Source organism: Urocitellus parryii, chromosome 1, assembly GCF_045843805.1.
Source record: "Urocitellus parryii isolate mUroPar1 chromosome 1, mUroPar1.hap1, whole genome shotgun sequence".
Classification (NCBI taxonomy): Eukaryota; Metazoa; Chordata; class Mammalia; order Rodentia; family Sciuridae; genus Urocitellus; species Urocitellus parryii.
Genome location: NC_135531.1, coordinates 194155088 through 194443445, shown reverse-complemented (window position 1 = coordinate 194443445; position 288358 = coordinate 194155088). Strand labels below are relative to the sequence as shown.

Genomic DNA, 288358 nt, shown 5'->3' with positions numbered 1-288358 from the left:
AAGAGTAATAACATGAAATGGTGCTCATAAATTGTCAAATGAAAATAAAGTACGATACAAAGTGGGACTGTAGGGTACAATAACAGTTTTCCCACCATATGATTATATTTCATCGTAATATGCATATTCAGGACACCTCCATGTTCACTATCCCCTTTGATCCTTATTTTGTAGGAAGGGGACTCATTACTTTTCTTCTTGAGTTGAAAAAGATGTAGATTCAAGACTGAGTTCTACCATACTAGCCTCTCTACTTTTTTTCCCCTAAGGTACATGCTATGCAGTAAGAGTTCCTCAGACCACTGAATATGAGGTAGAAAAGATTTTGTATTTTTCTATGCTCTTCTCTGGGCACAGGGATCCACTACTGTGTGTGTGTGTGTGTGTGTGTGTGTGTGTGTGTGTGAGAGAGAGAGAGAGAGAGAGAGAGAGAGAGAGAGAGAGAGAGAGAGAAATTATTTTGGAATCTAGAACTAAGGAAGAGAGGAGATGCCAAAAACACATACAAAAACAAACCACATGATTCAAGACTTTGATTAGAGTTAATAAGAAAACAAGCAGAATGCGTTGGTGAAGAATTAGTTTATGGGAACAGGAGTTTTTAATTTCAGGGAGGACTTCCAAGAACAGGTGACAACTTGAGCAGATACCCAAATGATGTCCAGAAGGAAGATATGGAGAAAGAGGTTTCCAAGCAGAGGAGACACTGCATATCAGAGGACCCTGAAATTGAAAAGGGTTGATGCAAAACCCAGGAGCCTAGAGCATAGTGAGCAGGAGACAGAATGGGGTGAAATAAGAAGGAAAATTCTGGGTCAGATCATACAGGCTGGGTAGGGATAGAATACATCCTACCTTGGGATTAGAGTCCATCCCACTGAAATGTACCCAGAGGAAGTGGGATTTAAACTAATCAGTTGCGCAAATCAGTAGGATTTACATGCACACACGTGGGGGAGAGCACTGCAATAACTAAGGCAACAAGATCATGATACAAAACACAGCTATATGATGCCTGTCTGATGTGAAAGTCCTTCTTTTTCTTCACTTATTCCTTTCATTAGCTAGGGAGTGGGGCTGAACTATTTCCAATAACACTTATATTATCTAACATTTTAATGATGCTCAATTATAATCATTGTGAAACTCATTTTGAGAATCCCTAGTTTTCCTTTATCATGTTGCCTTATATATAATGGTATGAGGAACTCAGGAACAGTTCTGGAAAACTGACACTCCCATCTAAATCAAAAGCATCAAAAATTGTTGACAGTTTGTGCAAGTTATTAAAATTAGCAATGCAAAATTCTTTAAACAGGACAAAGGGACAATTCTGTTCAATCTTGTCAGTTATGTGAAATTAATGATGAGGGCAACTAGTTAGTCATAATTTAAACAAAATGAAATATTTATTGTGAAAAAAGTAAATATAAGTCTGAAACCTTAGCAATGAAACATAAATGAATAAAAAAAATCGCTTTAGATTGCAGTGCTTGGTCTATTTAATTTTATTGCAGCTAAACTCATCTCTTCCCTGGGAACAGATTGCAACATAAACAGATATTTATGACATTGTATAACTATTCATAGTTCTCTGTTAAGAAAACATCTGAAAATGCTTTTTATTTATTTTGAGATAGGTAAGGTTGAATACCTACAAAAAAAAAAAAAAGATGCTGGGCTCTCTGCTGTGCCTTTGTTGTGTTTTGCTTTCTCTGCACTGCTTATTTATATACTAAAGTTGGATTGCAAGAAGAAGAGAAAAAAAAAGCTTTAGAAGGTTTAGTTTCTGTTGTTTCCTATTCAACTCACATATCATGACCTACCTTAGTCTCTTCCACCATTTTTTTCTCTGAAACTTCTGAATTGCTGTCATGGTTTAGATACGTGTGTGTCTCCCAAAAGATCATGCATGGGACAGTGTGAGGAAGTTGAGGTGAAATAATTGGCTTCTGAGAGTTTTAACCCAATTAGAGATTAACTGAGGAGTAACTAAAAGCAGGTAGGATGTGGCTGGAGGGGTGGGTCATTGGGAGCATGCTCTGGGGGTATATATGTTGTTCCTAATGAGTGGAGTCTCTCTCTCTGCTTCAGGATCATCAGGTCCTGAGCTACCTTCCTCCACCATACCTTTCTGTCACATTGTCCTGCCTTACCTGGGGCCCAGAGCTTGACATTGGCCATCTCTGGACCAAGACCTTAAAGCTATGATCCTCAAAACAAATATTTCCTCCTCTTTAATTATTCTTGTCAGATATTTTGGTCACAGCAGTTGAAAAGCTGACTAAAACAACTTCCCACTCTGCAGGAATCCAATGCTAGTTCCCTTCACCCATTTGCTTTCCTCTGCATCTCTCCCTAGTTACTCTCTATGCGATGGAAATTGCTACAACCACTACTAACCCAGGACCTTGACCACTGCTGAAGTATGCTGTAAGCATGCCTGGTGAGCTCTCCTCCTCTTTAGCACCTTGTCCCCCTGCCTTCACTAATCCCTCAGGACTCCTGCCTCACACTTAGCAAATGTCTTTCAATGCATTTCTTCTTTTGTCACAGAAAACAGACAACTCCCTGTGGGTTTCCTCAATTATTTTTAAATTGCCCCACCCCCACTTTGATCTTAACACTTGTCAAATTATCCCCACAGTCTACCACCTTTGTCATACCCCAATCCCCTGTGTGAAACCCGGGTTTCCTGGTTTCATTTAAATAGCTTTCCCACCTCAGCCCAGGACCCTGTCTGCTGCCTGCCTAACTAGGCCAGACTCATATTACTCCTAGTTTGTATCCCCAAATGTTTCAAAGGGATCATTTAATTTTACCTTCTTAAATCTAATGTACCTTGTCCCTTCTCTGCATTGGCACAGTCACATTTTAGACCTGCATCTTTCAGCTCCTTTTTAACAATTAACACTCATCTGCTTGGTAAATATTCATTAAATGCATGCTGTATGGAAGACTCTTGTATTAGTTTTCTTCAGTGTTACCCAACCACCTGACAAGCACAACTTAGAGGAGGAAAAGTGTCTTTTAGGCTCACAATTTCAGAGTTTTTAATCCGGTCAGTCAATTCCATTGCTCTGTATCTGAGGTGGGCAGAGCCTAATGTCAAGAGTGTGGCAGAGGGAAACTGCTCAGTTCATAAGAACAGGGAAGCAGGCAGAAAGAATCCATGTCTGTATAATATGTCAAAATATACTCTACTCTCATGTATATCTAAACAGAACAAATATAAATAATTTTAAAAGAGAATAAGGAGCCAGGGACAAGATATAATCCCCAAGGGCATGCTCCCAGGGACCTACTTCCTCTAGCCTCACTCCACCTATCTACAGTTACCACCCAGTAGTCCATTCAAATAATAAGTACATCAAATGGATTAATCCAGTGATGTTACAGCTCTCATAATCCAATCTTTTCACCTCTGAACATCACTTCATTGCCTAATACATGAACTTTTTGGAGGACATTTTTATATTCAAACCCAAATGTCTGTATTCTAGGCACATGCGACACACAATGGAACCAAGTATACCAAGATTTCTACTTTCAAGAAGCCTATATCCTCCTTGGCAGAGAGAGTGATAACAAACATAGAATATAATAAATAAGTACATTATTATGTGATAAGTTAAAAGGTGGTGTTATGGAATAAAACAGAATAAAGGGGATACAAGAATCTAGGTGGCAATAAGGGATTGCCATTTAAAATAAGGTGTCCAAATTCGGTCTTATTTTTAAAAAGTTGATATTTGTTGTTGTTGTTGTTTTTAAGAGTGAAACATCTCAAAAGAATTGTCCTTGTGCTGAATACACCAAGAGTGAAAACAGAAACTAGTAGGAGGCAATGATGGCTCTGACCAAGAGGGAGCAGTGAAGGTAGCCAGAAGTAGCATGATTATAGCCATTTTGTGATGGCAGAATGGATTTGTCTATGGATTGGAAGATGTGAAAGGCATGGATAAACTAAGATGGTTGTGTTAGTCAGCTTTCCCTGGCTGTAACGAACCTTGAGATAAGTCAACTTATAAGGAGAAACAGCTCGTTCTGGCTCACAGTTTCGGAAGTTTCAGATCATGGTTGGTTGGCCCATCACTTTTGGGTCTGTGGTGAGGTAGCACATCATGGAGGGAGCACATGAAGAAGAAGTTACACACCTCACAGAACCCAGATAAAGGAAGAGGAGGAATTGAGCTCCAATACTCTCTTCAACGTCATGGCCCAAATAACCTGACTTCCACTAGGCCCCAGCCTCAAAAGGTTTCAGCATCTCCAAATATTGCCACTAGCTGGGGACCTGGCCTTTGAAACATGGGCCTTTGGGTAACACAACCAACAATAACATTGGTCCCCAAGATTTTTTGGCTTGAGAAAATAGAAAAATGGAGTTGCTATTCCAGAGATAGAGACAACTGCTAAACAAGCAGCTGTAATGGGGCAACCTCAGGAGTTCCACTTTAGACACATTTGGTTTGAAGGATCTATCTGATGTCCTGTGGAGAGGTGATGAAGGCAGCTGCATACGTGAGGCAGGAATGTGGAGAAAGAATCAACATACAGGGGATATAGCTATCCAGAGAAAAGAGAAGAAAATCCAAGTGGCAGCCCAGGGCACTATCATGTAAAGACCTAGGGAACAGAAAAGGAATCACCAAAAATGTTTAAAAAAATAAAATAAAGGAGTGACCAGTCAGATAGAACAAACAAGAAAATGTGTACCTTAGAAGCAAGATCAAGAAAGGATATCCGAGAAGAGGATTTATGTAGCTGTACCACTGCTGATAGTTCTTAAGATAAGGACTGAGACTGAGAATTTACCTTTGGATTTAGAAAAAAAAAAAAAAAAAAAAAAACTTCCGTGGAGTGATACAGGTAGGTTTACAAGAAGCAGTTGGGAGGATACAAATTGGGACAGTGAATATAGACGAGCTTTAAGACATTTGCTATAAAAGGGAATCACATTTACCCTAATGTGCAGTACCTGGTGGGTCGAGAAAAGGACTTTTAAGGTGTGAAGAATAAGCTGGGCATGTGGTACCTACCTATAATCTCAGCAAATTTAGGAGGCTGAGGTGGGAGGATCACAAGTTCCAGGTCAGCCTTAGCAAGTGAGCAAGACTGTCTCAAAATAAAAACTAAAACAAAACAAAACAAAACAAAAAAAATAGGACTGGGTATGTAGCTTTGTGGTAAAGCACCCCTGGGTTCAATTCCTTGTACCAGAAAAAAATAATAATAAAAGATAGAAAGAATAATAGCATATTTGTATGCTGATGGGAATGATCCACAGGACAAGAAAAATATCTCTGGAGATTGTGGCAACAATTGCTCTGATACAAGGAAGCAGCATTTAATGCTCACATGGAAGGATTGGCTTTAGGCAAGAGCACAACTGTTTTACCTCTGGTTACTGCATAGGGGTGTCAGGATCCTATGGGAGATACGGTACTTAAGACTCTATAGGTTCCCTTCTGCTTGCTTCCATTTTCTCAATGAATGACAAACCACAGCCAACGACTAAGTATGAGGTTGGAGAGGACACATACTGCAATGTGAGGGAAGCAGAGAAAAGATGGAATAGTACCTGCAGGAGTGAAGGAATGAATGAGTTTGTAACATGGTTGCTGGGCAGTACAAAAAGTCCATTCCTGGTCATGAAGCTAAAACAAGATCTGTCAATGAAATATTGTTTCTTTCTTACTAGCTGGTTCGATCCATGCTTATCTTGCTCATAGTTAGAGTCCCATGGCTAGGACAGTGTTGGTATATAAAGGAACACTATCCCTACCCTTCCTTTAAGATAAATTAATCTTCCACAAAGCTGTCAAAGAAATTTCTATAAAAACATTCTTCCAATGGTTTACCATAGTCCTCAGGATAGAATTCCAACTTCTGACCACAGTACAGAAAGCTTATTATGGTCTTGTCTCTGGCTAAGTTTCTAACCAGGCCTATTGTTTTAGCCTCATACTTCATATGTAGGGCATCTTAAAAACTCCCATAATATTTCATGCTGTATCTTTTTGGACTCTCCTCTTCACTTATAACTTCTAAATGATTAATGACCACTAGTATTTGGGGATTCAGCTCACATACCACCTTCTCAAAGTAGCCCTTGCTGATCCCCTCCCTAACACTTCCTCCTCCCAGTCTTCACTGGATGCCCATATTATCCTTTGGTGACTTCTGTCTCAGCATTTTCACTACCATATGATAATTGTGTCTCTGTTCACCAAATCAATGCAGGTAAAATCCAGCATAGCATCATGTTATTTATTTGTATCCTGAGCTCCTGCCATGGTGTCTGGCATACAATTGGTACTTTAAAAAGTGTCCATAGAATAAAGGTAGGAAAAATAAGAACCAGCAATGACTATCTGTTGTCTGTAAGATAGGCTCCTATAAACATTAGTACATAATACATAGCAAGGCAACCACTCTTAACTGTGTAGGTTACTTCCTTAATTCTTTGACCCTTTTCTACTTCTAAAGAAACTTTACATACATATTTTGCTTTTTTTAATAAGCGAAACAGTTGATATTTGTTTAAGATTTCATTTAGAGAGATAGGAAGCACTCTTTTAACAGGTTTTCAGACTGGAGTTAGGTGGCTCTGAGCCACACTCACTGTCTTATGTCTAATTAGCAAGGTGGAAGAGGCACACAACACTGGATGCCAGTAGACTCAGGTTGAACCTCTACCCCTCTCCCATTACCTGACTCCCCTTTCCTCATTTGCAAAAAACTTACCTGGAGCCATATTGTAAGGATGGATATTGTAGATGAGCAATAAATGATAGTTAGTGATTAGAACTGTGAACCAGGATTGGTTAGGCAGCTTTCCTGAATAACAAGTGGCTATAGATCTGAACAAAACAACAGTTTCACTTGACAATTCACCTCTTTCCCTGTTCTCTGAGGTCAACCTGCTTCTCATCCTTTAGGTCTTACTTTATTTTTTTTTTATTGTTGGTCGTTCAAAACATTACATAGTTCTTAATACATCATATTTCACAGTTTGATTCAAGTGGGTTATGAACTCCCAATTTTACCCCGTATACAGATTGCTGTATCACATCAGTTACCCTTCCATTGATTGACATATTGCCTTTCTAGTGTCTGATGTATTCTGCTGTCTGTCTTATTCTCTACTATCCCCCCTCCCCTCCGCTCCCCTCCCCTCCCCTCCCCTTTTCTCTCTCTACCCCTTCTACTGTAAATCATTTCTTCCATTTGTGTTATCTTGTCTTACCCCTCCTTTCCTCTTATATGTCATTTTGTATAACCCTGAGGATCGCCTTTCATTTCCATGCAATTTCCCTTCTCACTTCCTTTCCCTCCCACCTCTCACCCCTGTTAATGTAAATCTTCTTCTCAAGCTCTTCGTCCCTACCCTGTCCTTGTTTCCTCCCCTTATATCAAAGGAGTCATTTGGTATTTGTTTTTTAAAGATTGACTAGCTTCACTTAGCATAATCTGCTCTAATGCCATCCATTTCCCTCCAAATTCTATGATTTTGTCATTTTTTAATGCAGAGTAATACTCCATTGTGTATAAATGCCACATTTTTTTATCCATTCATCTATTGAAGGGCATCTAGGCTGATTCCACAATCTTGCTATCTTGAATTGTGCTGCTATGAACATCGATGTAGCAGTGTCCCTGTAGCATGCTCTTGTTAGGTCTTTAGGGAATAGACCGAGAAGGGGAATAGCTGGGTCAAATGGTGGTTCCATTCCCAGCTTTCCAAGAAATCTCCATACTGCTTTCCAAATTGGCTGCACCAATTTGCAGTCCCACCAGCAATGAACAAGAGTGCCCTTTTCCTCGCATCCTCTCCAGCACTTATTGTTGTTTGACTTCCTAATGGCTGCCAATCTTACTGGAATGAGATGGTATCTTAGGGTAGTTTTGATTTGCATTTCTCTGACTGCTAGCGATGGTGAGCATTTTTTCATGTACTTATTGATTGATTCTATGTCCTCCTCTGAGAAGTGTCTGTTCAGGTCCTTTGCCCATTTATTGATTGGGTTATTTGTTATCTTATTGTCTAATTTTTTGAGTTCTTTATATATTCTGGTTATTAGGGCTCTATCTGAAGTGTGTGGAGTAAAGATTTGTTCCCAGGATGTAGGCTCCCTGTTTATCTCTCTTATTGTTTCTTTTGCTGAGAAAAAACTTTTTAGTTTGAGTAAGTCCCATTTGTTGATTCTAGTTGTTAACTCTTGCGCTATGGGTGTCCTATTGAGGAATTTGGAGCCTGATCCCACAGTATGTAGATCATAACCAACTTTTTCTTCTATCAGATGCCGTGTCTCTGATTTAATATCAAGCTCTTTGATCCATTTTGAGTTAACTTTTGTGCATGGCGAGAGATAGGGATTCAGATTCATTTTGATGCAAATGGATTTCCAGTTTTCCCAACACCATTTGTTGAAGATGCTATCCTTCCTCCATTGCATGCTTTTAGCCCCTTTATCAAATATAAGATAGTTGTAGTTTTGTGGATTGGTTACTGTGTCCTCTATTCTGTACCATTGGTCCACCCGCCTGTTTTGGTACCAGTACCATGCTGTTTTTGTTACTATTGCTCTGTAGTATAGTTTGAAGTCTGGTATCGCTATACCACCTGATTCACACTTCCTGCTTAGTATTGTTTTTGCTATTCTGGGTCTTTTATTATTCCATATGAATTTCATGATTCTTTTATCGATTTCTACAAGATATGCTGTTGGGATTTTGATTGGCATTGCATTGAACTTATATAGGACTTTTGGTAATATCGCCATTTTGATGATGTTAGTTCTGCCTATCCATGAGCAGGGTATATTTTTCCATCTTCTAAGGTCTTCTTCTATGTCTTTCTTTAGGGTTCTGTAATTTTCATTGTATAAATCTTTCACCTCTTTTGTTAGGTTGATTCCCAAGTATTTTATTTTTTGGGGGGATATTGTGAATGGAGTAGTTGTCCTCATTTCCGTTTCAGAGGGTTTGTCGCTGATATACAGGAATGCCTTTGATTTATGCGTGTTGATCTTATATCCTGCCACTTTGCTGAATTCATTTATTGTCTCTAATAGTTTCTTTGTAGACCCTTTGGGTCTGCTAGGTATAGAATCATGTCATCTGAAAATAGTGATAATTTAAGTTCTTCTTTTCCTATTTTTATGCCTTTAATTTCTTTCGTCTGTCTAATTGCTCTGGCCAGTGTTTCGAGGACTATGTTGAACAGAAGTGGTGAGAGAGGGCATCCCTGTCTTGTACCAGATCTTAGAGGGAATGCCTTCAATTTTTCTCCATTCAGAATGATGCTGGCCTGTGGCTTATCATAGATTGCTTTTACAATGTTGAGGTATGATCCAGTTATCCCTAATTTTTCTAGAGTTTTGAACATAAAGGGATGCTGTACTTTGTCGAATGCTTTTTCTGCATCTATCGAGATGATCATATGGTTCTTATTTTTAAGACTATTGATGTGGTGAATAACATTTATTGATTTCCCTATATTGAACCAGCCTTGCATCCCAGGGATGAATCCTACTTGATCATGGTGTATAATTTTTTTGATATGTATTTGAATCCGATTCGCCAGAATTTTATTGAGGATTTTTGCGTCAAGGTTCATTAGAGATATTGGTCTGTAGTTTTCTTTCTTTGAAGTGTCTTTGTCTGGTTTCGGAATCAGGGTGATGTTGGCCTCGTAGAATGAATTTGGAAGTTCTCCCTCTTTTTCTATTTCCTGAAATAGCTTGAAAAGTATTGGTGTTAGTTCCTCTTTAAAGGTTTTGTAAAACTCTGCTGTATACCCATCCGGTCCTGGGCTTTTCTTAGTTGGTAATCTTTTGATGGTTTCTTCTATTTCCTCTATTGTTATTGGTCTGTTTAGGTTGTCTATATCCTCCTGACTCAATCTGGGCAGATCATAAGACTTAAGGAATTTATCTATGCCTTCACTATCTTCTATTTTATTGGAGTATAAGGATTCAAAATAATTTCTGATTATCTTCTGTATTTCTGAAGTGTCTGTTGTGATATTGCCTTTTTCATCCCGTATGCTAGTAATTTGGGTTCTCTCTCTTCTTCTCTTCGTTAGCATGGCTAAGGGTCTGTCAATTTTATTTATTTCTTCAAAGAACCAGCTTTTAGTTTTGTCAATTTTTTCAATTGTTTCTTTTGTTTCAATTTCATTAATTTCAGCTCTGATTTTAATTATTTCTTGCCTTCTACTTCTTTTGCTGTTGTTTTGCTCTTGTTTTTCTAGGATTTTGAGATGAAGTATGAGATCATTTATTTGTTGGTTTTTTCTTTTTTTGAGGAATGAACTCCAAGCAATGAATTTTCCTCTTAGAACTGCTTTCAATGTGTCCCATAGATACCGATATGTTGTGTCTGTGTTTTCATTTAACTCTAGGAAGTTTTTAATTTCCTCCTTGATGTCTTCTAAAACCCATTGATCATTCAGCAACCTATTGTTCATTCTCCAAGTGATGCTTGATTTTTCCTTCCTTCTTTTATCATTGATTTTCAGTTTCATTCCATTATGATCAGATAAGATGCATGGTATTATCTCTACCCCTTTATATTGTCTAAGAGTTGCCCTGTGACATAATATATGGTCTATTTTTGAGAAGGTTCCATGTGCTGCTGAGAAAAAAGTGTAACTACTTGATGTTGGGTGGTATAGTCTATATATGTCAATTAAGTCTAGGTTGTTAATTGTGTTGTTGAGTTCTATAGTTTCCTTATTTAACTTTTGTTTGGTAGATCTGTGGAGTGGTGAGAGAGGTGAGTTGAAGTCTCCCATGATTATTGTATGGTGGTCTATTAGACTCTTGAACTTGAGAAGAGTTTGCTTGATGAACACAGCTGCACCATTATTTGGGGCATATATATTTATGATTGTTATGTCTTGTTGGTGTATGGTTCCCTTGAGCAGTATGAAGTGTCCTTCTTTATCCCTTTTGATTAACTTTGGCTTGAAATCTATTTTATTAGATATGAGTATGGACACTCCTGCTTGTTTCCTCAGTCCATATGAGTGGTATGATTTTTCCCAACCTTTCACCTTCAGTCTATGAATATCTTTTCCTATCAGATGCGTCTCCTGTAGGCAGCATATTGTTGGGTCTTGTTTTGTGATCCATTCTACTAGCCTGTGTCTCTTAATTGGTGAGTTTAAGCCATTAACATTTAGGGTTATTATTGAGATATGGTTTGTTCTTCTAGCCATATTTGTTTACTAATGTTACTAAACCTGATTTGTTATCCTCTTTGAATACTTTCCCCCCTTTACTGTCCTACCTCCCATAGTTGGTTTTCAATGTTATTTTCCATTTCCTCTTCCTGTAATGTTTTGCCAAGGATTTTTTGAACAGATGGTTTTGGAGCTGCGAATTCTTTTAATTTTTGTTTATCGTGGAAGGTTTTAATTTCATCTTCTATCCTGAAGCTTAATTTCGCTGGATACACGATTCTTGGTTGGAACCCATTTTCTTTCAGTGTTTGAAATATGTTATTCCAGGATCTTCTAGCTTTCAGAGTTTGTGTTGAGAGATCAGCTGTTATCCTGATTGGTTTACCCCTAAATGTAATCTGCTTTCTTTCTCTTGCAGCTTTTAAAATTCTCTCCTTATTCTGTATGTTGGACATCTTCATTATAATGTGTCTAGGTGTGGATCTCTTATGATTTTGCACATTCGGCGTCCTGTAGGCTTCTAGGATTTGGGATTCTGTCTCATTCTTCAAGTCTGGGAAGTTTTCTCGTATTATTTCACTGAATAGACTGCTTATTCCTTTGGTATGGAGCTCTGTGCCTTCCTGTATCCCAATGACTCTTAAATTTGGTCTTTTGATATTGTCCCATAATTCTTGGATGTTCTGCTCATGGTTTCTTAGCAGACTTGCTGAGCTGTCTATGTTCTTTTCCAGTTGAAATACTTTGTCTTCATTGTCTGATGTTCTCTCTTCTAAGTGATCTACTCTGCTGGTAGTATTCTCAATTGAGTTTTTGAGTTGGTTTATTGTTTCCTGCATTTCTAGGATTTCTATTTGTTTGTTTTTTATTACCTCTATCTCCCTGTGAAATTGATCTTTTACTTCCTGGATTTGTTTGTCAATGTGATCTTTCATTATCTGATTTTGCTGTCTCATGTCTTCCTTGAGACTCCAGATAATCTGAAGCATGTATATCCTGACCTCTCTATCTGACATTCCATCTGTTGCACCTATTACCTCTTCTAAAGTTGGGTTGACCTGCATTGCCTGTGATCCTTTCTTTCCTTGTCTTTTCATACTGCTGGCGTTTCTTTCTGCTTGGTGAAACTGTTGTGTTTTGAAATTTTCTCTCTATTTATTTATACTGCTCTTGTATAGTTGAAAAATCACCCTTGCAGGGCAGGTAGTGGCTGTGATCCTCCTCCAATTGGTGTGATCCGTCTACCACGCTGGCAGGCCCTAGGTCTGCTCTGCTGGTCGGTCAAAGGTCCGCCTACCCAGCAGGCACGAGGGGCACCTCTGTCACTCCGCAGGTTGCTGGGCCTAACCTCCCGATGGGTTGAAGGTTCGCCTAGCTTGCAGGCACTGGGGGAGGGGCCAGTTCCGCCCCTCAGCAGGCCGCTCGGCCCATCTGCCGGTGGTCACAGTCCCGCCTACCTTGCAGACACTGGGGGAGGGGACGGGCCTGCCCCTCAGCAAGCCACCGGCCCTGTCCTACTTGTGGGTCCTGTCCGCGTTCCCTGCAGGCACGTGTAGCTGTTCTGTCACTCGGCAGGTTGCTGGACCTGACCCGCCCGTGGGTTGCAGGTTTGCCTAGCTTGCAGGCACTGGGGAGGAGAGATATTAGAAGGGGAGGGAAGAAGTCACTAAAGAGAATGAGTGTAGGCAGGTAGAATTCAAGGAAGGGGGAATAGGAAAATTGAAAAGAAGTGAGAAGACAAAAGAAAAAAAAGAGAAAAGAAAGAAAGAAGAAACGAAAAAAATAAAAATTTAAAACAAAAAAAAGAAAAAATTTTATAATGATAGTAAAAAATGGAAATTAAAGTTTTAAAAATAATAGTAATACTAATAAAATAAAAAGAATTTAAAAAAATTGAAACCATTAATAAGAAAGTTAAAGAACAACAACTACATCAACAACAAAAAGTGAAAATAAAATAAAAAAAATAAAATAAATACTAATAATAATCATTAAAAAAATTGATAATAATAATAAATGCAGTCATATAGCTCGATTAACTTCTCTTCCAGTTGGTGGAGCTATGCCCACTGGGCCAGGCTTCTCTTCTTGATAGGTGGGAACCAATCACTGTGCCTCAGCTCTTCTTCCCAGACTGTGCGGGTCTCCAATCCTGAGTGCCTAGGGCCTTCTCTTGTGGTTCCTCAAGCCAGGCCCCGCTCACCTGTGACACTCACCACAATACTGACTACACGCCAGGTCTGCTGCTCCTGGGAGCCCTGTTTTCATGGGTGCCTGGGCACACCCTTTCTGTTTGCCTCCCTCAGACCCTAAGTTTGTAGGGCTTGGGGCTGAGGGCCCCCAGCGAATTTGTTTGCCCTCAGGTAGCAGCAACTCCCCTGATAGCTGGTGCAAGGGACCTGTTGTCAGCACTGGTGATAGCGACAGCTGGGAGATCTGCGCCGCTAGTCCTGCGTCACTCCTGATTCCCTGGGTCTGGCTGTGGTGCTCAGTTGGCTTTTACCTCTTTGAGTTCAGGTGGGCCGACTAGTTATTTCAGTGGGATCATTAGTGCTGAGTCACATGAAGCAGGCGAACCTGAGCTAGAGTGCAGCCAATTCGGGCTCGGTGTGTTCTGAGAAGGCTAGACCGTTCGCCTGGGGACCACTTCAGCTCAACTGTGCCTAGTGGTCCTGAGCGAACAGTATTTTGACAGTTTACTTCTCCCTATGCCCGTGCAGCTGAAGGGGTTAGAGACTTGATCTCTCCGCGTCCGCCGCCATGTTGGATCATTTAGATTTTAAATTGTCACTCATCTTATCAGCTGTTCCATTTTACTCGGCAGCTCACTCTCGCGGTTAAGAGTCTGTTCTAAGGTGCTCCATGGAAAGCGGTGGCGGCAGCGGCGGTGGCTGCAGCGGCGGCGGCGGCAGCGGCCAAGCTGTGGCCTTCGGGACCCCCGTGGAGGGGGTGCGGGCTGGGGGAGGGGAGGCAGCGCCTCGGGGCCCACGCGGGCTGGGTACTGGTCACGCGAGAGAGCGGGTGGGGTGGGGGAAAGAGATTGAGATCTAGATTTAGGGAGTGAGCGTGGGAGGAGAGATGGTGGGGGAGAAGCGAAGCGGAGAGGCGGAGAGGGGAATGAGAAGGGGCCCAGGGAGCCGGGCAGATCGGGGGCTGCAGCCTTACTGCTTGCGCTGAAGTCGTGGCGGATTCACTCCATCTAGGCCCTTTTCTTGACACGGTGCTGAATCCTTGTCAACAGATCTCCTTTAATGATCTTTACTTCTTCTTTTAAGAAGCAGCAACATACGCTGCGGTCGCGGTGGCGCGGAGCACAGAGCGGCTCACTCACTCCCTGCCGCCATCTTCCACACCTCTCGTCTAGGTCTTACTTTAAATGTACTCATCTTCTATAAATTGTTTCCTACTATACCTGCCTTCCACCCCAGTCCACATGCTCTCTTGGCACCTGGGTCCTCCAGTGCCTTCAGGGTGCTCACTGCCAATTAAAATTCCAGTCTGAAAGTCCCATAGTTGTCTTGTTTAGAATCACACATCCAGTGCCTATTCCAGAGGCCTTGCACATGCTAGGCAAGCACCCTACCGCTGAGCCACACCCCCAGCTGCACCATGTTTGATTGCACTAGTTAACTAATTTGTTTAGGATTTTTTTTTTAACTTCACCAAGTTGCCTGGAAACCAGGGAGAATATGTTTGTCATTATATCGGGTCAGCTCTCAGAACTAGGGCTCATGGTTTCTGAGACTTTTTTCTGCCTGTGGTTCCCAAAGGCTTTATTACTAAAGAATATTAACAATTACTGTGTGTTCAGGACAATGAATTATTACCAATATATGAAATCAGAACAGGAAAAATACAAAGTTTCTCAAATGAAGACTCTTGTCAAAGAAAAATATACAATGATTATAAAATCTATTGGTCATGCCTTAAGATGAGAATCCCAGCCCAGCTCCCTGTATTTTGCCAGGAGCTGAGGGAGCATGCCAGAATGCTTTGAAACACTGATCATGCCCTGCAGTCACTTGCAAGCTGGCTGAAGAAGTCAAGACTGACATCCTTGAAATCTGGTGAGAATACAAGTCGATATAAATTACAGGCTAAACTGTGCTTTACAGGAGAGCACTAAAGTTACTGTAATTTAACTACAGAATGCCTGAGGAGGGGGAAGATCAGTGAAGACTAAAAGCTTCCTATGGGAGGTGGGGCTTGAGGAAAGAGAAGAAGAGTAAGGAACAGGGGAGGCCTGGATTAAGCAGAGCTCCCTGCTGGTGATAGGCTTGACATTGACAGTGTCATGAACTTGGACCCAGTGAATGCATTCCCACAACTGTGAGTGGGCCTCTGCCTGGGCAAACTGTTGTGCATGTAGGATGGTCCAACGGTAAAGCCTGTGACTTCCTTGCTACTTCACTACCTTCCTCTAGTCTGCCCTGAAACAAAGCAAGACTGAATCGGCACCACCACAACAATTACAACCATGCAAAACAAAAAGATTCTCTATCCACTGGATTGGCACCAGGTGGAGAGTCCAGGCCTCAGCCAAAGAAACCATAAGGACAAACATTTGTGAAAACGCATCTGACTAAACAGTTGTTATATCCCATAAGGAAATGAGATATTGAAAACAAATGACAGCAGGATAATGAGCATGCCTATGGGTACAAGTGTGCATGTCCATGAGTACATGTGTGTGTACTCTATGCACATGTGTGCAGTATGTGTTTGTGCATAGTGTGTCCATGTGGGTGTGATGGTATGTGTATGAATGTGTAGAGTATAGGCCATGTTGTTGTATGTGTACTGTGCTATAGTGTGTACCTATGTTTGTAGATGTGCATGTGCAGTTTGTAGTGTGCATGCATGTATATGTGTGAGATGTGCATGCACTTGTATTTGCAGATGTGTGTGTGCACGGAAAGTGCACCTCTCTCTACCCTGGCATTTGCTTGGGTATCCTCAGGTTTTGGTTCCCTCACAGGCAGAAGGAGTTTGGGGTGCAGACCCCTGCTTTCTATTCTGAATCCTGGAAAACCTGCTGTCCTTTTATGCCTTTCTGTCTGTCTGCAGGGACCTTTCCTCACTGATTTCCTTCCCAGTCAGAGAAGGTGGGGCTGTGCTCTCCTGGGAAGGCTGGGCAGCCAGGAAGTGACTTTGATGGATCGCTTTGCACAGGAGACCCAGCACTCCCAGATTAGAGATGCTGCAGCTCCAGCACCCGCGCCTCCATCCGGGGTTGTTCTGATGAGATAATTTTTCTCATTAACCTTGATAACTCTCTGCTGATATATGGATCTGTGTTCACTAACACAGAACTTTTTAAAAAATCCTTTTTAATGTTCTATGCCTTCCAGAGAGAAGAACTTGGAGTCTAGTCGCAGCCTACAACTGTGCAGGTGTTTAGCAGCCAGGACAACAGCTTTTGGGCACCCCAGTCGACACGGAGGGAGGAGCGCAAGAAGTCCTGGTCTCTGACACCCTAGGTTTGCTTAGCTAGAAAACTCTCAACAAATAGAGATCAAGTGTTGGAGTGAGTGACACTTCAGAGATCTAACAAATCCATGGGGTTCACGTGCTCCCACTTACACATACAGTCTATAACCCAGATACTTACAATGATGGCTCCTTACAATTGTCTTAAGCATTACTTGGGATGTTTTTCCAGCAAACTTTATATTTCTCCAATTAAAATGAATTTCTGTATCATACTTGTCTTACAGTCCTTGCCATGATGAATTATACCTGTCATTTGGGTCTTTTTCCTGGTCAGCTGTGAACACTTTGGCAATACAGCCTTTCATTTTCACCTTTGTTTCCTCAGCATGAATACATTGTCTGGCACATAGTAAGAATTTGATGAATGTTTGTTGAATTTTGATATGAATTAGATAATGCATGAGATTAGGAAGTTCCCTGGGTGCTTAATGGAGTCCAGTATTAAAAGGGAGGTTACTAATATCTTCTCAGATCTACTTACAATGGAGAGAGGCCAGGGAAAGTTAATATATTGAGGCTCTCAGTCTACTATCATGAATAATTGCAAAAACAGGGCCCAGGAATATAACATATTGACAAATCTAAACACTTTTATGAAAACCCAATGCAATATAAATATGATATCTATAAGGTAAGTACAGCATTTGTTTTTAAAATAATTCATAGTAGGGCTGGGGATGTGGCTCAAGTGGTAGTGTGCTTACCTGGCATGCACGCAGGCGCTGGGTTCGATCTTCAGCACCACATACAAATGAAGATGTTGTGTCCACCGAAAACTAAAAAAATTATCTCTCTCTCTCTCTCTTTCTTTCTCTTTCTCTCTCTTATAAAAATAATAATTCATAGTAGCCAGGTGTGGTAGTACATTTGTAATCCTGGTGACTTGGGAGTCTGAGACAGAGATTGTAAGCTCAAGGCCAGTCTCAGCAATTTAGCGAGACCCTAAGAAAACTACTGAGATTTTGTCTCAAAATAAAAAATGAAAAGGGTTAGGGATGTGGCTTAGTGGTAAAGCCTCCCTGGATTCAATCCCCAACACCAAAAAAAAAAAAAATCAATATGCAATATGCCATGTGATCCAGTCAGGAGACCCAGTAGAATGATGATCTTCTTTGATTTGTCAGTGTACCTCTGTGAGTTTACACATAAACTGACTTAGAAATTATGTCAAAATTCTAAATTCAAGGCTCATCATGAATATGAGACTCAAGCAAAAGTTCTTCTTGACTTCAATCTGCCATATATACCTACAACAAACACCTCCTCTCCTTTCTCCCTTTGACCAGGCAGCAGCCATTCAATAGTCTATGAATTGACACTTCTTTTGGAAAAAGTCATGTACATCTTGGGAAGTGAAATTAACCTCATAAATCTTTAATGAGGCTGGCAAGATGTTGTGTTGGGCTACAGAGGTAGGAGAGTGGAATTTTAAAAACTTCCAGGAACTCTCCACAGAAAACAGGGAGGTGATAGCTGACAGCTGCTGTAGGGTTAGAGCCAATGACAACATTGTCTTCTGACTGAAGACAAAGAGGTGATGTGGTCCCTTTCAATAGGAGGGGTTTTCAAACCATGTTGCTTGGAATAAGTTGCTGCTTCCCTGCACCTCTAAAGAGTTTTTGTTTCTGTGAGTATGGGAAGGGTCCTGAGAATTTGCACTTCTTATAAACTTCCTCTTGGTGCTGATGTTGCTGGTCCTGAGGGTTCTCAGGACCATTGCTCTGTGGGAACCCACTTTCAGAAAAATGCCAGGCATAAAAAAAAAAGAAAAGAAAAATGCCAGGCTACATCAAAATTATGGGAACTTAAAGAAGAACCATTGGGCACCATTTGAATTATAGAGAACTTAAAGGTATAAAGATTCTTATTTTATAAACAAATAAATAACAGAAATCTAGAGAGGGGGAGTGATATCATTTTTTAAATTAGCAACTTGTGTTATACTTATTTGGTCATAAAGCCAACTGAACCCACCCAAGTGGATGTTCATCTACTAAAACTATTATGAATATTTTAGTAATATATAAAATGGAATCCAGATTGTGATGTTAGCTCAATTCACAATAGCTAAGCTGTGGAACCAACCTAGGTGTCCTTCAATAGATAAATGGATGAAGAGAATGTGGTAAATTCAATGGAACATTACTCAGCCATAAGAAGAATGAAATTAAGGCATTTGCCAGTAAATGGATGGAATTGGAGACTATCATGCTAAGTGAAATAAGCCAATCCCAAAAGACCAAAGGCAGAATATTCTCTCTGATATGCGGAAGCTGACTCACAATAGGCAGGGGTGGGTGAGGGGGTGGATTGGACAAGGGGCAATGGGGGAGAAGGGAAGGAGGATGGGAATGGGAAAGACAGTAGAATGAATTGGACATAACTTTCCTCTGTTCATACATGAATACACAACCAGTGTAACTCCACATCATGCACAACCACAAGAATGGGAAGTGATACTCCATATACAGTCTGCTGTGATGTATAACTAAAAGGAACAAATAAACAGTAAAGAAAAAAGAGATTGTGATGCTAAATTCAATGTGAGAACTAGGTTCAAGTTGTGCTCCATGAAACAGTGTCTTCTTCTGAAGTTCCAGGCCCTCCACCAGATACCAGGGAACACAGCTTCAGAGAGGAGACACATTTTTGACACTTAGGGTAGGCTTGCCCAAAGACAAACTTGCAAAAAAGCTCTGCCCGCTGGAGCTTTTAATGAACACAACAGACCAGTGGCAGAAGCTGAAATGCTTGCAAAGATGTGAGATCACCTGTGCGTGTTCCCCTGCCCTGTGAAATACTTTTAAAGTCAGTGACAATTGTTATGCTATTGGCTTCTGCTTGAGGAAGCCTGGTAAATGCCAGCCAGAGATAGCGGGTTCTTTTCCCTGCCTTTATCAAAGGGTTCTCAACCTCTCTCAGCCTCAGTCTTTTGTCTGGCAAATGAGGTAACAGATTTAAAAACAAAAAAGAGAGAGAAAATGAGAACATGGAAGCTTCTCACATGCAGGACTTGGCATGTGGAGGACACACAATTGTTATAACATATGCCAGAACTTTAGGATATTTAGGCTAATTCCAGATATACTATAATTTTTTAATGCTTTATCTCCATGCTGTGAGATAAACAATATTCTTATTGTCCCCACTTAGTTGGGGGAAAAAAAGCCACAAAGATTGAGAAAAGTGGTAAATGTGTCTAAAGTCACACAGTTAGTATGTAGAGATCAAGGCTGTCTAAAAAAAAATTAGTTTTCTCAATTATTCTTTCTAAATAATTAGTCTGTGGGGGGAGGGCGAGTACTAAAGGGCTGTTAACTGATCCAAAGAATTAGTTGACCTATTGTAGTGCTCTATATTTGACATTTGAGCACATTGTCATTTCAGCTTTCTTTTTTTTAACAAAAAAAATTATTTTTACTTATAGATGGACATAATATTTTATTTATTTATTTTTATGTGGTGCTAAGGATAGAACTCAGTGCCTCATGTGTGCAAGGCAAGTGTCCTACCACTGAGCCACAACCCCAGCCCCTCATTTCAGCTTTCTTAACATTATTTCTATAAGCTAAGAGTTAAAAACTGTATTTGTGGAAAATTACTAGTCTTTATTTTACACTTAGCCTGTTTCATTCATTTACGTTACCTGCCGTTTCCTTTGTCTCTGAAATTATGGCCCTTAGATATTTTTAAACATTATTTTCTTGCAAAAGAACACTGACGTAACCACACAAATATATGTACACATAAGTATATGGCAATTTTACTCAAATAGTAGAACAAAGCAAAATTTTAAAAAGTGGAAACAACCCATAGGTCCATCAACAAGTGAATGTCTGAAAAATATAATATCCACAAAATGGAACTTAGTCACACTAAAAGGCACAAACATGGATGAATCTTGAAAGCAGAATTGATGACCAAAAAAAGCCAAAAACAAAAGAAAACATGTTATGTGGTAAAAAATTATATGACATTCTAGAACCATAGACCTCTATAGGACAGAAAGCAGATCAATGGTCACCAGGGTCAAGAGGTGGAGTGGGTGGAGTGCTGACCTCCAAAGACACAGGGAGCTTTTGGAGTGTGATGAATGTGTTCCATAACTTGATTGTGGTGATGGCAGTCACATTACCTTTGTCAAAATGCATTGAACCATACATATTAAAATGAGTGAACATATTTAATTACATTTAAATTATAAATAAATAACATTGGCTCTTGAGGGGGGGGGCAAAGAGCTTTGCAAAAGATACGGTAAATACGTATGCAGAGTGTTGGATTTGCAACTAGGAGACCTTGAGGTTTCTCCTAACATTGTCATAAATTAGAGTAAATTCTTTGTGTCTAGGTAGAATTATTTCCTATTTGTTTGGGATGCATTTAAAACAAATGGTGATGGAGAGATTTCAGAAAGCATTTTTAATGTGTGGGATCCCATTATTCTTTAATTGGTGGTATAAAGTTTGGTGCAGTGGTGCATGCCTATATTCTCAGCTCCTTGGGAGCATGAGGGAGGAGAATTTCTTAAGCCTGAGAGTCCAAGACCAAACTGGACAACATAGTAAGATGCCAGGTCAAATTAATAATAATAATAGGATAGAGATCATAAAGCAGAAGTAACAAAATGGCAAATAAAAATAGTTATCACCTAAAACATTACCCTTACTTATGTATTGGAGATTATTTGTATCATTGTATTTTTTTTTAATTGAAGTACACTTGAGTACACAGTGTATATGGTCTTAGCATGTAGCATGATGGATTTTCATAAACAGCACACCCATGTAACTGGCACCCCAACTAGATCATAGAGGAACATCAGCATTCCAGATGTTCCTTTATGTGTTCGAGTCCTCCAAACAAGTCACACTAAATGTGGCCAAATACAGCCATAACCACAACCACAAATATCTAAAATTGAAAATTGCTCCACATGGAAGCTTTCATCTGTGATATTTGATACAAAACTTGACATCACATCAAGAGGTAAATCATGGAAGAAACTTGAAGATTAATGAAAATGTAGGCAGGTGGTATATTAGTACTCCTAGAATCCACCCAAAATGGCTTATTTTATTGAAAATTCACACAAATCCTTCACATAGTACCTGAAATAGAGTGGGAGTTAAGTAAATATTTGTTAGAAGGAAAGGGCGGGGGCGAAGAAAGGACCACATTTTAACTTCTTACTGAATTTATATGCCTAAAGAGAGTAAATAGAAAAAGCATTTGATTAAAAAGTCCAATAAATAAGACTAACACTTTTTCACTTAATTCACCCACTCTACCCATTTCCCTAAATAATCTATTGATTAGTATTTAGGATTATTGTATTGAGGATAATTTTGAGTCCATAATTTTGAAAGGCATAAATTATTGAGATACTTACAAAGAATGAATTTCTATTTCTCTCCTCCCTCAGCAAATTCTGGACAAGAAAGGAAGAAAGATGGCTAGACTGTTCAGTGGTTGGCATGCCCTCATCAAAGCTCTTGACTTCAGCAGGAGAAGCAGCCATGGTTATTGAGTGAGCATGGCAGCTCAGCTGAAAGATGATCAATGGACTTCAACTCAGAGGCAGAGCTGATTGACAGAAGATAATTCTCATCCAAGATAATGGGGAACCTGAATCAGGCACATGCTACTAGAAACAGAAAGAATAAATCTTCCCAAATGAGAAAAAAAAAAATATATCGTTTTGATGTGTTCATGCTTTCAGCCTGAGTCTCTTTGATAGCTGACAATATAGAAGTTTAAATTTCCAAAATGATCTTTTTTTCAGTTTAGATTCTTATCAGTGTTCTTTGTTGGTATTACTTAATATGTTTTCTCAGAAAGAAGCAAGAAATCACCTTCTTTCCTCTAAGAGAGAGCATTATAAAGGGTTTCTGCCAAAAGCATGGAGCCTCAGATAAGTAATCTCATCCTTCACCCATGATGAATAAGCTATTAAAAATCAAGAAAAAAAAGAAACAGTTGGAATGTCTGAAATGCACAGACAATGTTGTGGGAACCTCATTTGTAAGACCAGGAGTCTTCCCCATTGTTTAGCCACAGTGCTGAATCTTCCCTATTTATATTTTTGTTTGGGGATTTTTCCTTTCCCTGGCCTGACAACGTGCTTTGTGTGGGAGACTGAAAAGCTGCCAGGGCTAGTCCATCTGGCTGGCCAAATGGATTGTGCTCACTGGAGCGATGCCAGTTGTAAACCAGTAGAAAGTTTAATTTCTGGACAGTCTAAACACCCGGCTCCTTTCTCAGTTTAATGGAGACTACGTTTCTATATTCCAGGCGACTTTCTTACAGTTGGCCTGAGCATTGTCACCATGTCTTGCCTCCTAGAATCTTGATCTCAATCTCCGAGCTCAAGAGTGAAACCTCTCCTCGGCGTCCAGTCCAAAGCACTGAAATGAGTTTGATGAAAAGGTTTATGGCAAGTGAAAAAAAAATCACTATGTTACATTTGATTACATTTGTCTGACCTTGAACAATCTTAGGAGCCAGAGTAGTCATTTCAGTTAAGTAATTTAGTTTAAATTGCTTAATTAAGAAATAAAATTTCATGGAATTCCCTAGATTAATTTGCACTTATACTTAAGAGCATCAACATTTATAATCAATTTAAAGAGGAAATAGGCCTAGAGTATTTTATAGTTTGCAGTGAAACCTAATTGGATTCATTTGGGCTGAAATAGGAAATATAGAGTGATCTGATATATTTTTAATTTCCCACATCTTAAGGACAATAATGGGCATTTAATCTTTGTGAAGCACTGAGTTTCAGACTTGAAATTACAGAAACTGTGGATTTCTAAGATAAACTGGCTGATTCCCCTTGCTCTTACTTCTCAGAGAAGGCATTCAGTAGGGCTGGATTGCAGCAGGATCCAGAGACAGAGTTGACCTACACATCATGGCAGGTAGGTGACAGAGGAGGTAGTAGCCTGGGACTGGCAGGGCCTGCCATTCTCAGTCCCTGTTTGTGCTATCTATCCAGATTCTTCTCGCTCCTCTTTCTCCTGAAGAAGATTTTAAATAAGATTGTCAGGATGAGATTTGAGTATTTCAGAGGTCTCTGTCAAGATTCCAGGGAGGGATTGAGAACTAGTCTGTGGGAACAGATGAGCAGACAGAGAGAACACTTTTGAGCCCATGTGTCTATCCTGGGGTGTCTTAGTCTGTTTTCTGTTGCTATAACAGACCAGGTCATTTATAAAGAAAAGAAGTTTGTTTTGCTCATGGTTCGGGAGGGTGAGAAGTCATAGAGCTTGGTGCCAGCATCTGGTGAGGGCTTTGTTGCTGCATCAGAACACGGTAGAGGGCACCACATGGGGAGACAGAGCAAGTCTACAAGAACAGATCTCTTATTCTCTTATAAAGCCACTAATGCCATTGTTGGGTCTCACTCTCATGACTTCATCTAATCCTAATTACTTCCCAAAGGTCCTGCTTCCAAATACTATTAGTATATGAATTTGAGACTTAAATTACTTAAATTACCGACACTTTGGGGGAATACATTTAAATTATGGCACTAGTAAGAAATCCTGAGATACTGAATTAAGAAAGCAGCAGTAGAAATAGAGAAGAGATATTCTAGGACTAAGGTCAAAATAGACTTGGTGATCTATTGGAAGAAAATGCGGAAGTGGTGAGAGGTGGGAGGAAGTAACCATGACTAACAGGTTTCTGCCTTGGCTCACATCTCGTCATCTGTACAGTCAAGTTTGTCTAGGGCTGGGCACGTTTATACCCATTGTCTTCCCTTTTTATTCTCTAACAGGTCCCCATAGTAAAAGGATAAACAGAAATCATCTTAGAAAATATAGGAAAAAGGCAGATTGAGGGAGGTTTTAGACATATTTATTATATTCGAGATGACTCTGTTGCAATTGTATTTATTCGTGTACCTTCCTTAAAAAACTTTAAAAAAAATTTTTCTGCATGAGACTGCAGTTCTCACAACTGTCTAATTTAATCCTTCAAACTCCATCTTTATTCATCTCTGCAATTCTTTTCCTTCATCTATTTTTCTTTAATCATAGTATTTAATGCCTTCTACCCATAATCATAAGTGCAATTATTAAATATGTATGTTGACCATTGCTTGCTGTCTACTAGGATGGAAGTTTCTTGAGCCAAGAAGATTGGTCTCTTCAGATCCTGAAATATTACAAGTACCTGCAACAGTACTTGGTATTTAGCAGGCAATCAATGAGCTTTCTGAATGAATGATATATATTGTTTCCAAGATGTCTAACACAAAGTGAGTCATGTGCTTCGGAGGCTTAAGAGAGAGTCTGGAATAAAGTGATAAAACTGTATCAATACCAAGTAGATCATGTTTGAGGCTATGAAATGATTAATATACCTTAGGGAAATCATTTTAACGAAGATAAGGACACAGCTCAGAACTGAGCCTAGAGATTAACAACAATTAGGAGAACATGTGAGAAGGGAAATCTGGGTAGAAACCAACCGAATAGGAGTGCCAATTAAATATCCAAAGCCAGGAAAGGGTAGTGTTATGGAAACTAAAGGGGATTTAAAAGAATTTTTGTAAGGAAATATTTACCAAGAATATGAAATAAACCACCATATCCAAGTAAAGCCTGAATCGTTATTACCCAACCTTTTAGCAAGATGATTGTTAGCATAGAACAGTACTCCCCTTTTCCACAAATGTGTATGCTAGAGCTCTAACCATCAATATAACTGTATTTAGAAAAAGGGCCTTTAAAAGGGTAATTAAGGTTAAATAAGGTCATAAATATGAGAACCCAATGCACAGACAATGTTGTGGAACTGTGCACCCACCCAGGAAAGGTCAGGTGAGGACACTGCAAGAAAGTGGCCATCTGCACACCACAAAGAAGGCCTCTGGAGAAGCCAAACCTGCTGACATCTTGCTCTTGGACTTGGAGGCTTTGGACTGTGAGAAAGGAATTTCTGTTGCTTGAGCCACCTCATCTGTTGTATTTTGTTATGGTGGCCTCAACTGACTAGTATAATTGTCATTACTGAAAGGTTGTACTTGAAATCACATTTTTCAGAAGATGTGAAAGATGACTGCATATAGAACTAGGATAGAATGTCAAATGGGAGTGAGTATAATCCTGCTTCCTAGAATAGCAGGAGGAGAGAAATGACCAAGGAACAAGAGGCTGTGTGGAAATCCCAGGAGAGCACTACTGAAACTTGGTTACCATAAATTTCCAAGAGGCAAGCAGATCATCTCCACACTACAATACCCATAATTATGCATACTAATTAGGGCATAATTATTTTCTTTATAACTGAAGGAAATTCTGGGGAGTTTCTAATGTGAAATAGGTAGAAGAATCTTACAAGGATGTTAGCAATGAAGCTGTCATTCTTGGTGTGATCACAGGGTCACTAAACTATCCTGGAGTTCCTAACCAAAAAATTAAATCATGTTGATGCCAGGCCCCAGGTTTTAGAAAGTTTAAGATTGTTTGTACCTCAAAAAATTTAAATGCACTTTTATAGTTTTTTTTTTCCTTAGGGTTTATCAATTTAAAGTCAGAGCTGAGTTTTTCTTTCAATAGGACATTAATTGTTTCTGCTGAATTAGCACATAGGGTAGAAAGTGGTTTGCATGCATTGCATCCTAATTCTTCTCCCAGTCTCAAGAGATTTTCTCCTGCCTCAGTATGTCCCTTCATAATACAAACACACTGTTTATCTCCAATATCAACAAGTGAAAATGAAAGCACTTTTATTCACAATTACTTTGTACCTTATCTCTCTGATCATAGACAAATCCTCCTATTATGACAATCTCCAAACCTTTATCAACTCTTTTCAACCTTCTCCAATCAGGCTGGGTTTAGGTTGTTGACTTCCACATTGCCAAGGTTAATTCCATTTTGACATAGGTTAATTATCTATCTTCATCTCTTTACAGTTATTCCTTCCTTCTTTCCTCCCTTCCTTCTTCTCTTCCTTCTTCTTTCTTTCCTCCAATCCTTCCTTCTTTCCAAAGCACTTCTGAACTTAGCTTTGGAACCAGCATAGTCTCCTGGTTTTCCACTTACATCACTGTTTCCTATCAGCCTCGTTTCTGACTCAGGAGCCCATTTCTGAATCATGAGCTCTAAAATTTGAAGTGCTCCATAGCTCAATATTTGCTCTCCTACCTTCTCTATAAATTTTACTCTTTAGATGGTCTCATGTGATTTCCTGGATATATTCACCATCTTAAGGTGATGGTTTCTCAATCTTTTGCTTGGGCTTCAATTCTCATTAAACCCAGACATTGTAAATTAATATGTTAAATAAAAGTGAGCTTTTTTTATTCTCACCATGACTTCTGATACAACTATTGTCATGAATGCTCTAGCAAAACTTAGTAATTGTCTTTAAGCCATCTTTTTCTCGATCCATTACCAAGTTGTATTTGTTATACTTTAAAATGAGATATCTGTTCTAGCCTCTGTTAACTCCTTGTCACCATCATATATTTTATAGGTAACTGAAATAGCTTTGTAACTGGTACCTCTGCCTCCACTCTTGCTTCATATTATAGACACAGAAGAACAACCAAGATAATATTTTACAAATAGAAATTATATCAAATGCTGCCTATTGAACATATTACACTGTGCTTCTGGGTACCTTGGAGGTTGCACTTACTGACTTCTTGTGGGAGGTAAGGTCATGTGACTGGTACTGACCCAGTGGGTTGTGAGTAGAAATGACCCTTGCATTAATGGGTTTCAGCATTTAATTGCAGAATTAGAGACTCCTACATTTCCCATTGCCACATAATTGGCATGTTCCAGGTGGTGGTGGCTCCATAATTCTAGGTCTGTTATGTTTTTGATGTGCTGTCCCACAAAAGCTCATGTATGAGACAATCCAAGAAGGTTTGGAGGAGAAATGATTGCACTGTAGCTTTATCCAAATCAGTGGATTAATCTCTTATGGGATTAACTGAGTAGTAACTGGAGGCAGGTGGGGTGTGGCTGGAGGAAGTGGTTCATTGCAGTATGGCTATGGGGTATATATATATTTTTTGTATCTGAAGAGTGGAGTCTCTCTCTCTCTCTCTCTCTCTCTCTCTCTCTCTCTCTCTCTCTCTCTGTCTCAGCTTTCTGATCATCATGTGAACTGCTTCCCTCTGCCACACTCTTCCACCATGATGTCCTGCCTCACCTCAAGTCCAGGGGAGTGGAGTCTGCTGTCTGTGGATTGAGACCTCTGAAACTGTGAGCCCCTAAATAAAACTTTTCTCCCCTATAGTTGTTCTGGTGGGGTCTTTTAGTCATAGCAGCAAAAAATCTGACTAAAACAAGGTCTAGAGTGGGGGATAACAATGGTCAGTATAGGAAATAGACCCACGCAGCCGGGTAATCCTGATAAATATAAAATGCAATCATGACAAAAATCTGTGTTCAGTCATTGAACTTTTCTTTTTGTTACAGCAACATGACCTCTCTATTTTGATCCAGGTTCTTTTCTGCTTAAAAGGAATCCCATGTTGATGGGTTTTCACCACATTTTGAATAAAATTCAAATCCCTTTCTGTGGTCCTATGGGACCATGTGATTTAACTGCTTTTTGATTTTTATTCACTAGAATCATTTTCTTGTTTATCCTGTTTATTGAGCCCATTTCTGGTTTTTGAACTTTGTTTCCAAAGCTTAGGGAAGGTCATCTCCAGATCCTCACATGGCTGACTCCATCACTTCATTCAGTTTTCTGCTCAGTGTAACCCACTCAAGGAGCCTTATTTTCTCTCTTTAAAAATATGTCCCCCGTCTCCCACCCAATCTCTTGGTATTCTTATCTTCTATATTAGACAGTATAGACTAGGTCATGTTGAAATAACAAGCACCACAAAGATCCCAAAAGTTTGTCTCAACCCATGTTTATATCTTGTTCTCACTAAATGTCTTAATGAAATCAACACTGTGTATTAGTCAGATTCTGTTATTTTAACAAATATGTGAGATAAAAAGTTTAAAAGGAGGAAGAATTCATTTTAGCTCATGGTTTCAGTCTGTGATTCCTTGGCGCTATCACTATGACCCTGTGGTGGCACGGTATATCATGGCGAGAGTACATGGCAGAGGAGGTTTGTGTACCTCAGGTGTCTGGGATGTGAAAAAAAGAGACAAAGGAGTATTAGGTTCTCAATTATCTCTCAAGGGTTTACCCCAAATAATATAATTTCCTTGCATTAGGTCCCGCCTTCAAAGGTTCCATCTCCCAATAGCGCCACAGGCTGATGACCAAGCCTATGGTCCTATGGGGGAGATTTAAGATCCAAACTATCACAAGGTGGATCTACTCATTACACCAAGCAAGGTGCAAGACTAATGGAGGCTCCACTTTATTGAAAGATTTCAAGATCCCGGCAGCATAGTAATTAGAACTATGCTCTGTCCAATACAACTAAATAAATACTCTTGCCCAGAAACCACATATACTATTTCAATTAACTGGTCCCATAGTTGGTCCCAGTCACAAAGAGTTAGAATGCTGTCTTGGAAAGGAGGAAATTCAGATAATGAGACAAAATACAGGAGTGACTGTCATAGCTGCTGTATTAGTTTTCTACTGCTGTGTAACAAATTGAACCATAAATTAAGCTACGTTTCAATACTATGTCCTGTACTTTCTTGGTGCAATAAATGACTGTGCTCACAAAGACCTCCCTATACTTTTGCCTTTCTTCAGTAAAGCAACATAATGGGACCAGGCTGATATCTGTCATGGCATCTTTAAAACTATCAAATTTCACTTTTATATAAAGCCTTAGACTTATACCAAAGGTTCCCGTAAGGACTGTCATCTGTCCTCTGATTTATCTTCTGCATTTAATGTGAAATTAGGGCTGAGAATATTTTATTTTAGATCTTATATGTACTTTTCTCAATTTGAAAAATCTATGTCAAAATTCAATTTGAGGAAAAGCTTTGTTTTTTTTGGAAACCAAATGTTTTAAAATATCTTAACATATTACCCTCTGAAAATTAGCTGCTGGGAAACTCTTAGTGTTGTACTCAGTTCCAAAAGCTATGTTGATCTCTGTTCTGTTGTTGGAATGTTTATTTTTATCCTCTTTAATCTCTCCCAGTTAAACTCTGATTTTCCAGTTACATTATTTTTAGCATTTCTATAAATCACTGCAAGTTCTTGTTGGAGACAGAGAGAACACAGATATTTGGAGTTGTCCTGCTTTCTCAATCTTCAATCTCAAAATTATGTTTATTATAGTTCACATTCAGAGCTAGCAAAAGCCAGGAACTACCATTCTTATATCCCTACAAAATCACAAGATCTTTTGCATTATTCATCCAAATTCAAAGAGGTGGAGAGATAGGATCAGAAGGCACGGCTTCTAGATCCAAAGTCAGCAACCTCAGCATGCTTTATGTAGGAGAAATTTATTTGAATGTTGTGTCCAAGAGGCTTACACTGAGATGAGCATGGGGAGGTGGGCTGAGGATGAAAATGTGTGAATTTGCCCATTATTAGGCAATGGTGGTGAGGAATGATGTGATATAGGAATGTGTACCCTGGGCACAAGCACTTCAATGAAATAGTTGAAGTCATCATGCCAATCAAATAAGACCTATGAGTGGGCCTCACCTGACCTTTTTTCTATGGTCTATGGGGTTTGATTGGTTTGCTCAGGATGAAGGTGAGACAGGACACATCTTAGTCAATTTCTAAAGCAAACTTTCTCCAGGCTAATTAGATAGTCTACCTGATTTTGACTAATACATAAAGAGTAAAATAATACCAATAATTGTTTTAAAAAGTAAATTCCATATAGTGGTGTAAGGCAGAATAGGGATGGGTATAATAACAATGTACTGAATGTTTATTTGGGTAAAGTTTTTTACCTTCACCCAAACCATGACATAGTTTGTTGTTGATAGTTTTTGTTTGTTTCAGATTTTGTAATATCTCAGATATATAATTTTTTAATGGTAGACATTGCAGATAATAGGAGGACCTTATATTTCATTAAATAAAGAAGAAATAGACTAAACTGTACTTCTCTCATCTTATTTTTTCACTATAAATCATGTTGGATAAGAAAAGGGGAGAAATAAGATGGAATTGAACCCTATCTCCAGAACAAGAAACCATAAAAAAAAAAGTTGGTGATACTTACACAAACTGAGGGATGTATATTTCAAACTCCATTATTTAATTAATCTTCTATTATTTAAAGCTATGTCACTTTTTTAGCTTTGGATTGGAAAATTACAATAGTGATTTAATGTCTTAAACTGACATCAGGAAGAAATGGTTTGTCAAGTGTCCAGGCCTCAGCACACTCTGACAAGGTCAACTGAGTCCTGGTGTCTGATTTGTATGTTTTAGCATATGAAGAGAAAGACTGTGGGTTGGGATAGGGAGAGCAGAGGAAAGGAGGAGCACCAAGAGGCAAGGAACCCAGCTTCACATCCTACCTCTGCTATTTGAGTTTCGTTTTTACATATCTTCTGTAAGTCTCATCTGTAAATTGGTAAAGAAAATATTTGCCTCATAGATTTATTGGGAGGATCAATAAAATACCTAATTCAAACTCTTAGCAGAATATCTAGTTCTTAATAAAAGCTCAGTGAATGATAGCTGTGATTATCCTTATTATTAATGTTGAAGAATGGGAGGAAATCTCAGCAAAGAATTCAACAGCCTCAAAATGCAAACTATTACTGTGTCTACAATGTATTTTCTCTATGAGATGGGCGGGGCCTTAGGTGGCCAGGAAAATTATGACATCATAATAGTCTACCTTCAAGAATTATTTTTTCTCTTTCTTTCCTTCTTCCAGTACTTACAAATATGGCCTACTTTGTTTCAAGGGATGCATTCATTTATTCATTCAAAAACATTTTTATGAACCTTTTTAGCCCCAGAAATGGAACCAGGTGCTAATGGTATAATGATTAATGTAGGCACATTCCCTGCCTTTATGGAAAACACAGTTTAGGAAAAAAAAAGAAAAACCAAACTAAAGGCCATTGCAAATGGTAATTGGATTTGACTCTTTCTGTCACATGCAGCCATGACCTGGTGAGCTCTCTCACACAAAGGTCTTGATGACTCCTTCTAGGATTATTTATGACTAATGAAAAGCTACTAAAGAGAGGAAAACTTAATCCAAATAAAAGAACTTCTAATGACAGAAGTGGAGTTAATGCGGCACCAAGAGTAAGAAAGATTTTTCTCTATACATTTCAAATTCTACCACATCGTTAACCCCTACTCTGCACAAAAGTAAGGCTTGGTATTCTTTGCATGTGATGACTGTTAAAGTATGGAATGTTTCAGCCCCATACTCCAGTGTGACTTTCCCCCTCCTTTTAAATATAAAAACTCAATGCAACCTGAGTCTGTTTAAAAGTTTAGACAAAAAAAAAGTCCTTTTTGACTAGGTGAAAAAAGACATTTTCAAAATTATAAGAATAAGAGGTTTTTCCATTCAGAGCTAAGACCTTGGAGCATGGAAATGTTGAAAATGCATTTAAATTACAAAGCAGAATGTGATGATTCCTATTGAGTGGAGTTGAGTGAGACAATGGTCCTCAAACCTTGATGCACATTAAAATCACCTGGGGACCTCTTGAAAAATGCCTATGTCCATGCTCCACTCAACACCAATTAAATAAGCCTGCTTGGAATCTGAATAGTGTTTTTTTTTTTCTTTCTTTCTTTCTTCATTTTAATGAAGAAGATTCTATTACACAGCCAGGTTTGAGAACCACTGGAGCAGAGGAAGAGTACCAGGACCTAGAGATGAACCCTGAAGGCTTGGCCCGACTTTGATACAAGGGAGGAGTAAATAATGGCAGCCTGGCAGGAGACTGGTGAGAGAACAAATGGTCAGACTTGAGAATGGTCCCAATAGGGCTGTGAAAAGCCGGCCTGACCTAAGCCAGTGTCTCCTATTAAGGAGGCAGATGGCAGGGCCATGTTGGGAATATTGGAATTCTTCCACCACTCGTACTCTTCCTTGAAGTTCTCCTTTAGTTAATAAAGGTGTTGGTGTATATTTTGTGTGTTTTTTTTTAATGTACAATGAATATTTTGGTTCCAAGTATTTTAAGTCAAAGTAGTACTTTGGTATTTTATTTTGAATAAAGTTTTAGACCAGAACGCTTTTCCCATTTCCTCCTCTGAAAAAGAGTGAACAGTAGAATAATAAAATGAGATTCTCAACCTGAGGTTACAATGCAGTGTGTCCAAGAGTCCAGGACGATAGCATAAATGGAGGCAAAATTATAGGGAATAGGAAGCTCCACGTATTTAGGGCTGTCGTCTCAGGAATTTTGCTGACCCAAGTGGTGAATTCAGAAAGAACTCTGAAGAAGTATTGGCAAGTGAAGATTGTTTCCTTTTTTTCCCCAAGAAATTAAGGTAGCTAGACCATAATGAGTATTTTGTTGTTCCATCAATATTATTTTATTTTAAAGAACATAAAAATATTCATAGGAATTTCCATAGTTGCACTAATAATGCAAATATCCCACCCAAATTTCCTGATAGGATGCTAAACTCTTCAACCCTGAGTTCTGCTAAAATGAAATTTATAGAAACTTGAATGAGAAAGAGACATCTAGATTGGGTGCCATGGTGCATACCTGTAATCCCAGCTACTCAGGAGGCTGAGGCAGGAAGATCACAAGTTTGAGGTCAGCCTCAGTAACTTATTGAGCCCATCTCAACCTAAAATCTAGAAAAGGGCTACAGTCAGAGTTCAATAGTAGAGTACTTACCTAGTGTGTGGAGGCCCTGGGTTCATTACCGAGTACCACAAAAAAAAAAAAAAGAAAGAAAGAAAGAAAGAAAGAGAAGGAAGGAAAAAGGATATGCCTAATTAGAAGCCATTCCAAGTGACACTTGAAAAAAAAAAACCTAACAGTATTTAAGGTTACTACCCATCATAACTCCTTCCCATATCTTAGTTTAAATAACTATAAAAACAAAGTCCAATTATGGGTACATTAATTTAGCCATAAGTGCATATATTTGGCTCTGGTATAATACTGTGGCAAATGGAGAGTTAGAGAAAATTTAATACACCAAAATTTCTCTAAAAATGAGTATTATCTACAGTTGAAAGTAATAATGTTATAAGCTGCATTGGGTTGAGATGATGAAGCCAAGGAGAGGAGATCTGAGTGATAACCAATGGTGACTAGTATACCTTTTCTAGAAGGTGAAAGCTAAATATGAAGATTTAATTTACTGTCTGAATTAGGCTGCAGTCTTCATAATACTTTTTGCTTTTTTCACCCCTTGTATCTCTTCATTTCTCCTCTAAATAAGCATAGAGCAAATATGTTTGATATATAGGTTTAGAAAATGTGTCAAATATTAGCCTCCTTGGGCTGGCCACATTACCATCTCCAGCTTTAATTCACATTTCCTCTCCTGAAGAGTACAACTGCTCCCAAATGCTTCTTTAGATCCTTCTGAATATTTTGCCTTCTGTACCAATTGTGGAAATATTCTATTTTCTAAGGTGGGTCCTATTCCTATGTATTCTGCTTCTGGGTATCCAAGAAAACTACACAAGAGCACATATTTAATTTCCTCCTTTTGAGTGTGGCTGGAAACTGTGACATGCATCTAACCAATGAACGATACCCTATGATTACATTTTTCAAGACTGACTTTCTAGCTGACTTGCTCTACAGGTGCACTTTCTTATGCCAAGTTAGCAGCCATGTTGGAAAATTCCCATGGAGAAAGAACTGCAGGAACCCTCTAATGGGTAAGGATGGTTTCTAAGAGCTGAAGGTGGCCTCCAGCCAGCAAGTTGCCCACTAATAATGTGAGATAATAAATGAGCATTGTTTCATTCTTCTAAATCTATGGTAATTTGTTATACAGAAACAGAAAACTATTACACCATCCAGAGGTACAAATCAAAATAAAGCTAGAGATTAATCAAGCCCGGAACAGGCTAAAGTGGTAATAACATTCCATTTTACCTGTAGCATTTTGCTCTTGGGTGGTGGCTTCTAGCTTTTAGTAAGTGATTTGCTGAGGGTTTAGTATGTGAAGTTATAACTTTGACTCATAAGAATGCCTTCAAGCTGGAAAATAAGTGGGAATTAGGCAATTATTCAAGATTAAACATAGTTTACTTTGTTAAAAAAAAAGTGACAACTGGATTCATTAGCTGTTCAGCCCAGGAGAGATAGAGAGGTTAGTTTCACCTTGTGGATATTGGTTTGTTTTATAGTTATTATAACAAATATAAGAGGAAAGGAAAATCCCAATATCCAAGTGAGACTTCTTCATATCCTTTGAAGGCAATTTTAGAATAGATTGGTCACCTGAAAAAAGCAAGTGAAAAATGTTAGGCAGTTCAAAATAATATTCATCATTGGTTAATCTCATCTCATTTCTATTACAAACATTCAAATAAAGGGTTAAGGGAACCATACATGCATCATTTAAAAAACGCTGATATTTTGAGTCCACTTACCTTTGTAGGAAGTGTCAAATGGCAGTAAAAAAAAAAAAAAAAAAAAAAAAAAAAAGATCTACATAAATTAGCTCTCAGTTCCTAAAACTTGCTTTCCTTTTTCAACATTGGAGAAATGTTGAAATTTCCTCTCTCTTGGGCAAGAGTTGAAATTGCCTGGTGTAAATTAAATAAGGGTATGGAGAAAAGAACTCTTAGAAAAAAATCCCCAATTGCAACAAGGCATGCTTTCCTCATCTAATATTCTCTATGTAGCATTGACTTTTCTTCAACTGCTACTTTCTGTAAGAGTCTATAGTTGAACACAATCTACAGGCCTGAAGAGTGGGGGTCTGACTTAAAGGCATAAATGCATTAATGATTATGTAGCCAACAACAACTTGTATGTTGTTCTAGAAGAGTGTCAATGTTAATAATTTCTAAGAAATGCAAGGCTGAGATATTATAGTCTCCATTTGAAATTTAGAGAAATGAACAGAGAGGGAGAGTGAGCAAAGCTTGGATGAGAGTGAACATGCTATTACTTTTTCCTTGAGAATTTAATGATCACCTCAACTTATCAGCACCTGTTCATATCCACAGAGGCAGAACTTGTTTGCATCCACACCCATCCAGGAATACCAAGGAGATGAAGATTCATTAGCTTGTCCAGAAAATCTTGACTTTTTCTATCACTCCTCTTCCCAGACTATAAACTCTAGGTTTTGAGTCTTTGAGTGCTAGAATTGTGGGTTTTTTTTTTTAAGAAATTGGAGCCCCAAAATAAGTGACATGTCTTGTCCACTATGAAAAAGGACTGGCACATAAAAAAAGTACCTACCATTTAGGTCTTGCTGTACACCTTCGTTCACACCATCTACAATGCTTCCAAGAAACATCATGCATAAAAAGAAAACAATGCTTATAGAGTTTAAGAGTCTTTCTTATAGCTGCACAACAAATCAATAGCACAATTAATTAATAGCCCATAAGAGACCGAAAGCCAGGTCTGTTTAATTCCAAAGTCTATCCTCCTGATATTAACTGGGATGCTTCTTAAAAACCCAGTCTTTTCTATTAAGAGCTCCTTTCTTAGCAATAAGTCTGAGCCTACAGTTCTAAGTCAAAGGTAAAGTCCATTGTATGAAGAGTTACCTTGAGATCATTTCTCTTCCACAGATGGCTGAAACCTGGGCTTGTGAAGATAGGGCATCTGTTCCTTGTTGGAGAATCGAAAAATGTGTGCAGGTAAGTGTGTATATGTGTGTGCACATTCACACATGAGCACAGATGGTGACACTATGAGGTACAACAAAAGTTGAAAGCCCTCTCTTATGTTTTGACACAGACCTGTGTTTTTATTTATTTGAAGTGATGCTTTTCATCAACTCCAAATGAAGTTGCTTTTAGCAACATATAGTAAAGAGGCCTGTTGGAAAGTCCATAGAGACTGGACCCCTCTGAGTCATTTCAATTCTGACCAGATCATGCTTCCTAGGAGCACCTTTCAGGTGTCATGGCACCCCAGTCTCCTTGCTTCTTTCTCTCAGGAAAAGAAATGGAAATTTACAGGCACTAAAGGACCGTATCAAAGGCACCAGATTTTGGGTGGAGCTGGGGTATAATGCAGCTCAGTGCATATTTACACAACAAATGGAAGCTTTTCTTTGGGATTTCAAGAACAGAAGGTGGGGACAGACACAATAGTCTCTCAGACATGCTTTAATGAGCCAGACTCTTAGCTGAATGACTGCTCTGTAACAGGGCGTCAGTGCCAAGATAACACTGCAAGCAAAGAATGTTCAGGCTTTGCTTGGGCAGGTGTCTCCAAAGGGAGGGAAACATGACTCATGACACCTGCACTAAGTTGACACCATTGACATCATCTTTGGAAAGCAATTTGTGGGCACAGAGCTCCTCTGTTTATAAAAATGACATGAACAGCAGCTTCAGCCTCAGGAGGCTTCATAGGGATAGATAAAGAGGAGGATTACCGAAGCTAAAGCTTTTGTTTAAAGAGAGATTACAAAGCATTTAGTTCGGATCAAGTCAGCTTGAAGCTTAACTTCTAAAACTTGTCCCTTTTTTGCTGCTCTGTGATGAATTCTGCTCTTAAACTTAGTGATCAAATGTGAGGATGAAGATGAGGCTTCATTTGGAATGACCTCAGATGGGCTGTTGGTCTCTCTCCCTTCTGTTAATACAAATTTAGGAAACATGAAGATTATTAGAATCTAATCAATTGCTCCTGACCTTAGTTTTTCTAATAACAAGGGCAAATGTGTGTTCTAAGTACTTGAATGTGAGAAGGAAATCATACAGCATTCGGAAAGTGGAGGCAATGAGGTTAAATCCTACAGAGCTTTCCATGAAGTTGCAGTTTCTATATTATAAATTGTCAAAAGTAAAGACTGTCCACACTGGGAAAGTAAAAAATATACGCTTAAAACACTCAATCTATCCTCCTTCTGAGACTGAATTGGATTGACTGCATGGCTGATCCAGTAACTGCAAAAACCTACACATTCAGCAGGTGATTTTAAAAAATGAATTGACCGAAACCCAGCCAATTTGTCAACTATTTGTAGACTTGGTCTTTGCTCAGTCAGGGATCATTTCTGATCTTCTCTGTGTCAGGGAGATTTTTTGCTTCAGTGAATCTTTTCTCCTGGGGAATTAAAATATGAATAAAAATGGTGGAACTCCAAAAGAACTATGTGTAAAATTAGATGTGCGACTGATCAACTCATTCATTAATACAATAGTCATACATTAAACACCTATTAGATGCCAGGCTGTAGTTGGAGCACTGGAAATCACGTAATAAATAAAATAATTTCTACACTAGGGAGGTGGGGACATAAGCAGTGGTAGGGAACATGCTCAATGAGCATGAGGCTTTGGGTTCAATCCCCAGCACCCCAGCCCCTCACTACAAATAGTCTTAAATTACAATAGGAGAGGCAGAGACTAAATTTTTTAGACAAACAAGGACATATAAGAATATTCTTCCAGACTCTGGTGTTACCAGGAAATAAAGGGAAAGTAGAGTAGGAAATGGAAAGGCCATTTTAGAATGGGTTTCAAGAGAGGGTTTTCTAAAGAGCAGGTATCTGAAGATGTGAAGCAGCAAGGTGTGTGAAGTTCTGAGAAAATAGTTCAAAGGGACGGGCTCATAGGTGTAAAGGTCTCGGGGTAGAAACTAACTCAGAGAAGTGTAAACACCTCAAGGAGCCAGCGTGGCTGAGGTGGAGAAGGTGGGCAGGAGTGAAGAGGGAGTTGAAGTTAGAGAGCAGCAGAGGCCAACAGGGCCTCCGGTAAGGAGTGGGCTCTGATTCCAGTGTGATAAGAGGCTGTGGGAGAGTAATGCAGAGGAAAGGACAGAAGGTGTGGTTTCAAGGAGCTCTCTGATGACAGTGGAGAATAAATTGACATGTGGAAGAGGAGAAGCAACCAGAACAATTTTGAGGAAGTGTCTAAAGTTTGTGGAAGAGATGGTATCTCAGAGGAGTGTGATATAGGAACCAGTGATTGAAGTAATGTGACTTGGGTATATTTTGAGAGTAAACCTAGTGGGACTTTCTGGTGGATTGATGTACAGAGGGTGGGGTGAGAGAAAGACTTGGGATAATGGAGTGAATTATCTCAGTGCCTAGCCCTCTGGAATTGTGCAGGGCACTCCCTTTATCTGTACACAAACTGGGCAACGTGGTTCAACATTGATGCCTCAGATGAGAGTAGCAAGGGACAGCAGATTTGGGGTTGAGCTAGGAAAAAAGAATTTGTATTTAAACTTATTTTAAATACATGTGAACTATTGCTGTTACTACTAAGTTGGTGATGAGTCTGGAGTCCAGGAGTGGTCTGGATGGAGGATATTGATTAGAACACCAGTAGCTTATACATACCAGATAAGATCTTGAAAGTGGTGAAAGAGAGAGAATAGGACCAAAACCCAAGAATGAGAGAAAGACAACATTCAGGAAAAAGTAAAGAAAAATAAACTGGCAAATAAAACTGAAGAGAAGTGATCTGTAAAAAGAATAAATAAATTACACAGAGGATAAAATGAAACGTATATCTCAAAACTTGCTGGTTTCTTGATTAATATAAGGACATTGAAATGACCAATGGGTATATTGTGATAAAGTGTTTGTAACATTGATAAGAATGGTTAGTGAGGACAAAATGCCTACAAAGAAAATGTAAGGTGAGTAAGTGGAAACTGAATTAGATAATACATTCAATATTTTTTTCCCTAAAGGTAGCAGAAAAAAATTGAAGATAGCAGGAAAGTAATATAGGATCTAGAAACTTTTAAAAATTTGCAACACTCTTAGATGCTTTATTAGTCAGGATAGGCTAGGTTATGCTGTAGTAACAAAATAATACTCAAATTTCAGTGGCCTACAAGAAAGGTTTATTTCTCACTGAAGCTTCATGTTCAAGGAGTGTCAGTTGGAGATTTGCCTCCTTATAGTTTTTCTGATTAGCAGTTTGACTGAGGCTATATTGTCTTATATCTGCACCATCCCAAATATGCAGCCTTCTCAATTACTGAAGCAGAAAATAAAGATTAGAAAAGAATGAATGGGATCTGGGGATGTAGCTCAGTGGTAGAGCATTTGCCTGGCATGGCTGAAAGCCATGGATTTGAGCTCCTGCACCATGAAAATAAAAAAGAATCAGTGATGGAATTTTCACTCTCAGCCCATTAGTGATGTGTATCTAATTGGTCAGAACTAATCCTATGACCAGCCTAACTTGAAAGGACCTGTGAACCATGGGATGGCAAAAGAAATCTTCAGTGAGTATCACTGCTTCTATTATATAAGTCATCAGGAATTATCAAATAAGAAGAGTAAATTTCACATAGAATCAATTTTCTTAAGGAAAAAAAAACAGTCAATTTCCTGACCCATTCAGAAGAGATTAAAATCAGTGTACTTTTGGAAAAACTAGTTTTACCAATCTATCTGAGTAGGGTATTTTATCCATTGTATCAGGAAAGAAAGAAGAGTATATGAATTTTGACTGATGGGATTGGGTGATTCAATGATGGATATTTTCTTGGGGAAATAAAAATCGAGGTCACCAAGAATGAAGAACAGGGAAGCATACATGTAGGTTTTAAGTGAGACAGCAAATACTGGTCTTTAACAGTGGAAACATAAATTTACTAGGAAATGAAAGAAGATAGCGGAGGCAGTGTAGTGCACTAGCTACTCTGAACTGGCCCTGGAGTCACACTTTGCTGAGTATTGGCTGTGTAACTTATGCCATGACTTTGAGGACTTAGTAGCGAAGTGCCTCAGTTTCCTGACATACAGATGGGTAATGACAGTATATCAAAGGATTGTTTGGGAATTTAGATCAAAGTCTGACACTTTGTTTTGTCTGTTATCATGAAGATAACTAAACAGTGGGACAATTTCATGTTGATAGTCCTAAAAATGAAATGATGTGAGTTAACACAGTTGCATGACTTTTCTCTAGCCATGTTCAACCACTCCTTTGCCAGGATGTCCAGAGTAGGCAGAGAATTAGATTTAGGCTCAGGCTAGAGATGTTTGCGACAGGACATTTTGTCCAATGCTATATTGCCAGATAGTCTTGCTTATAGAGAATTCTACCTTCACATTGTAAATTTTATATAAAATCCTGCTTATTTGCAATGTTCTGTGAGCTATTTTAGATTATATAAGGTCAAACTTTGTAGGAGACCTTCAGAACATTCAGAGGGTTAGAATTCCATTTCTGATGAAATTAGCTCTCTTTCTCAAGAAGAGAACCATTTATGATTCATAAAAGTGGCACATTTGGCAGCAGCCAACCTACAAGCCTCTCCATGAGGAACTATCACTTAGAGCCACAGAAGTCAACTAAAGTATATTCAGAATTTCCCTCTTGTAAGAGAAGGATATTATCTCTATGCCAAATAAAATTATAGTATTTGAATGAAGTTCCCATTATTTTTCCCACAGGCAACTGCTTTTCCCTCTATTTTCAAATTCCTCAGTATCTGAAACTTGATCTTTAGTGGGAAACTGCACACCAGGGTACCCACTTCAATTATTCTGTCAGGTTACACCCTGCTTTCTTAGTTGCTAGTGATCTGAAGCAAATGTCACCAAGTAGAAGTCCAAGTTAACTCCAATGAGACAGAATGGTCTGCTCAAATCTATCTCATTTCTCCATACAGGCGTCTGTAGGGTGACCAACAAAGGAATCTACTTTTGTGTAAGAAGTATAGAACAATCTTCTCCATATTTTTCTTTACATTTAGAAAGTTTTTACTTTAGCTTTTTTTTTTTTCCAAAAATTACATCTAGCATCCTTAACAACCCAAGTTTTACAGAAATGTTTTTGCTACCAATATTTCTCACTATCTAATTCATTGGGATTCCACATTTTAAAACATTAGATTTTGTTCTTTAAAAGGGCAAGGAGCTAGTCACCACCATACCATCTTCCAATTTTTATTAAAATATAGTTGTAAATATATGCAAAGTATAGAAACAACAAAAGATAAAAACTTGGAAACTAGAACCTGATGCAAAGATCAAGAAAAATTGAAATATTTATTTTGCAGATGAAGCCAGATAAGAATATGTCCTACAATCCATTATATTATTCCCAGACACACAGACGCAAAACCTGAACAATCAAAGAAATGAGCAATTCTTCTATGGCTCCAGTTCTATGCTGTTCACTATATTTGAGTGATGGAATTGTGATTTTGATTTTTTATTATCAAATTTATCTTTTAATTTTAAAACCTAAATAGCTTTAAAAATGATAATATGTATACGCTTTTAATTTTATTATATTTCCAAAGAGTTTTGCTAAATGCATATGTTACCATATGTTTAGAGAATACAAAATAGTTTTTTGTTTGTTTTTTTAAATATCTTTATTTTGTTTATTAATTTTTATGTGGTACTAAGGATTGAACCCAGTGCCTCACTACCGCTGAGCCACAACCCAGCCCCCAGAAAATAGTTTTTTTAAAAAAAACAATATTTCAATAGTTAGTGTAACTCACTTTAATTAGGATCTTATTCTTGTGGTTTTACATGATGCAGAGTTACCCTGGTCATGTATTCAAGTACAAGAGTAAGAAAGTTATGTCCAATCAATTCTACTGTTCTTCTTTTCCCGCCCCCCTTTCTCTTCATTCCCCTTTGTCTAATCCAATGGACTTCTATTCTTCCTCTTCCCACCCTCCCTTGTTGGGGGTTAGCATCCACATATCAGTAAGAACATTTGGCCTTTGCTTTTTGGGGATTGGCTTATTTCACTTAGCATGATAGTCTCCAGTTCAATCCATTTACTAGCAAATGCTATAATTTCATTTTGCTTTATGGCTGTGTAATATTCTGTGCCAAGTATATATATTGCAGGGTATATGTATGTTTTTCTTTATCCATTTGTCTGTTGAAGGGCACCTAGTTTGGTTCTATATCTTGGCTATTGTGAATTGAGCTGCTATAAACATTGATGTGGTTGCATCACTATAGATGCTGATTTTTAAGTCCTTTTGGTATAGGCCGATGAGTGGGATAGCTGGGTCAAATGGTGGTTCCATTCCAAATTTCCTAAGGAATCTCCATACTGTTTTCCATATGGTTGCACAAACTTGCAGTCTCACCAACAATGTATGAATATACCTTTCCCCACATCCTTGTCAACATTTATTGTTACTTTTATTCTTTTTAATTGCTAGTCTAACCAGAGTGAGATGGAATTTCAGTGTAGTTTTGATTTGCATTTCTCTAATTGCTAGAGATGTTGAACACATTTTCATATATTTGTTGACCAATTGTATTTCTTCCTCTGTGAAGTGTCTGTTTAGTTCCTCTGTCCACTTATCAACTGGGTTCTTTTTTTTTTTAATGTGGGGAGAATTCTTGAGATAATGTATCATCATAAACTTTCTTTGGTACTGGGAAATGAGGTTGATCAAGTGATATTATATGCATGCTCAAATATGGCATAATGAATCCTACTATCATGTATAATTATAATGCATCAATTAAGATTTTTTCCTTTGGAATGAGGATGGGTTTTAGCATATCTTAAGATATAGTGTTATCTTTAAACACAACTAAAACCAGAGTATGATTAAAAAAAAAACATGACTTAATTTGGAAGCACATGCTTTGCACATTATTTTTTTATTATTTTTCCATTGCTGTTATTATTACTAAAGTATAATTTACATATATATAGAAAAGTACAGATCTTAAATATATAGTTCTATCAGTTTTGACAAATGCATATATCTGTGTGACCAGTAGCCACATCAAGATAGAGAACATTATCTCACAAAGTTTGCTGAGACTTCTTCCCAATTTGGTTTCATCCCAGTTTGGGACTTCTGTGAATATTCTTGTACATTATTTTGGACATGAGAACTTATTTTTGTTGGGAATATTTCTAGGAGTGAGATGGTTTCATTGCAGGGTATATGTACATTGAAATGTTGTAGGTACTTCATAAAATTTCCTTTAATGCTGTTAGACCAAGTTGCACTCCATCACCTATATGAGAGAGTCATACTAAGTATGTACTTACCAATACTTAGTATTGTTTGTATCTTTAATTTTACCCAAATTAAAATTATAATGAGTTCCTTTTACATATGGACATAATGAAAACTCACTGTGGTTTTAATTTGTATTTTTATGATGATAAACTAGTTTTTTTCATCTGTTTATTGCATGTTTTGCTCTTCTCTATTATGAGGGGCCTGCTTATCACAATGTGTTTTACATGTCCATTTTCTTGTCTATAATTATTGCCCTAAGAACTGGTCTGCTAATTCCAATAAAGGTAAGGGATGCTTTAGTAACTCTTTCTATTCCTGATTCTTGCCACTCAGAGAATTAGCATGTTACAGATTCTAAAAAATACTGGTTTGAATGAAATAAGGGTAATTATTAAGTAGTTCCTCCTATGTGTCAGGTGTTTTTCATATATGGTCTCAATCTCCATACTAACTCCACTTACAGATGAGGAATTTGAAGCTTAGAGCTAGGAAGTGAGTTGCATTGCTTTAGATTCAAATCAGGACTTTAAAATTAAAAAACTCTTTTTTTGATCCTTCTAATCCACTGCAATAGCTTTAGATTAGAAACTGTTCCTCCATCATTCATTCTGCACCCATTTACAGTCTATTACGATGATAACAATTAGCCAGAGTCAATTTCTGCTGTTTGTTTTGCTTCTTCTGGGGATTAAAGTTAGTTTTTAAAAATCTCCTTTGAGGGCTAGGGATGTGGCTCAAGTGGTAGCGCAGTAGCCTACAATGCGTGAGGCACTGGGTTCAATTCTCGGCACCACATAAAAATAAAATAAAGGTATTTTGTTCACCTAAATCTAAAAAATAAATATTAAAAAAACTCCTTTGAATTTACAGAATAAATAAACCATATAGGAGGAAATATATCACCAAAGATGAAGGAAGTTCATGTGTCAGGATCAGAGTAGGAGACACTGGAAACTTAGAAAAGGAATTTAAAAAGCAGTTTCTTCACTTTTGCCCATGAAAACATACTCACAAGTTGAAAAACAAGTGGAGGGGGAAAGGGAGGCTATTACATAAGGGGAGGAAAGAAAAAAAAAAAAACAGCAAGCAAGCAGGGTTTAGCTTGGTTTCTAGAGGATTAAAGAAGGCTGATGCCAGGAACATCACAAAGTAAATTTCCCAAAGGAGGAAAAAATTGGCAGAAAATCAGAACCATGTATTTAGAAATGACATTATTCTTCTAACTGTAACAACAAAAATTCTAAATTGTTTATCCTGGAAATGAATTTTGGAAAGAATGTGATAGAGGTTCATTCATTCATTTATTCTCAGACACATATTGAATGTCTTTTGGAGACCAGACTCTGCACTAGGTATTGGTATAAAAAAGAAGCTGAGACAGTGTAGTCCCCGCTAAGGAGTTTGCAGTCATCTGAGATGACTCAGAGAAACAAAAATGGTCAAAACCATGGTGACATTATTGTGAAGCTAGGTATGGGGCTGCTAAGAAAGCATGGAGAAGGGAATTCTTGTCTACCTGGGGCATCTGGAAAGGGTTCCCAGAGGAGAAACAATCTTGAGCTGGAATATGTGTGCAGAGTAGGAATTGACTGAGAGGGAAAAGTGGGGACAAAAGGGAAAAAAGGAGAAATAGATAATGCATCAGTAATAATTATTGCAGATAAAATTCACTGATGATACTAAAATCAGCAGGGAAAAGCTTGAGGAAGAAAAGAAAAAAAAAACAAAATTTACAGTCTCAAAATATTTTCCCAAAGGTACTTATTAATTATAAAGGCAAAGGTTCATTCTGCAGAAGAAAACTATAGCAGAAACCACCTTTTAAAGAGTAGAAGTCATGGGGCTGGGGATGTGGCTCAAGCGGTAGCTCGCTCGCCTAGCATGCGTGCGGCCCAGGTTCGATCCTCAGCACCACATACAAACAAAGATGTTGTGTCCGCCGAGAACTAAAAAATAAATATTAAAAAATTCTCTCCCTCTTTCTCTCTTTCTCCCACTCTCTCTTTAAAAAAAATTAAAAAAAATAAAGAGTAGAAGTCAGAATTACCTGTGATAACATGTATCCACATTTTGAACTCCATGATATGATGCACTATGAATGGCACATTATTTTTGCCAAAAGAATACACATAACTTTAGTCTGATTATGAGAAAACATGACAAACCAAAACTGAGGGACTTTTCATAAAATAATTGTCCCATGGTTTTCCAAAGTGTCAAGGTCATGAAAGATAAGGAAAGGCTGAGAAATTGTTACAGATTATAGGAAATAAAGGAAAAAAATAACTAAATGCAAGTGGGTTCCTGGGTAGATGGAACAGAAAAAAAAAAATTACAGGAAACTGGTGGAAATTGAGTAAGGTTTTTTTTGTTTGTTTGTTTTGTTTTGTTTTCAGTTATAGGTGGACACAATATGTCTGTTTTATTCTCATGTGGTGCTGAGGATCCAACCTAGTACCTCTCACATGCCAGGCAGGTGCTTTACCTCTGAGTACAACCCCAGTTCTTGAGTATGGTCTTCAATATAGTTAATAATATTTTCAAAGTATGAATTTCTTTTACTTGATAAATGGATTAGTGCTGTATAAAATGTGAGGGAAAGAAGAGTGAAGGATATATGGGAAGTCTCTGTACTATTTTCAATTTTTTATAAGTCTAAAATTGGTCCAAAATTTAAAAAGTTTTTTTTTTTTTAAAAGGCATGCTGGTTTAAGATAACAGAGTATATGTATTTGTGAAGTGATAGAATCTTAGTATTGGAAATTTGTGGGAGACAAGTTAGGCTGAGTCCTTCCTAAGGATTTTGGATTTAATCATGTAGTGATAAGAGGCTTTTGAGGAGGTTAAACAGCAGAGCATCAGAATCAGATTTGTGTTTTATGAACATCCTTCTGGTGACACTGTGGACAGGAAGGTGGGGACAATGGAGTCGAGGACACTGCTAAGGTAGCTATAAGGCCCAGGGTAAGATGTTAAAGACTTGAACCAGAACAGTTGCAAAGGGAGTGAAATACAATGAAAGAGTTCTAGAGCAACCACTTAGGAGATTAATTGTCATTTGCTTGTAACACAATTAAAATTAAATATGAAAGTTTCCTAAGCCTATATTATTTGTAGATGTTACTGAGGATATTTTCATACCTGTCACACATACATCCATGTGTGTAGTTTCCACTGCTGTTCATCTTATCCTGATTATGACTTTACTCATCCTCTGTGTCTTATGTATTCCTCCTTCCTGACCTGAAATTTGGTGATTACCAGGAGACCAGCTGTCCTTTACAGAAAACAGGTCAAGTTTCTTCCAGCACATTATCAACCTGCAAATGGGCTTCAGTCTCCTCCAGAATGCTCTCCTAGTACTAAGCAGGAAACAGACAGGGAACCTCCACTGTTCTCCTGTGCTAAAGTTACAAGTCCACCCAGCCAACAGAAACCAGAAGGGCTCAGGATCCCAGAAGCCCTTAGCCCAGAATAGCATTCCTTCTTTATGGGGAGAAGTGGGGAGAATTGAGATGTCTAAAAAGAAAGTTTCATGAATCCCAAGCTAATTTACTGCCTTGAATCTTATCATTACTATACTTAATTGTATTTTTAAATTTATTTTTTACATACATGACAATAGTGATTCAAGTACCTCTGTTTCTATCTTAAAAAAAAATTAGTTCTCCTGTATGATAATTTACTCTGTATCTTTTATTTTAAAAGAAACAGAAATGGGAAAGTGTCAATATAAGAAAAGAAGGTTGGAAAATATATTGTTCAAGACCTCTAGTCCATCCTACATGGTCAACTAATTTCTTGAATCCTTTCCTGAAAATGGAACTCAGATGATGATCAGGAGGCTTCATGGTAAAGCAGATTTGATTTGATGAGCAGGGGAAGTAAGAAGCTTCTCTAGCAATCCTCAGTCTGCATTGCTTTTCTAGGGATATATATCTTTTTAAGTGAACAATCTCCATGTTCTCCCTGTCTTTTTCTGGTGAAGCCAAATCATGATAGAAAGGCTTCTTTAGGCCACCACTGTGTGAGTATGTTCAATGTTATTTCTTTCCCATCCTCCTTCAGAAAAGCAGGTAGAAAGCCTAAATATGCTGGATACCTTAAATGGAACTGCAGCATAAAGTATACGGAGATACATGTGTGTATGTATGTGTATAGATGTGTGTGTGTTTACACATACATATATGGTTAAATATATACATAGGGATTTTATATATATGCTTAAATATATATATATATATATATATATATATATATATATATATATATATAAATGGTTAAATATATATGTGTATACATGGTTAAATATATATATAGTTAAATCTATATGGAGATATATATATATATATGATTCTGGCTTCCCAAGAATGGCAGACCTCTAGGTATTAGCAGAGTACTTGATTTTTCCCACTTCTTTTGCCTTGTTGCTTCATGTTATATATAAGACTGCCTGAAACTTTAAAATATAGAGCTACCATCACTTTCAACATTAATGTAGGTAAGGAGTAATTTGATTTTGGGTAGAAGTGGGTAGAAAATTCTTCCCAAAAAAGATCCAGAAAAGAGGAGGAAAGAGACTCTGCACCAACAAGAAGTGGAATTCAGTTTTTACAAAGTTAATATACACTAAAAATAAATTCAATGTTTAATTTGAGATGGAAAACAAAGAAATGAGGAATGAAACTTTATACCCAGAAGAGTGTGGCAAGCCTGGTGGCTGGCTGGGCGGGAAAGGTGAACTGAAGAGAGAAGGCTGTTGAACGTAACCATACACCTGCCTGAGTACCTTGAATCTAACTACCTGGGATGTGGTTTTTGACCCCCATCAACTGATATAAAAGAGCATGATAAATGTAGTCAAGTCTAACAAATTCAGAGTTAAGGATACTGAAATACTTGGCCTCCTGTTTCATTCTATTAGCAGTGGGAAAATGAGAGGTCCAAAAACAAAGCAACCTGAAGAGTTAGTATTTATCTGTTAGGAGTGGTATTGTCCAATAATATGGGAGACCCTCAAGTTCTTCTCAGACTTCAAATTCATTGGTTCTTTTTATAAGACAGTGAGAAAAGTTCAAACATTTCAAGACAAACTTTAGACAAGTTTTCAGTGGAGTCATTTTATTTTTTACTCCAAATAACATTAATATGCAAATATTACTCACATTGATTTATCCAATTGGTGTGAGTAAATCCTTTAGTTCTTAATTTTTCAGATGTTGAAGGACAGGCCAAAGAACTGCTCTGTTTTAGAAACAGAAAACAGAAACCAGTTCCTCTGCAATCAAGCTGTGGCCCATACTTTCCCATTTTTTGAGGGGACCCACCATCTGTAACACTTAAGACCATTGACAGAAATAATAATTGTACATCACTGCATTTCTTAGTTTAGTATAAGGGGTGAATTCTTTTCTGTTCCTCAGGTTTTATAATGTAATAAACACAAAAAGTTTTCTGGATATATAAGACAACAAAACCCAAATAACATGTTCCATCCCACCTTCCTGTTCCCTTGTTAAAAGATATTAGAGTGAGCCATGTTGTTTTAATGGCAGCCTTAATAGTTTCTTACACACATAAGATGGATGACAGAAGCATTATCACATGGAAATTGATGATATAGAACTGACCATGGGACATAGTTCAAAAGATAAGACTTCAGCTATTTTACAGTTTTGCACTGAGCCAGTCCTGAGTCCATGGAAGAGGTGACAATAACCAAACTTCTGAGATTTTCCCCCCTCCCCTCTTACTTCTCTCCAAGACCTATGGAATGAAGGAACAGATTGGCAAGATAGGGAGAGGAACTAGGCATATTAAATCCCTTCTTGGACTTTTATTTTATTTTTTTCTCTTTTTGTCTTTACAGAACACATGCTTCTATCTGTTCTTGACTTGAGTAGTGCTTGAGATTTCTTTTGGAGTCCTAGAGTTTTCTAGTGTGATTTGAGTTTGGGATGCAGTATTATAAACTCAACTATTGCTTTTTGCTTAAACACAATCTCTATCAGCTCTACAATTGAAATTTTTTGACATTTTGACCTCTCTCTGCTTGTTGTAAACCCTAGAAATACTTCCATTTATAGGCTCTGTGATCTTTGGAAGCTACTTAATCTGTTTCTTGGTTTCTACATGTGTAAAATGGGGTAAATTCTAGTACCTACTTTTATGGTATTATTATAAATTAAATGAACTAATGGAAAGGGCTTAGGAAAATGCAGTCAGTGTTTGCTGTTACTTCTTGATCTTGTCTATCAATTTTTACATTATTTGGTGATGAGAGAGATTTCTTATTAAGCCTCCCATGATGTGGATATGCACATGCAATGTCATGTTTCTGGCTTCAAATTATAGTGATAGCAGCAGACAAGTAAATTAATAATTGTAATAAGATATGTAATGTTATAATAATAAGGTATGCCATGTATTATGGAAACAGGGAGAAGGCAGCAAATGACAAATCAAATGTTACTATAACTACACTCAAAACTAGTTCAAGACAAATTATAAACCAGAGCCTAGTATTTTTCAACCCCAGATCTAAACCTTCATTTTTTTGTGCTCTCCACCATTTTTCCACCACACAATACTCCATGCCCTTTCACTACTCCCTGGCTGCCTTTCTGGATTTGCTCATGTTTAGTTCCAGATTCAGTAGTAGGTTGGCACAAGAGCTGCCTGAGGCACCCATCCATGTGAGCTGCCAAACCATCCGTTGAGGACTGAAAACATCTCTGGATATAGAACAAGGTAGAGGAAATTGAGTTTATCAGAAAGGAAAGGACATTATATACCAGATGAGGTTTGTAGTTCCAAGCAACGGAAGCTAGCTCAGAGTGATTAAGCAGAAAAGGAGTTTATTAAAAAGATATTTAGCAGATCACAGAATCGCTGAAGCAACTTGGAAGCTACGCAGTCAGGATAATGCCTCAAAACCACACTGTAACACTGGTCTCCTAAGAAAACTGCACCCTAAAAGACACAATTTGCATCACTACCACTTGTGTACCAAGAACTCCCTGCTTATGCAGTCAATACTGCTGACTGCTCTGATGCCCCCTTGACTCCAGGAAAAGAACTTTGCAACTTCTGCAGCCATCACAGACTCCAAATGCTGGACATTTATGCTTTAATCTTAAAACAACAAAGACAACAAAATGGATGACGCGCAGTTCTTGCTTTCTCGCACTGCTTATTTTCTATCACATTTCACAAAAGCACATTTGGTTGGGGGAGTCTACAACACATTCCTGAATTCCAGCTGTGAGGAAGCTGGCAAAGTCATTTCTTCTTTGGGATGGTGGTGGAAAAGACACTGGCAGCCAGAAAATATCACAAATGTCTAGTAAACTAACAACATTTGGGGGAAGGAATGGGAGGCTTTGAAGACTTCATTGAAAAAATGATTGATGTCACTAAATACTTTATGAGTTTTTTTCTTTAATTTTCCAAATCAATGGAGAGCTTTTTCTATAGCTTGAGTAATTGAATTCCCCCATATTTTTATATTGAAACTTAATCACTAATGTGATAATATTAGGAGATGGGGGCCCTTGGGAGGTGATTAGATCAAATGATGGGTTTAATGCCCTTATAAAAGAGGACCCAGAGTGCGCCGTGAGGACACACTAGAAGGTACCACCTATCAACCAGAAAATGGACCTCAACAGACCCTGCGTCTGTAGGAAACTTGGTCTGGAATTCTAAGTCTCTAGAATTGTGAGAAGAAAAGTTGCTGTTCTTTAAAAGATATCCAGTTTATAGCATTTTGTTATAGTAGCCCAAATGGATTAAGACAGGATTTTGTTTTTCTTTTATACATAAATTTAGAGCCAGAACTTAGAAAACTATATGAAAGGCTTTCTTTCTTGGCCCTGTTTATGCATCATTCTCCACATAGTGGTGTGCTTCTCCCTTGAGTGTTTAAAATATATTAAATATATTAAAAGCAAATTATTTGGAAGATTCATCGAGGTACTAGCCTAAGTGGGCATCCACAGTAATACCATGAAATACGTATTGAGAAAAGATTAGCCATTATTATTAATAATCATTGCTTTTCTTTAGTTTTGTTTTCCCAGTTTAAGAAATTAACTAATTGTTCAAATAATGAACTTGCTGTTCAAATAAGGATAATGTCAGATGTAGTCTGAGAGTCATAGGCTTCTGAAATCTGGACTAAAGTTATCCTCCCATCTTCTACTACCTTCTTTCCCTCACTAGGGACACAACATACCTTTCCCCATGTAATCTCTCTTTCAGGTATGAATCCAGGCTTCAATGCCAAACATTCTTCAAGTATTGTTTCTGAAATGCCATACAAAAGATACTTTGGCATAATTTTCCTCCCTAAAATGAAAAGCAGCAATACCATGAAACAGAATATATTAGCCATTGTTACTAATGAGCTTTGCTTTTCCTTTAGTACAATCACTGCTGACATTCTAACCAACCTCCAAGTCAAAATGAAATCCAAAATCTCCCAAAGAACCAGTCTGCAGCACTCTTATCACCACTCCACCCTTAAACATCAAACTTTGTTCTGTTATAAAACCTATCACAGTTTCATGGATGGGCTTGTATTAGAGTTATATATTAATTGTTTCCACTATCATCAATTCTTTCTATAAGTCAGAGTTGGCTTCATCTTTATGTTTCCCACACATTGGTAGGTTGCTTCTACAAAGCAGATTTTAGCAAACATTTGTTAGCTTGAATTCTTACTTTGTCTTATACCCTGGCCCTCTATTATTTAGACTTTTCCGGAATGCAAACCCATTGGACATGCAGGGGTTACAGGATTTTAATAGAATACTTAGTTATCCCATATGTAATTTTATTTGTATAAGAAGTTTCTGGAACCACATTGCCAACTTTTTAGGAGTTGGATGTTCCTTAAAAACAATGCATGTAAACATCCTTGAGAAAGGTAGCCAAGTAAAACCTTATGGTCCTGAAAAGAAGTGGAAAAAAATGTGTTTCACAGAGTAAAAATAAACCTTCTGTGTCCCTTCACAGAAGAGTAACTTGCAGCAGATGCCAGTGGCCAAGCAGGCTGCCCTTGAGTTGCATGCAACACCAAGCAACAGAGCCACTGTCAACCTTTTCTTCCCTTGAAAGATCACGACAAGCCTCTGCTCTAGTGAAAACCTGCAGTGTTGCATGTTATCAGGCAGACCCTTCTGGAATGTAAACCCATTGGCCTTAGTTGCAGCAACAGGCTGATTAGAAAGCCAGCCTCACCTGCTGGGATGAGGAAGTCAAGGGAGAAGGATGGCTGCCACTCTTCAAAGAAAACTTCCTCTGGGGTTGATTGGGTTCCATATTAATTTGGAGAAATAAAGTATATCATCAAGCCTATCCTCGGAACTTTTAAGTTTATGGTGATGTTTTTATGATTTGGGCAGTCAATCGTGTATGTTGATATTCAAGGAAAGGACAAAGGAAGACTGTGGAGCTGAGATGGGGAAGTGTAGCACAGTGTAGGACACGCATGGTGATTGAACCTAATCACAGCCTTACTTTAGGGTTCTAGATGCTATTTATTTTTCCATTGCCTTGCAGGATCTTTCTGAGAGAAGAGTAACAATGTTTGGTCTAGAAGAAGCTTGGAAATTATCCAGTCCTTTTATTGGACAGAAAAAGTCCTCTGAAGCCCAGTGAGAAAGTAAGACCTAATAAAGATCACATGAAGTAAACAACAGAAAAGAAACTAGAATTGGTTCTCTTTTTGCACCACTTGCCCCTGATGCAAAGCTACCTAACATAACTCTTCAAAGACAGTGAACTTTGTATGTTCCCTAGGCATCAAACATACTTTCTTTCTTTCTTTTTTTTTTTCTTTGTAGAAAAATTAAAGCTTTTATTGTGAAGAGCTGTCGATTTACATGCAGTTTTAAGGCATAATCCAGAGAGATCCTATGAGTCCTTTACCTTCATTTCCTTCAATGGTAATATCATATAAAACCACAGTATCACAAGCAGCATCTCCAATTCTACTCAGAATTCCCATTTTACTCAACCTCGTTTGTGTGTGCTTGTGTGCTGGTGTGTATCTAGTTCCATGTAATTTATCACATATGTAGATTTGTATATCTACTGTCATAGTCAAGATACAAAATAAGAATCATCATGAGAATACAGACATGCTTTCTTTTAAGTTGTTTCCCTGTTCAAATGTATTACCTTGCAAATCTAAGCAGCCATATTGGAAAACAACAGTTTCAGTATTAATTACCCTGTAAAAGGAGAAAGGGGCTTTGCACATATTTTACTACACAAATAATCCTAGCAATGAGGCTAATCTTTTCTTTATTACCTTCCTCCCTGATCCTAGTATAACAGTGTATACTGATGTAAAACTTGTTCTGACAAGTCCATTTTAAAAGATAGCAAAAGTTTTTTTGAGTCTCTAACACTGAATACCTGCAAGTCCTGCTTTGGCCTGGTTTCTAATTACTATGTTATTAGTTTGCTTTTCGTCTCTTCTTGGCTACTTACCCTGTATGTACTCATTTCCTCTTCCCTAATGATTATGAGTTGGATAGTGTTGAAACAAGCCTGCTCAGACTCAATTCTCTTGTCCAATACCAATTCTCTCATTTGACCAAACAAGGGTTACTCACCCTCTGAGGAATTCCCTTTAAATCCCAATTCATTATTTAATAAAGTTCCCAAATTAACAACCAGAAGTCCATATGGCTTAGGCAAGAGAGCTCTGCAAATTCCTATAAATCTAATTGTGGTGGCACAGCCTAAACCCGGGATGCTTCCCAATTAGTTAAACCCAGTTTCAAGATGTGCTTGGCAGCCTCACTTGGAGGATATTTGCTAAGTAACTCAGAATTCCATTTTCCTCTGGACATCTCTGAGTATGACATTATGACAGAATGAAGCTGTTGGTGACCTAGCCCTGTTGAAGGAAATAGGAAACTCACGTTGTGTGATCATAGAACAGGAAAACTGCTCAGATCCTTTGCTTGTTTAGATGTGAAAAGTCTTAGTTAATTATCTTTGATGATCTTCATTTTCAAACTTATTTTATTACTGTGGAACAGTGATAGCAGGCCTTAACAGGATCTCACATTTGGCTCAATATTTTGCTGTTACTGTTTTGAAAGTCTTAAAAATTTGATCTTGAATATATGCTTTGGGAATCAAATGAGACACCCTGGCATATGCTTGAATAAAGAACATGCAGGAAAGAAAAGTTAAAGCTTTGTTTCTAAAATGGCACTCCTTTCCTGCTTTCTGAACAAGGGTCTCACATTTCATTTCTGTCCTGTGTGAGAGGGAGGCACCTGCCACAAATTCCCCACTTCATCCTGGTCTTTCATACCTACATATGTATGGCCTATAACTTCTGCCTTGGCTTATATTCTACTCATTCACATCTCAGAGACCAAGTTCATTTTTTTTTCCTCTTTCATCAACAGTCATTTTAAACTATTTATTAGTCTGTCAATATGTACTCAACCTGGTACCCAGCACTTCACCCATATTACTCACACAAACACTGTGGCAGCCCTTGGGGCCCCTGCTCTCTTCCTCCTCATTTTATAGGTGAGAAAACTGAGATTGAGGTAACCAATTTTTTTCCAGGCCACATGGTAAGTGTTGCATTGAAAATTGGAGCCTTAACATGATAAAGGTGGAGTAAATACCCCCCAAAATTAGTGGAGATGTGAAATACTAATAAATGCCCTGTGTAAGAACGGGATCTGAATATTAAATTATTAATCCACTCTGTGGCTTCAATATTGATCTTTTGACCTTTTATTGACATTGTTTTTTTTTTAATTTATAGTATTGGAGATTGAACTCAGGGGCACTCAACCACTGAGCCACATCCCCAGCCCTATTTTGTATTTTATTTAGAGACAGGGTCTCACTGAGTTGCTTAGTGCCTCACTTTTGCTGAAGCTGGCTTTGAACTTGTGATCCTCCTGTCTCAGCCTCCTGAGCCACTGGGATTAAAGGCATGTGCCACCACACCCAACTTTATTGACTTATTTTGACTTTTTAAAGAAGTGTCTTCAAAATACTATTACATTATAATCTACTTTCTACTATAATCACTTTAATAAGGTATTAATAAGATGATAATGGTGACTACCTAATTAGTCTTATTTTATTTTCTTTATTAAAAATGAAAAATGATTAATTATTGTGCTTAAGGTCAAATGTACACTTCCATTCACTTTCTATTACTTCCCTTCCTGATTTCACTTTCTCTTTTTGCATACTTTCTCTCTCTCTCTCAGACTTGGTTTAGAAAACTTTTTTCAGTAAAGATAAAGTTCAAAATCTGTGGACTCCAATTTCCAGAACCTGATTTTAGGGAGAAAAAAAATGGATACACATTCTCCATACTGATCCTGAAAATATTTTTGAAAACTCCTATTGCTATAAGACCCTCTGTCCTTGGACTGCTACCCTTGTGATTCCAAGTCTAGTCCTTAGGTAATATTTCAATCTGAAAAGAGGGAGAACTTTTTACTTTTCATGTCATTCCTCATCTTTTCCCACTGCTGCTAAGTTGAAATCAAATGATATGCATTCTGTGGGGTTTCACTCACAATTCATTTTTTGAAGCCTAACTCCCAGTATCTGGAAATATGACTGTGTTTGGGGGTAGAGTATTTTAAAAGATAAATAAATTAAAGTGCATCCAGGAGAGTATGCTCTAATCCAATCTGATTGATGTCCCAATATAAATGGGAGATTAAGCACAGATAGAGACACCAGGGAAGGATGCACAGAAGAATGACCATATGAAGAACAACAGGGCAGCCATCCACAAGCCAATGAGAAAGTTCTCAGAGAAAACCTACCCTGTTGGTACTTTGATCTTGGACTTAAAGACTCCAGAAATATCAGAAGAAAAATAATCTGTTATTTAAACCACCCAGTCTGATTTTTGTTGTTGTTGTTGTTGTTGTTATAGCAGCCTTACCTGACTAATACAGGATCCTTCTCATCAGCAAACACATTTTGGAACCACCCACCTTTTTCCCTGTCCTCAGTCAGCCATTGCCCAGTATTTTTCAATTCTTTTTCACAGTCAACTTTCTAAATCATTTATAGAAAATATTATTCCTTGACTTTTCTCCTTCTATCATACTTAGCATCTACACACTCCATTCAAGTCAGCCTGGCTTCATTGATGTTTCTCAAAAATGAAGCTATACCAGTTCGTTTCTATGTACTGTTTATTCTGCCAAAAATACACGGCCCATAGAAATTCTCTTGGTACATTCTCTTTTCTCTCTTCCTTCCTCTCTCTCTTTCCCATTCTCTCACTTTCTGCAGGTCTGTGCTCCAATGCCATCTTAAGAAAGAGGACTTCCCTGACCATTTATATGACTTCTTTATAAAATAGCACCCTTCCCCAACTCAGCAATGCCTAGCTCCTTTAATGCCACTTTGTTTCTATTTTCTACTTGACCTTTTACCTATTTATTTGTTTCCTTACTGTCTGTTTCCCCTCAATTGCAGAAATAATATAAGGCATCTTAAATTTACCCCTCAGCTCCACCATCTAGAGCAGTGCCTGCGTGTAGTAGGTCTCAATAGCTATCTCCTGAAAAATGTCTCCACTTTATCACTTCCTCTGTATTTTCATACTCATTCCAAATTGGCCTTTCCTCTTACCTTCTGAATCTCCTTTTATCAAAGTCTTCAATGACTTATGTTTTATGAAATCCTCAGCTAATTTTTCTTCTCTGGTTTTTGTCAAAACAAGAAAACTACCTTATTCTTGCATTCCCCTCTGTCCCTGGCTCTGAGATCCATTTGTATCACTGGCCACTTTTCAGCCTCACCCCTTCCTCCTCCTTTACATGGCTCTTACATGGTACAACACTTCAGAGACCCCACCCTAGCCCACTCTGCTTCTCATGCTTCACTTTCCCTCCAGGTGATCTGGGCTCATCCCATGGCTTCAAATACCATCTATTGCTAAAGACACAAAAATTTTGTCTCACCCAGCATTATCTCCTCAGCATTTGTTTGTGTTTTCATTAAGATTCTCAATGTGATCTGTGGAAACGGAATGCCTAGGCACTCATCCTGGAGGGCTATTTCCTGCAGAAAATGGCCTCATTGCTTAACTCAGAAAACTGGGAGTCTTCCCTTTCCTTTCTACATTCAAGGCAACACCAAGCTCTGTCCCTTCTACTGTCAAACCACACCCATGCCTATTTCCTTCTCTTCATCTCCATTGTCACATGGGTCTCCTCCTAGACCATTGCAACAGTCATCTAAAGGTCTTTCTGCTTCTACTCTTAACTCCTTTAGTTTGTTCTCTACATAGTCTCTGGAACGATCCCATGATTATTTCCTTACTTGAAATATTTTAAGAGACCCTCATCACAATTAGATTATAAAATTCATCATGATCTGGTCTCTGTTTCTTTCATCTGATATCTTATGTTTCTCTCTCCTGCTAGTCAGCATCTTACCCATACCCATATCTATACACATGGCTAGCTCTTATTTTTAAGTACCTACTGTGTGTGTTGTGCTAGTTCCTTAACTCACTGTACTATATCATTTTCTCTCCTGTCATGCAAAATGAATATTAATATCATTAGATTTTAAATGAGAAAACTAAATTTCAAGAAAATTAATCCTGATGCTACTATCATATTTGTTGATGGGTGAACCTGCCAAAGACTACATATCTCCTCCAACCCATAGGACTGTTGCAATGATACACGTGACAATCTTTTAAAATGGTAAATTACCAAAATGTAAATTTTAAAAATCATGTTACATTTTTAAAGTTTGTGCTACTCTGTATGCACAGGTATTCCTGCTGAGTGGGAAATAAGTAAATAAAAGTCTTGTGTCTCTGTCCTTAAATAGCATTTTTCTCACCAAACAAGCAAAGATTACATAACTAGAACTCCTAGAGAACAATATATGTGCCACTTTATATGTCCCCAGGAAAATAACAACTGGGAAAAATCCTCTTTTTCATCTTGAGGAAGAAGAACAATAATTTTTCTTTTAAAAAAAGGGGACCCACCCAATCCACCTGATTAAAGAAGTCCACCAATAGAGTGACAAATCACAGCCAACTTCTCATCTATGAATCAAAGTATGAATGTCATGGTACTGAGTTCCACTCAGAGCATGCAGCCAACAGAAGCATGTCAAATCTGACCCTATAAAATACTACTTAACCAAAGATATGTCTGATATGACATCCACCCCATCCCATAGCTCACTATCCCATTAATCTCTTGACCCTTTAACCAGATTTATTTTCTTTGTTCTCACAACCTGACATCATTTATTTGCTTATTGTGTATTTGTTTTTGCTTGTTCATTGTCTCCCTCAACTAGAATATAAGACTCAAGAAAACGAGTACTTTGTGTCATTTGCCATTGAATCCCTAGTCTGTAATGGGCTGGGCTTGGAAGTCACTCAAGAAATAATGTGGTAAAGGCATGAACAGTGAAGCACCATGTTGAATAGAGCCCATTTCTTAACTGAATGGCTTAATGAGAAGAAGGATCATTGTAGCAATTCTGTACTATAATGTATATCCCTCCTTGACTGAAAAATGCCACCCAACTCTCTGCTTTTAATTTTTAGGATGGGCTTCACTTCTCTCCTAGCAAATCTTATTTTAGGGAAAACTGGAGCCTCATTTCCGTGGTGTCCCCAGGTAACAGGACCAGAGGCACAGGCCATGCCGTCCTTCGTGCCTCTTGAGAGCCTTCATGTCAGCTGCCTGGAGTCTCAATCGGCCTCACGTTCTGCATGATTGGCTCCAAACCAGAGGTTCACCAGCTCGTCTCCAATATGCTGTTTATAAGGATTGATCCAGAACCCAAGAGGCCCAACACTAGATCCATTCAACTGTGACAGTGTGCCCAAAAGCTAATGCAGGTTTTACTAAATTAGGGAGCAAATGTCAGACTTCCTTTGCATTATCAGACGCACATCTTACATGGCCTCTTTATTGGGTTTTTATATCTTGAGGGGGTCTTAATAGGATGAAAGGGAGGCTTGCTAGGTGCAAATGAGTGCCATTTGACTATTTAAAGGCACATTTAATTAAACTGGATTCATTGCCTGCATGGGGCAAGTTAAAAGAAAACTAAATAGATGGAGTATGATTACATATTATTAAGAAGAGAGACAGCTCTGGAGACCAAATTCTTTTAACACAACATTAAGCTGAGCTCATTTCATATGCACAGTTTAGCACCGGCCTATAAGGAGTACGTGTTTTGAGAAAATCAGCAGAATGGTTATGAGCTCTAAACAGCTTTTAATAAAATGCAATGTTTCAGGGAAGGAGCAGCTTCTAAGCTTCACTTAAATATGCTAATTAAAGAAAATGAAGTTTCCCACTGATTCCAGGTTCTCTTTGTTTTCCTTCTATTTTTTATGTTCATCTCACCCTGGCTACTTTCTACCTTATTTTATGAACTTCCAGAAATGCTCCAGATTCCTTATTTCAAAGACATCAAGATTCCTGTGATTTGGGAGCTCGGAGGTGGGAGTGGGGGGCAGCAGGGTGAGGGGCAAACCGGATCTGTCAGATTGGTGACTTTGTTTTAAATTGGTTATCTGGGTCTGGGTATTCATAGACTGAAATTACCCGCAGCTTCTTGCAGGCACACAGACCATTTTGACAAATGGATCCCATGGAGCATGGCAATAATAATAAAAACAGTCTCCATCTGTTGAGTCTCTGTATTGAGACAGGTGCTCTATAGAAATTAGTTTGTTTCCCCATCACCTTGTAAGATAGGTATTGATATCCCCATTCCACAGAAACTGAAAGGACAAGGTGACTTTGTTCAGGGACACACAACTCGTCAGTGGTGTTGCTGGCGTTCAGATTCCCAAACTCTTACTCCCTCTGTAACATCTGCCCTGTTCCCATCTAAGGAGTGACAACCCATGGTGAAGCAGGGTATTGAAAAGTATGTAAAATGGACAACATAATTTTATACTGCAAAAGAGAAAAACATTAATTTTCAATAACATTAAAAGCATAAACCCCTTTAAAGAAAGTTTCACAAAATCTTGTCTGTTGGGCTGGGGATGTGGCTCAAGCAGTAGTGCGCTCACCTGGCATGCATGTGGCCTGGGTTTGATCCTGTGTCCACCGAAAAATAAATAAATAAATAAATATTAAAAATTCTCTCTCTCTCTCTCTCTCTCTCTTTAAAAAAATCTTGTCTGTTGAATTATAGGGATATATATATATATATATATATATATATATATATATATAGAGAGAGAGAGAGAGAGAGAGAGAGAGAGAATGAGAGGAGAACATTGATATGATTTATTCTGAGTCACAGTCTTTTTGCCTCTCTGTCTCCTTTGGTCCACATGGCCAGAACTGTGTTTTCTTTACCCTTTAATTCCACGAGTTTGCTCATGTTTTGTCCTAGGCTAGAGTGTCCAAATTGGGTATATAGCTCAGGCTGAGAACATAGCTCATCTGTTTATTTCTCTTTTACCTTGACCTACTCTGGAAAATGAGCACTATCCATTGTACTTGGGCTGGAATTATATTTGGGCTGGAATTATTTTGAAAGAGATAACCCTCTAAAGTTACTCAACTGGCAGAACCTAAATCTGGCTTTAATGGTGTTGGAATCATTAGGGGTAATCAAGCATCTAAAAGCATCATAGATATCTGAAAACACATGCCTCCCAACTTCATGCATTTTACAGTTGTAGAGTCTGAAGTCCAGAGAGGGGAATATTTTTCTTAAAAATTTTATCACTAGATAGTGCCATGCTTAGGCCTAGAATCAAGGACCCCTGCCTATCAAGCCAGTTTTGTTTCCTCTTTACCACAAACCTCTAACATCATTTGAAACTTGTTAGAAATGTAAATTATTGAACCCCATCCTAGACATATTTAATTATGGCTAACCACTGCAAAGACACAAAACAGTTTGGAGGTAGGAGGAGCAATCAGTTTTAGGTCTTTCACATGACTCTGATGTCTGTTGAAGTAAAATAACTGCTGCTCTAGATCAATGTTTTCCAAATTTTTGAAGTGGCAGGAACATTTTCTTTAAAAGAATGTCGCATAAGAGCTTGATAAATGTAGTAGATAAGTTTGGATTATTTTGCTAGAAATGAAGGAAAGAAGCCTAGAGATCTGCTTGTATCTGGAGACTCATGGCAGCACCTAAGAAAATTTCCAAAAAACCACTAAGGAACCATGAAGCACCATTTGAATCAAGATCTTTTAAATGTTGTGTCAATGGGCACCCACCCCATCCTCATAACATTAAGATGCTTTCCTTCCATTTATATTCAGATTTTTTATAAACCCTAAAGCTGTTTTAGCATGAACTATTCACTAATCTCTACATTTAAAAGGTCTTTTAAACATTTACAGAATAAAAAATGGAAAGTGGGGTTGGGGACCACACCGGAATGGAGATCTCTCTTGGGAAGTCTCAGGTCCTGTCCCGGCCCTCTCCAAATTCAAATACAGGTGTAGAGATGATGAGGCAGCAGCTCTTTGAGGGAGCTCAAGACCCCAAATTGTGGTGTCTGGAAATGGGATAGGAAGCAATTTCTGTTCACCCCAAATTGGATTTCCTTAAAACATGCAAATTAGTGGGGTTACTTCCTGACAAATTTTTGAAAATCAGGAATATGTTATGAAGGTTGGTACTTTCCTGGCTGCATGCTCACCTGTTCTTCCCTGGGGAAACTTGATCCCCTCCACAGAACTGTTGAAAGGAGCCCACTGCACTCACGCACATTAAGGTCTCAGACATCTGGTGTTCTCCCAGGAAGGTTTTCAGGCATAGGTCAGTGTTGAACTGAAAAGGGAGCATCTTATGGGGAAAGATTTGGAGGCAAGGAGATTTTATAGTCCTCCCAGGAACACTGAAAACGGTGGTTCTGTGTCTTTGCGGTGGTTAGTCACTGTCCTGCATATGTTCTATGACCTTCAACTCAAAAAATTTTAATTATTATTTTATAATAAGTTTGATTATCCTTTTCCTCACAAAACTATTTTTGTCTCTTTATATTCCCTGACATTCTTTTTTTAAAAAAATGTTTTTATTAGTGCATTAGAGTGGTACAAAACAGTGGTGTTTATTTTGACATAATCATACATACATGGAATATAATTTGTTTCATTTCAGTCTCCGGAACTTCCTTTTTTTCCACCCCTCCTCCCTCTCCCTGCTTCCCTTCCTCTGCTCTATTGGTCTTCCTTCTACTTATTTGTCATTTTTTTTTATAATTGATGTTTTATTGATATACATAAAGGTGAAACTCACTGAGGTTTATTCATAGCACAATTGGGTCCATTTTCCCTGACATTCTCTTTCACATGATACCATTGATTCTTGTGCATGAGCCTATTACAAAATTTATCATATTATTTTAATAGTGACAGTAATTTTTTCTAATAATATCTGATGAATTCTATGCTTATTATTATCAGTGTGGGGTATATATGTACACTAGGTAGTGAGAATATGGATGTTATCTACATGTCTCAGGAAACAGATGCAATATCTGTCAAATAATAGGTGCTCAAAAAATCATTTTAGTTAAAAAATACAGTAAATTCCTACTGTATTTTTTAACTAAAAAATAAAGAGACCTACTCTCCCAATGTCAAATAGGAAGCTCACCATCTTGAGAGATTAGTAACAGCTGCCATTAATCTAGTGCCCAATGTCAGGTGAGTTACAGACATCAGAGGCAAAGAAATGAGTCACAGAGATGTCGTGAACTTGTTCAAAATTGAGTAACAGGAGTGGTGGAGTGAAGACCTAATCCCAGCTTTGTTTGATTCTAAACTCTTGACTCACTCTTGTATCCATCTCTCTGATTCATTTATTTATCCATTCATTTAACCCACACTTAAGGAGAGCCTTCCTTGCTTCAATAGCATGCCTGAGAATGTGACATTCTTGTCCTCAAGTCTCTGATTTCACCAAGCTCATACAATGGGGAGAGAAAAAGTCCCGGACTGTGCAATAAATAAATAGGTAAATACAATCCAATAATGAAAAGGAGCTCTTACCTTGAATCTATGTAGTACTATTCCTTAAAAGAGTACAAACCTCTGAGTACATGAACACTGAGATCATAATAATATTGTCCTTGATTCACTATTTTTCCCTGCAGAAATGAAGCCTGTGATTTGACAACATCCTCGGTCCTGAAGTAAGATCAAATTAAGCAGGCTATCTTGGTATTGTTCATTATCCCAGGCCTGCTTGCCTATGCCCTGCTCTAATTGCTAGCTTTCCTGGGCAGAAATGATTCCAAGCTGCATGCTCTGCACTTTCTTCTCCTTTTTAATATCATCAGATTTGAAATAGACATACGCTGCAGCAGAGTTGCTGGAAGCATTATAGAAGCCCAGTAGGAAATATTTGCATATTTATGAAAATAGTTTACTTTCTGCTATGACAATAACAAATGTTCACAATATTAGCCTTTTGTTCACTTTGTTTGAAGAAAGAACAAGGAGTGCATTAGAAATTTTGAAAAGACTTTTGGGAGGTGGGTTATTTTCCTTAACATTGTCATACCAAGAGGTTTTGTGGGGAACAATTTTTCATGACAGGTATTAACTTCTTTTGACCAGGATAAATATGGAAACTTCCTCCAAATGAGTCTTCCTCCAAATGTGCCAAAAGTTCAGGTGAGACTTTGCCAAACTTAGTCTAACAGATAATACTCATAGTTCACATTCAGCAAATATAATTGTTGTCTATGTTTTGATAATTACTTATGACTGACCTGTACAGTCTCAGGAGTCAAGTCCAGCTTTCTAAAAATATTTCTAAATTTTTTCTGAAGATATTAAAAAAAAAAGGCAGCTACAAATCTGACTCAAAATATTTGTAACAATATATTGGTAATCTTTCTCTAGGAAGAAAATAAAGATTCTAGGAAAAAATAAGTATTTTGAAACTGAAAGATAAAGATTACACTGCCTTTAATAAGTCTCTGGAAGCTACTGTTAATGTTAGGCTATCTCAAGCCACACCACCAATTTATAGAAATTTTGAAAGGGTCTCAAATAAATAAGCCCTGGATAGAAAAAGCTATAAAATGTCTTAGAAAGAGCAGAGGTTTTGAAGTTAAAACAGACTTGGATAAAAATCCCCACTTTTTTTTTTTACTTATTTGTTTTCAGGAAACAAAAACAATAACTTTTTGAACCCCAAATTCCTCAGCTATAAAATGGGGATAGTCTTGCCTATCTTGCCTGGTTCTCTAAATCTAAAAAGATAACAGTCATTCAGTAACCTCTTCCATGAAGCATGTGCTCTATCTTCTGCTGTTTCTTATGGTACAGTTAGTGTACATTGTGAAAGTACAATGAACTGACTTGCACAAGGTAAATTTTCTTAATTGCTTAGAAGGTGGAACAAAGCCTTTAGGTAAACTAGGTTCTGAGTGGATTCACCATCAGCATTGGATGCCCTTGGATGATAACAAAGGGCAATTAGGAAGATGGAAAAGAACAAACATAGGTCAGACTGAACAAGTTGGTAATGGGTGAAGGTAATTTTAGTAGAGTTGGATAGTAACAAGAATACAAAAAGTTGCACCCTCTAAATACAGTTGTGATTGCTCTAACATTATCATCCCAGTCTGGCTATCTCTATATGACTCCCTTGTAAGTCTAGTCTTCCCAGAATACCTCTGTTTCAAAAACCTTTTTAAGTCTTTGGGAGAAGGTGGTAAGACATGGCAGTGGGTGGGCTAACACAGTGAATCAGACATGAGGGTAATTATAACAATAATATTCCCAAGACACTAGCAGCTGGATTTAATAAATTTTGGCCTCCATGATAGTTCTTTGGGAAAAGAACTTTGCAGCTTCTAGTATTATTGAATATTCCAGTATTGGTGAACACTGTTTGGCCCCTGTACCTGAGGCCCAGGAGTCCTCACTATTGCTCCTTTATAGTGAAAAGATAAATATGCTGTTGTATTCGAGTAAAGCAAGGGAAAGCTTCATTACCTCTATTATTCATAACTTGGCTCCTCAGCCAGATAACACAAATTCCCAAGTGCTGGGGCTCATTGGTTAATTATCAGGACAGATGTCAGCTCTATAATCAAATAGCCCATTGTTCTAGACTCACTAATAGCCTGCAACAATTGAATCCTCGGAGTGAGCCTAGTGAAAATAGCCAGGCTCTCCATTCTTGAGGAAAACACAATTCCTTCTGCAATCCAGTCTTCAAACACTATTCCTCAGACAACCTACTATATTTCTAAGTTTTAATTTCTGGTGGTCAGAATTCCTTATCTCAATCTGACACACCCTTCTGTAAAGTGGGGACACTATAATAGACACAGAAAAGTTAAGAGCACACTCCATTCAACAGTAGCCTCCAAGCTCCTGAAATGGCCCAGCCAAAAGGCTGTTATTTGGGGATTTTATACCTGACTTTTGGAACTGAAAATGTTTGCATTTTAAGTTACTAACATCTCTGTTTCTGCAAATTTCTTAGAAAAATACGTTTATGTAAACTGCTTAACGACAAAAAGAAGTGCCATTTTTACCTTATAGGAAAAGAGCATTGCAGGGCTTGATGAGTGAGGCCACCCACCGAGGAGATACAAGCCTGAGGACAGCATCAGGGCCTTGGCATGCAGTCATGACTTCTCCACTGACCATTTTCTTCTGCAGGTCTTTGCTGCAACACTGAAGAGACTTAGGAAATCTGAGGGTAATAAACTAGGTCTTCATGGTTAATCTTAGTATAGGGTTAAGATTATGAACCTTTGGATCAAAGTGATCTAGATTAGAATACAATCTCCCACTTACTGGTTCTGACTTCTCAAGTAAAATACTTGATTATTTTTTTGATAATTTGTTTCATTATTAAGGTGAAAAAATGTCACCTAACTTAAAAAAAATTCTAGAAAGCTAAATAAGAATCATAAGCTTTGAGTTTCACCATAGGAAGGCTCATTTCCTTATTTTTAAATAAACTTTAAAAATTTACAGATTGACCATTCACATACCTCTAACTCAGAGGGCCTTTGGTGTCTTTGTACCTTTGGCTTGTTACTTCTTAATCCTGGAATTCTAAGGCCTTCTCTTGATGGGTACTGGGATTTAAATGAAAGTACTGTCTCCTTAAATAAATACATAAAATCCATATTTTATCTTTCATTTGCCTTAAAAAAATAAACCAATATAGACAGAACTTTCTGACATCCTTAAATGCCAGCTTGAGATCACTCAACTCATTTGCATGGATGACCTCTACTTGAACTCATTTCTCTGGAAATAAAAGTTTAGTGCACTACTAATTCAACTTAGAAAGTAATTGGAAGACTTCAGCAAATGAGGAAAATTCTCATTTTATAGGGACTGGGGACTTAATTCAAATGAAAAAAGCTTCATTGATGACATGAGTTAATTGTGCAGTTAACATGAAATAACCTTACCTAGAATTACAAAGACTCTGAAAGCATCCATTTGCAGGTATCTATGATTAAAAGACTCTTTAACAGAAAATCACATTTCTTGAATTTTCTCCGTATTGCATATTAAGGAGACAGTCAGTGGTCACCAGGGAGTCTAATACTTTATACATTTTCATTTAGTAGACCCCTATTATGACTTCAAAACCTAAACATAAAGGTAGGATTTCTTCAGGTTCCAATACTATCTCTTTATCATATTTTCCTCAATATTCTTACCTCTCTTCTGCCAAGTCCTCACCCTGTTCTGCATGTCAGGGTTCTCAAGTCTTCCACTTAAACTCTCCTGTCTGATTGTGTACCTCCTTGCAGATTCCATCCATTCGTCTGGCTGTTAGCAGCATTCACATGCTACTGATGCCCAAATACTCCATCTCTGAGGTTGAGTCATATATCAACCTGCCTACTTAACATCACCACTTGGATGCCTCATAGTCATGTCATAAGTAATATGTTCAGAATTAAATTCTTTCTGAGGTTGGGCTCCCTATAAATAAAGTCTCAGACAAAGATCTTCAAGTGATTTATTATATTGATATTGATTTAGTGATCTTAGAGTGATTTATTTGGTGGCTACTCTCAGGAGAAGAGGAGTAGGGAAAACAGGAGAAAATATCTAAGTGAGACTATTTTCAATAGAGTTCCATAGGGAGCTTTGGAATGCAAGTTGTACACCAAGTTGGTCCCACCTCAACGCAAGGAGACTGGCCTTTTGTGAGCACATATTCAGGCTTCAGTCTTTCCCAGGAGTCGGAGGTTGGAAGTCATAATTTTCTAAGGCACTGTAGCTTCTACTGCCTTTCTGGGGCAAATTCTCCTCCATAAAGATGACAGAGGTGAGCAAGTAGTGTTGACATTCATGGAAGCTGAGAATGAGTGTAATCTGCCAATAAAAAGGGTAACAGCAGAGTTCCAATAGCATCGGCAATAGATTCTGTTTCTGTTTGTTTGTTTGTTTACTTTTGTACTTTTTTCCTGCAGTGGGATCAAATTCAGGATCACACGCTTGCTCTGCAATTTTATACCACTGAGCTATATTCCCAGTCCTATACTAGATTCTTAACTGGCTCTACAATACCTACAAATAATATCTCAAATCCATCTATATCCCTCCATTTTCACTTCTAATAACCTAGGAAAAGCTACCCTCATGTCTTACCTAGAGTAGTAAAATGCTTCCTACAGATGCCCCTATGTTCATCCTTACTGCCAATATATGAGAATAAAGCCAGATTTTTTTTCTAAAAAACATAAATACGATCATCTTAAAATTCTTTAATGGCTTCTCTCTGCCTTCATAATTACTTACAAACTAGAGACCAAGGTCTAAAAGGTACTACAGAATCAGGCCTCCTGTCCCCAATGCTGACCCCAGCTGAGGCCTTTCTCTCTCTGGCAGTATGTGAACTTCCTTTTGTCTGTTCCTAGTTCTCTAAGAGTTCTTCTTTTGCTCCTATTTCCTCTGGTGAGAATGCTCTTTCCAGATCTGTTTAGTTGACTCTTTCCTGTCACTCAGGTCTCTGGTTCAAGGACACTCGTCTGAGAGAGGCCTCTCTTGACCTACTTAGCTCATTCACAGCATAAATCACAATCTGCAAAGTAATTTTTTTTTCCTGTGAAAACCTGACTATTGAATGAACTCAATTTTCTGAATGAAAGCAAAGAAACAATTTTCCATTAACCTTGATCTCTCAGCTCAGTATCCTCCACTTTGGATAATCCTATAGCTCCCTTAGTTCCTCTCAGGTATTACCGATCCAGTGAAACATCTTAGATTTTTTCATTTCTTTGATTTTCATTAGTTAAAACATTTTAGTTTCCCCAGCCTGAGCCTACCTCCAGCTGGAAAGATTGCATCAGAGAAAGGGGGCATGATCAGCTCTTTACAGTTTGGAATCCCATCCTGGCCCCATGTAGTTGTACAGATTCTCTGATTCTCTGTGTCTTCGTGTCTGGAACAAGGGCAGAGCTGGGTGATTGTAATTTGGCATCAGGGACTTCGACATATTGCATGTCTAACTGCTAAACCTTTATCAATCTGGGGATTTACCCTGTGCCATTTTCTGACACAGCTGATGCCTTAGATGCTGGCTAATGACATATTCTTGAACTCTACATCTTATGGTGTGCTCTCCCACATGACATTTTGAGATCACCTCACCTAAATACAGGTCCTTGTTCCAGACTCCAAGTCTGAAACAGGAAAAGATTACTGAGCTTCACACTGTCAACATAAGACATAAAGATATTCTCTGATGAAACCTGCCACTAAAAGTTCCACGAAATCTGCTGGAGGCTATCAGCCCTGAGTAAGATGTCAGACCCTATGTCTCCGACTTCTGCTTTCTGAGAATCGAATTTCTGAGGAGGAAACAACCTGCTCCCTGGCACCCTGGGCTGCTCACTGACAATGCTCTGTCCATTGCTCTATTCCCAGGACTGTCTTGATTTGCTCTCTTTGTAGCCAGAAGGTGAGTGTGAGCAATAGACAATAGAACCAATTCTCTCCAATCTTCTTTCCAGCGTAGAAGATATTACACTTTGGTTCAGAATTTGAGGGGCGCTTGATTTCTAGTGTTCCTAGCTTTGGGCCTCAGTTAAAATTCCAAGATGGGGAGAAATAGAGTACCCTACATAATACCTTGTTGTTTGTTATTTAGCTTGGAACTCTCACTGGAATATACACTATGAAAGCTCAAATCTTGTCCTTTTGATTCTCTGATGAATTCCCCAGTACTGAACCCAGTTTCTGACACAGTCTGTGCTCAGTGCATATTCATTGAGTTAATAGTTACTGGCTGTGTGTGTGTGTGTGTGTGTGTGTGTGTATGCACTTTTTTGCCAAGTTCAAGTATTCATTTTATTTGTTTAAACACTGACTGTAGGAATGAAAGAGACAAGAGCAAAACTATGTAGCATGAAGATTAAAGAACAGGGACTGATGCTTAGATTGCAACCTTGAGTTAGGATCTGAAGGTCTCAGAATCTGGTTGGTATCAGAAATTCTTCATGGGGCTGATTCTTCATGGTGCTTTTATTTAAAATAGAGTAAACTGTTTAGTACACTTTTTCTATTCCAATCCATGGTAAATTCTTATCAAGTCATACAACTCCACACCTCCTCTTCTCAGAAGAGTTGTCACCATAATGTGGACTGCTTAGATCTGCACCTTAAGAGGTCCATTCTCAGCTCAGGTAGGGGTCAGTCCCCTCAGTGTTGTCCTGCTTAGCTGGCCCTCCCTCCTTCCCAGAAGGTCAGAGAGCCACAGTCACACTTCTCCTACCTGTCTTTATATTAAACAGAAAAAAGAGATTTGCCTGGAATTTATTCTATTATTAGGTGATTAATGCCTCTTAGTTATTATTAAAATAATCATTATTATAATTTTATGATACATTGACAAGCCTGTCTGCCAGTCTTTTAATAAGCCTCTTTTCTTTACACTTTCCCTTGTTGACACATATTGATACTATACTGGGTATATAAGAAAACTGATGTATGTTTTCATGGTCAGAACATGCAATGGGTCTTGAAAAAAATTATTATCATTTTTCCAAAAAAGAATGCATTTTGCTTTTCTGACACTGTCCTTATGCATCAGGGAAAGATTGTGTCCGTCCAGGTGGAAATACTTTGATTGACTCTTAGTAAAAGGTCAAGATGAAAAAGTATGTGAAAAACTAGCAAGTCAAAGAGTAAAGCAAAACAAACAGCAAGTCTCTGAAGTAGACAAAAACAAAGCCAAGTTCTGAATTTTTTTTTTCCTGCTAATTCTTCCAAAACTAGTGGAGGGGGAAGAAATGAATGGAGAGTTATTTCAAAGGACCTATGTGAAGACCATCAAGCTTCTTATCACATTCAGAAAATATAAGGCCTTGTTTGAGACCGGTGAGATCTAAAATTGTTGTTCTCCCACACAAGTGGAGTGTGTTGAAATCAAAGCCTGTGAGATCTGGTAAGGTATCTAGAAGCAAGGGAGTGAGTACCTGTGGCTTTGGAGTCAAATCCTGGAATGGGCTTTTCCTCCCTGAAAAATATGTGTCATTGAGACTGCATCCCTAGAGAAGACAGTGGGGTTGAGTTCCCACTGGTGAGAAGAATTCTCCTTGATTTACATTCCTTTTACCTGCCATTGGTTGTAGCTATACCAAGACACCTAGTCCAGTGACCACTGATGTACATTGATGTGACTTTTGGCTCAGCTAAATAAATGCAAGACTATGAGTGTGCCAACAAACATTCCTAATGTATGTCTTGTACCCTATTTTGCTTTAATGATAAACTCTGAATCTCACATTCTTCTAGATGCTAGAGAACATCTCCTTAGAGCTGGATTGCCCAGACCTGTTTCTTGATTACACCCAACCCCTTCACTGGATGCCCATATTGTAAATTTGTGCAGAATTTTAAGAAGTATACTTTAATCAAAAATACTTTACTTCCTTCTATCAGAAAAGTGCCATAGAACACTGATTATTTTTAAAATAATGCACAAAAATTTTTCAAACAATTATCGTACTCAATATGAACGCTTGCAATGAGTGTAATAGGAAAGGTTGATGGGATACCTTTTGTAATGTCCAACAAGGAAAACCATTATTATTTTTTTTAGTTGTGTGAGAGAGTATTATCTATCTATCTATCTATCTATCTATCTATCTATCTATCTATCTATCTATATATCTATCTATCTATTTATCTGTCTGTCTATCTATCTATCCATCTATCTACCTACCTATCTATCTATTTAGTTTTACCAGGAATTGACCCAGCAATGCCTAACCACTGAGACCTAGTCCTTTTTTATTTTTATTTTTATTTTTTGAAACAGAATCTTCCTAATTGCTTAGGGCCTTCTAAGTTGCTGATGCTGGCTTTGAACTTGAGATCCTCATGCCTCAGCCTCCCAAGCTGTTAGGATTATAGACATGTGCCACCCCACTTGGCTGAGAGTACATTGCTTAACCTAGATCTGCTTCTGCAAAATGAAACCAGTAATAGGATTCTGGAATTATATCCGTTAATACATATAAAGTACTTAGGAACCTGGCTAAATAAAAATTATAATCATTACTACTGATAAAGAAATGGAGTTTTGTTAATCAGCTTCCACAAGGACTTCCAGCTGGGATACAAACTGGATCTGGTCTCACTCAAAGTCAATCTTCTCTCCTCCACTTCATTCCAACTCTTGTTTCAAGAATGTGGTCTGTGGTCAAACATGAAAAGTGTTTGTCCATGAAAAATGAGGTTTTTGTTTTGTTTTGTTTTGTTTGTGGTGCTGGGGATTGAACCCACTGGCTTGTGCATGCAAGGCAAGCACTGTACCAACTGAGCAACAATGAGTTTTAACTGAATGGAAAGTAGCAATGAAATAATCTGATATTAGGAGGCATGTTATAGAAATGCATGCTGTTTTTACAGATAAATAAAAAAATGTGAATCATTCTTTCCAGAAAATCATATATTTCTGCTCAGTTTGCAGTTCCTTCTTGACATCTAATGTCCTGTAAAATGAGTGTCCCATATTCCTATTGGGAACCTACTGTAAGCTATTATAGCCTTTAAAATTTTGAATTTTAGAATGTTGATTAGTGGTCCTTTTGAGAGTTTACATATGAGAGCCCCAGAAATTTGTAAATAGGTGTGAACACTGGGGAGGGGAAGCCTGGGTACTGGTGCCTAAGAGCCAAACCAGACCTTTCACCTGCCAGTCCAAATAAAGGTAGTCCTGTGGCATCTGAAGAAGCCTCTGTTTTCATTCCTCTTCTTCACTACCCTAGGTTCCTGTCATCAGTGCCCTCTAATAAATCCCACCACTCCACCCCAAGATGTTAATTTGTGAGCTTGCCTTTACTTTGTATCCTGAAAATTACTGTAGACATCTTCAGGTCTTGGGGATAATTAATTTCTAGTTGCTAGAAATGACCAAAATATCATCTCATGGGCTTATCCATGGAGCTCATTTACCTTTCTGCTTCCCCTCTGCTCTGTCTGTATCACAGAGTGTGAGAAGACAGTAAAGGAAGAAGGTTGACTGACTTCTGAATGCTGTGCTTTCCAGGGACCTATGTTTATCCATAGGCATGTGCCTCTGGTTGGGTTTGTCCCAGGAGGTCACTGATGGAAATTGGAGGTCAGAGGAAAGAAGGGAGAAGTTCCTACTTCTGTGCCTGAGGTAGGTTTCCAGCAGTGTTGTTTCTCCTCTGTGTCTCCGGGAAACCTTGCAATGACCTACATTGACCTCAGTTTTCAATGGGTGACCCCCACCCCAACCCAGGGCACCAACAAGAACACCTCTATTTTGCTTCTTCAGACATAAGGTGGCAGGGGCTCCCTGTGGTTGCTTATCTCTGGGTTGCCTCCTTCTGTTGATTAAGCAGCATCTTCTGTTTATCCTATATAACTTGGATATCAATTCTCTCTGTGTGTTTTATACATTCAGACTGGTTTCTGTTTTTCTAGCTGGACCCAGTCTAATAGAAGCTGATTTTAGAAAAAAAATGGAAGTGGTGGGGTCGACAGAAGCATAAACTCATGTGAGCATGGTGTGTTGGTTCATCAACACCGAGTTTTAACTGAACAGAAAGTAGCTATGAAATGATCTGATATTAGGAGACATATACATTTCTGTTGTGGAAATCACCTCAGATTGAACATATTTTGATTTGAACTGTTGTGGAAAAGGTTTAGATTGAAAATTAGGTGTTGTTGGCTCCTCAAATGCTATACCGAAGACAGGAAGGAAGTCTGTACACACCAGGTTAAAGATGGCGACTCATCACTTCCAGGGCCTTAGCACATCAAAACTACAGGCTTTCTCTCCTGCAAGCATACAGTGCTCTCTCTGAGAGTTGCTTCATGCTAGCAGGGAAGGAAAGAGCTCTTGTCACTGGGGTAGCAGGAGACAAGAGGCTTTATCATAGGATGGGAGATCAAAATAGCTAATTGAAAGGAGTATTTCATAATATGACAGTGTCCATTACCTTAAAGGATAACTGCTTTCTTTGTTCATTCTACAATTGAGTGAATGCCTACTATATGTTGTGTTATTTCAGGTACTGGGGTCAGAATCATCAGCAAAAAAAAAAAAAAAAAAACAAAAACAAAAAACCCCTGTCTTCCTGAGTGTATAATTTGGGGGAAGGGTGGGGGAGAAAAAGAGACAATACACAAAACAAATACTAGAATAAATATTAAAATGATGATATATACTATACAGAAAAATATTGCAGAAAAGTGAATAGTAAGTGTTTGGAAGAGAGGATTCAAAATTTAGATGGGAAGGCCTTACTTAGAGTGGCATTTACATGAAGTCCTGAAGGAGGTGAAGGGAAGAGCTGTGGGCCTTCTGGGTAAAGGACATTGAGGCAGAGAATTGGAAAGGACATCATATTAGGGAGGGAGGTGGAAAATACAGCGGATTCCAAGGGCAGTGTGGACATCTCTGGCCAGAGCCTCTGGAAGGATGGCATTATTAGTTGAAAAAGGGCAACAATGAGGAGGAGGAGTTTTGCTTAGGGTTGGGACTGGGAAAATTGGAAGCTTAATATTTAGACATGTAAACCGTGAAAGCCTATTACACATTTAGAAGGAGATGACACTTACGACAGCTGCTTCTATGAATCTGAATCTGGAATTCAGAGAGCGATACAGACAGACAGACAGACACACACACACACACACACACACACAGAGGGAGAGGGGAGAGAGAGAGAGAGAGAGAGAGAGAGAGAGAGAGAGAGAGAGAGAGAGAGAGGTGTATCCTGGAGTATCCTGGAGTTGTCAGCAAATCAAGAATACTTACATAGCATTTAAAACAGAGGAGTTAGAGTGAGCACAGATAGGCAAGTGAAAGGTAAAAGATTGAGTCTTTGGCACTCCCATTTTAAGAGGTCAGGGAGATGAGTGGAAACTTGAAAAGAAGCCTTGGAAAATGAGCTGTGAGGCAAAGCGTGAAGGGGTAGCGATGTGCTGAAAGTTTAGCAAAAATTGAGCATGAATCGAGACAGAATGTGGCAAGTAGTGCGAATAATTAAAAAAAAAAAGGTGAGGCCTTAGGCCTTACCATCACACCTGTTGGCATCACCAGTGATGGAGTGGCAATGGAGTGGCACGGATAAAACATGGAGCGTGCTCGGGGAGAAGGAAAGCAGAAAAATGACTGACAGTGAATGCAGAAGAGAGTTTCTGTAAAAGGCAAGACAGAAATAATAGAAAAGAAAGTAGAATTAAGAATTTTCTAAGGTAGAGAAATAAACATGAAGTGATTCTATCAGTGAGTAAAACCTAAGAGTGAAGAGAGAATTATTATTTTTTTGGGGAAAAAAAAAGCACTAATAGCTAGGATGATGTGTTTGAGCAGACTAGAGGAGTCGGTTAGCTAGGAGCGTGCACGGCGACCCCCTGCACTGAGAGGGAAGGCAGAGCATGCAGGTGACTTAGGTGAGTAGACGTGGTAGAGCTTGCAGAGCCCTTTTCCCTTTGCTTTTATTTTCTCAGTAAAATATGAAGCTGAGAAGGAAGAAACAAGCCATCTACGAAGGAGGATGGGGCCCAGATGCTGGAGGTTTAAGGAAAGACCTGAAAGTCTGAAATACTTCACTGGTAGAGTGAGGGAGAAATGGACATGGAAATATAATTCCCAGTTAATGTTAGAGCCCTCTTGAGATTAGTGATCACAAATTGAAAGTGAGGCCATTCATCCTGGCTTTATGCTTTCCCCCAGCCGTGTTCAGTTGCAGAGTGTCAGGCCGTGGAGCAGACAAAGAGTTCCATTTAACTAGGGCTGTGTTTTTGCCTATGATGAAGCTGAAGAAAATGGCAAAGAAGTCTCGGATATATACAAGGGAGGGGTCATAATTACTGGTCACCAGAATTTAGGATGTATAAAAAGAAGATTGAATTTAAGATTGGTTAGAGAAAAAATGAGTCATTGGTAACAGTGATAAAATGTAGGCTCTGGGGCTGGCGTTGTGGCTCAGCGGTGGAGTGCTTGCTTAGCATGCGTGAGGCACTGGGTTCTATTCTCGGCACCACCTAAAAATAAAGTTTATTGTGTCCACCTATAACTAAAACAAATATTTTTTTAAAATATAGGTTCTTATGGGATCGAGGGAGATTGGAGAAGTGGTACCAGAAGGAGTGAACTGGGGAGATGGTAGATATTGGTCAGAGAGAGTGATTCTAGAAATAGAGTATATCTAGGGGGCATAATTCAGGTAAAACAAGGTCTATGGTATAATCACAGGAACAAATGGCTGAAGAATGTAGAAGAGAGGAAAAGAAAGAGAAAGGAAGTCACTGACTTAGAAGCCAGGGTACTACGAAGACCATATTAGATTAGAAGGATATTGAAATCACCAGGAAGGAGGCATGGTATAAAACAGTGACAACAAGCCAGGACTGATATCTTCAGGAAGTAAGTATGAGTTGTGAACTGCAGCCAGAACCACTGTGGCGGGGAGTAGTCTGGCAATCTGAGGTTCAGAGCTGAGTGCTTTCGTGGAGAAAGGAGAGTAGCAGCAATGAGGGGCCAAAGGGATGACAGGGCTCCTGCCAGCCCAGAGAATGAGAATGCAGAAGGCTGACAGCGGCCATTTGCAAAAGCTCTCGGGACACAGACTCCTCAACAGAGAGCCAAGTTCTAGAACATGAGGAACTGAGAATAGAGATGTTCTTAATTCTAATGAACCAGGAGTACTAGAAGTCACAGTGGAAGGGTTTAAGGACTTCAGAATAGTTAGATATGATCAGAAACAGACTTCATGGAGTTGAGAGTGTGAGGGATAGTCTGGCATCCAGGACTTCTGCATAGCTTTCTTTTGAAGAAACTTCAACTTTCTTTAGCTCCTGGCTTGTCTAATTAATTAATTAATTGACTGATTTGCAAAAAAAAAAAAATATTTTCCTCAAAGGGCAAGTAGCACAGAAACACGGGGCTGTGATGCACGATGCCTAAGAGATAATGTATGAAAATTGGAAAGCTCAGGGTAGTGAGTCTCTTTCATACTTAAAGAAATTTGCATGAAATTGGGAAGGAGTTATGAGAATTTCAGATATGAAATTGGGCCAGTTACACAGAATGCTTTTTACACTATTACCCCAAGGATAAGCTGTCATACCCTGGTATTAGTACAGATTTCAAGAGGAGCACAATAAATTTTGAGTTCTTACAAGAGTCATAGGAATATATGTATGTATGTATGTGTGTGTATATATATTATTTTAAAGAGAAACAGAGAGAGAGAATTTTAATATTTATTTTTTAGTTTTCGGCAGACACAACATCTTTGTTTGTATGTGGTGCTAAGGATCGAACCTGGGCCCCACGCATGCCAAGTGAGCGCGCTACTGCTTGAGCCACATCCCCAGCCCGAAAAAAGCCACAAAATTTTATGTTTTTGTTTTGTTTTTTTTTTTCAAATCAGATGTTCTGTCACTTTCAACCTCATTTCTACCTGATGGTTGAAAATATAATCCAGTCATTTTTAGGTTAATTCAGACAAATAAGAGATTGTTCATTCATTTTCAAGTAAAATCACAAATGCAGAAATACTTTCTACCTCCATCCCCTATAGTATCGATGCCCTAAGGTTGGAGTCACAGAGGTTTGACTTCACTGCTGAGAGAGAACTGGTGCTTAGATCTGATCTGGACAGAAATAGTGCTATGAAAAAATAGTGTGCCAAGATCTCTGTCAGAAGTGCGAGATAATCACTGGCACCCACTGTCCTCTCCCCTGCTTCCAATCCCCCTATCCAGGCAGGCTCCCATGCCTATGACTGCTCCTCATAAACATGAGATCCACTGAGGACCAGGGGCCTTCTAACTACCCTCCCACAACATTCACCTGGGTGGTAGAGCAGAGTAGATGGGATCTTTGGGATTTCTTGTCAGACTCTTCAGCCTACAGGAACATAGTTTGGGGTGTGGTGCTCTCATGGCTCTGTCTTATAGGCTTGGTTATGCAATGTTAGTTTACTCCTATAGTAGATACCCATGATTATGGAAAGAATTCTTCATAAGGCTTCTGTCTCCTTGGCTTCACCCAAGATGGAAGAGCCACATACACTGTACACTGTCAAATCTTCAAATTTAAAATGGAAGCAGAGTTTTCCCTTGTGTCTAACATTCCTATTTTTCCAATTGTTCCTCCCTACTATGAATGTAAGCTACTTTTAGCTCATAAGGACATGGAAATTTGGTCTGGCAGGGAGAGCAAAACATTATTATTGAAGATATACACTTTATCTTTGGAGTAAAGCATCTTATGCCCTTGTTCTTTTGCTCCCTATAAGGAAGAACTTTTTTGAGGGGAGGGGGGATACCAGGGATTGAATTTAGGGTCACTCGACCACTGAGCCATATCCCCAGCCCTATTTTGTATTTCATTTAGAGACAGGGTCTCATTGAGTTGCTTATCACCTTGCTTTTACTGAGGCTGGCTTTGAACTCCCGATCCTCCTGCCTCAGCCTCCCAAGCTGCAAGGATGACAAGCATGAGCCATGGCACTGGGTCCTCATAAAGAAGAAATTTAATACCATTGGATAAAACACCTGGTAAGTTTGAAATTTTTCCTATTTTTATTTCAGTTAAAAACTTAAACTCATAAAATGAAATAATTTCCCTGGCAATTGTGTTTTTTTCAAAGAAAGTTGCTATATGAGTGGAGAGTAATTGTTTTACATTCCTGAGAATGAGAAAGAGAGAAAGAACAGATGGTTCCTCATGCTTGTGTTGGCTTTCAGGCTGGTTCCAAATGGCAAAGTATTGCTGGGCAAATATTTGGAATCAAAATGACCCTACACTATTTGTTGAGAATATTTCAGTACTCTGTGTACCCTGCAAGTCATGTTCACCACTATAAAAAGACATAAAATATGAGAGGGGAATCAATGATTTATTAGAGCATAAGAATGCAGTTTGGGGAGAAAAAAACTAGTGAAGGAGCAGATATCCATCACCAAATGGCAAAGATGCTAGCAGGAAGGACTCCAAGCACATTGTGGAATCTGAAGTTAAGGTGGGAAATACTTTTATCCAGGCACAGACAAACTCAATGTACTTGATTCTTTCTAGAGATCGGAGCTATTATCAATCAAATGAAAAGTGGATTTTGAATTATTGATTCTGTTCTCCATAAGTCAAAGGGAAGATAATTTAATTTTGATAGAGCCAATAGTTTAATAGTTTCATTATTTGGCTTTTAGTTAAACTCTCACTATATTTTGAAATATCTTTTGACAATAAAATTAAATCGAAATGATAAAATATGCAAGGTAACACAAAAATCCATTTAAAATTTTTTAAAAACATTTATTCTTAAGTTTTAGGTGGACACAATATCTTTATTTTACATTTAGGGGTGCTGAGGATCGAACCCAGTGCCTTGTGCATGCTAAGCGAGCACTCTACCACTGAGACACAACCCCAGCCCCCCCCCCCCCCCATTTTAAATTTGAAGATCTGACAGTGTACAGTGTATGTGGCTCTTCCATCTTGGACAAAGCCAAGGAGACAGAAGCCTCATGGGGAATTCTTTCTGTAATCATGGATCTCTACTATAGGAGTAAATTGTTACTCCTAACATTGCATAGTCAGACCTATAAGACAGAGCCACGAGAGCACCACACCCCAAACTATGTTCCTGTAGACTGAAGAGTCTGAGAAGACATTTCAAAATATCTGAAAAATATCAAACTGCTTAAAAAGAAGAAAATTTGAAGCATGACTGGTAATGTGAAGTTGATTTCAGGGGGTGTGAACTGGCTCACTCAATACTCTAGTTTGTTGGAGAGTAATTAAGAGACAAGAAGAAGTGGGGAGCTGGTATGGTATAGCTCATGCAGTCAGATGACCCCAGTTTCCATTCCCACTGTGCCACTTAATATCTGTTTGATATTAGGCAAGTCTTAACCTGTCTTAGGTTTTACAGCTTGCTTAAGTGTTAGTTTCTTCTGGAAAATGGAAAGAATAAAATCTATTTCATGGTTTGCAAGAATGAAACACATATTATGTCACTTAGCACAGTGTCTGGGCTACAGATCTGGAATTGTGTAATTAGTTCCTCCTAGTATATCTGTTATGTGAAGAATTGAACTAATCTTGCCTGAACTATTTGATTTTCTTTTGAATACATTTAGGAATAAATTTAATAAAAGGACACATTTGCTCTGCTTTATGTCCCATAATGATTGAAAACAACTAAAAGTCCATTACCTCATTGGAAGGAGACTAGAAAGACCCGGATTCTTTGTTTTCTTGAAGTAAATAGATTTATTTCTTTTGCCATGCTTTGGCTATTCCCATTCTCGTATTCCTTGTCTCTATGCAACTGGTACATTGAGGTATGATTTCTATTGGTCAAGGTTAGAAGTTGGCAAATATAATTTACTCTACCCCACCCCAACTTATGCTCATTCCTGTAGTAGGAATCTAGTTTTCTCTTCATGTTGTGATTTATTCCAGGAAAGGGCATTGCATTACGGGGTGGGGATGAGGGGGTCTCTAAAAACAGATGGCACTCTTCAAGATCCTGCTCAAGTGTGTCTTATCCATGACATCTGTTTCTTCACTTCTCTAGTAAGAATTCATTCCTTCAAGCAGTTTCTGCAGTTCCCTTTTGCATTCATATCTCACTGTATCTTGAAATATAGTTGTTTTTCACATGTCAGTCTTCCTTCAGACTCAGTAACATCTCTGAGCACTGGCACCAGTCTTCTCCTTCACCTTAGCCTTCCCATTGTATCCAGCATCTGGTTTTGTACACCACCAGTTTCCAAACAAGGCAGGTCCCTATCCATCAATTACCCTGTATAGAACCCCAAGACGAGAGTTTTGGCTAATGGACAGTGTACACACAGCATTATATGGGAATTGGGGAGTTTATTCAGGTAACTATAATCATCTGCAACCTTATTTTGAGGTAAGTAAGAAAGATTGAAGATGTGGAATCAGCACATCATGTAATATAGAAAGTGCATTCTGGTCCTGCTGGCTTCCAGCTCCTTGGCTGAGAAATGTCACAGACTGTTAAAGTTTGCCTCCAAGCCAAAGGCACATCTATTTACACAGTTGTGACTATTTCTGTTTCAAATTTACATCTGCTTCTCAAATGCCCCTCTTTCTTCACAGTAATATTTTCTCACTGCTCCGTGTAAATTCTCCCATTTTTCACATTATTGATCTGAAGGGGATAGAAGGAGTGCAGAAAGGAAAAATCACTTGGCATGTGTAGTTGCCTTAAAATGCCTGACATTTACATCTAGTTCCCCTTCTGAGAATTAAATAATGCCCTTTTAAGGCACAAAAATGGAAATGTTATAAACCCTGATTTTAAATAGCCATAGGTGTTCTCGGCTGGATTTAAACATATTTTTCTTGATGGGAAATGATTATGTCTTACAGATCCCTCCAACACTATTTTGCTCAAGCCAGCAGACCTCTGTTCTTTCTGATTGGAAAATGTAAATCATACTTAAGAGTTGTTTCAAAGAAAAAAAAAAGAAGTCTGAAGCTGAGTCCTTGGACGCAAAGTTGCAGCTCACTGCAGATTCTATAGTTGAGTTACAACTCACTGAAAATTGGGGATTTAAAATGGAAGCGCTGACAAACCTTCAAGCCAGGGTAGCACAAATGGCGCCTTGATAATTTATAGTCTACAGGCAGCTCTTGGGTTTATTATCACAATGACAAATGCACTGTCATTGTTAATAGGATATTTCCCAGCAAGGACTTCTTGTTATGCAAGCCAGGTTCGGTATGTCATGCAGCATGATAGCAATAAAGTCTACAAGAATTTGTAATGAACTTCAATTACTAATAGATTATGGTTAATGGGAAATATGTGCAGTAAAGATATGAGTTTTTATATGCGCCTTCTGGTATTCTATGAGGCAATGATTTATGCTACAATTTATGTTAACATTTTCCACTATGAAAAGGCCCAATTTGGTAGAAAGCCACTTCATTTATAACATATATTTAAGATAATTTTGCACACAATATAAATGAAGGCATAAAATTAGATATTAATCTATTTAATTCTAGCATTTTTATTTTTATTGAAAATGAAGACTCTTTTCTTTTCTGAGTAGTACCATTGGTTAAAAATTCCTACTATAAAACAAAGCACGAGATATATTGTCTTTGAGTTAAAAGTAACATGTTGTATGTTAATTTCTTTGTTTAATTTCCTTTTGTAATTAAGGACCTGTTAGAATTTGATAGACACTGGTGTCTTGTTTATGTATTATTTTTAATTAAGAAAATCCACAAGTATTCATGTTAAATTAAAAGATGAATTTATAAGCCACATCATGCTTCCTCTCACCATAAAGATCCATGGCTATGGTATAAATGTGGAGGTACATATAAAAATGATGTGTGTGTATGATATACTGAAGCAGACACACACACACACACACATACACACACACACACATACATTCTCTATACATACACACACATATGAAAATTGACAAAATTGAAAAGTGCTTACCCTAACAGTAAATGCAGGCAAAAAGAAAAAAAAAACAGTAAAATTCAACTATGACAATTAAACACTTAAAGATTTTTGAGTTAAGTTTTTATTAAATAAAAATTATGAGAATTTTAGAGCATTCATAATCTTGCATACCTGAAAGTAACTTTACATCTATAAAAGTTGTGTGTGAAATAGCTAAGATAATTTTTGAAGTTTATTTTTAAACTAAAAAACAAAACAAAAACACATTTTTATGCTTTTCCTTCTCTTCAAATTTTCAAATTCATGTTTTCCCTGCATAGGTGCTACATGGTATCTTCAAATGGCAGGTACAAACATAAGGAGCACCCATGCACTTGTTACTTTTATTACTTGAACAGTCATTGAAACAGTTTTCTTTTTTCTTTCCTACTTCTCCTCCTCTTTCTCATCATTTTGTGGTACTGAGGATTGAATCCAGATGTGCTTTACCACTGAGCTACATCTTCAGCCTTTTTATTTTTATTTTTCATTTTGAGACAAGATCTTGCTGAGTTGCTGAGGCTGACTTTACATTTGTGATTTTCCTGCTTTAGCCTTCTGAGTCTGATATTGCAGGTATGAACCATCATAACCAGAAAACAATGTTTTTTTCCTGAATGATGATGGCTCTAAGAATCAGAGAGGTCTTAGAATATAAGAATTAAACATTTTGACTTTGAAGAGAGACACTTCCAGATGACAGCTTTACTACATATCTTATATAGTGTGCCCATCTACCTAAATTTATTATACCTCAGAGTCTGAATCTATTTTTTTTTTATTGGTCGTTCATAACAGAGTCTGAATCTAAAAAATGAGAATAATTTAAAAAGACTTTTTATTTAATTTTTTTTAGTTGTAGGTGGACACAATACCTTCGTTTTATTTATTTATTTTTATGTGGTGCTGAGGATCAAACTCAGTTCCTCACATGTGCTAGACAAGTGCTTTGCTACTGAGCTACAACCCCAGCCCCCAGAGACTGACTTTTTAATAATTAAATTCAAGTGAAATAAGACATCAAGATTTTTGCATAGTGCCTGAAACATAATAAGTACCCAATTCATTATAAATAGCATTAATATTAATAGTAGTGATAGAGTATTAGTAGCATTTGAAGAAATACTGGTCTACATAGGTTAATTCATAATTTAATGTTTATGTACTTATTCTTTTTCATTATTATTACAAAATTCCTTATAAGCCTCAATATCTTATAGGTTCACAGGCTCTGGTGAACTAGAGAATCACCTGATTTCTTCATAAAGCTATCTTGGACAGCACACATGGTTCGATTTGGTATTGAACCATGCCATTTGCATAGCTCAAAAGCCTCCCAGGTGATTCTTCACCCTATTGAAATTTAAAAAGCAGTACATGGGTTCCATTTATAGAATCTGTTAATGCTCGTTTCTCTATTTGTAGAAACAAACTAAGTCATATTTTGGGTGGATACCTGACATCATGCAGATTAAACATCTAGAATCCAGGTGACTGACACATGGGCATACTTCTCATCTTGATATTTTGGCCCTATCTGAAATAGTCACACATTTTCCTAGCACCAATGCAACCAGTATTGTATTTCTCAAACTTTTGCTCTTATTATTTTCAAAATGTTTTTATACTCCTTTATAGATTAGAAAAAAATATTCTGAGAAAGCTGGGGAAGACTTGGGTCAGAATAACCTAGCTATGGTAGTTAGGATATGAATATAGTTGCTATTACTAAGAACAAGTTAACATAGCACGTACAAGGTAAAACATCATTTCTATGTCTCCTAATAGTCAGAGGACAGGCAGTCTTCCCCTAAACCTTCTCCCACAGGTCCAGGGGACTGACTTCTTCTGTCACATTGATCCATATTTCCTAGTATGTTGCTGCCCTTTTCTGCATGGTCTAAGATAGCTCCCTACCACATCCACATTGCAGCTATCCAGGAGCAAATGGAATAGGAGAATGTATTTCTTCCACTATCAGTCTATCTTACAAATTGTGTTGCCACTTCTCACATCCTATTGCCTAGAACATAGTTATATACGCAACATTAAGGGAGTATGAGAAATGCTTACTGGCTGCCGTGTCCCTAGCAAAGAATAGACATTCCATTAGCATAGAATTGGGCAGGGGGGCTAGTAGGAGTAACAACAGCCTCTGCTACAGGGTCTCACACATCTTGCCAGTTGGAGATACACAGGTTTTAATCATTATCTTAATAGTCTCTTGTTATGGATACTCAGTTATTGAGGATGTTTTTGCAAGGTCAAAAATAATAGATCAATTCACTGAGATTGTCCTCCCCTGCCCAAGAGGCAAGTCCAGTCACACAGGGGCTAACCTTTGAAGATAATGCATTGTTGAGCCAAAGCCGATTAAGTCAAACAGGTGCTATTTTCATATCAGAGACCTCAGCTGAGCTCAGTGCATAGGAAAATTTGGACGCTAGGAGATAATTCCTCCATCAATATTGAAGAGAGAAAGGGACAGAGAATCAACAGTAGTACATTAAAAGCCACAAGACCCAGTGATTATGAACATCTTTGGGGTTAACTTGTGTGGGTTGGAACTCTGGCTTCACAAGATTTAAGAACATAGGGAACATGAATCAGGCAAATCTCAGTTTCTTTCTTTGTGAAATTGGAATAAAAATACTAAATCACTCATAAACTTGTACAAGGATTAGATTATATAATGCATATAAACACTTACAGCAGTGCCTGACATCTATAAAGGCCTCAATAAATATTAATTATTGTTAATGGGGAATCCTTAAAATTCTCTATGGTCTGTTTTATTTAGCAAAGAATCTTACTCCATGATTAACTCTTTTTCAAGCTGGAAATCAGGAGAGGCCAAGGAAAACAGAGGGAAGCAGCCAAGCAGAAGAGCCAGGATTTGCTCCATCCCTAGGACACACAGATGGGAAACTCATGAACTGCCAATTCCCCAATAAATCCATCCTGCAAGGCTTCTCATGGAGCAATAAGCCCTAGATAGTTTCCTTCTCCAATTCATTTTCTGATAACTTTTAAACAATGAGAAAGAATTCCAAATTCTTCTCTGGAAGAATAAAAATAAATAAATAATAATAATAATAAACAATCACAAAAAATAGCAAGCCACCTCCCATTAAAGCTACTGTAGGGTAGATGAAGTCTCTTGAAAATGTGCAGAAGAACAGCAATATCTTGATAAATAAGCTACAGCTGCAAGGTGCTTGTGCCGATAATAAGTAGCATGGAACAACTGCCTCTTCCACAAAACCCAGGGATTTATGTCCAGTCTGCCTGCTTTGAAAACTAGAGAATTAACTCATGAAACCCATACATCAACACGTGGAGAAAAGGGAATCACAGTATAGAAATGAAATTAGCATGAAATTAGTTAGCTGTAGGACATAAATAGAGGTACTGACATATCTGTGCGTCTTCTGTATCGAATGTCTTTGGAGAACTCACCAACCCTGGTCTGCAGTTGATGGCCCCCGTGATTTATTTCAACATTTTCTACCCTAGGCAGGTTGTTTGCAAAGTCCTTCAAGTATCATTAAGACGAATCAGGAAACACAGATAATTCTTCAAGAGAAGAATATGATCGTGGGAAGACACTGCTTATACAGAACATCCACAATGTGTCATTTCAGCCTCCAGAACAGCGCATCGCTATATTTATTAATCCATTGCCACAGAGATTACAGCAATCTGACACAGAGCTCTAATGAATTTTTGGCACGTTTGGAAATTGTGACTCTTGTTGTCCAAGGAGCCTCGTAAATCAACACCCCACCTTTTATTGCAGTTGGCTTTTCATGGTGTATATCACACTGAGAAATGGATTACATGATCCGTAGCTTTAACTACCTTGCATTAGTTGATCGTGTACTATGGATGTGTATTACACAGTGTATGAATCATAGAGGAGCTAGAATATGTGTGACAGATAATTTAAACATGAAATTGGTGATGCCTGGGAACAGGTAGAAATAGAGTCAGAGAAATACAGGGAAATGCAAATCAAAGTGAATGGATGGGAGAACCCAGGTATTTGCTGCTGGCTTAACACAAACTTATTAGTAAAGTGTGGTGTTCAGAAAGAGTGCCATTTCACCATTCAAGGAGATGATTTTTCTTCATACTACTCTGATCCTCCAATTGCTGCTTTGTCCCTTCTGTAACCAGACCCTTTCAGTTTACAAATGGACATTTAGAGGCAAAGGTGATTTATTTCTATGAAGTCTTACTCTACCTCTAAGATGAAAGAAGATCATAAAGTTAATTTGCCCAATATCCTAATGCACAGTGGGGAGTCAGAAAGCCTAGAGACTAGCTTTCTTCCTGTTAACCAACCTGCTTTGAGAGCTAGGCTGTTATTTAGCTTGTATCTCAAATTTCCTCACCTGAAAAGTAGGATAATTAACAACTGATCTTCCTAATTCATTGAGTAAAAATCTCATAAAATCTTATATTTGCTCTAACTAGGGCATTTGAAGGGCACAAGGTAGACACCCACATAGATCCTGCCAGGAAAAGGTTGTCTGTTTTCAGGAGAGACATAGATAGGAAGTAGAATGGTGAGGAGCATTCTTGAAACAACCAAAGTTCATCTGCCCTTCAAAAGTCATGCCATCTTATACTCCTGGCATCTCTCATTCTTTACACAAGACTGGTCCATTCTTGTTCAAACTGTGGCTTCCTAACTGGGTCTTCCTGCAAGGGCCCACAGTGGCCAATCTGGGCTGAATCTGTCTGATGACTTTAGAGCTCAGCTACTATAGGAAGTCACAAATGTCACTACTGCTCTTCAGACACATCAGGCTCATTCCCATATGAGGGCCTTCACATTTGTACTTCCTTCTTCAGATACTTTGTCCTAACACTTCACAGGACTTGTTCCCTTACTGCTGCATTTAAATCACTCTTCAGATGTCCCTTTTTTAAATTTGTTTTAATTAGTTACACATGACAGTACAATGACCTTGACATATACATTTGAATCAGATGGGATATAATTTCTCATTTTTCTGAGTGTACAGGTTGCAGAATTACATTGGTCATGCAGTCACAGCAATAATAATGTCTACTTTATTCGGCTGTCCTTCCATTCCCCCCCCCCAGATGTCCCTTTTTAATGAGACCTTCCGTAGACACTCCACTTAGTGCTATCCACTCTAGTATTCCTTTTCCTTTATTCACTTTTATTTTATGAACATTGCCTGTCTCTTTCTGACATACATTTATTTTTATCTTTTTCACTCATTATATATCAAGTCAATGATGTCAGAAACTTTTTATTATTTTTAACAACTATATCTCTTGCTTAACATAATGACTCACATCTAAGAGGTACTCAACTAATATTGGAGAATGTACATTTAGTGAATGAGTGAATGAATGTGCAGCTGTTCCTGACTTGCGATTCCAAATTTCTAAGAGGAGAATTTAATGTATTCATTTCATATTTTTCAAAAGAGAAGACTCTACCAATTTCTGGTTGACCTGTGAGTTGTCATCCATGGCCAGTTGCCCATTCCTTGGTCTGATTAGACAGGGATGAGATGGGGCCACTTCATGTGGCAGAGCGCAGGCACATAGAGCACTAGGGCTAAAGGGAGGCGGATCCCTTAAGGAGGACCTTGAATGGCCCAGCCCTGATGGTTCTGAGAGTGCCAGCTTTGCTCTGGCAGAAAGAGAGAGAGGCCATATGCCTTTGACTAAGAATCACAAGGTTGGAAACCAGGTTGCCTCTTCCATGTACCAACTCCCCATTCTCTTACAACTTTTCTTAATATTAGTTTCTTATTTGTTCTGCATTTTATATTAAATTTCTATGTGAAACTAATAATACTGATAGTTAATATTTTCTATATAGCTTAACCTTGGGAATCCTCACAGCTATCCTCTGAGGTAGGTACTATGATTCTCTTCATTTTGTGTATGAAGAAATGTGAAAACAGAGAAAATAGGTTGCCTGGGGTCGTTTGGAGAGTGATTAACACAACCAGGATTTGAACCCAAGGACGTCTGGTTCTGTAGCTTCATCTAACAAGACCATTTTTATCCATTCAGTCCACAAGCACTTGATAGGAAGTCAATATTTTCCTAGAAATAAACATTCCCATGAGGTAAACACATATAAATATGTTTTCAAAATGACAAGATTATTATGTACAAACTATGCTTATTAAATACACATTTAAAATACATTAAATATACATTTGGTTCTGTCAGTTTCACAGACCTAAGATCTAGTACTCTCCAATTTTGCCTCTCTTTTTATGGATGTGCACTGGATATTACTTAATTTGGAGGCCCAGAATGGCAGAATTGTCAATTAAGAAAGTCACCAATTTTTATAGCAAGCAAATATGAAGACCCTAAAATACTGATTGGTCCCACATTATACTTTCTTTCTGGATATTAGCCATACTGTTTAATGACAAATTTAAAAAAAATTGTGTGAGAAATAGTCCAAAATGAGTTAAAGTACACAGAAATGCATGGGCAACACATATTCATGTTGAGTGTGTTTCTTTTTCCCTCTTTTTTCTTTTGCTGTCTTGGAGATTGAACCTGGGACATCATAACATACCATGCAAGCGCTCTACCACGAAGCTTTACCCCAGACCCTTGTTTGAGTTCTTTGAGCTATGCTTACAATAATAATATCAACAGATAAGGTGTAGGATAGATGCTTGAAAAGGGAAGAATTTATCCATCACCTTTTCCTTTTGTTTTTCCTTTTGGTACTGCTGCTTGAACCCAGAGGTGCTTTACCACTAGCTGCACCCCACAGCCCTTTTTTAAACTTTTTTTTGTTGTTTTTTCAAGTCAGGGTTTTGCTAAGTTGGTAGGGCCTTGCTAAGTTGCTGAGGCTGGCCTTGAACTTGCAAGCCTCCTGTCTCAGCCTCTCAAGTTGCTAGGATTACAGATATGTGCCACCACACCTACCTTTGTCTTAGGACATACCATATGAAGGCACCATAGCAAACACAGAGATACACATGGTATATAAAACATTCTAAGTTCATGCTTATGAGGCTTCTTTCAGAATCACAGAAAAAAACTTAAAAAGTCACCATGTGACTGACCCAAAACCTTTGTAACATCATGTAGTGCCGGAAAGAAGCCAATAGTTCCATCCCTTGAACCTGGAGAGCTTTCAGTCACTAAGTAGTATGTCCTTGTGGGCATTTTTCTATTAAAGAAGACTACGTATTCCCACTCCATTAAACTGAAGCAGGTAAGTATTTATCCTGTGTTTCTTAGGAAAGGCCTTATAGGGATGAAAAAATAGTCATATTTATAAATGCTAATCTATATTGCACTTCTATTATTTTCTACTTTTAATAGCATATAGGTTCTGTTGGCTCTAGTTTTTATTTCTTCTTGCACATGTGCATTGTACAGAAGTCCATCATTTGCTGTATAGAGTCTTGATTTCTATTCTTCTGGTGAAGCTTTTCAAGGTCATCCTGGCCTCATATCCATCACTCACATGTGCCTCCCCGATTTCCTTTGTCAGTAGTACATATCAAGATGATTAATGGTTCAATGTTCATATTCAGAAATCTGACTAGATAACTGTCGTTTTATTTGTTGGAATTTATAATTCAAAAAAACATTGATGAAGTTGTTCAAGAAAAGAGATCAATACAAGTCAGTTTTACTTATTATGAACGACAAAGCTTGGTAACTTGTTAGTTTAAATAGGCTCTGTACCTGCATACTCCCTAGGAATGAGCTAGGGGATTAGGGAGGGGTATCCAGTCTTTTTAAAGTGACTCTACTGCAGTGCTGAGAGAAAATACTCAAACAGGAAAGACTGAATACCATCTTGAGCTAGAGGTTTTTTCACTGACAGAATGAGAATTTATTCTCTTTTGGCAGGGAGTATTAAGTATTTACTTACTTTAAATATTATTAATCCATTATTTTTACTTCATTATTTACCTAAAAAGATGCATTGCTTTTATAAGAATGACAAGGGCTTATTATTAAAAATAAAATAGGGACCATCAAATAAATTTTTTAAAATCCCCTGAAATCTATGGTCCAAGATGATTTTGGCCTTAAGAAGAGGTATTAAAGCAATATAAAGGATTAAAAAATATCAAAATAAATTCAAGGTTTTATACAAAGTTTGTAAATGGTACAAGGTATGGGTTTTTGTCAGCTTTTTTGCTGCTGTGACACAGAGACCTTACAAGAACAATGTAGAGAAGGAAAAGTTTATTGGGGAGCTCACAGTTTCAGAGGTTTCAGTCCATGGGTGGCTGACTCCATAGCTCTGGGCTTGAGGTGAGGCAGAACATCAGGGCAGGAGGGTGTGGTGGAAGAAAGCAGCTCAGGACATGGCAATAAGAAAGGAGAGAGGGCTCTCCTCACAAGGGACAAAGCATAAACCCCACTAGCACAACTCCAGTATTCTGACTCCTCCAGCCATACCCTGCCTACCTACAGTTACCACCCAGCTAATCCATTCAAATGGAGAACTAATGCACTGATTAGATTAATACTCTCATAACCCAATCATTCCACCTCTAAATTTTCTCACACATGAGCTTTTGGGAGACACCTCATATCTAAATTATCACAGTGCATTTCAAGTTGAGAGTTTTATTGTTTGTTTTTCCATAAATTTTGTTTACGTGGCTATTATTTTAGGAGAAATAGCTTATTCCCAATCTTAATCTTTAACATATAAATTTCAAGCATATTACTGTTTTATTTTTTAAAAAGTGAAACTATAAAATTATGATAAAATATGTTAATATTTTAAAGTGTGTCAGCCAGAAAATAGAAAAGAAAAAAAAAAAGGAAAACCCTAAATCAGGCTGAATAAAATACAAAAGTTACAACACATCAAAAAGACAAGCAAAACATAACTAAATCATAGATAAAATTACAAGAGAAAACAAAATGGGAAGAAAGGATAGCATATGACAAGGAGCTAATTTTGTAATGTTCTAAAAATGCCTACTCTTAATAAAAAAATCAATAAAAAGTAAGATCAGAATGACAATATAATGTACAAAAGACAAATACTTCTTCACAGGAGGAGAAAAATCTGCTTTCTTGGGGATTAAATTATCAATTAGTATTGATTTCACCAGCATTTAAAAAATCCATAGTATATATTTACTTAATATGCTAGAAAATTCCATTACAATAAATAAATGGAAAGAATCATATTATCAATAGGCCTGTGAATCTCAGTTGTCTCCTGTTCCCAGCTATGTGATGCTTAGTCAGTCTGCATGTGGCCTCTCATGGATAGATAAAACCAGAGTATTCCATAGGATTCTGCATTGAAGTCCAAGAGTGTTTTGGAATTTTCGAGATTACAGATACGCAATGCTCTTACCTATACTCTGAGATGCACTGGTAATTTTAGTATAAAAATGAATGATCAATAATTGTTCAAAATGTAACTTTTGAATATGCTGCCATGATTGATAGTTACGCCTCGACCACAATGAAACTCAAACTATTATTAAAAAGGACCTTCCCCTCTTTCTTAACACTAAATTCAGGCTCCTGGAGATCTTTCATAATTTCTGCTTTGAGATCTGGTGGTGCTGTTGTGTTAAAGTTGCAGGTTTCTGTCAAAAAATCCCACAGCAGGTCTCCATTTTCATTACCATCAATAAAACAGTCAGTAATGTCCATGGTGGACAGAAGGTCATAACACTCATACTTGATCCCCAGGTTGTCCAGCATCTGAGTAAGGTGAGAAGATGTGACATACTGGCAGAGGTCATCTCGGGGTAGGCGGGATCCATACTTTTTCCACAGCTTGTCCCAGCCACTGATCCCTGGGTAACAGAATAAAATTCACATGTTCACTTATTCTTTCTTTCATTTACCTCCTGCCAACCAGTACACTAGATGTTTGGAAAGAGCAGTGAACAAAATAAAATTCTCATACTTTGTGGAAGTCAATTTAAGGAACACAGATGAAGGAGAGGGTTAAATAAATAAGTAGACATGTCTGATGAGGATAAGTGCTAAGTGAAAAGCTAATCAGAGTAAGGGATGAGGAGGCTAATGAATTTGAAGAAGTGTCATTTTATCTAGGGTGGTCACAGAGAGTCTTTTTAATAAGGTGACATTTGAGCAAAGACCTAATAGCAAGCCATGTAGACATCAGAGGGAAGATTACTCCAGGTAGAGAAAAAAGCAACCGAAAAGGATGTAAAGCAGACACATGCTTGACCTGTTTAAGAACCAAACAGGAATTCACTCAATTGGAGTTGAGTAACCAAGGAATAGAGAAGAAAGAGATGAGGTTAGATGAGTGGCAGGTATTCTAGATGAAGTGCCAGATCACATGAGGACATATTGGAAACCACTGTAGAAACAAATTAGAAGTTTATGGTCTGATGGAAATGTTCTATCTGTGTTGTCCACTATGGTAGTCACTTACCACCTGTAGTTATGCAGCACTTAAAATGTGATTAGTTGTTACTGAGGAACTGAATTATAGAATTTTAGGTTTCATTTCATTTTAATCAATTTTAATTTCAACTTCAATAGCCAAATATGGCTCCCATATTGGAAAACACAATATTAAGAGACTAATTTTCATTTTAATAAGGCACTCTGGCCATACAGATGAGAATTGACTCCAAGCACATAAGAGAAGAAGCAGAACAGTGAACTACTAAAAACAAGTGGTCGGGCATTTTTTTTATCTTATGCTCCTAAATCCAATGGTATTTGGCAGCAGCTTGGATTTAGGGTATGAACAAATGAAAAGAATCAGTGGAAACTCCAGGGATTTTTGCCTAAACAAGGGGAAAAGCAGAATTGCTATTAATTTGAGTTTGGAAGAATGTGGAAAGAACAGATTTAAATGTATCAACAGCCATGTGGTTTGGGAACTATGAAGTTGAGATACCTACTGGATATTCAGGAGGTGATATAAAGAAGGTAGTTGTTTGTGTTAGTCTGAAAATCAGAAGAGAGGCTCCAAGAGTTTTTTAAAAAAAAATGAAGTGGAAGGAAAGAGCACAGTAAATAAACGATAATTTACTCAAACCAAAGGGTAGCCTCATGTCCATACACCATTTATAAGACACTGCCGTGGACTGCCATTAACTAGGCTTGCTACAAATTTTGCACCCCAACTTTAGAAGGCAGTTTAGCAATATCTGTTGTATTAATTGAAAATTTAACCCAGCATAGAAGCTAAGAGATATATCATGTGGTTTAAGTTAATGTTCCTAGAGTTAATTCAACCTAAGAGATTATCCAAAACAGGAAATTGGAAATAATAAATACTCTAGGTACTTGATATTCTACTAATGTTTCAGAAGATGGAAAGATACTTGCAGGATTTGCTCTAAAGAGGTAAGACTGGATGAGGCAGAAAAAAATTAAATTGTAGTTGAATTTAAAAAAGATTATGAAAATGTATTTTTAAATACTTCATGCCAAAGATAGTAGACTGTCTTCTCAAAAGAGAAGCCCTGCTGTCATTATTATTATTATTATTATTATTATTATTATTATTAAACCTGGTGGAGAGAAAAGAATCAAACACCAATTGCAGAAAATTTGCTGGTGTCAGTGCTGTGACTCAGTGCCACTTCTGAGCTTAGCAATTATACACTCTCTGACTGATGCATTATCATAACGGCTCTCAGTGGGCACAACATATGGTGTTACTTTTGCTTTCAACATGATATAAACCAGATTATTTTTTCCCTGTGTCTTAAAATAACACACCACGATTTGCCTGCTTCCTTCGGAGAAGACAGAAAACTTGGAGAAATCCTTCTATGTCATCTCCCTTGACTAGATAGGCTGTCTTCAATTTGGCAGCTCTCTCAACTGAGACCTGACTACATTATCTGCAGAACTATGCCACCAGCATCATTTTAGTTGGGTATACTCCTCATTTAAAACAAAATCCAAATCTTTAGTTCTTCTTTCTTCTATTTTTCACCCCCAAATCAAATCTTTCATCTTCATAATCAGGAATCGCTGCTAGTTATCACTAAGTGCATATTTACTGAGCTGGGTTAGTTGTATAACGAGTGCTTAGGAACAGAGAAAAGTGTCTTTCCCCTCAAGCAACATGCATTCTAATAAACTAATCCATAAATGCAGTCATTTAATTCTGATTTCAATTTCTTTCTTTTCCCAATTAGTTTTACATGTTTACCCTTTATTGTTTTTATCTGGGCATTTCTCTCTCTCTCTCTCTCTCTCTCTCTCTCTCTCTCTCTCTCTCTGTGTGTGTGTGTGTGTGTGTGTGTGTGTGTGTGTGTGTGTGCTCTGTGCATGTGTATGATTTAACCTTTTATTTCTGTTTATTTTAAAACCCACCTGCAAATAGTATATTTTATGTTATTTATATTTTATTTTTTGGTAACAGTGACTTAACCCAGGAGCTTTTTGCCACCATGCTGCATATACCCAGTCCTTTTTATTTTTTTTATTTTGAGACAGGGTCTCAAAGTTGCTAATGGACTTGCTAAGTTGCTGAGTCTGGCTTGGAATTTGTGATCCCTTTTCCTCAGCCTCCTGAGTTGCTGAGATTACAGGTATGTGCCACCACATACCTATAGGCAGTTTAAAAGGAAATGTCCTTTTTTGGGGGGATGGACATTCAGAGCTAATTATAGTTCTTATATCACAAGGTAGAAATAAACCACTATTCAGTTCAGATCAAACACATTTTGAGTATCTTCTGCAGGCAAAGGTTTAATAAAGATCTGGCAATAAATTAAGAGGCAAAGACCCTGCTCTCAAGAAACGCTCCTGAACTCCCTATATGTAATAGCACATTGCTTAAAGTGTTTACAGATCTGAATACTTCTTTAGATTAGGAGTCTTTCAAAGGTAGAGGAAAGCCAGGTGTGGTGTTCATACCTGTAATCCCAGTAGCTTAGGAATCTGAGGCAGGAGGAACTCAGCAATTTAGCAAGGCTCTAAGAGACTCAGTAAGACCCTGTCTCTAAATAAAATACAAAAAGAAATTTAAAAAAAAAAGCTGGAAATGTGGCTCAGTGGTTAAGTGTCCCTGGGTTCAATCCCCAGTACTCCACTCACTCAAAAGAAGGAGAAGAAATATGATGGTTTGGGGCTGGGGATGTGGCTCAAATGGTAGCGTGCCCTCCTGGCATGCGCGGGGCGCTGGGTTCAATCCTCAGCACCACATAAAAAGAAAATAAAGAAGTTGTGTCCATTGAAAACTAAAAAATAAATATTGAAAAAATTTTTCTCTCTCTCTTAAAAAAAAAGAAATATGATGGTTATCTCGGTACCTTTCAAAGCCTACAATTGACTGATAGTACAAGCTCAAAAAACTGAACAAACCAAATCCACAAGTAACTATGCTATACAGCAAACATGGAACTGAGGTATATATTGAACACTGATGATCCCGTACTGCATCTTAGCCAAACGAGATGATCAAATGACTACATATTTCATTACCTTAACATCTAATAAATTTCAATCATAAGTGTCCATATAATGCTCAAATAATGGTAATTTGGTAGATTCAATTAAAGAATCCATTCAACTGGGAATAGGTTAATATCTGACTGCTGGGCATATAAGAACTCAGGCTACATGGCTTACTTAAGATGATCCTTTAGAGCAAGATGATTCTCCAGAAACATCATTGATCTACCTAGATGAGATCTTGGCTAGATGAGTGCTCTTAGGAATTTAATTTAGTAAATAAATTCTAAGCTGTTCTGAGTCTACCTACAATAAGTACTCCACTTTCTTCATTACAGAGCAGATATGGATGAAAATATTATGCTAAAACAAATGAAATGCATCCTGAAACATCTTTGTTGTTTGTTGAAGCAAATTCCATATAGAAGGTGATCACAAGATCTTGTTAAAAATGGAGAGCAGTGTGAACCATTTCAGATTAGGTATTCCAGTATTCAAGTTTATGAGCTATTTGTTTCTTTTAAATTATTTTATTTATTTATTGGTTTAATTAAATGCAGGGCTTTGCACATGCTAAATATGTACTCTACACTACACTTCCAACCAGATTAAATGTTTTAATCTGACAAGTTGATAGAGAATGAAGTTTGAAGAATTAGTTCGGTTGGCAAGACAGGCTAGGGCAATTCTTCCTATAGGAGGAGTAGGAGGGACACAGATGGAGCACCTAAGTCTTCTAAGAGTTCTTAAACATGTCTTTCATTCATAGAGTAGACTAGCAGAGATGGATTTGAGGCTTCATCATGAAATGACTAGTAGCAATGTGGATTATTCCAGTGCATGTTTACTGATAGAAAAATTTACTGGTTTACTGGTTAGAAAAATTTTTGTGGCTAAATTTGTTTCCAATGTTGGGAACTAAGCTTGATCTATTTTTAAAAACAATGAACCATATTTATATTGGATACAACCAAGTAAATATTGCTATTTTTTAAAAGGAAACTATAGTTACTTCCAGACAATGAGAGGGCAATAGAACTTGTCTCAGAAAATGTGTTGTTGTAAGGCAGGTTGGTGGGTGCAAGGGTTTGTCTTGGTGATAGAGGTAAAGCAAAAGGGACTTAAACTATGCCATATAACAAAAGGATTAGACTAGGGAAGTGAGGAGCTGGCATCATAGCATTGAACTAAAAGAATATAGGGAGGTCAAAAGAAGTTATGAGAGTAGGTCCAAGGGAGGTGGGCCCTGAGTTCGCAAGAGAAAGACCAGAAAGAAACTGGCTGTGAGACCTTAATGCTGAATTCTGTCCTCTGCTCTGCCTACCCTCAGGTCTCAAAGAATAATGCTTTGGAGAATGTAGGAGGTAAGACTATGTCCATGCCTGTATATGGTGGAACAAGATGAGAAAGGGTGGGTGCAGCTCGTGCAAGGTCTAGAGAGAAAGAATCAAGTGGTGAACTACGAGCAGAAATTTTGAAAAACAGAGGCTGGCAACCATCAGGAGCATGTAAGCCTGAGCCCAGGAATCCTCAGGAGTATAGGAATGATGAGGAGGGAGGACAGACTATGCACATTACTTAGGATGAAAGCTTCAGTCATTTACTTAGTAATTATAAGAGTTAAGTACGAACCTATAGGATTAGGGAACCTGGAGGCATTCCACTTAAACTCAGTGGATTAATATATTCAACATATTCCTTTTTCAGATGGGGTGTTTTCTTGAACTTTAAAGAAAATTATCTTGGAAGTGTGTTTATTTCTTTAATTTTAACATCTTTAATTTATTTAACACTTCTGATAATAGAAAAATATGAGTCATTTTAGCATTAGGAGAGAGAGAAGTGAAGAATTCAAATAAAAGATCTAAATCTATTTTCTCTTTTCTTCAGTGGTTCGTCTTTTAAGAAGATATGGATGTAGTATTTCTTCCATGGCAGTTAAGCCCTCTTCTAAGAAGTGACCATGGGAAAGGAAAGAGGAAATCAGTCCCAGTGCCATAATCTGACTTCTCTTATTTATTACACTCTTATGTTTAGGAATGACGGCAGTTTGCAATATTTTTCTCTTTAGGACAGCTGTCTCCTATACTATAAGCAGTATAAAAAGAACCTGTGAACTGCATATTGAGAAAGTAAAAAAAAAAAACATTTATTTCCACCATCCAAACTACCTTGATTAACTTTTTCCTCAAAATTCTTTTCAGGCATGTCTGAGGTCCTGGGTTTAATCCCAAACACCACAATCATCCAACCAACCAATCATTCAATGAATAGTTTTCAAAAAGAGCTAACTTGTTTTTGAGTCTTTACTTACTCCCTCTTGATTTTTTTTTATCCCTGAGTACATATTTATATAGCACATATGAATCACATATATGGATAGATACAATGTAGGTATGATTATCCAGAAACAGACCTTGAATTAGCTAAGGCTCAGAGACCAAGTTTACATAAGTGGCAAGTGCCTTAGTTTTCTTGCCCCATGTATCATTCTTATGTGTGTCTTCATTTCTCTCTCTCTCTCTCTCTCTCTCTCTCTCTCTCTCTCTCTCGTGCTAGGGATCAAACTCAGGACTTTGTGCATGCTAGGCAAACACTTTAACACTGAGCTACATCCCCAGCCCTGTTATTCACATTTCTTGATGCCAATAAACCATGGCTTCTAGTAACGCATTCATAACATGGCCAGCAGAACACTGTGTCTATGAGGTTACTTGGTCAGTTCTCAGTTGCATAGAAAACTCACGACACTTTCTAAATCTGGCTTTTTAAAATTAATAAATATATACTCATATACTCTGATACTCTAATATTTAATTCCTAAAAATATTTTAGAATAAACCAAATACAAATATGAGAGTGAACTTGCTATTGCTATGAAATATATTTTAAAATCAAACCATATTATTTATGGATGAATTGCTATTTATGTATGCAAGAATTCTTCTGGTCCACTGATGCAGATCATCAACAACAGACTTTTGACAATGTCAAGAACTAACTTTACTTTTATGTTCCTAAATGCAGTGCAAAGTACTTTAGCCCAGTGTCCTAATTTAGAGAGAAACTAGTAGAAAGGATCCTGTTTACATAATCTCTTTTAAATGGAAAGTCAGACTTTTCCCACATAAATTCATACTTTTAACTAACTAGAGGTAAAAAAAAAAAAAAAAAGTATATCAAAATGTTCTCATGGGGAGCAGGTTGTGCACAGGAGGTCTCACTGCCAAACTCTCATAAAAGTTCAAGCCCTGGATTATAAGCAGCAACTAGTTTTGCAATCTTGAAAACTATTCATTATATTTAAGAACAAGTTAATTTTATGACATAAGGATTGAGTATGGAGTTGGCTATGTGGCTGAGGATGATAGGGACTTTGTGCATTTTGAATCAAGACATTTATCACTAGGTGGGCAATCCACAAAGACTGCATGGAAGGATTATTCTAATGAATAAATGACCTCAATAATGTTGACGTTTCATTTTCTAAGAACATTTACTTATGTTCTCTACATGGCACTCTGTATCTCTGGAAGCCACATGAGGGGATCAAAAGCTTCTCTGGCAAATACATCATCCCAAAACAAACCATGTGGGCCATTTTTTTAATAGGTGTTTGATAAGCTACAATGAGCAGTGTTGTTAATGGTTTACAAATGGGAATTAATCAAATATGATAACATGTTAAATATTTTAACCTTTAGTTATTAATTAATATCCAGAAGCAAAGGGATACTCAAGTGACACAAAGTAAGTATAAATATTCACTACTCTTAGGCTCACTTAAAAATTCCTATCACTTGGGGCTGGGGTTGTGGCTCAGTGGTAGAGTGCTTGCCTCACATGTTGAGGCACTGGGTTCAATTATCAGCACCACATGTAAACAAATAAATAAAAGTCCATCCATAACTAATAAAATATTTTTTTTAAATTCCTATCACTTGACTTTCCTCTGTTGTATGAAGAATTCATAAAAGAAGACAAAGACTTTTACCCAAGAAAAAGAAGTAAATAGATATTTAATTCCTTTACACCCCCTAAACTAAGAATGTAGCAAAAGACTTTCTTAATAGTATAAAAAATAATTAATTGGAGTCAGAAACTAAGGCAAGAATTTTATAACAATGACAAAATATACTTGATCTCCTCAAACACATGAATCCATACATACATGCACTATTGCCATTTTAAAATTCAGGCTGAACGAAAATAACTTACCTGATACAAGAATAATGAGAATCTTAGCATTGTTAGCTAAGAGACTATGGAAGAATTTCAGAGTAGCTGGAATATCTTCTACATAATACAGCATCTAAATAGGAGGGAAAGAGAAATGGAAAAAGAAAAAAAGAGAGAAATGAGACATTGCTCTCTGTTGGAGTCTTTGTTGCTTGGACTAGAAGGTTTGATTTTCAAGTTCAGTGAATTTTTATCCAATAAAACTCTTAAGACATTTAAAGATTAAAAATGTTATATGGAGAGATAGGACAACAGCATAGGAAAATATTTGGGAAAATGGAAAACTATGGCATTTGTTCAATTAAAGCCAAATAGGTTTAAATTTTACTTCTGGCTTCTATAACACAGACATTTATAGCTGGAGACACTTTGATTCCATTCCACATGGGGACATCGATCCTCTGCCTATTCTATATTTTGTGAACTGCAGTCTTCTGGGAGAAAATGGTGCTGGCACCATAAAATCAGACCCCATTTCATGGAACGTTGCTTTAAAATTAAGTCCTTTGTTCTAGCTTCTCCATGTGCTCACAGATGCTTTTTTAAAAAAAAAAAAAAGAAAAAGAAAAAGAAAATCACAGAAAAATGTGACAAGTTCTGATGTCTAGGACATTGACCTGAAAAACGCAGGAAGCTACATGCTTGGTCATAGAGTGTTAGGGGTCAGCCCACCCTCTTTTAGTAAGGGCAGAACTTCCAACATACAGAGTGGGATATTATTCACTGGGAGTGGGAAAATTTCCCTAATGATTTTCATGCCCAAGCGGTTAACCACCCCACAGATACTTCTTATATCTCACCTTCCTCTCTCTCAGACAAGAATTCAATATTCCATATAGTGTGTTCATAACAGAATTCATTGCACAAAGGCAAAACAACTTAAGCTGTAGACTCTCTCACGTGAATGAATGAAATAGAATGAAGCTGCCTGTGGCCCATGCTGCCTCAGCAGCCGTGTTGAGTGCCAGGTCACTCCACATTACCCACCACAGGGAGCGCAGGCAGGCACCAACAGGGCTGATCCACAAGATGGCTAAATACCTATGACATGACCTGGATGAAAAAGAGACAGGGCCATAGCAGACATCCTGAATTGTTATCTAAGACCCAGGGAGACCTGTGGGCTGACTGTGAATATCGAGAGAGTGTCAGGACTGAAGTAGCAGTGAAGAGATAGAGCTCAGAAAATGTCGAGTAGATAAAGGAAAGAGAGATGCTGTGAGGAAGAAAGGACAAACATGGAAGTCTGAGGGGGCGGGGGACGACAAAGAAGCTGATGCCTAAAGCCACAGTATTTTAGAACAAGGAAAATAATGGGAATCAGAGCATTAATGGAAGAACTGGCTTTTGACAAGAGGAGGCTTCTGCAACAAGATAGAAGGAGATGATGGTTACAAATGCAACTGTGTTTGCAAGTTAAGAGGGTGAGAGATGAGTTTTCATCTGATAATTTATATGGTTTCCTCACAATAAGAAGTGAGGTCATCAGCTGGGGATGAATGGTAGGGGGAGGTTGCAGGAGAATAAGGAAAGAAGGGAGTTATGAAATAGTTATGTGAGCAGAGGGGAAAGCAAGTATAATAGACAAACACCCAAGGCTTGCTTAACAACATTAAGTGCCCCCTCATGCAGAAAAGCTTTTATCAACCAAGGGAACAGAGGTGTAGGATTGCCTAAATATGTCAACCTTGGGGTCGTTTTTTCTTTTGGTTTCTTCATGAGTTTATTTCTTTGGTCTAACTATAATTGTGGTCTATAGAACAGAAAAAGTGTTTTGTTATTCACCAAGTGGTAGATCTGAAATATGCACATCTGCTGGTAGTAGCCAACTCCCAAAGCCTAGACATTGCTCATGCAATGCAGAAATATCCTTGAAGGCTGGAAATTCATCTATTCATCTATTCATCTGGTCCTCTATTCAAGAGTTATCACTCATTAGGCTCTTGGTGCTAGACATAGAAATAAAGTCCTGCTGAATGACTGGCTGATATCAGTAAGACTTTATTGACCTGAGGAATCATAAAACTTGCCCCTTTTGCTTTATACACAGTATACAGGCTGTTTATTAAAGGCTAAAGCAAAAAAGGATTTAGAAAAAATGTACATTCCAGACCATTTGGGTCATTGGAAAACTAGCCAAGACATATATTCACTCTACTATGTATTCGTTCTACTGTATATGAATCTGTGTGGGTTTCTCACTGCAGAAAACTATATCTAGATAGATAGATAGATAGATAGATAGATAGATAGATAGATAGATAGATAGATAGGTAGATAGATAGATAGATAGATATAGATAGATAGATAGATATAGGTAGATAGATAGATATAGTGATGACTATAGAATAAAGAAAATTGGCCTTATGGGATGTTAAGGAGAATTTTATCAATACTTGTATTTGAACAGATAATTCTCCCTTGTAGAATGAGAAATCACAAAATTTTCATTTAAAAAAACATTAAAATTTTACACATGCTTGATGAATATTTCTAAAAAATCTCCCTTCTGATAGTATTATTATAATAAATATTTCTTACCTGAATCATATGAATAAAGTCCCACTTTTGAAGCTCTTTTTTCTCCATTATTCTATTTTGATATTCAGATGATGTCTCCTTATGCCAAGCAAACTTTATGTTCTCGAGGTTTGATGTCTTGGCTACAAGCTCTAAAATACAGAGAAGAGGTGGCACACCATCAATTTTAATTGCAAATGTGGAACCAATTTCCATTTAGAATTTTAATGCAATCAATGTTATATACATAACAGATATAAAACACATTTTTCTTTTTTATGCAGCTCTGGGAAACCTTGGAGCTCATTCTGATTTTTTCCCAGGATTAAATAAAATTAGAGGTAAAAGGAAGAGTCAATAAGAAATAATTATGAGAACCTGGTTAGATATAGGTTACATTATCTTAGTATTAATGGGGAATCAACTAGTAAATTTTATTAATGTAAAGTTGATATGAAACAGGTAAAATGACTGTGTAAATCAGGAGCAGGAAACCAAGGCCCAGGACTATATCTGGTCTACCACCTATTTTGCATGAACTATAAACTAAAAACATATATTGTTCTATTTCCTGACTTACTGTCTCTGTCATTCATGTTTCATGCTATTACATTATTATTATTTTATTATTATTAAATGATTAGAAAAATCAAAAGGACAATATTTCATAATTTGTGAATATGAAATTCAAATGTCAGCATTTATAAATGAAGCTTTATTGAAACACACTGATATTCAGTTTAAATACTGTCTATGGCGAGCTTTGTGCCAAAACATCAAAGTCAATTAGCTGTGACAGAGACCAGTGGCCTTCTGAGTCTTAAACATTTACTACTTGGCCCTTTTCAGAAAAAAAAAAAAAAAAGCCAATTCTTGTTGTAATCCATTAAAGATAAGCTATTTAAGGGCAGGAATTCTGTCATATTCTGAATCAATGAATGACTCTGACCCTAAGAATAAAAATTAAAACTAATAGTTGATGACGACATGGTAATGGATGGAGAGTCAATAAGAGTCTAATTATTCACTGTTCACAGGCTGAGGCGTTCAGTCATGCCTTTAAGAATTAATTAGGTTCTTCTCCAAAGAAGCTTACAAAGAGTATACCACAGTCACTGTATTATTAATCATTCAAGGCAAAAAATATGAGATGATAAGCCTTTGTGGATAAGATTTGGCATATAGCACCAAAGGCTACAGGTACCTTTGTATTTGGTGATTTGTTCTGTACTCGGTTCAACAACTTCATTGTTGATATGCACTCCTGGGTATTGAACCTGAACTTTGGAGAGAATTTGAAGATCAATTTCACCTAGAAGATAAATATACAGAACAGATTACACCATTACAAAAAGAAGTGATTAAGAACAATTTGAGCTGATTTATTATCTGCCTTACTTTTACAAGAAAAGACTAGCAGAAAAAATAATGCAAAACTGTTCCACTGCCACAATACCTGTAAGGCAGAAAAGCTAGGTTTTCAGTAAGACTCATAATGTAATTTTAGGGGGAACATGAATGTCATTCATCCATTCATTCATTCACACATATAATCTTTATTTAATATCCATCACTGCATTTTATTAAATCAAAGATGTCATTGATTACAGAAGATGACAATCCCTATTCTTGTTTTACCAAGTCTGGAAAAAAAACACCATTAGATATAATTTTAAGATTTTATCAACTGACCATAATCTGAGACATTAAGATAAGGAAAAATAGCTTAGAATGAATAAACTTGTCTAGGCTAGAAGAATGAAAAAAAAAGATTAAAAAAATATAAAAACATATGTTAGGTACTAATAAAGGATACAAAATATGTCAGACATCTGCCTTCTAAATTATCATTGCCTAGTGGAAGAGACAGATATGGCAACAATCCTGACTGTATTGGGCTAGGGTGGGATGAGGAGAGGAAATCATGAGGGAAAGGATATAGGAGAAGTTAAAATAAGCAGAGCTTCTTGAAAAGAGACCACTCTCTAGCTCGCTCTCTCTCTCTCTCTCTCTCTCTCTCTCTCTCTCTCTCTCTCTCTCTCTCTCTCTCCAAGTGAGGGAGGTGGCCCTGAGACTTATGGGAAGTGAAGGATTGTAGGCAGAGCACATAGGATGACAGAGGCACAAAGTCAGGAAGTAGAAGAGTACCTATGAATACTTAGAATACTGGGTGAGGCGGGCTTCTAAGCAAGAGGAAATCCAAGAGGTAAGTGGAGAGGAGATTTTGGACAGAATGCATATTTTTCCATTATTTCATTCATCAACTACTAATTGACGGTTTACCCTGTGCCAGCAACTGCACTAGGCTATAACAAATGCAAGAGCAGGTGGATTCCCATCCTGATGGAAACTCGGTCTATAAGTGATGGCATAGGAGAAGGTGGTAAGGCAGATGGACTTGCATTTCAAACAGGTGTTCTCCATGTACTGGGTGTATGTGATCTTGTCAATTTGCTTTACCTCTCTTAGCTTCATTTTCCTCATCAGAAAAATATAAAAAATAAGAACACATAATTTATTAGCCGTGAGGGTTAAATGTGTTAATGCAGATAGAATACAGTGCAAAATAGAGTTGGCACTGAATAAATGTTAGCTATTAATTATTTTTATTGTTGCCATTGAGTCCCTGTCTTTAAAACCATTCCTTCTCTCCCTATTACTAATGCCTCCAAATTAAGTTTTGCACTTTTATTCGATTAGGTTATGATGTTGACCTTCATTAAAATGGAAATACCTCTTGGCAAGATTAGCATATGAAAATTATGTTAGACTTTAACGTTTTGGCATAAATGACATTAACAGAACCTTTTCAAGGTTAGACATTGCAGGCAGAAAAACAGATCATAAGACTGGGAGATCGGGAATAAAGTAAATGAGAAAGATAAACCAGGAACAGAAGATGCTAGGCTAGGAAAACAGGATAGTCAATGTCATAATGGTAGTCCAAAAAAATGCCAATGGATTTGGGTTCCAGAGATGGTGCATGTGTACAGGAAGGCAGGGTAGTGAGAAAGAAGCTGAAGTGGGGGATGAAAAACTTATTTTTCTCCAAAGCTGGGACTACTACATAAAATTTCTTATTCCTTACCTAACAATATAGCTACAATTTATTGGCCACTTCTTTGCCAAACATTGTACTAGATGCTTTACTTAGAACCTCTCATGTGCTCCTGATTGCAAACTACAAATTATTTAAATCAGATAAAGTGATTTGAATATTTTTAATAATATATTTATTATTTAGTGCATTGTACTTATATATAATAGTGGGGTTCATTTTGACATATTCATAAATGCATATAACATAGTTTATTCACAATCCTCGTTTCCTCCCCTCTTCCCTACCCCTGTTCTTTTCCTCTACTTTATTGGTCTTCCTTATATTTATGTATTTACTTTTTAATAGGAGCATTATAGTTAAATATAAAATCGAAATTCATTGTGATATATTCATACATGCACATAGCATAATTTTGTCAACTTCACTCAGAGGATACTGATATATCTAACATTTTAAGCACATCTGTTAAAATCTGTAGCGTTTGGTCTTCTATTTCATGCTAAGAGACAGGAACATATTGAATACTAAAAGTACACAAAAAGTATTCTATTCTTCTCTACAGCAACTGTTTTTGAAGGAGAAAAAATAAGTCAAATGGTTGATTTTTTTTTTTTAAAAAAGCTATAGGCTAAATGGAAATATGTCCCAGCTTGCCCCAAAGGACTGAAACATGAAAATCCTGTTCCTGCTTCCGTCATCCAATCCACTATCTTCAACTTTTCATTAATCAGTTATGAAGATTTCAAAGTCAACATTTTAAAAGAAATCACTGAAATGTCATCATTTCTCCCCCTGGGACTTGATAAGATCTCCTCCTCCAAAGATGGATCCAGACTTTTCAGATCTGCTGGAATGGCAGATCACATCCAGCACATCCTCAGACAGGTTCAGAGCCAGCAGTCCCTCCTCCATGGACACTAAAAGAAGATGCAATGCTAGAACAGCAACTGAGATAAGCAAACCAAGAGGTAGCAACCGCTAGAGTCCAAAACCATGTGTGTTATATCCCTAGCAAAAATGAACAAATAACAAGAGGAGGTAATGAAGCTGTTTCTTCAGGAGTAAGCACATGGAACTTATTCCTGACTTTACAGGTAGGGTGACTACTATGGTTTAGATCTTACATATCTTCCCAAAGGTCATGTTGTTGAAGTCTTAGTCCTCAACTGATGGCACTGTTAAGAGGTGGTCAAGGGCTGGGGTTGTAGCTCAGTCGTACAGCACTTGCCCTGCATGCATGAAGTACTGTGTTTGATCCTCAGCATCACATAAAAATAAATAAAGATATTATGTCCATCTACAACTAAAAAAAAATATTTAAAAAAAGAGGTGGTGGAAGCTTTGGGGTGGAGTCTAGTTGGAGGGAATAGGTCACTGGGCGTATGCCTTTATGGGTATATTGAAATCCAGACCTCTTTTCTGCTTCCTGGCTATCATGAAGTGAGAAGCTTTCCTCTGTCACCTGCTTCTGCCACAATGTAGCCTTGCCACCGGCCTAAACGCAACTAATCCAAGTGAACACGGACTGAAACCATGAACCAAAATAAACATATTCCCCTTCTAAATTGTGTATCTCAGGTATCCTGTTACCGCAATGGAAAGCTGACTTACACTGTGACCAATCATACTGCCTGCTTGCAAAAGATAGCTCCAGTCTATGCCTGTTGTCCTGGTGACCCATCTAATTTTGTTTTGTAGACTCAAATTTTTTCCTTTCAACAAAACATTCTTCTTCACATTTTATTTTGTAAACAAAATTTTTAAAAGGAACTATGTCATAAACTGACCAGTATAATACAACAAATGAGCAATTGAATAAGACACACATATTTTTAAAATTTATGATAATTTTAATTCCTCTCACCTACTCTCTGCAGCAGCTCTATCAAAAGGATTTTAGGTTGGATATTTCTTCAGAGATGGCATCATTTAGGTATCCTCATGTAATATAAGGCTAGCTGATGACACTTTGATAAGTTCACTAATCCCATTCTCAAAGATGGAGCCCTCAGGCCTGATAACCTCCTAAAGGCCTTATCTCTTAATGCTGCTGCATTGGGAATTCAGTTTCAACATGAGTTTGGCAGGAATGCAGACACTCAAACCACAGCAACATCAAAAGTGAAACTGAATATAAAGATGAATTTAGGATATTATGATTAAAGTTGATGAATTTTAATAAAGATACAGATTTGTTAGGGAATATTGATAACAGGGAGGCTATACATGTAGGGAGGGAAATCAGGGTAATCTTTGTACCATCCTCCCAATTTTGCTATGTGTTATGGTTTGGATGTGAGGCATCCCCCAAAAACTCAAGTGTGAGACAATTCAAGGTTTAAAGGAGAAATGATTGGGTTATGAGAGCTTTACCCAATCAGTGAATTATTCTCCTAGTAGGATTAACTGAGTGGTAACTGCAGGTGGGTAGGGTATGATTAGAGGAGGTGGATCCCATGGGGTGTACCTTAGGGGTATATATTTTGTAACTGGAGAGTGGAATCAATCAATCTCTCTCTCTCTCTCTCTCTCTCTCTCTCTCTCTCTCTCTCTCTCTCTCTCTCTCTCTCTGTGCTTCCTGATCATCGAATGAACTACCTTCCTCTGCCATATTGTTCTGCCTCACCTTTAGCCCGGAGGAACTGAGTCAGCTGCCTATGGACTGAGACCTCTGAAACCATGAGTCTTGGATAAACTTTTCCTCCCCTACAGTTGTCCTGGTTGTGCCTTTCAGTCACAGCAGTGAAAAAGCTGATTAGAACACTGTGAATTCAAAATTTCTCCAAAAATAGTTTTTAAAACAAACGTAGATATATATGAACTTCCTCCACAATAAAGTAAGTCAGAAAGATAGTTGAGACTTTCTATTGTATTAGTTCTTGACTAATAATTTAGTATTTAGTTATAGATATTTTCTTGAAAGTTTCACCTATGCTGTTTGGTCACATAAGCTTCATTCTTTCTTTGTCTTCCTTCCGTGGCCATCAGGTAGTTTTCCTAATAAAGAATTCTTTGCTTTCCCTTTTGGGTTACTAATAGCAATGCTCTTATTTAAGCCCAAATATTCCAACTCTAATAATACTGTAATAATATCTTAAAAGGTCAGCCTACCTCTCTCAGGGGTCTTGTCTCCTGCAAAGCTATCACCATGACAACCATTTAAAACTCTATGCTAAATGAGCACATCACTTACCTGCTTAAAATTTGATCAATTGGGTTAGGGTCAAGCATCTTGACTAAACATAAGTCAGCTTGCCAGCTTCCTTATTCTCATCTCACAATTTCATGTTTTGAAACTTTTGTCTTCAGGAACCCTCTGTCACTTGCATTCTCCCAGCCCATCCCCATAGACCATGTTCTTCCATATTTTCTTCTTTTGCCCATGCTTTTCCTCTACCTGGAATACTATTCCTTGCTCCCTTACATCATCGAGCTAACATTCATAGGTCTTGAACTCTGCCATATATGACTGACTGTTCTGGTGGGTTTTCCCACTGAGGCTGCTTCCAGGAAACACAGATAAAACATACTTGTCTTTCTTGATCTAAAGTATTGCTTTTGTTCACTCATTTAATTCACTAACAAAGGCTTGACTCCAGTAAGTTTGTTAAAAAGAATCAAGGTTCTGGGCTGGAGATGTGGCTCAGCGGTAGCGCACTCGCCTGGCATGCGTGCGGCCCGGGTTCGATCCTCAGCACCACATACAAACAAAGATGTTGTGTCTGCCAAGAACTAAAAAATAAATATTAAAAATTCTCTCTCTCTCTCTCTCTCTCTCTCTCTCTCTCTCTCTCTCTCTCCTCTCTCACTCTCTCTTTAAAAAAAAAAAAATCAAGGTTCATATAACAGCTGAGCTGGTTTAATCATCAATCAATGAAAAGCATACCAGGGGTTATCAAACCGTATGGTACCATGATCCAGGAGTAAAAGAGAAAGAAAGAAAGTTAAATAGGAAGGAAGGGAGGGAGGGAGGGAGGTAAGGTGGGAAGGAAGGAAGGGAGAACATTTGTTCTTGTTCAGCTGAATCCCTCTGTGCCAAAATGTTATAAATGTGTTCCTATGTTTGGTATTAAGTACCCTTATTATAAATGCTTTTAGTGAGCACACAAGCCAAACTCATGTGTCAAAGAGATGGAAGAAACCAAACTAGGCCCAAATCCATAAATTAATCCAGAAATTCTCAGCATCTTCAGGAATACACGAAAGACATGGAGAAGCCAGGAGTCTGTTCTAAGGGAAGTGTGACGATATATGCTCAGTATATAGTTAGTCTCCTTTCACATATGAGCTCTCATTAGGCACTATTTGGTCCTAACTATGACAACTGTAAGCTACTTATTTTGACATCACAATCTTAAGATACATATTCGGGTACGGTGGCACACACCTGTAATCCCAGCAGTTGGGAGGCTGAGGCAAGAGGATACTGAGTACAAAGCCAGCCTCAGAAAAAGCAAGGTGTTAAGCAACTCAGTGAGACCCTTTCTCTAAGTAAAATACAAAATAGGGTTGAGGATGTGGTTCAGTGATCCAGTGGACCTGAGTTCAATCTCTAGTACCCCCGCCCCCCCAAAAAAGATACATAAACACCAACAGTTGTTTGGATTAGCTAAAGCCTTCTTAAGAAATGTCATTAAGCCAGTAGCACACACCTGTAATCCCAGTGACAAGGGAGGCAAGAGAATTGCAAGTTCAAGGCCAGTCTCAGCAATTTACAAAGACCCCAAGCAATTTAGCCACACCCCGTCTCAAAATAAAAAATAAAAAGGGCTGGGGGTAGAGCTCAGTAATAAATCACCCCTGTGTGCAATCCCCAATACCAAAAACAAAACCAAAAAATGAGAAATGCCATTAAATACTTCACACTTTAAAAAATCTGCAAAATTTCCTGTGACAAAAGAATAGATAGCAATGATTAAACAGCTCTATTCCTGTGTATTATCCTCCCCCCGTCCCGCCTTTTCTTTCTTTTGTGAATAGCAAAGCAAATTAATGAATTTGGAGTCTGAGCATGCTATGATGATTTAACAACTGATTTTGTCCATTGATCAATGTGTGGAATTTGAGCAGTTAGGCAAATCCAAACATATGTCAGCATAAATCAATAAGTTATAGAGCACTTTGTTTCAATACACAGTGCTCAGAAAGACATGAACTGAATTATAATCAGTGGTTATCTCAGGATGGTGAAATTTTAGGTTACTTTTAATCCTTTTTTGTTTCTTATCTATAATTTAAAATTGTTTCCACAAAACTTCAGTTGAATTAATTATGTTAAAGTGTTTATCTCCCAATTCAAAAATCCTCCGGATGGTTAATTTCATGTATTGACTCTATTGAGCCATGAGGTGCCCATATATTTGGTTGGACAATATTCTAAATGTGTCTCTGAGGGTGTTTCTGGATGAGAAAACATTAACACTTCAATCTATAGATTAAGTAAAGCAGATTACCTCTCTAAGGAGGATGTATTTCATCCAATCAATTGAAGACCAGAATGGAATACCCTGAGCTGGGACATGGCCCTTTCTGGTCCTTAGACTCAATGAAATTATAGGTTCCTTTGGGTCTCCTGGATGCCAGCTTTTAGACAGGAACTTACACTACCACTTCCCATGCGTCTTTAGCCTACAGACCATAGACATTGGGATAGCTCAGCCTCCATAAACAAGTGAACAAATTTCATATATATATATATATATATATATATATATATATACACATACATAAAGAAGATGTCTATCTATCTATGTTCTGTTTCTCTGAAGAGCCTTATTATACCTTCTTATCATCTCACTAAATAAACAACTCTTCAATAAAATAGGTACATGTCTGAATTGACTATGGTTATAATTTTATATGCAAATGACTATCCTAAGGCATCTATAACCAAATGTGGAGCAACTCACAAGAACCACAATTTGGCATTAAGCTTAATATCATTATTTAACCTCTCTATAATAATTACCTTTCAACATTAGCACCATCCTTATTACTGTTTCTAATTAAATATCTTTAAATAAGAGATCCTTTATAATGTATTCTGTTTTCTCATATATTGAATGGATATTTAATTTTATAAAAACACAAAAATGTTATTTTATAAGACATGGCTACATTATCATAAATGTTAATATATGGAAGATGTGACCATCCCTTAAATCATGTATGATCTTCATCTGGTGACTCCAAAGAACTGGTCCTCTGAATAGGAGTCGTCTTTCTGTTCTTGGTTAATGCATTAGTAAAAGAGCCAACAAAATGGAACTTTGATTGCCTAAAAATATGCTTGCTTTATTGATGGACAAACATGTCTGCTGTCAGAGATCCCAAAGCAATCCAGGGATGGTGTTATAGTGGTTTTGTAAGTTCCTAATTCTCAGTTATTTGGCTCCTTGGGTCTGCCTCTAGTGCATACCCAGATTTGCAGATTTCTGCATAATTTAAAAGGTATTTAAACCTCTTCTGACCTCATTTCTTCATCCATGAAATGTGAAAATATAATGTACATTCATTCGCTCCCTTATGCCATAGGGCAACATTTTTTTAAATTCATTTTTGTATATTGGTTTCATTTAATTATTCTATGTCAAACTAATAAACAATCTTTGACCAAAAAATCAGGGCAACTAGTTAATATACTTAATTTGCTCAAAAAATTATTTACAGAAGTTATCATTCAGATCTTGAAATAATAAAAGTACCATAAATTACTTAATGAGAACCAGAGACTAATTTGGGATTTTTGCATCCTACAATGTCTTTCCTTCAGCCATTCATCTGCTAAGGATCTAATATATACCATGAAATGCCTAAAGTGTTGATTAGATAAAGATAATTTTTAAAAGTTAATAAGCACATTGACAATTGTAACAACTCATTAATAATCAGAAAGATGAAGATTGAAATGGCAATGCAATATCACTTCATGCTTATTGAACTTGTAAAAAATTCAGAAAGCTGGAGAGTGCTGTCAGAAATATTCAGATAGAGGAAATTTCATGGAGACTGGTAAGAATATAGACTATTGTGGCCTTTATGGGGACTAATTTGACGATATTGATTCCAATTAAATATATGCACAACCCATGACTCACATGCTCTGAATTTGAGATAAAATACAAACATAATATCCAAAGAAATTCTCACAGGTCGATGAAGAGATATTGTACCTTGATGTTTGCTACAGTGCCATTTGTGATAAAATGAGGTTGGAAGCAAACCAGAAAAAAAAAATTGGATAGAATAAGGTGTACACACAACACTCAAGTATTCTGTAACAGGCAGAATCTATAGATTATATGCACACCTAGCAATGTATGTGAGTGTTCAGAATGTAGTACTCAGTAGAAGAGAAGCATGAAAATTAGTAATATACTGAAGGAACCAAAATGTGTCACCCCAACATATGCCTTTTGACATAAAAATTATTTTTGATCTAAAGGCAATTAAGTAGCAACAGAACAAAGAAAAAAAAATCTCCCTATCCTTGTTTTTATACCTAAAGGCAGGATACAAATTCTCTTTGATTGGATATAGTTCTAGATTCTTCTCAGCCCAGAGACAGTACTGGAGGAATTTATAAACAAACCTTATTCTTATTCTTAGTCTGTCCATATATATTCACCTTCCCATATATTTCCTGCCCTTAGATACTAAAACTGCTTTCTTTTGTCTAGTCATCTCCCCAGAAATTTATTGTCTTTTTTCTTGAAGGTGCTCTATAAACCAGTGTTCTGAGCCACTGCTTTGAGTTACTTTTCATGAAGGTTTCTCTCACATCATGAGCTCTGTCCATTAGTAAACATGCTGGTTTATCTCTTGTTAATCAGTCTTTCACAAAGGGGTCCATCCAAATTAGGAAACTCGTAAAGGTTGACAAAGAAAAGTACTTTTTATTTCTGACAATGTACGTAGTAGAAAATATACAATAGAGAGAAGAATTTTAAAAAAGGTATAGATTGGTAATGGGAGACATGTAACACGCTAAATGCATATTATTACAGTGCCATATGGGATTTTGTCAGGAAAGCAATGAAAGTGAATTGGCTGAGTTACTGGCTGTAATGAGCAAGGGGGAAAGAGCTCAGTGAGGAGGGGAGGGAATCCTTTGTAGAGGATTAGGCTAGTCTGCGTGTCTACTGTTAGCTCTCCACCAGGTTTTAGACCACTTACTCTAGAACTTTCTATGTAATTATGTGTAACTGGTATGTTCTATAGGTTTCATGATATAAGGGGGAAAACTAGGGAATTTACAGAAAACTAGACCTGAGATTGGCTCTCAACTGTACCACCTGCTACTACCTGATCTGAAGTCCTCTGAGCTTCCCATCATCTGGACATTAGCTTCTTCAATTTAGTGAAGCCTCACAGAGTTGCTGGGAGAACAAAATGTGATGACATATGAAATACCTAATAATATACCCAGAAAAGACTAGGCCTGCAGCAGAACTTAACTCCTCTGGGATTCTTTTTCTAAAATGTACAAAGGCAGTTTAATATTATTATAGCAGATAAAGGGGGAGAAAACAATTTTTATTACAGCTATTGATTGGTGAATTTGGGGAAGCTACATGGCCATAATTCACTTCAAAAGTTAATAAATTTTAGCTGTTTTCTTATAGGCTGGGTTGTGGATTTTTATCTGTTCTTTCCACTCCTGTGATACATTCTATCAAACAAATGATGCTGACTTTTTGTTTGGGAAAATGAACGAACACCAAGTTTTTAAAACCTCCTTTGGTGCAAATCTCTGTTACACTACGTGTTTCCTCAAACTGCAATCCATTCCAGTCTCCTTTCTGGGCTATGTTGAGCATTTTAATTAAGATCACATATTTTTGTAGTTATAATATCTTGCTTTCATACAAGCCATAGTTTAAATGCATTGTGACTACATTTAATGAGGGACACTTAATTGAGACCTTTGACAGTGGTAGTGAAAAGAAATCCAAAAACTAGGAAAAGAGAGGTGTCAGTGTCTCATTTTCTAGACAACTTTTCTCTACAACCTGAACTACAAGGTTACATTTAATATGACAACAGAGGAAATGTTGAATTTTTTTTTAAAATCCAAGTTCATTTAATTAAAGATGGGGGGAAAATATAGAAAGAAAAAAAGTAGGAAATTATAGAGACAAAACACAGGGTCACTATGTTCAAGGAATTAATATGGAGACGGTTTGCCACAGTTTATGATATACAGTAAGTGTCCCTTAAATTGAAGCTATTACATATTAAGCATATTAATTCAACTGATAGTTCTGGGCACCTACTAAAGTCAGGTTCTAGTCACTAGAGCAATGAATAATACAAACCCAAACATCCAGCCTTTATGGATGGCAACCAGTGCCATAGAGAAAACCAAAGCAGCAAAAACTGAGGGTAAGCAGGTGGAGGGCTTTGTAATTTTCAATTGAGTGGTCAAATAAGCTTCCTGGAAAAGGTGACATTTAAAAGAAGCCTGGAGGAGAATAGGAAAAAAGAGAATGAAGATTTGCCTTTCTAAATGGGCAGCTCCATAATAAAATGACAACTTAGAAAAGCATTCATCTTGTATTTGTGATTTCTGGCTTGTCCCACTGATTGATCCTACAGAAAATGAAACTCAAATCCCCGCCTGAGAACCCTGGGGCTTCCCCAAATGAGAAAATCTGTAGGTCAAGAAAATGGAGGATTAAAGACTGTGATATCTCTTGCCATTTGATTTCAGTCTATTCTTGCTTCATTTCTCATATCGAAATATACATGAATTCTTGAGATTATCAACAGGAAAAAAAGTTATTATATTACATGTTGCAATAAGATTATTATCATCCTTGTTCTCTCTCCTAAAATATGGGGGAAAAATTGTTTCGAGGAAGAAAGATTGCTGAGATAACTCCATGCTTAGTGATGAAAAATCATTTCAGCTCTGAGTTTGCAACTAGAGCAAGAACAATCTGATTGTGAACTGCAGTGTGGAAGATAGAAGATTCTTGACAAGATCCTCTTCTCTTTCCCTCTCTGTTTCTCTCTCTGTTTCTCTCTCTCTCTCTCTCTCTCTCTCTCTCTCTCTCTCTCTCTCTCGTCTCAGAAAGCATCTTAGTACTGAAGCAGTTCTGTCAGTATGGAAGAATGAGAGCTGAATATTAAAATAGCTGCAGGGCCTCAGTAAGGGGATTATAAATATAAATTCTGAGTCAAAAGGGCATTGCTATTTGCTGTCATGTGTCTTCGGGCCCTTGGCCCAGGAAATCTACTGTCTGTATGGTTTGCAAGTGCTGGATACCTAAGAAAAGACAGCCAAAATGCTCTATGAAATATAATGTTAAAGAAAATGTTCCATGAAGTATTACTTTTCTTAGGACTCCAACCTGGTTACTAAAGCATAATTTCACAGAATTAAAAAAAGAAAAGAATGGGGCTGGGGATGAGGCTCAAGTGGTAGCGCGCTCGCCTGGCATGCGTGGGGCCCGGGTTCGATCCTCAGCACCACATACAAACAACCATGTTGTGTCTGCCAAAAAAGTGAAAAATAAATATTAAAAATAATTCTCTCTCTCTCTCTCTCTCTCTCTCTCTCTCTTTTTAAAGAAAATTAAAAAAAAAGAAAAGAAGGAAGAAAGAAGGAAAATGTTCCAAAGGGTACTAAACACTGAAGTTCGAGATATTTCTTAGATGACTTAGAAAAAGACTGAGTTGTGCCTTAACTTTTAGTTTATAAATTTCAAATAGATAGATACAGCAATTCTACGTCAGCCATACATAGAAAGAGGGGCAAGTTCTATACATGCATTATTGTAATGTTTGGAAGTTATATTCAGCTCCACTTAATGAAATAGATCCTCTTAGCATCTTTACTCTCAAAGACATGATTTGTAAAATGAAACTACTGATACTGGCAAGAGTAGTCCCAGACAAGCAAGAGGCTGTGACTTCATCTGTGCAGAGCTCCCTCTTTCACCTTCTCTCACTGAGATTCACTCCATTAGCTTGTAGCCATTAGTGGTGGTTAAAACACAAAACTTGCTGCAGAGAATTATCAGTCATTTATACTCCGGAGTGAGGAGTCTGGGAGTCTGCTGTCCTGTGGAGTAAGGAAATCATCCACAGAAAAACCCTAGCACCTCATGGATCAGAGGACAAGCCCCACACTTTCAATCAGCACCACCATCACCTGTCCCAGGCCTAATTATCATGGCTAATATGCACTTCCTTCAGACAGACAAGAAACTCTGAGCTTTAAAGAAAAGCCCTTCTAATCTATAAGGTAGCTGGAGATGCTCCTAAAGTATTTATACAAGTACAATACTACTACAGGTGAATCAAAGTCTGACAAAGGAGAACTCTCATGAAAACATAAGTTGGGACAGTGCTGTGGGCTTCTGCTACTTAGCAGCAGAAGAAAGAAGTCGGAGAGTTCAGACCCTATGTCATGTCTCAAATATAAAATCAAGTTTTCATTAGGTTACTTTTCCCATCCCCAGCTATAAAATACACAGAAAACTTGAGACATAGATGGTACAAAGTAGAAAGAAATATCTCATTGCTAAAGAAAGCAAAAGTTATTGTTTTAGTGTTTTTCTTCCTATGTTTTTTTGTTTCCTTCAAGCAAAACATTTTCTTTTGCCTACCCAGGTGAAAATCATTATCTATATGAATGATTCTGCTTTTCTTACTTGACAGTTAAACTATGAATATATCAAAATGTATCTGAATATGCTACTTACGGTGGCCACACTATATTCTCTTAAATGAATATGTGAGATAACTGATTTTAATTATTAACCTTTTATTTATATTGGATATAAATAAAATAAAAGTACATATATACATATTTACATATACTTATAAAAGGAAATGTGCTTTATTTATGTTTATATATTAAGGAATATATTTTATATGCAGTTTGTTTTATAAGCTAAATATATAGTCATACACCACATCATGATACTTCAGTCAACAACAGGCTATACATATAATAAGTTGACATGGCTTAGTGATATCATAGTTGTTTCGATCTGTATATGTACAACCCATGATATTCGTACAACAAGATCATTTAATGATGCATTCTTAGAATGTATTTTTATTGTTAAATGATGTATGACTGTTCTCTGTGTGTGGGGGGTGGGGAGGTGACTAATGAACTGGGGCTGTGTGTGTGGCACAGTGCTAGAGTACAGACCTAGCACATCTGAGGCTACAAGTTCAACAATCAGTACCACAAAAAGACAAAACAAAACAAAACCCCAAAAAAGTAACTTACCCTGTATAGTTAATTATATATAGTTTTAGGTATTTCACTATTATGAAGAGCTCAACAATGAAACACAAATTGTTGTGCAAATCTTAACTTTTTCAGGTTAATTCTGAGAAGTAGAATTAATGGTTAGAATGGGACTCTTAATTTGTGTTGGTATTCAAACAGCAACAACAACAAATAAAAAAGACAGAGGTTTAAAAAATGAAAAAGGCTTAAGGAAAAGGGTACAAAGCTGCTCAGAAAAGATGTGGCCTGAACTGTATCAGTCAGTGGACCTCTTAGGTGGGCACCACCAATCTACTTGCTGGAACCCTGGACATGGGGAGCAGAGAGGTGGGGTTGGGTATCCAGGAGATGCTGAAGCAACATGTGGGGTGGTAGAGGAGTGGCTTAATTTCAACATTTCAACAACCAATATGGCCATGCCAGTGTACATTAGATGAAAATCAGAACTGTTCTTGACACCAAATGCCAATTTACTTTCAGAAGAATTTAACTTCTTTTCATTTCCTTACTTCTTACATGAAAGATTCCACATAGCAATAGCAATTGGCTTCTACAATCTTCTTAAATTGTTCTCAGTGAAATTTGATCTTTTCTTCAAATAGGCTTTTTTAAAAATTTTATATTAAATATGTAATTAGGCACCTAACCAATTTTTTTTTCAGTATTTCCCTGTTAATAGGGATAAAGTTACAAGACACCCAGGGCATTGATGCCAATCTCTGTAGCTCACAAACACCTTGTGGTGTTGTGTGGCAGGTTGCTGAGAAAACACACCAACTCTCAGTTTTGTCTAAATTGAAGAGTCTTTAGTTAGCTGGTCAGCCAGCTACTGCTCCCCACAGGACCCATAACTGTCTCTGCAAGGAAAAGCAGCAAGCCTGAGCATTTTAGGATATTTAAAGATAAAAACCGCAAAAACCACAACCAGGTTGACGGAGCTGCAAGCAAACAGGTACAGAAGCTGAATTGGGTGGTTAGGAGACAATGCAATGGGTACATTATTTCCCATGGGATTTTCCAGATTGGCATAGCAGCAGCAAGCAGAAGGAAACTAGGTCAGAATGACCCTAGTTCAGTACAAGTTAGAGAATGGTTACTAATGTCTAGACAATCAATCTCTGACAAAGTACATTGCCCAAGAAAAATGGAAACCAAAGAGAACAATTTTACATTGTATAAGAATTGCTATTTTATGTTGCCAAGTATGCTATGCTAGGTAACTATTAATGGGTACAGAGGTGGGGCTTTCCCATTGGAGAAGCATTTCTTACATGATATGGAGTCTCAGGGTAAAATGGAGTCTGTTTAGTCATTGCCCATATAGCCTGGCCCATAACAATCACCATGTTTGTTTTTATGGAGGAAGTGAAATTCTGCTAGGGTGTCTAGATATGCAAACGAGTTTTAGTCCAGGTTCTAATTGCTTGTAACTTTAAATGAGTAAGAACTGTTTTACTCATGTACAGGATGATAGCAGTTATTCCATTATTGGAAGGATATATAAGCTATAGTGATATATAATCTGTAAGATTTAGGACTACTTTAGATAATCACATCTTGAGGCCAAAATATTATTAAATACATTCATAACTAAGTAATTAAAAAACAAACAGTTCTCCCCATGCAATTTTACCAAAAGACTTTGCCTCATTGTATTGTATTTAAAACCTTCAGTGAATATGAAAGTATTGTTTAAAAACAAGTACATTACAGACTTGAGAGAATGGAACATAATGGTAGAACATTGGAGTAATTGTCATTAAAAGCAGAGTGAACAAGATTGTTTTGGCTAATTTAATAAGGCTTGAAAAAGAAAAACAAGGGATAATGAGCAGAGTGGAGACAAAACTATCATTATTTGCAGATTAAATGACTGTATACTTAGAAAAGCAAATAAACTCAATTGTAAAGCCTTAGAATTAATAAGAAAGCAGCAATGGCTGGACACAGGTAATACTGATAGAAGAAAATATGTCCTATGGTAGAGCCTCGGTCTTTCTGTTGTTGTCATCAGCATTTGAGTATTTTTTTATTCAGTATGGATTATTTGCAATCTACTTGAAAGTCTGTGTTATATAGTTATTGTAGTTTTCCTGAAGGTCAGCATTTGTTTCTTGTTGGGTTTTGTGCCAGTTTGGGGTGTGACCTCTTAACTAGTGAATGGATTTCTGTTTGACATTCACTACTGAGTAAATCTTTGCAATTTAAGCCACTTAATACCAGCACATGCATCTCTGACATGGAGTCCGTTCTTACCTTCACTTTATGATGGGAAGCCTAATAATATGTGCCAATGTTATGGGCCAGGCTATAAGGGCAACCCGGATGTGGTTTTAACAGTTTTTACCTTTAAATATCCTAATATGTTCAGGCTTGCTGCTGTTCCTTGAAGAGACAGTTATGGGTCCTGTGGGGAGCAGTCACTGGTCAGTTGGCTAAATAAAGACTCTTCAATTTGGACAAAACTGGGACTTGGTGTTTTCTGAGCAACCTTCCTCCTAACAGTGATAACAGCTGGATAAAGGCCTACCTCTTTCCTGAAAGGTTTCTCAGAAGCCATAGATTTTTCAGGACAGAAAGTACCTTTAATAATCCAAACACCCAAGGCATCAATGTCCAAGTAGATTCCATAACATGTCTGAGAGGTACTTTTTCAGTTATGCTGATACTCTTAAAGTGACAGATGACACTATTGCCTAAGATATAGCTTCGAATTCAGGACATGTTTGATCATTAGCAACTTCTTATACTGAGCTGAGAGACCACTTCCTGGAACTTTGAACCACTGGCCTCTTGGGTGCAAGTATTTTGCAGTTTATTCAACAGGATCTATCTGAAGATGGCAATAAGAGCATTTAAATATTTTTTTTTCCTGGAGAAAATTTAAAAAAAAAAAGAAGAGAAAAAGCCCAAGTTCTTTATCTTTCCCTAATCATTCCTAATTTTGTTGCTCTACACTCTTGGCTTACACTGGATCACTGGAAAACATTAACCTTTGCTTCCTGCCACCTCCTGGTTTCTACACCTGACATACTGGCTCTTCTAGTTCTTACTCTAATTACATCCATTCTACTGCTGTCCAACTAGCTTAAAGTTATAAATTTCTGTGTCACTTTAACTTGTCATTCATGAAAGAAGCTAAGATTAAGAATCTGATAAAATTAGATTTTCAAATAGTTGGTCATTACTAAGTAACTAATCTCTCCTTGGCCAGGTTAATAATTACTTTATATATCTGTTAACTTAACTTGTTGGACTGGACTAAAGAGACCTGGGTTTTATTCAAATTTAATGGTTCTCAGGCTTCTTATTTGTAAAGTGAGTGTTTTGATGGTTTCTAAACTCTCTTCTGTTTTTTAACCTATATAGGAATGCTGGTATTTATGTGTTGCAGAGCAAGAAAAACACCTAACTGTTCTCAACAGATATCAGTAAAATTATCACCAAAAAGATATGAAATACCACATGCATTTGAAATACCACATATGAAATACCATATGCGAGTTGCCTAAATGGATTAAATAATTATCAATAAACATATATGCAATGATATTGTATATGGTATGGCAATTGCATTGGTATACTAGAGGTTAATGAAAACAGAAATAAAAACTGGATAGAATAAAATTATTTGAATTTTAGTTATGTCTAACCCTTACACAACTTCCTGACATTTGAACATAAGAACTGAGAGGCAGATGGAATGATTCTCATTTAAGCAAAGTCCAGAGCAAGGAGAACAGGCTGCCCATTATTGCCTTCCGGAATGTTTTTCCAGGCGTAAATGTATGCACTGTAAATTAATAGCATTCTCCCTTACCAAAAGAAATATGGGCTTATTTTTTTCCATGTACCATCTAGCATAAATATAATACTCATTAAAGGATGAATAATAATGAAGCTCCACCGGGTGGTTTAATTTTAGGAAGCATTAATGTTAAAGATGGACCCAAAAGCAGATTCTGTGAGATTTAGAATACAAAGCAATTATTCTTAAAACCTAAAACAATTGCTGAAATTAATATGATATGAATACACAGAGACCCTGAAAAAAGCAATCCTAGCTGCTCCTTATGTTTCATTAAAGCACACAAACTCATGCATATATACACACACAATTTCTCAGTTTGGGCTCTCTGAAAGCTATGTGGTCTCTAATTCTATTCATGATTTGTTTTCCTCCACTTTCTTTTCGGGGGGTTCATATAGTATTTATCTCACACATTTTCCTAACACTAGAACATATAATCTATGGTTAACAGTGCTGCTTATCGATTGTATTTTACTGATGTGAAAGATTATTGAAATCCTACACCAAAGAGTTTACCATCAATTTCCTTTCTTTTGAACTGCTTAGAGCCCTTATAATTGCTTGGCTTTTGAACTGAAGTGCCCAACACCTTTTAGGAACTCTCTCCACACAAACACCAGCCTTTAAATAAGAGAGGTTAATAGATAGGGTGCACATGCACACACTCCCTGCTCATGTTTCTGAAAAGGAAACCAAATAAGCCCCAAAGAACATGAGCACTAAGTGGCTTAAAAGCAGCAGTTTCACTTAAGAAGTTTCTACTTTGTCTGCTTTGGATATGTTTTTCAATTGTGCTGGAAGAAATGGTAGCACTGTTACAAATGCAAAGATGATCACAGATATGCAGAAAACACCTGCAGTTGTCTGGGCAACCAAGAAGAGAACACTGAGGCAGTGAAACCAGAGAGGCCGGTCAGCCAAGACTGCAGTGGGATCTCACTATTGTACTATGGGAGCTGAGCACAGAGTCACAAGGTGCAGGAGAAGGCCAATGGCCTCATTTGCCAGCATTAGAGTTAAATGATTGATTTGGAAAAATAATGTACAATCTCAGGCACACTGTAGATCATAGAATACATGGAAGACCTTTTCTCTAAGGAAAGGATAGGCAGTTCCTCCATGTACATGCTTGCAGTTAGGCAAAGAAAGGTTATTAGATAATCGCCACCCAGTTAATAGAAGAGCACTGAAATTAACTACAATGTTCCTTCCCCTCAAAATGCTTTTGCTCACAACAAGAATACCTAGACCTAGGGATTTTAAATGCATTACTTTTGATTTCATGGATTTTACTTAGGTAGTGAGAGCTAAGTATCTATAACTTGAATTTCTTTTTACGTTTCCTATCAGTTTCATATAAAGAGTGACCCTAAAGATCACCCATATTCTCTCCAAGGCAGAGCCTGTTATTCACACAATGTCCAGCTTCTCTCAGAAGAACTCCAAGGGTTATTCCCTTTATTTCTTATGTTCTCTCTATTAGCTTCTAGGTGTACCTGGATGTAAGGAAATGCTGTACAGGCCAAATGTTCCTTTCTCTAGATAGCTCATAAGGACCTGGATAAATTTGCATTAGAAATTCAATTAACTTTACATTAAAAGGTCAATTAACTGGGTCATGATAGAGATTGTTTTTAATTACTTTTTCTTTTAGGGCTTCTCATTCTGTCCAAGCACAAGTGACACTATCAAGTCATAGTCTCCTTGCCTGTTGGTTGCCTGAAATTCATATGCAAAACACACTGGAAATGACTGTCTTGGTTAACTTAATTAATAGGACACTCTTTGGGCAATTCATCAGGCTTACAGTATCATATAATCTTCCCGGCTTATCGTATCAGTAAGCAATAATGGAGTATTTTAGCTTAAATGCTCTCTATAGTATTGTCTATAACAATATCCTTCATTTGTCCTTGTTGGTTTCTGTTTTCTTGGTGAAAGATGATAACAAAGTAAAATGATTTTAAGGATTTGTCCTTATTAGATTATATCACAGTGCATTTTGTGAAAAAATGAACCAATAAAGTTATCAAAAAGTAGTCACTCCATCTTGCTAGAGGGCTCTGGGTTTTCTTTGTGTTAACATAGGCCCAAATTCAACTCATTCATGTGTCACTGGAACCCATGTACTCCGGAGATTACCACTTAGCAGTAAGTAACAATTGTAAGTATAGTATCAGTATTACCAAGTGGTAACCATTACCAAGCCAGTGCTCCAATAAAAGAAAACAGTATCTAAATAAAAGATATATATATATATATATATATATATATATATATAATATATAACATATTTAATATTAACATATTAACTCAAACTTTCATATGACTAGTAACTTAAAAATAAAGCAAATACTACTTGGGAATTGGTAAGAGGCAAAGTCATGAGTTAAAGTTTGTTTTATTTTTGCAGAAGGGAACAGCCCTTGCCTTATAGGAACAACAATATGCTAAGCACTTTATAAACATTTTAACTATACTATTCTCGCTACAATCCTATGAGATAAAATCCATTATTCTCATTTTACTGATGAGAAAACTGCAGCTTTTGTCTCAGCCTAGAACATACAAATCATTAGGGGCCATTAGAAATGACATCACGTCTATCTGCCTTTCCAGAGTTCACATTTTTGCACTAGCTCCAAGAATAGTGGGACCATATTTAAAAGGTTTGGGGAGTGTTTCAAATGCTTAGAAGGCAGCTTTGAAACTCAACCAGAAAAAGGGAGTGGTTTAGGCTAATGCAACTTGAAAAGTAGGGTCACAACAGTGTAAATGAACTACACCACCAAGCACTTATTCCTCCTAGTGAGGCTTTCTGAATGAAGGCAGCTATGCATCAATAACTCTCCTTCTGTTGAACAATTCTAATTCACTCCGGGATGAACCACAGCTCATATACCAGTGACCAATGCATGGACCAGGCTTCCAGTGGCACAAACCTAAGAAACTTCATATGAACTTCTTCTTTTCTGTGAAATCATTTTGGATAAAAGTAAACTTCCAAATTATTCTGTTTCCCCATTCGTAAAAAGGATAAGAGAGTCACATCACTTATCCACATTACAGATAGTAATGAAGGTTAATGTCCTAAACTATAAATCTATAGGGGCATTCATCTTAGTTGACATGACATTGCTAGTTTTAATGTGCTGATCTTTTCCAAAAACAAAATAGCTTTTCTAAAGAATAAAAAAGATAGCCATCAAATAGCATGATGTTTACAGTAAAATACAAACTTTTAAAATGTATTATTCATACCTGCACCTCCGCCTATGCTCAGAATCTTAATTTCTGATTTTGCATCTCCAATCCTGAAAAACAAAGAAAAAAAATATGTATTTTACGAAAAACGTGCAAGGTGCTTTGTAAAATCTGATTACCAAGTCTATTTGAAGAAAATAGACTAAAAATACAATAAACAGAAACTGGGTTAACATGAAAGGTCTCAATTATTTCAGTGGTTCTAGTGCCCTCTTTAGAGTGTCTTTGTAAACATACAGATTCCATTCATCAACAGTCTTGACCTGGGAGACTTAAACACAGCTCTAGGAACATTGTAAAGGTATGACATACCATTTGCTTGAAGATTGTTTGGAGAACAAGAAAAAATAAATGAGGACCTTTGAGTCCAGTGACGTGATCAGCCCTTCAGGGTATATAGGGCAAAGGACAGGAGGTTCACCCTATGTCTGTGATATCTGCTGTCTTCCTGTCCTTCCCACCTTCATTTTGTTTTGTTTTGCTTTTGGTACCAAGGATTTAACTACTGAGCCACATCCCAGTCCATTTTATTTTTTATTTTGAGACAGTGTCTTGCTCTGTTGCTTAGGACCTTGCAAAGTTGCTGAGGTTGGTTATGAACTTGGAATCTTCCTTCTTCAGCCTCCCGAGCAGCTGGGATTACAGGTGTGCACTACTATGCCCAGCTTCCCACCTTTCTTTCAATAAACAATGTCTATTATGCATTTCTTATGTATGTAGCCTTAGATTCTGAGGTTCAAAAATGAGTAAGATACTACTTGGCTCTCAGTTTGAAATGTGAGATAACAAAGCCCTGAAACAGAGAAGAACTAGAAACAGAGAAGAATAGATGAACTGGCAAGTAAGTTAGTAGCATCTGCTTGTAGATGGATAGAAAGGGGTCAGGGAAAAAAAAATATAAGTGTACAATGACTGTCATGTTTCTGTGGGTAAAGGGTGGCAGAGAATATAGTTTGACACAGCAAGTTTACCTTTTGTCAGTTCTTTTATTTTTCAAGAAATCTGAATTCAGAAGATACTTGGACATGCAAAATTAACTGTGTAGGAGAGGGTCAGGCATCAATGACACATTCTGGAAAATAATCATCATAAGGTAATGGCCAAGCAGGAGAGTGCACTCCACCACCCCAAAATGTTGCCAAGCGAGAAGAGCAGAGGGATGATGATGATGTAGCACCCAACTTTTAAAAGTCACTGAATTATAAGGAAGACACAATGGAGATAGGGAAAGAGAGTGACAAAGCTCAGAGGTGCAAGGGGAATGAGACAGAGACAGCCACCAGCAGTGTCAAAGAAATAACAAAGGAGAATACGAACATTGGATTTGGCAATATGAATGGGTTTGATAACAACAGGCTTAAAAGAAAGTTAAGGCCAAACCTCAGATGAAAGAGTGAGAAGAGAAGAGGTGACAAGTAGAAGGAAAACATGTTTGTGTTTGTGTAACAGTGGGCCATTTTATGATCTGAACATAGCCCTTGCTGCTCTGCCACTGGGACTTATTTTTTTAAATGGACATGTTTCTTTTCCTCTGTCCATGCTCCTCCTTAATCTCTACCCCTCCCTAATCTCAGGGAAACTGTATTACCTTTCCTCTCCATCCTCAATAAATTTATCTGTCCCTGAGTACACACCAGCTGTAGGAACAAAGTAATCTAGATGTTGGGGAAGGTGCCAGAAGATCTCAGAAATGACTATCTTCCAAATTAACAAGTGAATTACAATTCCAACAGAGAACATGCAGAAGGTAGCCTTTGAATCAAGGCTTTAGAAGCCTCCTGTTCCAGGCTGGGGCCGTAGCTCAGTGGCAGAGGGCTTGCCTAGCATGTGTAAGGAACTGGGTTTGATCCTTAGCACCACATAAAAATAAACAAATAAAATAAAGGCATTCTGTACAAACAATAAGTGTTGGAGAGGGTGTGGGGGAAAAGGCACACTCATACATTGCTGATGGGACTGCAAATTGGTTTAGCCAATATGGAAAGCAGTATGGAGATTCCTTGGAAAACTTGGAATGGAACCACCATTTGACCCAGCTATCCCTCTCCTGGGTCTATACCCAAAGGACTTAAAAACAGCATAACTACAGAGACACCGCCACATCAATGTTTATAGTAGCACAATTCATAATAGCTAAATTGTGGAACCAACCTAGATGCCCTTCAGCAGCTGAATGGATTAAAAAATGTGATATATATACACAATGGAATATTACTCAGCAATAAAAGAGAATAAAATTATGGCATTTGCAGGTAAATGGATGGAGTTGGAGAAGATAATACTAAGTGAAGTTAGCTAATCCCAAAAAAAACAAATGCTGAATGTTTTCTCTGATTTAAGGAGACTGATTCATAGTGGGATAGGGATGGGGAGCATGGGAGGAACAGATGAACTCTAGATAGGGTAAAGGGGTGGGAGGGGAAGGGAGGGAGGAAGGGGTTAGACAATGATGGTGGAATGAGATGGACATCATTATCCAAAGTACATGTATGAAGACCTGAATGGTGTGAAGATATTTTGTATACAACCAGAGATATAAAAAATTGTGCTCTATATGTGTAATATGAATTGTAATGCATTCCACTGTGATATATAACAAGTTAGAATAAAAAATTAAAAATAAGTAAATAAAGCCATCTGTCCATCTACAACTACAAAATAATAAATAAAATAAAATAAAATAAAAGCTCCCTGTTCCGGCTGAGGGGCAGAATCACAGGCTCTGGGACAGGAGTCCCCAGTGTTTCTCCTTTGCTAGCAAAGTAATACACCTTCTTTTTCATTTTTCTCAAAACCATGTCCTCACTATTGGATTGGTACCAGGGACAAGGTCTGAGCTTTCAGCAACATTTGGACTGTGGGTTGATAAACACCTTTGATACAGCTCAAGGGAAGGAGTCTGCATGGAGCAACAGAATGGGACAGGTAGACCCTGGTTCTGGAAGAAGCAAGGAAGGCTAGAAGGCTAGAGAAAAAGACCGTTCCAATCAACTTCCACGTTATAATCATGAGGCTTAGTATACTCATATTCATCTATCTATATCTTGTGCTCCTTTTTAAAAATGCTTATATATGTGGATAGCACAGGGGGACTATGGAGCAGAGCATCCAGGCTGAAATCCCAGCTTACTGATATGTTACCTTGAGCAACTTATTTGACCTCTCTGTTAAACAAGGTAATAATATCACCTACCTACCTCACAAGGTTGTTAATAATTGTATCTAAGTCATACAGGAGTTGTATAAAATTATTTAATTCATCTAAATCTCTTAGAAATATATTTCTATTTTTCTGTGGCAAGCACTCAACATTTGCTAGCAATTATTGTGATTCTGGACATAGCTAAGTGATTTACATGAATTAACTTTTGGAATCCTCACAACTTACTCCTCTCTGACTAAGATACTATTATTGTCCCATTAAATATATTAAAATGGTAACAAATAATTACTGAACACTTGGTATTATTGAGGCAAACAAACATATGCTTTATATGTAACAACAATAACAAACTTGACTACTGACAATTATATACTATAATCAACCCTTGAACCCTACTCCACCCTCCAACCCCAGAAAAGAAATTGGAGATTAACTCTTTGGGGAAACAAGCAATCTGAGTAGTAAACTTCTATGTACCTGAGGATCTCCCAGGAAAGAACTGAGTCTATATTTAATTACCACTGTGAGCCACTCACTCAATAAACCCTATCCATACATAGACAAATAGGGTACTAACCACTTTTTAGTACCTTATTATTATTGATCATATATACATATAAAATGAAGACTTCTTGGGTAGCTGGTATCTCCCCAAACATGAAAAATAGAAAATAAATTTATGATACAAATCATTTTCAGTAGAGTATTATACCCAATCAAACTATCTATAAAGGATAAACAGAGAGTAAAGGCATTTTTAAACATAAAAATTTCAAAAAGCTTACCACCACTCATTTACCTTTAAAGTTCTTACAACTTTAGCTCAGGTTAAAAAAAAAGGGGAGGAGGGGGGGAACTAAAGATATCCAGAAAGAAGGGCCTGAAATCCACCAATCCATCATCAGGAAATCAATCAAATACTGAAGAGAAAAAAATTTCTAGAATGTTAAACACATTCCCTCATCAATAGCTATATAGCCAGCCAAAAGCAAATCTTCCCAGACTGCAGAAAAGAACAGAAGGCTCCAGAAAAGATGTTTCCATGGGAAAACTAAACACATTATTTTTAGCAATTGCTGCTTGGGCATCATTGTAGTAATAGAAACATAAAAAACCAAAATCCAGACAATCATTGTCAATTATAGGCAAGACCCAAAGTTACACATGAAAAATAAATGTAATGAGTATAAATTTGTTCAATTATGAATAATATGTAAACAGAAAAAAAATGGTATAGACATTCAAATTATTTAACCAAACAATTGGACATAATAGATGGGAAAAACGTATGTTTAGTTAGTTATTTTAATAGAACAAAATTAAGAAATAAAAGAATTATATGTATTTTAGATTATGAAAAAATCCCATAAGCAACAAAATATTTTGAGGTTTGGAAGTGATTGCTTTTGGAGAGTGGAAAGGATAGAAGACTACGATTTGTTGTTGTTACTATAAGCTTATTAGAACCATCTGACTTTTTAAAATATGAACATGTCTTGTTCTAATAAAAATGTTAAATTCAATAGGCTGAGTCCACACCCAATTAACAGCCAATCAGTGAACCCTACCCTTACATACAAGTGAAGTTCTGAACCACTTTTTAGTGCCTCATAACTTATAAACAACCTCAAGCAAAATCTTTAAAGGCCCTTCAACTAAAGTCAAATTTCAAACATTACTTTCAGGAAAAATTTACTTTCTTAATGAAGGATATTTTTACTCAGGCATTCCTAACTCTATATTGCCATTATAATGAAAATTTAGTTATAACTTTGAAAATTCATCAGCCTTTCAAAAAATTAACTTTCAACATTCCAGTTAGATCTGAATATTCTTTGAAGACAGGGGAGGGGAAGGGGCATCCATCATTGATTATTGATTATGTTATATTGATCCAAGGTACCTCTTCAGAAAAAGTTGTGTGGCTTTAGAAAGCCAAGGATCTGGATAAGCTAAAGAAAAGAATGTGTTCTTGTAGGACTGGAAAAGAATGCAGAAATTAAATCATTATCTTTAATTTTAGAAATGAACAAAAAGACCTAAAGAAATAATGTACAATTAGTTCCTAAATAAGAATTTATCTGTCTTTGCTATCTACTTTGATTTTTATATCACTACTCCATTACATATTAATTTTAATACATTATGTAATACTGTTATTTTTTAGAAGCAGCATTTAAAAAGTAAACTCTGTAATGAAAATTGAATAAAAATTTCCAATAAAATGGAAATAGTAGAATTCTACATACATCCAACAATGTCTGCTCTGATCAGACCGTGATACTGCTGTAGTGAGAGAATGTCAGGCCTGTAATAGAGAAATTAGCAAACAATAAAATATCACATTCCTTTGCTGTCTGCAAATTGGATCCACAGTCAGTCATTTCTTCCCAGTTTTCCATCATTATTTCCTGAAGCAGAGGGAGTTGTAGCAATTCATCCCCAGATAGGTGATTTGATTATCTTTAGCATGTGGAATCTGTTACTCTCATAATGCTTATCAGCTCTGGCACAAATTGAACACATTAATCACACACCAAAAAAAAAAAAAAAAAAAAAGGAGGGGGGAGTCTGGGAGAAAGAAAACTAGTCAGTTCAGTTTCACTGATAATGAGAAAATGCTCTTTTTCAAGGACCACATTGCTAATACTAAGTTGAAAGGAAAAGACAATATTTTGAAGAGTGATAACTATAAGGGACAAAGGAAAATGAATTTAAATGCATATTATTATGAGAACTGAGAGGTACCCACTCAATTCTCAGGAGTCAATGGCATTTTGCAATTATTTGTATTTGATTCTAATGAAAAGAATACTGTATCCCACTTGGGACTTTTTTGAAATGTAAAAATTTGGAGGAGGGCTGAAAAATCTGACTACAAAGATTTGTATCTTATGTTTTCCCATGAACATGGATTTTGTGCCTTCAAAGAGTTAACACTTATCTCTGTGCAGCTGGAAATACAGCACAAATCGGAGCCTTTGAGTGTTTAAAGCAAAGAGAACGTCTAACCAAAGCACTGCAGGAGACAGGCAGGAGAGGGCATGAGGAGAGGCAGAGGGGGAGCTGCTAGGAGCTGCTATCAGCAACTCCCCTTATCCCCGCGCCCAGCCTGTGGGGCTGGGCTCAGCCCATCTATCACTGGCGCACAGTGATCCGAGGCTTGTCCCTTTGACAAAAACGTCCCTTTTTGTTACCTTGCTATTATGCCTGGCAGCTTCTTGTCCATGAATTCCTGCATGCACTGGTGTTCCGTGGAATTGTCGAGAAACCTCCGAAAAGATTCAACATATCTGCTGTGGTCAGAGAACAAGCTCCTCATGGAAGATGCCATATTGGGTTTTCTAAGGAAGATAGGGAGGGAAGCAAGGTTTAACTTCCTCTCCTTCTCTTCCCAGTTCCCTTTTTCTCTCCCCACCCCCAATGTTTTCTTTCCAAAAAAAAAAAAAAAAAAAAAAAGCTAAGCACATTCATTAAGTCAGCATTTGTTCTGTACTTTGTGCCAATACTTTAATCCCTACAGGGTTGCACTTTTTTTTTTTTTTTCATAAGCAATAGAGGAAGTAAAGCAAGGCACTTTGGGCAACAGCTAAAACTTGTTTTAAAACTCCTGAAGTCCAGAAACCCACAAAAGCAGATTGCATTCAAATCACTTCCTGTTTTGTCAGCAGCAGCCCCAGGTTCCAAATGGGAAAGTGGCTGTTTAAGACAACAAAACAGGCGGATAAACAGGACAGCTACAAGGCTGGACACCACTTTTATAAATCTGGGGCTGCTGAAACCTTTGACAAAAGTCCACCTGCTGCATTTCTTGAAGTGTTGATTGATTTCGGTGTAACTCTGCAAGTCTCTTAACTCAAGGAGGACAATGAGAATTATTAACTAGAAGGTAGCATGAAGCCTTCCATCTTTCCCTCAAAAATCATCTGTTATGGTAATTTCTGAGCCTCTTGCAACTTTGAAGGCTTTTATCCTTGCATTATGGTTGTTTACTATATTGGCTTTAACTTCCAGGCTCAGTGTGACTGCAAGCTCAAAGTGATCGGAACTTAGTCCCACCTACTTTCTTTTGGTTGCCCAATCAACTTTCCATTTTTTTACCCCTTTTATAAAATTGGTGCATTATAGTTGTACATAATGGTGGGATTCATTGTTACATATTCATATCTGCATGCAATATAGCAACATAATGTACTATATTATATATATATATATATATATATATATACATATAATTTCCCCAGTATTTCTTTTTCTTCCCCTCCTCACTCCCCTTCTTTCCTTTCCTCTACTCTATTGATGCCTCTTTGATTTTCATGAGATTAGTTAAATTAATTTACACAATCAATCAATTGAATTAATATGATCCCCCTAATTAAATTAAAATTCATTTATTTTTTTGAAAGATTAAAAAATATGCTTATGTAATTCCACTATTGAGCTTTTCTCTACTGTCAGATGGACTCCATCGTTTTCATTTTGGGGTAGCTTCACATGTTACTCGTAGTGCTAATGATTCCACTTATGGAGCTCTTCATCTATGGCAGGAATGGTGTGTGATTCTTTTCAAACTTAGCTGAGATTTATTCTTTTCTGTGCCTCCATGAGCTTCCCCACAGTACAGATAAGAAGACTGGATTTCTAAGAAGTTGAGTGATTTGTTCAAGGATACCTATCTAAGAAGTGTCAGGGTTGATGTATAATTCTAGACTGTTAAGTCCTAGGACGAGTACTTTCACAAAAATCTTTATATTTAGCCAGAATCTGCCTGTATGTAACTTCTAGATAGTACTCTTATTTTTGGTTGCTTAAGGAAACACACTGGATTCAATTCCTTCCCCATATGACATTCATTGAAAATTTTTTGCAATTGATTTTTACCACAACCTCGTACCCAGGTGTCTCTCCCAGGGTTTATAATTCTTGCTTTTAGGAAGGTATATCTTTATATAATTCGTTACTCCGGTTTCCTTCTTTGAAAAAATTATAGTTTGTCTGGGTTCCTTTAAAAAAAAAAGTGTGGAGGGGGCGGCATTTGTAAGTAAACACAACATGGCAAAGGCTGCCTAACCAATAGAGGCTACTACTATCTGGGCTTAGTCTGTTGTGTCCCCATGTTCTGCCCAATCCAATTTCTTTAAGACTTTATTAGATGCTTTGCAGAAAATGGGCTATGTAGTCAAATAATTTAGAAAGCATTATGTCAAGTATTTTCCTCTGGGTATTTGTAACATGCATTAGTATATTGAAAGTTCATGTCACCTTTGTCACACGCCCTTGAGCAGATATACTATGTGTCTGTGGCATTTTCTGATTAGTATTAGAGCTACTCAAAAAATAAATAAAAAAATAAATAAAAAGAGAAAGTCTTGTTTTCAGCATGACTTGCATTGGATTAGGCTCCAGTTTCAGTAATTGCAATTTTCTTCAAAATATTTTCACATAGGATATCTGTTTTATAATCTATAAACCATCTGGAATTTTTGTGGGGCTTAAAACTTCTATCTGACTGTTTGGAATTACCAAATCTTGAGAATCCTCCTTTCCCTCCTTTTTGAAAATCGGAGCAATAAGCTAACATATCTAGCATTTGCAACAACTTCTCAAAGGTTACTGGCAGTGGTATCACTTTTGTTTTTTCAAGTTTTACCAGCATACTGGGATGTAAGTCTTCCTAATGCTAAAATATTGTCTAATTTAAGAGTCTTTTTTATTTTCTTACCTATTTGGAGTTTCCATCCTCTGTATTATATATGTATTACGCTGTCATGCATTATCTCATTTAATGCTCCTAAACCTCTGGGGTTAGAACTACTATTCAAATGAGACTCAGGGCAGATAAGTTGCACAAAATCCCTGACTCTAAGAGCAACATATGGATTTGAATTCATGTTTGAGTATAAGGCCCACTTCTCTGAATCTTTCCAATATGAAGATTATTTTCCCTGTTAAATAAGGAGGAGCAAGAGGAGTGGAGTAATTCTTTATTCTTCCTATCACCTATTAATAGGATAACATCTGTGCTAGATCAGAACAAACAAAAAAACAAAGGCTTCCCCTTATTTATTCCAGCTCTGGGTGTCTAAACCAAAAAATAAATAAATGAACAAAAGAGAAGGAAAAAAAAACAATAACAAAATCTTCAGGACTCATTTTATTGTACACAGTATCATCCAGATAGCTCCATTCACCTTTAGTCTTCTGAACACTGTTTTTTTTTTTAGTCTGAATATTTATACTTAGTTTTATGCTCATGTTCTAAATAGTATGACATCCATCTGTCTACCTTTTATATATTTCTTCACCTATCTATTCATCAACCTATCTTCTATCCATCTGCCTGTATAGAAGAAAATAGCAAAATTATTAAATTATCTTAATGAAATAATTTTAAAAACTCAAATTTTTTTTTCTTCACAAGAGTGGAGGAGGGAGGTGTTTTCAACAAATTGTCTGTTTTAGTTACTCTGGTGTTTTATTTGAAATTTAATAGGTACATTGACCCAAATTTGGTCTCAAAGCGAGATTTGCAATCATAGTACCTACTATTTTAGAACTGAAACATCACAGGGTATCTAACTAATATGTAAAATTCTTATTTTTGTGTGTATCAGTCAAAATTAAAGTTTAAAAACTGTACTAATAATAATTTTAGAGCTGGATTAGACTGGCAATTTCAGGCAAATAGAATGGACTTCAGCAATCTCCCCCTGCCCCCAATATTTGGCTAACTTTCTCATAGTGTGGAAATAAATCAAGAAGCAAGGAGTCTTGATGTTATACAAGCTTAGTTTCTTACGATGATGTCAGTGATATAACTGCTATACTTCCTTTGTTTCCATATATAAAAAATTTGAAAAGAAGGTGGGCTAAACAATCTTTGAGATTCTTTGAAGTTCACTATAACCAAAGACTACCCAGTAAATTGTAAAAATATTAACCTAAAGGTAAGTTTCTGGGTAAGTGACCCCTTGGTTTTATTTAAAATGTTATTAGCCAAGTTTTACCAATGTGAATTGATGAAGGTCATGCAGTTGGTAATAATGCCATGCATCTTGTTATTTTTAATGACATAGCTGTTTCAATTTCACTTTATTAATGTAGAATATATAATAGCTTTGTTTCAAGTAACTCAAAATGGAACCAAAATAAAGCTCCCAAATACCCAATCAGCGACATATCAAACCAAATGACTCAGAGGAAATAATTGAGGGATAATTAGTTGAGAAAGAAAAGAGTAACAAAAGATGAACAAATGGTGTTAAAGCTATATAAGAGTAAGTAGTGGGGCTGGGGCTGGGGCTGGGGCTGGGGCTGTAGCTCAGTGGTAGAGCACTTGCCTCGCAGGTATGAGACCCTGAGTTCGATCCTCAGCACCACATAAAAATAAATAAATATATTGTGTCCATCTACAACTAACACACACACACACACACACACACACACAGTAAGTAGTGGTATTCTAAAGAGTAAGTAGTGGGGCTGGGGCTGGGGCTGTAGCTCAGTGGTAGAGCACTTGCCTCACAGGTGTGAGACCCCGAGTTCGATCCTCAGCACCACATAAAAATAAATAAATAAAGATATTGTGTCCATCTACAACTAAAACACACACACACACACACACAGTAAGTAGTGGTATTCTAAAGGCCAAAAGCTATCTGAAATGTAACAAGGAAAGAAAGGAAACAAGGAAGGAACAAGTATGGAGACAAGAAATAGTCTGAGAACTAAGTGCTATTTAATAAGTGAAAACTCTATACACCTGGAAAGGTCTATATTCCCTTCTAGATTAGAAAGTATTTAGATCCTGGATGTTGTTATAAGTGGAAAACTATCAAAGCAAAACAACATTAATAACAACAATAACAACAAGCTAAGCCTATGAGTCCATATTACAAACTATGCAAACTTCTCACCCTAAGACTGCCTTAAGAAGTAGGTCTAGTGGTATATTGGGGATCTGTTGCAGGGAAAGGGCTCTGAGAGGAATTTTTATAGACAGGTAATGTAAGCAAACCTCTGTGTTACTTGGTGAAAAGGATGTGCTCACGTACATCCGGGGTGAGAACTCTTTTCTACTCGGGAGACTCTGCCTGTGCATAACCCAAGACTAGAAAGGATACACATATCCACAGAACCCAGAGAGAACTCTGTTTTAAAAGATAAAAGCATAGATTAAGTAGAATTAAGACACAAGTCTCAAGTATACACATTGAGGAAGTTTGATATATGAATATACCCATATAAACACCACTCAGATAAAAATGGAAACAAGTATTTCCAGTTTTATAGAAAATTAACTCTTGCTTTCAAAATATAGTAACTACCTCCACTTCATAGATAACCAGAATTTTGACTTTTATTTCTACAGATTAATTTTGTCTGTTCTCGAATTTCATGTAAAAGGGACATATGGAATGTATTCTTTTGAAATTTACCTTTTTTTTTGGTATATCAGCAGTTTGCTCATTTTTTAAACAATGTACATTATTGCATTATATAAATATTTCACAATTTTTAAAAACATTTTTCACTTAACGAACATTTGAGCTAAGAAATTTGTTCTTGTAAATAAAGCTGATAGAAATATTCTTGCATATATTTTTCAATGGAAGATCATGGTGAAAATACTTATGCAATGGAAATTGGCATGTTTTATGGATCAGAACTTTTTTTTCCCTCTACCCAAAGAACACCTTGTTCAACAATTAGCAGCACAACACTGTTATTAACCCTGTGAGTATTTGCAAAGCAGCTATAATGAACTTAAATTACTGAATTGTGGTATTACAATAGAGGCTTCTTTACTCCAATCTCTAGCATGAGCTTTCTAAGGACTATGACTAATCATTGTGTATGTATCTCTTAGTTAATCACCCTTCTGATGACCTAGGGACTGATCTAAGCATAGCTCCTAAGTCTAACAGATACCAAGATGACATTTTGCCGGTTATTTATGCTACTTGAGCTTTATTTTCTTATATGTGAAATAGAGATAATAATACTTACCTCAATATGTAATGAGAACTAAATAAAATTATAAGTAGTAGTGATCTGCATAGTGCCTAGCACATAGTAAACTCTGGTATAAGACAGATTTCTCTAATCTTTGGGTTCTTTCAATTATAAGATGAAGACAATGATATCAATCAGGTTCCAATCCAAATGATAGAATCTATGTCAGTTGATCCATAGGGTATTTTTAGCACTGAGAACCCACTATTATAAAAGTGTTGAAAGAGTTGAAAGTACAAACTGGGGTGGTGAAGCAACCCGCCAGGATGGGATGTTCCTACTGCCTGTAGGGTTTGAGGTACAGAAGCAGAACATGGTGTTACCAAAGCTCCAGAGCCTGAGCTGCCTACGAGGAGCTAGAACAATGGAGGGACACAACCTCTCTTAGAAATGCTACTGAAACAGAAGGAAATGGGCAGAAGTACTGAGCATTCCCCCTCTTCCTACCCTATCATGTCTACAAGTTTTTCCATGACTAAAACCAATTGAAAACTAGGTGGCAAGAAAGCTTAGATGATGTAATTTGTAGGATAAAACCCCTGAAAGTACTGAACAGTGAAGGGGAAGGACAAGATATGGATGCACTAGTAAATAGGCAATGACCAGCACAAGTACCTACTGCATTAATTTGTTGTGAAAGTTTATTTTATAAAGAAAAACATAAAGCAAAATATTTGGAACATAGTGTTAATTAAATGCTAGATAATCAAAATAAAATAGTGTAAATAAAAATAGCTATTATGACAGCTATAAGTCAAAGGAAAGCTAGTATTCATGAAAACTTAAAGGCTGAGAGGGTGGACTATGGCCATCACCTCTCTGGGACTATTGGAGGATTGATAATTTTTGCATCTATGTTCATCTTGGATATTGGTCTGAAGTTTTCTTTCCATCATTCACAAGAGCCTCAAAAAAATAAAATACCTGGAAATCAATCTAACAAAGGAGGTGAAAGACCTCTACGATGAAAACTACTGAACACTAAAGAAGGAAATTGTAGAAAACTTCAAAAGATAGAAAGATCTCCCATGTTCCTGATTAGGCAGAATTAATATTGTCAAAATGGACATATTACCAAGAGCATTATAAAGATTTAGTGCAATTCCTATTAAAATCCCAATGACATTCTTCATATAAATAGAAAAAGTAATCATAAAATTTATTTGGAAAAATAAGAGACCCAGAATAGCCAAAGCAATCCTTAGCAAGAAAAGTGAAGCAGGAGGCATCACAATACCAGATCTTAAATTATATATACTACAGAGATATCATGACAAAAATGGCATGGTATTGGCACCAAAATAGACATGTAGACCAATGGCACAGAATAGAAGACAGAGACAAACCGACACAAATACAGTTATCTCATACTATACAAAGGTGCCAAAAACAATCACTGGAGAAAAGACAGCTTACTCAACAATGGTCAATGGTGCTGACAAAACTGGAAATACTTATGTAGCAAAATGAAATTAAACCTATATCTCTCACCCTTCACAAAAATCAACTCAAAGTGGATCTAAGATTTAGGTACTAGAACAGCAACCCTGTAACTAATGGAGGAAAAAGTAATCCCAAATTTTCACCATGTTGGCCTAGCATCTGACTTCCTTAACAAGACCCTAAAGTGCAAGATATAAAATCAAGAATCAATAAATGGGATGAATTCAAATTTAAAAGCTTCTTCTCAGCAAAGGAAATAATTAATAATGTTAGGAGAGAGCCTACAGATTGGGAGAAAAACTTTACCATATGCACCTCTGATAAAGCATTAATCTCTAGGATACATAAAGAACTAAAAAAAAACCCCACCAAAATAATAATAATAATAATAATAATAATAATAACCCAATCAACAAATGCGCTAAGGAACTGAACAGACACTTCACAGAAGAAGAAATACAATCCATCAACAAATATATGAAAAAGTGTCCAACATCTCTAGCAATTAGAGAAATGCAAATCAAAAGTACACTAAGATTTCATCTTACTCTAGTCAGAATGACAATCATCAAGAATACAGGTTACAATAAATGTTTGCAAGGATATGGGGGGAAAGGTACACTCATACATTGCTGGTGGGACTGCAAATTGGTGCAGCCACTATGGAAAGAGGTATGGAGATTCCTTAGAAAATTGGAATGGCAGCAACATTTGACCCAGCTATCCCACTCCTCGGTTTATACCCAAAAGACTTAAAAATTAGTATTCTACAGTGACACAGCCACATCAATGTTTATAGCAGCTCAATTCACAATAGCTAATCTATGGAACCAACCTAGGTGCCCTTCAATAGATAAATGGATAAAGAAAATGTAAGATTATCTATATCTATCTATCTATCTATCTATCTATCTATCTATATTTCCCCCCCAATGGAATATTACTCAGCTTTAAAGAATGAAATTAAGGCACTTGCAGGTAAATGGATGGAGTTGGAGAATATCATGCTAAGAGAAATAAGCCCATCCTCCAAAACCAAAGGCTGAATGTTTTCCCTAATATGTGGATGCTAAGTGGAGGGGACACTAGAGAAAAATCAAGTTACCTTTGATTAGGTAGGAAAGTGAAAGGAGGGGAGGGGAGGGAATGTGGGGATAGTAAGGATAGTAGAATGAAACAGACATTATTATTATTTTATGTATATATGACTGCATAGCTAATGTGATTCTACAACATGTATACTCAGAAAAATAAGAAATTATATTGCATCTATGTATGATATATCAAAGTGCAAAATGCATTCTTCTGTCATGTAGAACTAATTAAAATACATTAAAAAGTCTTTTTTAAAAGATGCTGTAACAAAACAAAGCTAATGTTATTTTTTTTAAAAGTGAGTTTGTTTTATGAGTAGGGTATTTGGCTGAAACTTACTTCTTGAGAATCTGTCACGGTTTTGACAACTTGCCAGATGGACCTTCAGAACGCACTCAGATTTTCCCTCACCTCCACCATTTTCCAAGTTGGCAGTGAGCAGGGTCTGTTGGTTCCTTCCTGTCAAGTACTCACAGCGAGTCAGGAATTAAGGGAGCGTGTGAGCCCTGCTTCTGTCTTGCTATCCTGCTTACTCTCCTATGTGACTTTTAACAAGTGCTTAACTTAGCTGGGCTTGAGTTTCTTAATGAATAGAGAACTAGCTATCTTGCATTCAGTTCTGAAATCCTAAGATTATTCGAGATTAAATCTGCTAATGAGAGATGTGGCTAATATTTCAGGTTGGAAGGAAGAGGCATTTCTGAGGCATTTGGTACTCTGTGTGCCTCATTCTCTGATTCTTTAATAACTCTCCTTTCCTATTCTAACTCAAATTCAAAGCTATCTTTTTATTTTTAAACATAAATTACGACATCATGATCCACTCACCATTTGGAAAACATAATGGGATCATTGTAATTATCCATATGCTTACAGGCAACAGAAAATAATTAAAATCTGTTATCAATCTGGCTAATTAAAAACAAAAGACATATGTATTCCGTGCTTATTTTTATTATTTCCTATATGGAACTCTGGGAGTTGTTTTCCAGTATAGCTGATGCCTATAGATGAACTAGCTCCATTCTCGGTATTTGGTATAATCAGACATTACGTGTGGGGGTGCCAGTTCATTCAAATAGCCAGAAGCTGACCTTCTATAAACCAAACTGCTGTTATGTTTCAGCATTTGCATTTTATGTCATCGAGTGAAATTTGTAGTCAATAAACATATGGTTAAAGGGAGACACATAAGATACACAAAAGTGCAATTAATGCCTCTCTTTCCTACTTGTGCAAATTAATACTTCCATTGGTATGGTTCTGGCAGCAGCAAAGTGCAGTTTGAGTCAAAGATGGTGACGGTATTAGGGATTAATTTGGTAACCTGAAAAAAATTTGCTTCTTGAGAATTCTGAATTGAATGTGGGCTATATTGTCTCCAAAACTCTGGGCCCCTTCCCTCAAAACAAAGAAAAAGAAAAAAGAACACCCTGATTTTTGCCTCCCACAAACACATGCTGTTTTAAAGCCTATTAGTGGTTTGGATGCTATGTGAACGCTGGTTGGAACTTCACAGTATGTGGACTTCTCACCAGTCAGATAAACACTGAAAAGCTCACGTGTTTTTCATAATATTGCTGCTAGAATCAATTTTCTAAGGTTCATTTTTATCACCTTTTTATCTCTAGTCGGGATAAGGAATGAACACATATTGGAATTTAATTTGTTTGGGGAATTCATTTTGTTTAATTTGGATTTAAAATACTAAGTGCAATCCGATATTGAGAGGAGATAGCTCAAACTTCTTAATGGCTATATCCAGAGAGATTTACAGAGTGAAGTGGGGGCAAAAAGAAGATATTGATGATAATCAAGCAAAAAATTTCTGGAAAAAAAAAGAAAACAAAACAAGGAATGAACTAAAATTATATATAAAAAACTCAAATTGGAATTAGAATTCAAAGCAAGATCTCCAGTGAATACAGGGCTCTGCACCTTGATGCTACATGACAGACAGAGGGAAGAATAAATGAGCTCCAGCTTTTGAGAAACTTAATTAAAAGTTATATCAAACCTGGGATTCTCCTGAAAGAATTTGTACTTACTTTAATAAAGGCTGTTTCTCATTGAGAAGCAATTCTAATTTTATAGCAGGGTTGCAATTCTGTGCTGAAAATGGTCTTTCTGTGAGATCCTGTTCATTTTTTACAGACACAATATATCCTCCCCACCCCCAGGACATTCCCTTGGCATCCGGACAAGAGAGCATTTGCCAAAACAATGATGGGAATGCTCTGTAGACAATAGCGCTTCTTTGAACTTTATTACTATGAGCCACAGCACAACTAAAATCCAGACCACAGCCAAAGCTGAGGTAAGCAGGACACCACTTCTACCACCCAGATGGAAAATTTTCATGTTCAATTTTCAAACTGTAACAAGAACAGAGAGCCTGTCAGTGCTGTGCAGAGGTTGGTGAGGGCTGCCGAAGGAACGGTCAATGGGAATTTTTTGGAGTGATGGGGCCATTCTGTGTTCTGAACATAGCAGTGGCATTTGTTAAAACTCCCCAAAGAATGAATTTTACTATAGGTAGATTTTTTTAAAAAAAATGAGTAAGCAAACAACATCAATTTTGAAAGTTTGAAAGTATGTGTCAGTTTTGCTTTAGGTTAGATGTGTCTCTAAATAGGCTTGACATCTCTGCCTCCCTGTCTCCTTCCCATCTCTTCTCAGTTTCCCCCTTCTCTGGGGTTTGCTATTATTCCCTGATTTCTTTTGAACACACACAAACAAAAACTACCTTGTGAGCCAATACCTCAACTTCATCAAGAGGATGAAAAGAATTCAACAAGTACATGAAAAAAATGCTCACCATCTCTAGCAGTCAGAGAAATGCAAATCAAAACCACCCTAAGATACCATCTCACTCCAGTAAGATTGGCAGCCATTATGAAGTCAAACAACAACAAGTGCTGGAGAGGATGTGGGGAAAAGGGTACTCTTGTACATTGCAGGTGGGACTGCAAATTGGTACAGCCAATTTGGAAAGCAGTATGGAGATTCCTTGGAAAGCTGGGAATGGAACCACCATTTGACCCAGTTATTCCCCTTCTTGGACTATTCCCCAAAGACCTTAAAAGAGCTTACTATAGGGATACAGCTACATCGATGTTCATAGCAGCACAATTCACAATAGCTAGACTGTGGAACCAACCTAGATGCCGTTCAATAGATGAATGGATAAAAAAAATGTGGCATTTATACACAATGGAGTATTACTCAGCACTAAAAAATGACAAAATCATGGCATTTGCAGGGAAATGGATGGCATTAGAGCAGATTATGCTAAGTGAAGCTAGCCAATCCCTAAAATACAAATGCCAAATGTTTTCTTTGATATAAGGAGGGCAACTCAGAACAGAGCAGGGAGAAAGAGCATGAGAAGAAGATTACCATTAAATAGCGATGAGAGGTGGGAGGGAAAAGGAGAGAGAAGGGAAATTGCATGGTAAAGGAAGGAGACCCTCATTGTTATACAAAATTACATATAAGAGGAGGTGAGGGGAAAGTGGAAAAGAAAAACAAGAGAGAGAAATGAATTACAGTAGATGGGGTAGAGAGAGAAGATGGGAGGGGAGGGGGGATAGGAAAGGATAGGAAAGGCAGCAGAATACAACAGACACTAGTAAGGCAGTATGTAAAAAAGTGGATGTGGAATCGATGTGAATCTGCAAAATGTATATGGGATAAAAATGGGAGTTCATAACCCATTTGAATCAAATGTATGAAATATGATATGTCAAGAGCTTTGTAATGTTTTGAACAACTAATAAAAAAGAAGAGAGAGAAAAAAAAGAAAGAATTCAGACCTGGGAATGGGCATGTCAAGATTGGGGACAATATGCCTATGCAAAAGGTTCACAGAGAGGGGGGATAGGAATAGCCATCTTTCGTTTATTTAATTTTTTTGCAAGACCCCTGTGAGTCCAAAGAGAAGAAAGAAGAGGAGGATATTATACAAATCACTGCATATACTTGTAAACTGTGATATGGTTTACAGTAATCTTCATCTAGCTCCCTAAATACTCCATCAATCCGCATGGCCTACAGTTTGCAGATGAGGAAGTATGGCCCAGAACAATGAATTGCCTGTGATCAGAGAGCCACAAATGTGGAAAAGCTGGACTTGAGGTAATGAATAATAGCTCCAGCTCTGGCTTCAGTCCATACCCTTCTGCCAGATTGCTGTGGGTTCAGAGCAACTGGCCAGCAAGATTGCACCCAGTGACATTCTTGTGGTGGTTGCCCAAGGGTGTCGGTAGGAAGGCAGCTTGAAGTTTGTCTTTTAGAGTTGGAGTTGCAGCTAATTCCATGCTGATGAACTCACTGGTTCACTCCTCTCTTTTTACTTGGTTTAGGAAAAAACAACTGAAATAAGCAGCACAGACCAGCAGAGTGTTCTCCCAACCAGAAGCCACCTCCAAAACGGCAGTATCACATTGAAATCCAAACTCAGAAAATAATGCCTGGGATCTCATCTCCCTTGTGTTGAAGGAGAAAAATCCTGACATATTTTTCCGTATGAGAAGAGGGTGATAAGTAGAGATAACTATCATTTAATTATTCTGTGTCTCACTCCACAGATGATTCAAGAAGGATAACTACAAAAACACAGATCTAGTTCTATTAATCAAACATAGTTCAAGAAATATTGGCCCCAGCAGTTCTGGAGAAATTTCCTCAAGAGACTTTGGTTTGCCAAATGTATGTTTTGCTTTCTGCAGTGGATTCAGTATTTCTCAATATGTTTCAAAGTATAAATAGCAAATCAGTTGAGCAAATGCCCATCTGTTTGTCTAATCTCCTCTTTCTAAACAGGGAAGAAAATGCCTTTAATTTGAGGAAAACACATGGAGGTAGCTGGTGGCTCCACTCCAGAACTAAGCTGGCCTCATTCCCTCATGTAACAATGATATCTTAAGAGTCATTTCATCAGAGGAATGGTCCTTGGCCCACCTAACTCTCAATGCAGTACCCTTCCCAGCCTCCTCCAGACTGTTATTCTCTGACAGAACTTAGATCATGTCTTTCAAGAAATTTATAAAAATCTTCTTTATTAGGTTGAAATACCACAGGGACAAGGTATTGTGTGCCTGAGCATTGGGTGTGTTTTTGTTTAACTCCAGTTTCTGAAACAAAATATAGCTTAAAGTTTGTCCAGCTTATGTTTGTAACCAGGGGTCTGAAGACCCAAGGTAGATCACATATCTGCTGTTCCTTAACCATGTCATCTTGGACAAATATTCTATTTCTACTGAAATTTAATTCTCTTTTATACAAAATAAAACTAATATTCTTCCGTCAATCTCATTTGATACCCGTGAGGCTCAAATGATATAATCAGTAAAGCAACTGTATGCATTTTAAAATCATTCTTTACATGCAAGATGAAATTATTATTACTGTCAGCAATACTTAAGTTAGTTGGTAAGTTTGTGTCCTGGATATAAATGAACCAAACTAGCTTATCCTGTGGAAGAAAAAGCTGGTTCTTGTCATAAGGGGAAACACCATCTTATACCTTGGCTCTGTGGTTAAATTCTGAGATGAATCTGAAATTTTAATAAAATAAAATTTTTAAACCTCCAAGGTTTATAGGTTTTGAATGACTTAATTTACAATTGGTGTTATATATTAATATAACAATTGTAATAACTTACAATTGGTGTTAATACAATTTTAGTACATAATAATAAAATTATTAGAGGGTAATAACTCTTATATTTTCATTCATATAGGTTTGCATATTTATAATTAAGAAATCAGTGATTGATATTTTAAATATGTTTTATATATGTGATTGATATTTGTATATATATTTTGTTATGTATAATATTCTATTAAAATTTATATATCCGGAAATTTGTACAAATTTTATGAAATACATTTAGTGTATACCATCATATGATTCTATACTCATAAAGGTGGAATGATCTAGGTTATTACAAGCTCTAGTTTGCTTGCATCCTATTCAGTGTTGTTAAGAAACGACAGAAGCTACTTGAGAAGATTCATAACATTGTGGTTTGGAAGAAATAAAGATCAATTATTGTCAATTATTGTCCAATAATAATTAAAGAATTGGGAGAGCAAAAAATAATTCAAAGTGCCTAATTTGGGAAATTAAAGGAATGGTATTGCCCATAGAATAGAACTACTCACCTGGATATGTTAGATCAAATTTCAGAACATGTAAAATCCTACAGTATGCCAAATGAAAACAGGTACTTTGAGAATTTGAGATATATATGTAACAACATGCTATGGGTCCATAGCAGCTACTGATCCCGGTAGACGTATATATCTTTATCTATATGTATAGATATATTTATATATAGATATATTTTTATATATAGATATAGACTTTTTTTAGTCAAGAAAGTTCTATTTTTTCTGATTACATAAGAAATGTGAGATTAGATTATCTTTTTAAAAGTGAATAAAACCAAAAGCTAGGCCTGAGGCCTGACTTGTATTCAGGTTTAACAACTACTGCCACCTGGTGGCTTATGACCCTCTTTTCATTGTAGGAAGAATTCCTGATGATTCTTGATTCTGCACACCTTAGCAGGCATATGAGGGCCTGCTACAACAAAGATCTCAGTTATTGAGGTGCAAAGGTTGAAGACCATGACAGAGACATGTTTAGTACATAAAGAGTGTCTACCTACAAATATATATACTTTACACTTTAACAATTTTTCCTTTTTTTTTTTTTTTGTGGTACTGGCTGGCACTGGGTATTGAATCAAGAGACACTGTTGCACTGAGCTGCATTCCAGCCTTTTTCCTTTATCTTTTTAAGTTTTAAGATAGGTTCTCCTCAGTTGCTGAGGCTGGCCTCAAACTTGCAACCTTCCTGCCTCAGCCTCCCTAGTCACTAGGACTACAGGCATGCACCATTACACCTGGATACCTTAGTAATTTCTTATGAAATTTGCAGCCAGTGCTGGAATGCAGCAAGACTTCTGATGGTGACATTTTGGGTTAAAATGTCAAATCCCATCATGTATCTTTGAATCACTCCTTTCTGTTTCCATTTGATTCAATAGGTCTCATGTTGGCTGCTCTACTTGACTTTGGTGTGTCTCTTTCCTCAGTTAACTGAATAAAGGAATGTGACAAACACAGCCATTAAGGAAAGAGGAGGGAATAGGGGATAGAGTCACAGTAAGAAAGTGGAAGAAGATGAGCAGGCTGAAAGGTTTCAAAGAATAAGCAAACCATTGAATTTTTCTGAAGTAACAGCCTGTTTTGTGTACATACCTGCTACTGCTCTTGATTCTGAGAATGAAAGTTTCCTCTCATGGTCAACAGTTCACCACCTATAAAACTTTTTATCCTTTCTCAAGAACAATAGGCCACTTTTAAATTTCATAATGTCTCCTCTTGTCTCCTGATCCCTGGAAATTCCATTCATCTTCTACCAAAGCACTTTTCTTAGAACCTCCTAATTCAATGGTTCCACAGGCCAGAAACCCTTCTAATATTCTCCAAATAGAAACAACATCTCTGTGTCAATACCAATTTCATTTTGCTTTCCCTCATTGTATCCTTCTCAAATCTTTTTTATACGCCTATCAAAAAAAAATGCACTTAGTTGCTCTAGTTTACAATAACAAAATATTATGAACTGGGTATCTCATAAACAATGAAAACTTATTTCTTACAGATCAAGAGGCGAAGGTGCCCAAGAACGAGACATTGGCACACTCAGTGTCTAAGTGACAGCTGTGCTCTCATAATTGGCCCTTCTTACCAGGTCCTTACAAGGAGGAAGAGGCAAGGTTGCTCTCTGGGATCTTATCTATAAGGGCACTAATCTCCCTTGTAAGGGTTCTGCCTTCATGATTTAATCACCTCTCAAAGACCACCCCCATCTCCTAATACCCTCACCTTGGGTATTATGGTTTCAACATATGCATTTGGCATAGGAGACAGCCGTTCAAATCATAGTATGTTCCATATATATTAAAATGCAGATCCGTACCATTGTGGATTAACCTTCTTAGGATTAGACATTGGACCTTTTGATTCTATATTCTACATATTCTTTTGGTTAATGGCTGCTAAAATAGATAATGCCTCTCTTCCACACCCTATCAGTGTGGTTCTGGATAGAAATTGAATAAGTGTGTGCTAGATCTTGAGGACATCAGATTCCATGAGGGTTAGAAAATAAAAGTAGGATTTATGTAGTGTGCATGCATGCAATACCCATGGGCCCTGAGCTTTTAATCTGGTTCTTAAATCCCCCCTCTGAATATATAGGTGATTTCTGCCAACAAGTGGGTTTCATACATTGACCAAGGATTTGGCTCTTAGTTACTAAGAAACTCTTTACCAATAACATGTGGATACAGTTTCTGGGGCTACTGTATTTTTCAGTAGAGGACTCCTCTATCTTTGCTAAAAGTACAGCTCCTGACTACCAGTAAGGTAAGGGAGGAGGTCCAGCGAGCCTAAGCTTAATTATGTAACACAAAGGAAGCAGAGGTAGTCCAAAGAAAAGAAGGCTAAAAAGCAAGACAATAATGCCAGTAAGAGTTTCAAGTAGATAACAGAAGGTATCATATTCCTAGGACAGGGTGCTATGAAAAATAAAATTAAAAATACAAACACCAAAATAAATTTGATAGAAAGGTTAAAAATAAATTTAAGCATATTTTATTAAAAATAAAGCAAAGAGGCAAAAAAGAAAAAAAACTGTGGAAGAAGGATTAAGAATAGATACAATAGACAGGAGGCACTTGAGAAAGACTTGATGGAAGGGGCCATGAGCCAAGGAATGTGGGCAGCCTGTAACATCTGGAAAAGGCAAGGAAATGATTATCTGCTAAAAGCTTCCCTTGAAAGGAATACAGCCCTTCTAACATCTTGACTTTATCTCAGTGAGCTGCATATTAGACTTCTGACCTTTGAACCTATAAAATAATATATTTATTATTCCAAGCCCCTAAGATTGTAGGAATTTGTCCCAGGAGCCCTAGAAACCTAAGAAAGACCATATTGCATTTATCATTATTTACTTCCTCACCAGGTTGATTTAGGACACTTACTGCAGGCTTGTTTCCTTTACCTTAACTCCCTAATCCTCAGGGATCTGTCCTTCCCATGTAGTCTGGTCTCTGGCCTACTAGAACACTGAGCCACCTCTGTTCACTGTGGTCACACCTGTACTAATTCCTCGCCTGCTAACCTGCCCCTGGACTGCAGGGTGTCATTGTATTAGTTCAGACTCTGGCTGTCCTCACTCATGCCTTCCCTTAGCTCCTGAGGACAACAGTTTTGACAAAAACACTAGCTTCCTCTGAGCTTCTCTCCCATTATCACAGGGACAAAAAGAGTTCTGTACTGTGCCTCCCCTCTCCAACTTCAGGACTCCAGTGCACTTCTGCAATTATTTCCAACACAAAGATGAATCTTAGTTATCTTAGTTGAACTCTGCATGCACAGTTTTTAAATAAAAAATGTTTCCAATTAGCCAGCTCATCTTTCATTGCATCCTTAATGTCAGTCAGAAAAACTAAACTACTGGGTTCCAATTGCTGGTTCCAACTCTACAAATAATTATTAAAGAAGGGTCTTTTCTTTGAATTGCAAAAGATTGCGAAGACTGCTAAAAACTCGGATCTTCAACCAGATGAAGGGGAAATGAGTGAATGGTTTTACTGAGAGTCCAAAGAAGGCTCTGAGTGCAAAAGAGATATTACTATTGGAGTAGACACCAAGTGAGTATGAGAGAACCAACAGAGGCAGGGAATCTGCAAGGGAGGCCAAGTTCACCCAAGTTCAGAACCTCAGTGATACAAGGAAGGCATTGGCTTTGGCTTAACAGTAATTTGCCCCAATTAGCTATTTCTCTCCAACCAAAGACAAAAATTAAAGTATACTCAAGTCAGTATGAAAGGAGGCCTCTTGGAGGTTTAACATCTACAACCTCCCATCTCTTTTACTGAGCCCTAAGAGGTGGCTTTGTAAATGTAAACAAAACTTGCAATCAGAATTTTGCATGAGGCCCGCAAAACCTTATTTTAGGAGACAACCACACTGCTGGGGGTAAAGAACAGATTCTCCTGTCTCATGTGCTTCTGAAAGGCTGTTTTTATTACAATGGAAATTTCCAAGGCTTGATGCAGGGCTCATATGTCAATGAAAGAGCTGCCATCCCAGCAGTAGAGCTATAATTATCTCCTCTTGTTCCTGAACTCAGCACTTGGCTGTTTGTTAATTAATGTTGCACCCCAGGAGCTTAACATTCCAAACTGTGGGTTACTAAACAAGACTTTGGTGAACAATGTATTGTTTGTGCTTTAGTGTTGCTGTTCCTTTCTCTATTAATACTTCTCATTATAATTTTATTCATTTTTCATTTGACAAATCTACATTGGTCTTCTTTATTAGATATGTAGAGTGTATAGAGATAAATAGGATGGAACCAATGCCTTAAGGTATGGAGAGCTGGCAGCTGAGGTGGCTTCTAGGGGAGTGCAGAATGTGTGGCCACCAACTTGGGTTAAGAATGCAAACCTAAGTTATTTCTTTTCACCCTAAGCTTTCTACTTTCACTATCAACAAAACATATACCATTATTTGGTGACTTTTATCTATTTGTGTGATCTTCTTAACAAAACCCTTAAACTCCTTTGGGACAGAGAAGTCCTCTTTTTTTTTTTGTGCTCTCTTATTAACTTTGGCATAATGCAGTATGAATAGGTTTTGTCATCTCAAATTTCAAAGAGCATAGAAAGTCAACAATTATTAACCAAATGGATCTTCCTCAAATAGTGCCCTTTCTTAGGCCACAAATCCCATGTACCTGAACTACAAAGCACAATCCTGCAGTCATTGGTATGGTGAGTTTCGGCTTCTGCTGGCCCTCTTTGGACATCAGTGCATGCATTTTCCTCCCTTCCTTCATTCCTTCCTTCCTTTTCAACATTAAGAAAACCAAACGCTCTTGGAGAAAGTGGTTGATTACAACTAAAATATCTCTTCTAGGAGGGCTGTGACATTGGAAAGGTGGACGTTTTACTTTTTGCTAAGGCAGTGAATATTTATCTCCCTTACTTTGAACAAGTACTGAACCATATATTATTCCTGTTTCATGCCCCAGTCTGTTCACTCTTAGCTCCATCTTCCTCTCTTATCTTCAAGTGAGGCTTCAAATTGCACAGGCTTTCTTACTGCACCATCCCTTTTCCCCTGGACATTTCTATGAGCTTTAAGTACCAAAGAGAATGCTGTTTCTCTGTTTACCCAACGAATTGGTATGGACAGAAGGTTTCATACTGCGCACCATTTGCAGGAACTATTTCTTATATGATCAGTAATTTTAAAGTGATGCACCTCCTCTGGCTCTTAAATATGTCATCTCAGGAACTGCTGCTTCCCTTTTCCTATCCCCTTTGTCATCTCTGTGTCAGACATGCCTCGGGCCTGTTGGGCATCTGCATTTACCAGTGGGCTGCTCCTCGCCCCCAGCTCCCTGGTAAAGCCCTCTGAGGAGTAAAATATTAGAAACAAAAGAGCCCATGGAGAAAATCATCCAAAATGTTTCAGCTTGGCATAAAAAAATAGTGAATTAACTGAAGGTTTGTGCAGTGAAGTCTCTGTTCATAAACAAAAAATAAAAATTAAAAATGAATAACTTCTCTGCTCCATGGTCACTAAAGTGCTCTGGATAGCTCAAAATGGTGACTTTTGTGAATTCTATTGACAAGACATTTACTATAGATCTGTTATTCTGACAAATAAAACAAGACAATAGACCTGTTGGGGAGACATATAACAAGACGACCAAGGCAGATATGGTTATGCAACAGTAATTCTGTTTACCAGGAGGGGTGCAGAGAGGGTTCATTCAGGTAGCCTAACAGTTGGAAAAAGGGAAATCAAGGAATCTCTTCAGTGAATTAATACCACAGTTGGGGCTTAAAGGTTGGATAGTTACCATCTTTTTTAAAAAGGAGGTGATTGGTAGAAAAGAGGGAAAAAAATTCTTATATCTGTTGTCATGTGTATTATTAGCACACCCTGGGAAACCTGTAACTACTGCTTCTTCAGAATTCACTACAGCTGGTGAATTGCATGGGCTATGCCCCCATGTGATTCCTATGCATTTGCTTAATTAAGACACTGTGATAGACTGGGCAGACATTTCCTGGCGATTTATGATCAGCTGGAGAAGTTTAAGACTTGAGGCAGAGCTGTGAAAATATGCAGTTATGTTTATATAAGAAGTGGTTAAATTATTACTCTTCCCCGTCTTGATCAGGCAGAAGTCAAAAAGGTACATTGTTGTGGTTGACAAGCTGTATTTAACTGTTTGAGTTCTTTTCCTGGTCACTCAAAGCCATCCACAAATAAGCAGGAAGAGAGTAGCTCACACCCTGGGGTTGACATATTTTCTTTTGCATTAGGTATTTGGAATCCAGGTTAATATGAAGAACTATCCTAAAAGTTACTATTGATTAGCACTGGGAGTTTTTACCAAAATCTGTAGGTACAGAGCTCTGTGGGGAAACCATCATAAAGATCTTTACCAACATCTCTAAACAAGAAAAGGTTTAGTGAAGTTTCACTTTTGGCTGGTGCAATGGACAAGAAGAATCTGCTTATTGTCGTATAAAATGTTGTGAATTTTTCAATTTGAAGTATAACACTTAGAGTTTTCACACAAGTTACCATACAGCATGGTATTTTATTTAGCTGAACTGAGTTCATTGAAGATTTCAGGCTGTATATTTGTAACAGGGATAAGGTTTGGGAGATATTTTCTCCCTTAAGTTGTCTTATGAGTGACTGATTTCTTTTCTTGCAGCCCATCTGAACTTGAACCATGAGACTGTAGTCTTCAAGTGTGTTAAAGATCAAGGGGAAAAAATGGCGTAGGAAAAGTTCCATTCAGATAGGAAAGAACAAAAGACGTATAGCTTACCCATTCCTTTTCTGATGAATGATGAAAGGAGAAAGAAAAAGAGCAAAAGGTTGTTCTTCCTACTGCCCCACCATGCATCACACACCGAAGTCTTTTATGAACATGGAAGTAATTATGGGGCATCATACAGATATTGGGGAGCAGCTTCCTTTCCAGGCCAGATGGCTGGCAAGATGCAGGCCCCTAGAGCAGCCTGTGAACAATATGCAATTGACTCATAGTTTCATAACTAGAGGTGCAAGTGAATTAGAGTATAAATTAGTCAATCCAAAATCCATGGCCTTGCCATGATGACTCATGATTTATTTCTTTCTGAATGTAGAAACATGATGCTTGTGTTGGAAGGAAGATTAAATATAATAAATAGCAATTATGCAATGTGCCTTTTGTCTTCAGGGATTCTTATTAGGACACATGGAGAGGTATAGAGGACAAAGAGCCGCCTTCCAATAGGTCTAAAGGTCAATGTGACATAACCAGGGGATGGGTGCAGGCAGTGATTCCAGAAGTGGTAGAATTAGAGGCTGAGGGCTACCTTTGGAGCTTTTACTGGAGAAATGAAGAAACACAAGAATAATAATTTTTGCATCAAGTAGCAAGTAGCTTGTGGTGCTGGTTTAATCAGGAGAAGAGAGAGCAGGGCTGAACAATTTGATGCAACAGACTTTAATTAAACTGCTACCACATACACAGCACAATGTGAGAGTAAACTGATATACAGACCATAACAGGATACAATGGGGCACAATACAAGACAATGCACTGAAATTGATTTTTCCCTTGTTTTTAAAGCAGCTTCGTTTTTTTCCCCCCTCTAATCTCTGTAAAACTAAAGGCAAAATCTGTACCTGTGTGAAGGAGATACGGTGTGGATCTCTCAGGAAGGACTGAGCCAGTTAATAAATCCACAGCCCCTTTCACCTTGTCAAGTCTCCCTCTCTGTACTGCATCTGTGGCCTCTATCACATATTATGCTCCTCTTATTTTCTTTATATCCTTATCCAGTTCAGTTTTGTTTGTCAGCCCTTATGCAATCCACACGAGTGGAATTCTCCTTAGACTCTTCCAGCTCGAACATAAATTGAAAAACAGCAACTTGGGCAATGGCCTGTTGGACAATCTCAGGGCACTCATATCTCAACCAACTGAGTCAAAGAGGCCAGCTTGTTCTTACTGACAACCTAAAGACAAAGACACATCAGTGTTATTAAAAAGGCTCACTTTGAAAGTACAATAATGGGGATGATGTGGGAACAAAACAAATGGTGATGGAATTTTACTGCTTTTAGGAAACGAAAAATTAGAGTTTTAGACTATTAAACCCAGATTGCTGGGAAAATGATTGGCCCTTCATTTGCACTCTTTGGAGAAGAGCAAAAAATAATGAGCTTAATTCTTCAAGGAGAATTATCTGGAGATGGAAAGTGTATTAGGAACTTCTAGCAAAGTAATCAAGGGCATATCCTGTGCCCTGCACTGACCTGGATCAATTTGCTTTCCTGGCTGGGAGGACAAGGTGATCACATGATCTCACAGGTACTGAGGGGTTCCCCACATACCCAAGCCAACCAATACCTTATGCTGACAGTGGTCCCCGAGAGAGTTCCCATGAGAGTTTCCATGGGGGTGCCCTGGACCTCCTTGTTGGACAGATAAAACCTCTCTAAACCATGACTTGGCCATGTGTTTGTTATGGTTTAGATATGAGGTATCCCCCAAAAGCTCATGTGTGACACAATTCAAGAAAATTCAGAGGTGAAATGATGGGGTTATGAGAGCCAGACCCTAATCAGTGCATTAATCCACTTGAATGGATTAACTGGGTGGTAACTCCAGGGAAGTAAGGTGTGACTGGAGGAGGTGGGTCACTGGGGACTGCATTGGGGGTATTTATTTTGTCCCCGGTCTGCAATCTCTGTCTCTGTCTTTCTCTCCCTCTCTCTTTCTTCCTCCCACCTACCCTTCCTGATGCCAAGTCCTGAGCTGCTTTCCTCCACCACACTCTTCCACCATGATGTTCTCTGCCTTACCTCCAACCCCAAAGAATGGAGTTGGCCATCTATGGACGGAGACCTCTGAAACCATGAGCCCCAAATAAACTTTTCTTCCTCTAAAATTGTTCTTATCAGGTCTTTTGGTCAAAGCAGCAAAAATCTGACTAAAACAGTGCTCAAGGTCTATGTGGTGTTTCCTGAAAGACAGTAGAGGGAGTGAGAGAAAGAGCTATGCTTTGCCACTGCCTTTTCCTAGGGCCTTGTCCTAGCTCTCTTGCTTTCCATTCCCACCATGATAGAAAGCACAGAGCATACTCAGGGACTCTTTCTCATATGCACAAAGATGCCATACACAAATCTAGTGATTCTGAACATGCAATGTGAGGCCTCAACGACTCTCAGATGTTCAAGATGGAGCAAGCCCTTTCCCACTGACAGCACATTCATCCTCAAACTGACACTGACTTTTTCCTTAACCTCAAGACCTAAAGCCACACACGCAAGGCTGTGTGGCCTTGCATACCTTCCTCTTGATATTAAAGCACTTGCTGCCTGAGTCATATAGCTCCATAGGCAAAGAGAGGTGGAAAAAAATGGGGGGAAAAAGAATTTGACAATAACATGGGCCAGAGAACACTCTGGAAGAGCTAAGGAAAGGTGCAGGCTTTTCTTTCCATGTCTAGGTGGACCAATGGCTGGAGGGAGACTGAACAAAGATTCACCAAATCCCAATCTGTGCCCACATTTCCTGTCTCTCTTGCAGTTAGGCAGCATTTGAGGGCAGCCAGCCAACTGGGCACAGCAGAAGCCCTTACTCTCCTGTGAACAGTCCTGCTGCTCTTCTCTTGTTGCTGCTGCATATTGACTGACATTCAGGGAGCCTCTGAACCCCATGCTAGAGATGGTGGCTCTTGTTTTACCCAGATCTCTGAAAGACGGTGCAGACCGCTACTATCTTTTGTTATTATTATGGATTGCATTGTGTTCTTTTCTGTTTTCTCTTTCTCTCTCTCCTGCCTCTCTCTAGAGCATAGAGGAAAGAGAATGTGAGAACACAGTGAAACAGTGGCCTTCCAAGTGTCATGACACCTTTATTCTGGACTTGTAGCCCCAGAGAAAATCAGTTTACTCTTGTTTGTGCCCCATGCTGTGTGGTGTTTTGTTATGGCATCCTAAGTGCACTAATACAACTGTAGATGCCACTCTCAGCACAGCCTCTATTGCAGATCAGTTTTTTTTTTTTTTTGAGAGAGAGAGAGAGAGAGAATTTTCTTTAAAGAGAGAGAGAGAGAGAGAATTTTTTAATATTTATTTTTTAGTTATCAGCGAACACAACATCTTTGTTTGTATGTGGTGCTGAGGATCGAACCCGGGCTGCACGCATGTCAAGCGAGCACGCTACCACTTGAGCCACATCCCCAGCCCTGCAGATCAGATTTTATGTGATGAAAAATAAACCTCTTTTTTTTTTTTTTTAAGCCACTGAGACTTCAGGCTTCATCTTTTATAACAGCTAGTGTTTACATTTCTAATACAAAGGCTAGGCAGAGCTAATCAAGCTTGTGATATCCCTTTTCTGGAAGTATATAGGTTTGGTTTTTATATGCAAATTTTCCTGTAGTGCAAAATGTTCCTTGGGGTCAACTTCCCAAGTTCATTTTTTTAAAAGTTAATTCTTCTTTAATAGATACTGTTAAATAAGAGCACTTGTTCAAACCAATTCAATCTTTCATATATTTCATGAACATTATCATTTCTTCCTCATAGAAATCTCTGAGGTAGAATTATTGTTAACTCTGTTTCACAGATGAGAATACCGAGGCACAGAGAGGTTGAGTGGTCAATCCAAGGACACAAAGCTAGAAAAGTCAAGATTTGAACACCAGCATCCTGACTTCAGAACCTATGTTTTCAACCACTACCCATACTAATTCATTTATCTTCCTTGTCCATGTTTTGATTTATTTAATTTTAAACTAAAAGACTTTGGTTTTACACTATCTAGAGATGAGACAGAATATTACAAATAATGGGAAAATGTCAACTGAAAGGCACTTATAATTCATTTTATTCTAACACCAGAAATAATTAGGTCTCAATGAATCTCAATGATTCATGGCTCAAACTGTGCTCTACCGACCTTGAGATGAGAGGACAGAGACTCAGAATCTGAGAGACTGGATAGACTCCAGTCCCTCTTCAAACCTGAAAAATTCTGATTAGATGGGGGCTCCTTAAGGGCAGAAGCTTGCATTTTATGCTGAATTCTATACTTTATTCTTTACATACAGCAGGCAATAATTTTTTTAAAAAAATCTGATAGAAATGGTCATTTTGGAGTTTAATACCAGCTTAACTTTTTCAAAAAATTTCTTTTTCTAAATAATCAAAGGCCCTTACCCATTTTTTCCCCTCTAAGGTTTACATGGCTTAGATTATGTTGTTTTTATTTTTCAATTATGCTGATCTTTTCTAATAATATTTTGTGTGCAATAATGCTCCTATACTTAGTTTTCAGCTTTGTCATCTCTCAATTGATTGTGTTAATTTACCAAGATAGGGTCAGGAGAGTCCAAATTAACTGGGACACCAGGTAGTGGGACAGACAGAAATCAGAGTCCATCAGACAACTCTGGATTTAAACTCTTGCTCTAATACAGCCCTTACTTGTGCAGGTATCATGCTAATTAGGCTCAGTTTTCAAACTTCAAAAACTGGGGATGATAAGAATCTACATGCAGGATTGTTGAAAGGACAATTGGATTGTTTCAAGACTATGCTTTTTTTCTTTTCTTTTCTTTTTTGTACCAGGAATTGAACTCTGGGGCACTTAATCACTGAGCTATATCCCTAGCCCTTTTTTGTATTTATTTAGAGACAAGATTTCACTTAGTGCTCAGTGCCTCGCCAAATTGCTGAGGGTGGCTTTGAATTCTCAATCCTCCTGCCTCAGCCTCCTGAGTTGCTGGGATAGGACTATGTTATTATTGTATGTAAAACCACTTGAGCAAAATGATGATGATGATAATGATGATTCTAAAATTCCTTACTAAAGGTCCCAAAAGTTTTATTATAACTTGTAGATTTTTGTCCATCTGACAGGCAAATAATTTTGTGGAATATATAACTCCAAAGGTAATTATATATTACCCTATAAAATATTAACTCTCTTTGAATACATCTCAAATATCTTATCTGAAAAAAAATTTATTAAATTATCTATAAATACCTAGCTTCTCAAATATTCTTTGAACTTGTCTTAACCTCTAATTGATTCCTTCATTAATTAATGAGTTGAACAAAATCCTTGACATGTATTCATCATATATTTGCATAAGAGTCCTAATTTTACCTTTTTGAAATTGTAGTTTAGCAACAGGAATAAAATTCATAGTCAAAATGTTAGTACTTAGCCAGGCACTGTGGTGCATGCCTGTAATCCCAGCAGCTCAGGAGGCTGAGGCAGGTGGATTATGAGTTCAAAACCAGACTCGGCAAAAAAGAAGTGCTAAGCAACTCAGTGAGTTTCTGTCTCTAAATAAATAGAGCTGGAGATGTGGCTTAGTGGTCAAGTGCCTCTGAGTTCAATCCTCTGTACTCACCCCCCCCCCAAATTCATGTTAATTCTTACATAAGAATGATTATTATTATCAGTTGAGGTTGACTCAAGAAAATTGATTGCTTTTCATAATTCCGGAAAAAAAAGTCTTCGTACAGTGACCAAGAAATGTACATGAGTCTTGGAAAACAGAAAAAGCTGAGGTCCAAAAAGCTCTATGGATAACTTCAGCCTCAGCCACCAACTAAGCAGTTCCTTATTCATTGACCTTTGCCCCTGAACCTCCAGAAATATCTCTGCAGCTACTGCAGTCTGCAGCCATGATGGGAGCCGTTTTCTAGTATGGCTTCTCAGAATCTCACATCTGTCCAACAAACATTTCTAGAAAATGATAGCCTCTCATTCTTTTCAGTCTCCCAGAGAAAGCAACCTCTTGTAGATCAACCAATCAGTAAGCATGTGGGGGAAGGTGATTATGCAAATGTAGTTCCCAAACTCTCTGAAAAGCAGAGGAAAGTTTTTTTGTTTTTTTTTTCTCAGTTCTAAGACTTTATTGCTGGACGAACAGCCTACTACTTTTAAACTAATGAATAGACAACTAAAATTCTTTTAAATTTCAGCACCTAATCAGGTAAAGTTTGTGAAATTGATTTTCAGAAGTGTCTCTTCAGTGTGTTTACATTTTTTAATTTTTATATATACTTTCTTTTTTTTAATTGTTGGTCGTTCAAAACATTACATCTAACTTGATATATCATATTTCACAGTTTGATTCAAAAGGGTTATGAACTCCCATTTTTACCCCGTATACAGATTGCTGAATCACATCAGTTACATCAATTACATTTCCATTGATTTACATATTGCCATCCTAGTATCTGATGAATTCTGCTCTCTATCCTAACCTCTACTATCCCCCCTCCCCTCCCCTCCCCTCCCCTCTTCTCTCTCAACCCCGGAGAAGGGAAATTGCATGGAAAGGGAAGGTGATCCTCAGGGTTATACAAAATTACATACAAGAGGAAGTGAGGGGTAAGGGAAGAATAATACAAGTGGAAGAAATGTTTTACAGAGGAAAGTTTTGAAGGAAGCGGTGGTAATGTCAAACTGGGAACTGAAAACACAGGACTGAAGTTCCATTCAGCACCTGTTCACATAGGTGCTCACTTAAAGGCAGATTACTCTGTACTTTACCCAGGCAAAGAATCACTTGGTTTATATGGAATCAGAAAAAGAAAAAAAAAAGAGTGTTGAATATTTAAACAGATTTGATTAGTTGAAAAGTCCCAGAATTACCATTTTTCAGTCAGAGCTACAACATGGAGCATCAGAATGAATTCGAGACTGGAAGCCAGGGAAATTAGGTTGCCGCTCCAGTCCACCCTTGAACTAACAAGTTTAGTAAGAAGAACTTGAGCCAGTCACTCACCTCTTGGGGCTTCAGTTTTGTCTCCATAAAACAAGAAAAATACTATCCGCCATAACTCAGAAAATCGGCATGTGGTTAGCAAACGTGGAAATATTTTAAAGTCTATGAGTGCTCTATCAATATTTAGTTTCCCACATCAACATGAAGAGCTAACATTTTCTTGGTTTAATGTGAAGAGGCTTCCAACATAAAGTTGGATTGGGGACAGATTAAAAATAAAGAAACAAGAAGTGGAGCAGGGATAGTTACAGAGTCCACATACATTTGCAACATTCTTCAGATGTGTTTCAAACAAAACTTTCAGTCCAACATTTATAACATTTCACCTATATTACATATGGCAATACTCTGATCAATGGGTTTTCCAAGAACCTGAGAATTAGGATGTAAACATTTTCCTTTGGTTAATATACAATAACTCTAGCAAATGGTGGCATAATTTTCTGGGGGAAAGGCTTAGCAAAGTGTTAAAACACGTACATACATGGAAACTGTAGGGTAATGAAAGTATTTGCATGCTATTACAATTATAAAAACAAGATTATGCATTTGCTGAAATTCATGGAACTGTGTACCACAAAGACTGAATGTAACTGTATTAAAATATAAAATAAATTGTTAAAAATTTATTTATTACTATACATAAATCTAGCTATAGTAAAATTATAATGCAATCTCATTAAAAAGAACAAAATCTAAATATTATACTTTCTCAGAGTTTTGTTCTAAGCCCTTAATGCCTTTGTGAGTGTGTGTGTGTGTGTGTGTTTGTATGTGTGTGTACATATAGATGGTATTTTAATACATGGGAATGGTTTGGATACCTCTCTCTCTCTCTCTCTCTCTCTCTCTCTCTCTCTATATATATATATATATATATAGATAGATAGATATAGATATAGATATAGATATAGATATAGATATAGATAGATATAGATATAGATATAGATATATATGATCCAAGTCCCATAACTGACTGAGCCTCAGTACACTCATCCATAAAATGTGGACATATTGAAACAGTCTATATATAAGATGTGTCTATGTGCTCTTGAACAATGTGATTTCAAGTTTCTTGAGTTATGGTATAATTATAATTAAACAAACGAAGCAAAGCATTGTAACTTTATGACAACTAACAGATATTGCTGATTGTATAGTAATAATATCTCTGATTTCTAACTCTATAGAGTTTATACTTTAATAATAATAATAATAATAATAATAATAATAATAATAATACTTACCAGAAATACTTTGTGTATTTAAGGTACAATAAAAAGATGGAGGAAGAAGAAGAGGAGGAGGCTACTTGTAAGATTAAGTACAGCCAATAGCCATTTCTCTTGAAAGGCCACATTTTCTGGACATTAACTTTATCTCCTGGAGGAGTAAGACACAGCATATCTAGTATGCCCAATCAAGAGCTTCTGCTCCACAGTGGGAATTAGATCATCATGCCACCTTCAATGGATGGTTGTCTTTCCAAAGCTCACATATTGAAAATTTGACCCCTAATATCATGACATTTGGAGGGGGGTGTGGACTGGATAATGTGGGCAGAGCCTCATGAATGTGAATGGGATTTGTGCCTTTACAAAAGAGACTCCAGAGGCATCCCTCACTCCTAATGCACAAGGACAGAGCAAGAAAACAGCCATCCTCTGGGAACCAGAATCCAGACACTATATCTTTTGGAGACTAAATTTCTATTGTTTGTAATCTACCCAGACTGGGGTGTTTCTGTTGTGTCAACCTATGTGACTAAGATGCCTTCCCTATGTAAGGTAGTCATTCTAAAGTCATTACAACCCAACAAGAGCAAAGGAAAGACTTCTTCAGAAAATTTGATTCCTGAGATATAATAAAGTATGTGAATTTAGGAGTGGGAAATGACCCCTGGGGGGAACATTTAGTAACCACCAGTCTCTAAAAGAATGTCAGAAACATCCAGGACATCATTTCTCTGGGTGGGACAGATTTGAGAAAGTGAATGCTGACTATCAGTTCTCCTTTTCCCCTTACGAGGCTGATACTTACAAACACACAATTCAGTACAAAGCAACAGAGTACTCTGAAATTTCATTTAACTTTTCCAAAGGAATGAAAAGTCTGAAGGAACAAAACAAGGTATTAGTGGCAGTAAGGAAGGGTGGGGAAGTAGAGATAAATCATGCGATGGTATTTTCTGAAATGCAAAGAAATCACTTTTTTAAAAAATTATTATTCCATCTAAGATTAAAATTCTAATTCCATTTCCAAAAAAAAGATTCTCTGTTCATCTATAAATTCTCTCTAAATTGAAGGGCTTAATTTGTGATTTAAAATACTAGATAAATTGTATACCTATGTTCACAATAGCATTAATCACAATAGTCAAGAGGTAGAAGCAACCCAAAAGTCCATTTGTGGATGAATGGATAAGGAAAATGTAGTATCTGCATACAAAGGAATATTACAATTTATCCTCAAAAAGGAATGAAATACTGACACATGTTACAACATTGGAAGAACCTGGAAGACTTTATATTAAGGTAAATAAGCCAGTCACAAAAAGACAAATACTGTATGATTTCATGTATATATAAGGGATCTAAAGTACAGATGCTCCTCAATAAATCCACCATATGTTAGCGATGTCATAAATTGAAAACACAGATAATTCACCTAACCTGCTGAGAGCATCCTTGCTTACTAACACAGTACATTGTGGGAGTGTCTGTTGTTTCCCCCTCATGACTACATGACTGACTGAGAGCTGTAGCTCACTGTCCATTCTCAACATCTTAAGAGGGTATCCTCTGGCATAGCACCAGGAAAAGATCAAAATTCATAATTTGAGGTAAGATATGCATATCACTTTTGCATTATCATAAAGTTAAAAAATAATAAGTTTAAACATTATAAATCAGGAACTGTGTGTAGTCAGATTTATAAGAAACAAAAAGAACTGTGATTTCCTGGGCCTAGAGGGAAAGGAAAATGTAGAGTTGTTTAACAGCTATAGAGTTTATTTTTGCCACATGAAGTTTGGGACATTGCATAACCATGCAAACTTACTCAATACTACTGAACTGTATGCTTAAAATGGATATATGGTAAACTTTATTTTATATAAACTTTATCACAATTTTTAAAAATACCTAAAAAATAGTAGGAAAAATTTTATTTCTAATCTTGTCTTTCTACTACTAGTATTATTAATTAATTAATTTATTTATTTAAGGGGGAAGATGGTTGTCGAATTATAGATGATTCATGTAGTCAACTTTTATTTTATCATAGATTTGTTTTAGCACTGAAAAATAATTAAGATAAAGGAATTTGGAAGTACAAGACCCTTGTTAAGTCACTTTCAGGGAATAACTTACAAAGAGGGGTACAGAAGACCTTGACTTTGATTTATCAAAGCCTCGTTCTTTTTCCCCTGCCTGTACCATGCTATATCTCCCATGGCCACTCTGCTTGTAGGACTATGAAATGTAGGGAATTTATTTCTGGTTAGCCTACTGGACTATCTAAATGAAGTAAAAGAATTATTAAATTTAATCTGATACAACATTTGAGCTTAAATTATAAACCACTGTTTACTCTCACCGTGTCTGGCAAAAAAATAGACACTCAGTAATTTGTTTTCAACAGACAGACTGTGTTTGCTCTTCTGAAACTCAAGAAGAAAAGAAATTTAAAAAAAAAAAAAACAACACAGGTTTAAGCACATTTTAAGGGAAGAAACACGGCACAGGGTTCTGGGTTAGAGTACCTGATGGGTTCACTACCTGATTCTCCCATTTTCTAGCTTTGTCAACCTTGGCTAATTTACTCAACTCTCCTTAGCTTCATTTTTTCCTGTGTTGAATGATGAAGTTAATGAATGTAAGGGTTAAAGAGATAGTCCTGCATGTGTTCTACTATAATTGTTTAAGCATGTGTCCCAGTTGAACATCCCCTGAACTGTAATTAATGTTGCTGAGGGTTGGGGAGCAGTTTAGGAACAGAAATCCTCAAAAACACCTCCCTGGAAAGGGAGATATAAACTGGTCTTCCAGCTGGGTGCAGTAGTGCACACCTGTAACCCCAGCAGCTGGGAGGCTGAGGCAGGAGGATTACAAGTTCAAATCCAGTCTCAGCAATTTAGTGAGGCCCTGAACAATTCAGCAAGACCCTGTCTCTAAATAAAATATTTTTAAAGAGTTGTGGGGAGTGCTGAGGATGTTGCTTAGTGGTTAAACCTCTCGGGGTTCAATCCCTAGTACCAAAAAAAAAAAAAAAATCTGGTCTTCTATAGTGAAGCTTCAGAATATTTGAGAGATGAGGTATCAGGATAAAATCCCAGATCTGAGCATTTAAATGGATTTCATTATTTTATTGAAGATCTAATAATGCTTATGTTTGGAAATTACTTCAGTGTGTTCTATTATTTAGATAACTATAAAACTCTTATGTAGAAATGAAGCAAAGGGTTATCCTTCATTTATAGTGAGATATTTGATGATAATATAGTTTTTAAAGGAATTTCATAGAATAAAAAGCCTTGTCTCAAAAATGCAAATGCTGTTAGAATGTGACACATAGAATTTATTTATGTAAAATATGAGAACACGGGTTGTTCTTGTTAGAAGTGCCGGTTTCTTAATGTTCAATGTGGCATTGATATACAGAGTTGATAGAAGTATCTCTTCATTGGAATCTGACTTCCTGCTCAAGTCTGTCCTACAGTATGCTAAATACAAACCCCTATGTTCATTTCCTAGAGTTGCCAGAACAAAGTACCAAGAATCAGGTGGCTTAAACAACAGAAATATATTCTTGCACACTTGCAGAGGTCAGAAATCCAAAATCATGCTATTGGTAGGAAGAGACTCCCTCTGAAGGTTCCAATCTTTCTTTGCCTCTTCCAGCTTCTGGAGGTTCCCTATGTCTTGGCTGGTGACAGCATCTCTCCAATTTTCTGCTTCTCCCTTCAAATCACTTTATTCCCCCATCTCTGTGTGCTTCATTCTTCCAATGACACCAGTCATTAGATTTTGGATGTACCCGAAATCCAGAGTGTTTTTCATATCAAGATCTTTTTTATGTCCAAACTATATCTACAAAAATTCTGTTTTCATATCAGGTCACATTGTGATGTTACAGGTTGCTATATTCTAAATATTTGTGTCCCTTTCAAATTCATATATTGAAACCCAAACCCCAATATAAACTAAGACTCCCAGTGCACATAAATTTGGGGTGAAACTATTCAAATCACTAGTCCTCTTTGTATTTTAATAACTTATCTATCTGATTCATAATGTCTTAGGTTTATTTAATGACAAGACTATCTATGGGCAACAGCTGAGATGCTTACTATAAAAGCAAACACAGCCATTAGCATCCTATCTCACCCCAATGTTATTGGAAAATGACATGGAGACATGAAAAAACTTCCTTATGGGTTTATCTTTTCCCATAGTTTCCATTTATTTCAATCTTTTCCTTTAAGATTTTTCATATCATATTTTAAATTTCAGTATAAATGAATGTTTTATTGCCTTCAATTTACCATTATTGTTTTTTTAAACTAATTGGTGTGTGTGTGTGTGTGTGTGTGTGTGTGTGTGTGTGTGTGCATGTGATATTAGTTTGCTTTAGTTTTAGTTTTCTGGAGTATGTATGATCTAAGTCCTTTTCCTAAGAAGAAAGAATATCAAAATTTTAAAATTAGATTAACAGAACTCTCTTTATTAAGTGCCTAGTATGTGTCGAGGCATTGAGCTAAAGAATAAGAACAATGATGAGTAAAGGTGACCTATACTCTTTTTTTAAAAAAAATCATTTTAGTTGTCAATGGACCTTTATTTATTTATATACTGTGTTGAGAATTGAACCAGTGCCTCACACATGCTAGACAAGCGCTCTACCACTGAGTCACAACCCCAATCCTGACCTCTACTCTTGAGGGGCTCATAACTGCAAAGGAGCCTGCAGCCTTAAAGCAAAACACACAAACACAAACTATGGAGTACTTTTTCCATTACAGGGAACTTCCACCTTTATGGGCATTGAAGACTATGGGAGTAACTGGAACTCTGTAGAAGAAAGTGCAAGGGATCATTGCTGTTATGCTGTGCATATGCATCACTTTGATTTTCCCACTTCACAGTGACAAGGGCCCCTCTCACAGCATACACTGACCACAAAGGGACTCTGTCCATCCTTCTCTGCTCCAAACTTACTTCAAAATAACCCTTTGTGAACCTATACTTCTAGAAAAAAAAATGTCTACCCAACATTGGGGCATAGGGATGCATGAAGAAGTGAGATTTTCATAATTTTATAAATATTCTTTCCATTTTTGTTACCTCATCATTAAATAAAGCTACCATCCTCCCAGCTCACATTGGTAGTCAGAGAAGGCAAATGGCAATGAGTTTTGCCTTCTTCTGTCAAATACAAATACAAATACAATCTGTCAAAAGGAGAAATTTTCTTCTTACTATCCAAATTCTGAAGGCAGACAAATTAGTTTCCATTCCAGTTCCAGCCCCTCATAGCTGCGTCATCTTTGGCAAGTTTCTGAAAATGTTGGAAATTTGACTTTTTCATCTATAAAGTGGGAATAACCATTGAACCTATAACTATCAGGTCTAGCTGGGGATGGTGGCATGCTAAAAGAGAGTACCTGCAGGGAGTCTGATGAAGAGGTCATTTAGGGGATTGACAGAATTAAAGGAGTCTACCCGGTCTTAGAGTGGCATTCTAAGGACTAGCATTGGTGAAGGCCATTACTCCAATCCAGCCCATGGGGGCAGGACAGGAGGTGTCTCTCACCAAAAGATTGAAGAAAATGTTGACAGGAGGGCCTGCTCAATAGACGCTACTATCCTCAGGGATGCTGCCACTGCCAACTCACTGTCTGGAGGTGAGGGGTAGAATAAACATCCCCCCCAGCTTCTGTTCTCAGGCCTCCCAATCCCTTATGGTATGTCCTATTGGCTGCACTCAGCAAAATGTCACAGGCAAAGGAGGATAGGGGCAAAGATGTCAATTCCTCAAGCACAAATTCTGGTTAACAAAGGATAAAGAGTGAATGCGGACAGACAAATGGAGAAATTTCAGCATTGCCCTGTGTTATGTGCTTATTGTTTGCCTTATCCTTTCTTTTGAGTAAACAGCTCCTTATTTAATAAAATTCTGATGAGGTTGAAACCATAACATGCTATAGCCAATGACCATGACCAGAGAATGGCATTTTCCCACCCTCTTGTAAATTAGTCAGAAAGAACCTTGAAATTTAATACAGGGTTCCTGGAAAACAGCCTTTTTAAAATTTGGATTGTGAGACTCAAGGATGTAGACCTGTGCCAATGAGCAATCCTCTTTCCAGCTAAAAAGAAAGACCCTTGCCTTACAATAGGAAAATACAGAGAGGAGACAGAGACAGAGACAGATCCATGATGACTGAGACCCTGTGTCTAACTGTATCTTAGGATAGTCTCACTTTTAAACATTTCTGTTACATGGATAATGGATGTCTGCTATGAGAAGAGTCAAAAGTGCAAGCCAGGGACAGTAAAGCATCTAGAGGTTAGCCAGGGCAGAAAGTCTCTGTCATGCCAGACGTGGGTCTCAAAGACAGGCAGTCAGCATCCTGAGAGTCTATAAGGTAGGCTTCAGTGGGACCTGTAACCACGGGGAAGAGCTTCCCAGCAGATGCTGAGGTTGTCAGACTGTCCAACAGGAGCTGAGACCAGAGAAGAGATGTGATCATCCCTGAGCCACAGCCTCAAGCATAGGGAGTGGCTTCTCCTTTCCTTTGATGCCTGTTCCCCTCAAGCTCCACACCATTAGCCAAACCTAACTATAGGTTAGGTATATAGTATCCATGTGGTAGAGACATGGAGAATCTGGTTTCTTTCCTTTCAAAGTACATTACAAACTTCAGTAAAGGATTTACTATTGTTCACAAAGCTCAGAGGATGGGATCTTCATTTAGAGGCTCCAGTGGATTATTATTTGCAACAAGACAATATTGTTATATATTCAAGTTATTTTCCATGTATGGACATGGAATCACATGATGGAAAAAGGAAAAGTAACTTAGAATTCAGTCACATTAGACTACTTGCTCTTTTTAAACTTTATTTATTTATTTACAGTGATGGCGATTAAAACCAGGGCTTCACACATGCTAGGCAGCTCTTTTTCATTAGAGTGTATTTTTGTTTTCCCTTGTGACATTCCCTTGGTCAGATGTACCATCCCTCTCCTCCACCTTCTTTTTTAAAATCCTACCTTCGCTTTACAAATTAAATGCTATTCCTTCAAAAACTTTACACTGACTTGCCCAAACTTCATCTTCTCTCTTCCTTCTTATACCTTTCCATCATTTTCCTGGCACTTAACAAATTAAAATTTCTGTCTGATGTGATAATGAATTTCTCTGCTAATGAATTAGGAGTTTTTCAAGGGCAAAGTGTTTTCCTCAACTTTGTATCCTTTGGAGCAGGTTTAAATGATCCTTTTCCCTAGTCAGTGCTTGATAAATGTAGGTTTAGGAGATGGATACTTAGCACAGTCAGAGCCCTAGGTTCTGTTGTTTTCTAAGTCATGTTAGTGTGACTTACAGAAAAACATGACTCAGTTTCCTCATCTGCACAATAAATGCAGGTTAAATGAATTATAAGATCCTTTCTGGCCCTTTCCTGATTCTCTAATTTTAATTAAAAGACAGAAGATAAAATTTGTAAGCAGCAAAATAATTCTGTTCCAGAATTTCTTCTTGGGAAAAGCAAACATTCCATGTTTTTACTCTTGTTGAATTCTTAAGTTCCATGGAAATTAAATGTACAACTTTGAGAAAGAAACATAAATTCCCCATGATCCTCACTCTACTTTCTCTTCTTTTATGTTTTTACTCTGTGGTTGCTTATTTTGCATCAAAAGCCACCTCATTTTACAAAGTTTTAAAGGCATAGCAAAAAATAAAAGAATAAAAGATTACAAAATACTACATCCTATAAAGGGATGCTGCTCCTAATACTACCACAAAGAATAGAGTTCATAAATGCTGGTTTGTCAATTATGATGGTAAAATATGTATGTGTATAATACATGTGACATGATGGATGCTATTGGAGTGGTTTTGGCATATTTGTTTAAATTTATTTTTATGAAAATAGATAAAAAAAGAAATGTCTGCTGTAAGCAGTCACATGAAAATGGCTAAATACAAAAGCAAGCACAAGAGTATTCAGCAGAGAATTTTGAGCCTGAACAATCAAGTTTCAGGCAAATCTTGTGTGGTTCATAATTTTAGCCCTTTATTATGCAAAGCTGCCAATTCAATTTTACAATGCAAAGAAATGGTTGGCATGATTATCAAGTTATATTTACTGTTCTGTGGATCTACTAAAAGATGCACTATCTTGGAAGAGTCTGTTCAAATTACCTCTGAACACACTTTTAGATCCTCATTGGTAAGCAAAAGTTGACAGAGTAAAATGTATTATTTCTTAACTAGCATCAGCATGTTAAGACTTTAGAAAAACTGGGAGAGCAAATGATGATTCAGTTGCAGAGCCAGACAAATAATTTCCAAATCAACAAATTCAAATAGAAGAAAAAAGTTGCTGATCTCAGATGAATTGGCACATGGTGCCACTTCCTTTCACATGTGACTTGGTAGAAAAACTCTCATAGAATTTTTCTTGCCTGTCAGAATAAAATGTTGGTTATTTCAAATCCCTGTCTTCTATCCTGCATTCTACCTTCCAAGGAGAGAAAAGTTCAGATCTCAGAAGGTCCTTTGCTAAACTCAGAGATGAGGGGTTGGGATGCAAGTTGGAGAAAATGGGAAAGAATTAGATTCTGGACCTCTATTGCCCCTCCAGCTGCTCCCTCATCTCTCTCTCTCTCTCTCTCTCTCCATCTCTTTCTCTCTCTCTCTCTCTTACCCTGGCTCTCCCTTTCTCTGGGTCGTGTTGAACCAACCACACCATCACTCCCTACTCCGCAGGTCCTATACTTTCTCTCTCCAGAAGTCCCCACTCCCAGTCTTCTTCCTCTCACGGGCTTTTCCTTTTCAAGATCCCTGACTGGTTCCTCTCCTTCTTTCTAAAGAAATGTAAAATGTGAAGAGGTTCATTCCTTGAACCTCCTCTCTAATCTCTCTACCTAAACTCACTTCCCTTATGAATTCATCCAATCTCTTGGTAACTCCTAAATTTATAGCTTCAGTCTAGGCCTTTGCCCTGAAATATGGACTCAGACCCAACTGCTTGATTTCTCCCCTCTGATGCGCAGTAGCCATCTTGAACCTGCACATCTAGAGCCAGGATTTTCATATTCTCCCTTCCTTACCAAACCTGCTTTTGCACAGGGGACTAACTAAGCTGAGGTGGAGGTCATTCTTCCAGTCAAGAACTGGACAGGGTGAAACAAGCCAGGGCTTGGGTACAATGTGTAAGCGCCATGTAACAGCTGATCCTGATTTTGCATGATCCTATGTTTCCTTATTATTTTATTTTTTTTGCCTGAAACATCTCACTAACTTCACCCTAGTTCCAGGCCAGCTTCAACCTGCTCAAGCCAAAAACCTCAGCTTTTAAACCTGTGTTTCTCTCATTCCTACATCCAATCTATCAAGAAATTATGTTGCCTCAACCTTAATTAATATTTGTGGGATACTATCTTCATAAGATGTACTTATCTTGATTTTGAAATCTGGCATGGCTATTAGACTAATTCTAGGCAATGGGTTACAGCTGGATATAATGGGTGGTATTCTCTGGTTACAGCATTTAACCATGAGTTGAGATGCTCTAGAAACCTTTCTCCTGCTGCTACTCTTGGAGATGCTTCCTGCAGTGGAATTTCCACTTGCCTAAGTTCTGGAATAAGAATAATGTGGTACAAAGGCCCCACAGGCCTGCAATGACCATGCAGTGTCATTAAATAAATCTTGATGCCTAAAGACACTGAAATGTGAGGTTTATTTGTTACTGTAGCATAGCCTGTGCAGATTAATAAAATGAGGCTACCTCTAACTGAAAAGCAAGATCATTAAGGAATACCTCTGCAATGGAATAAATTATGCAAAATAATATCTAAACTTCGTGGGAAATATTGAACCTTTGAGAAATATGCTTTTAATTACTTTGAGGCAAACACACACACACACACATACACACAATATGCTTAAGAGTTTTCAACCCAGGCATAGCAAATGCTCCAGTGTTTGATTATATAACTGTAATGATGTTTATGGTTACCCACCCGTCTGATGCTAGTCTTATCAATGTTTTTTTCCTTCTAAGCCAGGATGATCAGTACTAATCTAAAGGTTTTGTATATGCCTTTGGAGACAGGCTTCAAGTGAAGATTAGTTGGTATAAAATGAGGTATTGAAGTGCTTGACTCTATTATTGAAGAAATAATTACAAGTGTCAAAAGTAATAGGGGGGAGTTTTGTTTGTTTGCTTTTTTAAATATTATACTTCTCCTAAAGAAGGAAAACCAAAACCCTGATCTTAATTTTAAAAAGGCAAGGCACTAACAAAAGCTAGACACCTTGTTTCAGGGGTGTTTTAAAAGATTAATAAAGTTTGATTTTTAGACCATTTTTAAGTTTGTAGAAAATTAGAGCAGATAATTCAGAGTTCTCATATACCATCTCCCTAACCCTCAGCCTATAATTTTCCTGTTACTAACTGTTTGCCTGGGATGTGGGACATTTTTTAAAATCGATACACCCATACTGATATGTTGTTATTATTAACCAAAGTCCTCAGTTTACAATGGTGTTCACTCCTGGTGTTATTAACCAAAGTCCTCAGTTTACAATGGTGTTCACTCCAAGTTCTATGGACTTGGCCAAATGCATTAGATCATCTTTCTAGCATTATTATCATAAAGAATAGTTTCACTGTCCTAAAATTCTTCCAGAGCATTTCTTCCCCCTCATTTAGCAGTGACATATTTAAGTACAAGTGGAAACCTCTGTATTGCAACTTGATTTACAGCCATCTGAGTTAAGCGAGGCCAGGGACAGTGAGTAGCGATAGCTTCACCTGCCTTCCATGCTGCAGCCTATATTGGTGCAGTCAGAGCCCAGGGCCCACAGTCTGGTTCCTACGCCCAATTACCGTCCCCATATTAAAAAAGAAGGAGCTTCCAGACAGTTCACAAATGCTATATCCTATGCATAAAGTTGTCTTAGTTCCTCCTAGCAACATTCCTTGTTCCACTTTCTTTGTTCTAATGGGTTTAGGTACCTAATCACGGCCCCCTTCAGGCTGTCTAATCCTGTTTGTAGGTCTGTCTCCCTTACTAGATCATGGACAAGAGCTCTGACTTAGTCTTCTGTGTCTTCCTCAGGGCTTGTACTTGCCATTTGTTGATAATGTGAGAAAGAAACTGGGTTTTACAGGGTGGAGAGACACAGAGGAATAAAGAAAGAGAAAAGAGGAAAAGAAGATGGATATGGGCTTCTGCACCAAAAAGTCAAGAAGACAGTGAGCAAGAGAGTATCTCTGACACCGCTGGCGCGTCCCTCACACCCAGCCATGCAGCCACATGCTGACTCATTCTGGGATGTTGCACTCCTTCCCACCAAGCACCCCAGCTCCACAAAAGAGGCTACCACCTACTCATTCGCTTATTTCATACAGGCCTAAAAAATCTAAGGATCCATGAATGCAGATTCACAGAATAGTATTACTACAGAGGTCATTTTGGTTTCATATGTAAGGAAACTCAGACATACTGGACAGATTGCCTCCAATTGTTTTGCCAATTTTACAGTTTCCAAAAAGGAATGATGTGTTGCATAATAAATTGTTATATCTATTGAGCTCCTTCATATTGAAATCCTTGTGGTCTTAAAAAATAGAAAACTCCTTAGTTTAAAGTGACAACACTGTTACAGAAAAAAAGTTGAAGTTTAGTTGACTGTTATTTAATTGAAGATTCAAAATGTGCCTATACTGGAAAAATATAAATTATAATATAAATATAAAATATAAATCATAATAAATAATGATTTTAACATTAGTGTTCTTTGATCTGAAAAAATTATGTTCAAAATCTTACCCTTCAAAACACTAAAACCAAGTTATAATTAAAAATATGGATGGCAAAATTATATGGAATAGTGAACAATGCAATTTGAACCAATGCAAATAGTTTTAATAGAGGGTTAACTAATTATGTCCAATAGAGAGTAATATAGTAGGTTAAAAATAAAGATTCTAAAGATACATATTCAGGAAACAGTTTCACAACCAAGTGCATATGTACTCATTCCATTTTTGCAAAATGAAGATTTTTTTAAAAGCTACATGCATATACACACTTGTGCATGCACATGCACACATGAGTGCACAAGCAACACACACACACACACACACACACTGACACACACACACACACACACACACACACCTGTAGAGTTTTATGAGTTAAAAGGACACACTGCTAATATTTAACAGAAACCATCAGTGTGATGCTGTTAAGAGGAAACCACTATATATAACCACCTTGATTTAGGGGTCTTTATAATTTGGATGATACATTTCTGCAAGTCTTTTAGTGTGAATATGCACTATCTATAATAGTAAAATTAAACTTTCCATAATCTGGTCTATGACAACAAAACCAAATTAATTGTAAAGTCAGATCTCCAGTTTGATACCTCTAGTTCTCTCAGAACTTCTGGAGTCTTTAGATTGCTCTCTCCTCTTCCTAACATGTCCCCACTATATTTTAAATTCATATATCACCAGGACATTCCTTTCTCCTGTTCTCTTATTAGAACACACTATTAAACCCTTCCTGACAATCTGGTCATTGCAAAGTCCCAGGCTTGTCAATTTTATATTCAATCATCCAAGTATCTATGGCAATGAATTTATGGTAATATAGTCTTTTTTTGTAATTTGGATTTTTCTGAGGATAAATTGCAATGCTATTTAACACAAATGATGGGCAACTGCACCCTTTTGCTGGTTCCTATTGTTGGTGAGGCTCAGGAAGTATCTTCCCTGAGTTCTCACATCTCCTTGGCTGATGTGTTTGCAGTATTAGTTGTGAGCCATGCTCAGGAAACTGTCTTAAATGGTGCTATTGGCCACATGAAAACTTGGAAAGAAAATGCATCCGATCAATGTAAAACCTATTCTTCTAGAAAAATATAACTCAACACACACACATTTTGAACTCTGGGTCACAGGCAGTCTTCCTTCATATTCAAAGACTAGCACGTAATTATCAAGGGCAGAAATGTAAAGAACATGAGAAGCTTGATGATGGAATTGGTTCAAATTTATTATTAGAAATCCTATTTGAAATCCAGAAGAGAGCAACTTAGTGGATAAAAACATGTCAGAGAGTAGGTGACAAAGAATATGAGAAAATTACAACTTTTTTCTCACTGAATTTAATAATTTTTTGAACCAAATTCTTTGCTTGACTGACAGAATGATCTGGCTCTACAAGGATGTAGACTCTAGGAGACTTCTTTCTGCCATTGTGCTGATCTACAACTTGGTTAGTCTGGGATTTGTGTATTTCACTTGTCAATATGACCTCAGAAATACCCAACAGAACACAGGAACACATTTTCTCCTTCAACAAACACTCATTGAACACAAAGTCAGAATTCTACTGTACTGAGGTACAACTGAGTATAAGTGAAGTTAGCATTTAAATTAATCTTTAAATTAGAAAAGAAAGCATGTGGATGTTCATGTGTAAAAAATGGCCACCATGATGAAAAAACAGATAAGACAGTGTACTTGTGAGATTTAGTATAATACCATAGGTTTATGCAGTCTTGTCTTATGCCTCAGAGAAACAGGCTTAGAAGCTAATGGAGAATGCTGTTTTATATTTCAAACAGGGCAAATAGAGTAATATAAGAATACATGTTTCTAACAATTTCAGATATTCAAATAAGTAAATATTCAAATTATGCTTTATTATTTTTGAAATATATTTGTTATCTTCACTTTGATATGAATGCCTCTAAAATACTTTAATAATCTGTGCTTTGATTAGAGGAATTTGGATATAACATGTATGAGTTTATCTTCTTGTGACTTAAAGGACATTATTTGAAATCATCTGCTTGGGTTGTGTTTCTATAATGTGACACTCATCAGATTTTTGAGGTCTAAATCTGAAATGGTCCTGCATAGCTACATAGTCACTGATTTCACTGCCCATATTACCTTTTTCATTTCCATCTTACATTTCAGTATACTAACTTCCAGTGTTTTTATTTTTATTTATTTATTTTTTTACCAACAGAAACATCAGATGAATTGAAAATTACCAGATAAATAATTACCAAACTAAAAAGTAAATGGAATTATGTTTTTATCAGAAGGTGGATGGATAAAAAGGGCAGAGTAGTAGTTCTCAATTGTAGGCATGTCTCATTATCTTCTGGAGAGCTTGTTAATAAGCAGCGTTCTGAGCTGCACCCCAGACTTTTTGATTCAGCAGGTCCAGAGGCAAAACTTGAGCATTTTCATTTCTAACACTTTTCTAGTTAAGGTTGGTAAATTCCACTTCGAGAACTATTGAAAAAAAAAGAGGGATAAGGATTGTCTGAAAGGATAGATTTTTAAGAAAAAATTGGAAATTACCTGGAAATCTGCAAGTAGAAAAGGGAGGACCAATGTGTCACATGAAGATGGACACAGCTGGTGGGGAGTGGAATCCAGGAGTTTGTATAAAATGGTAGCTAGGGTTCCATGTTGCGTGTTAGTTCACCAGATAATTTCAGGAAAATGCATTAAATGCTTTCTACATTATAAACTGATACTTTGTTCTAAAAAAAAATTTAAAAAACCCTTTCATGTTTCCTCTAATAGGTGGGCCTGGATGGCCCATTGGTTTGACCCTGTGTGGCATTCCTAATGTCTATATATTCTAATCCAGTGGTTGCCACTAAAGTGCTTTGCCAACAGATTTTGTTCTCAGACAGTGCACAGCCCTGAAAAGAAAATCACTTTGCAAATCCAGTGATTTCATGGGCCACTAGGCTCTCTGCATTCTCTATTACCCAGTTTATCTTTTGTTCATTTAATGCATTGCAAACAACATTGAATTAGTTTGTTGGACAATTAGGTAAGATATTAAACTAAAGATGTACATATAAATATGTCAAGTAATTATTTTAAGAATATCTCTGTAAGGTGCAGAGAATGCACTTTGGGAAAGCTTTTTGCCCCCTTGCTCTCTTTAATAGTTCAATAAGTCTCAACTTTTATAAATAAGGCAACGTTTTCCAAGGTGTGCACAAGTAAGAGAAAGAATTTCCTATAATGGAGGTTTAAAAAATCATTTCCAAGGAAATTAGCTCTTGTAAACATCCTGGAAAAAATGTCAGGAAATTAAATTGGTATTTGTTAGAAGAATGAACATGCCCAATATAGTCCACTCTTGTAAAGGTTAGGCCTAGTTTCTAGTCTCCATCTCTTCCTCCCTGACCTGTGGCAACCCTCCTGCAGTTTCAACTTGACTTTCAGCAACGTTGGATCATTTCAGGATGTCAGCAAGCTGTGCTTGTTCTTGTTTTCTTTCCTCTTCTTGAATATAGTGTCTTGGTTCTAGCAAATGGATTTCAGTCTATTCCTAAGTCTTTCTTGCCTGTTCCCATTTGATAACTACTCTTTGGCTTAATTCTCTTTTGTTGCCTGCTACCATCCTTCCCAGGAAAAGGGGATCCCAGTCTTGGTTTCTGGACCTTTCTCTGTAAGGTCAGGTATCCTTCCATCCTACTCGTAAGAATTGTCTGTTTTAATCAACTTTTTCACAGCTGCAACCAAAATACCCGACAAGAAGAATTTTAGAGGAAGAAAAATTTATTTGGTGCTCATAGTGTCTGAGATCTCAACCCATAGATGGCTGACTCCGTTCCTCAGGGGCCAAGGTAAGGCAGAACATCATGGTGGAAAAGTGTGGTGAGGGAAAGTAGTGCAGGACATCACACCAGGAAGCAGAGAGAGAGAAAGATCTGCTCACCACAGACAAATACAGACCTCAAGGGCACACCCCTAATGACCCACCTCCTCTAGCCATACCCCATCTGCCTACAGCTACTACCCAGTTTATTCCTATCAGACGATTAATGTGCTGATTAGTTAAAACATATAATCTAATCTAACCTCTAAACCCTCTTGCATTATCTCACACATGAGATTTTTGAGGTCCACCCCACATCTAAACCAGTCTCCTATTTTGCCCATCATTTTGGAAGGCCAATACTTCATTTATTACTCTTTCCTAGTATCTACTTACCTGGCATATATCTGTGGTCACCTGATTCTATTGGACATGTTGCTCTAGTCTCCATTTACGTTTGTGATAGTATCCATCCACCTACAGCCTATTCAAGAAGGGTCTTGCCCCAAATTCCAGTTCTTTCTTGCCTGACATATGATTTCATATTTGGTTTGTTCATTTTGAAAACATTGTTTACTGGACACCTGGATATGTATATGCCACTGGAATGATGAAGATAGCACTTCTCCCAAAGAAACACATTCTAAATGACAAAGTAGACAATTGAAATACAATGCTTTAAATGGTAAGTTCTAGAAACTTTTCTCACTCGGATATAATACTGGAGATCAAATAATCGCCCTCCCATAAACATTTATTCCACTCTCATTTGTTCAAACGCTTCTGTGTTCAGGACAGTTTGTTAACACATCAACAATGGACCAAGAGGACCTTTCTGAAAACTGTCAGACCCAGACATTCACCCTGGCCTGAAGCACCCAAGATCTTTTTCCTCCAAATACAAATGATATTTGTCTTCTGTTCCTTAGACTCCAATAAAAGCCCTTTATAATAGTTAGCCTCTAGGACTGTCTCCTGCTCCTTCTGCATCCATGCATACACTGGATTCTGGTAATTATAGTAGGATGGAGGATAGGAAATTGAGTCACATTTCTTTCCCAAATTCTGAACTGAATGTCAGCATGTTTCATTGCACCCTTCCTGATTAGCTGGAATCAGGTATTCTGAAGGCAAGATATTTTTCTGAGCTGACTGCAGTGCCTGACAGAACACGTAGAAGTAGATATGGGTGATAAATCCACTTCAACTTCCAAAAGTCAGCATTAAACTCTGAGTGGCACAGTTGCCTTGGGTTTGTGTGGAGATGCCCACCATGATGTCTCTCCTACCTCAGAACTCACAGAAGAGACAACTGGCCCACCCCTGCGACTCTCAACGTGTCTTATGACAGCCCAAGGACTTACCATTTCATAATTCTGCATTGCTAAGCCTCCCGTGGCTTTTGACTGACGGAATGATATGTGAGTCTGAGATGGGTTTATCAGGGATTCCTCAGACATTCTAGGGAAATGTGAGGATTGCCCTGCTGCCTGTCACCCTCACTCTAGAACTAATAGAAACTTTTCCATGCTCTGTTGCAATTCTCACTGAATTCTGAACCATTCTTAGCATCCTGGAGGACAATTTGGAAACAAGTCTGGAAATAACTTTCCCATCTAGTCAATTTTCCTAAAGTTTAATGAGGATTCTTAAGAGAAGACTCAGGTATTTGGCTGAGAGAAGGTAGAAAAGCCAAAGTAAGGGGGAGGGGCCTTAGTTACAGTGTGGAAGGGCATAGAACACTCCAGAGACACACAGCAAATTAGACTAAAGCCATGGTCCCTGACACCAGCAGTAATCCTAAGGGTTACTTTCAGTTGTGCTTTGTAGATAATGGGAATACAAAATTAGTCACTTAACATCTTTTAACATCTATTCATTCATTCTTCATGTACTCTATTAAGGAAAAAAAAAAAAGTTGGGCACCATGGTGCACACCTGTAATCTCAGTGGCTGGAAAAGCTGAGGCAGGAGGATTGCAAGTTCAAAGTCAGCCTTGGCAAAATCAAGGCCTAAGTAACTCAGTGAGGCTCTGTCTCTAAATAAAATGAAAACTAAGGCTTGGGATGTGGCTCAGCAGTCAAATGCCCCTGAGTTCCATCCCTGGGACCACCTCCACCAAAAAAAGAAAGAAAAAAAACCCAACAACTTGTTAAAGTGCTAAACATATTTTAAGGAGTTGAGAAAGTAAAATATATACTATTTGGGTAGATTGTGGTTCTATTGTACACTGAGAAACTTTTATGAACTTGGAGTCAAATGTTTCTCCTTCCCTCTTATTTATGAGCATATATCTCTCATTCCAGTTTTAAAGTATCACTTGTAAATTACCAAAAGTGTTTGCAAATCTGGTTGTCTTTTATTTCTTCACAATATTTTATTGTGCACTATAAATTCATTAATTATGTAGGGCATGTGCAGGCTTGTAATCCAAGCAACTCTGAAGGCTGAGAAGGAGGATTGCAGGCCTCAGCAACTTAGTGAGCCCTCAAGCAACTAGCAACACCATGTCCCAAAATAAAAAAAAAAAAATACAAAGGGCGGGGAATGTTGCTCAGTGGTTATGCACCCCTGGGCTGAATGCCTTATTTTTTGTTAAAAAATAAGGAACTATTTATAAAATTGTAGCTCAGTCAAGGCAGACTATAAACAAAGGCTTGCTGGCCACTAGTACAAGTTTATCCTGCAATATGGATGACTTTTCTGGTGTACCATGAATTCCTTAAAGTCATAATGAATTATTCCATAAACCTGTATTTAGAGACTTTTAAAAATGCAGATTATTAGACTGAGAAACCACTTTGTCTCCTAAGGAACATTTGCAGGCTGTTGTGCAAATCTGCATTTGAGCAACTTTCACATTATGATCTTAGTGAATTCTTGACCAGATGGACTTGAACAGCTGCCACCCATGCCCGGTAAGTCCCTTTGCTTGAAAAGACAAAATAGCTCATTTGTTTGCAATTCCTTCCTGAAAGTACACAAGGGCAATTTTCTACATTGTGAATTACTTCTATCAGAGCAACATTTTCCCTGAAAGACCACAGCTCATTATGCTATTTAGAAACAAACAAAAAATACGCACAAACATTTTTTTTCAGGACTCTTATAATTTGTGCCTAGAAGGGACAAGTTCCTTTTCAGATTTAGTTTTAAAAAATGTTCTTGAGTTGCCATTACTTTCAAGCTGACATGGAAGGTTATAACTGAGAGAACCCCCCTCTGAAATAATAATGGCTTACATTTATATAACTCTATATGTTTTTCAAAGTACTCTCAGACACATTATCTCATTTGATTTTCAAAGCAACTCAGTGAAGCAGACAAAGTGGGTGTTTTTAATAGGTTATTTTATAGATAAAGAAACATACTCACTCCACAAGTATTTTCTGAGTATCTGCTAACTCCATTGTATTGTATAAGGTGTTGTGGGGGATAAAATAGTATATTCCTAAAAGAATCTTATTTTCAGATAAGACAAAAAACACAAAGCTGTATTATATGGTACAAAAGATGACAAAAGGAGACATATGGATAAGTATTAGGGATTTTAAAATGAACAAACTATGTTCTAGAGGATTCTGGGAGACTTTTTGAAGCAGGTAGCACATGGAATATATGTGCCTGGGAGATGCTTAGAATCCATGAGAATTTTGACTCTTATCACATACTCTTACAACCTTGGAAAGCAAAAATATATATAATAAAATAAAATTGCTATGAATCTAGTTAATACTGACACCTGATGCTGGAACTGTTTTCATGACATCCTGGGCAAAAATATTTGAACAGTTATGGTTCTTAAAAATTCTACCTCACATACACATGGAATCTCCATCTCTGCAATTCTTCTACCTCTTGAAGACTGGAACAAAACAACACTAATCTGTTTTGTTTTTTTTTTTTTATCCTGTGGAAAGTCTTTAATATTTCTGTAGTCAGCTTGGTGGCTTGATCTGCCTTTCATCTTTTCTTCTTTTTATTAAATCTTTACACTTCTCTAGGTATTCACAGTTCTCATTATGCTGCTGGACTCATATCATTCGTCCAAATTATCTGTAACTTCTGCCCTTCTAAACTGAGGCACTGTAGTAGGTATGAGGATCTGAATGGGAATCTTAGTCTCTGCCTCTAAACACCACAGTTACCTTTCCAATTCACCTTCAGCATGTGCAACCCTGCTAATTGGGAACATTTCTTACACATCGTAGTAATGATCATGTGTAAGTTGCTTAATTAATGTGCCTGGAGTGAGTTATGAATGTTTTCTTAAAGAACAAAGGCCTCTTCTGTTGTTGATGGTTTCCCTTTGATTTTCTTTTTTTTTTACTTAATCCATTTGTGATCTATTCGTGTCTACCCAGATGATGTTTGCTTAAGGGAATAATACCGAAGCTCTGATAGAACAACGATCCTTGGCATTTTGTTTCTCATTTTTATTAACTGAGAAAATAAAAATTAATAGCTCATGTAAATTAATAAGCCAATACTGACCTCTGGTGTGTAATGAAGAAATTGCTCGTTGGATGAACTAGTGGACGCTTGGGAACAGTTTTATGTTTCAATGTAAGACTATCTTTCTAAGTAAAGAAGTTGCCTAAGTTATAATTACAAATGTGGATATTGGGAAATGTGAAATTAACTAACTGAACAGAGAGAATGTTTTAATTTTAGTTCTTTGTGGTGGGTAAGTAAAAGGTTAAAACCACTGACCGTGGCACAGTCTCATTCAATACTGTTCTTGTCTGATTGGGTCAGGTTTTAAGCAACTGAAAACACAGTGAGTTGAGAAATGATCTACCCTCCCCAGTTGACTCCATATAAACTGGATTTTTAAAACAAGACCTGTTGTGAATTTCCCCGAGTCCCCTCTTCAGATGGTACTGTTGTAGGGACAGACAAGGGAAGGCACCGAAGATAGCAGGCCACAGTTTTATTTGGCTGCAGCCAGGTTCAGAGGGCATGGCTTTTGCTGTAATCAATTAATCCCCTGAACCCTGAGTTCAATTAGTTTTAGAATTTTATACCTGGCATGTAAGGGGAGGGGCTCAGAAATTCAGTCTGCAGAAGTTCACTTAAAAGCAATTTTTTTCTTTCACTGTTTTGGGCAAGTTAACCCTTCAAGGACAACACCTGAGAAGGGGAGAGCTTCTTCTCCCCTTTCTTTCCTCCCCCTACCAGCTGTTACCATGGAGCCCAATTGGTAACTTCTCTTATCTTGGAAATGTAGACATCTCTTTGAAGCCTAGGCTCAAGGCCAGAGACCTTGTTTACATTTTCTACAAACTACTATACTGGATACATGTTTGTGAAAAACTAGTAAGGGGGTGTCCAGCACCTGGAGTGCTGATTTCTTCCCAGCCAGTGGCCAAGTAAACAGGGCAACACAAAAATAGGAAGTTTATCTACATTGAACTCTTTTGTAGAGACTCTTTTGCTGACAGTCCTAAAATCAGCCATGGTGAAGACTTCTGGAGAAGCCCAGTTAAGACTTTTCTATGGAGAAATGGGGTGCCACTACAGTAGGTGTGTATTTATTGATTCTCCCCAAACTACCCTTTCACTTATTTCAGATTCAAAATCCCAAAGTCACCTGTTTCTGACTTTACTTGTTCTTCTTCATTATCCTGTAAAATTCTAAAGCTATACCATCTACCTTGGATATTCTTGCTTTGTCATTCAAAAGCCTAGCATTTGTTAGGTAGGTTCTTATTTCAGATTCCCTGTTGTCCTTCCTGTTTTCAGTATGTACCTTTCCCTCGTACTCCATGCTCAAGCCAATCCATCTACATAGCACTGCTCAACCTATCAGTCCTTCCTGGGCAGAGCTACTGGGGGGTGCATGGTAAGGGCTTCAGGTGAGCCACACACCTTGCAGATAGAGATGCAAGTCATGCAGATTCAGGTCTCAACCCCACCAGTGGCCCTAGTGCTGGCTCACCCTACCTGTGGCAGTGCTCAGAGGATCTTAGAACTCACCTGACGAGGCTGTCTCCCTAGGCCATTTGTTAGTGGACCCAGATTCCAGTTCCTGGCCCTGCCACTGACTTGCCATGAGACTTCTGCCACTCCATTCAGCTCCTAGACTGCCAGGCTTCCATCTCCCAGTCCATACAAAGAAGTGATCAAACTAGATGACCTCTAACATCCCAGGAAGTACTCTAATTCTACAGCTCTCCAAACACGGGCTTAGGAAGCCAGCCTGGAGTGTGTTTCTCATATCCTGCACTGTTCTTGGAGTTCCTTTCTTGTCTCACCTTTAGTTTGCTTAGGTGGTTCTGTCCTGCACTTTCTGAGATACCATAGCAGTCTACTCACCACCATCTACAGGTTCTCGTTGTCTTTTTCTCCTTGGTAGCCTGCTATTGTTGCAGCAAACAGATCAGTTGAGAAGCAGCAAGCAGCACTCAAGAGAAGGAGAACTCTGAACTTTATTTTATACTAGTAGGCTGAGAGAAGAACAAACTCCAAATTATGAGCCCTGATCCACAGTTTCTCACAACATTTATAGGTTATTTGGCATCATCTTAGACCTGTCCTATATATATATATATATATATATATATATATATATATATATATATATATATATATATTTTCCTTTTAAAAAGTTTCCTAATCTATCTGACTGAAGGTCTTATGTAGGGTCTCTAAAATAAAGCATTCTTAAAGAAACAGTTAAGAAGAAACAGCTCTTTTCACAGGCATCTGTTAAATCTCTAGCTTTGAAAGCCTGGCACAGGAATATTTCATTTCAAAAAGGAGGACTCAGACTCCTAGAGACAAGGTCCAAAATATAGGGACCTATGGTTAATTAGGTTTCCTGAAGAAAGGCTGACAGAAGGAAAGGGGAACTAATCCTTTCCCCAGGCATAATGTTCTTGTAATTTCATTTTACAACTGGGTCTGGTTTTTGCCATCTCAGTATGGTAGGTTGTTAGTAGCTGTCTACTGAGTGAATGAAAAAAAAATTACAAATATCTTGTCTTCATCTTGCAAGTGTGTAATCTGCCACATAGTCCTTAGAAGCCTGTGCATGCTAGAAGTTTAGAATCAGCATAGAATTTTTGTCCTGATTCTATAAACCAGGTTATATGCAAAAATTCTGCCTAGTAAAATTTATCCAAAGCAAAAAAAAAAAAAAAGAAAGAAAGAAAAATTGTTATAGTCCATGCTGGCAAGGTATGGAGGACATCAGTTGCCAGTGGGAGCTGAATCACTCAGCATATAGAGCAAGAAGTTTAAGTTCCCAGACCTAGGCACACTAGAAAGAAGCAGGAAGAAGCAGAGATAGGGTAGAGGCTGAGAATGGCATTGGTGAGATGGCTTTAGACTGAACATGATTTTTCAGTTATCAATGTGAAATCATCTGAGAGATGATACAGCAGCCAGGTAGGCTTTGTTCTTTAATAAACTCTATTTCCTATTATTAGGTAAGCCTTGTTCTTTAATAAGGTCTATTTCCTGTTATTAGCAACAATTATGTTGACTTTATAAATCTCCATTTTCCTCAAAGCTTGCCCCATCCAATTCCATTTATACTCAACTAATGATCTATCTTCTATTTTTGAGAGTTAATTAGTGTTGAACATGAAAAATTCCTTCATTTCCTACCACCAGATCTGTAAATTTGTTTTCTTCAGAATTCTTTTTAACTAGTGCCTTTAATGCATGCAGATGGCCCCACATGGGGTGTCAAAACCCAACCAGGATATAAGACAGAATCTAGAAAGAGGTTATTTTCCAGCATTTGTGGTCTAAGCTCAAAGAGCTGGGGAGAAGCAAGCATTCACACAGGGCCCTGGCACAGAGTACAGCTCCATAAAGAAAGAGGGGGTAAGAAAGGGCGTTGTGTTTAAGAAGCAGCTCAGTGTGTGATTTTTAGAGTCCAAGCAGGAGGGAGATGACATCTATATTCATCTTCATAGCCATCTGCAGAGGGCTCCATGGTGACCATTATTGAAGCCAAGCAACAGGAGAAGGAATCTGTGTACAAGTGGTGGCAGGCCATCAAGGAATATCAGAGCCCAAGCAAGATGGAAAGTGCATTATCTCAGAGGCATAGGTGGTTGAGATGTCACAGCCTGAGCAGTGTGCAGCAAACACTGACATGGGGTTAGTCCAGGACCAATGAGAAGAGTGTCTATGTGAAAAGGCTGGTGACCTAGGGCAGGGGTCAGAATGACATTTAAGAATGAAGGAAGGTAAGCAGGGGGCATCAAAGCCAGAGTAGAGGAAGGAGGGTGAGTACAGACAGGTGAACCTTAGTGTAGAGCCCAAAGGTGTTGAATGGTTCTGAGGGTGAAATAACAGCTATGCATTAAAAATAACACAACCAATCCTGACAGTTATGTTGTGGCTCGAAGGAGAAACCTTATTTTATGAAACAAACCCCAAAGATTTTAATAGTGATTTGCTATCAAGTCAGCGACTTATTTTCAAATGGTTCAAGAAAAGATTTCTTTGTGTTTTTACTTGCAACTTTTGTCTGAACTTGACAATATTTCAAAACGTAAAATATGTATATATTTGAAATGCTACAGCAAGAAAAATTAAAGCAACAAGATGATATTAAGAAATGTTGAGAATGTCAAGCAAGTGAAACGAGTGTTCACACACTGCGGGTGGGAGTTTAACCTGTTACAACCATTTGGAAACCCTCAGTTTGTATTTTCTAAAGTTCAATATAAATGTATTTTATAAACCAGTGAACTCACTCACAGGCATATACGCAATATAGGCATAACCATGTTGAAAAGTTTGGATATATGAAAACAAGTATTCCATTCCTCAGAGCATATCCATGTAAGGTTTTTGTGTAAAGGCAAAGGATACCGTACAGCAAGTGAAATTAAGGTCAGACACCACTAGGGATCTGAAAGACATCCCACATATAGTCTCCCCAGAGATTCCCAAATTCATACACTGTGTTCTAATCCCAGTTTGGACCATCCAGATCTGTGGTAGGACCCTTGCTTGCAAGTGAGCTGAAAGGAGAAACCCACAGCAATCCCTTAATATCATTTTGACCATGTCTTCAAGCAAAGGTAGTCAAATCAGTAAGGCCACGGGCAAAGCATCAGAACATCAATAAATAAAGCCACTCTTCACATCATTGGTGGGGTGTATGTTTTAGCTTAAAATATTTATTATATATTTCATTACAATTACCTTGGCCAAGAGTTAAAAATCCAGATACCCAGGTTTCCCTGGAGGTGAAGATAGAGCTTCATATGTCCAAATGTAAACACATGTGTATTTTCTGTTTTAAGAAAAGGACAAGGATATTTAAAGTATCATATTCATTATAACAAAAAAAAAAAACTGAAACTAACCCAAATATCCATCATGAAGAAAAAGGATAAACAAACTGTGGTCACCTGTAGAAGTAATATTATGGAACAATGAGTAAATCATGCATTATCATTATGTAAAATAAACTGCATTAATGCCATGAATAATGTGCCCGGTGAGGTTCAATTTACACAGAGTTCTGAAACAAGGCAAAACTAGTCTTTTGTCTGAAAAATCCAGATGTTAGATGCCTCTAGGAAACAGGAAGAGAGTACTGATTCATAGTGAATATGACACTATCATATGACAAGTTAACAGTTACTAAAGTTGCTAGTCAAGTATTATCTCCTGACTTGACTGATAGTTAAATACCATGGTTATTTTGCAGTTTGATATACATATGCAATATTTCAATAAAAAGGATTTATTAAAAAAACTTTATATGGCCAGGCATGCTGGTGCACTTCTGTAATCCCAGTGGGTTTGTAGGCTGAGTCAGGAGGATTGTGAGTTCAATGCCAGCCTCAGCAACTTAGCCAAGCCCTAATCAATTTAGCAAGACTGTCTCTCTAAATAAAATATAAAAAAGGGCTAAGAATGTGGTTAAGGATGTGGCTCAGTTGGTTTAATCCCTGGTACCAAAAAGAATTTATGTATACATGATACCTGCATATACATTCATGCTTATATACACTGAAATTTTTTATTCTACCTTTCAAACCCTTGGTGACTGATTTAGGTAGATATTGTAACTTAGAGATTTAATTTCTATGTCATTTACTTTTACTTAATATTTTCATCTTTTAAAATTTATTTGGGGGTAATAGCTAACTGAGATTTATCTTATAAATTACTGACTCAATAAAAAGGCATAGTACATTCATGCATGGGGTATAGGTATTTATTTTAAAAATAAGACAGATAGTAGTCTTGCAGCATATAGGTGCTATACTGTAAAGGAATACAATGTTACATTTGAAATGGAAAAATTAGTTCCATTTATATAGTATTAGAGTTTTAAAATATCTCTGCATGTGTATGCCATCTGTGTGTCTTGAAAAGACTGCAGGCAAGTGTATTTCTAGAAAACTATTTGTTATTTGGGTGCATTTGGTTGCAAGTAACAAAAGAATTACTAAAAGCAACTTTATCAATAAAATAATTCCATTTTTTCTATATAACAAGACTTCTAGAGACTTCCAGAAATGTAAGCTACCAGGTTCATTATAGCGGCTCAACAACATCATCAAGTACTCAACTTCTATCTTTCTGCTCTGCTATCCTTAGCAGGTTTGATTTTCATCCTATGCAATTCCTCACAGTTATGAAGACCCCATCACAACCCCAATAATTATGAACTTAAGAAATATAGGTAAAGAAAGAATAATGTTCATATTTTTGTCATCATTTCATCAGAAGTTCAAATCCTATTAATAAACTCCTTTCCTTGGGATTCTTACAAAACACATCCTATGAGCTAGAACAAACTCCAGTGTTCTTCTCTAAGTGAATCACAAGCAAAAGAAAATTAAATCAACATTTGAATTAGTCAATTTTTGCTCCCATAATGCTTAACATGGTTGCCAACAAGCCAATGACCTATAACAGCAAAACTTTATTTCTTAGTCATGAGTTGTGTGGATCAGTGGCAGCAATTCTGATCCACACAACTCATTTCAAGATCCAGGTTGAAGCACAGGGGCTATCCGGATCATATAATTTTCGTAATACTGGGCAGGAGTGCAAGGAGAGAAACAGAAACACATGATACTTCTTAAAAGTTCTCTGTGGAATAAGCACACTGAAACTTCTACCCACATTCCTTTGGGTAATGTGATCATGGAGACAAGCCGAAAGTCAAAAGGCAAATATTTTTTCTTCATTGAAGCATGGCAAGGGTTTGAATGGGCACAAAAAAATTATGAACAAATAATACAATATACCACAACATTGATGGCTTTGACCAATCATGACTCATCTTCTCAGATTGAAAGATGAAGTAATTTTCTGTGAACCTGTTGTGGCAGCACAAACTTGAATAAACTGTGATCATTGTAAAGTAAGGAAACAAGGGATGAAATAAGGAAATAAGGGACTGTGGCTCTTGAGCAGACATCAATTGCATCGGACACAGTCCACAGCAACTTTTTAGCAATGGTTATCTTGATGAGTTTGTCTAGGCTAGAGAAGAGAAAGATTACACAGAGACCATCATGACACAAAACCAAAACTATTCTGTGTTGACAGCTCTCTATTTAAACATTTTAATTCAACAATCTGGTTACCTTCCAGAAACCATTCTGCCTTATTTCAAAATGGCTGAAATTTGTGTACATGGGAATTAATTTCACAGTACAGCCACACATGACTTGACAATAGGAATGCTTTCTGAAACATCATCATTAGGTATTCATCATTGTGCAGAATGTTCTTACAAAAACTAAGCTATGGGGCTGGGGTTGTAGCTCAGCAGTAGAGTGCTCACCACACATGTGGAAAGCACTGGGTTTGATCCTTAGCACTACATAAAAATAAAAAAAATAAAGGTATAAAAATATCTAAGCTATGACTTCACTAGATGACTTAAACTTACAGAGCCATCATCATGCAGGTGGTCCATCATTAGCCAAAACTTTATTATGTGGTACTCAGACAACTCTGAAATCTTGGGAGAAGGTTGTCTTACCTAGAGGACAGCAATTTTTTACAGTTCTAATTCTGGCCTATCCACTAGCACAGACTGTTCCCTGATGATATTGTCATGGGTAAGTGATGCAGGAACAGAAACATTGCTGATCTGTGAAATTGGACAATGCATTAAATCTGTCTTGGTATTTAAACCAGACTAAGTACCATGTTTAATTGAGTTTATGAAATGACATCTTGTTCAGGGCAAGGATCAGTATGGAAGAGAAACTATGATGGATATAAATTAAATGCCTAAGTTAAAGTGAAATTGTCATACATACAAGTCAGTAATTTCAGAACCATGTCTCAAATGAATCACAAATTGACCTCTTTGAACATACTGTAGGAAATACTTTGTGTGACATTATATGGCATGAATTTTAAAATCTAATCTGACTACTTTCCAATTGTATGTCCAAAAAAATCATGACTGGGAACCTTCTCTCTTGGCATTTCCTGACATTTTTTCTTAGTACTGAGTTAATGAAGGGCTTCAAAGCTAAAATCATGGGAAATGCAAGAGCTTACATAATTGTTAATATCCATATCTTAGGGTTTAGCAACTGTAGCATATCTAAAGACACAAAACCCACCTTCTCTGATTTCCTGGAAACTCCAGATTGCAAATGCAGACCTCAGTGCATGTGAAAGTGTCCTATAGGCACGATTTTCATAAAAGGAAAAAAAAAATACTTGTTTTAATTTGTAGACCAGACTCTGTACTCCTGAAATCTGAGACTAATGAGCCACTTTCTCAGAGAATTACCTTTTCTAAGTAAACAAGGTCTTTTGCACTGATCCAGGACTCTGAGTTCTAGCTGAAAGACTAATTATACTAATATTATAATGGGCACATCTACAACAATACAAAAGAATATTCTCCCCATCTCCAAAGTCAGATGCTTAATCAGATGAAATCCAATTTATTCATCTGGAATGTCCTTAATGTTTTACTTTATACCACTAAAGGAACTGACTTTTAAGAATATGGAAAATTCATTATTTTTTACTTTTTATTCAATATGTATAAAAAAATCTTTACCAGTGAATTTTAAAACTGAATTTCTCCCTTGGTAATTTAATTTGAAAGAAAATTAGAACAGATCATTATAAGCAGAATGCTTTCAATTAAAACATAATTAATTAAATGTGCAAATGCAGAATACATTTGGATGTGCAATTTGGTGACTGATTATACCGGATATCTAATTTTATGGTTAAATTTCCAGCTACACCCCTGGTCTTGGGCTGCTGACCTGCTGCAGTGGCTACACAATTGGACCTTACTCTGGAGGAAGTGCCCCCAGTAGCCTAATGTTTCCTGCACTGATTCTATGATCATGTCATAATAACTGTCTTTAAGGAGTGGTCAGAGGAAACATGCATTGGGGGAATTTTCTTCTTGCCTTCCTTTTTATTTTTCACAAATTGACCTCTTTGAACATACTGTAGGAAATATTTTGTGTGACATTATATGGCATGAATTTTAAAACCTAATCTGACTACTTTCCAATTTTATTTTTCAACCAGCATTTTGCTGGTATTTAAAGAAGTGATGCATATACTGGCAAACTGTGGAAGGCATCTTTTGTCTTATTGACCTTACTAACCCTTTCTTATTCACTTAGTCTTTAAAAGGATGTTAACAATCCATGTGTCAAAATGTTACGAAGTCCTGAACTCCAAGTTTTTATTTGGTAATTATTTAATTTTTACATTTCAAATTGTCTTTAAGTTATAAATACAAATTTTTGAATTCTATACTTTGCAGTTGGTGTTTGTAGATTTGTTATATCCCCAAACTTACCAAAGCATTTTAATTTTATTACCTCAGAGGTGGAAGGGATGATTCAGTCAACTTGAAATTGATGTGTCAATATTCTTCTAAAACTGAAGAGATTCCCATCACATAATTAAGATAATTTATAGGTTCAGATATTAGATATATCTAAATCTGACATTGGTTTAAGCTGCCTTAGTATTTGAAAATTTTGTAAAATATTTTCAAAGCTTCTAAAGGGAGGCAATTTATGAATGAGTGAAGAGTTCATGAATGTAAGAAGCATTTGTTGAATACCTACTATGCACCAGGCAGGTGTATTCTTGTGTTGTACCTACGTATTTCAGCAATCAATCTCTCATTTCTCAGCTAACACTGCTGTATCCTTTCCTGCAGGCAGAATCTGGAAACTTACAAGTTACCTTTCCTTGAGGCAGCACATCATATCACAGAGCATGATAGAAAGACCCTTGGATCAGATATCTCCCCTAGCCTGAAATGCAGCGATTAGCATTTCCATCCACTGAATTAGTCATTTTTCTCTTCAGATAACTTCTTTGAAACTGCAAATGTCCATCAAAGAGAAGAGCAGTTACCTTTTTAGATTACTGAAGCTTTCATATTAGTGAGTTTGCCAGATAATTTTCTTCAGGAATAGTGGATAATCCACTGTAAAGGCAGAATGGAGAGCCAGAGTAGATAGGAAATTGATGGGGAGAAGAGGTACAATAAAAGAAGATAGACAATTGTCTTAAGTCATTTTATCTTGCTAATGACACAATACTACATGTTCCATAAATTATAAAGAAATGACTTTCATTTTGGCTCATGGTTCTGTTCCAAGTTTGAAGCCCACATCTGGTTACAGTTTTCTTGGTAGAGTTCCAGGCAGCACAGGTATCACATGGCAAGAGAAAGGGAGTGTGAGAAAGACCCAGACAAATTGGCTTTCATCGCCAATTCACTCTTAAGATAACCTAGTAAACCATTAATCCATCACCTGCATAATGGACAAATCCATTCATGATGCCAGAACTCTACTCACCTCTGAAAGGTTCTATCTCCTAATTCTTCATAAAGGGAATAAATTTCAACATGAGTTTCACAGGGACAAACTACTCAAGCCATAGCAAGGATATCAGCATTTTCTATCTCATGATGGCATCTTGCTTTGTTCCTAGAGTCATTGAGGGATGGCTCCATTTCCATTTTCTTGTGCAGTTCTTTGATTTAGATTTCTGACCTTTGGAGTGTGAGGAGAGGAACAGAAACACCAAGAAAAAAAAAAAAGCAGAGACTTCATTTTTAAAGAAACTTTAAGTAGGAAGTCCCAAACCATGATTCCCAGCCTGCACTGCTTATTGGAACCACCTGGGAAATTAAAAGACACTATTATTGCATCCCATGCTCAGAGATTTTTTTTTTCTTAAATATTCCCCCAGATGATTCTGACATCCTTACCACGGCTGAGAGCCATGGCTTCAAGGAGCTCAACATAATTAAATGAATTTTAACAGGTGCCCACAGGACTTAGAAAAATTCAGTACAAGGCATAAATGTCAAAAGCAGTATAGTAGTGTTTTGCTTCACCATCCAGCATCCAGCTCCTCCAGAATTTTCCTCCCTTCCTCCTCTCATCTTTGCCCCATGCATCCTGTACAAGGAACTATCAGATGAGGGACTGCACCACTGGACAGCTAAAGACTACAATAACAACAGCAAGTTTGAGACATCAGAAAGCTCAATCTTGAGTGAAGAAGTGCCAAGGGAAGCAGGTCCCACTAGAGAATCATTGAGTGATCTAATATTTCCTAAAAAATGGTTCCGCTTTGCAATGATAGTTGATTTCTTGTGATGAGATATAGAGCAGAAAGTTAATTTTTTCTTTGAGCTCATATATCCTTGCAGAAGGTAGCAAGGAGGGTCAGAGAGGTGCGGCAGAGTGAGACAAAGTGAGAAAAACAGGCAGGACACAAGAAATGAATATGCTATTTCATTTTGAAGACTCCATTCCCTCTGACATACCAATGGGTCTAAACCTTCTGTTTTATTCTTTGTGTCTTTTACCCATGTCTGCCTGGAATAGTTGGATTCCCTAATTTTTAATGATAACTTGAGAGAAAGGATTATCAGAGTTAGCCGAACAGGCATTTTCTGTGAAACCAGAGGAAATACCCTGGGGAACAGTTGTTGAATATGAATATATGGTCAGACACATGTAGAAGCCTTGCCTAAACAGACTGTTGAGTCCCATTCCCAGAATTTCTGATTTGTCAGGTCTGAACTGGGGCTTGAACTTTCGCATTTTTAGCAAATTCCCGAGTGACACTGTTGTTGCTATGTGGACATCACACGTTAAGGACCACTGCCTCTAGGGATGAAAAATGAAATGGGGTTATCAGCAATCTATCCTTCATGAGATTGCTTAAGGCATTGTGTTGGGGATGTATTTTGTCATATACGTGATAAAGTAAGAATACTAGCAAGTAACATATTTTAAAAGTAAAATATAGTACAGAACATTCCAGAAGTTCCGAGAAGGACACAAAATGAATTAGTAATGAGGCCCAAGAGACTGGTTAGAAATAACAAGAATAATGCCAAGACCATGAATCACAGGAGCAGGGATGGTGAGTGGAGCTGAGTGTGTTAGAGAACAATTGAGCATTTGGACCCAAGGACAAAACTCAAGGTTTTAAATACTAGAAAGTGAAGGACCACGGTTACTTATGCCAACTAAGAATCACTCCTTAACCAGGCATGTTGGTGCACAGCTATAATTCCAGCTACTGTGGAGGCTGAGACAAGAGGATAGCATATTCAAGGTGAGCCTCAGCAATTTTGCAAGATCCTGCCTCATTTTTTTTTTTTTTTAATGATGGGGGACTAGAGATGTAACTCAGTGGTAAAATGTCCCTGGGTTCAGTCCTCAGTACTGTGAGGTGTGGTGGGGTAAGCTTTCTATATAGGGCTGATATCTGTAAACAAGTCCCCTTGTTTCTTGATCATGAAAGAGTCTTCAGTTAGATCTAGAAAGGGTCTGGTCAAAGAGCATAGTGGTTAATCAGTTTCAGCTGGCTAGGACCCATTGGGATGATGTACAACATTTCATTTTGCTGTCTCCTAGGCAAGAGCTGCTGTAAGTGAAAAATCTCCTTTTTATAGAGAAGAAAACTTGGAGGGGCAGCCAAAGGTAAATCTCACAACTGGCAACTCAGACAGGGATTGACAAAAGATAGAGAAGGGTTCATTGGCCCCAGAGATTTATGGCATAAAAGTATCCTCTAATTGGAGATGGCAAGACTCTTATTGTTGAACAGATTGTGTTTGATCTCAGGGAAGGGATGACATGAGTCTGGAAGGAGAAATAAAGATATTAATGCAGTATTTAAAAGATGTGACCATAAAATGGCAAGTATAATCACAAAAATCATGACTGTCATGTCCTAGTGAATGGTGGCTTCAAAATAGTTACCTAGGAACAGTAAATATTTAGAATTCTGTTCAAAATAAATTTTGAGACACACAAAAAATAGTACTTATTATGTTGTTACTTGTGTATGTAGAAATTTTCCTATATTCTACTTGACTATACACTCATCTTCTAAATCCATGGGATTTACATCCATGTGGATTCAACTAACAGTGGAGCAAAAGAAAATTTTTTTTTAATTAGTGCCCCTGTATTTGACATGTACAGACTTTTAAAAAAACAGACTCCTTAAACAATACAGAATAACAACTATTTACATTATATTAGGTGTTTTAAGTGATCTAGAGCTAATATAAAGTATGTGGGAAGATGTTTGTAGATTACTTACAGATACCATGCCATTTTATATTGGAAGTTTGAACATCTTCAGATTTTGATATCTGTCAAGGACCCCAAAACCAATTATCCACAGATAAAAGGGAATAACTGTATATATTTCTCCCAACTTATTCCATATGACTATACTGATTTTACTCCACATGACTTGGCCTTTTTTCTAAATTTCCCAAACTATTTTGAAGAACCATTGAGGAGATTCAAAGAATTTGATAGGCTATAAGGAAAATTCTGAGAAAAGCAACAAACGTACGATTAGGAACAACAGTAGTGATGCCTAGGAATACTTTGGAGAGACAGAACTTTATTTAAATATATAAATTCTGGTGTGTTTGATAAAGGAAAAAAATCTTTAATAAAGCAATTCTGAGTCTCTCCATTTTCATCATTATAAAATGTTGGTAGGTGTTTAGAAAGCAGAAGAAATTAGAACTAAACCATCCACAGGTATCCAATATGTCTATACTCTATAATCAAGGTCAATATAATTTCCCAAAGGCTCTTCCACTGGTTTAGCCAATATACTGAAGCCAATTTACCATAGAGATTTTCTAAATTAACAAAATTAATTTCTAGACCAATTAAGCAGCTTAAGACATCAAATACCTTTAATTGAAAAATGAAAGAGAAAAATCTATTTGCATGAATATTAAAAATGAATGGCAAAGTAACTGTCTATCTTCTTTCCTTTAGTGGTACTGGGGATTGAATCCAGGGGCAACCTACCACTGAGTTATATCCCCAGTCTTTTTAATTTGATTTTGAGGAAGGGTCTTAATAAATTGCCCAGACTAACCTTGTACTTGTGATCTTCCTGCCTCAGCCTCTTGAGTCATTGGAATTACAAGCATGAGCTACCATGCTCAACCATCTTTTCCAGTAATGATGAAACCCTATTTTTATGATAGGTTTAGACTGACAGTGGGTCTCCAGGCCCTGACACTTCAGGCTGTGGTAGAGGTATCCACAGAAGATGCTGCATGAGGATGTGAATGCTTTTTCTGTGTTCCACTGACCTTCTTGTGTGTCCAAAGCCTCTGGTAGAAGAGATGATAAAAACAGTAAGTATTTCTAAGCAGTTGAATGGAACAGAACACTGTTGGAGGTTCAGTCTGGTGGATCTGGCAATCAGGAAGTTACCACCAATTACTACCCATAGACATGAACTGGGTGGTATAGTCTGATGTATCTCTATCTTTTGTCAATCCTTGTCTAGTGTTGCCTGTGGGATTTACCTTTGGCTGCCCCTCCATGTTTTTTTTCTATATAAAAAGGAGATATTTCACTTGCAGCAGCTCTTGCCTAGGAGACAGCAAAATTAAATGTTGTACATCATCCCAATGGGTCCTAGCCAGCTGAAACTGACTAACCATTATGTTCTTTGAATGACCAGACCCTTTCTAGATGGTACAGTCTGATGGATCTAAAGAAGAGGAAGAACTGAGATGATCACCAGAGAGAAATAGAGAAGCAAGTTGTCAAGCTGTCCTGGTTGAGCAGGTCACACCCACCTTGTTTTTAACAAGGAAATCCCCTAGAAAGTCTACATATGTGTTAGGGTGATCCTAAAAGCTCCCGTGTGAGACAGTGCAAGAATTGTTCAAAGGCAGAATGGTTGGATTGAAAGGTGTAACCTACTCAGTAGATTAATTCACTGATAGAGATGAACTGGGTGGTAAGTGTAGGCAGGTTGGGTGGGCTGGAGGAGGAAGGTCAGTGGGTACATGCCTTTGGAGCAAATATTTTGTCCCTGTCAAGTGGAGCTCTGTCTGCTTCCTGATGGCCATGTTCTGAGCTGCTTTCCTCTTCCATGCCCTTGCACCTAGATGTTCTGTTTCACTTTGGGCCCAGAGCTATGGAGTTGACTATCTATAAACTGAATTCTTTGAAACTCTGAGCCCTAAATAAATTTTTCCTCTTCTAATTGTTATTGTCAGGTCTTTTGTTCACAGTGATGCAAACCTGAATAAAACAATATGTATGCATATATATTTTTATTTATTATTTTACAGCAAATTTAAAATGCTAATCATTTTTAATTTTACTATGGTGAGGATTAAGATGAAAATCTAGTTTTGTTCTCTTCTGGGTGTACATCCAGTTGCATCAGTATTATATTAAATTATTCATTATTTTTTCAAGTAATTAAAATACTTCATAGATGATTTATTACTTCTCATATAGACTGAGTGTCATTTCTAGATTTTCTATTTTTTTTCCAGTGTCTATTTGTTCTGCCTTATATAATACTGAATTAACTATTCATATTTTCTAATATCTGCTAAGTTATCATGATCGTTTTCTTGGCTATTGTTTGGTAATGGTAATTGGTTTTAATATAATTTTAAGATCACCTTCTTATTTAGAAAAGTGATTGACTTTCTGATTTATATTATATGAAATTCATACATTAATTCAGGAGAATGAGCAATATCATGAAATTAAGCATTCTTAGCAAAGATTGTGTATTTCTTTCACATTGTATTTAGGTTTAGTATTATATCTTTCAACACAATTTTAATAATCTTCTTCCTATGGACCAGTGGCTCTTAAACTAAGTAACACGATAGAATTATTTACAAGCTCTAAAACATGCATGCCTGGGTTTCACACCCAGAAATTCTAATTTGCTTTGTCTGATATGCAGCCTGGACATCAGGATTTTTTAAGCCCTTCAAGGCAATTTTAACATATGGCCAAAGTTGAGAATTACATAGAGACTGTGCCATTCATGTTAAATCTATTCCTAAGTATTTTTATAGTTTTTCTGAATTCTTTCAACTCTCTTCTTTAACCGTTGGTCTACACAAATTTCCTATTTCTTAATTAACAATGGAAATTCATTAATTTTCTCTAAATTTTCAAGTACATTTTTATAGAGTTCCATATTCTCAGTGTGTGTGTGTGTGTGTGTGCGCGCATGTGTGTGTGTTGCACTTGGATCTCCACATATAATTCATTTCTGTGTTAGGTTTTCTTCTTTTTATATAGTCTTATTTCACTGGGTGTGTGTTCTGATTGTCCTGCCTGGTCTTCTTCTTTCATTTTTATTCCTGCTTTGATCATCTCACTGAGACTCATTGTGGATTGTTGGAGTCGTAGAAGTTGGCAAAAGGCAGAAAGTCTTGTCCCTGTAGTCTAGTTGTCAGGTCCATACCAAGGTAGCAGGAGGAAGCCTCTGGGATCCTTGGGTTGCAAACACTCTATTTGCTGCAAATGCATTAAATCCTCCCCTTCCTCATTTGTACTCTTGACTTCTTAGGGATCTAGAAATCTAACACCTCACAGGAGACATAAATTGCCAGCTGTCCCCTAAGATCTTTGGAAGCCACCCTCCTCCCTGAGGAGCGCATTTCTTTGCCACTACTCATCCCTCAGCTCTGATACAGTTCCCTCATCCTTTGGTGCCTTGCCCACCCACAGGAGGGAAACTCCCATGTTTATGTTCTCTGTTGAAGCCTAAACAAAGCCCAAGAATCGATTTTGCCCTGTTACTCCACATTCTCAGTGTTCGACAACACCCTTCCCTGATCTCTCTTGTGCAAACTCATGTCACAAAGACATTCTTCCCAAATTTGGAGTTTTCTCTAGTTGGCTTCTCACACTATTTTGGTCCTCAACTGAGTAGGTGGAATATTGTTGTATAAGGAAAGAAAAAATTTTCGAGCATGTAAGAAGTTATGAAAAAGTGTTCTCGAGTGGCATGGAATGGGTGTGTCACATATCACATATCACCTATACTTCCTTACCCTAATTTTCGAGCATGTAAGAAGTTATGAAAAAGTGTTCTTGAGTGGCATGGAATGGGTGTGTCACATATCACATATCACCTATACTTCCTTACCCTGATAAAATCCTGATACCTTCAACATTTCCTTTCAATGTGCATGGTAAATCAGTGTCTCACATCAGGGGCAATTTCACATGTTTCTTCTAAATATCAAAGAGAGATCACGAGGTGGATTAGGTGGTCTTACATAAACAGGCACTATGCTGCCCTAGAGTTGTGCTGGCCATGTGTGGCCTGTGACAGATGGCAAGACAGCCCTGCGAGCTGTGCCTGTGAATGCATGATTTCTCCTCTGGTATTCAATTTCTTGATGGAACTTGAACACCCCAGGTCACCTATCAACAAAAACCAGGGTGAAAAATAGGATGAGTGGCAGGTGCAAAATAATTTCTTTTTAAAAAATATTTCTGCTTCAGCTTACAGACAAGTTGATTTTTGCTTCTCTCCAAGCTCAGAGATTGTGAAGAGCACTACTATTCTAGTCTTATTGTCTCTCCACACTCAAAATGACACTTGTTTTGTAAGACTTGTGTTTATATGTGTGATAAATTTGGGGTTGCTTTATTAGGGCAGAAGGAAACTAGGCCTCAAAAAAGAAGAATAGGCCTTACTTGGGTGTTTGTTGTTGTTGTTGTTGTTTTAATGTAGCTTCTTTCACTTTGCCCTGTCTGGAGTCAAACATAGCATGGACTTATACTTTGACCCCACAGTGTAGGCCACTGGAGATGAAACTCCACCATTTTTCAACTTTTCTGCCTGAGTTTTGATGGTCAAGTTGCTCCGTCTCTTAGAATCACCTCTCATTATTCATACATCCTACTATGGCCTGTTCCCAGAACTGTTTCCAACAGCTATAATAAAGAAGCCTATCCTCTGGAAATTTCCAGACCTTTGTGCATGCATTTAATGTTCAATGTTGCCATATGGAGACGGAGTTCATTTTCTATATATCAGGATATGAAGGGAAAGATAGACATCTCAGTGCCATTCCATAATCCCAACAAATTGCAGAAACACTTCTATTGTTAAGCTGGATACAAACTGCTTTAAGGATTCATCTTTTCCATGAAATTTAACACCAGTGATTACTTTGCATATAGATATTAGGCTTCATGCATTAACCTCAGTGCTAGCCACATGCCTTACATATGCTTCTTATAATTTTGCGTTTTCTCTGTAGCTAAAATCATCTTTCAAAAAAACTTGCTTTTAAGATAAACTGTTTTGACAATGAACAAGTTTGATGGTTAAATTATAAAAAATAAATTGATTTTATGAAAACTTCTCATAGGATTGAATTTGATATGCATTATCATAGATAAGGAATCCTCTGCTAGCTATGAAAGATGAAAAGTCACAAAGCCCAGATATAGGTTTACTAAAGATTTTGACATGTGATTGTCTTAGGTCAGTTCAGGCTACTATAACAAGATACCATAGACTAAGTGGCTTAAAGAAAGGGAATTTATTTCTCATAGTCCTAGAGGTGAAAAAGTCTAAGATCAGGGTGCCAGCAGATTTGGTGTCTGGTGAGGGCCCTCTCCCTGTTTTTTAGACAGCTGTCTTTTCATTGTATCCTCACGTGGTGGAGAGAGAATCCATGTCTCTTATATCTCTTTTTATAAGGACACTAATCCCATTTCTGAGGGCCCCCCACTCACGATCCAATCACCTTCACAGTTCTCCCTCCCCACATAATCATCTTGGAGGTTAAGTTTCAATATATGAATTTTGGCGGACCACAAACGTGCCATCCGTGAAGTGGTGAACCCTCTTGACACTCCACTTAGATACCCTGGATCCTTTTTTTCTGTAAGCCTCTGCCAGCTGCTTCATGCTTTGCAGGCTGCTCCTACGAGTGACTCTCTGAGGAGTTCTATGGAGAGCTCCGGTTATGGGGAGTTGAAGGCCTTTGAGCAGCCTTAGGCAATGACTCTCAGTTTCAGGTGCCTGAAGGTTAGTTCCCTGGCCTCAAGCTGGGTGAAGCTCTAGCTGGACTTGGTCTAAACCTACAAGCAAGCTTGGTGTGTGTGTTCTGCTTCTCCTCTATTTTGCCCTTTTCCTCTGAGATCACCTTCATTTTTTAAAAAATTTATACCTTTATTTTATTTATTTATTTTTATGTGGTGCTGAGGATCGAGCCCAGGGCCTCGCACATGCTAGGAGAGTGCTCCACCACTGAGCCACAACCCTAGCCCCTGAGATCACCTTCTTAACAAGTCACTTTCAAGTACCTCCTCATCTCAGGGGCCGCTCGGGAACATGACAGGACAATAGGTACACACAGAGCTTTACAATAAAATAGGAACTTTTTAAACCAAAATATAAGAAGAGCCCTTTGTTCTGTACTCAGTAGAGAAAAAATTTATCTTAAACCAACAGCAGTATAATACTCCTTAGGTATCCTTCAGAAATATTTAGGTAAGATTAGGTGGAAATGAGTAGCAAAGTCTGGGAACCTAAATCAATGAAAAGAGGGTTTACTACATCAGCCCCATTTGTGCTCACAGATTTCGGAAGCTCCATGAAGTAAGTACAGCATTGTACACTTTAACTAGGTAGTGAGACCAGCCCAAGAGGTAAAGGAACCTGGAAACCTGTTATGTCTAAATTTGGAATACAAAGCTAGAAAGTGTTTCCTTCACAGGTTCTCTTAGAGTGTAAATTTTAACTAGGGGAATTATTGAATTTGAGATTCATAATTCTCTGAGAGAACTGAGACAGGGGAGCATAAGAAAGATGGACCTAGCAAGAAGTAAAAATAGCAGAAAAATTCCTGGAAACTGGAAAAAAAATACACTAAAATGATACAAGCGATTAACTTAGAGGAAATGGAGGTAAGTTTGTTTTTGATTTGCTGTAATTTTCTCTATTGTCCTTATTTTCTACAATTACATGTATTAATTTTATAATGTAAAGAGTAAATTAAATTCTGATTACTTCATAACATACTATATTTAAAAATAAAACTAAATTTTCATGGTTCAGGTATTATTAATAACTGTGAACGTTCATATTAGGGAACATGGTGCATTATTTTCAGTGACCGCACAGGAAATATTGTGCAGTCATTAAAAACAATGTCCATGAAGTATCTTATATTGCCATAAAAAGATACCATGAGATAACAACAACAGGGTTCAAAATTGTACGTTGCTATTTGATATTCTAATTAAAATGGGTAGAAAATATGTAAATGAGGAATTATCTTGTTAAAACCATCACGAGTTAATTTTTACTACCTTGTGAAATTATGGATTTTTATTGTTATTTCTATCTTATGAATATGCTGTACAGAATTATTACAATCAGACCAAAATAATCTTAATGCCCCTTGGAGGTGTGCACTCAGCTACACCTAGATCTGAAATGCTAGCATCCTAAGGTCCTGGTCTCAGCATGCCTGGAAATAATTAGATCCATCCACAACATTTGAGCCAATTTATGCTTTCAGATGGGTCACATTTTTCTTTGCTCCACTTCCCCATTTTCCTTTAAGCATCTATCTTCCTTTGAATGCCTGCCACTTCTTTGTCTCAGAAAGGCTTAAATTTATTTCCAGCAGTTTTCTTCACATTCACATGAAAAATACTCATCTGCTGTGCTGTGTGTCCCCCACCCCCCTACCCCTCACATCTCACTGAGGGTGTGCTATCATTTTTCTGATGATTTATGGAAAAGTAAATATAGTTTTCCAGGGCTATTCACCCCATGTAAATTTCTAATGATCCCAAATGTGAGGGTGTGTGTGTGACAATGGCATCTTGGTAGAAAGCCAGCTGCTCTTTTCATTTGAGCGATAGTTTGATATTATTCAACTCACTAAGTGAGCTTGTTTGTTTCAACAGCTGTTGACTTCATCTCCCTCTCAATGGATGAAAAGAGAGAGATAAAAAGGAAAGTGTCCCTCCATCTCCCCTGCCTGGCTACCTTTCAGAAGTGCTCTTTACAAGGTAGTAGACCTCTTATCCATTATTAGAATCAGGGACATTGGAAGCTGGAAAGAATCTAATAGATTATAATTGCCCAACGCCCTCTTTGTGAAGTACTTTCATATCGCATACATTATGGGAAGTATCATTAACCACTTTTTTTTTTTTTTTTTTTTTTAGTCAGATAAGAAAATGGAAGCACAGATCTATTAAGTAGCTTACCCATGGTCACAAATCCTGGGGAGTGAAAATTTGAGTCTCTACTTTTCTCTCACAGAGGGCACTGTAGGGGCTGAAACACTTATTGGACTTAAAGTCTGAAGAAGGATATCAGCCATAAAGCTCATGTTTGGCTTCTATGGTTTCATTTGTGCACTTAGGTTGCAATCTATGCAAGGGAGCCCTGACCTCCGGCAAGAGGATGTGAGTCCCTTCTGCAGGACGGGGTACCTGCACAGTTTCCCGTTTCTCCAGAACACCTGTTCATGTGTTCAGACTCCAAGCCTCAAAGCCCATCCCTTCCTTACCAAGGTCCCCATCCAGCAGGGGAGAACAGCTGAGAAAACAACTTGATTTCTCTTTAGGGGTGCTTTTCCCACAGTTGCTTCTGGGTCTGGTCATTAGAAAGGTCCTCCTCTGGCTGTAGGAGAAAAGAGGGTCTGTTTAAAAGGTATAAAGGGGTCTTGTGACTTTCTCATCATGCCTGAAGTTGACCAACTGGCACCTGTCATCTTCTGTTTTTGATTCATTATTGAACCTAGCTACAGTTTGTATAGTTACCATTTAACTTGCAGGTCCCAAAGCCAAATGTGATTGCATAAGGTAGCATACCTCTCCTGTCAGATCCTATCTGTATTTGTACCTAGGGCTTCTGTAACAAAAAGAATCTATTCCTTGCCTCCCAGAGCCTCTGGCAGCCTCAGATATTCCTTGGCTTGGAGATGGTATTCTCCCTGTGTTTCATACCATCTTCTCTGTGTACATCTCTGTGTCCAAAACTCCCCTTCCAATAAGTACAGTGGTTATATTGGATTAAGGCACACTCTAATGATGTCATCTTAGCTTGATCATCTGCAAAGACCCTCCTTCCTAATATGGTCACATTCACACATATTAGGGATGAACTTACATTTCATTTGGGGTTATATAATTCATACTATAAACATCACCCTCATTCACCATGGGTGAAAGTTAACTATTATATGACAGTGGCTATGAACTCCACTTCTGATAACATCTTTTTTTTTCTTTTTTATTGTTTATTCTAATTAGTTATATGTGACAGTAGGATGCATTCTGACACATAATACATAAATGAAGTGTAATTTCTTATTTTTCTGGTTGTACATTATGCATAATCACACAGGTCATATAGTCATATATGTACATAGGGCAATAATGTCAGATTTATTCTACTAGCCTTCCTACCCCACTACCCCTCCCCTCCCTTTACTGTCCTCTACCTAATCTAAAGTAACTCTATCCTTCCCTAGCACACATCCCCATTGTGAATTAACATCCGAATCTCAGAAAAAATATTCAGTCATTGGTTTTGGGGGATTGGCTTATTTCAATTAGCATGATACTCTCCAGCTCTATCCATTTACTGGCAAATGCCATAATTTCATTCTTCTTTAAGGCTTAGTAATATTCCAGTGTGTGTGTGTCTGTCTGTCTGTGTATCAACCATATTTTCTTTATTCATTCATCTATTTAAGGACACCTAGGGTGGTTTCATAGCTTAGCTATTTGTGAATTGAGCTGCTACAAACATTGATGTGGCTATATCTCTACTATGCTCATTTTAAGTCCTTTGGGTATAAACCAAGGAATGGGATGACTGGGTCAAACCGTGATTCCATTCCAATTTTTCTGAGGAATTTCCATACTGTTTTCCATAATGGTTGCATCAGTTTGCATTCTTACCAGCAATTTATGAGTGAATCATCCTCACCAACATTTATTGTTGCTTCTATTCTTGATAATTGCCATCCTGACTGGAGTGAGATGAAATCTGATGACATCTTTATTGGCATTTGACTAGTGAATTAACTTGAGAATCCCATCTTTAGAGTCTGTTCCAAAAACCATCCTGCACTCCTGGTGCCAAGAATCTTAATGCCTTCCCGAAACAGACTCTCAGATAAAGACTCATGAGCAAGGGACTTATTAATGGCCAGGAGAAATGTATAAAAAAGAAGGGGGTGAAGAATAGAGAAGGTGCAATTCTAGACAACTCCCCAGACTTATGTCAGAAGTGGGCCACTCTAAGGCAAACGTCATGCTTTCAGACTTTTGTAGCAGTCATTAGCTAGTGCTTCCCAGACAAACCCAAGCCTCAGTGCATTTCAGGCCTTTTCTGTGTGGGTCAGATTGGCTCAATACAACCTCTCCAAATAAAGGTTGCAAGGACAATCAATTTGCAGCAAAACAAAGAGAAAGTTTAATATAAATGTACATGGCTGTTGAAATAGATTGGAGGTGACCTGTGGGGGGGGGGGACTGTGGACAGAGTTCACTACATGAAGGAATATACTTCTTCTCATGTGTGTGCAAAGCCTACTGCCTTCACTACACGAGTTTTTCAAATAAAACAGTTTCGTTCAGGAAGACAAGGAATGCCTTATGATAGAATTCAGCATGTCCTGGAAGTCAGGTGCCATTGAATGGGAGGGAGGTGCCTGGCAGAGTTCTCAGAACAAAAGCAACTGCAGCAGTACACTGCAAGAAGCAGCCCCCTAGGTCAATGAGATAAAGCAGCAGCAGTAGGTTCTGAGTGAGACCCTATCTATGAGATTCCCCTAAGACTTCCAAAGACAAATACAAGAGAAATGTCAGTGGAGATGTACTGAAGTGATTGCAAAAAATAGATCTGCAGGTACATCCAGATAAATTAATGCTTACTATTTTTAATAGTTCCCCCATCTTTTTAATGTTAGATAAGTGTGACAATTCTTTGTTAAAGATAATAATTTATTTTTTTCTACAATGGTATACAGAAAGATTCATAAGGCTCATTAGAAAGATTTAGTGGATGAAAAAGAGTTTGAAGAAATAGATTAATTTGAAAATAGTAATTAACAGAAACCAGAAAGGGGCAGGAAGACGTAGAAATTTACTTGAAAGTAGATTTCAAACCAGGGATACATGAGGAAAAAGGTTATGTACACTCTCTCTTTGAAGCATGACAGGTGGGCAGGGTGAGGATAACAACTGTCTGAATGCTTTGTGCCCAAGTGATTTAAGTTTCTCTTGAGTTGAGGTCTTGGATGTACAGATAATATATATTTGAAGACACTGAGGTTCAGGGAGGGGTTTTATTTTTTTTTTCCAGAATTATACAGCTGCAGGTTTTGAAGCAAAAAAAAAAAAAAAAAAAAAAAAAAAAAAAAAAAAAAAAAAAACGTAAAAATATCTAAGAAGAATTTTAATAAGAAGTAGGTATCTCTTTGGCTAACAGAATATTCTATGGCAAATCCTAGACTTAGAGTCTCACAACCATAGCCCTCAGCTGTGCCTGCATCCTTGTACCCACTCTCCCCTTATTGCCTCTGGATGTCATAAATTTTCTTCATATAAAATCTAAAATCTATAAATCAAGCCAACATCAGCACATTGTTGCACTTACTGCTTAGGCAAATTAACATCAGCTTTGCTACAGCTGGGCAATTCTCTCTCCTGCATTTGACCTTTCAGCAACAAAGTGGTGTCTTGCAGTTTTCAAATATTTCCGTCACAATCACTTGTATCTTGTTACAAAGGATCTGTGACCACTGAAAGGAAGCTCTCAGGAGGTCCATTCAAGGCTAAGGCAGCAAGTGTCTGAAGGAAGTAACTTCCCGGTTTGTGTTTGGGATTTCTCCAAGCCGCTGAAATAACGCTTGTAATGTGTTTTGGAGACGTGTGAACGTCAAGTCTAAAATGTTATAAACTGCAATGCTGAAACCACAGAGGAAAGCAAGCCAGGGTGATGCTTGCATTTCGCCTTCCTGGCTCCTGCACGGGGCCCTTTCTCTCCCTTGGTGAGCGCGCCCTCTGGTGGCCAAAGATAGCAACGGTTCATTACCCGCTGAAAAAGGGGTAGCAGGAAGATGAGGCCCCCCTCAGTGCAAACTGCTGATTGTGACAAAATAGGGATTCCTTCACCATTCTTCACATTCCAACTGTCAGAGAAGCTAACTTCAAATTTTAACTTAAGCAAGATTGTGTTTTTTAATAGAATGTTTCTCCTCTGAGGACAGTTTTCATTCTCATTTGACAAAATAGCATTAGAAAAAGATTTGGGAATGTTTGCTTGAGAGCACTAGCTGAGATGCGACTTCCAAATGACTGTTGCTTTCCTAGGACCATAATCTGACCTTCACTTTATGACAAGAAGAGCACTGAATTTATGCTCTGCAAGAGCCGTGCTTATTTGGGGATGGGGTACCCTGTACCAGGAATTGAACTCGGGAGCACTCGCCCACTGAGCCACATCTCCAGCCCTATTTTGTATTTTATTCAGTGACAGGGTCTCATTGAGTTGTGTAGCACCTTGCTTTTGCAGAGGCTGGCTTTGAACTCAGGATCCCCCTGCCTCAGTTTACAGAGCCGCTGAGATTACAGGTGTGTGCCATGTCACCGGGTGGTGCTTACTCTTTTTTAATGTGAGCTCTTCACAGAAGAGGAGTCCTGCAAGTTGAAATATCAATGTTGATCAAATCATATCTACCCACTTCTTCAAGTTTTGCTTTTCTCCATGCTGCTTCTAAGAAAGAGAAGCTATTTTACAGTTCTTTTAACTTATATGATAATAATTAAAGATATTGGGGCACAGGAAAAATTAAGTCACCACAATCTTAATACCTACTTCTACCCTAATTGTATTTATTTTTCCTTCTTTTATATTCGTATTTTCACTAAATGTACATATATGACATATAATTTAGCCTATATATTAAATTTGGTTTTATAATTTTATATTTATCTTATATTCTATCTTATAGTATATTTTTATTATAAACATATTTATTACCTTCTTTTTTATAACGTTGATCAATTATTACCTTGGGTGAATTATATTCAGTGAATATGCTGTAGCAAGAAATAGCTCAATAACAAGGGATATGGACTAAAGTGGATCTAATTGTGCTCCTGTACTATGTTTTTTTTTTTTTTCTTTTTTTTTTGGTAGTGGTACTGGGGATTGAACTCAGGGCATTCTCCCACTGAGCCACATCTCCAGCTCTTTTAAAAATTTATTTAAAGATAAGGTCTCTGTAAGTTGCCTAGGCTGACTTCAAACTCTCAATCATCTGCCCTGCCTTGGCCTTCTGAGTAACTGGGATTACAGCATGTTTCTGAGTACCATGATTTGTTATCCCTTTTCACCAGAGATACATCACAGCGAGGAAGAAGAGAATTTTATACCTGAAAAGTTTTAGACTGTTTTGTGCTGTAGAAGGTATTCTTAGAGACTATCTCTAACTTGTCTCATATTGTCCCAGTAAGTCACCCAAGTGTCTAAGGTCTATAGTTCACAATGCCTCCCGCTGCTCGGGCCACTCTCCTGTGGCAGGTTTGCCTCACCGAAACACTGAGGGTATGTATTCTCTATGGTAAACCCCTTTGTATACGTGCACCTTCTTGTGAGAGTCCTTAAATGCTATGAAATGCCAACACCAGACACAAAGGTAAAGATGGATCATGTCAAACAAAATGGGTTTGGACTTCTGATTAGCAGTACAAATTCCAGAGATTTATGATTACCTGGCACCTATATTATCAGTCAGATAGGGGGAGTTTGGAATTGAAGCAATGAATGGGGCCCATAGTAGAGCATTCCTTTAATTTTATGTTGCCTCAGAGTTCCTTTGGAATTTAAGCTGGCTTTCTAATACTGGAAGCAGAGCCTAGTCACTTTCACACAGTTTTTCAATTCTCTTTTCCTCTCAGTTCCTCAGTGTGGTTGATTCAAGTATGTGTCTCATGTAGCCTCTGCCAAGTGACTGCCTTGCCTATGGGAAAGCTAGATAAAGCCTATTTGGCTACTGTTCACATTCCATCTAAACTGTGCAGATTTGATGCAGTGACGACCTCTCAGTCACAATGTGACCTCTGGGGACTTGATCCAGCTTGCTCTAAACCCGTGTAGTTTCCCTATTCCCATTACAAGCTTCAACTCATGAGTCCCTTGGCCTTTTCTTTTGCTCCCCGCCTGCTGATGAGTGCTGGGGTCCTGGATGGCTGCCCATTCCCATGGCCCTGTGATGTGTGCTGCCTCTTCTCTTTGGGATCTGTCAATCAGACACTGCTTCTGCTAGTGTCTTGTTGGGCTACCTCCTCTGTGTCTCATCTGACCCACTCACCTGAACCTAACTTCCTGCCTAGTCAGGGCTCTCCTGGAGAGTGGCTGTCTTGGTAGAAATAAACTGGACACAGCTCAGCAGACAAGAAGCACAAGGGCCTGTACATGTAAACACATCTCCTGTAACAGGAATAGCTGGTCACGGGTGAGACACTCAGGCATTAGGCCATCCATTAGCATAAAGAAGCATTCTATAAAAGGTAGATTCTAAACATCCATGATGGAGTGCCCTGAAACCCTCAGGGTAGGGCTAAAGTTTATAGCTGTTCTCTATAGAGAGACCTTCAGCCTAAATTAGAAAACAAAAAAAATGCATTCCATTTCCTACCCCTCCCCCCCACTCTCTGATTCCTAAAAAGGGGTTGGTTGCCTGTCATTTTCCCACTAGCCTTGCTCTCTGCCCTATCCCAGCTCATCCCCAGGAGGTAGGAACTGTGGTTCAACTCTGTAATACAGAAAGGATGGAGGGGAGGAGGGGCTGAGATGGGGGCCAGTTGCTTCTCAGACTTCATTTTAATTTGCATTAGCTCTCAACTTTGTATCACTCTCTCTGGGATACAATTTTGTATTAAAAAAAACAATTTCCTTCTTTTCAATTTAGCTCCTGAAATTTTGTGAACAATTTGATTGCTATTTCTCCAACGCATTAGAATTCTCTTAAAATATACACACACATTGTTATGTCTCTGGCAAACACTAATATGTGCTGTAAAAATATGCCTATGGGTATTTAATGCTAGAGATAATTATTTTATTCATTTTAACTTCCGTCCACAGTGTGGGTTCCCTTCTGAAAAATGCATGTGCAAAAATGATTATGTCCAGTATGGCCCAAAGCATTTTCTTCCTTTGTTCTCATTCTTGGGGAATATTACATTTTATCCACCCTCCAGAATTTTGTAATTATTGTGTGTGGAGGGGGACTAACTGATGCTAAATTTGTCAAATGCAAATCTTTCAAAAACTTCACCAGTAAAGTTGCCATAAAAACATCATTTTTTCCCCAAAATGGTTCTTGTCACTGCTTTAAATAAAGAATTTGCGAAAGATTGGCTTGTCTGAATATGAAATCATGTTCTTCTCACAAAACCTTTCTCTCTGTGATTAAAATTTGTAATTCTCAGGTTCTAATTTATTTTTATTACCTGCTACATATAAAATAAATTTAAACTAACATGGTTTTCCTTTTAATTACCCTCTTATCAAATTAAAGTTTTTAATTGCCCTCACTTAATGAAGCAAGTTTAAAGGTCCTGCGCCCATGGGGGAATGCGGTATGTGAGAGTGCTCACTAATGCTGGCTTTCTGAGCACTTACTATGTGCCAAGCCTCATGCTGAGTGCTTCACATTCATCCCTTTATTGATTCTTCATAAAGTTCCTTGAGCTAGGAATAATGTCATGCTCATTTTATTTTGGGAAACAGATCCATTAGAACTCAGGTCTGTCTGACTCCACATCTTGAGCTTAGCTGGTACCCTGCCTCACATGTTCCTAGTAAACAAGGAAGATGATAGACTTAGATTAATTTGTGCCTTTTCTTTGGTTCTACAGAGCTATATGGACTTGTGTTTGTCTTCTACATAAAATGTCATCCCAAACCATTCTAGATGGACTTGTTTTCCTGAATATTGAGGGTTCTCTAAGAACATGTTCTCTCTAGATAATTTCATCCAATGTTATAATATTACCTAAATGCTGACTATTTCCAAATGATATATCTAGTCTTGCCCTCCAGATTTGGATATCTAACTGCCAAGTTAATGCCTCACTGGGATGTCTAACATGCATCTTGAATTTAACAAGTGAAACTAGTACTCCTTCCTGCTCTAAATGTGATGCTTCCCCTTATATCCAGCCTTAGTGGAACTATGATCTCTAATCACTCATTTACGCAGCCTCCATATTTAGGAGTCATCCTGGATTCCCTGTTTCCCACTCCTCCACATCCACTGGCAAAGCCAATCAGTTTTATTTGCATAACATCCTATATCAAGTTCTCACCTCTTTCTGTAGGTACCATCCCAGAACATGCTTCCATTATACTTCTTCTAATGTTCTGCAATAAATTCTGACTGCTTTCCCTACTTTCATTATTTATTTACTACCCAATGTTTTGAAACAGGAGTCAGAAAGATCCCACCACCCCACCTGCCAAAAATAAAAGCATATATTAAATATACAAAGAATATCCACTGTACCAAGGATAAATCCAAAGTCTTCACTTGAATCTACCAGGACCTAGGCAATCTGGTCCACTTATCTTTTGGACCTGCTGCCTTGAACTTTTCCTTCAATCACTCGATAACTTTTTCAGGAAATTTCCTGCTGTTATTGACCCTCCAACCCCAGCTCTTGCTGCCTTATGACCTCTGGCTATTCTTATTCCCCCAGATACTGATGTGGGTCTTTGTCATGACTTTCACTTCTGAGCTTTCTCTCTAACATACACACACACACACACACACACACACACACACACAGACACACACACACACTCTTATATCATTTTGTACTCAGACATGTTTTATTTTTCCCACAGGACCCCTCACAACCTCACACTACATCATCTCTCTCTCTTAACTTCTGTCATTTTTTTTCCTCCATAGAATGGAAGCTCCACAGGGGTAGAAATTTTGCCTGTTTTCTTGTTTTCCCCACAGCCCAAACATTTAAAAAAGTACCTGGCACAAGGTAGGTTTTACATTTTTGAAATAAATATTAAACTCAAAAATTATGTTTTTAAAATTTCCAAATCTGAAATAAAATTTTATAGTCTTCCTATTCTTGGATTATGCTGAACACAACTGGATTTTTTCCCCCCAAGATTTGCAGCATTTGTTAGAAGTGCTAGTTCAGGCACTCTGTTACAGAGAGAGTTACAGATGAAAGAGCAGGATTAAGTCATAGGAGGCAAAGCTGAACACAGACTTGGTCCTCAGGGGAGCACCAGAGCCACAGCCCAGTGACCAAGGCTTTTCTACCCTGTCTTAAACCACTACTGATTGCAGTGCTCAGGATTTTCTTTCCTGTCCCTTACATTTCACTTTGGAGTCTTCTCCCTGACTACTACTACTAATAGTATACTCACACACACCTATTGTGTTGTTCTGTGATCTTTCATGTAGTCTTGAAATTTTGTTATTTCTTCTCCCCTTTCTTCCTCTTGATACACAGTTAAGTTTTACCTTCATCAGCATTTACAGTTGAATATTTTTTCCTTCTCTTTCAACACACAGCAAATCACACATAATCTTTCAACAAGATTTACTATTGTAATTTGGTTGCAGGATTTACTATATAATTGCAATATGGTTATTGACTGGTTTTACTATGTTATTGCAATATGGTTATTGACTGGTCTTGGTAGGGTATGAGCAAAAAAAAATATATATATATATATATATATATATTCTTTTATCCACTAACTTTCAAATGCCCTTTAATGCATCTTTCTTCACCACCTGGAGAAAGGCACAGAATTTTTCTGGTCGTGTTCAGATGTTGAATATCTCACTTCAGGTAATAAAATGCCATATCTGGCACTATATTAAAAATCTATTTGCAAGTACCAAGGATATAACAGCCAAGACAATTTTGAAAAAGAGCAAAAAGTCTGAGGATTTAATTTTCAACTATCAAAGCTTACTGTAACCTAAGTAAAACAATATGGCATGAGAACCATCAAGGACAAGGGGACAATGGCATAGAACATAGCCCAGAAACAGACCTGCTTACATATAACACCTGAGTTTCGACAATAGCACTTCTATATTTCAGTGCATAGAATTTTGTATTTTGTTTTTGTGTGTTTGGTATTAGGAAGTGAACCAAGGGGTATTCTACCACTGATCTATTTTCCCAGCCCTTTCTATATTTTATTTTGAGATGGTTGGCTGGCCTCAAACTTGCAATTCTCTGACTAGCCTCCCACTTTGCTGGGATTACAGGCATGGGTCACACCACACCTGGCTAGAATGGTCTTTGCAATAAAATGGGGAAAATGTTGTGATATTTACATTCATATCTAAATTGTTAGTATTCCAAATGTATAAAGAGCAAATAGTTCCCCCCAAAATGGTCAAAAGACTAGAACAGGCATCTAATACACATAGACACAGTCAATAAACATACAAAAAAGTCTTCAACATCATTACTTAGTAGGAAGTACAATGAGATACCACTATATGATTATAGGCTCAAGGTTAAAAAACTATTTACTTTGTAAAATTTAATAAGAGAAAATAGACCAACTAGAACTCTCATACACAGAGGATTGCAGTGTAGATTTGTACAACCCCTTGGGAAAAACATTTGGCAAGATCTGCTTGTCTTGGTGTTCTGGATGGTCAGGCTCTGCTGCGACCAAAGTTCACAGGCAGATTAAGTTTCACCCAAGAGGAGACCAGTGCAGGAGTCGGGGTCACTGAGAACAGACAACATGCTTAAGTAGGGCAGCATTTTCTTTCATCAATAGGAGAGACAATGCACAATATCCAGCTTCTTGCAATGGAGGGGTGCCCCATAGCAAGTGCATCCACTCCACACAATCAGTTTTCAACTAGTTTAAGAGAATACAGACAGAATAGGAACTATAGGACATTGTAATTCACTCTTTTTTAAAAGAATATGTTTTTAGTTGTGGATGGACACAATGCCTTTATTTTATTTATTTATTTTTTTAAGTGGTGCTGAGGACCAAACCCAGCACCTTGCACCTGCTAGAAGAGCTCTGCACCGGTGGGCCACAACCCCAACCCCTGTAATTCACTCTTATAAGCAAGATAATTGCTACATCCTCCCAACATATATTGATAAAATAATCAGTCTAATACCAATATATATATGTATTTGGGGAACATTGATTGTTTTTTTAACTTACAATTTGTTGAAAAGCATTTTTACTTGCTGAAACTTTATGGAACAAATTTCATTTTTAGTACTTTCCACCTGCTCAGTCTTATTTTTTATTTAAACAGAATGAAGTTGAGAGATTATACATACATAGATTCTGATTGAAGGCACTTATTTTGTAAATGATTGTAAGCTTGTCTTTCATGCAATTAACTGAGAATATATTCTATTTATGGACAAGATTTTAACAGGTTATAAATAGCATTCCATCAAATTCAAGGCACCACCAAATACACCACTTCTCCTTTTTTCTTTCTCTCCTAATTTTATTTATTTTCTTAGAGAAGCAGAAGCAGCATACAAGGAGGGCTTCTTGTTTTGCTCCAACTTGTATAATATTGACTATTTTAAGTTACACAGTCTCTGTCAATTCAAGAAAATATGCTAGTCATTAAAATTGTGTAGTTTCATATTTTTTTCACATTGAAATGGGGCTTCAAATTTAATTTATTAATTTTGACCTCTATCCATATCTAAATATGACTTGCTGATATTATAGAAAATACAATGATTTGACTTCATATGGAATCAATCTGGAAGTTCTAGAGTAAAAAGTATTTGATTCTGATTTATATTCTTTGTGACATGACACTGAATTCAATGTTACTATTTACACATTTTTGTTTTATGTTTTTAAGTGATATTGTTTTATTTTAATGTTTCTTTTGTGAATCTGCACTTCCCAGAAAGAATTTTAAGCTTTTTATTTATTCATTTCACTTGGTGCTTAATTTCCCTGTAGGTAAAGCATTCTGGGTCTTGCAATGCTCGTGGCAATAAATTTTTAATCCTTTCTTCAAATAATAAAGACACTTGAAGTGATATTGTTCTAAATTCAATTTGGTTGTATACAATTTTTGATAAGAATAAGTTTGTTACTGTTTTTATTTTTGAAGCAGTGTGCCAATGTAGCTTTTATTTTTTATTTGATGTGAGTTATTTGAAACTTTTAAATTTTTCAGTAAGATATTTTGGGGATTTTTTTTTCATTTTATATTGCTCAGTTTATTTCAGTGTGGAATACTAATCATGATTTAGATTTTTATCAATAGTTTAGTATGTTAATCTGAATACAAGTTCCATCGATATTAGGAAAAATATTTTCCCATATTTTATAAGGCTATCAATTATGTTATTCAAATACATTATATGAATGTTTTCCTTTAGTTTAAATTGTTCACAAATGATTGAAGAATAAATGTTAAGGTCTTTTACTGAGCATTTCATTGGGTATTATGTATTTGCAATGCTGTTATTATATGTGTAAATGCTTATAAACTTACAGTTATTTACAAGGAAACTTTATATGCAATTTAATTATTTTGGCTTTAAGTTTTATTACTTCTATATTCATATTGTTGCTTTTTCACTCTTTATTGATTAATATTTGCAGCATTTTTTTATCCTCTACAACACTCCATAAAATCAAAGAATCAATCAATTGCATTTATAGGATGCAAGTGCAATCAATTGCATTTTAGGATGTTTTTATTATTAAAAGCAAGACTGGGCTGGGGAGGTGGCTCAAGCGGTAACATGCTCGCCTGGCATGTGCAGGGCACTGGGTTCGATCCTCAGCATCACATAAAAATAAAGATGTTGTGTCCACCCAAAACTAAAAAAAATAAATATTAAAAAATTCTCTCTCTCTTAAAAAAAAAGCAAGACTGCTCATAATATGGCCAATTTAATTCTATTAATTCACCTATCCATGAACATGAGATGTACTTCTGTCTTCTGTTTCTTTTGTCAGTATTCTGTCATTTTCCTTGAGGAGGTCTTTCATTATTCTGGTTAAATTTATCCCTAGGGATATTTTTAGGCTATTTTGAAAGGAATTGTTTTTGTGCTTTCTTTCTCAGTGGGTTCATTATTTGTGTTTATAAGTGATTGATTTTTATATGCTGATTTTGTGTCCTGCTACTTTACTTAATTTGTTTAGCTGACCAGAACTATTCTGGTGGAAATTTTAGGGTATTCTAAGTATGGGATCATATCATCCACAAATAGGGACAATTGACTTCCTTCTTTCCTATTTGTGTCCCTTTTATTTCTTTCTCTTGCTTAATTGCTCTGGCTAAAATTTCAAGTACTGTATTGAATAGAAGTGGTGAGAGAGGAAATCCTTGTATTGTTCCTAATTTAAAGGAAATGCTTTCAGTTTTTCCCCATTTAGTATGATGTTGGCTTTGAGTTTATACTATATAGCTTTCATTAAGTTCTTTGTACTTCTAGCTTCTTCAGAATTTTTATCATAAAAGGGTATTGAATTTTGTCAAAGACTTTTACTGCATCTATTGAGATGATGGTATGGTTTTTGGCTTTGATGACAGTCCTCACAGAACTAGAAAAAACATTCCTGAAATTCATAGGGAAGACCAAAGACCAGGCATATCCTGAGCAATTCTGACCAAAAAAACAGCAATGCTGGAGTCATCACATTACTGTATATCTACTGTAATAAAGACAGCAGGATACCAGAATAAAAACATAGACCAGTGAAATAGAGTAGAAGACAAAGAGACAAACACAAAAAGTCATCTGATTTTTGACAAAGGTGCCAAAAACATACATTGGAGAAAAGCAGCTTCTTTAACAAATGATTGTGCCAGGAAAATGGATATCATTATATCTCTTGCTCTGCAAAAAAAAAAAAGATAACACAAAATAGGTCAAAGATCTAAGAATAAAATCAGAAACTTTGTAACCACCAGAAGAAAAAATTGGGGAAATTTTCTGACATACAGTTCCAGGCAAACTTTCTCAATAAAACTCCTATACCTCAGGAAATAATACCAAAAATAAATAAATAGGTTGGCATTGAGTTAAAAAGCTTCTGAACAGTAAAGGAAAAACAGCATGAGGAGGGATTCTACAAGCTGGGAGAAAATTTTATACCACCTATCTCTCTAACACAGGATTAATATCCATATTATACAAAGAACTCAAAAACACTAAAAATAAAAACAAAAATAAAAAAACTCATCCCATAAATGGACAAGTGAATAAACAGACACCTCTCAAAAGAAGTAAAATTGGATAGCGATTATATGAAAAAAAAAAAATTCAACATCCTTAGCAATCAGAGAATTGCAGATCAAACTACACTGAGATTCCATCTCACTCTAGTCGGAATGTCAATCATCAAGAATACAAATACAATAAATACTGACAAGGATGCAAGGAAAATGGAACTATTACATACTCTTGGGAATGTAAATTAGTACAGGCACTATGGGCATCAGTGTGCAGGTTCCTTACAAAACTTAAAATTGAACTACCATATAATCCAACTATATTTACCCCAAAGAATTAAAGTCAGCATATTTTAGAGATTCATGCAAGTCTATGTTTATGGAAGTGCAACTCACAATAGCTAAGAAATGGAATCAGCATAGAATGTTCATCAACAGATGAATGAATATGTGAAACACATATATTTTATGTACATATTATTTTATATATATGTTATGTATAATATACATATTATATACATTATTTTATTTATATATATACATATATATAATAAACACAGACATACACATAGTAGTGGAGTTTTATTCAGCCATAAAGAATGAAATTATGACATTTACAGTAAAATGTATGGATCTGGAGAATGTCATGTTAAATGAAAAAAAAACAGACTCAGAAAGTTGTGTGTCATATGTTTTTTATCATATGTAGAAGCTAGAGAAAAAAAATTAAAAAAGGTATCTTATGAAAATATCATGGAGAGTTGAGAAAGGGGATGGGGTGAAAGAAGAATAGGAAAAGGGAAGTACAGGGGAGTGAAATGGATCTAATTGTGTTATTTTCATGTATGAATATGCCACAATGAAAACCACTCTTCAATATAATTAATACGTACTAGTAAAAAAATTTTGAAAGCAAAGCTATACTATTATAATGAGATGTTTGATTGTGAGTAGGGAATCAAATAAGAGTAGTTAATTGGATGCCCAAACACAATGATTTTCTGCCAAGAGGTAACACACGCATCTTTGTATTGAATGACTCAAAAAGAGAAAATGTTCAAAGTTTATAGGCTGAAGTTCCCTTTTTTTTAACCATGTTCTATTTAATATTTACTTTATCATGTTAAACGTTTGAGTTTTGTAAATGACAAATTGTAAGATCCTGGCTGAATACAAAGCAGATACTCTTGAGGAAGACTGTTAACTCCTATCCTGTACCCTAGACTGATGGACCAAATTTCAAGACTGGGTCCCAGCTTTCATTAGGCATAGCCAATATGATAGAATCTAATGCTTTCTCAAAACTGAATCACTCATGTGTTTCTTGGAATACATACTTTTCTTTATTTTAATAATTATATATATTTGGCAATTGTTCTAAAAACAAATTATAGATAAATGTAGTTTAAGTTTTTGTTTTTTTATTTGAACAGACATAAATTTTTCATGTTTATGGTTATGACATGGTTTTAACAGATTATTCTGAGTCTCTATTCAAACACTTGGGGCCCAGAATACAAGAGAATGAAAAACACTGGGGATCAATTACAGTATTATGACGCCAGGTGAAAAGTCCATTTTTCTGTAATAGGTAAATGAGACATGATGAGTATTCAGTGGAGCTCTCTGCTAAAGTTTTCTCACCCCTTATTTGTGGTTAAAAGCTAAATTAGCTTTACTGCTGCTTTTCTCCTGAAAGCCCAAAGATGGCAGTAGCTGATCCATCCCCCACTCCAACCAAATCTACACAGCCTCACCCACAAGTGCACACTGGGAATGAGAACTCTGGCTACACTCTCTATACCAGCACATAAACACTACACTCAGAAGGACTGGAGAGATTAATGATTATTTTCGTCTACTGCTCTTGTGCCCAACCCCTTCCTCCTTAATTTGACAGTATTAGATTCTACCAGAAATTATTGAACTTTGATTTTATCTTTGATGTCTAAACTGTTGGTCTACTCCTCATTCCAATACCACCTGTGCTCGCTCTTGCAATTATTCCATAATACTTCTGGCATGCAGGTGGCATTCTGCTTCTATTTCCAGTGTGGTATAAATATTTCCCTATGGAGTTTGGGGTAAGGGTGGAAAGATGCTGAAGGAAGAGATTTAAAGTCAAAGGTCAATTTACCCAGTATACTGAAATAGGCCATTTAGTTATCTTAGCACAATCAATCTTTGAATGAATGCATCTGTGTGATCACTTGAGGTATCTTAGACTAAGATTAAGGACCATTATACAAAGCACATGTATGAAGACTTGAATTGGGTGTCAACATACTTTATATACAAACAGAGATACAAAAAAAAAAAAAATAACTTACTTGGCAATTGCGAACCATGTAATCAACCTGAAATGTGAGATAAAAAGGGTTGATCTCTAATGTCACTCTGACCTTTCTAATTTCATGATTCTGTGATTTTTTAATAGTGCATTTGACTGCAGTATTTCTCTGGGACTGAATTTAGCTGCTTTTTAAGGAATCAGCCCTCACATCCATATAAAAGTCTAAGTACTTTTCCTAGGTACAAAGGGAATGTCATTCCCTCAGAAATTTGAATGAACTGCAGTAATAACAAGCAACCTGTGAGAAACCACTCTGCTTACATGGTACTTGCTCATTTATAATACTTGATGCTGTAAATATGCTAAGGACCATTTCTCCTGATGTTCTTGATGAGAAACGTTAAGCTCCATTACTCAGCATTTAGAACTAATGCCCGCCACTCTCTGCTTGTCAGCCAGCTCCCACTTTTACCTCCAGAACTCTTGTGATGGCAAAAAGCATTTTTGAGATCTTTTTAAAGATATTAAGGTCAATAAAGGTCATATTGATGAATCCCTTGGTCCCTGTTAATTTTTCAACAAAATATTTGGTCTTATTCCAACTGATAAGGAGGAAAATGCTTACTAGGAAGGTCTATTTCAATAAGGAAATAGAGTACAATACAACAGCCTATTAAGGAGAGGTAATACTATATAGTTGAACATTTTAATTACCCAATTCCCAAAGAGTATGTTGTTTCATTGTAGTTTAAATATCTCTGACTCTTATAAAGGATCATAGGTGTTACCTTGAGCACCCACTTTTCTAGTTCTTAAAATGACTATTATAAGAGCCATTTGCCTCTGCTATTCATTTCTCATTATAAATAAATATCCATTACCAACATAGGTATTTCTCTTGGTGAACATTATTTTTTTTAAATTGTGTTTATTAATCTCCTTTGGTTTTACCAATTGTTCTGTTTTCTGACCCACCTTTCTGACCCATATGCGTGCATGGAGAAAGAAATGATTTTCTTCTTTCATTCATGCACATGGTCATCCAACATGCCAGTAACCGTATATATAATGTGTATAGGGGTGTGTGTGTGTGTGTGTGTGTGTGTGTGTGTGTGTGTGTATGCACATGCATATGTGTAGTTTGTGCCTGCTATTATCAGGAATCATGCTAGGTAAAAAAAATATAATAGTGATTAAAATTAAAATGACAGCAGCTTTCAGAGAATTCATTGACAAGAAACATCATGCACAGATGAACTGTGTCCATTTCAATATATGGTTAGTGCTTCAAATGTTTGAATACAAGTTTTGGGAACTATGCATTTAATAGCCCTATGTGTGTTTGACCTTCGCTGACTCTCAATGATTTCCTTGCTGTTTTACAAATGTATGGTACTTTAAAATATTATACTGCATTGCATTCATGGACTACTTGATAGAATAATCATTACAAATCTTGTCATAATAACAGTGCTATTTTAATATAGTTTATATATATTATGATGTTGATTTCATTTTTAAGTATGAGGAAGCTGATATTCACCCAAGTGATTTATACAGAAGCATAGAATTAGTGAGTGAAAGAGAGAGCATTAAGATCCAGTTTGTCAACTCTTACCTTTCATTCATGGGAAAATCATTTTTGTGGTGAAGATGGGAAAGAGGTATTCTCCACATTTTAGTCCTAAAAAGTGATATTAAACATGTGACAAGTATCTCCAGCAGGGGAATGAACATTTGAAAGGGGCTTCTTGAATATGCATCTTTAAAATATGAATCTTCACAGAAAATGGGTTTAACTGATGCTCAAATAATAGTGATACAGTGATTAGAAACATGACATTAAAATTTTAGACCCAAATAATTTATTTTATTTTGTGAAGAAATAAAGATACTTCTACAAATAACCCTGGAAATAAATATTAAGAATTTCTATATTTACTATTCTGGTGGAATTCAGGCTTCACTGGTCAGTTGAAACTACTACAAGTTCACAGAAAAGATAGCTTCAAAAATTTTCTTTAAAAATCAGAGAACATAGACTTCATAATAATCATAAGTTATATCTGGTAAATACACACAATTCTGAACACTGTTAATCAATTACAGAATGGGGTAAGTCACTTAGTCCTGGAACATTCACCTATACAGAACTCTAACCAAATTTTTGTCACTAATGAACACAAGTGATCAAGTAGATTTTTAAACATTTTATATAGTCATATAGACTGTTCTCTTGCCATGGAAACATTTTGCTTGTTGTGTTTCTTTCTTCAATAGGCTTCAACAGCAGACAGACACATATTTAATTGTCAAAGCTGAATTATTGCCATTTCTAGTTAACTTTGATTTCATGAAATTTGTAAAACATACAACATATATGCCTGTACACATGCACACAGTTTTTTAAAAAGAAGTTCTAATTCCAATAGCAAGAAAGGAAGTGCAGAACTCTATTAATGTTTTCATGGCTGCCCTGGTTATTTAAAGTTCATGTGTTCAGGTACATGTCGATTTACAGATGACTATGAAATAATCATTAGTAACAAACTCACCAATTTCCCTAGAATTTTTATTTGGGGTATGTTCCACAATGGATAATAGTATGACACTTAATGTGTGATAATTTTAGAGAACTTGAGATCAGCACCATAATTCATAGGGTTAAAAAAATAGAAACAATCACCTAATTTTCCATACTCTTTCTGTATTTCAAATTCTTACATTTGAAAGTAGGAAGAAGATGTAGCTTGTTATAATGGGAGAAAGAAGGACTTCTGAGCCCTCATAAATAAATATGAAAAAATAGGTGGGAATATGTGTAATCTCTCTGCATCATCAGATGCATGATGCAAGTCACATTAATTTGCATAATATAAATGCTTTAATTTCATCAAAGGCTTCATATTTTCTTAATAAACATCAGCAAAGAATCCAGAGTTATCATCTGTTTTCTCTAAACATGAGCTACCAAATGACTTTTTACAGTTGAATGACAATTTACCCTTCTGTTCACAGCAAACGACTTTCTATCCATATAGAAACAGCATTCATCCTCCATAATGACATAATTATTTGGTGTCATAGGACATTGATCAATATGATTTTACCCAGACCAAAAACCTTTTTCTTTATTGCTGAAAGAACAATTTATTCCAAGTCAACTTTTCTTCTAGTTTTAATATTCGAATTTGATTACATGTTCTGAAATTTTTACTTCATTCTCTTCTTCATCAGATTAAAATTATTTCTGAAATAAAAATATTCCCTATCAATACAGTTTTTAAATTGAAAAAAAAAACTAATGAAACCAATGTGTTCATGAGTCATGAGGTGCCACAAGTTTTAAGAACCAGGGGTCTTAAGCCCAAGAGTGAACCTTTGCTTATATGAGGCATTCTAAAACACAAACCCATGGATGCATGAGTTTACTTTTTTCATCTGTGAACAATAGATAGCTGCAAATAAATGAAAATCTGTGGTAAAGGAAATTAAATGACTATCAGTTTTTCTCAAAAATAATAGTCATAGTAATAACAATAAAAGTCTTGACTGCAGTGTCTTCTGGTATTGACTTAACGCTTGACAGTAGGGATAATGTCTCTGAGATTTCTGGGCCTTTCCTTCATCTGCCCATGTAGTCCAGGATACCTACCAAGCTCAGATATCTTGTCTGTATTCAAGGACAGAAAAAAAGAGGAGAGCATACCACAGAGCCTGAACAGTCTTTCAGTAAATCAAAAGTGTTTCCATCTTATTAACTGCCAGTAACCTGTATGGCTACTCCACCATACGGGATTATGAGGAAAGGACACATTGGGCTTTTTCAGCCTCTAACTGTAGAAAAGTAAAAGAGTAAAAGTTCTTGAGAATGTGTTCTGGATTTGCACACCCACAGTGTCTGATTCCCAGTCATTTTTAACAAAAAGCCACATAGAAGGTATTTGCTAAAAAATTCTATGGTCTGTCAATGCAGAGAGACAGTAGCTTGACTTAGCAATATCCCTCAAATGAACTAGATAGATTTTCATATTTCTCACACACATACTGACTCAGTTTATGATATATCTATCTACCCTTCTATCACTCTAGTTATAATTTTTTTCACTTCTTTATCTTTAATCAAATGTCACCTTCTCAGAATGGTCATAGAACACTTAATCCTAAAGTAAAATACCCTTTAAATGGATGGAACTGGAAAACAATGTGCTAAGTGAACTAGGCCAGAGTCAGAAAGTGAAGGGTGCAATGATTTCTTTCATATGCAGAAGCTAGACAGAGACAGAGAGAGGGAGGGAAGAATGGAGGGAGGGAGGAAGAGAAAGAAGGAGGCGATTTTAAAAGGTGATCTTATATTACAAGGGAGACCAATAGAGTAGAGGAAGGGAATCCAGAGAGAGGGAGGAGGGCTGGGCATGGGGGAGTACTGGAGAATGAAATCTACCCAAATATGCTATGTCCAAGTATAAATATATCACAATGGATCTAACACATATAAAATTATGATGCACTAGTTAAAATAATAACAATAAAAGAGATCAGTAGAGTAGAGAAAGTGGATCAGAGGAGGGAGGAGGGGAGGGAACGGGCAAATAAATGGGAAAGGAAACGGAGTAAATTATGCCAAAAACAAACAGGGCACAATGAATCCCATGATTGTGCATAATTATAATGCAACAGACATGAATTTAGAAAAGTGTCACACCCTTTCACAAAAACTTAACCACTACTTTTCATTGCTTCAATTTTTCTACAGTGCATGTGTATCATTAACCATATGCTTTACATATTTATACTATTTAGTGATTGTCCCTCACACTAGAAAGTAAGCTTGATAAATGCAAACATTTTGTTTGTTTGCTGCATGTCTGTTTCCCCTACCACCTGGCACCATACACATTTGTTATAAGTGATCAATAAATACATGGTGCAGAAACCAGTAAATGAATGTCTTTACTTAGTTCAAAGACATCTTTCTAATTAATCAATAGACCCCGTAAGAGATGAATTTAATTCTAGTTAAATTGTTGGAGATGAGATAGAATTGTTTGTTAAAACCACAGAATAATATTGATCAAACTAAACTCATACTTTGATATCTACCTGTGCTGTAGACAGTGGTGATTGACCATCTTGGACACAGGTAGATTTTGCTTTTCTTATTGAAGTCACTGAAAGTTTCTGTTAGACTCCTTATGATTCTAGAAAGATAAATTTCTTTGCTACTTAGTAAGGATAACCAATCTGGATAGGTAGAAAGACAAACTGAGTAGACTCATATAATTCCAGATATTCTGAGAAAGATATACAACACACAATATACTACTCAGCAGAAATCTTTAGTTTACTTGCCTTCAATTTAAGGCAGTTCTACCTATTACAGAAAAATAAGTTTAGTGAACATGTACTTAACCTTTTAAAGTACCACAACTGTCACTTCATCTTATTTTTATAAATGGTATATAGACAAATATATACCTCTAGGTATTTTCTACCTCATAGCTTTTTGCTTATTGAGGACCTCTACCATACCACTAATAGGTCTGCCTCCCTCAAGGACTCTAGTAGAGATGGCATCTTATTCATTTTTCTGCCATTTAGTTAAAATACTCATTTTGATAATTACAGATTGTCCCCAATTTACAATGGTTCAGCATAAGATTTTTCAGTTTTATGAACATGTGAAAGCAACATGCATTCATTAGAAACCATACTTTGAATTTTGATGTTTGATCTTCTCCCAGGCTGTTGAAATGTGGTCCATTGCTCAGTGCAATGCTCTCTGCAATGCTGGGCAGTAGTAATGAGCCCCAGTTCCCAGCCACATGATTTGTGATGGTAACAACCCATATGCTGTACGTAATCTTGTTGCTACGTTAGGTGTATAAAAGCATTCTTGACTTATGATATTTTCAAGTTATGATGAGTTATTGGAACATAATCCCACTGTAAGTACAGGAGCATCTCTGTGTGTGTGTGTGTGTGTGTGTGTGTGTGTGTGTTGTCTGCAGAGAGATATACACAAATAACTGATTACTTCTTGTACTTGCAATTGGTAGATCAATTCTTTCTATGTAGAGTTTTAGAGACAAAAAGAGACCTACTTTCTGATTCCATTCTGTCATGCACAAATTTGACAGTAATATGGCCAAACATTTATTCAACTAAAAATTATTGGTATGGAGGTTGTAAAAAATATGACTCACTAGAGTTTATGAATTTTCAGACTTTACTGAAGATCTGAAAGTTCTTAGTAAAATATTAGGTAATTAGGATATTTTAAAAATACTACATGCTCTACATCTTTAAGAAATATACAGTTTATGACTATTTATAATTTCACAAAGGGATCATCCCTCCCCTACAAAAAAATCAGAGTCTTATTTGCTAACACAAAAATTTATACTTTTCAGGTATAAATATTTTTACTTCCTGTTTGATTAATATTATCTTATAGTACTAAAACTCAACTCATTCAGCTAATATACCTGGTGTTAACTTTTTTGCCCTATGTAGTTCATAAAAAATAATAGTTTAAATTATTGCTCCATTGAAAGAAAGGCAAGCCTTTTAAAATGTGCATTCCTCCAACCCAAATTTTATCATTAAAATATTGTGAAGCTTCCTCATGAGCCTTCCAGTCATCTTAAATACTGCTTACTGTTGTTAGCTGCTTGGGAAGAAGGCAAATGGAGCATTGCTGAATTTTTTTGGAGTCCTGCCATTGAAATGATTTTGAAGATGTACCCAAACAAGAGCTTCCAAGGTTAGTGCTATGTTTATTTTCAAAGTGTGTCAGAGACCACACTCTGTTCCCTGGATTAGATGATTGACTGAAGGATTCTTCTCCAACTCCCCTAGTTTATGTACTTGGCAGGCTGTCACCAGCTGAATTTGAGTCATAATTAAACCCAAATGTGATATGCTCTTAAGCACATATTGGAGAGTTTCTAAAGAGATGATGAAAGGTGTTGAGTCTTGGTTTTTAGGATGGTGTCAAGATGTTTGACTCTGCAGGGTCTAGCCAAATTTTTATCCCCATTTGAGCTACACAGAGAGTTTTGAATTCTCCTACTGCAGACATTAGACCTACTCATATGATAATAACCTTCAATACATGATGTTAAAGAAAGCGTAGTTCCCACTACATATTCTGTTTAATACATCAGGGTGTTGGGTGATCAAATCAACCAGTTCTGTCCAGTTTGACATAAATTATCAGACATTTCATAGCTTCTTGCTTATTGAGGACCTCTTTTCAAGGTTGTGCACACAGGACTGCTATAAATTACAAGTAAAGAGCATGAAATCTCTTTGAAATGAAGTTCTACTTTGGTCAGTTATGCTAATATCAGCTCTAAGTACAAGCGACCCCTTTGAAGATAGATTGTCTTAAAAAGAGATAGGAAGCAAACCCAGAGGAGAAACTCAGGAATGTTCAGCCCCAGTGATAAATGCTCCTCACAGTTAAATGTGACATAGGGCCCACACTTTCCTAGGCATTCCATAACCTATAAGAAAATGTATATTTCTGTAATGCACAGATTAGCACAAATCTATTAGGAAAATAAACAGAAATATCAAAACATAAAAATAATTAATTACATGTATTAGAAGTATAGAGATATGTGCAAATCTCAACATTTATTAACAATACACATAGATACAAGGAACTTCTTATAATTTGCATATTTGCTTTAATCCCATGAAACGGCTTATTCACTCTGATCTAATACACAACCAAACCTGGATGGATGTCAAAGATCATAAGACAGCACTAACATTTTCACTGTCACAGAATCATAAAGATGATTATTCCCATTATCTTCTCTACATTAGAGATGGACTTTTAGTGTCAGAGTTTTAGTTTTACTAGTTACTTGTAAACAGTATATATAACTTTCTAAACATAGGTATCTTCATGTAAATATCTAGCAGGCTATGTATAGTAGATTCAATATTTTGAGTATTTATCAATAAATAATTTCATTGTCTTTGTAAAAGGCTAAGTCACTTTCTTGAGATGTTCTTTAGTGTTACTGATTATGTAGATCAAATTAACATTCTTAGTAGAAAAAAAGAAAATTGTACACAGTTTTAATAATTTTAGGCACAAAGAAATGGTATGGGTGCATTATTCAATACCTACCTTCTGTAGGCAACTATTAATGTGAAGTTTAAAATTCCTCGTAGGACTTTGAGAATCAAAATAACCTATGTGTAGTTACAGTGAAATCCCAATAAAGCAATGATTAAAGTGTAAAGATTTAATTTTATAAAAATGTGGGATTAAATTAATGTGCTATTAATAATGAAGTAACTGTTGTAAATCTATGTGTTTTTTGCATGAATGAGTTCTCAAGAACTGGTTCTATGAACTCAATCTATACTGGCTTGGACTGTAGTTTGGCACCACCTGGTGGTTATTATCCATTTTAGTTTAAATATAGACGCAGAAGAGCTGGTTTCCTTGGATGTGTACCCTACCCAACCCCCTGACTCTGGAGACTGAAGCAAAAGAATCACAATTCAAGGTCAGTCTGGGCAATTTAGTGAGACCCCATCTTAAATTTTTTTTTAAAAAAAGGGGGGCCAGGAGATGTAGCTCAGTAAGTTTAACTTTTCAGTACCTCCACACTATTTCTCTTTCACCTATCTTTACACATACATGTGCATACACACATCTATGTATTTATTACACTTATATTTTACATTTAATATGTTGTATATATGGATGATTCTGAGTCTTGTGGATAGCTGTGGCTTACTGTACCTCAGGAGGAAATCCAGGAAGCTCTCCACCAACAGACACAGGGAATTAGGTCTAGAGAAAACTAAAAATGTGATTTCCCTGGAACTCCATGCCTCACAAAATACAGTACACTTGCTGGCTTTTCCCTGCCTAACTCATTTTCCTAGTCCCTGTCCACTGTTTCTCACATCCAAAAACATCTAGAAGTGTACACTCTCTGACACCTGAGAAAGGATAGAATTGTGTAATATGCAAATTGATATTATAGGTTGTGCCAGGTTAACTTGAGTTTTAATGCTTGGAGTTTTCAAATTAATATTTGATTTTACTAAAATATTACCTTTCCTTGTCTTTAGTTCACCTAACAAATTTTTTTATAAATTTATAAGTAATACTTAAATAACAATTAGAGCAGTCTATTTTTTTTAAATTAATGACTGATAAACCCAAGTTAAACTGATACTGTCTCCTAACCAGTGGCTCCCATTTACAAACTTAAGAATACTAAACTGAATGTTTAAAGATAATTTATTTTTAAGTATGATAAGAAACTTTATTATTCTGATAAATAAATGAACAAATACTGCAAACTAAGGTCTCATAAATATGCCAATTCAATTTACAAACTTATTCACATTTTCTCACGGCTGAAAAATCACAAAACTAATACATTAAAATCTTTCAACATTACAAATATTTTAATAATGTATACAGATCATCCCAAATTTAACACAAAATGTTAATTTTCTGTGTTAACACAACCTATACATTTTTATTTGCCTACTCAGTGCTCCAGATTTTTAAGTGATATAATCTCATTTAAATCTTCTCAATGACATACCAGTTGCCTGATGTTACTCATTTAAAAATACTGAGGTTTCAGTATAATGCTTATCATTTTGAACTTGAGAAAGAGAAGTGAACTCTACCAGAATAATTTTCAGTCTTTTTTGTTGTTACTATGTCAGCAAGCAGATAAAGTTCATGCTTTTCATCTGGAATTTGGTCTTGTATTCTATCCCCTACCCACGGAATCTGCCATTCCATGCTCATTTCAAAATTACTTCCAATAGCCAAGATAGATAAGCAAACTAATATCTTGCAATGTTTTTTAAGTGTTAATGGGTATTTTTGCTAGAAAAAAAATTTGAACCTACCCCCAAGTTCTTGAATTTTCTATTTAATATCTGTATTGTCAACAACAGATCTATTGCCATTTTAGTTAGATCCTGCTGACTCTAACGTCCCTCTCATACTTTTATGTCTCATAATGGACCACAAATGTGTAAATTGACAATCTTGCTGAATAAGATTTGAAGAATTAGTCTTCATTGACACCACAGGGAACATATCATCCATTTGAAACAGATCATTCCACAATACACACTTTACTTTGCTTAAAACCCATATTCAAGCCATTAGATATAAACAGATTATTGTGGTCACAAAGAAATGAAATTGGTGTTCAAACTATTCTATGCTGTACTGCTGATTTCAACTTCTTTAGACCCCATTTATAAGTGAGATCATGCAGTACTTGTTTTTATGTGCCTGGCTCATTTCACTTAGCATAATGTCCTCCAAACTCATCTATGTCAATATAAATGACAGAATGTCCTTTTATAAAGACAGTAGTATTCTATCGAATATACATACCATATTTTGTTTTCCATTCATCTATTGTTAGACACTTAGTTTGCTTCCCTATCTTGGCTATTGGAAGTAATTTTGAAATGAACATGGAATAGCAGATATCTCTTCAACAATACTGATCTCACTACCTCTGGATATATACATGGAAGTGGGATTACTGGATCACATCCAAGTTCTATTTTTATTTTTTTTGAGGAACCTCTGTACAACTTCCATTTCTTAAGGCTTAACTCTGATCATAATGTTTAACACTGCTATTTATCTGTACCCTCTTCCTTACACATTCTGTTCTTCTCAATGTACTCCACTTACTTTTTTCTAGGTCATCTGTCACCTTAAATACTATGCAAAAAATATGTATTTATTTGCTTTTCAACAGGTTTATATATATTTTAATCCCTTACCCCAATTAAAATTGAAGATCACTGGGAATGTAAATCTTTGTCCACTTTTTCAGTATTGTATCTAATAATCTAAAACAGAGATTCCACTTGGTTTCAAATCTCATTACTTCAGTGAATGTTTAAAAATCTCCAAATATTTCCAAATGCCACTTTAATCAATCTTCTTTTCAGGTTTGATTTTGCTTCCTAATGTCCACTGTATGCTATGTCAAAACAAACAGCTGAAAAGGTTTAAAATTCAGCCAAGTTATTTTTATGAACTCATTTGAGAAAATATAAATTATTTTATTACATCCAATTAAACTGTTCTGTAGGAGATTTTATGTCAAATACCTCTGGTATGTCAATACAATCTCTGCTTTCATAGGTGGCATTACAGCTAATACAATCATAATTGTGGATGCTGAACTCTTGTCATAAGATCATTATCCAAATATATGACAATTGGTAATTATTATATATACAGAATTCCTCTTATCAAAAGTTCTTAATGGCTTAATTGGGTGCATTCAGGTTTGCCTTCATGACTCAGCCAGGTCTGTATTTGAATTTGAAACTAATAAATTTCAGCAAAATAGTAAAGTGTGGGTGGCAGGGCTATTTGCATTCTACTATCTATTCTTTAAGAATTTTTAAAATCCATAAATGTTAATCATTACCCATTTACCATACAGTTTAATGGGCTTTAGTTAGAAAGAACCCTCTAATTGGTTTAAAAGCCACCTGAAATATCCTAGGAGACTAAAGACAAAGTCAAATAATTAATGCAATATACACTAAAAACTGAAAATTTAATTGAAAATTATGATTTGCTTTCTTTTAAAAATTATAATCCAGAAGTTTTTAATATATTCACAGGGTGAATATGCAAACATTATATGCAAACTATATATGCAAACTTTACTATTACCAAAACCTATAATACTTTCATCATTCTCAAAATAAATCCCAATCCCATTAGTAGTCACTCCCCATTTCTTCCTTCCCCTAGTCCTTTGCAAGTACTAATCTACTTTCTGTCTCTATTGATTTGCCTATTTTTGACATTTTATATAAACTGAATTCGACAATAAGTGGCCTTTTATGTCTGACTTCTTTCATTTAGCATAACGTTCCCAAAGTTCACACACATTGTATCAGGACTTCTCCCCACTTTTTGAAATGCTTCACAGAAACACAATTCCTGTATCAAAATAATTCACACGTTTAAAGTGTAAATTTCAACTTTTTTACTGTATTTAAGGGATTGAGCATCCATCGCCATTATCATTGTCTCCGAAAGAAACCCAACCCCCTCAGTTCTAACCTCACAATCCCCCATCACCTCTTCTCTGCCCAACCCTGAACAACTTCTAATCTCCTTTCTGTCTCTCTTTTTCCTAATAATGAAGCTACTGGTAAAATGGTAAATTTATGTTTAAATTGGTAAATGTTTAAATATGGTAAATCTATGTTTAACCATTTGGTGTATGAAATTGTCAAAGTGTCTGCATCATTTCACTTTCCCATGAGCATTGGATAAGTATTCCACTTTTTCCCACATCCTTGTCCACCCTTGCTATAATGAATCATTTTTGTTTTAACTAACCTAGTAGTTGTGAATTGGTATTTCATTTTAATTTGCATTTTCCAAATGGTTAATTATATTGATCATCTTTTTATGTACTAATTGGCTATTTATATGTCTTCTTCCAAGGCATGCATATCTAATTCTTTGCTTTTTTAAAAATGGGTCATATGTCTTTTTATAGTTATCCACTTTTTATATTTTCCATATTTTTATTGGTGCATTATAGTTATACATGATGTTAGGATTTGTTGTTACATATTAGTTCATGCACATATATAACAATATAATTTGGCCAATATCATTCCCCACTATTTTCCCTTTTTCTCCTCTCCTCCCTGCCCCAATCTCTTTCTTCTACTCTGCTTATCTCCCTCTAATTTTCATGAGATTCACCCACCATCTTTCTTTTCCTTTTTCCTCTCTAGCTTCCACATATGAGAGAAAACATATGATGCTTCACCTTTTGAGTTTGGCTTATTTCACTTATCATAATGTACTCATGTTCCATTCATTTTCATGCATATTACATAATTTCATTCTTGTCTATGGCTGAATAAAACTCCATTTTACATATCACATTTTCTTTTCCTTTATCCGTTCCTCCGTTGGTGGACACCTTGACTGTTTCCAGAGTATATGTCTTTTAATTTCAAGTTATAAGTATTCTTTATATACTCCAGACACTAGACCTTTGTCAGACACTAGACCTTTGTTACTTGAAAATATTTTATGCTAGTCTGTGGATTATCTTTATACTTTATACTTCCTTGATAGAGTCTATCTTAGTCAGCTTAAGATATTATACCAAAATATCAGAAGCTAGATAGTTTAAACCACAGACATTTATTCTCAAAGTTCTGGAGACTAAGAAATCTAAGATCAAGGTGCTGGAAAATTTAATTCTTTGTGACGGTCCTCTTTCTGGCTTATAGAAGGCTGCTGTGTTGCTGTATCCTCCTTACCTTATGTAAACCTAATTATCTCCCAAAAATCCCACCTCCTAATATCATTTTCACAGTGAGGACAGGACTTTAGCACACAAACTTTAGGGGTGCACAAAATTTCCATCCAAAGTGGTGTCTTTTGAACTATTTTTATTTAATTTTGATGGCATTCAATTTATCAATTTTTTTTCCTGTGCTTCTTTATGCTTTAAGTTTTGTATCTTAAAAAAATTGCCTAATCAAAGTTATGAAGACTTATATGCCTACGTTTTCCTCTAAGACATAATTTACACTTTTAGGTTTTACAGTTAGGACTTTAATGAATTTTGAGTGCATTTTTGTATAAAGTGGGAGGTGAGATTGTTTCAACTTTATTCTCATGCAAATGACTATCCAGTGTTCCAGCACCATTTGTAGGAAGATCACTCTTTATCCATTGAATTGTCTAGGAAACTTGGTTGAAAATCAATAGAACAGAAATTTATGGGTCTGCTTTTGCATTCTCAACTCTATTCCATTTGTCTATATTTTTGTCCTTACATGAGTACCACACTGTCTTATTACTGTAGGTTTTGTAGTAATTTTGAAAATGAGGAATTCAAAACATTATTCTTTTTTTCTTTTGAAAGATTGTTTTGGCTACTATGGATCTACTGAACTTTCATGTGAATTTTAGGATTAATTCATCAATTTCTACACAATGTAATCAGGACATTGTTAGGGATTATACCAAATCTATAGATCAATATGTGAAATATTTTCATCTTGACAATATGAAATCTTCTAATCAATGAACAAGATATTTTTCTATTTATTTAGGTCTTCTTTCATTTCTTTCAACAATGTTTTATAATTTTTGAAGTACAAATCTTGCCCTAGTTTTGTGAAATTTACTCTTAGCATTTTAGCTTTTCATACTATTATAAATGAAATAATTTCTTAATTTCATTTTCAAAATTGTTAATATAATGAGTATAATGGTTTTGTATATTGATTTTGTATCACACAACGTTGCCGAATTTGGGTGTAGAAACTGTAGGTTTTTCTTCGAACAATCATCCCTCAGTATCTGTGGGGGATCGATTGCAGGGCACTATGGTTAATTTCAGCACAGATTTAGCATCCATCGCCATTATAAGATGACATTTGGGAAGGCAAAAATGCAACAAACTTCACGGTTATTACTGAGATACTTCCATTTTCTTTCAGTAAATACTTGTTGAATAAATTCAAGCCTTTAAATAATTTTCAGAGGTCTGAAAAAGTTGATTCAGGCCATGTTCATCAGTTTTCCCATTGTTTTTCTAGAAATGAGGATTCTCATTTTTAGAAAATGAGGTTTTACTATGTTATTTTCATTGATATCACCCCTGGCTGTGTGTGGGGGAATCCTTTACGTGAAATTAATTGTGGTGTATACAGTAAAACAGAAAATGTTTTTATAACGATAAATATATAAGCTATGCTGGGAGTGGTGGTGCACACCTGTGGTTCCAGTGGCTCCAGAAGCTCAGGCAGTCCAAAGCTAGTCTCAGCAATTTAATGAGGACCTAAGCAACTTAGCAAGACTCTGTCTCAAAATAAAAATAAAAAAGGACTGTGGATGTGGGTCAAGTAGTTAAGCTCCCTGGGGTTCAATCCCTAGAACTAAAAAATAAAAATTAAATTAAAAAAATTTTTGGAATAATTCAAGCATTTGAGATATAGTTTTGTCTGTGAAGATTGGATAAGAAAATCCTCCCTGTAAAATCGTCAGAGCTGGTTCTTTTGCAGGGAAATTTCTTTGTCAGTTTTTCTAAAACTTTCAGGGAAATAAGACAGGTTACATGTTCTACAAAACTATCCATGCATTTGGGTTTTAAAATTATTTGCATAGAATTGTGTGAAGTAGATTCCCACGATTCTTTAAATATTTTCTTTCAAAAGTTATTTACCTTGTCACTACTCCCTCTGTTCCTTCTCATATTTTTTGGCCAGTTTATTTTCCAATCTCTTTTGTTTGCCAAAAAACTATTCATTATTTATGCATATTTCTTTTTGTTTTCTTAAGTCATAATTTTTTAAATATCCTAGCTTTCTTCTTTCCTTTCAGAATAGTCTATTATCTCTAATATTTTTAGTTAGATATTAAGTTCATTTGTGTTAGTTCTTTATTTTTTATTGATGTCTATATTTAGGACTTTTTAAAATCATTACTTTAATTATATCCCATAGGTAGTGTTCTCATTATTTATGTTAGGAACTCTAAAGTTTAATTTTTTTGATACAATTTCTTTTCTTGTGAATGTTTTATCTGTAATTCTAAAAAAATTCACTTAACTTTTTGGTTTTATTGTGTTGAGATCAGACAATGCTAATATTCTATTTCTACTTGAATTTACTGGATTTTCTTTGCTCCTAGAAATTGGTCAATATTCATGACCTTTTCATACACATTTAAAATCAAGGTGTATTCTTCATGAATAGGGTGCAATGTTCAATATGTACCAACCACATTAAATGCCTGGCTTTCTATATACTTAATTTTATCCAAAATTTCTATTTTCAATATTTATATTTCTTATATGTTCAGGGTGTATCATGATGTTGGATATGTTAACATTATTGATGATTTTTCTATCTTTTTTGAAAGTTATGTCCCTTGTTGTTAATGTAATGAGGGTTTTTTTGTCTACTTTACTGCTTATTGACCTGAATGATTATATTTTCAACTATTGAAACCACAGCCCCTTTTTATTGATGTGTGCACTTACAAGGGATACATCCTTCATACCTTTATTCAGCTGTTGTGAACCAATTGTTTAGTTTTGACTCTATCACATAGTGTAGATTAGTATTTGGCTTTGCAGGTGAATTGAAAAATCTTCTTGCCTTAATAGAACCATCAGACCCATTTATTTTTATTTATAATATTTTTATTATTTGGCTGATATTTTGGTCTTAGATCTCTATTTTTTATATTATATTCAATGTGTTCTTTTCTCTATGTGGCTTTTTCTCTCTGGTCTCTATTCAAACAGTTGTAGGAACATACAGATATACAACATGCATTTCATTTGGCATGTAGGATAGTCTATGTATATGAAGTTTTTCATGATATCTGATAAGATTTGAAGTTACAGGGCTGTCAGCTTTTCAAACTTCTCCTTGATGAGGTGTTTCTAAGTTAATACGGAGATTTACCTTAGTTTGTTCTATGTTAATTATAATACATTTTAATTAGTAGAGATTAAATTAATGACACAATAGTCTAATAATAATTATTATAAGAAGAATTTATTTTTATTTTTTATTTTCACAGTGATTTAAGAATTTTTTCCCCATTAAATAGATATTTACTAGGTTGAGAGCTAATATTATTAATATGGTTTGGCCAAACATCACAAAAAGTTAGTAGAATAAATATGCTCTTTTATTTGACTTCATATGGTCCATTAGGTTGTCTTAAACAGCATATTACAGTTTATCAGATAAAAGAAGAAAACGTAAGTCATGCTAGTCATAGGAATGTTCTCACTTTGCAATAATTTGCTTTTATAGTTGAATTGCCATTTCATATAACTTTAACCTATTTGGTTTGATAGATAATTTATTATATTTTTGACACTTCTTGGTCTATACCTCAATAACACTTTATAAGCTATTCATATCTTAAAATAAAATATCGGCAAATGCATCTCGAATTACTACTCCAAGGTTATCATGGCATTTAGATGATTAAAATATAATAAATGTATGGCCCTTTCAACAAAAATTAAACATCCAAGTTTTAAGAAATATAAGGTAAAGAATAGGTATATCTTGCCATCTCTTTGGGATCCAGTAAAAGTGATCATCTCATCTCCCTTTGCCATTACGTGGACATGTACTATTAATTTTAAATATTTTGTCTAAAAGAAGGTAGTAACACAAAACTTCAAGGTATGTAACAGTTATTGGAGGAAAAGACATTTAAAATCTATGTTCAAATTTGTTCTACATCTACGCAAAGTGTTAATATTCAGCCATATATCAGTTCATTGGCACTTAATGTAGTTTGAGTCCATGGACAGTTGAATAAAAAGAACATAATACTCAGATTATCTTTAAAAAGCAAAGAATTAAAGGAACTGAGAATATTTGCATTTTTACCATTAATGTTCAAAGGGAGAAAGGTCTAGATATACAGAAAATTACAAGGCAATAATTCGCTAGAAAACTATTTCTGAGAAAGTTATTCCTGAAATGACCAAAATAGTATTTTCTTCACCTTCAGTTAAGCATGACATAGTTGAAAACTTATTCTGCTAACCCAAGCTTCCTCTGGGTTTCTCCATTTGAACTAGTGGTTTCCAACCACAAGGGTGCATCCTTATTATCTCTGAGGATTTCTAACAATAAACATGGAACAATTTTTTGGAGAGTAATCTGTCAGTATGAAAATACAAATCATGCATGCTCTGGACTCAGCATTTATACTTCCACAAATCTGTACCACATATACACAAGTAGATGTGCACCTGCAAATTTGCATAAAAATGTTTAGAAAATAAAAAAAATACTCATAAGAGATTATTCAAATAATGGTATAGATTTACTATGAAATACTATTTAGTTTTTAAAAATAATGAGAAAAAACAGCATAAAATGCTACAATTTCCCATGTGATAAAACAAATTGCAAATCAATATATGCTGCATGTCATTTATGTGAATATGTGCATATGTGTGAATACATGCATATGTGTAAATGTATGCACAGATATAGGCATAAATACACACATACATGTGCATACATACACACGTTTTTAAAAATACCTGATGTGTACTCACAAAATTGTTAGTAACTCTATGGGGAAAGTCATTATTAAGATTTTTAATTTTCAGTATATTGGGATGTTTTGACACCTTCAAAAACCTTTCTGGTACTTCCTTCAAGGTTGCCAGATAACAAAGGGTTCAGTCTTAAGCGTACCTTTGACATGCAAACTACTTCTTTGTCTGGCCTTTACAACCAGGAAGCAATATTCCCATCTTTAACATTCCAGCATCAGGTACCACAACTAGGGACCTCCCAAATAATTTAGAATCCATCAACATTATTCAAGCCAACCTAGCCTAAGCCATTCACCTTGCACTGCTTTGCCTTCCCTGCAGAAACTCCAATGAAGGATGTGGCCCCTTTGTTCTCTACTCTCAGGGCCTTTCTGACTCTTGTCTGATGCTGATACTTTCCCATGCAATGCATGCTGTTTCCAGGACCTTGAAGTATAATAAACTTTTTTTTTTTTCCTTAGCCTCTCCTGTATCCTCACCTGATTGATCTTCACAAAGAACACAGAACAGGAGATGAGTTCAGGAGACCTATTTTGTATTTAGTATGTTTTACTTTATTAAATCTTTGTTCATTTTAAAGAACATGTTTTCTCTAATATCAATTACAATATTTAATGCAATGTTTAAGGATAATTCTTCGAGATTCTGGTTCAATACCTCTGAGGTATGGCCCAAGTACCTTTATGAGTTTAGAATCTCTGATTTTGATGGAGACTGCCCATTATGGACTAAACAGGCCTTTGGGAGGTAATTGGGTTTAGATGGAGTCAACAGAGAGGAATCTCCCTGATGGGATTCGTGCCCTTGTAAGAGGAAGCAGAGATATCAGAGCTTCCTCTCCTTGAGATGTGAAAATGAAGCAAGAAAGTGGCCATCTGCCATTCCAGAAAAAATATTCTCACCAAGAACTGAATCTACCAGCATCTTGATCTTGATCTTCTTATCCTCAGAACTGTGAGAAACAAATCTCTGTTGTTTAAGTCACCCACACTATGGTATTTTGTTATAGAAGCCTCAGCTGAAACACCTCTCTCATTCATTTTCTGAGTCCCTGCTATTGGATGGGAATCATGCTGGAACTGAGTATCCCAATGTTGATCAGAGACTGATAGAGGATGTGTACATGAAGCTCACAGTGCAGGTGTAGATACTACTCAGTTTATGCCCTGGCAACAAACCAACCTCAAAATACCAAGAGCTTAAAACAGTAAGTGCCAACAACTGGTAGGTTGTCCCTGGTACCCAAAGAGAAGGAGCAGAAGCTGTATGGGGCTTGCTTTTCTTATGACAGATGTCAGGAGTATAAGTAGAAACAGGCAAAGGCAAGCAAGGCTTTCAGAATCTTTGGCCCATTCTCACCTAGAATAAAAACTAAAGACCTCAGGTTGGCCTACAAGACCCTACATGTTTTGTTCAGCTAACCTCCTACATGAATTGGGTCCCTCTCTCTTGCTCAGGCTGCTTCAGTTACACTGGCTTTATGCTGTTTTTCAAACATGGCAAACATGCTCATGTTGCTATGATGTGGAAGTGGCTGTTTCTTCTACTAGGAGTGCACATTCATTATTTGCAAAAGTAACTCAACTTGAAAGAAAAATCATTGAGTGTCTTTCATTCAATATTAATTTTCACCTGGTTATTCGACATAATATAGAATAACATTTGTTTTTACCATAGACAGAGGTGACATTATGAGTAGTCAACCAATGTTATTTTACCAAATTTAATTTTCCTCATATTCAAAGGTAATTACTTGCACATGGGATTTTCCTGTCTGATACTTAGGATTCCTGAAGAGTGGCAATTGGCTTATTCTGTGCACAACATTTGAATTTCAAATCTAGAAATGTCTTCCTACAAAAATAAAAAATAAAAAACCCTTGCAAAATATAACTGTGGACTACATAATATCTTCTTTATCACAGCGAATAATGGGACAGCTGAAAATTATTTTATCCCAGTGACAAAGATGGGAGAATCACTTTGTGGTTTCTAATTATATCAGCTACAGCAGAAATGTGAATTTTCCCTGAAATATTCTAAATTTTTTAGAGCCTTTGCTTGCCTCTTTCAAACACATTTCCATTATGTTTGAATAGTTAAGAGCAAGTCATTTTGCATTTTATTTTTCATGAAATTTACATGACAATGGCAAAGTAAGACACAACCAGAATAACATAGCCCTGGCCCAAATATCAGTTCATTTTAAAAGTATGAGTTACCTTGTAAGTAAAATAGGCAAAAACATTGGGCATTAATTTTTCCCCTCAACACTTGCTCCTTGGATTTGGCTAGAAGAGGGCACTGGCAGAAGAAGGCAAGATTTTATTCTCTTTTATTGCTGAGTAATATTCTATTGTGTATATATGCCACATTTTTTTTATCTACTCATTTATTGAAGGGCATCTAGGTTGGTTCCACAGTTTAACTATTGTGAATTGTGCTGCTATAAACATTGGTGTGGCTGTGTCCCTGTAGTATGCTGTTTTTAAGTCCTTTAGGGATAGACCCAGGAGAGGGATAGCTGGGTCAAATGATGGTTCCATTCCCAATTTTCCAAGAAATCTCCATACTGCTTTCCACATTGGCTGCACCAATTTGCATGCTCACCAGCAGTGCATGAGTGTACCTTTTTCCCCACATCCTCGACAACACTTAATGCTGTTTGTCTTCATAATAGCTGCCATTCTGACTGGAGCCAGATGAAATCTTAGAAATGGCAGAGAGTTCTCCACAAAGAGAAAATATATTCTTGGATGGCTTCATCATGTTCATGCATGTAACTGAATAAATTTCTGTAGAAAATTTTTTATGATTGTTCTGATCATGGAAAACATCTTAAATTTTAATGAAGCATTCAATGAAGTGGTTACCCAAATTTAATATAGAATCAATAAGTTTTAAAATTGAGAACATCTTTGAATTTATAAAATGCATGTGTCCCACCCCAGAACTACTGCCTTATGGAGTATATACTTACTGCTCTAACAAATTTGTTTGGAATTTTGCTTTGAGCAAATATCAAAACAGGAGAAGAGAACAGCTAGCATTTCTAACAAATATTTTAAGTAAAGCTAACATTACATTTATTTCCCTGTCTCCTACTCCTGAACATTGCTCATACTTTGTAGGAACACTGAGGTTCACTAAAAAGCTAGGAATTCAACAGAGGTTGATTTCTTAATAAGTTGGTTGTTTATCTTAAAGTCTATTTGTTTTCACTGCTTTGCAATATATACTAAAATTTGCAGAGAAACCAGGCATTGTTTATCTAAGTATATTATTTTATGTTATTTTCAGAACACCTTCTATGAAGGAATCATTTAAACTTTCAGTTTAGTACCAAATAGTTTATTCTCTTTATGTATCAGAAATTTTCAGTTTAGTACCAAATAGTTTATTCTCTTTATGCATCAGAAATCTTTCAAAATGTATAGTCCAAAACCCAGAACTCAATCTGATTAGTTACTTAGTTGCTCCAATCTCTGCTTTTACATGTTTGGGGATGGTAAGTCATTTGGAGAATTATGTAGAAAAATCTTTGTTAGTGTCTGGTCTCCATATCCATGAATTCTTTATGGTCTTCAGATTTATTTTATTTATTTTTTTATTAGTTACTCATGACAATACAATGATCTTGATATATCATACATTTGAATCAAATGGGGTATAATTTCTCATTTTTCCAAGTGTACAGGTTGCAGAATCACATTAGTTATACAGCCACATATATACATACAGCAATAATAGTGTCTATTTTTATTCAGATTTATTACTATTGCAATGATCACAACAATAAAATAAATGAGATGGGGGAAAAAAAAGAAGAAAGCAAGAGGTGAGAAAGCTGTGTGTTCTTCAGGTTACCCCTGCCTGGGCTGCAGTGTAGCAGGCACTGTGCTCTCTGACCTACAACCACAGCTCTGGTTGGGCAGGGCCTCTTTCATAACTACAGTTACAGTTCTCACAGGCTCTGGCAATCCCTTTCCCACCTTTTTCTGGGGTCTCAAAGTTCTACCTAGATGTCTTATTCCTCTGTGCTTCACCTTTTCTTGTACATTCCCTTACCTCTGCCTCCAGCTGTCCAACAGTCTCTTCATTAAACTTATCCAGTGGTCCTTGATGATGTGACAGGATTTCTGTCCAAGGCCATGGCTTATACTATCATCCATGATGCACTGTGTCTTTTAAAAGTTTTTTCAAAAAAAAATGGCCAAGATACTAGTAAATTATTGTTTTCCAACTGTTGAGTCTACTTTAAGTTATAATGATGAGATTCAACTGAACCCAGCCTCTATTTCTAACAGACTTATCCGCCATGTTTTCCTGAGGTTGGAGCTGACCTATATGTCTGGCCTTTTGACTTGTTGAACCTGAGGGGACCTGAAATCTCCCAAGAAACTCCACGTAGTTTATCTGCTTGCTTGGATTTTATAGCATTTTGGAATAATCTATTTAGTTAAAATCATTTCAAAGAGGCAAAGGAGTTTTGCTATATTATGATATGAAGTAGACTTGCCAATGGGAAAATTATCATTTATCATTTATCCCTACTATTTTTATTTAAAAAAACATTAATCTCCCTTTCTAATGACATAGGCAATATAAGAATATTTTATTATTCATAAGATTTAAATGATATTAAGCTTACAAATGAAAAGTTAAAAATCCTCTTTGTGACCTCCCAATCTTACTTCAGTCCCTTGAAAGAACCAACTGTGCTTTGGCAACTGGCTAAGTCTCATTCATCCTCTGCCAAAATGCCTTTGTGCATATATAGGTACTTTTATCCTGTGCATAGCTTATTTTTGTTTCTAACATCATTATTAACATATATTAAATGTATAATTGTGTGTCATATACATATCATGTAAACCTTAAAAATATTATATGAAAGTATGCCTTCATATGTCTATTATTTACCAAATACAGATATCATTAAAAGGCATATATGTTTTATGAACATATATAAATGTTTTTTGAACATCAAAATTTTTCTCTGTGTGACTAATCAAGAAATAATTGTGTTCAAAATGGGTAGTTTTCTTCTAAAACTATTCTTCTAAAACTATAAAAAAGAATGCATTGTGTTTGTTTATTTTCTGTTGTATAAAAAATACTGGAGGCTGGATACTTTATAATGAAAAGATACTTATTTGACTCATGATTCTGTTGGCTAGATGGTCCAAACAGAGCACAAACCTGCTGGAGGCATTACAACATGGCAGAGGAACATAAAACAGAAAGGAACCAGCCACATGCAGTAGGACTCAGTATGTGAGTGTGACTTTTTTTTTTTATAATGACCTTCCCCCTCTATGAGAACTCACTCACTCTACAAGACTAGCATTAATCCCTCACAAGTGCAATACTCCCAATGACCTAATTAATTTCCATTAGGTCCCACCCCTTAAAGGTCCCAACATCTCACAGCATCACCACAGCAGGGACCACACTTTTAGCTAACTAAGCATTAAGATACACTAAAACCATATTCAAACCATAGCATACATATTTTGGACCAACTCCATTTTGATTATGATCCAGGATGATGATCATTAGAAATACTCAGAGTCTGAGTTCCAAAGTGATACAGATCTTAAAAATCATCATTTCAAATGTCTTTATTTTACACTTAAGGAAATAATTATTGCTGAATTATGACAGGATTAGGAGAAAACTTGGATATTTATACTGTTGAAATCCCATTTCCTATCATAAGGACAACATGGTTTATGTTTTATGTTTATGTTTGGGGGTTATCTGCTCAAACTAGTAGTAGAAATAACTCAAATATATAAAGTATACATAGATTTTTCTCAATAAAGCTTGATCTATTTGGTGTGAATAAAATAACATGTACATACAATGTATGACTTTTTGCTGGTAATAAAGCTATATTATATATATATATATATTATGATTTTATGTGGAAATTTTATTTAATGCCTATGTAAAAGATGTATCCTTAATACAATGGGCTTTCTATATATGAATCACATGATAATCACTTAAAAAATCTGTATATATTCTTTGAACAGTTCATGCTACAGATATTATTCCACCCATGTTACAGCTAGAAACCAAGATGCACAGCAATAACTGATATTTTTAAGTCAAATAGGAAATGGCTGTAATTTTAATCTTGACCTCCTAATTCCTTATCTAGTTTTTGTATTACAGATACAAAGTTTTGAGAATTTGAAGGAAATTAACTTTGTAGATTAATAACCTAGAATGAGTGACTTCCAGTAACAGTGAATACTTCATGGGGATGAACTCTAAGCTTCACTGTACTTCTATAGAATTGTCTGGGCAGAACTTTGATGAGTTCTGTAAGATGCGGTTCCTCTAAGAGACACCTGCTAGGATCACACAATTTATTTCACAGCATCTCAGGGGCTTTGGAGAGCTAAGTTTCTTTCAAATAAGATAATTGCAAACCTCATTTGAAGGGTGTGAACTCTGATAGGTATATAATTCGGAATAAAGAGAAAAATGCCTTAAATAAAACCTATCTCCTCCATGGCATTCAAAGATATTTTCCAAAAAACTACTGACAATATTGCAATTTTCAATCCCAAAACCCTTAGGCTACTAGTATTCATCTAAATACTTTTCATTTGAATAAACGCTATCAACAAAAGACTTCAAAAGTGATGCTTTCTAAGGTCTATTATACTAGTTTTATAAATTCAATATTTTCTGGAATCTGTAAGTAGTAATCAATATTGTTTGTTCTTTGTTATGTGACTTTTTATTCTTTGAATTATCTACTTTCTCCTTCTTTCATATTTTATACTTATTTAAATAAAAATGCATCCATTTATTTGGTCCAATTTTCTTCTGTGGCCTGTAAATTTTTGGTTCCTTGTTTATATTTAAGAACAAGTAGCTGAAAAGTTGATTGGAGTTTCAGTTTATATGAAGTGGGATTGTTATTGACTAGAATAAGTAAAGGAGAAGTAAACTTATTAGCCAGGAAAGTTCTGTGTGATTGAAACGAATACCTTTAACCCAGGTTGCCAATGCCCACAGTAATTAAGCTAGCTCAACACATATTGGATGTAGTTATTTCTGTGTGTTTGTCTTAGGAGAAGATAAGTAATGTGTTCAAGCTACCATCTAGGAACACCTCATCCCTCACACCTGTAAACATTATTTGGGGAACAGCCAGACTCAAGGGATACAACTATAAAACATAGACTTTGGTCTAAAATGAGGCTATGCTATGTTGCTATTATTAAACCAAAACTTATTTTATTACTGGAAACAAGTCTATCTCTGGTTTGTAATATGTTCAACACTAGTTCTATTCCTTTCCTTTATTCCATATCAAGCACTTGAATTTGTCCTTGACTCCTCTTCTCTTGTACTCAGTTTACTAATGTATCTTGGACTTTTCCTTTTTTCCCTTTCCTCTGGAACCACCTTTTGCATGAACTTCTATAAAGTAGTTATAATAAATAAGTCATGTTTGTCATGAATATGCCCATACTCCAAGAAAGAATACATTCTGAAGATAGAGTTTAAATCCTGGCTTTATCATTTATGTATAGGAAATAAGAATCTTATCCTCTTTAAGCTACTACTTTCTCTTATATAAAGCTGAAATAAGTTCCTGTCATATGTAAGTTTGGAAAATATTAAATAAGATAAAGAAGGTAATGCCCTTCACACAGTGTCTGGCACAGAGTTGATACCCAAGACATGTTAACTATTATTATTTTTGAATTTTATTACCAGTCAATTTTTAAGTATTACATTTAAGCCAACATTCCAAATCCCTATAATAGGAACTACAGTTATTTAATTCAAGACTTTTGTGAAGCAAGTCACTTCTAGATTTTTAAAGACAAATAGATGGCTGCCAACATTTTGTTGTTTCTATTTTTAAAAATTTATTTTAACTGGAAAATTATAAATGTATATATTTATGTATATACATATTTATAATGTGATGTTATGATATATGCATACAATTTGGAATGATATATTGAGCTAATTAATATATACATCAACTCCTATACTAATCAATTTTTGTGATAAGAACATTTAAAATCACTCTTTCAGATATTTTGAAGTATGGAACATATTAACTGTAGTCACCACACTCTCTGACAGCAAAAACACTTATTCTTCCAGTCTAACTTATTCTTCCAGTCTTCCAGTCAACTGTACCCTTGACTTCCCCTCCCATTTCCATCCAACCCCAACCATCATTTTATTGTTTCTTGGAGTTTGACTTTTTAAGACTTCAGTTACAAATGAGATTGTGCAATATTTGTATCTGGCATGTTTGATGTCCTCCACATTTGTCTATGTTGCAGCAATGGCAGGATTTCATTCTTTCTTGAGGCTTGATATTCTACTCTGTATATATATATATATATATATATATATATATATATATATATATAATATTTTAATTCTTCACTCATTCATCAATGGACCTTTAGGTTGCTTCCATACCTTGTATATTGAGAATGATGCTGAAATGCACATGGGAATATAGATGTCTCTTTGCCATAGTGGTTTCATTTCCTTTGGATACATAACCAGAAATGGGATTACTGGATCATTTGGTAATTCTATTTTTTTCTGGTTCTTTGGGTGAACCTCCATACAATTTTGAATAATTGCCGTACCAACTTATATTCCCACCAACAATGTAAAAGTGTTCCCTTTTCTCGACATCCTTGCCAAAACTGTTAACTTTCATAAGAGTCATTCTAAACAAGAGTGATTTGATATCTTATTGTGGTTTTGATTTGCATTCCCTTAAAGATTAGAGACATATAAAAAGAAAACCCATTTTCTTAATGAACAGTGATATGAAAAAGACTTTAACAAATTACTGACAGTACTGGCAAGCAAATTCAATAAAATCGACAGATGTAAAATTAATACACAAATCAGTAGCATTTCCATACACTAACAATAAATTATTTGAAACAGAAATCAAGAAAACAATCTCGTTTACAACAGCCACAAAAATACTTAGGACCAAATTTAACCAAATCAGTGAAAGATTAGAGACTAAAAACATAAAATATTGATAAAAGAAATTGAAGGTGACACAAATACATGGAAGAAACTCAGTTCTAATGCTTTAGAAATAACATTGTTAAAGTAGTCATATTACATAGAGTAACCGACAGATTCAATGCAACCCCTATTGAAATCCCAGTGTCATTTTTAGAGAAGTAGAAAAAAATTCTAAAATTTCTATGGAACAATGAAATACGTCAACAAGCCAAAGCAATCTTGAATAGAAAGAATTAAGATGGAAGCTTCACATTACCTGATTACCAAATATAGTACACATAGTACTAGCATGAAAATAGACACATCTACCAGTGGAACAGGATAGAAAGTATAGAAATAAACCCAGACATTTATGGTCAGTGGATTTTCAACAAGGGTGTCAAGAACACACAATGGGAACTGCACAATTTCTTCAATAAGCAGTTTGGGGAAACTGAATATCCACATGCAGAATAAGATTGAGCCTTCCTTTCACACCAGGAATAAAAAATCAACTCAAAATTGACTAGAGACTAAAACATAGGAACTGAAACTATAAAACTACTAGAAGGAAATATGGACAAAAAGCTGTTCAATTTTGGTCTGGGCATTTTGGGGGGGAATTGGACTTTTTTGGGGAATTGACTCCAAATGTTTAGACAACATAAGCAAAAACAGACAAGTGGGATCATACTAAATTTAATGGTTTCTGTACAGCAAAGGAAACCACAGAGTGAAGAGACTACCTACAGAATGAGAGAAAACATTCACAACCTATAAATCAGATATGGGTTTAATATTCAATATATATAAGGAACTCAAATAACTTAATAGCAAGAAAGCAACAACCTGAAAAATGAGCAAAGGACCTAAATAGACATTTCTCAAAGGAAGACCCACAAATGGCCAACAGCTCATGAAAAAGTTGGTGTTTCTATTTTTGGCCTCTTGTAGCTAACTCATACTCCTAAAATATCATGAATTCCTATAATGACTTTCACATGCCAACTTCATCTGAACAATCCTGATTTTTGCCAATTGCCTAGATAATAAAGTCCAAAGCCTTTGTTTATATTAAAGATGCTTTTTTAAAATTAACTTTTTTAAAATTTTATTTATGTGGTGATGAGGATCAAACACAGTGCCTCACACATGCTAGGCAAGCACTCTACAACTGAGCCACAACTCTAGCCCCAAAGATGCTTATTTATCTAGCTTGTATCTACTTTTTCTTTTGGACTAATCAATGCTCTATTTTTTATCCATATGTGAATGAATTGTTTTTTTCAGCAAAAGTTGTTTGATTGTCTATAAGCATACTGTTATATATTCCTGTACCTGTCTTTTTTCCTGATGAAATGACCTAAATTTTTTCTTGAATTACCAATTATAACCTCAATTCCTACTCAAACCCTAAGAATCTGTGGCCACTAGTTTCTGCTTGTTTTTTTTTCCACAATTTTCAAATTTATGGCATGATATCTTGTACTTTTATTAATGTTTTCACTAACAAATTTTTAAACTTAAGAGTCAAGTACCAGATGTACTTTGCCATTATCAATAAGTAGATGGCAAATAAGGACAGGGAGATTGTTTGTAATGGGATTTTTATAATATTTGCATATTTTGATGCAGCAGATCCACTTGGCAAAATCTAGATGAGAGATAACTTGAAATGCAGAGACAGTGTGAAGTATGCAGATGTTCATGATGAGATTGTTTTTAATTGCAAAAATTTTGAATTATAATGTTCAACTGTAATAAGATGGATAAAAACATCACAGTGCATGCATTTGGTGAAGAACTGAATATTGTTAAAAGTTAGGTTGTAATCAGTTTGAAAAACATTGAAAAATGCTTTCCACCATATTCCTTACAAGTAAGTATATATTCGATATTGGAGTAGGTTAAGCAGTTACACGTATTAACTTCTTCCTTCCTGGGCCACCTGATGAAGTTGAAATTTCTCCCATTCTGCTATTCTGTCTATTCGCAGCACCACATTTACAAGCCCTTTGTAAAGGTTTGCCAACAATGTTGATGATAATTACCAAGCATATCTGTTAAAAAAATTAGCATAGATCCTCTAGTGCCATTTTGCATTTTGACCTCTTTTCTGGGGCTAGTCTTCATGAATTCATGAATAAGTTGGAGCTCTCATCATTGCCATGGTAGGTGACTTGGAGTCACATGTTCTCATAGGTTCTCTTTTTCCCTGTGGGTTGTCACCCATTTACAACACAAGTGATGGCCATAATGTTTAGCATGTGAACTGTGTGATAATAACCCATGTCCATGGTCAATGGAATTCATGCAATTTAAGTGAGCAGTGAAAGCATAGCTGTGCATCATGAGTAAATATCTGCCCTAGTGATTGAAGACAAGAAAGTTACTTGTACTGCCTTGTGCCTTTTTGGTCACACTTCACCAGCAAACCAAGAATGATTAGACTCTTATGAGTTAACTTGTGCTTCCATGGGATGGCCAACCAAAGTTTTAATGAGGCAGTCCTTAAATACACTGAAAGCAATCTCCTCATGAAATCCCAATACCCAAGATAAGTAGGGTTTCCAACAAGTTATATTAGGAAATCTGTACAGAGTTCTTAATGAAGTGGCAAAGATAATTACAGATTCTAATTAACTACTTAATTGCTATGAATTAGAAAATCTCCCAGCTTGGATAGCTTTTATTCAGTTTTGTTGCTGAAAAAAATATATCTCATCAACTATTTATTATTAGTCTCTTATTGTAATTAACCATTTCCTCCTCATCTAAAAAAAACATTTAATTATTATTAACTTGTTAATTTGTATTTTTTTATATTTTCTTTTTTTTTTTTTTTAGTTGTCAATGGATCTTTATTTATGTATATGCGGTGCAGAGAATCAAACCCAGGGCCTCACACATGCTGGGCAAGTGCTCTACCAGTGAGCTACAACCCTAGCCTTTAACTTTTATTTTTAATCATTCAAAAAAAAAAAACCGAATAACTTTATCAGGCAAGAAGCTACTCAGTTTAAAACTGGGTCCATGTGATTTCAGAACATTGAGTCAACGTGACCTTGAGACAAATGCAACTTGTTTCTTTAACAGATGGGCAACTATATCAAATTCCATTACCAGGAAAGGGAACATATTACTTAATATTTTATGATACATTCTGGGACTTGTTATCAGTTAATATATTTCTACTCATCATCTTCTCCTCATTACAGGAAAAACAAGTATACTATGATGGGATGTGATTGAATTTCACTGCTAGTCTAGGCCAATGAAGGGGAAAACACTGAGAGTTGACTTCAAAACAATCCTGTGCCATGGGGGGAAGGATGGGTTGGGCTACCAATGAGGAGCCAGCATTAAAGAAGCAGGAAGTACTGGTGCACAGGGTGACTATAGATAACAATAAAATATTGTACTGTCCTTTTTTTTTTTTTTTTTGACACAGGAATTGAAACCAGGCACTTAACAACTGAGCCACATCCTAGCCCTTTTCATTTTTGATTCTGAGACAGGGTCTTGCTAAATTGTTTCTGACTTTGCCAAACTGCTAAATCTGTTCTCAAAGTTGGAATCCTTCTGTTTCAGTCTCCTGAGCCTCTGGGATTATAGGCATAAGCCAAAAAGCAACCAGCTATACTATACATTTAAAAAAGCTTAGAGGAAAGAAATAATAGGTGTTTGAAGAGAGATGTTTACTCCGATTTAAACATTATACAATGTTTACATTTCTTGAAACATAACATGGGTCTCCCTAAATACGTTCAATTTTTATATTTTTTTTGTGTCTGTTAAAAAACAAATTTAAGCAGAATGTTCCTTTTGGCTTACTAGATTTATTCACAGAAGCTTATCACAAAACCCCATTGATCCCTTTCCACTGATTGTAGAAATAAAAAAAAAATCATAGAGTAGGAAGACAATTTTAATTTAATGGATTGACAACCAAAAAAATTTTTCATAATGAATATGTAACATGTGGTAGAAATTGTTACACAAGTCATTCTTCCTTGATCTCATGAATGGGATGAAAGAGACAGGGTATTAATGCCTATTTTCTCCTATTGGTTATACCTTAGAACGATTACAGCCATTTTCTCATCTATCCACTTATTATTTTATTAAATAAATCTTTTATCACCTAGATATTCTAATCCCAAACAAAGGGCAAATGTTAGTTCCTGATCCATTATTTTGCTCTTAATTATCTCCACTCCTTGAATCATCCAAAACTGGCCCCTCTCAGGGGTTCTAGCCGGGAGGGTTTGGTGGCAACCAAAGTCTAGAGAGGGAACAAAAACAGACTGTGTCTGAGAAAGACTGAGCATTTGAATATGAAATAAAAGGCTACTAAATCTGTTTAATATTAAACAATTTCATTAATTTGCTCATATATATATATTGGGTTCTTTATTCATAAGTACCAGTGGAAATCATAGCAGCTAGGTATGCAAGGAGATTAATACTACTCTTTACCCTCTATGTGAACTTGGGTGTTGTCGTTTGACTTCTTCAGGCTTCTGCTTCATTGACTACTAATTCTATACACCTTATAGTGGATTTGAATACTTTAAATAAATAATGCATGTATATGTTTCTTAGTAGCATGCTTTTCATTTATTAATACATGTCATAAATTATCAACTAAATAGACAAATACCATCAACTAGTCCAATACATGTCAAGTTCTGAGATGAACTAGCTGCTTCTTTATGAAAGCTAACTTCAAGACAACTTCAGATTTTAAAAGGTTCCCAGTGAGGCAGAGAGGAACAAACTGTGTTGGATTCCTGAGCATATTGTTTCTAGACATCCTCTGGTAGGGTTTACTAACTCCCCACTTCTGCTGGAATGTGGCCCTAGCCTCAGCTTAACTGGATTGGGCTCACAATCTTGTCAAACTGAATCAGCTTTGTGTCTGTGGCATTTACATCAAAAGGAGGGTTGGACTTTTCAAATATCAGGCTCCATGGCTTTCTCTGGAAGAGGTGCTTGACATATTCACAACAGTGCCACAAAATGCTCTTTCCAAAGTACAATTGTCCACACCTCTGCAATGCCCTCATTAATTAAGCCAGGTGTCCCTCTGACCCCCTCTGGGCCTCAGCCAGGTAAACCCAGGAGATAGGGTGGGTTTGTCACCCTACCTTTAGCTCCTTCGGAAGTCCCCAGTGTTTGATGAACAAGTTTCCACAACCAGAGAACTGTGTGACAGAGTTTTAGGTTTTCTAGTCTTCATCTAGATCTCCATCTCCTGATGTTTACAAAGATCAGGAGCAGAGCTGAGGCTACAGCCAAAACACAGTGGCCCTTTTTAACACTGCCACCTATGAGTGTGAGGGGTGGCACAAATCCAGAAAGGAATGGTCATGCCCTTATCTCCCTATTTATTCCAGTGAAGTTTCATTGGCCTGGTGGGAAGTGTTCAGGTGTCTGATTCTGTTGGGGGGAATCAAAAAAGACCATAGGGATAAAAGTAAAACTTTGGCTTTTGGTGTCTTTTTAAAAATTTTTATTGTGCAAAACAGCATCTTACTCCTTAGTTTCTATATTCAGGGAATTCATGCTTTACGACTTTTGAATGTTATAAAAAACCTGAAAATAAAATATGCATTCAAAACGTATTTGATACTACAAATTCATAAAACTTTGCAATAGTTATAAAAATTACTTCTGAAGATAAAGAAATTGAATTTAGCCAGGCATGGTGGCACATGCCTATAATGCTAGGGGCTCAGGAGGCTGAGGCAGGAGAATTGCAAGTTCAAAGTCACCCTCAGGAACAATGAGGCTCTAAAGCAACTCAGTGAGACCCTGTCTCTAAATAAAATACAAAATAGGGCTGGGATGTGACTCAGTGGTCAAGAGTCCCTGAATTCAATCCCTCATATAAAAAATAAATAAATAAAAGGAAAAAGAAACTGAACTTAGAAATGCTGAGTAATAATTCAGATTCTCCCATCTTGAGATGAATCTGAGATTTAAATTTAATACCATTAGAATCTATGCACCTACCTACAAAGTGTGGCTTGCAAAAAAACGAAGGTAGCACCTGGGGGTGTGTCCTCATGTTTATGAAGTGCTGTGCAGAATGTGATGATGGGAAGGAGGAGGGAGAGTTAAGAAAGGGCTCGGGACAGAGGTTGGCTCTCACAGGCTGCCATCACCCTAGGCCAGAATACTCCAGTGTATATTTTTCTTCTCTTGGATGTGAGGAAGTAAAATAAAGTCCCACCACTGTCACCAAAATCCAAGCCTTTATTCCTGGACCCGGTGCATAAGTTATATCAGATTTGGCAAAGGGGAATTAAGGTAGCAAATGAAATCAAGGTTACTAATCAGTTGCCTTGAATATAAGAATATCGCATATTATTTTGAATTTATTGATGTGGAAACAATGTAATCACAGGGTCCTTCAAAGTGGAAGGAGGCCCAAAAGAGAACGAGTCATCAGGACAGCAGTGTGAAGAGAACTGACTGGTTTTGAAGATGGAAGAAGCCCATGCCATCTGTCATGCAGGTGGCCTTGGAGGCTGGAAAAGCAAGAGGATAGATTTTGCCCTAGAGCCTCCAGAAGAATCAGCATGCTGATATCTTGGCTTTGTAGCCAGTGAGATCCATTTTAAACTCTGACCTCCAAAACAGTAACAGTGTGCAAGTATATTGTTTAAAGCCACGATGTTTGTGGTGATTTGTTATGGTAGCAATGAGAATTGGGCTGAGAATGTGTAGTTTATAATGGGGTGATCAGATCTGCCACTTCCCTCTTCACACTTACACAGAGGCTTTCAGTGTTATATTGGTCTCTTCCTGGCAGCTAATGCAAATTCAAGTGCCCTAAGCACCATCAGTACTGGTGTTATCTCCATCATGGCTTAGTATATAACTTCAATGGAAATAAATTGTGTCATGAGGTATAAAAAATGTACCAAAGCAAATCTATTAGTTGTTGTTGTCTGAACTGTCCCTTAAATTTTTTTTCCCCTTTGATCAAATTAGAAGATTCCAAAAGGGGCAATGTTTCATAGGGAAGTAACTGGCGGAAGATGTGTATTTGCTTGTGATTTTTAACTACTCGACATTTATAATCATATACCTAGTGGTAAAGGTGGGCCGGACCTTTTCATTCCTCTGCTATACGGAAGATGTCTGGATAGGTACACATTTGTAGAAGAGGTGAACAAGAGGAGTGTGCACGTGTGTGCAGAGGCAGAGGTGGGAAGTGGATGTGTATTTTAAATTTTGATAGGGTCACATCTGAAAAGGGGAATTTTAATGCCAATTAGGTACCAATACCAAAACATGAAAAAATCAGAAATGTTATCTTCTGCCATCAAGTATTTCCCCACTGGATGGCAGTATAGTGTAAGTAGAAAGAAAATCTATTCCTCAGCCTCAAGCTTCTCTTTCTGGTGGTAAAGGACACTTCAGAGTTGTTTCAGGAGGAAAATCTATCATGTCAAGCTTGTCAATGAGGAGAGCTGGGTCTGCTCTAGACTAATGATGGGTGGTGGAATCCTAGGAAGAGCACGCACCCGTGTGTCTCAGCTCCTGTAATGCCCAGCTGTGGGATCCTGGCAAGTTACTTGATGTCTCGAGGACTCAGTTTCCACAATTGTATAGTGGGTATGAACATTGATATCTTTATTGCAGTGTTAGTATGAAGATAAAATGAAGTAATATAATTAAAAAACTTTGAACTTAATAGTTCAGTCGCTCATAGTTCTTTCTATTCCCTGCCCAGGGGAAAAATAAATAGAATTTAAGTTTTGGACCTAAAATTTGTTTAATCTCTAGGAATTAGTGTGACAAAATGAAGGGTTTTGAAAAGTAATGAGAGTTGATTTATTCTTTACTCTGCTTTCAGTTTTGCTAAAACTTTCCAAAAAGTATTACCAGGACCTTCTCTGCATGCTCTCAAATATGAATGTTCTCTTCCACATCTCTCCAGAACAACTGAAGTTCGTTTCCTGTGAGAACGACTGTCAACTTTCCCAGCAATCTGCCATTCTAGACTAATGTTCATGGCCTTGTTGCAGGAGGAGGTCACAATGGGGACTTGATATTTTTGTGAATCGATTAGTGACTCCCTGCAAAAAAAAAAAAAAAAAAAAAAAAAGATATGACCACCCAGGACCTGTAAATGTGATGTAATTTGGATAAAAAGATCCTTGCTGATGTAATTAAGCTAAGGATCCCCAGCTGAGATCATCCTAGATTGTCCAAGTAGGCCTTAAACCCAGAGACAGGTACTCTTACAAAGGCAGAGGGCAATGTGAGACAGAAAGAAAAGGTTATGAAGATGGAGGCAGAAGCAAGAGTGATGCAGCCATAAACCAGGGAATTCCTGGAGCCACCAGCTGCAAGTGGCAGGGAAGGATGCTTCTCTAGAATGTCAGAGGAAGTGTCTGCCCACACCTTAACTTCACACTTCCAGTCTTTACAACTTATCAGTGAATAGATTTTTGCTCTCTTAAAGTACCATGTTTGTGGCCATTTGTTATAGCAACCCTAGGAAAATAATACAGATTTATATCAAGAAAGTCCCTGTCCTTCAAATATATTTGATGGTAGAAATTCCATCATTAGGGAATACATTCCTCCGTTTAAATGCCAATTCTTTTAAAATAAACTACACACATACCTTGGAAAACAGGTCATCATTTAAAGAATGAACATTTTACATTTTATGCTATTGGAATGGATGTCCTGAATTTGCAGGAAAACACTGGATACTTGGAAGAGAGTGATTCTAAAAAAAGTCTAGAGAACTGGCTCTAAAAATTAGCTTGACTTACTACAGTGCAACTTGTCTGGCAGTTGACCTAGAAGTTTCTCATCATTCAATGTTCCTCAATGAGAAAAGCCAAGAATTGGAAAAATTCCAAGAAGTATTGCTTTTAGACTCATCTACAAAGACTCTGGACAAATTTCAGTATCCCCTTTACCATGAGCTGAGGTATGCATGGGCTAGTGGAACAGGTCCACAGATGCAGCACCTTCCCTCCCAGACCATGATGCAGGTACCCAGAGCCCAGAGTTCCCTACCCAAATGGACCCTTAGACCTTTCCCAAGGTCCCTGCAGCCTTTTCCTCTATCTCTGTGCTATCTATAGTAGACAGTACTAACAGTGTGCATTCCCCTACGCTCAGTGTTGATGAATATACAGAACAGTATGGGCCTGGAAGTGGCACTACCTTATTCTGGATGAGGAACTTGATAATTATGAACTCAAACACAGACTCAGCTAATTTCCTTAGTGGGATACATCCCTAGGTGAGCCCTGTCCAGGTGGCTGGCAAGATTGCTTCCTGATTCCATGATCATTATTGTAATTGCAGAGAATTTTTCCTGCCTCTCTGACAATTCACTGAAAGTCCATATTTTAAGTAATAAAGGACCAGGTATTTTCAGGGAAAGCCTCTTACTCTAGTGGAGGCTGGAAAAGGCCAGCTGCTAGCTGTGGGTTACTAATGGACTGGGAAAGGTCCTCTCTCTGCTTTCTTGGGTCAGTGCCCTAGTTCTGTCTTGGCCTCATCTATTTGCTCTGTGTTCTGCCCAGTTAACTCCTTGTTCTTCTCGAAACTGTGGCAGTGAGAAAGCTTTTTAAGATCCATAGCGTTTTCCCCCTTTTGGGCATGTAAAGAAGAACTTTCCAATTACGTCATAGCTGAATATTGATTCTCCATTAAGCAAAAACATAAATACCATTTTATTTGCTGTGCAACAGCATTAAACACTGTCCTTGGCTTCTCCAGTCCAAGGTTTATGAGTTTTATTATTTGTCACCCAGTAGTCACTTGGCTGCTGAAAATCTTAGGATAGTGTCTGGTGAGGAAAAAAAAAGAATGGCAGGCGATCAATCACCAGGCAACAATACTGCAGCATGGCAGCGATTGACAATGTCCACCTGTATTTTAGGGACCAACCAGTAAGATCTTTCTTGGGAGATTATTAATAGCTTGAATAAAAATAGTATTAATAAATGTAGAAAGCTGAGAAAGGTAGCTAATACACTAAAAGTCAGAGTAAAGAAACAAAAAACACGTACATTAGAATGATGAGAAGAAAGTCAGCAATGTTCAATGGATAAATGTCAATGCCTGTCCTACAGGTGGAATATCTACCATTTGCCCAGATGCAGCACAGGGAAGTGTATTAGTCAGGTTTCTATCACTATAACAAAATACCCGAGATGACCCACTTGTAAAGAGGAATGTTTTATTTTGGCTCACAGTTTTAGAGGTTCCGATCCATCATCAGTTGGTTCCATTGCTTTGGGCCTGTGGTGAGGCAGCACATCATAGTGAGAGCACATGGCAGAGCAGAACTGTTCATTTCATGTCTAGGAATCAAAAGAGAGTATCAGGAAGGGCCTGGGGTCCCAAAATCCCCTCAGGGTCATATGCTGGATGATCTAAGACCTCCCACTAGGCCCCACCTCTTAAAGATTCTATCATCTCCCAATAGTGTCACTCTGGGGACAAAGCCCTTAACACACCAGCCTTTATGGAGCATCCACTTCCAAACTGCAGCAGGGGGTGTGTCTTAACAGTTGGGCATTTCCTGGGGTCAGTCTCTACAGCCCGTCTCATACAGTCTCATAAGGCCATGTGGCCTGGCACATTGGTCAGCCTGGCCTTCACCTTCCCTTGGAGCCTCATATCCAGTGACATTCTCTACTAACCTGCTCCCTACACAGAGGTAACAGAGAGGCAGATTTTAGCTCAATATAAAGAAGACTTTTTCTAAAAGAGCTGTTCAAAAATAGAATAAACTTTCTCCAGGAGCAGCCAGCTCCCAGTCCCCACCACCCCTGCAATTCAGGAGATCTAGCTAGAGGCTTAATAACCTTTTGTAAGGTAATTGGAAAGGGGAGATTGAAATAGTGTAACTAAGGAAATAGGCTTTGGAATACAAGAAAGACTTAAGTTCAAAAACTCTCTAAATAGATTCTTTGAGTGGATGGTGGTTTCTGGAGCTGAATGGCCTAATTTCCAATCTAAGTCTGCTACTTGTGGCTGATTGACCTTACCATGTCCTTACACATCTCCTGGCCTCACTGATTACATCTGTAAAATGTGGACAAACGACCTCCCTACCAAGTACAACTCACAGCATTATGCAAGGATTAAGCAAGCCAGTTGCACAAACTCTCAGAATCCTACCTGACCTATGGAAAGCATTGCATAAATGTTAACAATTAATGTCATTATGTAACTACCTTAGCCTGTTTCCTCCATAGTAACAGATAATATGTTCCCCGTGGATTTGCTTTGAAAAAAAAGAAACTAAATTTGTAGAGTATTTAGCATGGTGTTTGACACCATGATTATTAGTTTGATGTAATGTTTTAAGTTACTAAATGGCTAAGATTTTTATAAAACTACGATTCTGTGACCAAACCACAGGCCAGATATTAAAAGACTTTCCTACATACTCTGTGGGGGCAGATACCTATAACTTGTATATGCAGCATGAAAACAAAATATTCCATCTAATTTAATATACTAATGAAGAGAGGGACAGCAGAGAGAGAGAATAAATACTTTAATTTGAAGCTTATAAATCTCATTCCCGCTGTTCCACAAAATAACACATAGACAACTAGGTATCAAAAGAGATTTTTAGAAAAGAAGAAAAGACTGCATTGGCATCATCATCATCATCATCATCATCATCATCATCATCATCATCATTCTCATATGCAACATATTTGTTCATTCTCATCGTCATCATATTTGTGTTGATTTTGAAAAACTATGCATTTTTCAGGTGGATGGACAGAAATTCATTTTAAAATCCCTATGTAATTTTTCAGTTACATTCTAAAAACTATGAATCCCTCCTTAGTCTAATCACCAACACTAAAATGTCAGAATCAAGACACATCTGAATTTCTTTTCTCTGTAAATAATATTTTAGAATGTATTTTCTGACATTGTCAATTCAAATGTTTCTTTTTTCATTTTTTAATTTATATGTGACAGCAGAATGCATTACAATTCTTATTACACATATAAAGCACAATTTTTCATATCTCTGGTTGTATACAAAGTAATTTCAAACCAATTCATGCTGCATTATTTAGTATCTCTCTTCTATTCTAGTATTAAAATTTTAGGGCAGAGGATACTATTTTCTTAGTTTTGTAGCACCTATGAACTTGAAATGCATTCTCCCTTTAACTGCTTTTCAAGCATTTTTTTTAATACATTGGTTTAGTCAACATTAACTTGTCTTCACTCAGGAGGCTTTAGAGTCTGTAGAAGATAACAGGAGAGCATAAGATCTCATTGCAGTGGTCCAGGTTAATATACTCTAGTCAGGGTGGAGAAAGAAGATGGAAGTAAGGAATATATCTATAAAATAATTGATAGCACAAAACTCTGTTTATAAAGTGGCATTTGGGGTTCAGAGATAACTCTTGACTGATGTCACCCTGAAGAGGTGCTGTCTCAAAGTGATAGCAAATGCTGACTCCTGACTTATATGTTCTATCATGTTGGGCAGGGAAACAACATGGAATCTTTTTCATCTACAGAATGATCATAATGATGCCTCCTTTCTTGGTGACAGCAAGGTTAAGGAAAGTATGACAATGTCTGTGGTATTGAAAATAGTCAATAACCATGAACCTGGTTATGTTCATTCTTTTTTTAATTGCTTTTATTTTTTAAATACATGGCAGCAGAATGCATCACAATTCTTAATACACATATAGAACACAATTTTTCATATCTCTGTTTGTGTATAAAGTATGTTCACACCAATTCATGTCTTCATGCATGTACTTTGGATAATGATGTCTATGATATTCCACATCATTGCTAACCCCCTGCCCCCTCCATTCCTCTCCCACCCCTCTGCTCTATCTAGAGTTCATCTATTTGTCCCATGCTCCTGTTCCCTACCCCCACTATGAGTCAGTAAACTTATATCAGAGAAAACATTTGTTTTGGGGGGATTGGCTAACTTCACTTAGCATTATCTTCTCCAAACTATTTACCTGCAAATGGCATGATTTAATTCTCTTTTCTTGATGAGTAATATTCCATTGTATATGGAATATTACACGTTTTTTTAATCCTTAGCAGGAAGAGTGAAGCAGGAGGCATCACTATACCTGACCTTAAAATATACTACAGAGCAATAGTAACAAAACAGCATGGTATTGGCACCAAAACAGACTGGTAGACAGAATAGAGGACACAGAGACTAGCCCACAAAATTACAATTATCTCATATTAGACAAAGGCACCAAAAACATGCATTGGAGAAAAGATAGCCTCTTCAACAAATAGTGCTGGGAAAACTGGAAATCCATATGCAACAAAATAAAATTAAACCCCTATCTCTCAATATGCACAAAACTCAACTCAAAGAGGATCAAGGACCTAGGAATTAAACCAGAGACTCTGCATCTAATAGAAGAAAAAGTAGGCCCTAATCTTCATCACGTGGGACCAGGCCCCAACTTCCTTAATAAGTCTGCTATAGCACAAGAATTAAAACCAAGAATCAATAAATGGGATGGACTCAAACTAATAAGTTTCTTCTCAGCAAAAGAAACAATCTGAGAGGTGAATAGAGAGCCTATATCTTAGTTATGTTCATTCTTGACATGCAATATGGTGAAGGTTTGAAAGAATGAATAGAATTTAGAGACACACAAGACTTTGACACCTAAGTATGTATGACATGTTGTAGGAAAGGAGTGAATAACACAAGTAGAATTTTCATGCTGAAAGTGATAAAGATTGGAGAAGTTTAGGGGGGAAAAAAACATGAAGAGTGGAGAAAGTAGGGATTTATATTCCAAATTTAAAAATCTAAGTAGAGATGAATGATCATTGTCATTGAGAGTTTGAAATACTTAATTTTGGGTATCCTCTTAAAAGTTTTCATGCAAAATTAGGAACATAAATGAATATTTATTTTATATGAGGACATAAGTCAAAATATGTTAAAAAGTTTTAAAATCTGACAGATTTCAAAAACATCAAAAAATTCAGAAAAATAGCACAATAGGACAATATGGTCATGAACCAAAAAGAACATGTGCCGCTAAACTGAACTGTAATGTATTTTCAACTAAAATTCTTGGTATACTGATTTAAAAATATTTACTACTCCATCACCTTCTGATACAATGGGCTATGCAAACAAGGATAAATTGAAGAAAGACATGGAAGTCATAATTTATATAGGTTAGAAGGTTACCTTTATTTTATAATAATATAATTCCAAAGTCCCTGACAGTGAGTAGCCCTCAACCTTGCACCTCTTTGGCTTCATGGAAAATCCACCCCTGTAAATGGACATAAGGAAAACCATTGGAGTGAATTATCAGAACTATTGTCTTAGGAAGATGCAGCTTGTGTTGTTAAACTAGAAAAACAACTGAATATGGAGAGACCACCATATAGAAGTCAAGAAAGACAGAGGTACTAGAAGGAGAATCAGCAGTCATTAGATGACAAACACAGCATCGTCAATGACAGAGAGCAGGAATCCCAGCCAACAGGGATTTTGAGCTCATGTGACTGAGGCAATGTACCACAGAGGTTCTAGCAATGAAAAAGCTCCTGTTTGTAGGGAAATCTATCCACATTGTATTGGCTCTGAACCTCAAAGGAGAGCACATCACATTGTTGGAGAAGAAAAATGCCCTCTTTCCAATCTGATTGACCATATCATACATGAAAACAGAATTGCTAACAATTCCAGTGCTTATGATTGTTAGATTATCAGGAAGAGACTGGGGTCCTTCTATGGCTATACAATAATCAGCGTCTAAGGATACCCAACTTAACCTAGACCAGTTTTTAGGAGATGCCAAAGGAAAATATACATCTGGCAAATAGAAGGGAAATCATGCTTCTTGTTATAGGGGCTCTCTACAAGACCCCAAATGGGAACTTTCATAATCTGGAGCCCACCATATATAGAACTCATGTTGCTCAAGTTAGAAGATTTTTTTCCTTAAGTCTAATCCTGATTCAATCTATTGTCATCCAAACCATTATGGGGAAAGGGAAGTGGGCAGACAGCAAATGAGAAAGTGTTTTCCTGCAGTGTGTGTGATGGGCTGAGCTGCCCAGAAACAAGGTACAAGCCTCATGGGCGTCCAGGTGAGATGAAAGGGAGTGTCCAAATTCACAGCTAGTTGACCAAACCTAAGCAAGGGGACTATAGAAAAGAATCAAGAAGGGGGCCACATCCATGTCCTCTGTCTTCTCGAGGCACCAGAACTCAACCTACCTTCTTGATAGTGACTATAGCTTAGGAGTGACTCCACCTCCTGACTTTCCCATTTAACCATCACACTCTCTAGCAGGCAATCAGTGTTGCTCCTCTTCATGGATAAGCTACTGGCTCCCAGTCTAGCTGCTTCATCCAAGACTATGTAAGTATAAAGGCTAATGATAATGATAGTTAAAACAGTAATAATGTAGATTAACTATGCTAGGTCATGCAATTAATACTACAGCCCTGTAGGGTAATGCTGGTATTTATACTTCCATTTCATGGGTGAACAAACTGATATACAGTAAAGTCTAGTAGCTTCTCTGGAGACACACAGTTCATAGGAGAGAAAGCTGGGATTTGAACCAAGGCAATTAAGTTCCAGAATATGCTATATTTGCCTGTTCCAGATGTCAAATTGTGTTTCTGTTTTATGCCCTATTCCTATAAAAAGATTTCAAATTAAGATTTTCTAACACTTCAGGTATCTTGCTCAATTCATTCTACCACCCAGATCTGCATTCCCAGATACATCATCCCTCACAAAAAAAAAAAAAAAAAAAACAGAGTATTACTCTGTTCAAAGTATTAAAAGGAAAAAGTTGAAAGAGGAAGACAAATTTGGAGTGATGGTGATAAGTTTGTTTTTAGGAAATACAAAACAGAGATGTGTAGCCCTAAGGAGAAGAAGCCTCCAGGGATTTGTCCTACAAATGCAGATTTGAGAGTCAGCAGCAGGAGGTAAAAGAGCTAAGAGATAGGATCTGCTGCTATATAATTACATGATTAAAATAATGATACCTTAGAGTCACTTAGTACTTTATACTTTCAAAACACTTTTACATATATTATTATATTTAATCACTTACAATATTTTAAAATTTAAGTAATACTGAAATTGCTGCATAATATAAAAATGTTTTAATGGTTCCTATTCCAGAGATAAAAGAACAAGATAACACAGGAAGGCCAGGAAATGGGTATTATTGTACTCGTATGCCAAGAAAGGTACAAAATGTCTGTGCCATTTTCTTACCTACTCCAACAGCAAATTTATGAGAGTGAATCATGTCCTCATTTTACAGATAAGAAAACTTAAGACTTAGAAAGTTTATGTAACCTGGCCAAGGTCACATAACCATCAAATGTTTGGCCACATTCTCCTAGGTTGCCTACCTTCGGAGCTCATTTCATGACACAACACTGTAACATCCATCTTTTGCAAAGTCTTTCCACCTGTGCTAGGTCCTCATGTGTCATCCAGCAGACTGTGCCCAAATATGTATATTACCAGCACTGGTGCATGAGAGTATTCATTTTAGTTTTACTCTAAACACAGATCACTCACACATCCATACAAAATGAATACAATGAAGATTAGATAATCTGTGCCACTGCAACTCCCATGACAACCAAATTCCTCTTTTGCTTGCAGCCTAGTTCATCTGGTGGTAATTTCCTTCTACATGAATTGTCTTTCCTTTAGAATCAAGCTCTATGCATTCAATGATATTTCTTATCTATCAAGGATTGCTGAATTAGGTTTTGTCTGTCTTTCCATCTCTCCTATATTCTTCACCATCTGTCTCTCAGGACTTTTGCTTTCTTTTAAAATTCATTATTTTGGCCCCTGACTCTTGTATCTTGTCTAAGCTCAGTTCTTGGCTTGACCAAGCATGACCCTGGACCACTTTGGCTAAGAGATCTAGTGGTCAGGAAGGCCACTCAAATAAACAAAACATCATACTAGAGCCACAGAGAAAGTCCAATAGAATAATGTGAATACATCTGTTTGTTAAATACAGCTGTACCTGGGTCAACTCAAGATATTTGAAACTACTCTTCAAGCATTCCAAAGCAAGCAGTCCCAGATAGGGGCAGGTAGCAGGGGAAAAATACTACTGACTGGTTTGAGGGTGAGCATTGTGTGCAGATCCTGGCTCCATTTCTAATACATCATGTAAGGTTGGACCATGTTTTAAAATATTGAGCCTCAAGATGTCCCATTTACAACAGTGAAGATACAATGTCTGCTAAGGGTTGTTCACAAGCATTAATGGACATGAAACTTTTGTTACCTGTTGAGTACTCAACGAGGCTGTTGCTTGTATTATCAAACGCTTTAACCACTAAGAGTTTCAGGCACAAGATGTCTGAAGATTTATTAGTCTTTTCAAAATGCCACTGCAGTTGCCCGAGGAGCTAAGTGTGATATAGTATGGTGGTTCCTAAATTTACTGCATGTCAGGACTCAGTGGAGCTCTTTGAAATTCCAATGTCCATCCTTCCCTGTTTAATCAGAGTGTCTGGGAGTAGGAACTTGGTGACCATACTTTTCAAAGAACCCCAGGTGATTCCAGTGTGCTTCAAAAGTTTGGGAAACACTGAAATGGAGTTGTTTTTAATTTTTCCAACTCCTATTTTTTTCTTTTTTTGGTGCTGGGGATTGAACTTGGGAGCACTCAATCACTGAGCCACATCCCCAGCCCTATTTTATTTAAAGACAGGATCTCTCAGGTTGCTTAGCACCTTGCTTTTGTTGAGGCTAGCTTTGAACTCTCGATCCTTCTGCCTCAGCCTCCCCAGTCACTGGGATTATAGGAATGCACCACCATGCCTGGCCTCCAACTACTATTTCAAGGACCCAAACCTCTCCACACATACCCCAGCCTCCACCAGGGAAGGGCAGGGACCCATCTTCCCTGTCTGGTTTTGCCTTCTCTTTGGTACATAGACTCCATCATTGGAAGTCCTAGTGAATGCTTCTTTGATAAAATGGCAAAGACAAACAAGGAGAGAATATTAAGAAAGAAGCAGATGGGTAGGTTGTGGAGACCCCAGAAATACAAGGCATGAAGAATTCATGGCTTTGAGGCTTCAAGCTGGTAAGAGCAGTCAACCAAATGCTGGTTAGTCCCTCTTCTGAATCAAAGCTCTTTCAAAATCTCCAGGATGATCTCACTCCCACTTTGTGCCAGATAATGGGCTAAGGTAGCATTCCTCCCAGGAAAAATGCTGCGTTTTTCAACCAAAGCAATGCCTCCTCTCAAATGAATTAATGATTAGGAGAGATAAGAGATGCCTGAGAGGATGATCCTGTGGTGATAGAAAACTGGTAAGAGTTATTTATGATCTATCCCTTCCGTTGGTGCCAGCAGCTGCTTCTCTGGTTAGATAGAACTAAGGCTCAGCCTGTGTGTGCTAGGCCTCAAAGCGGGTACTAAAAGGCTGACACAGAAAGTGATTCTTGTACTTGACCATGGGGCCTCCTCTTGTTCATCACTGACTATTGACTCCAACCCTTGTTCTCTAGCATTCTCTCTTTTCCCTCTTCCCAAAGATGTGGGTCCACTTGACCTCTCTGCTGCGTTGGGGGAAATATGTTAGAAAGGCATAGAAAACCTCACAGAAGTAGTGAACTTGACCTTCAAGGCTGTGGCCCACACGTCAAGAGTCCAGATGCTCTCAGAGCCACAGAGGCTGTATACTTTCTGGACTCTAATTCATTGGCATTTAAAAAAGAAATGATTCTTCAAGAAAGGTGGATCCCTGATCCAGGCTCTCCCATAAGCCACTGGTATAGAGCAAGACAGGAGATGATATTGTTTAGTCATTTCTTAACACATTGGGGGCAGTGCTGGTGCCATTCTCCCTGTGATGAAGAATGCTTGGACTAGACCCAAGGGTGGGATCAGGCTCTGCTGCTGACTAGCCGAGTGATCTGGAGCTGTTATAAGATAAACTTTGGCACATTAAAATATTAAAGAGCTTATTGAAGCTGACAGCAATTCATGAATCAGGGAGCTCCAAAATACAAGTGTTTCCCATTTCCCACAAAGGGAATGAGGGGAAGCTTTTAAAGGGTGAGTGAGCGCAGAAGGGCAAAGAAATTACCAAATGGATTAAAGATTCAACAATACCTTCTTTGGATTATCCTGGTGAGATGTTGAAGGCAATTTGACAAGTGCCCAGTTACTCATCTGTCATTGGCTGAGCTTAACTTTTATTTTCTTCTAAATTCTGAGTTAGGTTTCAGGCTTGGCTACCTACGCAGGGCATCAGGATCACCTCAGGTTTAATGGCTTCCCATTTAATTATTTCCACAAAGCATTGTCTCTCTGTACATCAACTTCTGATTTGTAAAATGGGATAATAAACTTGTGATAGTTATGATTAATATTTGTAAAGTACTTAAAACAATTTCTGGCATATAATAAGCATCTTTTGCTTATTTGTAATTATTATCCCAAAATTCTCAAAAACTTTTCAGCTGTCATTGCCCGTTGGCAGCAGCTGCATTCAGGACTATGAATTTATCCTGAAATTTTTTTTCTGGTTTTCTGTGAGTCAGATCTGCTTCTCCTTTCTCTGATTTCTCACCTTCTCCAAGTTTTTTTCTTCTGTTTCTCATTATTCAATCATATTGGGTCATCCCAATGTCCTGGTCATAGCTGCCTTTCTTTTAATCTCTCCATATTCCCTTTGAACAACTTTAGTTTCTTCCTGTAGTTCCTTCTCTCATGAATAGAAAGATGACTCAAATAGGCTTTGAGATCTGGCCTTTTGATTGGAACTTGTCCATTGATTCAGTGGTTGGTCAGCTTTGCATCAGGAGATTTTGGACTTTGCCACTCACTAGTGAATGTTGACACAATTAGCAAATGATAGCAATGTAGTGGGGATGTATTCTGAGAAGGGCACCTTTGAACAATTTCATCATTGTGCAAACATCATAGACTGTACTGACACAAACCTAAATGGTATATCCGTCTAAATACTCAAGCTGTGTGGCATAGCCTATTGCTCTTAGGGCCATAAAAAACAAAAAAACTTCTGCCAGCATAGCACAACATATGTTTTATTGCAAATTGTTTCCTTTTTTATAAATAAAAGATTATACACTAAAATAACAATAAGAATTACTGTAAATATATAAATGCATAGTTATTATCACTATCAAATGTGATATACTATATACTAATTGTATGTGCTAAACTTTTATACAGCTGACAGCATAGTAGCTTTATTATTCCAGCAGCCCTACAAGCACATGAACAATGTGCTGTATTCTAATATTACCATGACTTCCATGACATATGAGATAGGTATTTTTCAGTTTTATTATAATCTCATGGGACCACTATTATATATGTGGTCCATCATCAATCAAAATGTCATCATATAATGCATGATTATTCTTAATTTTTCTAAGTCTTGGTTTTACTCTTAATAAAATAGGGGCAATAATAATAATTTCTACTTCATAAAGTATTTGTAAGAATTGAATAGATTTTTTTTTGTGTGTAAAATGCTTAGCAAAGTGCCTGCAGTATAGACTGTGTTCTAACCATTCTATTGGACCTCTTTAATCTAAGATGGCTAAGCCTTCCACACAAATTAACTCCTCTTCTAAATCTCTCCTTACCATTAATAGAACTGTCACATTCTTAGTCAACTGTTTTCATGAGTTGAGTCTTCCTTAATTCTATGCTCTTTTTTCACTCTATATCTGAACATCTGATGGATCAGCAAATTTTGTTGGCCTGTTATTCAGGTTCCTGCTAAATTTAACTTTGAATGTGATTAATTTTTCTAATATGTTTTAAGCCTCTCCCTCCTCTTATTTTTTTAAATTCTGACTTCTAAGCTACTTTTAATTTGCAATTTCAGATAATAATTCCAGTTCTTTGATGGCATAATAAGAACAAAATTTCCAAAAAGTGATTCAAAGACATACCTGGGATTTAGAATGCACTCAGTGGGAACTCCTGCATCCAAATTCAGCACTGACTCCATCCGCATGCCATGGAGGACACTGTAACATCCCTTGGGTCATACGGTCTCTCAGTTCTGACTATCTGGTTTCCCCACTCATGCTCTATGAATATCTTACACTTCAAATTTAGACTCCATGTGACAATTCTGCATATTCATCCAGTCTGGGTCGATTTCCCAAACTTCTCCTATAAAAAGCAAAGCAACAAGGAGAATTCAGAAGGAGTTCTCCATATAAAGCTGCCCTATAAAGCCACTGATAATTCTGTGATCAGCTTTTTCTCTCCAGCTTCTTCCATTTTTTTTTCCAGTGAACTTTCAATATACACGGAGGTACTTACGTTTTTAAATAACCATCTTATGATCTGCTCCCTCTGCCCTTAGTAAGTTGTCATCCCACACCTGTGTCCTCCTCTGGACATCTGCCACCCTCCCCCATTGTACTTTAAAGGCCACCTGCTTTGGGGAAGCTTGCCCTGGAGACCAGTTCTGGTAAGGTCTCTTCCCTAGAGATTCTACTCCAGATCATCCTTTCAGTACTTCACACATTGTGATGTGGTTGGTGAAAGTTTGGACATACCTTTTTAAACCACTTCTTAATTACAAAATCTTCAAGGAATAAAACTTCATCATTGTATGGTTCAATAGTTAGCACACACAGCTTGGTTTGAAGTATTCGATAAAATGTGAAAAAAATAGAACTTATTTTTCCTGGCATGTAACAAGAAAAACATGGCCCATTGATAATGTTTTGGGCTTTCAAAATGAACACAAAGGTTTTCTTGAATTTGAAGGCTCTACAAGCCAGTGGATTATTGAATGCAAACTATAACTGTCGTGTTTTTCTGACATTCTGACTCACTGAAGCTGTATCATCCAAGTCTAAAGAGCTGGCAAGTCTCCTGATTTTTTATTTTTTTCTTGGCTTCACAAAATGAATAGCCACTATATTTTTATTTGATTGTGTTTGGTCCTTAAATTACCCAAAAGCTATTTTTGGTGGGCAGTGAGCCTCACTTCCCAGTACACTGCTTATCAAAACAGCAGCTCATTTATGTATGTGGAACACTAAACTTTTTTTCCTCCTTGCTGTCTTTTATATTAAAATATATCTCAAATATGAGTGAATACTTGAGAAAAAGACTTTATGATAAAATGTCTTTCATCAGGTATAAAATAAGGCTGTGTCAAACTTCTGGATGTAATGTCAAAACAACAAAGATATTAGACATAAGCCATATATCCTTCAATATTTGCTCTTTTTTAATAATTTTTTTAGTTGTTGATAGACATTTATTCATACATGGTGCTGAGAATTGAGCCCAGTTCCTCACACATCCAGGCACTACCACTGAGCCCCAGCCCCAGCCCCAGCTATGTTTGCTCTTATTTTTTCTGAAGATGTATGGTATTCTTTAAGATAAATTTTATTTCATGACTTGTGATCTTTGGATTGATTTATTTTGACCTAAAATGCAGAGGACTGGAAAGCAAAGCTGTCTGTATTCATACTCCAACAGCTGTTTTATTTGTTTTTACCAAATGCAAATCAACATAAAATAACTAAAAATCACAGACTTCTAGAGCAACTGGAACTGAATTTATTCCCCTTTGGAAGCAACTAAAATAAATTAAAATATGTGAATCAGTAGATCTCAGACATTAGACAACAGATGGTGAAGAATAGTGATCTTTGAGAGAAAGAAAAGATATAAGGTAAGACCTATGAGAGCCACAGTATGTTAGCTGGAGAATTATCAGACAAGATTGTCGAGAGGGGATTAGGGTTCTCCAGAGAAACAGAACCAATACATGACTGAGGATAGATAGATAGACTGTAGATAAAAGATGAGTGATTTGTCTTATGGGAATTGGTTCACATGATTATGGAGGCTGAGAAGTCAACTACCTGTCATCTGCAAGCTGGGGGACAAGGAAAGTTGATGGTGTAATTCATACTGAGTCTGAATTCCTGAGAACTAGGGGAACCCATAGAATAACTCCCAATCTGTGTCTGAAGGCCTGAGAACCAGGGAAACTGTTGGTGTATGTCCTGGAGTAAAAATCCCAAGAACCAAGAACTCTGATGTCCAAGGGCTGAAGAAGATGGATGCTCCAGTTCAAGAATAGTGAACAAATATGCCATTCATCCACTTTTTTCTGTTCTATTTGGCCCTCAATGGATTGGATAATGCCCACCCATATTCGTGAAGGTGATCTTTACTGCATCTACTGATTCAGATGGTAATCTCATCTGGAAGCACCTTCACAGACACACTCAGAAATAATATTTTGCTTGCTGTCTGGGAATCCTTTAGGCCAGTGAAGTTGACACACAATTAACCATCTCAGAGGGAGAACCAAAATGGAGTGTGAGGTTTTCCTGAGTAAAAGAGACCAAGTTTGGAGTTCAGGAATCCAAGGCAACTAGGATTTGTGGGGAAGAAAAAAATCCTCAAGAGCCCTCCTGAGAGGGTTTCCCTAGACCTATAGTTGAGTGCTCAGTGCATGCATGTGAAAACAACCAACAAAACTGAGCAAAGAACCATCAGAAATTTGTGGGCAGAATAATCCTCAGAGCTCACACAAGGCTAGAAATAGTTTTGTTTTTACCAACCAGAATGGAAACATCTCCTAATACATATGCATCAAGCAAAGTCTTCAAAAGTCTACACTGTAGAAGTAGTATAAATTAGCCATGTAATAAAAGGCTGTTCTATCCTAAACTCAAATGTTGGAAAGCAAGCATCAAATGGATAAAACAAGTGACAATTTTATTCCAGAGCAAAGCTCCAAAATATTTAAGGAATTAAAAAAAAGAAGAAGAAGCCAGCATCCAACATAAAATTCACAATGTCTGGCATCCTGTAAAAAAATCTCTCAGGCATGGAAGAAGCTGTAAAATATGACCTGTAATGAAGAGGAAAATCAATCAATAGAAATAAAAGATCTAGAGCACCCACTAAAAACCAAAGATTTGCATGGTAAATAAGGCAATAAAGAGGTAAATTAGAATAAATACTCAATTCTTCAAGCAGATGTGGTATAAGTGTGTAAAGTTAACAAATAGTAGATTGAACAAACAAAAAGAAAAAAGAATATGGCAGATTTATACCCAACCATATTAAAACAGCAATGGTCTGTTTTCGTAATGTCCTAGCATAAAGACCATTTATATGTGAACCACATATGAAAGGTCTTTCTTTAATAATAAACTGACCAGAAACCTGGTCATTGTGGTCATTTTATTTACTGGAATTTCTGTTTTCTATGAAAAATGTAACATGGTGCTTGCTCATGAACCATCCTTCAGAAAGAGTTTGTTTGTAGCTGTTGTTGTTTGCTATTTTTAAGCTCCCTTTGTATATGGAAAAGACCATTTAGGAAGAAATAAGACTGTAAGATTCACATACACTGAGAATATCATATGACTGAATGCAGAGCATAACACGTAAGCTATTTTTTCTCACATTTTTAACTGTAGGGGGATATAGTGAGGGAGGATTGAACTAAGTTTATCCTCCTTTATATCACTGTCACATATTTGGTGAGCACCAGTGCATAACATATTTGTTTGGGCTTTGATTTTACTTTGAAGAACACAAACATTTACACATTTATCACTGTCTTTGTAAAATCTAACTAAAGAGAGGAAAAGGGTATCTCTTGGTTGGGTTTGATGAAAGGCAAGGATACATTGTGTGTTCCACCATTTATGCCAGACTTTAAGTTCATTTTTTTTTTTAAATCTTCCATTTCCATAGGAATTCTATGACTTTGGAGATTGGAAGTAAAATAAAATCTACTATGTCTTATGTTATTTGCCTGTAAAAAGATGATAATAACAGTTTACAATGTTAATGCATCCAGTCTAAACCACTCAAAATCATTTCATACGCTGTGAAGGAACAAGAAGGTGATTTAGCCATAGACATACCATGCTGCTCACTAGTCCTATGATCTAGACAATTTATTTAAACTGCCTGAGTCTCAATATATATCTTTTAAAAGCAGTGGCACTGGCACCATATATAGTTATTGTGCAGATTCAGTGAGGTCATAAAAGTAAAGGCCCTTTCATTTAGTCCTGGTCACTCACTAGGTGACTAACAAGCGCCAATCCTATTTCCTTCCCTTCTTACATCATTTTTGCCTAAATTTATTAAAATAATTTAAAACTTTTATCTAGTAGTGTGAAGGTTCACAGCTTTACTAGTTAGATATTTGGAAAAGTAAATTTGGTAGTTTACTGTTTGAAATGGCAGACTGACACATAGGTATGAAAATACCATTGAAAGTAGACTGAGAAAGTACTAAGTGGAATAACTCCTCATAAGAAGAGGGATAATGAGTACCTCGGGATGATGTTGATGTATAAACCAGAATGGAGGAGGAAGAAAAAAATCCCCAAAGAAGGCTATATTGGAAGTAGGAGCTCTTTTCTAGTAGGACCCTGGAAAGATCTTAGGCTCAGAATCATCAGACAAAGAAAGCAAAAAAAGTGTTATAGGATAATAACCTGAGTAATTAATTTAAAAAATGTCCCTATGAAAACTAAATCAATTGATATCTTTTAATTCAAAGATACTTACATATATCAAGAATTGGCAGCCTCCATAGCTAAACCTGGAATATCATTCTCTAATGAATTTGAACGACCTATTTGTATAAGGTTAGGATTCCTAACATGGTATGTTTGCTCAACAATAAAAAGCACTTTTATTTCTGTAGAAGGGAAGTGTGGTTTGCCCACCCACTCCCCACGTGTACACCACAGCAAGAAACCTAAAAACCAGCTTGCCCTCCCCAGACACCCAGGACCTATCGCCATTGCACTCAGCTCTTTGTGTTCACAGAAGGTTTGTTTATTTGCCTTTAGTTGGATTATTTTAAAATAAGAATCAGACATTGGTTTTGTAAGAAGCTTAGATCAAGTAGCCAATTATCTATGGGTCATTCATCTCCTCATTTACTCACAAACATGGTAGAAAATTAAAAACAACAAGGTACTTCAGGAAAGGCTTACTATAGGAGTACCAAAATGAACACACAGATCAGCTGATCCAAAGGAAAACATGCATAGATTCAGTAAACTTTTTATTCCCAGTTTTATTTTCATGGAGAATTTCAAAGATATTAATCTTTATTGCAAGGACAACTATGAAAACAGAGCATTGGGCGGGCATAGAAAACACTTAAAAATTGTAACTGACAAAACAAAAATAAAAGAGAAATAAGCTTGAGGAAAACTCATAGAACTTACAGCCAGTAGAATACTGTCTCATGATCTGAGCAATTTTTTAAACTGTAATTCATTTAATTTCCAATTAAATTAAAAGTCAAAATAGAAGAAGTTAGAAGTTTTGTACCTGTTAATAATTTCACCTTTTTGTGATTCAAAGGCAGAAATATTTCAGTTAGGACTAGAGAACATGGATTGAAAAAATGCAGAAGGAATAAGAAAATTTACTGAAACTAGAAAATAAAGAAGCCTTTAACCGAAGTATGAATGAAATATCTAGAGACTGATATCTAGACTGAAATATCTAGAGACTGATATCTAGACTGAAATATCTAGAGGCTGATATCTAGAGACATTTTATGGAACTTTGGAACACTGAAGATCCTGAATCTTACTGAAAGAATAAGATTTTAAAAATCTCAATTAGCAAAGAAATAATAATTAAATTGGTACATAATCTTTGATCAAAAGCCCCAGATACTGAAATGGTAATTCCCAATTGTGGAAAAAGAATGTCTCAATCACGCATATAAAGCCTGTATCGGGCAGAATAGTCTAAGTAGTGCTGAGGTAACAAATAACTCCCACATACTTAAGTTACATATCCTTTGTGAGTTGGCTGTGTCCCCACCCTAAGACTCAGGTCCCTTCCTAGAATATGGTTGTCTTGGTGGTAGAGGAAAACAGTTTAACAAAGGCTGAAAGACAAAAGTCTTATTCATCAAATATTGTGATTAAAGCTGGAAGATTACAGTTATGTCATAAAGGATGTATAATTTCCTCTAGCCAATAGAATAGAGATGTGAGTAGAAACTTTTAGGAAGACATGTCTACCCAAGAAGGTGATGCTGAGAATATAAAGAAAAACAAAATTTCATGCATCAAAAATTGATAGAGAAAACAGAATTATTTTGACAGATGTTAGGAACATTCTCTTTTCAGTAGCATATTTAATATTATGTCAAATGACTTTTCTTTCTGTGAGTTTAAGCACATTACTTGGTTCTAAAAGGAGAAGTATTTACATAATAAAAATAATATTAATCCAATTTATTGGTATTCAGACGCTTAGAACCTCAAGTTATTGAGCTATCTGAATTAATTATTGGTTTAAATCAGAAAGTATATATCATAAGTCTCGATACATGAGAAGACAGGATGAAAGAAAAGTAGGTTGGTGAAGGGATATAAATTTCCTTCTCATTTTTAGTTTTAAAGTTTTATATTGGCCCAGATATGTATTTTTTTACTATATAAGGGATTTTTGTAGAAGAACTAAAATAATAACTCTCATAACTCAGAATGAAGGGAAATATTTCATAGGTGGTAGAATTAGTGAGCTGAATTTTAGTTCTCACATGCATTTAAAGTCATTAAATCAAGCAATGGATTCATATCAATGTTGTTAAATTGGTTACCTGGGAGGTAGCTGGAAATGCCAACATCATAATAGCTTTTAATACCATATGTGCACATATTATTTTCATAATAAAAATGTTGATCAAATTAGAACAAACATATGACAGGATTAGATAATTTCAATGTAGAAAGTGATTACAAGTTATCATTAACAACCTGTATCTGGCAAAGTTATTTCAGGATTAAATGAGATAGTGAATTGAGAAATGATAGGTATATAATAGATAACAGAACTACAAAATTCTGTTTTTTCTCCTAATTTATAGAAAGTACCCTGATTTTTTCCAAAGCTCAGTTATACTGCTTTATTACAAGAAGATTTACTTCCTCACAGGTCCCAGAGAAAATCATACTGCTTTTGTTCTTCATGTCTTAGTTCTATTTTTCTGAATCATTGACAATTTGATCTAGAATATACTCCTTGTCAAATGTTCCCTTTCACTCAACCATGAGATAATTTTGAAAGAGTCATGTGCTAGGGGCTACCAGGGATACATTGCCTCTGAGGACCTTACAAATTACCAGGGAGGAGGCAATTTCAGAATGCTGTGGTAATTTCTCGCACAGAGGTATGTGAAAATACCTTAACAACACAGAAGAGGGTTTTCTAGATCTAGTCATGGCTGGGTTTGAGAGGCCCAGAGAAAGTGACACTTGAGTTGCTCATGACAGGCTAGAAATTTGTGACCAAAACAGTTTGGAGATGTGGGTGCTGTTTTGTAGGATAAAGTGGCACATGTCTATAATCCCAGTGGCTTGGGAGGCTAAGATAGGAGTATCAAAAGATCAAAGCCATCCTCAGTAATGGTGAGGTGCTAAGCAACTCAATGACACCTCGTCTCTAAATAAAATACAAAATAGGACTGGGGATGTGGCTCAGTATTTGAGTGCCCCCGAGTTCAACCCCCATTACTCCCCACCACTACCACACACAGAATTGTCATGGAGGTATCAAACAAGATAGGAATTTGGGGTAGCATCAAGTAGTTGACATGCCTAAATCTAGAAATTTCAGGTGAGGAAATATGAGAGAAGATTAGACCAGAGTTGCAAATACTGATGGCAGAGTTTATTCTGAAGCTTTGTTCTAAAGCTGTTGTTTCCTGAAGCAGCCATTGCAAGATAGTGCCCAATGACAGTTTCTCCCTAAGTGTCTTTATGCCACATGTTCAGGGTCTTACCAGTGTTGTCCTATACTCTTCAAATTGTCATGCACATGTCTATTTTTTTCCTTGGAAAGACCCCATAATCCAGGACACAGAGATTTCAGTTTATTTGCATCTTACATAGACAATAGTACAGTCCTTGATATATCATGGTGCTAGTTATAGTAATACATAGTTATACAGAGTTGTTACATTAAAATGTTTAGAAACATATTTATTAAATACAATTTGATAAGTCTGTGATAATCTACTTCATAGGGTATTGGCAAAAGGGATAAATACACTGTCATTGTAGATGTATTTATTTCTGTCACATGAATTTTTGCACATCTGATTCTAGAATTTTTCTCTTTTGGAGATGCTGACACTGAATAAGAAATACAAATGAAATGCTACAGTACTTCTCAAATTATTTTTACATTCTAAACTTTCCCCCAGTTCAAAGCAGAAAGCTTTCATCAGAATGTGTCTACATATTCAAGAATAACATCACCATAAAGTGAATGTTAAAAATAACTTTTTGTTCTCTTGTCAATCCAGACTGCCAAAGTATTGTGGCATTTTTAGCAGTCTAGATTCTCATTTTCAAATGAAGGCTTGATTTGTGTTCTAAGTTCTGTGCTGTATATCAGACAGACATCTCATTAAAGCTTTGGTTTATTAAAATAGAGGAGATGGCAACTCCCAGCCTTTGCTTCTATGGTGTGCCTATCTATAGCACACACAATAAACAAGAGTCGAATGATGCAGAGTAGGAAATAAGTAATTTGTGAAATGAATTAGAATGAATCGAGAAGTTAGGGAATAAATCCCAATTTGCAGAAGGCCAGAATATATTGGATATAATCAAAAGGGCACTGCAGGGAAGTACCGTACTACTGCCAAATAATGTGAAGCACTGAGTTACCTGAAAGAGCAATTATTGTATGATTTTATTAATTTTAGTTTAATTCTTAAAAATGTTCTCTTTTTATACTGGGATAAATGAAACTTTTGCACTCTTCTTATGCAAAACAGCTTCTCTCCGTGTTTCCATTTTTGTCATCCAGAACATGTTTCTGGCACATAATAAACACTCAATGAATATTAGTTGATCAGAATTGAACTTCTTAGCCCATTATCTGAGAAACAGGACAGAAAGGCCATGTCCCCTGTCTATCATATTCATAAGCTGAACTATAGTGGGTCTTTGACGATGCACAACGTTAACTCTTCCCTCTCAATTTTCTTCGAAGGAAGCAATCATCTGTCCATTTATTGCAGTGATAAATTTTTCACCAACAGACTGTTTTGTAGTGTTTCTCTACTCAACTCTCTCTCTTTTTTTGAAATATATCTCTCTATATTTTTAGTTTTAGATGGACACAATACCTTTATGTTGTTTATTTTTATGTGGTGCTGGGAAGATACATCCCTCCTACTTTCTTCTGCTTTGCTGGAACCCCTTCAGAACTCTCATCCTTTTGATTTTCTTCATTCTTTGTGGTACTTTCAGCCTCTTTTTCTCTACCAGCGTATGCATGCTAGAGTTTCAGTAGGGTCCAGAATTCAATAAATCATACTTTACCTTACTTTCACTTCTGGCTACTATATTCCTGGTGTTCACGTTCACAATCAATGTTTCTGGAAAAAAATTGTGTATCCTTACTCTCTTTTGTTTTTTTAACCTTTCCATATGCCTCAACCCCTGTTAGACTACCTTGCACTGGATGGAAACTACTTTTATGCCATACGTAAATAACTTCCTTGCTTATAGTCTTTGATGACTCTACAGCTTTCATCCTTAACAACTGCACCTGACACTTTGACATTTAAAAGTAAAAGAATTTGCTGGGCATGTTGGTGCACACCTGTAATCCCAGTGGCTTAGGAGGATGGCAATTTGAGGCCAGCCTCAGCAACTTAGCCAGGTCCTAAGCAACTTAGCGAGGTCCTAAGCAACTTACTAAGACTCTGTCTCAAAATGAGAAATAAAAAAGGGCTAGGGAAGTGGTTCCGTGGTTAAGTTTCCCTGGGTTTAAACTCCAGTACAAAAAAAAAAAAAAAAAGAGTAAAAGAAGTTAACAAAGCAGAGCCTTGATTGTGTGTCCTCAGAAAGACATGCCCCTGGCAGGCATCTAGGAACTTGGATTTGGGACGGTTTCCCCACAATTCCCAGAACTGATCATTGAAATCAGGATTATAAAGAGATATTTGTACTTCCATGTTCATTGAAGCACTACTTATAATAGCCAAGTTATGAAGTTACTTAAATGTTCATTGATAGAAGAATGGATAAAGAAAATGTGGTATATACAAAGGGACATTAGTAGGCCTTAAATAAAAAGGAATTATGCCATCTGATATATGAATGTACCTGGAGGATGTTATGTTAGGTAACTTAAGTGACACAGAGAAGGGCACTACAGGATTTCCCATATATGAGGTGCCCAAAGTAAAACTTGAAATATGGAATGGTGGTTACCAGGGGCCGGGGGTAAGAAAATGAAGACTATTTGTTCAACAGGCAGTTACAAGTTATGCAAGATGAATTAGCTCTAGAAGTTGGCCCACAACATCATGCCTATAGCCAGCAATATTTTATCATGCACTGTATTGGTCTATTTCCTAGTGCTATAGCAATACACCTGAGGATAGATACTTATAAAGAAGAGAGATAAGGAAAGACAGAAAAGCAGGAAGAAAAGCAGGAAAAACTGTTCCCAGAGGTGGAGAGAATTTAAGAGTTTTGGAGGCTTAAAGTCAAAATAGCATAGTGCCAGCTCTGGCAAGTGTTCCCAGCTGTATCATCTCACAGAAGTTGGGAGCTCCTGTGTCAGAGGCAGATCACATTATAATGTACAGGAAGCCAGAGTGAGAGGAGGGGCCAATAATGCCCTCCCTTGTGGGAGGCCAACCTTACGGGTGACTGAGTTACACTCCCCAGCTGGGTGCTGAGGCGCTCAGTCACAGAAATGGGTGTGTCTTGCTACAGCCCCATGGGTGAAGCTATGCTCACCTGTTCCTTTGTAATACAACCCCTTGCCCTGTTTAGGATAGAATCTTCCATGGAAGTGCCTTGTGTGTGTCCCCTTCTCTTACTGTGCCCTTGGGTGTGGCCTACCCAGGTGTCAGTCAACCTGCTGACAGTGGACATCATGAAGATAGACTCAGCCCCCTGAAACCTGACCCCTTGCCTCATTTGAATAGCTTCTCCTCAATAAAAGGGGTCAGCGTGTGCTCTCACTCTCTCTCTTTCTGCGGACCCTTAATGTCAGAGGAGCCGTCACAGCAACCCCAAAGAAAAAGGTATTTGTGTCTCTTGGGTGGTTATTTCGTGCAGCCCAGTTAGCCCAGTTTAACTAGAGTGACCGCTGAGCCTTTTAGTCGAGAGAACAGAAACCCGGCACCCCCTCTAGGCCCTACATCTTGAAGTCCCCATCACCTCTTAAATCATCATACTGAGGACTAAGCCTCCAACATGTGTCCCTTGGGGGACAAATCACATCTGAAATACAGAGTACACTTAAACATTTAGTTGTTAAAGGAGTAAATCTCATGTTAAATGTTCTTACCCTAAAAACAAACAGCTACAACAAAACACAAAAGGACACAAGGACATTTTTTGAGGCAATGGATGTCTGTTACCTTAATTGCAGCACATATGTACAAACTCTACTATATTCTGTGCATTCAACATATGCAGTTTTTTATATATCAAATAAAGGTCAATAAGACTGGCTCAAGAATAAAAGGTTAACTATACAAACCACTTTGTGCACAACACGCTTTATGCCGAATACCATATTTCCTTCAGGGAATCTGGCATTTTCATACATTCCAGGAATTGGATTTCTATATGGCAAACACCCCATTTAAAAACAAAACAAACAAACAAACAAACAAAAAAACTGAGACTTTGAGTTTCTCACAAGCTTTCTGGGCAGGTTTCCAACATGTCACACATGTTGCTACAACTTGTTGCAGGGGGAAATTAACTGTGTTCTGTGTGACTGGCACTCCTGGGAGAGGACCCTGGAAAGATTGCACTTGCTTTTCTCTGGACTTATCCCATCTCCTGACTATTGGCCGATTTTGCTTCGTAACCTTTCCTATCACACAGTGAGTCAGTCATAAGTACAAGTACATGCTGAGTCCTCTGAGTCCTTACAGAAGAGCCCTTCTAGAAGGGAGTGGCCTGGAGGCATGTCTTAAGACAGCCACTCTCAAAAACTTCACCTCCAGGAACACTTGCTCAGTTTTTATGCCAATGATTCCCCAAATGATTACGTGTCTCTGGGTATCTCCCCTGACATAAATATCTCATCCATATGTTCATATTTAATTTTCAACAAACATCTCCAATTGGGTGGCTCTCAGATTTCTCAAACATAACAGTTCCAATACCATACCCTAGATTCCCTTCTCCAAATCCCAAGACTTTCTCACCTCAGCAGTGGCACCACTTCCCATGTCCAGACCACCTGCAGGTTTTAATGGTTAAACCTTTAAGCATTTCTGAGATCATCTCCCTCTCCAACCCAGGAGCACTACTCACTTCAGGCACCGTCATGATCCTAGTATATGTGTGTGTTTGCATTTCTGTTCTCAATCCATAATCTTATTCTGAACTGAATTGTGTCTACCCCCTATTCAGACATTGAAGCCCTAATCCTCATTGTGACTAGATTTGGAGATAGTGCTTTTAAGGAGATAATCAAGGTTAAATGAAATCTGATAGGACTAGACTGCTTGTAAGAAAGGGAAGAGACACTAGATCCACCTCCCCCCGTCCCCTGCCCATCTTGGGCTCCCAAAGAAAGGCCATGTGAGAATGTGGCGAACTATGAGCCAAGGAAAGAGGCCTCACAGGATCCCAGTCCTTCTTGCCTCTTGATCTTGGGCTTTCAGCCCTTACAATAGCTCCTAGGAAATAAATGTGTATCTTTTAAGCCAGTCAGTCTGTGTGGAGTCTTGCTATGGCAGTTCAAACTGACTAATGCAAATCTATTCTCCACACAGATTATTAAAAGAATCTTCAGAGACATAAAGCATAAAGATAATATAGTGGGTCATGTTACTTTATGCTTAAATTTTCAACAGCTTCTTTGTGCTAGTCAAATAAAACCTAAACTCCTTACTATTGCCTGCAAAGCTGCTGCCTGACCTGATGCACCTTCAACTTCACCTTGAACTATCTTTTTCCTTCATATCTCAATTGCTCTATCTGTATCATTTCTGCAAACATCTCAAGATAATTCTATGGGCCTTCCTTGGCCTAGAATCTTCACCTACTCCTCACATGGCTGCTGCCTTCTAATCTTTCATTTACTATTGGCATAAATTACCCTGGCTCAGAGAAACCTTATCTAGATGAGTTAGTTCCTATTATCCTCTGTTTCTAGAAGCAGGCTATCTCCTTCATTGTACCAATAAGTTATGTCACATATTTGTTTGTTTGCTCTACTTATTTATTGTCCATTCTTCCACTTTCTCTATAAGGTTTACACACAGGAACGATGTCTACTTTGTTCTCTAATGGATAGCTAAATCCTGCCGCAGTACCTGCCACATAAATGAAGCTTAATATATATTTGTTAAATAAGAAGGTGGACAGGTGGGTGAAGAAACTTCAAACAGAAAATCCAAATCTCTTAAAACATTTACAAGACCTTCCACAATCTTACTTGGGTGACCAATCAATGCATGACTGAACCACATGATCTTGGAGATGGAATTTGATTCTTCTACCTAAGAGTACACTGATCCTATCCTAGAAACACAAACTGATATGATATTTTTGAGTACCTATTTATGCTAGTTTCTATGCCTGATCCATCACCACTATTTCCCCTCACTTCACCATTGTATGCAAACAATACTGAACATATTGTATTCCACCAAGGTCAGTATTCCCCCTGCTCTTCCCTTGTCCTTTAAACAGTCTCTCTAGCTCTTTTCACTTGGCTAATCCCATTGGTACCTATAGTCTTAATTTAAACATCAGTTTTGAAAAGAAGACAGTCTTTGGCCCCTAGGTTATTCAGCTACCCTTTCAAACTTCTTTTAGCTTCCCAACCCTCCCATCTTTCCTCACATTGTCAATATTTCTTGCTTTACTATCTTCCCTTCCATTACAATAGCAGGTGTATGACATAATGTACTATGTCCGATTGTATCTTTAGGATCTAATATGTTGGCTAAGGAAAAAAAAAACTGTTAAATTAGACTGAAATTCTCAAAGTTTGTAAAGATCAGATTCCTACTTCAGCACTTTCTGGCTCAACCAACTATGAACTGGTGGTTGTTACTATGGAGATTCTATTTACCAAAGCAACTTCAGAACTAATAGGTTTAAAAAAAATGTGCCTTTATAAAATGCTCTGTGACATTTTGTGATAGAGGAAGGCTTCGTACAAAAATGCCTGATTTTCTACCTTCATTTAATCCCTCTACAAGGCAATGGTTTCACTTCATATCCAGGGATCCTTTTGCAGTCAAGAGATTTTATGAATACTTAAATTGGTACAAAATATGAGCATCCTCATTTTGCAATTAATTTCCTGCTTCCTTAAATAGGAGTTAAATTAGCCCAGTACTTTCTTGAGAAATTAAGCTTACACATTCTATGGATTTTTACACATTTGCAGGTTAAGTAAAATTAGCTATTACACTTGTCCAAGGAGAAGCATTTGACTAGTAAACCCAGGGTTGCTTTGAGTCACTGGGCTGGCTAAAGGTGCAACCTTCAAGAACAGAGTCAAGAGGCAAAGACCTTGGTTACTAGGAACTTGTGGGCTGGCACAGCCTGCAGTGCTTTAAATGATGCGCTGGGTGAGTTAGTAACTTGTGTGCATCAGACTATGTTCTGACTCCTCATAAACCCTTAGGCCTTTGATGCTGACACGTTTCTCAGCCTTCCCCAGCTTCACCTCCCTAGCAGTACTCCCTTTCCCTCCACCTGTCCTACATATCCTTCAGCCTCCTTTCCTTTGCATAGAAGCTTCCCTACACTCTAGCAACTCTGCCCTCTTCAGGTCTTAGCTAAATCATTCTTCTAATTCCTTAAGCCTCATGTTCTCATTGGTGGTTAAGTCATTGTTTTTACTGGGTTTACTTATCTTTATAATAGGTCAAAAGTTGTAAGAGAGAAACACCCAACCCACAGCAGTTTAAGCACACAAACAACACCGGAAGCTAGAAAGGATACCCAAAGCAAAAGAGCTATAGGAGCCAAGGTAGCACATCATGGGCTATCACTGGGATCCAGATCCCATTTCTCCTTTTTAAATTCTTACATTGAAGATATAGTCTGTCCTCATGGTTGACAGATGCTTCCAATAGTTCCAGATCCATTCCACCATTTTAGCAATCCCCGTTGAAAAATGGCAGAATTCTCTTGGCATCTGCATATTAACATTTTAAGTCCACAAAAAATTAATATCTATCTCTTGGACCAATCACTATTGTTCAGTGAAAGGGTTATAATGATTGGCTATGCTGGAGATATGTGTACATTTCCATAGCCTGAGAGAAGCACTTTAAGGAAGGAGTAGTTTTCAAGAGGTGGAGGAGACCATGAGGGATTCACCTACAGATGTGCTATCAGTACAGTGAGACAACAAAGAGCTCATGTTTTGATTTACTTAATAACTAGCTGAATGGCTAATCTTCCTATTTCCTGGCATCTTGTCTTCTCTTCCCATTGACTGGGTTTATTGTGAGAATTAAATACAGCAAGATAATAAAAAATTTTTAACTTTTAGAATTCTATACATAATTAGGTTATTTGATTTCTTCCAATTTTTGTTTGATGAGTTTCAGATTTTGATTATTTTAAGTATTTCCCCTTTACCATGTCACAATCTGGCTTTGATGACTTCTGGTATCATTTCATACCTGAGAATTTTGAGTTTCAAAATAGGAAGTTTGCAAAGCCTGGTGGTGCATGCATGTTATCCAAGGAGGATGGCAAGTTCTAGACTAGCCTTGGCAACTTAGCCAGACTCTGTCTCACAAAATAAAAAATACAAAAGAGATAGGGGTATAGCTGAATGGTAGGGCCCCTGAGTTCAATCTCCAGTACACCCGGCCCCCCGCAAATGAAAAATTTCTGCAATGCTGAAACAAAAAGTTATATGTTAGTCGTCACTAAGGCCCATAGTTGTACAGGAGTGTCAGCCTCTGCATGCCCCAGGACATGGATGCTCATCTGTCCCTGATTGGATATTTCCTTGCCTTGTCTCAGTCATTCTGTCTTTAGATTGACAGGTGCTAAGTGTGTGTGTCCCTAGGAGAATCTCAAACAGCCTAAGAATAGCACTTATTATTCCACAAAGCAAGTGATTTAGATACCTTCATAAATGAGATGACAAAAATTGAAACCTGAGGCTCACCAGAGCCAAGAATCAAGTTGGAAAACTCAAGAGGTAAGGTACTCTAGACTGAGATATTCCTGCTTCTCTTCTTACTCATTTTTATACAATGATCTCTCCCCTTGGCCCCAGGGGATTTATCCACTCTATCTGCATTCCTTTGGTTCTGTCAGGTTCCAAGCAGGAGGAATAAATAGTTGCATTTTTTAACAAGGCTTTTACAAAGATACTCACAAATGTAGGGAGGGAAAGCACTTCTGTATTGCATATACTAGTGTTTTAGGTTTCCATAACTTCTAAGACTGGGATATATAGTAGGTTTTATGAACAACTGGAGAAATTCCACAGAATTCTTTAGGATTTATACTATATGTATGTTGTCTTCTCCTTTATTTAGGACTTCATTTCCAGGGGAAAGGATTGATAGAATCCTTGTCCACTACCTAACCCTAATGGGCAGAGTTCTTCCCCTGAGCTATTTTAGAGCCAGCTGGTCTCTGTGTTTTTTAAGAGACTGCATTCTCTTCCATTTCTAATCCCTGACCTGGTGAGTTAACAAAAAGAAAAATTAGATGTTATCCAATACATTAGCCTCAGTTATTTTTGCAACTTCTTTCCTGCAATGCTAAGTGGGTTTATGGGCAGCAATGTAAGGCTTCATTATCTAGTAAACATTCTTTCTCTAATCCAGACGCAATTTACAAAGGGAATAAATTTAAGAATTTATGCATGCATTTCATTCATTCATTTGTTCATTCAGTCATTAGATTAATATCATGTACACATGTCAGGTACTAAATTATATTCTGGAAATAAAACCATGTCCTGAATCCTGGAGGAGGCCTGGAGGAATTTACAATCTAGTAGAAGAGACACTTATGTAAATTGTCATTGTGGTGTATTATGCTAACATGTAAGCCATAGATATATTAGTAAAATCGTATGAAATAGAGATAAAAGAGTCTAACTCCCTAGAGGTGTCTGAAGCAAGTGGAATCATCAGACTCTGGGGAGATAGCAAATAAATGAAGTGATAGACTGTCTAGAATTATTTGCTCATCTCTCCCAGAATTAAGCATGAATCTAAAGAGTTCAAAAGTATTAGCATTGGGGGAGGGGATGAAAAACTTTCACTATTGGAATTCTACTAAGATCCTCTCTTAATATCTCGCTCATGCCATTCCATATCTATATAAAAGCTCACTGGATTGCTGTGTTCCTCCATTCAATTACGTTTACTCCATCTGTACTTGCTTGTGAAAACTCTTTAATTACTAAGCAGAGATTTAATTAAGCACCTTTTTAGTCACTTAGCAGGAAGTTGTGAAAGTTGTCAGAGTGAGAATCAGTCATATGAGACGAATAGCCAAAAGTATAATAGACCCACCTGTTCAAAATAGGTGGAATAAAATGAATGTCGAGAGCATTAAATATTCGGTGGAGCATCTTCCACTTTATTGTTCTGCAAAATGGCTTTTGAGTCATCATTAATGCTCTCGGTAATTAATGAACACCAGATGGAATATGAAACACACAGGGCCACATCCATCAGGAGGTGTTTTCTCAGAGTTAAATGAGGCTGAGCTTGGGAAGTTTTTACCTCCTTTCGTCTTGGTTCAAAGAAGGTCCTTAGTTCCATTTTTACATATTTTAGAGGAAAGCTGAATGCATACCTTGACCTCTCTGATACCCAAATATTAGACACTGTGCTTTTCTTCTATCCATTTGTATCTAATGCAAGCTTTTATGACCTTGTCCCAAATATCTACAAGTAGTTTTTCTTTTCCTCCACTAGGTAGAAAGAATAATTTGGAGAATCTATAAAAGGAAGAGCTGGGTATGATGGTGCACACTTCTAATTCCAGTGGCTCAGGAGGCTGAGGTCAGAGGATCACAAGTTTGAGGCCAGCCTCAGAAATTTAGAGAAGCCATGAGCAACTTTGTGAGATCTGTCTCAAAATAAAACAAAAAGGACTGGGGATGTTGCTCAGGAGTTAAACACCTGTGGGTGCAATGCTGGTACCAAAAGAAAGAGATGTAGACAGGGAGAGAGAGGAGGGGTATAGGGAGGAGAGAGAGAGAGACACACCGAGACAGAGACAGAGACAGAGGGAGTCTATAAAAGGAAGAAAGTAACCCATCTTATTCCTTGTGGCTAAACACAGAAACAATTGTCAACTGTTACTCCACAAGGTCAGTTATATATCCACAGCTGAAGCATATCACTGATGAGAGAATTTCCATATAGTAAGAGCAACAGATATTCTGGGGTTCCCTCAGTCCCCAAAGACAGGAAACCAAGGTCATAGCCTAGGGAGTTTCAACATGCAGAAGGATTATTGAAGGTGAGATAATGTGGGATGAGGCAACAGGCACAGATGCAATTACTGTGGTTCTAATGGAAAGGTTAAGTATTCTTTATATTTTTCTGTAACTTGTATTTGAAACCTTGGGAAGTTTCAAAGAGAACAGAATAAACTTTTAAGTGCTAGCAATGCATATTTCACTGATAGTGTCTGAGGAATTTAGCAGGAAAAGACTCAATGAGAGGGGAAGAAAGAAAGGATGGCTTTTAATATGGGAAACCTCTCCAAAGTGTGAAAACCCACAAATGTTTATAGAAAACAGAGGTGATTGTGCTCCAGGTCCTAAGTTGTGCCTGTTATCCAAGTTGGTCAAATATTGGAAATCAGAGTTGTGCAAGGTTATTGACTGAATGATTGAATTCCTCTCAAAACTCATATGTTAAAACCCTAATCCACAAAATCCTGCTATTAAGAGGTGGAGTCTTTGGGGGGTAATTAAGCCTTGAAGGCAGATCTCTTGTTAATGGGGTTAAAGTCTTTCTAAAACAGACCCTAGAGAGCTACCTTGCCCCCTCCACCACACAATGAAGAATATCTATGGATCAGGATGCGGGACTTTACCACCGACCTGACAAGGAGTCTGTCAGCACCTTGATCTTGGGCTTTCTAGCTTCTAGAATTGTTAGAAATAGATGTTTGTAGCTTATGCCATGCAATCCATTATATTCTATCATAGAAGAACTAATTTTAACTAAGTCACATCAGTTAAAATTAAACAAGTATCCACTATTATTAAAGATAATTTGAGCTATCAGCTTAGTTGACTTTATCCACTCTCAAATCTGAGCCCTGGCATGTATCTTTATTAACTAAATTACTGTTACCATTACCTTTTCTCTTTTATCAATCTACATGATACCACCCTTAAAGGTCCAACACAAGTCTAATGCTTTCTAGGAAACTATCTTCTGTGTGCATTCCAATTTCTAAATAGTATGACACTTGTAATCTGTTCCATTCAATTCATAATTCAAATGAAGTGTGTTTTAGAGTGTATGCTATTATTTTACATGGGCAGCCTTACATCTTCAACTAGATCATATGTTCCTGTCTCCAAGACTGTGAATTATAGCTCTAGTATATACCCATATCACTGAACATAGAATAAGAGAAATGTGTAAGCTGGAACAGAGATCTGATTTTTAAATCCTATATTTAAAGATGAGGCAACTTAGAACCAGGGTGAAAAAAAATCACTTTTTAATGCTTCAAATAGTTAAATACAATGTCAAAATTGGAGTATCAAATTACCCAATAACGGGCTGGGGATGTGGCTCAAGTGGTAGCGTGCTCCCCTGGCATGCATGCGGCCCGGGTTCGATCCTCAGCACCACATACAAACAAAAATGTTGTATCCACCAAAAACTGAAAAATAAATATTAAAAAAAAGAGAGACTCAAATTACCCAATAATGTCTTTTCTACTATAATAGATAGCCTCTAAGATCTGATAGCTAATGAGACAAATTTAATTACTTTGTAGTTCTTAAAATTCCTAGAAGCATTCCTTAAAATGTAAGATCAGAATGTATCTATTTTTTTTTTCGGTTTTAAAAATTGGCAACCAGAGTTTCCCTTAAATTTAATCCATTTTTATCTGAGCTTGATTTTTGTCTGACTGATTTTTCTAAGCAATGTCTCTGCTCTTTGGTTCTTTCTAATAACCAGCAAGAAGGAGGGTTTAAACTAAATCAGTCTATCTGACTGTGAGACCATCTTTGTGTCTTCTCTAGTGGTTAGGAAATGTATTAATGTGGTGTCAAGCGTCCGGGGGACAAGTTCCAGTTATAACTTGAGACTACATCTGAAACCTGCATCCCTTTCCGGTATAGCTTACTCAGCATCTTCTCAGCAGCATATGAACTTTCTTTCAAAGAAAAGGATACAAATGCACAGTAAGAAAAGGCAATGAAAAGGCAGACAAAAAGCACAAAGCAAAAGAAAGCACTAGAGATGTCTCTCTTTTGCAAAGCTTATATTACCTGTTCCCACGCCACCTGAGACCTCACCCATAGGTGCCAACTGCCAGGGTATAGGCATAAGTATGAGCTGCTAAAGACACAGAACAACTGGATTTCTTCAAACCTGACAGCAAAGAATAGCCTCAAAGAATCACACTTAGTGCACACTGAGCATTGAATAAAAGCTTCTTGAAAGTAGCAATGATAGTGAATTACACATGTTCTTTGAGAAATTTATAAAAAGTAGAAATTCTCCTTGAATCCTGAACAAATAGCAGATTCTTAGTTTCAAGGAAGAGAATTGACCAACCAATTACTCCAAAGTTTGGAAATTTACAGGACAGCTAATTAACTCCTTAATTTTTAAACTTATTTTAGTTTTTTTTTTTTGAGGGGGTTACCTTGGATTGAACTCACGGATACTTGACCACTGAGCCACACCCCCACCCCTATTTTGTATTTTATTTAGAGACAAGGTCTCACTGAGTTGATTAGAAACTCACTTTTGCTGAGGCTAGCTTTGAACTTGTGATCCTCCTGCCTTAGGCTCCTGAGCTCCTGGTATTACAAGTATGTGCCACCCTGCCTGGCTAGTTTTTTGTTTTGTTTGTTTTTTAAATCTCTGTGGGTCTAGGAAGTCATCAGAACTGCCTTAAAATATTGTTTTGCAGGCTGGGGCTGGGGCTGAGCGGTAGAGCGCTAGCCTAGCATGTGCAAGAACCTGGATTTGATCCTCAGCACCACATAAAAATAAATAAATAAAGGTATTATGTCCAACTACAACTAAAAAACTATATATATTTCACATGTTTTCTCTTTTCAAATGCATTCATTCACAAAGTTGGATTTTGCAATGTGCCAATTTAGAAAAATTAGTACACATAGAAAAGAAAATGCTAGATTTTTATGGTTTGACTATCTCAGGAAAAAGTTGACACTTTACATGACAACTAAATGAAGTTAAAAATAATTTAGGCTATGTCTTTTTTGAAAACAACTGCTTCAATGTACCCTGATTTTCT

General features: G+C 37.0%; 1 protein-coding gene across 4 annotated transcripts; it reads right to left on the bottom strand.

The window, feature by feature from the left end:
• Window positions 1-90633: 90633 nt before the first annotated feature.
• On the bottom strand, window positions 90634-266885 carry Hnmt (histamine N-methyltransferase). Of its 4 annotated transcripts, XM_077798354.1 has the most exons (9): window positions 266792-266880; window positions 256041-256150; window positions 202638-202750; window positions 131621-131767; window positions 125258-125310; window positions 104076-104183; window positions 102893-103023; window positions 100331-100424; window positions 90634-92511 (listed from the first exon to the last, which is right to left on the bottom strand). In XM_077798354.1, exons 4-9 carry the CDS (start codon window positions 131755-131757, stop codon window positions 92156-92158), a joined length of 879 nt encoding a protein of 292 aa, XP_077654480.1. In that variant the 5' UTR covers window positions 131758-131767; window positions 202638-202750; window positions 256041-256150; window positions 266792-266880; the 3' UTR covers window positions 90634-92155. The 4 variants fall into 4 exon arrangements, with proteins under 4 accessions (XP_077654480.1, XP_077654475.1, XP_077654477.1 ...); XM_077798349.1 differs by lacking the exon at window positions 202638-202750; XM_077798351.1 differs by lacking the exons at window positions 202638-202750; window positions 266792-266880 and adding an exon at window positions 264975-265205.
• Between the last annotated feature and the right edge of the window lie 21473 nt (window positions 266886-288358).

Bases quoted from the DNA above. Each gene is read 5' to 3' on its own strand.
- Hnmt (XM_077798349.1), bottom strand. From the start codon at position 256,123: ATGTGCTCTCACTATGATGTGCTGCCTCACCACAGGCCCAAAGCAATG. The intron at 125,311-131,620 runs GTAACAAAAAGG...TTTGTTTTTCAG, and splicing joins CTGCCAGGCATAATAGCAAG to GATTGGAGATGCAAAATCAG. The intron at 100,425-102,892 runs GTAAGAAATATT...CCTCCTATTTAG, and splicing joins ACTTTATTCATATGATTCAG to ATGCTGTATTATGTAGAAGA.